This window comes from Streptopelia decaocto (genome assembly GCF_964273445.1).
Source record: "Streptopelia decaocto genome assembly, chromosome: 4".
Lineage (NCBI taxonomy): Eukaryota > Metazoa > Chordata > Aves > Columbiformes > Columbidae > Streptopelia > Streptopelia decaocto.
Genome location: NC_138658.1, coordinates 54,551,438 through 54,839,795, shown reverse-complemented (window position 1 = coordinate 54,839,795; position 288,358 = coordinate 54,551,438). Strand labels below are relative to the sequence as shown.

Sequence of the window (288,358 nt, the reverse complement as noted above, 5' to 3'; positions counted from 1 at the left end):
TGGAAGCAGAACTAGCCCCATTCTGAATATATGCTTTGGTTTCCCATTCACGTTTCTACAAACTTGACACAATCAAGATGCTTTATTGGATTACTGAGCAAAACCTGTTACTCATGCACTATGACCCCAGTGGCCTGGTGCTGATCCACCAACATGTCCTGTGCACTCACAACAGATCCAACCTGGTTCCAGACCAGCTGGATTCACTGCCAGTCACGCTACACATGGTTAGTGCTCTGTTGCAAGGGTGGTTGTATCAGATAATCAGACAAATGCACCGTGCCAAGTCACATTAAAAGGTACAGATTGGAGGCAAAATCTTCCTGTAAATGTATGAAAGCCTCTTTCTAAATAGGCTTCTATGACTGGCTATCCAAGCCCTGAACTCAGAGCTTATACATGAGTCCCTGAAAACTTAGACCATATCTCTGACAATCTACCCTGACGTGTTTTAAGTAGCTATGGTAAATAGGATATACTCTTCTAAATCACACTGTTCAGAAAAAGTGAGCAAGCTAGTAAACTACTGCCCTCTAAATAGAAAATAATTCCTCTTTTCCACAACTGGTAACAGTAGGATCTGGGAGAAATGGACAATACAGATAAATAAATAATATAATGGGGAAGGTAGTTTTTATTTCTTAAACCCTTGTTTATAATGTAAACTAGAACTTCAGCAAACGCTAATGCATGACACTTGGATTCATAATTTGTTTCCTTGCAAGTCTCTTCTTGTATTCCCCTATCTTTTTTTTTTTTTAAGTAAACAAGGAGGTCTGGCACAAATGCAAGCAAGATACAAATATACAACTTGGACTGACTAGGACTGAGATTAGGAAAAACAAACTATGTTCCCTGCAGCCATAGCAACTATTCAGTTGTCTGTTGAATATTGTAAAGTTCTACCATCCTTAAACCTCAGTGACAGTTGAATGATAGAGTACATGTCCACAGGGTGACTTGCAGGAAGACTTACATCCTTTCCATCCAGTCCTTGAGGCCATCAAATACAAGGCAGGTCTAACCCAGCAGCTACGTAACCATGCCAACACAGCACTAAGGTGAAGGCAGCATGTCCTACTTCTTCGCAAGGTACATTATTTTTACCTCTGGCTTTACCTCAATTTAGTATAGCCTTTGGCTGCCTGGCTTGTCTATTTTCATTCTGCAGGAGAGGAGGATATGTAACAGCTGCTCTCAGATTGACACACACTATTTCATGTTCTTGGGTGGTTTCATTCTTAACTAGCCTAGATCCACAGCCTGTGAACAGAATTTGTTGTTTATGATGTCTACCGATTCCATTGTCAACAGCTCCAGGAACAAGCCTAAATAACATTTTGAACATTCCCCTGGTATGAAGAAGCCAGCCTGTACCAGTTTTCTTGATAAGACTACCAGATACATGTAAAGAGAGAAAAAGAACACGTGTTCATAGTCTTACCTGTTAATTAGAAAACTTGCATAAGCAATATTTCAGTACAGCAAATCTCATTTAATTTCACAATTCCATTTTAAAATTCCTAAATTTAAGATTGTGAAAGTATAGGTGGTTGTATGTGGACAGAAGCTAGGTGATCTTTATAAAATAAACTTCAGGAAATCTCTTCCATTTCATTTTCATATGCTCAAAGGTTAAGAAAACAAAGTGCAGAAAACTAAACTATTAACTGCTTGTTTAAGAGAGGAATTTTTGTTCATTATCTACTTGAGCATTACATTAGTAAGAAAAGGTCTTTTGAAAACAGTAAAGTTCAATTTGACACATCTGGAAAAATTATTTAATATAAAAAAAATCTTTTTTTAAATTATTCTCTGCTATTTATATGTTCTTAATGCTAATATAAAATATCATTCTTTCCAGTATCTAGAAGTGTCATATATCACCTTACTAACAACAAAGATGCAAAATGAACAAAGATTTTTTAAAAAGTTAATATTTAATGTATTGATATTGAAATTACAATATCTTATTTTTTTCTGCAGATTAATTTATCTTTTTTACTTAGAACATACTCAACAAAGGAGGCAAATTAAAATTATAGCAACATGTTAGTTTTCAAAACTAATCCCTCAAATAATTGTCAGCATAAATCTCATTTGTGGCGGAATCAAATTCTCCCTACAACAAGGAATAAGGAAAAGAGGGTTTCAAGAGAACAGGAAAAATTATAACCACTGACTTCAGAGCAAAGTTTTTCCATTCAAAAACCCTACTATTTTCCAAGAAAAAACAAAAGGCATGTTCCTTTGGGTTCATCTTTAAGCTTAGTACATGCCACAGCCAGTATAAACATTAATGAACAACAGCATAAAATAAATAAATATCTCATTTTTCCCCTAAGAAGGAAGAGCACACAAGCAATTTCTAAAATGTGCCTGGATAACTACTGATAAAGGCAGTACAAAGTTTGGTTATTATAGTACGCAGCATTCGCTGTCACTGTTCACACAGCAATGCTTCAGACTCTGCACATTGCTAAGCTAGAAAGAACACTGTTCACCAAAGTTTTTGGTAAGACGAGTGCATTCAACAGTCAGATCACAGAATTATCAGCAAATGGATGAGGCTGGAAGAGACATCACCTGGTCCAAACCCCCTTCTCAAGCTGGGCCACCTAAAGCCAGTTGCCCAGGACCATGTCCAGACAACTTCTAAACATCTACAAGGAGGGAGACTCCACCAGGTCCCTGGACAACCTGCGCCAGCGGTCACTCACTCTCGCAGTGAACAACAGATCAGTAACTGCAGAGACGAATGATGCTTCCTTGTCCCACCATTTACAGCTGTGGCCAACAGCTGGGAATCTACTTGAAATATTCTATATTACCACAAGTCACCTGTTCACCCAGTGTAACCATGTTATCACCATGTAGAATAAACAGTCCTTTGGGAGGCACCAGTGGTCATGCATTTGATGCTGGCACTGACCTGCGCCACTCTGTCGCACACTTCTGTTTTGCAACTCCATTTCTCTTGATCCTGATTTACACCCTTTAGATTCTCTAAGTTGCTTTGATATATTGAGATTTTCAGGATTCCAGTACTGATCTTTGACATGAAGGTAGAATTCACCTTGCAAAATTCAGTCCCATAAAACACTGGTATCTGAACAGTTTCTTTAATGGTTCATCACTTGGTAACTGAAAAATTTTGGTCTTTTTTTTTTTTTTTTTTTTTCTGTTACCTTCTGTTTGTTAGACTTCTGTATTTGTATGTTTATCATTTCCCTGGTTACGTTTTATACTCTGTAGTACTTAACCAGGTAACTTAAGGAAGCAGACACTCTGATGTTCCAAATATCATTACAGATTTTATCAGAAACACACCCGGCTTAAGAACAGTTTCCCTAACTTTCCACCTGTGGAAACCCATGAAACATGAGAATCACAGCCAAAAAAGCTGCCCAAACCTATGTAATCAAAAAGTTATACTCTGTGGGTGTGGTTACTTTTTTTTAAACTAGCAAACAGAATGGAAAGGAGGATGAGATACCTAAAACCTGAGGTAAATTACAATGTTATTTCAGCTAGAATACTCTTAATAACACTGTGTTATTGTGGAATTCTAACTGAATTAAGTTTATTTTTATGAATCAAGGGAAAAAGCATCAACATAAATTCCGTTCAACACTAGAAAAATGTGATAAGCAATGGAAACCCAACACACTCATTTTAGCAGAAGAAATAGATAGTAGTACAGCATTTACCATGCAAGAGCTTGAAAGGAATTTGGGTTACTAGAGAATGTAGTTGCCAAAAAAATGCAAATCAGCCTCGCATTTTTTCCAAAACAGATTAAATTTGTCTAAATTTTAGCTGGTTTAGATGAGATGTCAGAAGCATTTTATTCCTTAACCATTTATGATAAAATTACATTGTTGTTTCCATATAATATACCCATTTCTAACACTGTTGTTCTTATTAACTGACTGTGAAATATTTTTCTTATCAAATTGTAAGAGGCAGAACAACTTTCTGCCATCTTCTCTTATATGATCAAAAATAACTTCTGTTAAACACACAGAGTTCTCTATCTAGAGAAAAACACTACTGCTTTTCCGTGACTACTTTGTTAATCACAAACTAATTTGGAAGAAGTTGATTTACAGCCTCTAACATGAACTGCTACCATGTTAATGTATCAGCTCACATGTTAACATACCAGCTCATATCTGTCTGAAGCTGTCAATTACTAGTTCTCTTGCATGATTGGATTTTGGCAGATTTTTTGCCATTTTTGTTTATTCTGCAACAGATTGACGACTAAAGTTTTCCACCGTCATAGGTGATTTAAGTATAAGTACCTTCTAAAGATTTAGGCAAAAGAATTTATTGGTCAGTTTGAAAGAAAAATTATAAGAACTATCACACCGATCCTAAGAAATCAAAAAACAAACAAACAACCCCCACAAACAAAAACCCCCAAAAAACCCACAAAACAAACAAACCAAAACAAAACACCACACCAAATTAGTGTGGATTTAACAAATGTGTGCAGTTTCAGGTATGTGGTCTTCCTCAGCTACTTGGAGCTTTAATAGGGTAAAAGTCTCTTCACCGTGTACCAAATCACTTTTAAAGTCATCAAGGGGAAAGAAAGCTTAAAAGGATCTGGAGGATGACCAATCTACTGTTACTCAGCCTTAGCTGAACAATGATTTTGAAAGTTAATTTACATTCCAATAATTTTACTTGGTACCAGAAACAAGGTGGGTTTCCGAGAGCATGCTCTTATTACTCCCTTCTTCTATTGATTTATAACCTTCCTTTAGTGGACAGCAATGTGTCAGATGTGATCTTTTCCAAGATCCTACAATAGCCAGCAGTCCATTACATATTAATACAAGCTGAAAAAGACAACCATGTTCACAAACCAGCTTCACCTACTAAAATCCTTCCAGATGTTTGCATAACTTGTAGAAAATAATTCCAAATGTTCCTCCAAGTTTAAGTCAATTAGTCATTTCTATACTAGGATAGGAATGATTGTGATGGCCAAGAGGCCTTATGCCAAAGAAAAGCTCAGATTCAAACAGAGAAAATCACAGCTCTTTAAAAGATAATTACCAGCCACTGTGCAGTGCTAAAGCGCTTCCCTTCTATTAATATCTAGAAAAGCTTCACTTTCCCAGAAGTCTCACACAATTGCATCTTCTATATGCTCAGTACTGTTTTCAGCTGCTCTGAAATCAAACACTCCTAAAAAAAAAGTTTCTACATGTAAGGATGAAACAGATCAAAACATAAGAACATGACAGTACTCACAAAGATGAGAAAAATACATGAGTGCTGCTTATGAATTTGCCTGTCTATTTTTCCACATAGTATTCTCTGAAAGATAAACCCTTAAATGGTCTTAGAATAGTAAATCCCCTTTCATAACCTGAGAGGAAACAAAGCAGAACATATAGGTAAAAGTGCAGTTTTCTGTGGTTATTGCTCACTGAATTTGCATCATTTGAATATCTGGGGATATTTGTTTTTTCTCTACTGTGTAACATATTTAAAATAAATTTGTATTTTGTACTTGAAAAATACAAAAGCCAAATTATATTCCTATATGTGCCTGTGGTTCTTCCTGATGTCATGTGCAAATCACTAGCCTTTTCTTTCCAGTTGTTTTTCGGGTTTTGTTGGTTGGTTGGGGTTTTTTAATTCATATTTTCCATTCCAACTAGAAGGCTTCTAAAAGTCCAGATTTTTTTTTTTTCTCTAGGCGTTTATTTCCTGACATCCCTGTCTTATTGATCTTCATTAAATTTTAAAAATAATAAATAGCAAGCCTCTAGTAGAAACGTCTGGTTTGGTTTGGTTTTGTAGCAGGTAAATAATGTTTCAGAGTGAAAGTGCAACTTTTGAAAGAGCAAGCACGGGTTTGATGAGATCCTGAGATGGACCTGCATTCATAATTTCCTTATAATAATTTCCTTCATTAACCCCAAAATACCAGAAGATCTGGTTTTGGATTGGCTGCTGCTGTCCTTGCCACCAGCTGGCCCTGGGTTTCCCTGCCCCAGCTGCACTGACAGTGCCCCCATCTGCTCACAGCAAAGGACCCATCCTCTGTTTTGAGAAGTTTCCTTTGATGCAGCACGCAATCTTCAGGGCAAGATGACAAAATAAATTACTAAAGAAGGTATGACAGCTGTCAAACTAAGGAAAAAAAAAAATCAGCTATTCCCCCCCTCCCCCCAGTAATTAGTTTATATTATTTACTTTTTTTAATACCAATACCTCTTTGTATGTCAAACAATAATCAAAACCAGTTCTCTTGCAAGCTGCTTTCTATTTTCATAGTTTTCTCCAAATTTAAATAGCAAACATGATTCCTGCAATTCTTCTTAAAAGCTAAAGCTTGAGAACTGGTATCTGGAGCTTGTGATCAATGCAAGTACATGCCTATCATCACCTAGTTTTAATTGCAAGGTTATAGTTTAGTCAGGCTCGCAGGCATCTAGACTTATCTGACCCTCTTGATTAGAAAAGAGTGTTTTCCTACTGAATTATAATACTTCTCCCCAAAGGAACTTTTAATTGCTAGGTATTTTCACTGGCCTTTTAAGGTAGTGAGATTTGCTATTTTTATTTTTCTTCATTATTGTGACTGTATGGAGATTGAGTTAGTTCTTTAGTCTAATCTTTGAGGAAACTTTGAGTTTCCATCTGGCATTCTGATTTACCTGAAAAACTAGGACACATACTATTTTTACTGAAGTGAGTTGCCTTTGTACACCACTGCTTACTCTAAGATTTTCCAGATTATGGCAACTAACATCCCTACTTTTAAAAGTAACCTGGGAAAACATAAAATTTCATGTTATCTTTGTGTAATATTTACTTATTATTTATTGGTCTGTAGCATTTAGAAGCTCTGAACAGGGATGACAGCTGTGCACAAAAGAAAAACTCTTTTCTAAACAGCTTAAAAATGCATATTTTGAATTCAATCAAATTGAGTATTTTAAACTCTTGGCACAGACCACTGAGACTGTTGCAAAAGCCAGAAATAAAACACATCCCAGCAGGAGAACAAAACCAAACAAAAGGGAAGAAGAAAGGGAGCATGAAGGAGTATTCACTTGAAAGTTAAGAGACTGGGCTGTATAAGAGTGGATAAGAGCAAAAAATCAGCTTAAATGAAACAGAAAAGGAAAAAACACACAAGGCAGTGACAACTTCTTTAACTCTGAGAAGCATTCAAACTAAATACCTCTGCTGTAATGTTATTATGTGATAACAGACAGATAGATAAAACTTGAAGAAACAGAAGGTTTTCTGCATGTCATGATTTTCAGTCATTGCCCCTGTTTACCTGGACTGAGAGACCTGTCAAATTATGTTTTGGCTCCCTTCTTAACACACCATATTTAAAAAACAAACAAATAAAAACAAAACAAAACAAAGAAAAAAACCAACAACCAACAACCAACAACCAACAACCAACGAAGAAAAACAGTGAAGGGCAGGATAAGACTGCTGAGAGTTGGGTAGACATCTACACCTTGTCCTGAGAGGGATCAGGCTCTCAGGTTCCCTAATGTACACTGCTAAATTCAAACAAGGCTTTACCCTTACAGATTTAAACGGTCTCATCTGTATGCCTGCTTTTAAGTTTTTCCAGCATTGGCAGCTTGGCTGTTGAGGATAGAGTGTGGAATTATTACGAAGACAGATTGACTACACAGATGACCTTCAGAGCTTACAGAATCTGTAGTCTTGGGGGTGCAAGAGTTGAGACACCCACCCACCCATCACCACGCTCTGAGCACTGGGCTACAGCACAAACTGAGTGAGGGATCCTGTTCACTGGCCCACAGAGCCTGGGTTTGAGACACCTCAGTGTGATGAGCTGTCATTTCAAAGTCCTCTGACTTCACCTCAAAGATCATCGTGTTTTTCTTAAAATCGATATACCCCCTAGTTACATACTATTTTAGTTTTGTATGCTATGACTTGACTTTCATCTTTAACATCACTTCCAAGAAACAAAACATAACCTCAAGTCAGGAGCAGAGATTTAACACTGTACAAGCAGCAGCAGTAGACATGGAAATATGCCTCCCACAATAGCATGAATAATTGAAATTGCCCTATGACACATCATGTGCCACTTGACTCCAGGCAACCAGTTCCTTGATTATCAAATCATGATAATCAGTACAAGGCCCATTCTTTTCTCTGGTACAGTTTTGCATCCTTTCAAACTCTTTTAGTGTTGCATAAAAAGGTCAGGGCTATAAAGATAAAATATACTTTAAGACTTAGCCACTGCTGGTTTTGGCACTGCTATATAAAAAGCACAACTCATTTGAAAAGAATATTAGAACATAATGATAAATGCAGATTATCCAAAAGAAAAACCCAGTGCAATCTTTTTCACACAGTTATACACACACAGGAACTTCCCAATACTTTAAAAAGAAAATACTATACACTGGCAATGCTTTCAAGTGAGGGGGAGGAAAAAAAAAAAAAAAAAGAAGTTTTGAAGCCTGAACTCCATCTCTGCTATTGCAAAACTACAAAATAATCACAGAAGTTGAATTTTACCACTCTCTCTTGTTTGTTTCTGGCTGCGTCTATACTTCTGGTCCTAGGACTTGCCTTTGCATCCTGCATCATCAGAAAGAAAGGTGCTATGAATCATATTCAAATAACCCTCAGGCATTCAAAGTCTTGATCAGGTCAGCACAGTATATTGCCTACTCTGCAAAAAGGCATGTTTGCCATCACCTGTCAGACATTTGAGGAACCAAACCAAACAAACAAATAAAAAATAAAAAAAATTTAAAAAAAATAAAATAAAAATAAAATAAAAATTAAAAAAAAAAACCCACAACCTTCAGGTTGAAACACAGTTTTTATCTGGGGATAAACTGGCAGGTTTCTTATTTCAGACACTGTAGAATAATTCTTACACATAGAAGGGAAAAAATCTTATAAACATATCTGTGAAAGAGAGAATCCCTTATAAAACACTGCTAGCAAAATTCATTTTGAGTTAGTAGAAACAGAATTTTTAAATTTATGATCCTAGATTTCCCATAGTTCCCTTAACATAGTCTCTAGACTGAATACTGGTTAATTCTTAATAACATAGGACACATGCTCAAAATCTATAAGTTGTGCTTAACTACTATTCACCTGTTTTCTGGCTAGACACTAGACAGTAAGATACTCTACTTGCCAAAACAGCTTCTGAAACTGTTCAACTTGATATAAGTGCAAGTCAACAAGGTCTTATTTTAAATAATAACCTCAAGCATTTTGGTAAAATTATGAAATCTGTCATTTGGTCATGAATTATTTATAGAAATAATGTATTAGATTTTTATTAGGAAACATTTTTCTTCTCCTTGTAGGCCAGATGGCTCGACCAGCTTAGGGAGAAAACACATACAGGGCAAGTTTGCAAAGATATAGTAACATGCTCCATATGAGAAAAAAAAAAAAAAAAAAAAAAAGCAGGTGTAAAAAGTTCTGCAGGTTTGCCTTGACATATACACCTTCTTCCACCCTTTTCTCTACCTCAGCTTTGGACAACGCTGGAATTCCTCCTCCCTTCACCCTCTCCTCCACACACACACACGTCAGCTTTCCTGTTGTGAACAAATAAATCCAGAAAATTCTTCTCTCTGTGAACCTTCAATATTATCTTAATACAAACTACCAGCCTAAGTTTCTGCTTTGTGGTAGAGCTACAATATAACAAATCAAAAACTGGACTACCCAGATAACTGTTCCCTCTATGATGCGTTTGCATTGATGCAATTTTCACAGGAAGACCTTGCTGCATTTATTTTGTACTTCCAAGAATAACCCAAATATTCTTGATGTCTGGTCTAATTACTGTTTACAATATTACTCAGGGTTTAAGATTTAGTATCAAGTTTTCCTATGACTTCAAGGAACCTTCATTCCTAAATTCCTTGCTTCATTCATTGTATAGCAAACAGAACCTCAGTTTTCTGAACGTTTTCTTTATGTGTGATACCTAGTAATTTGAAAGTAGTTCATTCTCTAATCTTTCATTGAACTTTTCATCTACTTAAGGACCACAAGAAAGGCCATGAGAGGAGACAAAAAGTCTTTACCACTGTATCTTCTTTGATGCTGACCAAAATAGCTTCTTAGAGAATATTAGAACAGCTCAAGAAGTCATTTTTAATTTTGGCAGATGAATTATTGCTCTATCAATAGTGTGTATTTTCCATCATTCTAATGAGTTCACATAACAGTAAAAAGCTAAAGTTTGTCCAAGCAGAGTTATCTTTTTAAGCTTAATTATTAGATTTTGACTTTTTAAAAGCATGCATATCAGCTGTAGCCTCTGATATTTATGTTAGTATAGTTAGTTAATAGTGTAAATACTCCATCCCCTGCCAAGATAAATGGAATAACAGATTAGCCATTAGATAAGAAATTTGGAATGGTCCAACATGCAAGGAATTACAACAATTTAGAGGACCATCTTAGCTTCTTCCTGGAAAAAAATTGTGAGACATACTAAGCAGTCTTATTTGGAAATGCCCTAGAAAATTGGATATGGTAATTAAAAAACAGGTTCATTTACACGTTGGTAAATTAAGATCCGGAATCTTTTCGTGTTCTGTAGGGAGGTCCTACTGGGTAGGAAACACAAAGAATGAGAACTTAAGGAACACATCCAATAACCCATGTCAAAACAAGATAATCCCTTCATTTTTACTCCATGCTTTATCATGATCAGCAAATGGGAAGCTATCAAGATGATACAACACAAAACATTTATACTCATCTTCAGTTCCCAAGATTTCAGCCTAACCCTTCTAATCATACTACTCTGTAGAGATTTTAGAAATCTCAGATAATTTTGAGATACACTGTTAGAAGCGATACTAAACCTGACCCAAGTTATTATTTACAAAGCAACATTATTTTTATCAGATGACAAGGCATTAGGGAGTTATTCAAACGACAAGTGTTCTGTGGCAACCATCTTTTTGTAACCTTTGTTCGTAACTACAATAACAGAAATACCCTTACCTCAGGGATAAATGAAGCAATGAGCAATGACATTTTCTTTCCTTTTTTTTTTTTTTTTTCCAATCATACCGAAACAGTGACTTATCAGGGCACTGCAGGCACCTGCTTTTCTGTCTTCCACAGTATAGCTATTATCTAGTTATAATTCTTCCCTGAGGTTGTTGGAAATTTCCTTTCTCTACCAGATTAAGAACTCATTCAACATTTTTGCATTTTTGTTGTTGTTGTTTGATTTTTTTGTTTTGCTTTGTTCTTGTTTTTATCTGATCATAAAAACATTGCCCCTTATCTATTTTGTACCCAAATAGACTCCCTGAGACCACTCTTAAGGCTTTACAGTAAGACAGCAGTAGTCTTCACAGAATCTAAAAATCCACAGAAATTTTAGCACACTCAGAAAACTTCAATTGGCATCCACTTTGATTAAACCCTTACAGAAAATACTGGCGACTTTTAGGTCGAACAGGCAAACTCCTTTCTCTTCCTGAAACCAAGGCAAATGCATTATCCCATAAGTTTAGATGGGATGAGAAAGACAGCAAGTACAAAGGAAACTGATCAAGTCTTTAAAGCACAGGTTCTTCAGTTCCACTTGACTCTGGTTATAAGTATCTAAGTTTGAATTCATTAGGAGTTCTGAGTAGTTCTTGTAACCCACTTTTTGTCATCAACTTCTGTAACCCCATCCTTTACATCTAATTCCTTGTTGATATAACCAGATGACTCAGAATCTGCCATTCTGAAAGCATATTTGTTTTTCATTACTTGACTCATCTGAACTATCTTCACCAGAATTTTCTAGCACTGCTTAATGAATGTTGAGGTTTTTTAACCAGCAATGGCTATGTTAAAAAAATACTTTTATTCTAAGAAGGGGAGAAGAACATAGGAGCAACACACATCTGTATGTGTGTATACATACACATAAATAACACTGTGTATGTGCACACACACATATAAACTACAAAGTAAATTATAAGCTATTTGATTACAAATGTAAGAAAGTTACAGGAAAGTCTCAATTCGTTGAAACAATAATGGGTTATTCACAGAATAAGAATGCCCAATACTTCTGTCAATCCCAGTAATCAGTATTTTTTACCAGAACACAATAGTTAATAATTTACCATGTTCAGATCTCATTTGCATTCTGATCTGCAGGTAAGCAAGTAACAGCTCCAGAATTCAGCTAAGTTTTTAAATATAAAAAGTTGCCAATTAATCATTTACTCGTTATTTAAGGAGCACAAATACAGAGTGTTTAAGCTGTAATTCTGCAGTCTGTGACACTAGATTCATGCAACGTCACAGAATCACAGAATGTTAGGGATTGGAAGGGACCTCAAAAGATCATCTAGTCCAATCCCCCTGCCAGAGCAAGAACACCTAGATGAGGCTACACAGGAAGGCATCCAGGCAGGCCTTGAATGCCACCAGAGTAGAAGACTCCACAACCCCCCTGGGCAGCCTGTTCCAGTGCTCTGTCACCCTCACTGAGAAGAAGTTTCTTCTCAAATTTAAGTGGAACCTCTTGTGTCCCAGTTTGAACCCATTACCCCTTGTCCTACCGTTGGTTGTCACCGAGAAGAGCCTAGCTCCATCCTCATGACACTCGCCCTTTATATATCTGTAAATATTAATGAGGTCACCCCTCAGTCTCCTCCAAGCTACAGAGACCCAGCTCGCTCAGCCTTACCTCATAAGGGAGATGCTCTACTCAGTCATCTTTGTTGCCCTGCACTGGACTCTCTCCAGCAGTTCCCTGTCCTTCTTGAACTGAGGGGCCCAGAACTGGACACAATATTCCAGATGTGGTCTCACCAGGGCAGAGTAGAGGGGAAGGAGAACCTCTCTTGACCTACTAACCACCCCCCTTCTAATACACCCCAGGATGCCATTGGCCTTCTTGGCCACAAGGTCACAGTGCTGGCTCATGGTCATCCTGCTGTCCACCAGCAACCCCAGGACCCTTTCCCCTACACTGCTTTCTAATAGGTTGTTCCCCAGCTTATACTGGAACCTGGGGTGGTTCCTACCCAGATGCAAGACTCTACACTTGCCCTTGTTAAATTTCATTAAATTTTTCCCTGCCCAACTCTCCAGCGTGTCCAGGTCTCGCTGGATGGCAGCACAGCCTTCTGGCGTGTCAGCCACTCCTCCCAGCTTCGTGTCATCAGCAAACTTGCTGATAGTATACTCTATTCCCTCATCCAAGTCACTGATTAATATATTGAACAATACAGGCTCCAGTAGTGACCCTTAAGGCACTCCACTAGATACAGGCCTTCAATTGGACTCCGCCCCATTGACCAGACTCTCTGGCTTCTTCCCTTCAGCCAGTTCAAAGTGCACCTCACTACTTGGTCATCCAGACCACACTCACTTGGTTTAGCTGTAAGGATGCTGTGGGAGACTGTGCCAAATGCTTTACTGAAGTCAAGGTAGACCACATCCACTGCTCTGCCATCATCCATCCATCTTGTTATGTCCTCATAAAAGTCAATGAGGTTGGTCAAGCACGACTTCCCCTTGGTGAAGCCATGTTCACTGCCCCTAATGACCCTCTTATCCCTGATATGCCTTGAGATGGCACCAAGGATAAGTTGTTCCATCACTTTCCTAGGGATGAAGGTGAGGCTGACTGGTCTATAGTTACCCGGGTCCTCCTTCTTGCCCTTTTTGAAGACTGGAGTGACACTTGCTTTCCTCCAGTCCTCAGGCACCTCTCTCATTTTCCAAGGCTTGGCAAACATGATGGAGAGTGGTCCAGCAATGACCTCAGCCAGCTCCCTCAGCACCCGTGGGTGCATCCTATCTGGACCCATGGATTTATGGACGTCCAGATTGCCTAGTTGCTCCCTAACCCAGTCCTCATCAACCGAGGCAAACTCCTCCATTGTCCTCTGGGAGAGCAGACAGAGACAAAGAAGGCATTCAGTAACTCTGCCTTCTCTGTATCTTCTGTCACCAGGGCACCCACCTTGTTCATCAGTGGGTCTACATTGGCTCTGGTGTTAGTTTTATCTGCCACGTATTTGGAAAAGCTCTTCCTGTTGTCCTTGACCCCTCTCACCAGGTTTAATTCTAAGGAGGCCTTAGCTTTCCTAGTTGCCTCCCTACACCCTCTGACAACAGCCTTACATTCTTCCCAGGTGGCCAGTTCCTCCTTCCATGATCTGTAAACTCTCCTCTTCCACTTGAGCTTACCCAGCAGTTCCCTGTTTAACCATGCAGGTCTCCTGGCTCCCTTCCTTGACTTCCTATATGTCAGGATGCTCTGATCTTGAGCCTGGTAGAAACAGTCCCTGAACACTAACCAACTATCTTGGGCCCCTTTACCTTCAAGAACCCTTGCCCATGGGATTTCCTCTAGCAATTGTTTGAAAAGGCCAAAGTTTGCCCTGCTGAAGTCCAGGGTTGCAATTCTGCTTGCTATCCTGTTCCTGCCACATGAGATCCTGAACTCCATTATCTCATGGTTGCTGCAACCAAGGCAGCCCTTAACATTTACTGCTTCAACCAGACCCTCCTTGCTAGTGAGGATGAGATCCAGCAGTGCACCTCTTCCAGTCAGCTCCTCCACCCTTTGCATCAGAAAGTTATCATCGTTAAGGCACTGGAGGAACCTCCTAGACTGTAGCTGGTTGGCTGAGTAGTCCTTCCAGCAAACATCAGGGAAGTTAAAATTCCCCCACCACAACCAGGGTCTGTGATTGTGAGGCTGCTCTCAGCTGTCTGTAGAAGGACTCATCAACTTCCTCACCCTGATCTGGTGGCCTATAATAGATACCCACAATAGTATCACACTTGCCAGCCTGCCCCTTAATTTTCACCCATAGACTCTCAACTCATCCATGCCTGGACAATACTCAATACATTGTAGTTGCTCTCTCACATAAAGAGAGACTCCACCACCATGCCTGGCTGGCCTGTCTTTCCTGAAAAGGACATAGTCATCCATAACCACATTCCAGTCATGTGTGCTGTCCCACCATGTCACCGTAATTGCCACAAGGTCATAATATCCTGCCTGAACACAGGTTTCTCATTCCTCCTGCTTATGTCATAGCATAAGTTTGATCTACGTCAAAACATACATTGTATTTCTACTCATCAAGAGTGTACTGCACTCTTAGAATAACCTCAACTTTTTACATCACCTCTGCTCATAGTAGTGTAATAAGCAAATCCTATCCAGCAAAAAGAGCTCCAGTATGAAGTTAAACTGTTGGTATTTTAGGGGATGCTTAAAACAGCAGCACATGGTTATACTAGATCAGTGTTTTATATCTTTTTTTTATGTGAGGAATCCTAAAGCTGCAGGTGCTCTATAATGAACCCACAGTCTTACAGCATTGCAATCTGCTTCACTCCGCCCAGAAGCTGAGCTAAACTCAACTTACTTAAGCTATCAAAAAGAGACATGTTGGTTAAAGAAAATTAACCTTTTTCTCTCCCATGATTTTTCAGTACTACACAAGCCACAATTAGTTCCAACAACAAGTCACAGAAAGTAGGAGATACTTGGGTAACTTCACTGCAAGCATTATGCTGTTAAACGATTTTTTAAATAATGTGATTTTTCACATCAACAACAGGACAATTTGTGTGATTTCTTTCTGAATAAAGCAGAAGCATAGACATTACAAACTAATCTAGAAGTTTAGAAGAGAGATCACACAAATAGCTCCAACCCTTGATACAGTAGAAGGCTATATGAATGGGACACTATTTAGGCTTTTCTACAAAATTGGACAAACAAAACTGGGAAAACTGAAGTATGTCGAAAACCTGGTTTTTTATGTAACAGTCTATGACAAAAGAAGTTTTAAAATTGTTTTGAAGATAATTTTCAATCTAAAGGGGATTTTGCTTTCTTTCTTTAGCAGTATTAAATAATTTCTGAGTAGCTTATCTCAGAAACAGATGCTTAGTGTAAAGTCTAATTAAAAATATTCATAAATATACCACATATTTTTATTAGTAGCTGGAATATATTTGTAATAGCATATCAAAAATTATAACCCCAAAAAAAGACAGTGGGAGTTTAATTATGGACTTGTTAGTCAGGAATTTTGTCTCAGTACTTTATTTCTCTAGAATTCATCCTTTCCATCTGTTGGATGTTACTGTGACATATCAAAATGCCTTAGGATAGGACAACAAACATCTCCCAGCTTAAAAAAAAAAAAAAAATAAAAAAAAAATAAAAAACAAAAAACATCAACTATCCTCTCTTGGAAGCTGAAGGGAAGAGTTAATCGATGTAATAGTTTGATAGTTTGGCTTCCCACTGTCAAAAGCTACATAGGTATTTCCAAGGAGTGAGTCAACCTCTCAAGATGATTTGTTAAATGCCTGAGTAGTCATTGAGACATTTTGCTGTTTTAGCCAATTGAAAGAAACACACATACCAGTAAAAAGAATTAAGTACTAAGCATGATGATATATATGCCATATTTTCAAAAACAGCATATGTATTTGGTTAACACATGGAATAATAGTAACAGGCTTGTATACGTCTCTAAATTAGGCCTCAAAGACAATTTAGAAAGACCCTTTAAAGAGATCATACTAAGCTTGAATGTATGGTTAAATGTAAACACCTCGTTAGAACGTTTCTACCTTTTCATCCAAGTACAACATTTGACTTTTCTATATCAGTCTATTTCTTTCAGCATGAACACTTGAGTTCATAGATGTAAGTGTACTGCAGATATGTCAAACTGATTCTTTCATCGTCTCATCTAACACTAAACATTTTCAGATAGTAACCTTTTGTTGAGTCAGACACATTTAAAGACAGATGTATCAGTTTAGTGCTGAGAAATTTCAGGCAAGCATAAATGCCTGCTCTGGATCTGCCTAAGAAATGACTGCGTGCTTGAGCAAGCTCATTAAAACCTTTATTCTCTTAACTTGCTTGTTCCTGCCTGTAAGTGAGGAATCTCAGACTTATTAGGAAGTGTTAAATGTTAAAAGTATTTTAAGTGGCCTGAAGAAGATAAACTATATTCTTCTCTCTCTTAAAACAGAGCCCAATGTAAGGAATACAAAAATTTATTATGCATATATATATGTATATTTTAGATGTGTCTTTTCTACTCAGGACTAGAAGATTGTTCAGCTTTGATGAAACTGACACTATTGGTTTTCCTTTACTGGATTAAAGATGAACGAGTAACATATGAAACTTAATATTATGACTTCAGTCTGATTTCCAGAGTTCGATATCAGGACTGAACTCATATCTTCAGCTGTCTAGAAAACAGTCATCAACGTTAAGCAAGTTATCTGATTCACATGTAGTTACTGGACAATCTGATTTTAATATTCATAATAAATATTTATTTTAAACCTGTATTTCTGTCTGAAACAAGAAATACCCAGAGGACAACCATTTCACCTAGGTATTCCAATGACTATGAAGAAGCTTAGATAGCTTTCATCCAACTTTTAGATAAGATTAATCTACCCTCAGAATCCCATATTAGGCACACACAGACAGGTTTTTCATCACATCAGTATCATAATTGGTCCAATATCAGCTTGTTCTAAACCCTGATACCCTAGTGTTTTCCTTTATTTTCTGTTCTAAGAGTAATTGCAAAATACTGTATTTAATGAACATAAAATATACTGTGAAACATGAAATACAGTCAGCCACCCCAGAAAACAGGTCTTGGATTTTAATTGTGGATATGACTTTCTTTATTACAAAACTGTAATAAAAGTTACTGGTGTAGAAACTATTACTGTTCAAAGTTCAGTTTCAGAACAAGATCAAGCTTATATATAAGTCTGATCTAAGCTAGGTGTAGCAAGACATATAAAGTATCTTGATAAAGACATGTTTGTAATAATTTCCTTTGACTGCTTTACTAAGCACTAAATACCTAGAACCTGGCTACAAAGAAAGGTAATATTAGCTATATGAAATAACCAGAATAAGGCACTTCCATCCCTATCAACAATAACATGGGAAAATATAACATCTAATTATACTTATCTAAATCTACAGAATTCTGCCAAATGCAGAAGACTACTGTTGTTTGGTTTGGTTTAACTGATTTGCAACTGTTGGTATCATCTACCAATTAAAAGCTTGCATTTCATGCTTTTCTTAAATGTTATAAATGTACCACAAAAGAATATAGTTGAATAGTCATCTGATTTAAAAACATTTCATATCAACATCTTGCTATGTTATGGTCTTGGATTCTGGAAGAACACAGTGAATTCTCCTATTCTTTGGCAACCTTATTTTGGGCTGGATTAATTTAAAAGAACCTCCTGTGTATCGCCTTGTACTTTGTTTCCTACAGCTAACACTAACAGACCTTAATTAGTGCAGTGAGTTGAGTGATACTCATCCAGATGTTATAATAGCTTTTGGCCCACATTAGATTTATCTTAAAGACAGTTATTACACATTTGTTATTTATTTAGATTTTAACTGTTAGCAAAAGTTCAGTGGACATAATAGACACTGAAGTGTGAACATTCAACAAAACGTGAAAGCATGCTTCGAAAAGAACAGATGTTTTAAGAACTCCATGGGGTAAAGAAAACATAATCATCATGAAAACACCTCTGCTCAACCCAAAAACTCCATGAAATTTCAGCTAATTCTTTCATGCCATTAAATCCTAGATTTAGAAATTCAAACAAACTTCTGAACCAAAGACTTATTACCAAGTGTGACGAGGTATTAGTCAATTTACCTTCATGCAAACTTGCTGCTTAAAAAACTCTAAAGTAAAAAAACCCTGCTTGAGTAACCACAACTGCTGATATAAAGGTATATATACCTTTATGTGCATATGTAAGTGACCAGAACCCTCCACTTGTTTCTAGAAGCTCTCAACTTCTACTTCATCCACGTAGAAATTGACACCTAGTCATAGAAAACTGACAACATTTTAAAGCAATGGTTACATTTATAGGGCTAAAGTTAGGAAGCTCACAAAATTCAGTGCTAACATCAATTTCTGAATGATGACAAAGCAGGATTTTATGGAGAATGTACTGTGGTGATGTAACATCAAGCAATTCAAACTTACTTGAATGTACAGAATGGAAACCTGACAGCCAGGCATACTGACCTATGGTAAATGGAACTGATTCAACTGAGGTAACCACAGACCAAGAAAGGCCACCATTTTTAAGACTTAAGTTGTCTTCACAGTCTTTTGCAGATACATCTACACGCATCCTGGCTGCAAACCATGTTGTCATTGGCAACCACTTCCAGGATAGAAGCTGTGTAACCACATGGTTGTGATATTTTGCTTGGCTGAATAAGCTCACTGTCAAAAGTGTTGGTTGGCTCAGCCAAAATATTATCGTAACATAGCTGCGATACTTCTTGCCAAAAGTAAGGAATTCCCTGAGATGACCTGCCTGAATGTGGTCAGCTGCAAATTTAAGTCTGTCTACAAAGGAAGGGTATAGATATAGCTGCAGAAACCTAGGTTAACTCTCTCTGGATATATCTTTGTGCTGTTTGGGAAATGGCTCTACCCACTTTCCAAACTGATTGAAAGTACCGTAGCCACCACTAACAAAGTGGCGATGTTGCTATTGAGAATCTTATTAAGCAAAGGAATGAAAAAGGCTTTATTATGTAGTATAGCTGGTTGGTTTGAGTTGGTATCTCCCTCTGGATTAGGCCACAGGAAGGGCTTTTGATTAGGTTTCCATATCTGCCAATAATGTTTGCTCCTTCGTAACACCTGTAAGTGTGGTCACTACCCAAGTTTAAATTGATTTTTTTTTTTTAATAGGCCTAAAGTTACAGTCTTTAATTTCTGGAAGTTTATTTAATCTAATGCAGACAGGCAGGAAATGAAATCTGAAATTTCTTTTTCTCCTTGGGCTTTGTAGTCTTGAGAAGACTTGCAGCCTCACAGAGACCTGACCACCCTGAGCTCACTGCAGGCACTCCTGGGTTTGGTCTCCCCACAGGGCTCATTACAGATGGTTCTACAGCCTTCTTGACCAGGAGCTGACACCATTGTAACTGTGCATTTACGTTGCAAGCTAGGCAAAATTGGACATAGGGGAGAGTGTTTCTGGCTATGCATTGTATCACTAGAAAAACCTAATTCACCCTGGTAACTAGTGCACATTCAGCATACAGAAAAAGCAGCAGCACATTCAGGAATTCTCAAAATTCTTTTACTTAATTGAGGGAAACCCCCCCCACACACACACACAAAAGGAAGAAATAATAGCAGTAACTGGAATAACTGTAATTGGAGAATTTTCTTCTGAATAGTAGAAGCTCATATTTCACTTTTTCCCCCTGTATACTGCACTATGATTTAATAATAACAATAAAAAAACTTTACAAATTCAGAACTTTTCCATTTTATGCCATAATCTTTTTGCTGATTGCTACCATCATACATAAAAACATAAGAAGTGATATTGAAGTACTAACATTTTTCTATTAAAATGATTAGTTGGTGAGAAGACACACAACATAATAAAATATACAGGCCACAAAGTGTCACCTTCATAGAGCAGGAATTCCCTGCAGTGACACTGGCAAAGCTCAGCCTAGTCATGAGTCATGCTAAAGATTCGTTTAGATTATTGGAGGGCATCCAACCTATTTCAAAGTCTGGCTACAGGGAGTAGCGTGTTGCATGTCTGTCTTAGTCCTGCTGTATTTAAGCATAACTAGATCATCTCTTTATTTCTTTTCTTTTTCTACCCCAGCCTCTCCACCTGAAAGTATGCTCAAATAGTATTCCACAGACCTATCAGCTCCTCTCCTTGACTCATTGTTTTGCCTCTTACATCCATTTAATACGCATCCCTCTGAAGAAGATGCTTCTGCTTGGAAGACTGATGAATCTAATCTGTTTGTATCAGGTGGGTTTTTTTTTTTGTTTTCTTAAGTGGTATCAGATTTATGAACATTCAATATTTCCTTGACATGTGCTCTAAGGAACCAAAAAAAACCCAAAACAAACAAACAATAAAACCCCACCAAAACAAAACAAAAAGCCCCCCACACCACAACATTCTCAAGGAGGGTGTTACCACAACTCAGCACTACAATAAGAATCTTTTGGAGAAGAGCATCTGTAAAGAGATTATCTGCTGATATATGATGTAAATGTGATTGCTCTGGAGGAAAACAGAAACCATGCTGTGAACTACAGTAACAAGACTACTGTGGCTCATTATCTTTATGCTATATCTTTGAAAAGATACATAAGTGTTTTGGTTCAATGTTAGCTTGTTGTAGCTATTAATTTTTGTGTGTGTCTCAGTGCTAACAGAAGCAAAGCCTTTTTTAAATAGCCATGATTTCTCTACAGCCAGAAAAGGGTGGAGTTTCTGAGTTGTGCAGAAGAACAAAATTTACTTTTCAATAGCCACAGTTCTAACAAAGTTTTTCCCCCTGCCTTAAAAATTTTAGTCCAACCATTATTTTTTCCCTTGGAAAAGGGATCTGTTGCAAAGACTGAAGAAAAGAGGCAAAAAGAGGCATATTCTGCTCCCCCAGAGAGGGGATGACAGAGACATTCAAAGTGAGAAGTGGGGGGGGGGAAGAAAAATCGGAGTCCTATCATCATCTGCTAGGATTGCCCAAAACGCACATAGGCTTTAGATTGCAAAATGTGTATTAAAAGTCTACCATATTTTACGTCTAGTAATTTTTCTGTCCAACTTTACAACAAGAAAAACTAACAGAACAGAGTGAAAAAAGACATATTTCTTAATTAACAGTATAAAATTGTCACCAGCAACTCAGTTTCTGGAAATTATTTCCCCAGAGTTACTAAAGTAAGGTTCTTAATAAAAAAAAAATAAAAAAAAATAAAAAAAAAAAAGAACACCAAATTATGGTAGACCCCTCATTAGATTTAATCATCTAAATGTTAGGTGCCTGGAGTCTAACATTAGCAATCAATAGAAAAATTATCAATTCATCCCCCTGTCTCCAGAGAAAATATTTGTCTCTAAACTGGCTACACTAGACAGTCAACTTGTAGGCAGCTTAAATTTGCTGGGATAAATTCCAAACAGACCTTTATTGACTTTTCAAAATTGAGGACAGCAGGAAAATTGACCCGATACCTAGAATCCATCTCTCCTCAAAGTGAGTTGCACCAATATTGTGTGCATAAAAACCAATATTCAGAATACTTATTAAAATAATATTAATAAGCTAGGGAATTACCTTTAACACTTTTAATGACTGATCATTGTTTATGTTCTGACTCTGTGTTCTTGGCTCTGACCCACACATTATGTTCAAATGGCAAAGAGTTTTGACACAATATAGCAACACCTTGCAGTATTCTGCCTAGGTCAACTTCATCGTGTGCCCAACTCCGAACGCTCAGAAAAATGTCACTGAAAAGTCACTTGACATCAGACTAAACAGAAATAAGAACATCCTTATGCACTTTATCAGTAGTCTCTTGTGTACTCAGTTGCACAGTCTTACCAGTTCATTTAGTAGATTTATAATACTTGTACTTCAATCATCTCTCTATCAATGAATTGAAATAATTTTGCAGCTTTAGCAAGTTGGACAAGTAAGCCTCTTGTGGTGTTCTATTTATACTCTGAAGTGTAACATATCAGCACATTTTGAGAAGAGCACTCAAAACTGTCAATGCTTTTGTTATATTCTCAGTGCCATACATTTGAAAACCCTCTGTTTACAGATCTGCAAAGGCATGCAAAAGCACTGTGTGAAGGTTGAGAAAATTTTTACTTATCTTCAGAAAAGGAATAGGTTTACTCTATAGTCAAACAATTAGTCATCCTAGATAAGTCACAGAATTCTCATTTACTTGACTGCTCAATACTTAATACTTACTCCAGCACCAACAGAAGTAGTCATAAATCCTAGTAATCCCTTGGGACCTATTCATGCAGGCTTTTCACCCACACAGTCTTTCTCTGTTGTTAATTTGATTCCCTACATGATCAGAGACATACAACAGACAATGCCATATAAACGCATATCCTAATAGAGAGAAAATTAAAAAAATCAAGCCTAACAGATAAAGCGAGAGAAGAATTAGAATGGAGAAGATGATGTATTAAGACCAGAGAACCAAAGGCAGAAGCCCATCTAAGTAGGCCACCCACACTGTTAATGTGGATAAGTGAATAGCTTTAAGGAGCAGCATAAATGTTAGCGTGTTTGTGTTACAAACTGGTAAATGTTCTAGTTACCGCTTCCCAAAATAGCAAGAAAGTGGCACATCTCTCCTCATGAGATCTCAGCATCACACTCTGAGCTACGAAGTAAACTAGGTTACACATGTTTGTTGGAAAGTCTGCTTATTGCCATTGGGAAAAGAGTGTTTAACAGCCTTGGCTAATAGAGAGGCTAATACTGAAACAGGTCATGTGAACAGACATAAAACACACCTCTCAGTGTATTTTAACCTTTGGTACGATTAGTCTAAAAGTTCTCAGATCTCCCTTCATAATACTTCCATGGGGGATAAAATAAAAATTACAAGCAACAAAACTTAAAAACAGAAGTCTTTCACAGATTTGTTCTAAATGTGCAATACTCAATGTACATTAAGAATAACTGCACCAGGCAACTTCAGGTACTGCACTCTGTCTTTCTCAAGCAGAAATATTTTGAAATTTTGATGCTGTAGGACAGTCGAGTACATCTGTATTTTGAGTGTTGAGCAGCCATTGTAAAAATTAAGTAGTTAAGAATGCAACAATCTCTTTTTTTCAAGGCTCATTTGATGATCATCAACATTTTGATGTTCTGAGGAAAATTAAGGCAAAACCAAATGACAAGTTTTTGTCTTCAATGTCCCTGGTTATACAGCTAAAATTTCACCATCCTCAGTTCTACTCACCTCAAACAAAATACAGTCCCAGCTGACTCTTTCAGCACTTGCTCCACATTCTTTATTGTGATCAGGTGGACTGATACTCTCCTTGACAAAGCGGGCTTACTCCTAAAGCCAGATGATCATGTGAAGGCTAAATGGATCTCCAGAATCCCTTAAGTCTTCCTCTAAACAGTTGTAACTATTCTCCTCCTTTCCTAAGGTGACACAGAACCCATCTTTTCTGTTTCCATTTAAATGGGCATGAAAGATGTCATTATTTACAAGTCTTATAAGCTGCTCACACAAAACAGACAGAAATGCAAGATACATCTTCAAACAGAAAACCTGAGCCCAATTACTATGCTTGTATAGTTAAGAGATAAGAGAGTGAAATCTTCGTGTCATGTTTTTTAGGTCATTTGACTTTATTGCTTTTGTCCTCTGGCCTTCAGTAATCTTTCTTGCCCGTTATTTTATGCAAAGTTAAAGAAAAACAATTGTATGAAGTCAGTATATCCTAGGATATGTTCAGGGAGACTCCGACCTTATTCAGATACAGTCAATTCCTTTACACTAGTGTTCAAAATCAAACAAATTTTGAGAATCAATTTTTTTCTACCTTCTCCTTGCTACATTAATCTGATGAGACTAACAAATTGTAAAGAATGAAAACTGGTAGTTATATCAGATTAATGTCACGGTTTGAAGCTATTGCAAGCCAATCAAAACTATTCAATATCTAAATCCATTTTATAGCTATTAGGATAATCAGTCTAGTAAGAGTTTTATCATCTTCAGTTTCTTTGAGATTGCATGTCAGAACATTTCTGCTATTAAGTCGATTAAATCAGTGTCACAATGTTCAAAATGGGTGTGTTTACAGTAGAAATGGCTAGCTCCACACAATTAAAGCATAACCCTAAAAATCCAGAATATGGATTTATAAGCACAAAGCTCAGTTCTCTCTCGTTCATTTTGCAGATCTGTTACAGTTCTGTTGACTTGAGCTGAACTTCTTTGATGTAACTGTGAGGAATCCCAAATTCTATGGAAATGCATTCTAAAAACGGTCTTGAAATACTACAAAACAACTGAAATTCAGTTATTTCAGCAGCTGTCAGATCTCTTCGGGAAGACGTTACTGAATATTATAGTATGGATGATTTGCCTGAACCCTTTGATGAAAGACACTTCTGTATTCCCAAAACAGAACCTGAGCATCCTTAGTTGTAGCTCTACAATCAAAAAATAAGTTTCCCTAGAACTGCTTCCCAATAATTTGTTAAATAATGCCAAATCCTGGAGGAGACTGTGCACCTGGAACTCATTCACATTTGGGCTTTGTACACACATACATTGCCTGTTCTAGAGTAAAATATAAACATTACCTGTTCACGCCAAAACAATTAATGGAACTGCAAATATACAGCCTAATTTTACTGACTTTTAGGTAATCATGTTGTTTAGGTTTGTCATTTTATACCTACCCAGCTCAAGACTGCACACTTTGGCAGGAGGTTTTCTGAGGGGTTTTTTTTCCCTTCTTCTCCCCTATATAATATAGTAAAACATTTGTCATGGAGCTCAAGACTGTTTATGTCCCCACAGCTGGCAGTACAACAAAAGCCAAGCTCAGATGACTGCAATCTCTAATTAAAGAAGGTAAATGGTATTTAAAAGAAGTAAAATGGTATTTAACTAAAATTGGTTTTAAACATAGTTTTGTTTTCCAGTTGAATGCAAACAAAGGTTAATGTGAAGCAAGTGCACATCCACAAATGCATCAGGATGAAGCTTTAAGAAACAAGGGTAATCTTACCTAATTATTTTAAAACTCATATTGTACTTATTTACAGAAGCCTTGAGCTACAGAAAAAAAAGAACTTTCTTGGAAAGTAAAGTCCATCTTTCACAAAAATATTTTTTAATGAATACTGTGCTACATATAAAGAGATAAGAAGAGCTGAAAATAATGAAAGCACCACAATTAAAATCTGGAGACCATAGAGAAGCAGCTCAAAACCAACAAACCTTGTACTGTCATGACAAAAATACTAGTTGCCAGACGAGAGGCGTACTTGAAAGAAAACATAACCTCTTTTTCACTGTGAAAATTTTCCTTCCCTTCTCTCATTCAAAGAAAGACAAACTGAGCCCACCTTTTCCTTTTTTTCTTTTGTTTCCAGATAGAGCAAGGGAAAAGAGTGAAACAAATACTCAATATCTTTACAATTAGGGAAACACAAATGTTAGCAAGCCAAAAAATAATTCCTCCCTTCTTCTTTCACATTCTGCATGAAGCAGAACAAAAAAGAGGGTGGTGGCAGGGAATAACCTCCTTCCATCATCGCTCACATAGCTTTATACACACACCAAAACAGGCACTATCCAGATATCCTGGAGCAAAACTTTCGGTCACTCACCTTTGCTGTTTCCCAGAAGTCTATGCCAACTCAGGCATAATAGGATGAAGAAATAAAATGTCTCACAGATGTTGTATATACATTGTGGATAGGAGAATACATGATACTGGATAAAATGCAGCTATCTTGGTCAATTTAGGAGGACAGTGGTTCCATCTTGTTCTATACATAAAAACTTCAGAACAGAATAAGGTGGGTTTTTTAAAAAAAAAAACAAAAACAAAAAAAAACCACAAAACCACAAACAAACAAACAAACAAACACCACAACAGCTAGCTAATAATTTCTGAGGCAGTAAGCCAGAAACTCACCGTGACACAACCTTGAATTAATAACAGGACTTGCAGTATTTCTGTTTTTCTACTTATTTCACATCCCCAACTGGGAGTGACAGTTCAGTAATAGAAAACCCAAGGGTGCTGTAAGTTAGAGACAAGGAGAGATTATTGTCTGCAATAGTGAGCTAGTAAGGTACCGTTTCCAACACCTGTTAAGTACAGCCCTGCAACTGCAGGGAGGGACCACAAAATTTTCACTAGTTCAGTAATTTTGCAAGTAACTCTGCTATGATAAGCAACTATATGATTACAAGTGATACATTAATGTAATATAGCACAAGAGAAAAAGCACATCACTTCATCACCATCACCTTTTCCCATAACATCTACAAGGCAACTACAGGCAGCAGCCTCTTAAGCAGGATCTGAAATACAGTATAAAATAGATTCTGACATGGATATGCATTAAGTGAAGAAAATGCATACTTTGCCAGTCATGGATGGATGCACAGATACACAGATGGGAAATTAATGAGTGTTTTTATTGTCTCTGTAATTTGTCAACCCATAACTGAGAAAATCAACATCAGAAAAGTTACAAATAATAATGTCCCTTGGTGCTGTAAAAGTCTTCAAGGACTTCTAAAGGAAAAAACAAACAAACAAAACACAAACAACTTTGTTCCTTGTCTGGTGTGTTTCTTTTCTGGCATTTTTAAGTTAAGAACTGCCCAAAAAGTTTTTCAGACAACGTTATCATTTTCTGCATTTATAAACCTGAGAAAAAAAGCCTTGTGGTTAGAAGTAGAATTTCCCTTGAAAACCTGAAGGAAGTGATTCAGCATGCAAAAAGTGCAAGCTCCAACCTGAGGAGAAACACATTTTGCATTATATAAACTTCAGAAAAGTCATCTATACCATGTGACCCAATTCCCCAAATGCAAAAAGTCATTCCTGCCAACATACTAAATAAGCTGCTGCACAGACACATGTACCACAGAGACAGATGCTGCACAAAAAGCTGCCTTTGTGACCAAAAGGGCCTCCGACAGGTATCTTCAGACTACAGTAATTGTACATATTCAGTGAAATGTAAAGCTTTCAAAGTTATATATATACATATATATATATATATATATATATATATATATATATAAATAAAGATGGCCAGCATACAGCTGGGTAAACACACAATGCAGTGGGTGAGCAACTGGCTGACAGGCCAGCAGGAGGCTCAAAGGGTTCTAGTAAATGGGGTTATGTTAGGCTGGTGAGTCAACACTAGCGAGGTTCCACAGGGATCCATTTTAGGGCCAGAGCTCTTCAATGTCTTTATAAATGACTTGGTCTCAGGACTTGAGGGATTGCTTAGTAAGTTTGCTGATGGCACAAAATTGGGAGAAGCTGTTGACCTTCTTGAGGGCAGAGAAGCCTTGCAGTGGGATCTGGACAAATTGGAAAACTGGGCAACCACCAACTACATGAAGTTCAACAAGGGCAAGTGCTGGATTTTGCACCTGGGACATGGCAACCCTGGTTGTACATACAGAATGGGGGACGAGATGATGGAAAGCAGCTCCATGGAGAAGGATCTGGGGGTTCTGGTCGACAGCAAGTTGAACATGAGACAACACTGGCCCTGGTGGATGAGAGGGCCAACCATGTCCTGGGGTGCATCAAGCACAGCATTGCCAGCTGGGTGAAGGAGGTGATTGTCCAGCTCTGCTCTGCACTGGTGCAGCCTCACCTGGAGCACCGTGTGCAGTTCTGAGCACCACAGGATAACAAAAGATAGAGCTACTGTAGAGTGTCCAGAAGAGGGCTAACAAAGTTGGTGAAGGGTTTGGAGAGGAAGCTGTGTGAGGAGAAAATAAAGTCACTTGGTTTATTCAGCCTGGAGGAGACTGAGGGGAGACCTCATCATGGTCTACAGCTTCCTCACAAGGGGAGGAAGGGTAGGTGCCAAATCCTTCTCTTTAGTAACCAATGACAGAACCCAAGGGAATGGCAGGAAGATGTGCCAGGGGAGGTTTAGGCTGGACATTAGGAAAAGGTTCTCACACCCCAGAGGGTGGTGGAGAACAGGAACAGGCTCCCCAGGGAGGTGTCACAGCCCCAAGCCTGACAGTGTTCAAGAAGAGACTGAACAATGCCCTCAGACACATGGTGTGATCTGTGGGGTTGTCATATGCAGGGACAGGACTTGGACTCTATCCTTGTGGGTCTCTTTCAACTCAGAACATTCTTTAATTCTATGATAAGAAACAAAACCAAGAAGAGTCAGAAAAAGCTAGAGGATTTATCTATTCCTATTTCCTCTCTGTTTCATTCTACTCACTGATAAAATATTCCAGATTGTGAAAAATCCTTATGATGACCAATCTAAAAATAAGTGTGAGTACCATTACAGGATCACTAGAGCAGAAGGCAGCAATTCTTGAGATGGGTAAACTTAATTTGATTTGATACTAATTTCATCTGGGTTGCTGCCAATATTGATAGCTGTGTCATTAGCTCAGCTCTTCTGGTGGTAGCAGTGACATTTTCAGAGCATGGCCAATCTATTACAATGCTTTGACAGCTGCTTGTGCCTATTGCAGTTACATAAGACACACCTAGTATTCACTCTCTCCTTTCATCAAATAGCATTTACAGAAGTCAAGTGAGAAGAGAGGTTTACACCTTCCATCATCACTAACATGTATTGTATTTGCTTTTTACTTCAGAACAAGTCCGTCTGGGGGACATTCCTCAGTGATTTACCACAAGGTTTCCCTCTTTCAACAGCCTTCCTTACAGAAAGTTATCAGAAAACAGATATAGTTGACAACATTAGAGATGCTTATTCAGACACCAGAATAAGCTCCTCCAACCTCTCAGACTCCTTCAGGTTCAGCTTTTCATACTGTTAATTTAAAACCTGAGAAAGAGTAGGTGTTTTTAAACAGCGAGGAAGCCAGGTGCATCAAAAACCTCCTCTGACTGCAGAGAATATTTTGGCTGCTATTCAGAAGCTGCTACCATAATTTCATTCTTTTGGCTCCAGCAAGGCATCAGCATTTTGAAAGAAAGCCTGGCACAGTAGGGAGGAACATGAAGTGTTAGAATCCCAAAACTCAGATCCAAATTATAGAAAAATATATCTCAAATAAAATAAAATTCACAGTTAATTTCAATAAAGCAGGGGCTTTACAACTCTAAACTCTCGACCTACTAGAAAATTTTTCCAACACCTATACCAGGGGTGTCAAAATCATTTCACTGGGTGTCAACATCAGCCTCATGGTTGCCTTCAAAGGACCAAATGTAATTTTAGGACTGTATGAATGTAGGAATAGTTACATACGTCCTAAAATTACATTTGGTGTTTTGAAGGCAACTGCGAGGTTGATGTGATCTCTGGTGAAAATGAGTTTTACACCCTGACCTAAGCCACTAGGATTCAATAGACCATAGAACAGAATTAACTTCTGGATGTACATTCCTTGAGGTTCTGAATCCTAATTTCCTTTTCATTTTCCATGTTTTTTCTGGATCCCATTTCTTATGATTTATACAAACATAAATCACATTTTGTTTCTAACTATACATAAACATTGTATCGAGACTCTGTATCTACAAAATCAAGTACAAACCCTCGCTGTCTTATTTTGAAGTACATCATTGCAAGTACCCAGAAAAAATGAAAGGGGATATTAAACATTAGAGAGAGAATATTTAGGGTTTTTTGGTTTGGGGGTTTTTTTTAAAAATACCAATAGAATTAGACACTACGTTTCTTTTTTTTTTTTTTTTCTTCCCTGTTCTTCAGCTACCATTTTTATTCACCCAAAGCCAAAAACAAACTAAGGACCTCAGGGGCTTTTTGTTTGCTGGTTTGGTTTTTTTTGTTTAGTTTATTTTTTTCTGTTATGAAGTCTATGAGAAGTGGTTGTTTGTTGATAGGGTCAGAAGTTTTATCTTGTGAGCTACTTCATACAAACAGTAGTTAATGGGAGCTCTGATTTTCAAAACAAAGCTTGATGGGGAAGTGTATAGGCAGAAGGAATTAATAAAAAGTATTTTCCTTTTTATGTCTTCCTCTAATAAACAACCAGATGCAGCTATTTAAGATTTTGCTTACAGTACAAAGACTTTTGGTCAATCCTTATTAATAACATGTAAGGATATGGTTCTCTTACAGACTTATGCAATACTCTTTTATACTTTTTTCCTGTCACACTTCCTCTGAAGTACCTCATTATGGATGAGGCAAAACTTGGCCAGCTGGACTAGCAGAGACTTTCATTTTTTGCTAAAAAACATTCTCTGTATCAAATTTGGCTTTCACCACATATTACTGCTAAATTTTGCTCTCCTACCTTTCTAGTGGCATCACACCTCTTGAGATTCTCCCTGTGAGCAGGTCAGTTTAGTTTCTACCGACCTTCCAAGAAGTTTCAAGATAAAATATTTTCAGTTTTTCTACTCAAACTGACAGAATTTCTGCTCCATAAAAATCCAAAAGTTTCAGACTCTTGGTGTGAGTTGGTATGCAAACCAAACAGTGAAAGATCAGAATTTCCCAGAAGTTTGACTTTACAGATTTCCTTCTTCTGTCATACATGGGATACATACTGCTGGCCATATGCTAGTTGATTATTGCCTGCTTGGGGAAGACCTTTTCCTCACGCTGCTGATGTATCTGTAAAAAGGTCAAGATGTTGCAGACAAGGTGACTCAAATCCATGTCTATACCACAATACATTTGACCATTTGCGTCTGTCAATACAAATACAGGGAACAAAAGCCAATGAGATCTTTTTAATAGAAAGGAAGGACTGAAAACAAGTGACCAGATCATTTCCAGCTAATCTCAATCTGAAATAGGTAGAAACAACAATTTTTAAAAACCAAACAGCAACACTGCAGTATTTACTAGAGTTAATAAAAAAGCTGGAATTTTTTTCTAATTCTTACAGTGATTTTTATTTTTTTTAAATTCAATTAATGTCTCTGTGGAAATGTTAGAAAACTCTCTCCGGTCTAAAGTCAAGTTTAAGAAAAGGAAAGACACCACAGAGTAGCCAAATAGATTCAGAAGATATTAAACTTACCTCCACACTAAACTGTGGTTTTCAATGTAAAAAAAAAAAAAAAAAAAAAAAAAAAAAAAAACACCATTGTAATCAAAGATCAGTACCTCCATGATACAGAATTTTATCCCTCTCACTAAATACAATATTTGCAGCCTTTTCCTTACACTTTTCTGTTGAGCACTATGTTCATACACACACAAAAAAAATCTGCAGCACTTTACACTAAAATGTATATCAATACTGTTTTCAAGCATTTTATTCACTGTGTGGTCTGCCCTTCAGGTTCTAGATGAAAGATGAATGAGCCTAGGAAAATAATAAGCAACAAGTGAAAAAGCAGAAGCCAATGTGTTTGTATGTGTATGTATATAGACACACAAAATGGTTCTCCACTTTAATGTGTTTAACATCTGTGGGCAACATCAGATATTTGCTATACACTTAAAACATCCATGTTCCTTGGAACAGCTGGTCCCACTGTCAAACCAAGATTTGAGGTTGTGGGTAACAGAAAGAGATTAGCATTAAGGTCTTCTCACCTACACAGAAGAGTCTATGTACATAAACAAGTTACAGACACTGGCCCCAGTCCCTTTCATTCTGAACATTTTTTTTTTGTTTTAAAGTCAAGTTCATGCAAAGCATTTTCAAGATCCAAATCACATTCCGTATACAACTGGAATAGTCCAATGATCTTTCTGCACCATCTGAAGCAGCTTGGTTGAAGATCCTAAGATACTATTCTGTTACCATTATTTTAATGCCTATTTTAGTGCAATTCAATTTGTTTGAAAGAAAAACTATTTTTAAACAGTATCAAAAATGCAAGCATATCCACTTGGATAGACATAAGCAAAGGTAAAGAAGTAATTGCAAGCCTTCATTTTCGTTCCTGCTGATAGCAAAATCTTGGCAAAAGGTTGCCAACAACACTTCTGAACATAAGTGCTATTCATGGGACTAATTCTTGAATGTGAGAGTGGAAAATTTGGAATCACATCCAGCCTAAGCAGAAGAAAATCACTGACCTTTCTGCATCTATATGGAAAATAACAAGCTTTCTTCTTGTGCTTAAAACACTGAGAGATGCTGGCATCACACACACATCTTAAAGAATTGAAATGTCATGTTCACTCTGGGAGAGAAAAGAATCCTCAGGTGCTCATTACTACTGAAAAATGTTCCCACAGAAACCAAACCCCAGGCTTTCTCTACATGATCAGCTTTTAAAGGTTAATTAACAACAGCAAGTGATAAAAATTTATAATGTCCTGCTTATAATTTTTTAATGACGTGATTTCCAAACTTTTATCATGGGCTTATGCTTGAAATCAAAGTCCCATCTGCTCACATCTCAGAAAACCCTAGGAAAAAAACAAAACAAAAAAAAAACCCACACTAAACCTTTTGCCCCATGTTGGAGATACAGAACTCATTCATTTTCCATCCCATGCCCCCAAGACACAGATTCTATGCAACTTTGAAATAAACATCTTCAAAGGCATTCCATCATAAGCATGCTACAACGCTTTGGCAAAAAAAATCTGGAAATACTAATTCAAAGAACATCTATTACTTATTTGTTTTTCTAACTCAAGGTAAATTTTCTGTAGAATTTTTGTTCTACTGTTAGACTCTTCTTATATCACATTTCTGCCCTAAAATGAAAATAAACTAAAACATTACTTTTTTCTTTTTTTTTTTTTTTTTTTTTTTTATGGTAACTGAGAACTCAGGTGCTTGCATTTGTGTTCTTTCAACAGTAACTGCATTTTCTCCATAGTTCTTCACTTGTAATTTCTTAGTGAAAGTTTCCACTATCTTAAAAACTCCACAGTGTGGTTCACCTATTATCCTAAATTCTTAAATATATATTCTCTCACCATGGACATTCTGTTCATCACATATAAAAGCAGTAGATAGACAAACTTCAGAAAAAGTTTCCAGTTGGCCAAGATCAAGGAAAATGTGTAACCTTGATGGAAAATAATTTTATGTCTGGATCTCTGCAACATTCCTACTGCTCAGCTCTGCTGAAGAGATATTTGCCAAGGAAACGAAGAAAAACATGAGAAGATAAGGAGCAACAATGAATACAGAAAGATCCACAGCCTTCCCTGTTATGTCTGTATCATGACTTAGATGAGCTTGTGATGATATAAGAAAGACTGTGAAACATTGGGCAGGATGATTGAGTGTGAATAGTCTCCAGTTTTCAGAGCTCAAAACCACTTTCAGATAAGCATGATTTTAAAAGCAGTAGTTGTCAGTAGCTGATCACTCATAGCCTTAAAAATAAAGTCAAATTTAGTTCTCTTGTACAGTTTTGAAGAATTAAATTAATAATAATTTTTAATGCAGTCGTAGGAAGTTGAATTGGAAGATACCTAAAATGAAATAGTAAGTTTAAAATTCTGTCTATTTAGAAGACTAATACTGGAACTTAAAGACAAAAATACATCGCTGACATATAAAATTGAAGATTATCTGGGGATTTGAGAATGCAAACTGTTCATTCAACCTAGGACAAGATCAAGTTCCCCACTGTCCTTGCACTTACTTTCTGCAGATCAACTGTCAGCTTACCATACCCACATTGGTCCTACAGAAACTGGGTGTTTGCTTTCCACCTTTCATAATATTACCAACAAAAAAAAAAAAAGAGAGAGAGAAAGAGAAATGCTGAGCTGCCCATCAAGCACTTATATACTGCATTAGACTTGCTTGCAGCTGAACTAGACAATAAAAGTCATACTGTTCAATAGAAATTACTAATATGCTAAAGAGATTGACAGAAACAAATCACTTCTCTAGTGATACACTAAAACAAGATACAATATCACAATCTACAAGCAATTGACATTAATTGTTACTTTCACATTTTGAAAGTCTTACCAGCTGTTTTTCTGGCTGCATATCTCACTGTCACTACTTCCAAAACAATTTCAGGGAGTGGTTTTGTGGCACACAAGTACACACATACACAATAAGACAGTTGGCCATTCACTTGAAGCAGTACAACTAGAACTATAAGCAAGGGTCTACCTTTTTGGTCCCAAGGCCAATATCACAATGCTTTAATTTAAAATATTTAGACTTTTTCAAATATTATTTTTAATATACATAGACAGGACTAAAACCTGTTCACACTGTTCAGTTCTAACTTGTAGACAGTTAATTCCTCAATACCAAATCAGGTAATACAACAATATAATTATTTTGATAGTCATCATTCTTTTGTGGCTTTCTGTGTTGTGTTTGGTTTTGTTTGGTTGAGGGGGGAGGGATGTATTTTTGTTTGTTTGGATTTTGAGTTTCATTTGGTATGGGTGGTTTTTTTTTAGCTCTCATTCACATTTGCTGAATGTGAAGTCCTTTTAACAAAAGAGATTAAAATCCTTAATATGAACATATGTTTATGTTGGGAGAAAGAGGTAGAGAAACCATTATATCATAAATCACATGCAAAACAATAGACTTATGGACCCAATTACATATTCAGTCTTGCTTCAAATTGTGTCCACCTTTTTGAAACACCCTGTACTATACCAACGTGAAAAGCTGCATTAAGCTACTGGGCTCAGCACTTGTTCCTCTAGCTTTCAAAAACCAAACCTCCAAAATAAGTTAATTAAGGTTTCCAGGACACACATCGATACACAACTTTGTCATACGACATAAATAATCGCATATCATGAGCTTTAACCTTAACCATTAGAACTGCTCTTTGTTTCTTTGAGACATCTACTTTGGAACAATTTGGAAATAAAATCTAGTTTTAGAATATATACATGTGTATTGCACAAAATGTAAGACATTGTAAGCGTACACAACAACAGCAAAAAAAATCCAGAATTCTTTAGCTGTGAGAGACTGGGTCTATTCTTCTAGTTCATTGCATCTACTCATGGGTTAAAAATGTTCATCTGCATTAACATGTGACTTGCACAATGAGCCAACAAGCATCATTTGCAAGCTAATTCTCAATCAGAAAAAAGAGGGGTTATGGCCACAGTGCAGTTCTGAAGTACTGGTAGAGTTTGAACATTCACCACAGGAGGGCAATCCTAATACAACAGGACGGTGTGTACCAGTGGGAGCTCTCACGTCCCCGCTCCCCCCACTTGCAACTGACCGAATGCATTTTGGAGCCGTGTCCATAATACAAAGGTGCTGATCATGAAAAAGAGTGCTTTTTAATGGAGGATCACTGTAATAGCAGGCTTTCCTTTGGCTTCCAGGCTTTTTTCTAGACAGTTCAGGGCATGGACAGAATAAGCACTTCTAGAAGTGTTAGCACTGGTTCAGCAAGTATCCGTTTAAATCGTTTGCATCATTACCAGCCAGTTGGGTTTTTTACTTAAAATATGTAATTTTGTAGATGCAAACAGCTTAGTATCTGAAAAAAAAAAAATGACAGTAAAGTGGTTTAACTCTGGAAAACACAAGGAGTTACATACAGTAGCTTGCCCTGACTTTCTCTCTACCATTTCTGAATTTGTATCTATATTTTATGGCTTCTGCTGTCCTTACTACTGCAGGCACAGTCACAGTAACAGTGCTAACAATAAGGTTTGGTTTCGGCTTCACTTTCACTAGGAAAAAGACTGGTTTTCCTTATAGACTCAAAAAACAGCTTCTAGGATGTATGATGGTTATTGCCTAAGGTTTTTTCCCCTTCCCTTTTTTTTCCCCCACTCTTCTGCATCTTCAGGAAGGGCACTAAATCACCCAGAGTGACTCTTCTGTATATTACAAAGTTTATGATGCAGCAAGTATCTGCAGGAGTGAATGGTTCAATTTCATATAGGCAGACACATGTATACATGACACAGAAAATTTCCACTGTGTTTTGTGCACAGGCTCAATTATAGTCTTTTGATCCCTCTTGGATTTGACCTTTTTCTAATTCATACCTGTCTTTTCAAGCTTACATGTCAGAGCTCTAAATGAACACGTACCCATTCTACACATTGTGATGGGGATGGATCCATCAGTGAGCATAAATTAATTAATCCTAGAACCTCAGCTAGAAGATCTGAGGAATATAATTTTACACAGAGAAAACATTAGCATTACAGGTTGTGCAAGAAATTCTTCAATATAGAAGAAAAGTACAGTTCTCGTATAAATCCCGATTAAAATTGTAAAATGTAAATAGGAAAGTTCCAAATATCAGACTGAGTAATTTGTAAAAGTATGTGAAAGTTCAGCACCATTAAATGTTTAATTTAATGATAGAATCATTAAGTCTCTAGAACCTTATGTTGAGTTGTTTGTTTTTTCTAGCATGTCATGGTTTTCTGTACATTCTTTTGCAGATGAAATAAAAGTCAAGAGTCACTACAAATCCAAGTAGCCTGTTCTGACCTTTGTTTACCATCGTCAACACACTTCAATACCAAAAGGGAAATCTGCAACACATATCATACATAGCAAATGAAGGAGATAATTTTCTCCCCACTTTATCACACTCAGCATCTGATCAGTAACCTCCCAAAAGTTTAATCTCAAGATGCAGAGGTGGTATGTTCATTTTATGGACAATGATTTCTCAAAAATAAATTATGCTTTTCTGTCTGACAAGTAGACCGGGTACATTGTAAATGGTGTTTTAGAGCAAATGCATTGGGTTTTGCTTCTTTTGCATGTGCATCATCACTTCTGTCTAAAGTTATGTTCAGCTACAAGATTTTTATTTTTTTTTTCCCCCCTAAATCCTTTCTCGATTCACTGGGAGAAGTAGATGATTAAAACTTCTGACCTTCTACCTGAAGATATCCTCACGTGTTTTTACTGGAGAGGAAAATATGCAAGAACCTGCATATGCTCCCTATGTGGAAGAACAGGCTTTTCGGAGTGTGAATACAATGAACACTAAAACAGACTTCCACTGTTGTAGACAGCAGCTCCTGATATCGACTGGTGCTGATGAATACATTTCTTTTCTCAGGGAACAACAATACATGCTGTAAATCACTGAAGAGTACATTTATTTCCAGTGTTTGGGAATCAGATTATGAGAACAGCAACGGAAATGGCTGTCAACCACAACTTCTTATTTGGTGACTTACATTATTTAATGCTGCTGACTAGCAAATCATTTTGGGGTTTTTTTTGGCTTTATAAATCACATCTCTACAGGTTGGGGTTTTTTTGTTTGTTTGGTTGTTTTTTTTTGTTTTTGTTTTTTTGTTTTTTTCTCTCCTCTCTGAAAACAGACATCCTTTTAATAGCATATGGAGTTTATAAATGCATTATGTTAAATCAATATCTGTCAAAGTGGTTCATTTGACTAAAAGCCCTTATAATACCTTTTTTGTCATATTCACAGCTCTTATGTCTACAGGAAGCAATAAAGCAAGAGTTAGCTCTAATATTTGTAGAAGGAAGTAATACGCATGCTTTATTAGAGAAGTTTCCTTACAGGTGATATAAACAGGACAGGTCCCTTATTTAAGAAGGTCAGAAGTTCATACACTGGATGAAATGAAAGCCCACCTGAAGCTGTCCCTGGCAAAGGATGTCAGTGGCAAAAAGAGGGGCTTCTATAAGTGCGTAAGTACACCAGAGGTCTTGGTGACATAGGACCTAGGGAGGGCTGAGGTACTGAATGCTACCTTCTCCTCAGTCTCAGACAGCATGACTGGCCTTCAGAAATCCCAAGCCCTAGAGACCACAGGTAGAGTCTGGAACAAGGAACACTTACCCTTAGTGGAAGAGGATCAGATTACTGGATACTTATGCAAATTGAGCATTCATAAGTGAAATGAATGGTCCTGATGGGACACATCCACAAGTGCTGAGGGAGCTAGCAGATGTCATTCTCAATAATCCTTGAACAATCATGGCAATTGGGAGAAGTGTCTCAGGACTAGAGGAAAGTAAACATCACAGAATCATAAAATATTTTGAGTTGGAAAAGACATTAAAGATCATCTAGTTCCAAGCCCCCTACCATGGGCAGGGACACCTTCCACTAGATCAGGTTGCTCAAAGCCCCGTCCAGCCTGACCTTAAACACTTCCAGGAATGGGGCATCTGCAACTTCTCTAGGCAACCTGCTCCAGTGGCTCACCACACTCATTCTTATCTTCAAGAAGCAGGACCCCAGGAAGTGCAGGCCAGTCACCATCACCTCAGTACCTGGAAGGGGATGGAGCAACCCATCCCAGGAACCACTTCCAGGCATGTAAAGGGGAAGAATGTGATTAGAACTAGTCAGCATGGATTCACTAAGGGCAAATCATGCTTGACCAACCTGATAACTTATTATGATGAAATGACTAGCTTGGAAGATGAGGTTTCTCTCCCCTATCCACCACCAAAGAGCACCAAACATTTTCTACCTTGACTTCAGTAAGGCACTGTGCCCCATAATGTCCCTGTAGAGAAAGTGATGAAGCATAGGCTGGATAAGCAGACAGTGAAGTGGTCTGAAAACTGACCGAACAGCTGGTACCAGGGGACAATGATCACTTGTATGAAGTCTAGTGGGAGGCCAGTAACTAGCAACATACCTTGTGGTCAATACTGGTTCCAAACCTGATCAACATCTTCATTAACAATATGGATGATGGGGTAGAGTTACCCTCAGCAAGTTTACTGATGACACAAAACAGGGGGGACTTGATAATACACCAGATGGTTGAGCTGCCGTTCAGAGGGACCTCAACAGGTTGGAAAAAAATGGGTTTACAGGAACACCATGAAGTTCCAAAAAGGGAAGTGTCAGTACTCACTAAGAACTGAACAGCAGGAAAGTAGCTCAGAAGAAAAGGACCCAGGAGTCCCAGTGGACACCAAGTTGAATACAAGCCACCATTGTCCCCCTGCTGCAAAGAAGGCTAACAGTATCATGGGATGTGTTAGGAGGAGCAATGACACCACTAGTAAGCCCAAACCTGGAGTGCTGGGTTCAGTTCTGGGTTCCCCTATGCAAGAGACACATAGACATACTGAAGAGATTCTTGCAAAGAACCATAAAAACAATGAAGACACTGAAGCATGAGGAAAGTCTGCAAGAGCTGCACTGTTTAGCCCAGAGAAGGCTCAAAGGGCATCTTATTTATGTAGAGATATACATGAAGAAAGGGTGCAAAGAGGACAGAGCCAGGTGCTTTCCAGTGTTGGTCAGTAACAGCACAAGAGGCAATGGACACCAATGGAAACACAGATTTCAGATGAACCTCAGGAAACACTTTTTCACCATGAGGGTAACAGAACACTGGCACAGGTTGCCCAAGGATGTTGTGGAGTCTCCCTCCTTGGAGATATTCAAAAGCCATCTGGAGAGGGTCCTGGGCAACTGGACCTATGTAGCCTGCTTGAGCAGGGGGCTGGATCAGATGACCTCTAGAGGTCCCTTCCAACCTCAGCTGTTCTGTGATTACAAGTAGAATCAAGATGCAGTGCCAAAAAAAAAAAAAACCAACACACTGTAACTAGATATGATTTGAAGTTTCTTATTTTCAAGTTAAGTCACACAGTAATAAATTTAGAAGTGCAGGGTTGTTTTTATCATTTTGATAGAGCACATTTATATTAACTATTGGGTTTTTACTTTATACTTATGCTTACTAGGAAATTTAGACATCAGCAAATATCTCTCTAAGCACCTGCAAAGTAGCTGGAAAGTTTAATTAAATGTAAATCAAAACAACTCTTCAAAATCCAAAAGCGTGGAATCCTCATTCCTTCCCATTCAGCTCTTCCCTAAGGACATAGATGAGTAGATTAATAATGTGATCAGTCATCTGAAAATCCAGACTTGGGCAAAACAGTGAACTGAATGAATTCTAACATCTTCAGTACAGTGTGGTAAAAGGACAGAGCAAAATCTCTAAGATTTAAATATAGCACTGGCTGTTTGTACTGCCCATTGTGATGAGTGAGAAATCCCAGATGTTCCCATTTATGGCTAGCCAGATATTTTGCCAGCATCTGCACCATTTCCTTTGTCTGGCGATTTCATTCATCCTCCCTGAGCTGGAGATACAAGTAAAGTTTAGACTGTAAATCTGTAACTGTTTAAGAACTTCTTTACGCTAGAGGAATTAAACTTGTAGCAATTTTAAAGTATGCAAGCAAAACTTCATTTTAGACATCTAGTAAAGACACAGTGGATGAGATAGTAACAGTGTCCACTTGAAGAAGATATCTTCACTACACAAAGATTTTCTCTAAGCTGGAAAACAAGGATGAATTACCCTGAAGGAAGAGGAAAAATTGTGGATTTTTAAAACACAGTAAAATAAATAAATAAATAAATAAATGATAAAAGCTATATTGATTTTCAATATTTCTACAAAGCTCCTAAAGGCAGGTTTGTAAAACTCTGACTTCATGCAGTTTATCTACCTACAGTTAACATTAATGACAATAAATAACCTCTACTCCTAATAACGACATCCTGGAAATAGCCCCGGGCTCTTTAACAGTTCTCCTTGCACAACACTACATACAGATTTGAAAATTATTTTTTCCAGTAATCTGAGTTAATTAATATAATTAGACACAAAATGAAGAAAAAGAACCCGAAAGATCTAGATTTTCCCTTAGGTTTCATTTTTTCAACTGGCAAAACATAGATGAGGCAAAAGGAAACAGTGACATACAAAAAGCTTTGCTTATATGTATGATAGCAATAGCTGTCAGGTGAGGTCCTCCAGCCTGAAGCTCCAGTGGAGAAAAAAAGAAACAAAACAAAACCACAACACACCACAGGTTTTTATGGAAGCTACAACATTAAAGACAAGTAAAAATACCAATTTGCCTTACACAAACCTTACTTGTTCACAAGGGTCTATCATTCCTGGATTCAACCAAAGGGATAGATTAGTACTCTCAAGCCTAGAAGAACTGTATTAAGAGGGATTTTACACCTCAACTGGTAGCCTCCTGAAGGGAACCAAGGACACAGCTGTCTAAGACCTGCCGGTGAGAACTGCCAGGCCAGCAAGGCTGAAATAACTGCTACCAACAGCCTACTTACCCAACCAAGAGGCAGAGAAAGCTGAGCGACACAAAACACAGCGCACATGTAAAGGAAGACTGACCACGTTGAACATGAGCCAGCCATGTGCCCTTGAGGCAGTAAAGGCTAACAGTATCCTGGGCTACATTAGGAGGAGTATTGCCAGCAAGTCATGGAAGGTGATCCTGCCCCTCCACTCAACACTGGTGAGACTACACCTGGAGTGCTGTGTCCAAATCTATGTTCCCCAGAAAAAAAAAAAAAGAGAGAGACATGGACATATTGAAGAGATTCTTGTGAAGGACCATGAAAATGATGAAGGGACTGAAGCCTCTCTCATATGAAGAAAGTGAAAGAGCTGCACTGTTTAGCCTAGAGAAGGCTCAAGGGGCATCTTATTAATGTACAGATATACCTAAAGGGAGAGGTATGTACAAGACAGTCACACACTTTGCAATGGTGCCCAGTGACAGAACCAGAAGCAAGGAGCACAAACTGAAATGCAAGAGGTTCCCTCTGAACATCAGGTAACACTTTCTCACTGTAAGGGTGACTGAGCACTGGAACAGGTTGCTCAGGGAGGTTGTGGGGTCCCCCTCCTCAGAGACACTCAAAAGCTGTCTGGACACCATTCTGGGCAACAGGTGGTCCTGCTTGAGCAGGGACATTGGACAAGATGACCTCCAGTAGTCCCTTCCAAGCTCAACCATTCCATGACTGTAATTCCATAATACTCTCATATTGTAAGAAAGACTAACACATTTTGCTTCTAAAACACTGATTCATAGCAGGAAGCAGTAGAAGGCCCAACCAGACAGACTTATCACAGCTGGGAAAGGCAGGATGGCCACACATTTCCAGCCACATTGTGTGACACCAGGCAGCATCATCCAAAGACAAACAAAGACAGTAAGGCCTGTTTCCAAAGAAATCCAGTAAAAAAGGACAAAAGCAATCAAGGGTAGAGTTTACACTCTAATATTCAGAGGAATTAATGACCCAGTACATTAAGATCAGAAGATTCAATGCTTAGTTCTCATTCAGATACCCAAATTAGGCAGCCAGACACTGGCACTAGAAAGAATGAAGCATACTGAATAGCTGCACTTTTAACTGCTGTATGTTCTAGGAAATAACAGTCTTATTTTTAGAAGAAAAATATTCAAATTTATTTGTGTTAAATCTTACCTTCAGAGTAAATATAGTACATTTTTGTCTTTGGAGCTTGGGTTTTGGTTTGGGAGGGTTGTTTGTGGGGTTTTTGGCTTTTTTGTTGTTTGTTGTTGTTGTTGTTGTTTGTTTGTTTGGGGGGGTGTTTTGGTTTGGTTTTTTTGGCAGGGCAGAGGAACTGTTAAAGTGTGTAGATTACATCCCTGAAAAATAACTGCAGAACTGACTAGAATGTTCAAAATAACTACTGTCATTTGCACAAAATAGTATTTTTCCTTAAGCATTTAAAACACACACACACACCCTAGTTACATATGTACATAAGAATCTAGTCCATCTTACAGAAGCACTTTGAATGCCTTGGTTCAATTACAAAGCTTTCCTTCTCTAAATGTCTAAGTGGTCACAATTGCAATTTAAAGCCTTACATAGAGATTTAGGTTTTTGTTTTTGTTTTTACAAGAAACAAAGTTTTAAAAACCCATTACTGAAATAGACTTTGCTATTTGTAATGGAAGTGAAATTATTCCAGTAACATGGAATTTTTAAACTTCCGTAATACAGCCTTCTACCAATTTAGCATCCTAATTTTACCTCCTGAGACTGTGAGGTCCTTTGAAACTCCTGTTGCTCTCTTCCACCTGCACCCAAGGTACCCACTACTAATGATTTCACAGCGTCATTTCCCAGAGACCTGGAGGCAGAAATAACTCCTGGAAGATATAAGACCTTTCACATTTAGATCCCTTCTTAACTAGTTTTAATTAAAATCATCATCTTCAAACAGTCCGATGGGCCAAGTGTCACAAAGGCACACCAGAAATCAATTTAGGCAGGTGATAAGCTCCAAACAGGCTTTATTCTAACCAGAACTGTTTAGCAGTCAACCAAATAGAAACAGGGTTTATCCAAAATTATTCAGCACTGCAGCAGCTTTAAAGTTTGATATGCCTGTTGGGGATATTACCATTCAAGCACACAAGAATTAGGACCCACAGTGTGCACATGCTCACAAAAACCAGAGGCCTCTTTCACCCAACAGCACACAGAAGAAATAATCACTTGCCCAGAGTGGGTGAGGGCTCACCCAAGGACATATCCAGAAGGAAATAATCACTCACCAAGGAGCAGGTGAAGGCACTCTGTCCCAGAAAGTCTCCTTAGACAGTGTCCCTGATCTCAGGGGAGGGCTCTGTTCAGAGACTCAGTGCTCTGAGAAGACTGCTCCAAGGTGGTCTTTGGCAGAGGCTGTATTACAGCCTGGTTAGAGCTGACGGTGATCATTACAACATGTCCAGATTCTTCTATAGTTCTCCTTGGATGAGGACCCTGTCTATTGACTGACAGTTCCACCCCTCCTGCTCCCCCAGCCACGGGGAGGGGAACTTGAGGAGTCACCATTCCCAGCCACGGGGAGGTGAACATGAGGAGTCACCATTGCCTGGGGTGGGGGCACATGAACCAAGGAGCTAAGTTGAGGGCAGGCACAGTGGGGCACAAAAGGTGCTAAAGAGCCATTGACTGCCCTATTGAAAGAGCTGGAGGGAGAAGTGAGAGGATGCAACTGCCATATCAAGTGCATCTCTTTAGGTGCTTATCACCAAGGGTGATAATTAACATGAGGATGTTAATTGATCCTAACTGAAGGAGAGGAGACCTGAAGGAGACCATGGAAACCTGGTCACCATTTTCCTGGACCAATTCACGTTGGAAAACCAATACTGTTACATAGGCTGTGCCTCCTCAGCATGCAGGTAATATTTAGCCTTTAGGACTGTCAATCTGGTCTATAACAGGACTGCAGGAAGCTCTGTGCTTTCTGTACAAGTGGTCAACATTTCAAATCATTTCAAAACATTTCAAATCAGTTCATTTGCAAGTGAAGGAATATTTATTTCCGTAACATCTTTCATGGGTACGGAACAAACTGTACATGCTATGAAAGCATACTTCTGAAACCATAAGTGATAGTTCTCAGGAAAAATGGAGAATGTGGCACTGTAGACTCCACACACAATATTGAGAAAGAGAAATTAAACAAGCAAGGAAATGCTATCAATTTTACTAGCTCCTAGAACCACATGCAATATCTCCTTGGGAGACAGAGCTTTTGTTTGATACACACCTGTTCAACCTGTCAGAATAAAAATACAGCAGTTGTAGCAGATGTGAGTCAAAAAGAAAAATATTGCTTACAGTGACATCTTTGTCAGGAAGGACAACCCTCCTGCTGAGAGAGTTATGCTAATTACTGGAAATTCAGAGCTGTTGATTATCAACCTCAAGTTGTTTAAAAGCAAAACCTGATATTTTAAGAAAAAAAAAATGTATGGTACTTTCTGCTGGCTAATCTAGCTTCAAAGCAAAACCTCACCAGCTCTGAACTCTCTTCAGCTCCAGATGGACTTTTAAAATCACCTGCAGTACAGCTGATGCCTCACAAGAGAAAACATTCTGCTAAAAATTAGCAATCGCACCTGACTCGCAACTGATTGCATATTTATCGGAAAAAATAAATTTTTTTCTGTTCAAGGAGGTGTGAAAATAGCTCAATCTAGAAAACAGTTTTGTGTACTTGAGAAACCAGAGTAAACTTAATACTGTCAAGACCAGCACTAAAACAAGGTTCTGTATCTAAAGTTTAGAAAGGTAATTACAATGTGAATGAGTAATGGCCCATCACAAGACTGTTCCCTTTACTGAAGCGGAGTGGATACTTGCATACTCAAACTACAGGAATCTTAGACTGTCAGCTATAGTACTAGACCTTCAGCCCTAGTCTCAAGTCAAAACTGAGCAGGCAGTTTTGAACTCACACACCATCACAAGACTCAGCTTTCCCCAGAAAAGAACTCCAGCTGCCTGTCATAATCAACATGTAGCAAACACGGGGCACGTAATGGAAGGGGGACATGTAAGGCAGGGTGAACATCCAAAACACACCTTCTAAACTCAAGTGGAAGCCTGCTGTCCTGCTGTTTGCTAGTTTGCAACCAGTATGATTTCATTGCATATTTTTATAGCACCTGAACAGAAACCACACATCCGGAATTCACCAATTCATTAAAAAAAAAAAAAAAAAATCACGGATTAGAAAACTGATCGCACATTGTGCTTCTGCATATATAGACTGTTTAGACAGGGAAAAACTAGGGCCTTGATGTTCTTTAAAGAAGAGCAGAAGCAAAAACAAATGGTTCCCAAATAAACTTTGTCTAGAAAACAAGAGGAGAGAGAGGAGAGACAAAGAAAACAATCCATGCTGGGGAAAAACCTGGAGATAAATGATGCATGGAGACAAATGCCAGGGGTGCCCATGGACCTTGGTCAGCAGTGCTAGAGACGAACTGCCCAACCGTGAGCAGCTGCACAGTAGAAACCAGAACTCTCTGCCCAGCCTCCCCAAAACAGTAGCAACCTCTTCCATGAAGAGAAGGCGAAACCCAAGGAATGCAGTACTGCGGGCAAGCAAGTGGGCTCTTGTGAGAGCTAGTCAAGCGATATAAAAGCTTCCATCTCATTTGCTCTTAGATAAACCTCAGTTTCTAGATCAACTATAAGTTTACTCTGCCTAACCCATGACAAGCTATTTTGCAGGGCAGCTCCAAATCTTGTTTTTCCCCTCTGAACACCAATCGTTGCACCTGAGCAGTAATTCCAGGTCATCACTATTCACAGCCAAAGGAGAATCCCAGCACCAGCCCTTGGTGCACTTAGGAAACTGCTTCCCAGTTCCTCTACAACTGCTGCTCTGGGTTTCCTTCCTCAAAATTAGGCCGGACAAGGAAACCCAACCCTTCTCAACATAAAAGATTCCTCAGGGATGGATTCTTTCTGCAGACAATTTACTTCAGCAGCTCCTTTGCAGTCTCAACCACACTGGTGGCTCTGGGCTTGCGCTCTCAACCCCAACCACAGACAAACTACTCCACCCTATCCAAGAACTGAGTCAGTAGCAACTCTGACTTTTTAAGCTGGTGGTTTTATCAGTACAAAGTTTGGCATGCACATACAAGAAATTTAAGAAAACATTACTGTACAAAACAAAAACAATATAGATTATTCACTATTAAGATAACACTAAGAGGACAAGACTATTTAGCTGTTATACATTGAAAAACAGAAAACTGTCCATTATATTACAAACAGCTCTAATTTTCTTCCAAGTACCTCCATTCCCACTCAAACCAAGCTGCTAGGTACCTGTCCCTTTGAGCTTCAAGACAGCCAGCAAAATCCTCCCCGCTCTAATGGCACATCTATGCATGAGAACCCTAACACAATTAATAGTAACATGTACATATGTGGAGCTTTGGTTCAGGTTTTGCCAAGTTTTCTTATGTCACCTGTTGTCTCTTTTTACAAGTTATTTCCATAACATCATGCCAACATTAAGACAGAATAAAGGAACCCTAATGAAGTTTTGAAAGCTCTGCTGGGGGTGGATTGGCTCCCTCACCAAAATAAGAACTACCTCAGTAATTTGTTTTCAGAATCATACAAAAGATGTTGTATGTATCTGGTTTTTTACATATATATATATACACACACACACACTTTTATATATAAAAGTTAGTTTTACATTATACAGGAAAGGAACTGAGTACTTTTAAAAACAGTACATTTTTATAGATGAGGAATTAGCATGCTTATGTGGCTAAAAATTCTCAAGACGACTGCAGCTGGTTATAAGAGTGGAACAAATTGCTGAGATATAATCCCTATTGATTTAATTTGCTATTTCTTCTTTTAATTTCCTCTTGTACCATTGTGTGAGAGCCACTTTTCTTTCCTGCCTAATGTAAAGTGAAATGCTTTAGTGACCTCATAATCTCACCATTTCCCAGCACAAATTAATCTTTCTGAAGAAAAAAATAAAGAAATCTTACCACTCGTTTTGTATGCTTTTGTAAACTGATCTAGGACTCTTTTTTCTTCTTGACACCTTCTTCAAAGCATTCTACAGATACTTCATTTTCAGTTGTTTCTGCAGTGATCTAGGGTTATATGCAGGTTACACTATATTTTCCAGTTCCACTCCCAATAAACTGCAGGTATTCTGCAACAAAAAAGGTAAAGAAATGTTTGCAGAAACTAAAATTCAGGTACCAGTAGCACTGTTCTTCCCTTGTATGGACCAAATTCCTGATGTAATGTCCTTGGATTAATTGAGCTTTATAAATTGGTTGGTTTTGTAAAAATAAGATACAAGAGTTTTCTATGGTCACAAGTCTGAAATGCAGTTTGCAGCAACACAGGGAAAGAATAATCAACAGATACTAAACAAGAAGCGAGTATATTATGAATTTGAATACTTTTTTCAATCAAAAAATGTAAGTAATAAGAAAGATTTGAACTGTAAATATTAACAAGTTTAAAGAAGTTCTGTTACTGAAATGTACACTGTCAGGATTCCCAACACATTTCCATGTGCAATTTTTCCTCCTTTGTTACATTGTTTTTATCCAAATCAAATATATATAATGAATGATTAATATACCAGTATTGCTAAAATTAAGGCATCTACACATCAGGCTACAGAATATTTTTAATTTTAAAAAATTCAGTTATTCAGATGAATATTAGCAGGACATCCTAGAAACCAGGATAAAATGATCCAGACATCTGTTTACTTTTTAGAATAGCATCTTCCACTTTTGTATGGCCTTTTTTTTTCCCCCCATTTGCTATCTTTTCCCTTCTTGGTAGGGAAGGTTTTAGATCATGTATCACAGGATAAGTAATATGTATTCAGAATCACAAGTATATATTTACCACCTAAGGTTATTTTAATTTTATTTTCAGTATTTCCTATTCCAGTTGTAGACAAAACATACATCATAGAGGAATTAGGAAGAAACATAACCACATTTTAAAAGCACCTGTTAGTGTCTTCAAACAAAATGTTTTTCTAAAACAGAGTTCAAAGAGACGGAATAGAGTATAATTTCAGCAAGAAATAATATTTTTAGAGAAAAAAAAAGTGTATATTTTGTAAAACTTCTCTCAATAATTCAAATGAACCTGCAACACAAGATAAGAACTTAAAAAATAAAGGTTTAAAGGTGTAATGCCAGGCAGACTTGGCTGTAAACTTCAAAATCTTGCATCAAGTACTATATTTGTTTTTATTACTCACTAAAACTTAAAATAAGTTGTCGTACACCTCACCGCCTATGAAAACTGGTTTAATCTGCTGCCAAAGGATGAAATGTATCATTTATTTCATTCAAGAGCAAAAAAACTATATTCAGTACTTTGCCCTGCTTTCTGTTTCCACAGATAAGCTATTTCACAGAAAAGGACTAGGAAAAATAACTAAGCATAAATAAAGCACTATTATTCCATTCATTCTCTTGTTTATTGTCTGTAACTTTAAATAAAGACCTTTTTCCAAAAAGGACAATAAAGCAGACATTTTACCAGGTCCTGTAGTGACAGGAGAGGGGGTAATGGTTTTAAACTAAAAGAGAGTAGATTTAGATTAGATAGGAGGAAGAAACTTCTTACTATGAGAGTGGTGAGACACTGGAACAGGTTGCTCAGAGAAGCTGTAGATTCCCCACCCTTGGAAGGTGTTCAAGATTAGGTGGATGGGCCTTTGAGCAACCTGATCTAGTGAAAGATGCCCCTGTCCACAAGAAGGCATTGGACTAGATGGCCTTTGAAGGTCCTTTCCAACCAAAACAACCTATGAGTCTGACTTCTTCCTATAACTGAATAATTGGAACACTTTATACCATTTAATTATATCTCCTTTTAATTAATCATCAAGGTCTTTGTATAATTCATAATGCTTCTTCATATAACTCTTCACATTCCCTTCTTCACTGAATATGCCTCTCCATGTGCAAGTGTATTTTTATATATAATAAAATTATATATATATAAGCATTCCACATGGTCTGCGAACAAACCTTAATTATATTCATCAGCACGGACATTTACATTTATTTTTATTTGTATGTTTCCCTTCTTACAGGTCACTGCATGGCACACCAGCCCACTCAACACCTCCACCCATGTCCCACAACAGCCGTTTTGCCACATCTGAGAGAGCTGCTGTTCCAGACAGGAAAAACTTCTGCCTTTCCAAGTTTTTCCCTCATTCCAGGATATAATTTTTAAGCATCTACCACCGTCATGTGCTTGATTTTCTGTCCAGACATTCATGATTCAATATTGGAGAAAAAATATGTAGGTCTAAGGAAATTTAAGAACTATTTGGAACTATTTTCTTCCCAAGGAAAAAGCTGTGACTCCTTACTCTAAAAATACTGGTCCCAATTTGAACTTTCAGGGATGACAAATAGAACTTTTATTTGACAGCATAAAATAACAAGTATTCAGTGGAATAAAAGTTGTATGTAAAATATAGAGGGGGGGAAGTTAAAACTAGGGCCACTTATCTTAGACATCATGCTGAAAGTGACATTCAGTCTTTAATCCAAGATTTCAACATTTGGACTGTGGCTGAAGAAGGCATATAGTGTTATGGCACAAATTGGTAGCCATCTAGCAGTGTTAAGTAGAACTGATTGACAGCTTTTTGGTTTTGACCACTTATTTTTGTACCAGGGCTATATAGGGCCAGGTCTTGAAGAGAATAAAGTACACAGAATCTGTAATAAAAAGTCACGTCTCCTGTTCCTAGCTGTCCTACAGCATCCAGATGTTGTCTCCCACAGTTGGCTTAATACTCTTCTCAGTTTTCTCATTGCCTTTTTACAACACAATGATAGTGGATTATTAAAAGAGTAGGAAACAAATACTTAACTTCTGAAACCTTTGCTTTTCACACAAGCATTTAAACACCAATGAAAAAAACATTAGGCCTTTAATGCACATTGGTGAATATATAAATAAACCATTGATTATGGTAAGCAGTAATCATGCAGAAAACAAATCCAAATCAGGCCTAAGAGGACTTCCATCAAGCAGTTAGGAGAAGAGTCTCCCTCCTGTCTGATGCTAGACATTTACAACAGGTACTTCAAATCTCCATGAAGGTTTATCTGTTCCTATTGTTTGCAAAATAATCTGTTATAGCTGTCTTCTAAGTGGGGCATCAAAACCATGGGAGCAAGCACAAAGTACAAAAATATTAAGATGCACAAGAAATATTGCAACTAATTAGTCTGTTCTCATCACAGCCTGGGCAAACTTCAGAAACTGCTTTGTGTGTTGGTCACCTCGGAGCTAATACAGGTTCTGCCCAGACATGCAAACTGTGCTATTATGAAATACTAATTCAGAAGGATAACTGACAAATATAATTTTTTAAAAACCTTCAGGTCAGTGATGTAGTCATCCTACCTTGTTAGGGGACAGAAGATGTTTTAATTTAGCATCTGTTGAGTGGCTTTTCTGAAGCACATCAGTGATGTCTGAATTCAAAGCTGATGTTTCTGCACCACAGCATTCTCTCAAATACCATTTGACAAATCATCTTATTGCACAACTCAGACAGAACAGACTCTAACTCTTACAAATAAGACAGGTCACATATGAGTGAAGTATGTATACAAAGCTGCTATGAGGATGCCAAATTTTCATTGGTTTCAGAGCAATATAAAGCATAATGTGGATTCATTCCCATTACCCAAGCAGCGTCCAAGAGCTCACCAGCCATGGGGACTGTTCTGTCCATCATTCGCACCGTGCACAGTAATGGGCCTTCCCTGGACCTTACCTGATTTCAAGTGTCCCTGTGGTACAGGACTGTAAGGGTAGCACCAAATCTTTGCACCTCATTGCAAACTTTTTCTCAACCTCTAAGTTCACTTTAAAAACCCACATACACAAAAGTCCAAATGAAATCATCTAATAAGATTTAATGGCTTCCTAACACTATTTTAAAATGTTTCTTTAATAGAATATTGCAGTACATAATCTTATAACAGGCACCTCTTAAGGTTTGCTAAAAGCCTTCACCAGGCTTGTTGTTTTCCCAGAAAATTGAGATATATATGTTTTCCAAATTTATCTGCCTACTTTCAGACCCTTTCCATTTAAACCACATTTAAAATTGCATCAGCTTTACACTGAGAAATGGAATGAGATAAACATACATCTTTTTTGTATTTAAATTAAATGGCAGAAATGCCTGACTGAAGAGAACAGTCAATGCTAGGCTGTTCTTAATGCTGAAGATCTTTAAAATAAAATCAGAAAGGAAAAAGAGTATATAAAACCTGAATTGTGAAATACAGATAATTAGGAACAGTAACAGAGTTATCTGAAGTAAGAATTGCCTTTGTTGCAGCGTGTTCAGGTTCTTCCATCTTCACCTCTGATTTTTCTACCAGGAAACCTTCAGTTATTCTTTATATTGAAGCAAGACCTTCCGTGCAAATCAGAGGCAGATTTGCTTTAAGCAAGTACTCTGTAACTACTGATATCATACAGAGCTGTATTAAATAGCACTCTCATATCATCCTCTATTCAGGGCTTTACATGTGCTTCTGAGCTGCCTGAAAGTTCAAGACTGAGTCAAATCACTCAGCTGATACTCATGATACAAAGCCCTCTCCCAGTACATAGCATCCTTCTGGTGCAGAAAGGCAAGGTCTGGATATCAATGGTACTCATTTTCTTGCACCTAGCTTGAGCTGATCCTCTTAGAAAGACAAATTCACAGATGGATACCCACAAGTCTGAAGTAGGGCCCCTGACAGCCTGTGCACATCCCCATGTGCCTGGTCACAAGTAGCATGACAAGCCAAGACAATGCAGTTCTGGTGCAGATGCCATAGGAAGAACTAGACTTTTAAACAGGACCTCTCTGCAAGCCCAGTGGGTCAAAGGTGTCTAAATCTGTGGAAGGAAAGTACTGACCTTGCTAAAACTAAGTCAGATAAGAACTTTCTGTTACCACAGAGAAACATAAGCTTATGAGGCCTCCAGACCTGATGTTACCTACAGATTTTATAGTACACCAATGTAATTATTTTCAGGTATTTGGTGTTTCAACACCTAAAGAAGCTTAGCTTTGAATTATTCTAATTAAAGTACATTTAAAACCCAGTATTTATCTTAATAGAACACAAGATAGTTCCATCTATCTTGTATGTGAGAATGAGGGATTCACAATACCACATATAACATAAGGCAAGGAAAGAACACCTTGAACTGAGATATTAAAAGAGTGAGGTAGGTGACAACTGCTGCTGGGCAGCAAAATATTTGAGACAGTTTCTGCTATCCCTCTGTCCTAAGAGCTTGAAAGTCTGCTGTTTCTCATCTATTATGTTCTCATTTGACAGTTTCCCATCTGCTTTATTCCCCAGATTTTTGATACTTTCACACCTCTAAGTTCATCTGCTCTCTCCTTTGTCAACTAACACATAACTTGAATGAGAGATAGCAAGCTAAAGCTTAGTAAGGACAGAATGGACCTCTTGTTCATCTCACATCAGCCACTTCTCCATTTATTCATTCCTTTTAACAAACCCTCTATTTCCCCCCATTATTTACTCTGGCAGCACAATAAAGCCTATGAACTTTTGTTTATATCTCATTCACTAAACTTTCACCAGCCTAATGGATATCCAACACTTTGCCCAATGGCTTTCAGCGCTCATCCATACTCCAAAAATTATCATTTTATCTCAGTACTCATAACATTGCTTTCTGGTAATTCTAATAAACATCTGTTCAATTGCTCTCCTTGTTCAAATCATGTCCTTCATACAAACCTCTATAGTACTTTCCTCCACATTATTAGATCAAGTCTAGTCTTAAAGACTTACGATCCTAAACTATTTCTCGGACCTCACCTCCTGTCACAACAACTTAGTCAGAAATGCCTATTTGTCTCCTTCTCCTGCTACTTTTTTACACTTCCTCCATGCTGCCCACTCCACAAAGAAAAAGCCTTCTCACTCCAATATGCCATCCCCCTCCCACACACACATTCTCATTCAAATTCCACCCAAGACCTATTTTTTTGGCACGTCTTAAATAAAAGTCACATTTCTTCAACCCCAATATTTAACTGAGGGTGCTGAACATCTGAAAGGAAAATTTAGCTACAAATATGCTCCTGTTCTGCCAGAGTTCCTCCCTATAATCAGCTTCTCATAAAATCACTGCATCATCCTCATGCCCTCTGCAAAGGATACAGTTCTCACCTCTTCTGTGCAGTCACTACTTTGCCAATCCATAAACCTCTCTAAAAGACATACTTCTGTCATGCTGCTTATTCTGTCTCAAAACTGATTTGTGAATTAGATAAATTGTTATAGAGTTCACTTCCACCATTGGTAGAGTGTTCTCAAAACCAGAGACAATTCCCCACTTCTACTGTGATCAGGGGGATGCTATGCACATTTCAAGACAATCATGTCTAGATTTTTCCCTCCTTTTTCACTGTATAGTTATTAAACTTTTTTTAAGAACCAAACATATTACATAACCAACAAGAAGTATAACAAAATGAGATTCCCAGTTGCAGGAGTAGATGATTTTTAAAAACCAGATCCATGAATGTTCCAAAAAGACTAACAGAAACAAGCAAATGTTCCTTCAATAAAAGGTAGGCAGATTTAGATTAAGTAACTCTATGTTTAATTTTATATAGGAATAAAACACTTCAATAAATCATGAGCTGATCAATGAGAAAAGATACACCACTGGACTACAATGTATAGACTCATTTCTTTTCAGTCTTCCAATGTGAAAGCTGCTTAATGTCTACTAAAATCAAAGTGAAAGAAGTCCTTTCTCATTTGCATTGTAAATGCACACAGCCTACTCCCACAACCAACACCAAGAGCAAATCTGATATAGCAATTCAGAACAGATTTCCTTGCTGCAGCACATTCAGTGCCTGCTGTCACTGCAGCACTTCAGAGAAGCAAATTCGATGTGCTACTCAAGTAACAACTTAGTACCCATTTTAAAATAGGAAGTCTTATTATATATTACAACTAAAGTCCAGTAGTTAAAGTCCACTGTTTCTGGAAAATATCTATCACTTTTTAATGTATTTCTTAATTAAAACTAATTAGAAACTCTTTTCTTGTTTACCCACAGCAAGACTAATTAGTGTGAATTACCTCAGTGTTTCCACAGGCTCTCCAGAGAGAGAGTGCCCAGAGCACACACTGATTCTCCTTCCTGGATGAACAGGCCACTGGAACTGAGTACAGACCACAGAGATACAGACCAAACAGTGTGTTCCAACTTAAAGATATCACAAATTTTTGAATCACATGCTGACTTCAGAAAAGTTATTTTGTCCATATTTCTGTTTGATCCTGAATAACAATTAGTTCAGTACTCCTGGCTTTTGACTCAAAAGAGCTACTGAGACCTTATTTAAAGCCTCAGCAGGAATTGTTCTCACATATCACAAAAATTTTGCAAGGAAAACAAATGTAACAACAGGACCGAAAATCAGCAGCATTGCACATCACCTCTCCTTACAGAAAAAGCTTCTTAACATTTTCCTTCAATTTTAGAACTGCCATTTGAACAGGGTCTCACAACACACCTAAAAAGTCTGTTTGTACTCAAATCAGCAGCAGCTCATAGCAGCTATTAAATGGATGCCACCTGTGCACAGAGCCAATACAAAGGAAAGCATTTCAGTTTTCTGAAGAAATCGGACCACTTTTAAGAGGTCTTCATGAAGAACACATGGATTCAATACACACATCTAATTTCACGTTCACAAAAAAACCTCTGAAGTAACAGAGCTATCCTTAATCAAAACTGATACAAAATAGGATCTGGCTTCATTTCATGACTATATAGTATGTTCAGGTATTATTATAATAAATCCAAGCATTTGAGTAAGACATACCATTTCTCATGGAGATATGCAAAGCACATAATCCAGGCTGGTACTTTATCATCAAAATGAAAGTGTCTGCCATGTGTAAGCTGCTCACCTCAAAACCCCCTCAGTAGTGGGGTGAGGCCACAAGAGGTTTGCGAAAAATAAACACCAGGAAAACTGTCAGAATTATTCATTTACCTGTTGATTCTCTTCCTAATCAGGTCTGAGACATCTCTGAAATTCATGGGAAACCACCATAGTCCTAATGAGATTTTTCTAGTAGAATAAATTATCTGCAGAGGGAAACAGTAGAGCTCCACAACTGGGATCACCATGTTGGTATAAATAAGAGAGCAGGAACTTCAACATTTTATTAAAAGAAAAACACACATTCCCACTTATATCAGTTTACAATGAACAGGCATTTATTATGCCTTTAAAAAACAAAAAAACACCACACAAGTGCAAGCAGCTTGTTGCTATTTAAAGACTCAGCATGGAGTTTTTCTGTGAGGTGACTGTCTCTTAATAGGACCTGAAAGTAGCTGGCAGTAGAGTCAAAATGGTCTGATCTTCATCCTCCTCCCAGCATGCAGTAATGAATCTACAACATTAGAACAACAAATCTGTTACTGTGACCAAAGCCAAGCAACTTACAGCCAAACAAGACAGGCTTTACAGCTCCTCAGGTACTTTAACTTCAGTGCTGTTGGGGAAAACAACAAGGTAGAGCTACAGCCACTTTTCCACCATTATTCCTTGGAGATTATGGTTTTATGCAGGGTGGCAGGTTTGGGCAGAGGAAGCAGCATTAACTAGATAGAACAGTGACTATCAGCATCTTTTGGTGGGGTCTAGAATATGTGACCCTCCACCATGAGCTAAGAAATGACTGTATGTTGGCTGAGCCCTATGAGATGATTTGCTTGCCTTTGGCCACGGTGCAGGAAGCAAAAAGCATGTGCATGAACTGTTCCTGGACACCTCTCTAGCCAAGGTCATTTGATCTTGAGGCAAGTTCACTAATAAAGATAGACCAAGTTTCCACAGAGGCCAACACTTGAAATATTCAAATTTATTAACAAAATTAATCAGACTTTGTTTAATCTTGACAACACTTTAGGCCATTAGCTATGCAGATGCCAGAGAACAGCACTCGGCAGCGACATGCCATGGTAGCATTGCGGATGTTACAGATTGCATGCTTATACAAAGGCATTGTGTAACATTGCTCTTGGCAACAGAGATGGTAAAATCTGTATCATGTGCCCAGTCACATCCTGTAACTGTTAGAATATGAGAAAAAGCAAAAAGCAAGAAGTTGTCAGACAACTACTGCCACAGCTCACATCACACAAATTAATGCTGCCTGATGTCACAGCGGATCTCTTCTATCAGAAGGATTATCCCTACAGTGTGAACTCAAATGCCTTTGATCTGTTAGAGCAATGTATTGGGCTCAAATTCAAAAGGAAAAAGTGTCCTCCCTTTAGCTTCATTATGTGTGAGTTATAACCAGATCTTCATAAACCTTTTTATTGGCCTTTTACCCATTGCAGCAAGAGCACCTGGTATCAACATTACCAATACAGCTTCTCTATTACCTTGTGCATCACTTTGAAAAGGTTTGCAAAGAACTAAAGATACAGCTTTCCCTATCGCAGAACTTCTGTTCTCAGCTCCAGTTTCAGCTATCCCCATGTTAGCAGTTCTCTCTATGTTGCAGGAGTTTGGTAAAGAGCAAGACGTGCTCTGCAGCTGATGTAAACCCATGGGAGGTTCATACCCTATGCAGGAGAGAAATTACGAGCTGCACAAGTGTACACACGGCAGAATGTGCACTGACTTCACAGGTAACATTAAGCATCTAGTATATTCTGGTAGCTAGATTGCACTGATCCTCCTGAACTAATGTGTTTGTATACATGTCTTTATGAAATTTGCAACCCTGAGGAATGTATCTCTGTCTTTCTCCGTGTGTTCCCTCATATTCTCTATTCAGTACTTGGTCTCTTAGTCTTTCCATAGCATTTTCTGCTTTCAATAATGTTAGCATATTCCAACTATTAAAAAAAAATAAAATAAAATAAAGCAGCCTTTATTTTCACAATTCAGTTACCTCACTACAGAAATTGGAAAAAGCAATACAACTACTGATACACTGATTATAGCATATGTTAGCAAGACCTTTATGTCAGATGCTTCACAGTATCCTTATTAATTGCCATTTATTCATGGTCATAGCTATGAATGTTCCAAGAATAAGTTTTTATATTTCACTGTTCCACTCCTATGAGCTATTCTTCCTTTTTCCTTATCAATCTGTGGTAGCTCCACTGGAAAATTTTAGGCTCCAAAGAAATTATTTTTCTATCTTTCATTTGCAGTACTTCCCCTCCCATTTCTCACCTTATGTTAATGCTCTGCATACAAGGTATATAGTTTGTGGTTTTTCAGACACAAACGGTTTTTGGTTTTGGAACGCAAAAGAGCCTTTGGATCCTCATATTATGCCTCAGCTCATGTTTCATATCAATGTCAGCATAAAGTCCCAAGTTCACAGCGACAAGGGTAGGAAGAACCCTGGCATGTGCTAATGCACAGTAAGGTCCAAGCGCTACTAAGCCCAAGAGGTTCATCATTTGGTATTGAAAGTGCCAGTGCTGATGCCAACAGACTTCTTTAAAAAGTTTTATCTAGAATAGGTTAATGTATTTTGGATGCTCATTTGCTTGTATTTTAAATATGTCCTTATTTAAAGACACAGTCTATTATAGCAAAAACTTTTAATGTCACTGTCCAAAATCAAGGAGAAATGCATGATAGGCAAAACTGGTGATCCAGATAACTCTTAAGGATGTCTCAGTTCTCAGCACATTTTTGTTTGCAGAGCATCATGAAAAGAGTCTTAATTCAGAGAGAAGCTAGAGGAATCTGTCAGAAAAGTCAATGCAAAATGTTTCAGACAACAGGAAAAAAAGTTATTTATATTTGTTAGAAAACACTGGACACATTTATTAAATGAGACTAAACCCAAGAAATATGAAAGAAAAACCACTTACTTGTAAATACAATAAATCTCAAAGTGGATTCTGTGATTCCGTAATTTGGCTTAAGAAAATTGTGCAAGAGAAATACTGAACATAACCCTATAAACCCCTTCAACTTATAATATAGGAGTGATCATAACATGAATCAATGATTCAACTGAAGAAAAAGAAAAGAAAGAAGATTACAGGAGCTGAAGCCACAGAGGTCCCAAGGGCTCCAAGTTATGATAAAATTTGGTTTGACATACAGTATCTGTTCTGTGAGATGAGGTTATTAAAAAGTGCAAACTGGAAGAGTTCACAGTACTGAAGTACAGTACATACTCATTACACTTTGGCTTCATAATTGTTCAGGCATGCTATACGTCCTTCTTTACATCTCTTCAAGAGTCTGAGAAGCAACCAAGCCTTGTATTGTCAAAGCAAGCTAAAAGCTTATATTTCCCCATTTTGAAAATTACAGACAATTTGCCAAATGTTGAGAGCTGATAACAGGCAAAATCCCTCCTTTGTGCTCCACTTCCAGTGCAGCACCAGTACTACAGCATATAACCAAACTTTAAGAAATATTTGTACATTCTTCCATACTTCCAAGACTTAGAGACTGTTCAGTCTTCTCTAAACATAGTATTTATTTAGTTGTGTCTAGGTTTACTTAATTTTTTTTCCCTCTACTCACATATAAACATAGCAGTGAACCAACACATACCTTTAGTTGCAAAATCAGTTGGTTGTGCTCAAGTATGGCTATTTCAAAACCTGAGATGCTGTTTGCTTTATCCCTATCTTGTGTCAAGTGTGCATGTTCTGCTTAGTATGTCTTTTTTTCTGTTATGCTCTTTATGTAAGTTGATTTATTTATATTTAATATGAAATTAGATGACTAATACCTAATGTGAGAGTAGAGAGAAGGTGGATCCAGACTCTTCTGCAAAGCACACAGCACCATGCAAGTTACAGCAAGGGAAATTCTGTTTGGGCAAAGAAACTTCACCATGGCAGCTATCACATGTTGGGACATGTGGCCCAGAGAGGTTGTGGAATCTTTATTCCTGGAAATACTCAGAATTCAGCTGGACAAACCCCAGATTGTCCAGGTGAGTTCTGAGCATCTCCAACCTCCTGTTTGAATGAGGTTCAAAGCAAACTCCAGAGCTCCTTTCCAAGCTAAATTATTGTATGATTCTGCAACTGACAGGTAAAGTCAAAGGACCATTTTGACCCACAAAGAAGTCAAATGACTGCAATCTAGGTAAAGAACAGGCTACACATTGCCATTTTTTTCTTTTTTAAGTTGAACACTCTTGAAAGAGATAACACCTTTTTCATAATCCTTCAAAGAGCAGCACATGAGACATTATACTCTGAAATCAGATCAGTTTGCTTTCATTTAATCTTACATTATAGTCTTATTGATCTCGATATATTTAAGTACTCTACAACTTTCAAATAACAGAAGTTAAAAGTGCCTTGCAGATGGTGTTGGTTATTTTAACTCATGTTTGCTCTCCACAAGATAGATGCTGATAATTCTTCAGCAGTTTGCAACTACGATCCCTTTTAAAGATATAAGATCCCAAGTACATAACACCTACATACTCATTTCCTGATACCAGCTGGTGGGGTTATTTATACAACAAAGAATTTCAGCAGCCAAGAGCGGGGGGAAGGGGAGGGAGGTGAAAGGTAGTCAGTTATACTAGAATTTTCTCCGTAGTTGAGCAAAGCTTCGTAAGTACAATCCCCAGAAAAGGTGGGATTGGAAACAGGTCCTCAAGCACACAGCTGGGTGCAGCGGGTGAGCACCTGCACTCCAGAAAGCCAACAGCTTGTATGCCATGCACGCAAACCTGCAGCTGCACATCAGACAATAGTTGATGGAAATGGAGATGCTGAAAATATCATCTCACTGGCTTGGTCTCAGACTTCTTACAACGTTTTTCCTGCAGTCGTACAATAACTTCATTCACTTGAGTTCAACAAAGAACAAAAACTGCCCAGCCCAAAACTTTCCGTAGCATAAAAAGAAGATTGAGTTGCAATTGGCAAGACAGAACTTAAGGCATTGCCAATAGATTCAAAGATGTCTAATGGTTTTAATGAGATGTTACTGTTGTAGTTTAAAATGCTAATCACTTCTCACACTGAAAAGAATAGCCCCTGTATACCCAAAAAAGCAGCATGAGCCAATCATAACAAAAAGAAATAGCAAATTTAAATTTTGAATTTAAGGGTGATTCACTGACCTGACTTTTTCAAAGGAGCTTTTGAGCAGCTGTCACAACACAATCATGTTAAAACACAAATATTTTAAGAATGCTCACTTCGCTCCCTTATACAATGAATCAAGCCATCTGTGCTATTCTGGTCCTTAACTGAGAGTCTATCCACATAGAAGATACTAAAAATCTTGCCAGTTTAGTCCTCTCAGCAGATGCATCCCTGAGGTACAGCTCCAAGATGTTCTCCATTTTAGAGGTAGGTAAAAGTGAGAGAGAAACAGCCATGTTCAGGACAACCAAGATTAATGCTTCTCATTTTGTTTTCCCTTTCCTCTTATCATTGAATCATTTCAGTTGGAAGAGACCCTCAGGATCATTGAGTCCAACCATAACCTAACTCTAGCATTAAACCATGTCCCTAAATACCTCATCTAAATGCCTTTTAAACACTTCCAGGGATGGTGACTCCACCACTTCCCTGGGCAGCCTGTGCCAATGCCTGACAACCCTTTTCATTAAGAAGTTTTTCCTGATATCCAATCTAAACCTCCCCTGGTGCAACTTGAGGCCATTTCCTCTTGTCCTATCACTTGCTACTTGGGAGAAGAGACCAACACTCTCCATCCTACAACCTTCTTTCAGGTAGTTGTAGACAGTGATAAGGTCTCCCCTCAGCCTCTTTTTCTCCAGGCTAAACCGCCTCAGTTCCCTCAACTGCTCCTCATAAGACTTGTGCTCCAGCAGATCAACACTCCCACCCAGTTCTAGGATAATACAAAAGTTAAAGGAGAAGAATTATGTGGATATCTGGAATCACACTGTTCTCTAAAGCCTGGAAAGATCCTCCTGACAGTGAGTAGAGAACTGCATCTTCAAAGAACCCCAATACTTCAGAATGTGTTCTTTCACAGCACGAATTCCAGTCCTCTTCTAGATAAATAGATTGAAGGTCTTGATCACAATGCACAAAATTTGCCTCTGTTTAATGGCAGAACAGAAAGGCAGAAATTACAGAAAGGCACAATCTTATCTTTAGCTATTTCCAGATCTGCATGACTTAATTAGCATTGGAGCATTCAAACTCAGCACCCTGTGGCTTTTCTGTGCCTTTCTCAACAACATATTTGTTGCTTCTTCCTCAAGGCTGTGATTGTATATCTTACTAGAACATAGACATAATTATAAGGCCATGAGGAGTTTCAAAGCATGAACAAATTTAATCCACATTTTCTAATCTCTGAAAGCAAAGACAGAGGAAGAACATTTTGTCATTACCTTCTGCTCATGCTGAGAACAAACATTCAATTCGCAGACAACAAAAAGTATGACTGCTGTTAGCAACAGGTAACTGAGGAGTTACCTGGGTTTGTTTCGGTTAATCTAAAACTCAGGAATATTTAACAGGTTTTGTTGGTTTGGTTAATATTTATCATCTGATAAACAAAATCGCCACATCAAAAAAAGTAAGGTTACAGAAATATTTTCTCCAAGTCCCTTGAGGAATTATTTTTGAAGTTCCATAAATTTAGGAAACTAGAAGAAACAAAACTCTGTTACTGAGTTACTCCACACAGACACTTTTACTTCCAAACACCTTCTAATCTTCTTGTCTCAACTGCAACAATACCTGTGCATAGCCAACATTTGGAGCCAATTTCTTTCATCTTGCCATAGAAATAGAGCTTGAGGGTGCACCAGTCCCTCCTCCCCAACTTGCTTTTGATGTGCAATATTGCAAAGGCAGCCAGTTGGCTCCAAGTTAAAGACAGATGGAAGGTCAAGGGGCAGACAAAAGCCTGATGTAACAGGTTGAGAGAACCCAAGCTAAGAGAAGAAGGCAATTGCAGCATTTGAATCTGTTCACATCTGCCTTCAGCTTCTTTTTCTGAGCATGATGGTCCTGCTGTCCTGCACAGCCAGCTGAGCAGCACGAGCCAAACAGACCCACTTCTCTTGCAGATTTGCATCTTTTCTGTCCCTTCTGAGAGGGCTGACAACTGCATCCAGCCACTAAAACTACCTACAGCAAAGTGACACCCAGTATCTAAACAAACTCCCTAAAGCAGTGTTTCTTAGAATGTTAAAAATCATTATAGAAATGATGGATTAATTTATTTAAGGCTATAAACAGTTATGCACACAGCTACCTCTCCTCAAGTCTTAGGCTCAAAGAGCAACTTCTCTAGATTCACTTCAGATCTTCTTTTCAGTCTTTACTAGACCATTACAGGTTCCTTTTTCTTCTAATGACTATCTGGTTTTTGGGGGGTTCTGCTTTTTTCAGAACAGTTTTACAATCTGTCAGAAGGATATGATGTCACTTTGGGCCAGAACACACACAGGCTGAATACCTGCCAAAATTCTGCTCCCCACTATGTTAGTTGATAGATTTGTACACACTCAATGCCCCATGAACAATGAGGTGAATTAACAGTCTTTTTTGACATTCCTAAAAAAACATAACACCCAGTTCTCCAAACTCTGACCTTGGATGAGCTTGATCTCACACTACAGAGTTACTGTAATTCAGTAAATTTGAATTATGATGGTAAATCGGATAGGAAGAACAAGTTGGAAACTGCCCTTCCTATAGACTCCCCAAAACACCTGAACAAGGAGAGCACATACTACTTGAAGAGTGAGAGAAGGGAAGTGTGACAGCCATGATTTCCTGTCAGTCCCAGAAAGCAGCATAAGGCAGAAGACCTCCCGGTCCTCCTGTTGCATCCTTGTTGCCACTTGCTCATGGCCCTTCAGCAGAGCTATCTGTACTCTGGGTCTTGGCATTTATACTTTGTATCTCCAAGAAAGAAAATGTTGACAACCTTCAGCCACTGTTAAGGCCACTAAAAGGCAAAAGGTCCTTAGGGAAATGCTCTTTACTCACAGATCTTGTGATGTGCATTTGGTTCCAATACACAGCAGCAAATAACTTTCATAGGTGAGAAAAATCATTACAATAATGGTGGTAAATCAGCAAAGATTACACAAATATGTTTCTTCCCTTTCTTTTTAATATCACTAGTTGCAAATCAGCACAAAGCCAAAAAACACGCTTACTATCTTCTGGAACATTAACAGAAAACATTTAGATGGATTAAATGTCCAAATATAAAATTAATTTACTGTAACTGACTCAGGCATATACTTTGGGAAGCTTCAGTAATACCTTTACTCATGTCTCATTTTGAAGTAAATGTTTTTGGCTTACAAAATAATAATTATGTAAGTATAATCCTGATGATAGAGAGCCTAATCTTAGGGAGGTTATTTTGAGCATCTCCAAATTTGATTATGTTCAAATCTTCAGACAATAAAAAGGAACCACTAATTCCAAGTCTATATTGAGGCTTAGATTTTGAAACTGTTCCCTCATTTTGTACTAATTCTGAGAGATAAAATTCTAAAGCAATCTGCATCTAACAACAGCCTTTGTCTGGTTTCAGCAACTTTTTAAAGTCATCAAATGATCTAAGCAAGAAAGCCTAAAAACATATCCCAAGGGGGAAAAGAAAAAAAGATATGTTTTTACAGAGGAAAATGTTACAAACACACAGAGATCTGTTTTTCACAAATATTTAACTTAAAGACATGGACCAGAATCAAATGCTCTAAATCAATGCAGCAACTTTGTCAGGTCATGATTTTCTATCAAGTGAGCACATGAAGCAATAAATTCATTCTATCCAGTGCTACTCCCATTGCCATTATGCTAAAGACTGCACTGCAATACAAATAAAATGGACTTTAAAGCCTTTGACTTAAAAACCCCACAAAACTTATTCAGGTGCAGTCATCTATGTCTTCAATGAACTTCTCAGGGTACAGCAATCTTACATGAAACACATAATGTTGTCTCCCCACCCAAAATATTTGCTTTCATTTTGAGAAGCAGTAGCCTCCTGGCTAATAAACATTAAGATGTCTAGACAAGACAAGTAGATTTGGATTGTTAAATCAAAAATAAATCCGTACATCCACACATAGTATATTGCACTCCTCCAGCATCATGTTGAACAAAGCTGGTCCCAGTAGTCTCAGACTGGCATGGGTTCAACCACATCTCCCAGACTCCAAACAAGAACATTCAGGATATTAAAACTGTGTCAAAGTATCAAAGTCCAAGGCTCACAGAATAAAGACAAGCCCTAAATGAACACACCCAAAAGGCTTTGAAAATAAAACAAGGCTTAACTAACTTTGCTCTTTGGTTACTGATAAAACCTAATACATAAAAATATTCATGCTCATGTGATGCATGAAAGACTTTACAGAGCCTACTTCATCGCTAAAAACAACATAATTTGTTTTTAGAGTTGACATTTTCCCACACAAGACTCAGGTTAAAGGCCCTTTTCCTTGAAAAAGTATTTGTTTTGTGATTTCTATTAAACCTGAAATCAACTTTGAATTATTCACAGTTATAAGAGCATGTTATTGTTTGCAAACTTCTAAAGCTCTGAAGAAGCATACTGTGAGAAGTAAAGGTGTATTTCACCTTAACACTAGATTATCCAAAGTTCATTTACAGTCTTAACACTGCATTAAGAAGGAGTTTTGCATGAACATAGAACATCTATATTAGTATAATTTAGCCTAGGTAAAGCCAGCAGAGCTTTAGTGATAGGAATCTATTTACATTAAAAATTAAATATTATTACACAAATTTATTTGAAGTCTGAAACTTTTTTTAGTTCTTGTATTGCTACCAACACCATTTCCAGAACACTACTAAAAATAACATAATATCTTAAAGGTAAAGACTTATTTTTAAACAAATGAATTCTGCTGAAATTGTAAAAAAAACTATTTTAAATACGTATACATCTGGGGTTGGCAGAGAGAAGTGACCTTTATAAGCCACATTTGCACCTAAAACTGACCCATTCACTGTATTTAATGCTCAATAGAAAGAACCTCCCTAGCCCATACACTCACACCACTTTCTCAAAAGAACAGAACAGCACTCTGCTCTGAAAAAGCACAAGAGGCCTTTAGTAACAGCAGGAAAAAAAAGAGATATACACATTTGCTGCATTTTCTTCTTTAAAAAAGAACTGACACCAAAAGCAGCTGTTAAAGTTGGTGATCTCCCAGGCAAAGCTGGAGTCATACGTAAGCACTCTTTTGTTGAATCAGATTTTCATTGAAACATCCATGGAAATCGCTAGAAAAATGCATAGCTTCATGGTTGATAAGGAGAAGAAATATATTTTAAATATTATTCAGAAGAAGAGTTTAGGGCATATCCAGAACAAGAAACCGAAATTAGCACAGCACTCCTCTGAGCAATACCTTCTGCTTCTCAGCAGGGCTATTTATTCCCAAAGGTATGCTGCTGCGATGCATCTGTAACTGTGTGATAATCTAAGCACCCTCATTCAAAGCTCTACAGGGGCAATGCACCATGTTATGTAGATATAGCCTAAATGTTAGCATCTGGAAAAGAGATAACACATTACAGGTATTTGTAAAAAGACAGAACAGCAGCTTCATCCACTGTGTTTCTTCTGTTAAGCCAATGCAACTGTCTTGTACTGGATTTAAGCTGGAATCTGCTTCTTTTTAGTTCCGTTCCAAGGACTAAGCATGGCTATAGTCTCTGTTCTTTGCAACGTCCACAGTAATTCATTTTATAATTATGCATGATTTAGCAAATATGAAGTTGTAAGATAACAACTAATGATTTTTTCCTAGCCATAAAACAGTAGAAAAACTGTAACGTCCTCAGAGATGAACCATTCAAAAGTAGAACAGTAGCCAAATTCCAGGAGCTTTAAGATGCCACATACAGTGTTCCATCAGTGGCAAGAGAACAAGGAATACATTAAAATATAATATTTGTTATTCTAAAACTAGAATTAAATTACAATGATAATGATACTGTCAACAGTGTATTTAAGATACGACGACTGACTCATGCTGCATTGCATTTTCTTACAGGCTCCTTTGGTCAAGCTTGTGTGACAACTTTCCTAACATCTCAATTAGCCCAAAATCATTGAACTGAGATTGATAATACAGGATCCAAAAATTAAGAAATATAGCAATGCTTACACAGCATGGGCCTCCTGTGACAGTGAGTTTTTTCACTTTATCTTTTGTTATTGTACTTTCAGAGAATAGTAAATACATACCTTCTAAAACCATAATATTTGCTAAATATAGAACATATTTTGAATTTGGGGCAAAAGACTGTTCCATAACTTTATATTCACACTTAGTTGAGCATCTGAAACAAGCAGTCAGAAGCATTTTTCAATTCTAGTGTACATCTTTACAAGCCTGGCTAAGAAAACTAAACCAAACAACATATTTTTGTGAGTAAATAGTTCACTGGATGCAACTTCCAGCCCTGAAGGCTCTCCAGATTTCGCTGGACAAAGCCACAAATGAGCTGACCTAACACTAACAAGTCCTGCACTGAGTATGAGCTTGGACTAGATGGATTTTCTTAGGGACATGGTTTAGTGCTAGAGTTAGATAGGGTTATGGTTGGACTTGATGATCCTGAGGGTCTCTTCCAACTGAAAATATTCTATGATTTACCCAGGTCCCTTCTAACAAATCCTCTGTGATTCCACAAATACACAGAAAACAAGATTTTGATGTAGAAAAGCATTCCAACAAGATATGTTCTAGCTTATCATTTTTTGCTTCAGTAAAAATGATAAGTACAAGATTCCCCTTTATCCACCCCCCCTGCCTTAGTTTCTGAGCCTCCTAAGAGCATACAAACCATTAAGATGATCTTTAATTATTGCAACCGTTTCCTTCTAGCAGTAATCATCAAGCTCTAGGACATTGTTCACTACATTATTTATGGTGTCAGTATCAGTAGCTGCAACCGCACTGAACACAATGTACATCTCTTAGGGGAAAATTAGTGAAGTGTGGGCTATTTTGTCTGGAACAAGCCTGTTGAGCACTTCTGTATGGGCAGCTAACTTCCAAATACCACTCTGAGTGGCAAAGAGCTTGAAAGCAACTTTCCAACAAGTCATCTTCAAAAAAATCTCTAGCTCTTTTGAAACATAGGTCATTAATTCCTTTCAAACCTCAGCTTTGATCACTCTAACCTCCACAATTAGTGCAGTGTGCTGTACAAAATGTTTTAAACCCAGAAACAGATTCTGAATTATATACACACTAAGTTCCTGAACATGAAGAAATCCCGAATTTCAGTGATTGCAGTGAAGTACAAGAACATCTCAAATCATTAAATGTTTTTGCATCTCTAAATTAAGCTTTACTTAGTCTACATTTAAGAATTAATTCTACTGGAAATGAGACTAATTAAACCCAGAAATCCTTAGATTGATGCCATCATTCATGAAAGGAGTCATGAATAAAACAGAAGTCAACAATTCTGGGCTAATTACATACAAGAAATCCACTACCCCCTCTTTCTCAAGTCAGCTTCTAGAGGTACAGAGTAGCTCCAACACAGGGAGCACCATACATGCCTACGTGCACATCTAAAACATCAAATCACTAGAAGAAATAAGAGAGGAAATGATGCAATTGTAACTGCCAGAAACTCAAAAACCTCACTCCAGAAGCATTTCTAAGGTTACACTACCCTCACTGCCAGTGGAAAAGTTAAAACTTCCAAGAATTCAAGGCTTACTAATACTATGAAGAATGACACGAAGGTAAAAGACTTAGGGAATGAGAATGATACTGTAGTATCACCTCTGTACCTATTTTGCCTTATAAGCAAGCCTGCTGATGTAAAGTTAAAAGTGTACAGGTCTGCAACCTGCTCAGAGAGGCCAGAGTGACATTTTTAGTTTAACTTTTTCCTTTAGGTGTTCTAGCTTCCATCAGCTTAGATATCTTAGGTGACACAATACTACAAGAGCCTTCCAGTTCCAGCTTGTAGCCTGGAATGTCAGCATTCAAAGAATACAAATTTACACCAGGCTGGAATGAATTCCAGCATTCAAAGTTAGTTAGACAAATACCCCAACCTCTCTTTGATGAAGGGTCTCTTTCTTTGTTAAGAATTGCAAGACTATCAGCGAAGCAAGTCCTGGAGTATTTAGAAATTTATAGATCCAATACAAAAAACTCCAGCCCCCAAAAAATCAGCTAACATACTGAAAGGTAATGACTATAGACTAACTCTCAAGGAAAGAATAGCTACTTACTCAGCAAGTATAGATAAGTTCTTGCCACCACTGCATTGAAAGGAATTTGAAGCTTAGCCTGTCAGTCCAGATACTCTCACAGTTAAGACCTACATGTGCTTACACCTGAACTGAACTTGCATTGCTTTTGATCAACTTGAAGGATTTCCCTCAACTTTCAGTGATTTGTTGTTTAGCAATCTAAATAGGGTCAATAAAAACAGCACTGTTACTCAGTGCCTGGTTTAAATAATTGAGACAGGCAGGAAAGAAGCAAATGTCATCAGGAACCCTGGAGTGTGTTCATGCAACAAAATGCCACCTTTTCCCTTGCAGTAAGCACTGTCTTTGCCTCATTAATAGACTATCTAGTTTGCCAAGATGTCTCGTTGCTTTGCAAAGCAAACACTACCAGCATCTTGTTCTATATTTGCTTTCAAAAAAAAAAAAAAAAAAAAAATTACTTTGAGTAAAACCACTCTTTGAGCGCAGTGGCAAATTAACAAAAGGTAATTAACAAAAGAAAAAGACTACTCATCCAACCTAAACAAGTTTTGCTGTTTTTTGTGTTTTGTTGGGGATTTTTTTCCTCAACTGACTATAAGGATAAAATTCTGCAGAGTGGTTTAAGTAAACTTGAAATTGCGGATTAAGTTCTCTCTCAGACAAATCTTGTTTCTTTAAAACAAATTGCTCACCACATTTCTTCTGAGACAGTCTTCTAATCCAATAGTAACAGGAATCTGAGCACCCATAAAAGGTGTTTCAGAACTACACAGTATCTCTTGAGGTGAAAACACTAAACCTCATCCCACAGTCATAAAGCAGCTTCTCTGATAAAACTTTGTGACCTATTTTACAGTTCCTTCCCTGGCTGGAAAAGGATTTATGGAAGGACATGCATGTCAATTTCTCAGTATCAAGACAGTAATAAACTGTCAGTTATATTTCTAAATTGACAGATGTTATTAAGTTTGCATATTTGCATTAACTCCTCAAAAAAGTTACCGGTACAGAAAAAAGTAGTTCTCAGAGCCCAATTCCAACTTCCTTGAAAAACAGTGTTAAGAATGAATACTATCTTTAAAAGCGATAATTACACTATTAGAAAAAAGGCACAACAAGAGATCAGAAATCAGCACAAAATAAAGAGGATTCAGGTTGTAATAACACAACTAGATATACTTGTATATATACTTACATATACATGAAGTTGAACAGCTGGAATATCTATGATAAGAAAATTCCAGATGTGTCAATAAGTAGTATATTGCATTTACAATACATGATGAAATTGTGTTTAAAATGTGATCTTTTGTGATAGAGACCCAGACAAAAACCAACTGAAAGAATGAGATGATTTTGTTTAATAATCTAAGGCTATCAGATTTTGAGATGTAGCATGCAGTTCAGAGTTATAATCCAGTCACACTTTAAAGGCTCAGACACCAATTAGATTCTCAGATACTGATGCCTCCCATTAACAAAAACAAATCTTCCATCTGTGCCTCATGATGACCCTGCAATATTTGTTTTGTTACCAACTTCACTAAAATTAGCTGCATCTCTGTCACATCACAGCAAGTCTATTGCAATGCAGCCAATGACAGGTTACAATTCAAGTATTTTAAGATGCTCCATTGATGTCTTCTTTGACATTTCAGTTCAGCTGATGCCACATTTCTAACATTTCAAAATAATGTCATTTTACCTTCCAGACAGAACAGTTGTAAGCATTTTAAAAGGACCTGCATGGTCTGCATGGCTTCCAACAGTTTATCAAGGAGGTTTTATTCCAGAAGTCCTAAACACGTGGACCTCTTCCAGTTTCAGTGTTTTTATCCCCTTTAAACAGAGTAAATCAAGAAATGACACTATCAAAGCATAAAGTTCCTTGCACAATTTATTCAGTAGAGATGAAAAAAGTTTGTGTAGATACAAAATAAGAAAGGCATTTCAGAAGCAACAGAAGACAGCTACACGTCCAAAGAGTGAACCTTATGTCTCCTCTCCCCACTGCAGCACAAGCAAATGGATTTGCTGTCTTTGCTCCCAATCTTATAGCAATAACCTCAGCCCCTTTGGAGGTTCTCTAATTTTACTGACCCTAAAGCAAAGACAGGCAAGTAGAAAGAGGAGACTGCAGGGACTACAGTTACCATATCCTCTGCACACCACTGAGGAGCTACAGCTGGCCAGTAGCTGCTACCTCACACTTGGCCTCATGTCCATCTTGCTTTTTTTCTGGAATGCAGGATAAAATAACCTCCAGGCAACTGGGGGTGGCAAGGAGGAGGCTGTGGGTGTTTTGGTATGTGTGTAGTTTGGGTTTTTTGGTGTTTTTTCATATGTTTGTTTGGTTTTTGTTTTTTTTTAAAAAAACACCTTTAAAACTGGCAACTCTGAAGACTGAAAAAAATTAAAGGACATAAGCTTTAAGACTTCTTTGCCATGGCACACTGCTTCCACCTCTGTCCCCAGCTCCAGCCATTCCAGGGAGGGAACTACTCACAGAAGGTAAAACCACTTTGAGTACAAAAGCTTTTGTGGATTTTTGTTTTGTTGGTTTTGCCTGATTTAAAATTTTAAAAAAAAAAAAAAAAAAAAAAAAAAGAATTAAAGGCTTAAAATTTCTACAGATACAGGACAGAGTAAGACAGAAGAAAGGGCAAATTGTATTACTCTCCCTGCCTTTTGATCATGCATTATGAAGACTTAAAGCAGTACATCTGAAAGATGACTGAAAACAGTCAAGTTTCTTCCTGCCTAAACTGTCTCTAACAATAATATCCCTTCACAAGACTAAAAGTTGAACCTATAAGCAAATTCACACACCTGACTCTAGCAGAGCAGTGACGCATTTTCTACAGCAAAAAAAGCTAATAGAAAGAGACAAGCCTACTGCTTTTGAGTAACTCAATTTTCATTGCTTCTAAAAAAATGTGTTCATCTATTTGCCTCTTACTTGATTTTCACACAGCTAAGGTTTATACCTTCATCTTCCTCCAGGTCAAACTGCATTTGCAACTACCTTTGAGACAACCCAGCCATGATATCATTAGGGTAAAACCTTGACATTGGGATTCTGCTCGTACATTTCTGAAAAGCAGGATGTTGTTCTTGTTGCTCAATACTAAAGGGGACTTTCCATCACATCACCAGGTGTTAATCACAGGTGCATGAAAAGTTGTATTAAAATGGGAACCTCGCTATTTACATTTTCTGCAAACTCATCTTGCTTATATGCACCAATTATACTTACATTAAAAAAAAAAAATTCCCATTTTGAGATCTCAGGAATACCACAAACAGGACACACAATGACAGGTATTAAATAATTACCCTCAGCATACTTTTAGTACTCTTGATCCTTCTTCCACTCTCACTTGCTCCAGGGCTTTTACAGCACACTCCTGTTGACCTACTGAATATTCCAACCATTAAAAAAAACAAACACAAAACAAAACCACAAACCTCCAAGTCTGCTGCCACTGAATTAACTGGATTATTTTCACTACTTAATTTACTCAAAGCAAATGCAGTTAGGCCATCTGGAAGCACCTTTGAGAATTCTGTTGTTTTTCCATACAGACACACAGTTGTATGCTCTTCTAACTCTCATGAAGAAAATGACCTCCCAAGAATGCAGCGTATCCAGTGGCAAGGAAGCTTCTTCAGAAACTGCCATTTACACAAATAACAATAGTAGCTGCAGTTATACTAATGACATAAAACTACAAGAGCTAACCTTATCTAAAATTAGGCTGTGAGCTCATCACAGCCAAGTCAGAAATAAGTTACTGGAAAAACATTACACAATGCCATGGGTATAATACAGGCAAAAAGAACTAACGCCTCATTCTAAAGCAGCCAGTGATTGCTACTTAATTTTATTAGTCCTCACCAGGATTCAGGACACAGCCATGTTAGGCACTGTGCACACAGTAAATTAAATTCACCACAGAAAAAAAAAAACGACAGCGAAGGGAGATTCCAGCTATTAGGAGGAACCTGGCAGTAGTTGTGGGGCTATGTTGTCATTCCGATTTGACTACAGAAACTGCAGATTTTTCATGATAAAACTTGGTTTAGATTTACTCACATGCCATGTAAATCACTTTATATGAACACATGTACCATTACCACCTGTTCAGACAGACTGCAACCTTAACAAATCAAGGCAACAGTGGCAAATACCCATTTCAACTTCTACTTAAATGACTACCATGTGCAAACAAATGAAGGACCAGGCTCACAATCTCTAGTCATACATTCCTGACCCAATACTACTACAGAATTCTATTTCTTCCTTTCTTTTCTAGGGATAAATCTTCAGCGAGTTGTCCTCCTAATTCATTTTTTAAGATGTTCACATCAGCAGATAAGATGACCTGTTAAAAAATGGCTTCTTAGGTTAAAGTTGTCAACAAATGCTGTAAGAATTAATTACTTGATCCAGTTTGAGAGATGAAATGAGCAAAAACATGTATAGTGTGAATATAGTTCTTCACTATAGGTCTGTTAGAAGAAGGATTTATTTTACAGAAAAAGAGGGAAAACAAACTCACCCTTTAAATGCATTTCCTGGGGACTGATTCAGCAGCCACTAAAGTTAGTGCAGAAACGGCTTCGTTCCCTATCATAATGGCATCACTGTTTTACACTGTTTATTCCTACATCCTTTCAACAACTGCAGAAAATACCAGGAGGAGATTAAGTCACTTAGAAGCCATTTTAAACACAGCATTCAACTGCTACCTCATTCAACCCAAAAATTTAACTCACATTTTATTCAAATACTACTATAATAAAAAGTACCAATAGAAGAAATATTGCATTTTTCCACACCTCTTGTTCCATGTCTACAAGGTTATTTTTTATTGAAAGATGAAAGACTAATATGGAAGTTTTACTGTAACTGTAGTTGTACAATGGCATGGACAAGAGACTAGCCTGCCAACTGATTCTTCATCTGCTTATAAGCATATTGCACATTTAGTTGTGATATTAAATAGCACTCATAATTTTTTTATTATAATTTGCTTTTAAGCTACATCTTTTTTCACCCATTCTATTTGGTTTTATGGTTATTAAAAAATGAAAATTTCTGACTGTGCTGGACTATAATGATATAGCAACTGCCAGTTGGACAAATGAAAGTCAAAAATATGCATTCCACTGTAAATAAGTGTATAGTACTCCTCACCAGTTTAATTATAATATACTGGAAGTGATAAGTGATTGCTTTTCATGAAGAGGAACGGAAATGCTAATTAGCACTTTTTTAACAAGTGTTTCACTTTATACAAGTGTTTACTGCCAACAAAAATGATTAATATAGCTCTCTTTTTGTGCAGTTGCATTTAAATTTGCCACAATATTGTCTTCATACAGAGCTTGTTTCTTCTTGGAAAGCCAGTGTGGTGGCATATGCACCAATAATTCTTCTAGCTTCTTAACTCTTGAACAAAAATAAGTCAGTGAAATGATGACTCATGCAACAGAGCTTAAATACTTTTATTTTTACTGACCTCCAGAGTTAAGATCTCCTGTTTGATACACTTTCTCATCCAATTTCTTGATTTTCATATCAGTTAAATAAGAACATGACCTTTTTGAAATCAAGGGCATTCTTTTTCACAGTATCTGTATTTTTTTTCCACAGCTATGAAGTTCTTCGTATGACTACATCCGTAGCTTGCTTCCTTACATCTCATTCATGAGCAGATGTACCCACAAACAATTCCACAAGAATGACATCTTGATTGACATCCTGTTCAAAATCAGATATCTCTGTCAAACGTGCACCTTCCTAAAGTATAATATGTGAAACACCATTTTCTCATTTCCTTCTTCCTCCTCAGCTGTGTAAGTCACAATACATTAACTCCACATTTGATATGCACATAAGCCATGTGCAAGACACACATCATTTTTCAGACACATGCAGACAAAAAAAATCAAGTATACCCTGAAGTAACAGTCTGTAATCAGTATGGTAGACAGCCTTGAACTGCCTGTTAGCAACACAGAGCTCAGCATGGCTTCCAAAGCCTGCTCAGGCACTTCAGGTTGACTTGCTAAAGTTGAGTTGTGACAGAACTGGGCTGTTACTGGTCTCCCACCTCTGGTGTGCTGAGTGATGCATACCCATTGCATCCCAGCCAGCACCATGAGTCCAGGTACTTAAAAACTAAACCAAGCAAGGTCAGAGAGGACTAGTACTTCAGCTCCAGCTTAGGTTAAAAAAATTGACTTAAGGCTCTCAGTCCTCTCAAATCATATTTACAGAGGTCTCTCTTAATTTATTTGGAGGCTCTGGTAGGATTGTGCACACAAAACCCATTCTGTCAATTCCGTTCTTGTTTCCAATTCATTTCTCACATTAAAAAAAAGTCAGTTCAAAACCGACAGACCATACATGCTTTGTTATTCACCAGTCTTCAGTCCTAATCCTAAAAGAGAATCAAATACAGCAACCCTTCAATTCAAAAGCTGTCTCGTTTAAGCTTACAGGTTTCCCTACAGACAGGAGGATCCTCTAATAATCTTCTCGTGGCTTCAGGACACTAAGGAAAATAACCCACCTGCATACCTGTCAGACAGCAGCATCAGCTGATGAGTTTCTGACTCCTGGCACATATTTAAGTGCTTGGCTTTAAGACTCAGGATCCCCTTGCCCTAAAGCACAGGGATCAAACTCATTTACGCTGGGGGCCACATCAACCTCACAGTTGCCCTCAAAAGGCCAAATATAATTTTAGGACTGTATAAAAGTAACAACTCCTACATTAGTGGACTATCACATATAGCATGAAGCTGGTTATTTCATTCATAATACACCTTGGTCTAAAATCAGCATACCTCCCAATAGGAAGGAAAACTAAGAGAGCATGCTTAAAGTTTTACTCTCGGTATCTGTTACAAGTGCTTAGAAGACAGAAAAGACAAGCTTTAAAACCCAGCCAATTTCAGTTTGACAAAGGAGAGTCCTCTCAGAAAACTTCAGTCCCCTTAGGTTTCAGGAAAGCCAGCAGAAAGGTAATAAACTAAGTTGCAGCTCACCCTTCTCACCCAGATACTGGGCTGGCAGACAGCCTGAGGCTAGGTAGTTCCACTTCTCAGAGGACTTCCATGGGCCACCTCCTTACAAGAACATAGCATGTTTCATTACATTGGAAGGCAATTCAGCTAGAACCATCAAGGAAGAACAAACCCCCCAAAAAAACGTATAAAGAATTCAATATTCCATTTTCCCTTACCATTGACATAAAGCACATATCTCGTAATGCAAACTCTGGATTTGTAGAACAGGACACAGCACACTAAGTCACAGTAAGGACAGAAATGTTTACATTTGAATGCATTAGTGAAATCTCAAGAAATAAAGCACAGAATTTGTGTGGAAGCACAAAAGAACACACAAGGGTGAGGACTACTCGAAATGCATTTTGCCTTTTTGCAAACTTCTTTCAACAGTTCACCATAAAAAAAAAAAAATCTAAGTAGAAAATGAATATGAACTACAGATTATTGTTGTTTGAGCCCATTGTATGCAACATGTTAATTTCACTCAAAGTGCTCACATTTGCAATAAACATCCATTTATCCACCCAGAAGTGCTGTTTTAGCAGCTAAAATTCTAAGAACACGTGCAAAATTATTTGAAATCAGTAAATTTCCACCACCGAACTTGGCACAACAGCAGGTGCACAAAGTCAAGATTTTAATTACTAAAAGTGGGAGCACACCTGCTTTACTCCAGCTAGCACTAAATCATCTTTTTGAAGACAAGGAGTAGCTTCACCCTTAGCTAATTCACTGTTTAGTAAACAAGATAGTATATTGGAGCCAGCACAATTATACCCATCAGCACTATGGTTACTCCAGATTTATTTGCACATTTATATCAAGACTAATACAGCACTTAAATTTTCACGATTAGCTACTTGTGATGAGGGCCAATTTTCTCCCTAGCTATACTTCATTTCATAGGCCACCATCTGGCCCTGTAAAAGCAGCCTTACAGAGACAGAAATAACACAAACTCTCATAGCTCAGGCCCATAGCAAGAACAAAAGTTTAAAAACTGCTTATTCCTCTCCTGAAGCTATTTTTAATACTACCTATCCCAACATGCATATTACTTACCATTTTTATGATACCCAACAGGCATTATGTGAAAATGAGATTTTACTCTGTATTAGGCAATTACATCTTGTGCAAAACGCTTGCTAGCCACCAAAAAGTGCTTGCTATTCTGTTCCGAATACCTCACTTGGTAGCTGACATGAATTTATAGATATGTGAAAATCTGTGTTCAAAACAAAACAGACTATGATGAAAGGTCAAGTTTGACAGGCTGGAAAAAAGCCTTAAGGCTCCTCTTCAAATCAAGTTTGAGATTTCTTCAAAGGTCAATGTCACTATGACCTATTTAAATTTTCTTCATTAGTCTCAGGAATGCTTTGAAATATTATTGTTCTAAGCGTTTGGGGAAAACCTTAAAACTGATAAAAATTTATCACTGCATGACCAGCACAACATAACCTCCACAGCATGTCAGTTCCTGTGGTTAAAGAGGCTTCTCTATATCATACATCTTTGCATCAAACTTTTGAAACAGTTTCAGTCTGAGTGTTCCAAAATACATCAATATGCTCACAGCCTAATTAATATTCCCCCAAACATAGAGTAATTCTTTTTCACACCATATTCCAAATAACTTTATTTTTTTTTTGTTTTGGGATAAGCCAATGCTTTTTTGTACTCCTAGTGCATATCAGCCAATAGTCATTAGAGCACTTGCATGAGAGAAATCAAGAGGATACTTATTTGTGACTTTTTTCCCCAGGAGGTTTCCTCAAGCATCCTGCAAAGATGACATATCCTATCTGTGCAAGTCTAAAATGAATACTGCATCAACTGGCATCACAGACAAGATTCATAATTATCAACTAAAGGTATGAAATAAGTCATTTCCTTAGAATGAGAGATGTAGCTATGGAAAAATGTTAGTTTCACTCAAATTTGTGTAATTTTAAGAAGAGCTACACAAAATGACTGTATGAAGCTAATTTCTCTTTCATACTGTAAATAACTGCAGAACTCAATTTAGATCTTGGGATCCTGCCTGATTAAAGTTGAGTCTTCGAACAATTTTTATTTCAGTTAATCCGCACTGCATTAAAAGCAGTGCAAAGTCACCGATTCCCTTGAAATACTTTGCAGTAAAGACAGGAAGAGGTGGAAAGATATAGCAGGCACACACAAATTGGCTAAATCCTTCCCCAGAAACAAAATAGACAAAAGTCAGGTCTAACATTTTCCCCTTGCACAAATGTTATTTAGAAAGAGATCTAGGCCAAGCGTTATTCCTATCCAGTTACATACCTTTTAAGTACAATAAGTCACAGGAGCAGCTACAGCAAGATACAAGTTAGAGACCTGTCATTTCACCTATCTTAATAAATAACTCTAAATAAGATAGCTACATACATTTACCTACCAAGACCAACAACAACAACAAAAAAAAAGCTTTTAAGGAAGATATCTTCAGATAGGCCTTATATTTTCTACTTTGTTCTGAAGTTTAAAAATCACACAACTAAGATTTTACTGACAAAAATTTTGTGGGCGGGGGAAAGGAACACATCACGATATACTATTATATTTTTGTATTCATTACCTTCCAAAAGTGCACAGTTTCCCTGAAAATTCACAGAAAGTTATTTACCATCAATACCAATACACATCATAATTAACATAAGTAAACAAAGGTCACAACCGCCATATTTCCTGATGTATTGAGTGGAGTTCACTCCTTATTTTTAAAGGATGTTCATATTATTTATACCATAAGCAGCTTTCATAACTGGCATTCGAGTGCTTTTGCAACTTCAGGGAAAGAGATGCACAAAGGTTATGATAAATATTTGTTTCACTAGTAATTCAGCAAAATGAAGTTTAATGCAAGGCGTCTTTAGCACAATCTAACCCTTATAAATAGGATGACATATAAACAACAACATCTCTCCTCTCATTGGGAAATCATTCCATCTTCTACTGAAATACATCAAGAGCATTTGTGGACAGCACCTCTTTGCACCAGCACTTGGCTAATTTTAATGCACTTCATAACATTAAACATCCTGCTACAGCAAGAGTGTGTGTCAGACACCTGAAAGCCATTACAGCAAGAAAGCCAAATACTCCTCAACTCTAACAGAAAGCCACAGAAAAGTATTCTGCAGATATAGAAGAGGCATGAAAAGGGATGGGCATTTATAGAAAAGACAAGCAAATAAGGGTTGGTTTGCTGAAGCTAGAAGTTCTGCCTGCAACCACTGAAATTTGTAATCGCTGCCGTGCATGCCACTGTTTCCATTATACTTGCATGGACAGCTTCCAAGTTTGTTAAGCCTCCTTCCATCAACGAGCAATTTAAAGAGATTTCAAGCAACTGTTTCATCCAAGCTCACAGTTACCTCACAGAGAAGCATACTCTACAAAAACAGAGGCCATTCTTCAAGAAGTTGCTGCAACTCCCTGTTGCAAAACTTAAAAGACCAGCTCTACACACTCATCCAGACCCAGGTATAAGCTTCAGTCAGATGTACGGCTGAGCAAATAGGACGAGAACAGCACTCACACTAGAAAGGCGTTTACCATACCTGCTTCAGAGGAACATTAGACTTCAATATGAAGTAAAACAAGCTGAATCAAGAGAAGAGCCAGAGAGAAGTACACAATATTCTCATTGCTACAGTCAGGTGGGGATGATTAGCTGGTTAGCACAACTCAGTGGTTATTGACTGGCTTAGAATCCAAGCCAGTCTTCCTCTCTTTCACCTTCTCTTACCGAAGGATTCATTTCTCTCCTGCCACATGCAAAGACGCTGTGAGCATAAGGCTTATACCACAGAGCCACGTTCTCTTACACACAAACCCTTCTTTCAGGAAGGAGTAGTGACATCCAAGGTCACCTCACCATGCCGGCAGAAAAACAACGTGCATGGCGAGTGCATAAAGAAGAGGAGGAGATTGTTCAATACACCACACTTTTCAGATATTCTCAATCATTAAAGAAGAGTATTATGTGCATTAGCAAAAAGCATCTCCACAGGAGAGCCTATTCAACTATAGCTACAACATTAGGGCTTCAGCTGTTGTAAGGAAAAAAGGGGAAGCAGGGCTGGGGAAATGACAAACCCAGACCACAGATATTTCTCATACTGAATTGAACACTTACTGTTCCATGGCCTTCTCTCTCTGAATCAGAGCAATACCTGTACCACTTGACAAAAACATCAGATATGCAGTTGTGTGACTCTTTTCACTGACAATAACTGCTTTACAAAAACAATACCACAGGAAAGCACATCCTCAATGTTCACATATTGCCTTTTCTGGACAGCCTTGCTATACTGCTGTAGAGAATGGGCATTATGGAGTGAGCACAACTTGAGCAGGAAATCATGAAAAATTTACCCAGGAATACCTTTATAAGCCTCCCCTCTGTCCACCTTTCATTTCCATGGAAAAATCATCACCACAAGCCAGTAAATCACATCTATTTTATCACAGATAAGCTTCTTTTCTCATGTGGCTGCACGTTTCTCCCCAATTTCTCTTAATGAAGGCATATGTTTCCTCACGATTTATACAAAGGAGTAGGGATATCATGGTATACCTCTCCTATATCCAGGACTAAAAATCAGAATATACTGAAGCGTACTACAACACAAATGCACCAATACCTTCAGGCTCCCCCTATCCTTTTAATTACTTTTTCCCACCCATATCTCAGAGAGATTTCCTCAATAAGAAACCTACAGATCCTTCCTAGGAACTCTTTTACTTCCCTAGCTCCTGAAAGTGAGTTACTACTTACTCTTTTCTCCTTCAATGTCCAGGTAATAAAGGAGACAGAAACGCATGTCCCAGTGCATGTCCCTTAAAAATAAATAAATAAATAAATAAATAAATAAATAAATAAAATAATTTAAAAAACAAAAAAGGCAGAGCAAAGAAACCAGTTCTCCTGTTACCTTTGTTCCTGCAGGAGAGGCAAAGAACAAAAGGCAATCATCAAGAAGCTTCACAAAAATTAACATGACTTTCTTCTCCTCATTTGTAGGTGCAGGTGCAACCTGGTCTGCCCACCTTGTCAAGGTCAGATGGGGATCACCTGCACCATGGGGCAGTAGAGAGGGCTGACTCTGTCTTTCTTCATATACAATGAGTCCATAGCAGCCTCATTTGGCTCTCATAACTTAGAAAGAGCTGGAATGTTAGTAACTTTGCTAACTCTAATGAAACCCTGTCAGATTTCCATAGGTATTTCACTTAGAGAAAGCGAGAAAGCTAATGGCATTGATATTTGAAAAAAAATGCTTGTATTGAGTAACTGTATTTTATGAAGTAGCAGCTTGGGGATTTTTTTAGATGTTCTTAAATGATCTATGAAAACTGTAGCTCTGTGCAATCTGGAACACATTTTCTTTAATCAAATAGTATCTCACATTCCTTTTGCAGAAAAAATATGTCCTAATTATCTTCTTCTAATAAAAACAGGACAGTTAGTCTGCAACATTCCTGTGTGCCAGGCGCTGCTGAATAGTCTTTTACTGATTTAGACCTTTCGCAGATCCTGAAAACTCAAAGATTAGCTTATAGTTTATGACTCTTGAAATACCAGAAAGGAATTGACTGAATGGGTCCTCACTACCAAAACATGATTTGCTAGCACCAGTGCAAGTTAATCCCAGCCAAGACTAATCTTCTAAAACAGATGACCCAAGTAAGATTTAACTGTAGCTGGATCTGTACATTATAGTTTCAGCTGAATTATGACTTTGTAGTAACTAAAAAGAAAAAAAAAAAAAAACAACAAACAAACCAATAAAAACAAACAAACCAACAAAACCCCTACTAAAACTGGAGAAAACTAACAGGTTTATGTATTAAAAAAAAAAAAAAAGGCATAATGCTGTTGTGTACTTTTTCTTTAATTCTTCTTGGTTTACAAATACATAATCTTTATGTAGCCTGGTCTAACTGGTAGCCCTGGCTTGCTTCCTCATACCCAAAGGAGAAGGGAACCATGTTGCCCAGTGAACTCAGCCCAAACGGTGCCTCCTCCTGTTTTCGCACCAGCCGTGGTTTGCCACAGGGACCGCTGTGGGTGCTGCTGTGGGTGACAAGCCTTCTCCTGGTGCCACAAGCCCCAGAGCTGCCCCATCCACAAGTGGGCAGCACAAACCAGCTCTTTGTGTCAGGCGACAGCCGTTCTCCTGCTCCCAGTAGCAAGAACACACGACCCACAAAGGATCCTAAAACCCAGATCTGTCCCATGCAGCTGGCAAAATTGCACTGCCCTAGAGATAAGAAAAGAACACATTCCTTGTCTCAGCGCTGGATCTCTTTTTATTAGATAACATACATTTGGGATTGTTGGGAAATGTTGCTTCTTCACTTCCTTGCGAGAAGCCTCGTTACCATATGTGCATCGAAGTTATCTTATTGCCAGCAGCTGAAAAAGTGTGGGTGCCAGTGTGTGAATACCAAATAATAAAGGAATCCCCAGGAGACGTCTGATTCAATTTCCTCTGTAGTACAAGACAAACATGAAAATTCATTGTCTTGATTAGCTTTAGTGCAGGGAAACATCTTTCACAGCTGATTGTAAATCTTCTGAATGCTCTCATTTAGCTTTTAACCTTCCTCTCTTTTTCATCCCTGCACAGATAATTCCAGCCCAGACATTCATTTATTTAAATAGCCTAAGACATGCATATGTTGTCTCCAGTCAGAATGAGAAGCCTCTGAAGCGCACAAATAAGACTAAAAACATTATAAACATTCTTCAGAGTATCTTAGTACAAACATATACTGCAGGTCTCATTTCTAGAAATAAGAAAACTACAAGGACCACCCCTATCACAAATAAAATACACCTAGTTTCCTGAGAACTGCTAGTGTCAAAACCAGGGAATGGGGAAGTAGTTTGAAAACTGGAGACTGCACCCTGTGTTTTAAACCACCTCTCCAAGGACCTCCACGATGACATGGAAGCCAGTAATGTGCTGAAGCAGTGTGCCAGTGCAGCTCACAGCAACCAGGGATGAGCGCTGTGGTCTGAGGAGATGTGGGCAGCACGGGCACACAGCTGCACTGCGCTGACAGCCGCTGCCTCTGCTCTGGCTGTGCCGACACCTCTGCCCTTCCATCGTTTCATCCGTGATGTTTCTGTTACAGTTACCAAAAGAATTCTTAAAATGTCAAGAATTGTTATGACCGAGAGAGAAATCACTCTCTAACATGTTTTTCCAGAATTTTATTACTGCAAATGATGGTGGAAATTACTGATCTGCTTTCAAAAAGCATATGGGAGATTAAATCACAAACAGAGCATCATATCTCAATCTGGTTTCTGCCAGTATTCTTCCTCACAGGTCAGAAAAATCTAAAATCAAAGCTGTTACACACTTCAGTAGGCAAAATAAAAGGAATCAAAATCTCACAAGATATAGTCCTACCTCAGACACTCTTTGGCCTTAATCATGTTTTAGAAACTTTAGTTAGCTATAAATTGTACAGAATATTCATGAAATAACTAAACAACATCTTCTTAAAGGTGCAAAATGTCAAAAAAAAAAAAAAGAAAGAGAAAAAGAAAAAGGGATGTACTTTTTCCCACTATCTCTTCCTAATATAAATCTATTAGGCAAGAAAGATCAGCAAGAATATTTTGTCTACGTGTTTTTCATTCACACACATGTCCACAAGATCTCAGAAGAATTATAAAAATTAATGCCTGCCTCCATGTAGAATTTAAAGGCATAAAGATTCAGGACATCTCACTTCAATTCTTCAAATTCAGATCTATTCTAAACTTGCTACCCAGGTTTTCTCCACAGTCTGCAGGGCGAGATGGGCATGTATAACCAGCCATTCAACTCATATATCTTAAAGCCTCTCAGGAGGCAACATAGAGCCTGTGGAGATATTTTATTTCCTCACAAACGATGACAGCCAAATGATTGGTTTAAGTTAGACACCTGACTCTTAGAAAACTAACCTACAAAAATCCTACCTAAACCCTTTATATTATATTTACTGTAGTACCTACCTGGAGAGAAGAAATAATTAACAAGCAAATCATCGTTATCACTAATATATTGTCAGTGTGTCATCAAAGTCAGGCATATTTGTACAGTTTTGATAGCTGCCTGGCATGCAGACACCATCCTGACACATCCATTACAACTGCACAGAATGGCCATCACATTTTCTCATTATATGAACTGTTTTCTGATAACTTTAATTGCATTAAAAAATAATGAATATGTAACAACACAAGAGCACATAAATCAGTTTTTAATAATATTTGTATCCATGTTCTTACAAATGCGTTGAGTACCTATCAGAACTTCCACTGAAAAGCAGATGAACACTTTTCACCGAAACCCAGGAAGAGCAGAACAAACCTTCCAGTTCTGATTTCCACAGGGACTGGGAATGACAGCAAAGGTGAAGTAGTGCACAGTCTTCTTCAAAACTAACTTAATTTTGTAAGCATTTTGTCTTTTTCCAGTTATTTTATTATCAAATCAATAATACAGAATACCAACAGTGTTGAGACAGCCTGAGGACACATCTCCAGACATCTGCCAACCACTGTACGTGCTTGTCCATGCTAGATACACATCTGGTCGGGATGCATCAGAGGACAAGCGTGGAGGGAACTGAGTGAAGGCTGCCACCTCTTGGTGAATCAAATAGCACAAAAATTGGCTTATCTGCTGGATGACACACCGTAAGTACTGAGTTCACATTCATTCATTTGAAAGTCTGCAGTCAATAACAAATCCTTTATGTCATACCAGTGCGTGTTTTAATGTATGTTGCTGTAGTAAAAAACAAAACAAAACAAACAAAACAATCACACAAAGTCTTCCACAAAGGCCAAGATCACAGAATTTCCAAAATAAATGTGCTTCATGAGTTTCCATTCAGAAATACACCTAGACTGCCGAACAGTACCACCAGCTGAGGTTTTATCTTATATTCTAAACAGATGATATACAGTGAATAAGATTAAAACACCCCTCACACACACATGAATTTTGTACATATAGTGTGTCAAATAGATCAGATAAAGGGAATATTTCAGACTTACCCAATATCTAATGTGAAGTCATTGGTAATTTCCCCTCCCTTTTACTCTACTACTAACCTTTAATAGATGACAAGTTAAAAATACTTTTATGTAGCATACTTAGCACATTCTGATACAAGTTAACACTTTTTTTTTCCCCCTAACTGAAATGTAAAATTGCTCTGTAAGAACTTGCCAATTCTATTTTCTTCTGGTTCAATGCCACAATATGAGTGCTCCAGCTTTTTCTCTTCCTTTGCAATAGTTCTGGAGCTTTCATAAAAGTTTTGTAATATCAATAAAATCCCCAAAGCAGCAATAGCAGCTCTGTAAGAGTTGCTGCTGTTGTTGTTTCTATCAAAGACCTTTATATTGAATTAAATCTAATGATGACTCTGCAAGGTCTCAATAAATATCACCACGCATTTGAAATAACATTTGTCTTGCATTTTGCATGTATTACCTTGATCCAGTTTGTCCTCACGCCTCACATAGGATAGCAATATGACAGTGATATAATCCACTTTTGTTTTTTTTCAGGTAAAATCCCATGAGATAAATAGAAAGTCAGTGCATTCAAGTACCATTTAACTTTGTTTCTGTTGCATTTCTGCTTGATGAAGAACTGATACATTTATTCCTCTGACCCATACAAAGAAGATCAAATTCAAATGAGAAGACCAAATTAAAAAGAAACTTTTATTTTAAAGCAAGTGCACAATGTATTTATTAGCATGTAAATACAATTACCACAATGATGCTACTTTTACTGACACCCAATATTTTATCTTAAGAAGCCTGAGACATAAGAATCTTCTGACTGGGCAAAACCCATCCCAAGAAAGCCCAAGGAGGCCAGTTTGCCCATCTGCACTGCCTTCACTGGTTTGGGGATACTGGAGCAGGAGGGAAGAATGAGGCTTTGTCCAATTTTGGAAGGAGAAAGAGATGAGTTACTTCAAGACTCTGAACCAACATCCACTGAAATTAATGAGAGGCTCTCCAAAGAAGGTCAGCTGGGTCCTATAGGTTCTCCTCACAAGAGCCATGTCTAAGGGGACATGAGTTCCTGGTTTGTCTTGAATTCCCCTTCAGGTAATCCTCAAGGTTCAGTTTCTGCAGAGGCTGGTGCAGCTGGGGATTTGGGTCAAGATAGAAATAGCAGGTGGACAAATGCTCAGAGAAGTGTTTGTACTACATGGCACTATATTCAGTGCTCTGCTGGGATCAGCACTGCTGAAAATTTCTCAAACAGTATTTTTAAAATTACCCATTATTCCTGTTAAAGCCAGCCGTAGTAATGAAAAACTTATACCAGGCATCTGCAATATTGACAGGTCTTTTTATATGCCTACAGAGTGTGTTGAAGAAAGTTTTACCAAAACAATTTCTTTGGAAAAGGTACACTTTGACATTGCTTATTGGGTTTGAGTTCATAGCTTGCTATGTCACATTAGGCAGTATATCACATTTCTCTTCAGCTTAGAATAAGTGCTACCAGATACTTATGGAATAAAGAAAAATGTTTCAATGTCAAAGAAGTATTTAAGCCTTCAATGGGATAGATTACCAGCTCTATCTCAGAAGAGGTGTACAGACAGATATAAATATTGTTACTAAATTGACATTGAAGAATTACTCCCACTATAGGCATGTCCCACAGAATAAGAAACAAATTAATATCTGCTCATAGTGCAAATAATTTTCCTTTTTACTACAGACCTCATTTAAGCAGCACAGTAAGTTCTGAAGCTATTTTTTTCACAGAAGGTCTGCATGGTATGATTTAGCTTAAAAATATCTAACTTGCCAATAATTTTTTTCTATCTTCTGCAGAGCTTTCTGACTTCAAAACAAAATCCTCACTCAACATTGCATTTAGAGTACAGAATCATACAAGAAACTTGAACAAAGGAATTCCTGGGAGAATGAAACATTCTGGTTGCCTCTTAAATTCTGCTTTCTGAACTTTTGAGTATGAATTACTTCTACAGACTGAATACTTCCCCAGCAGGCATTTTCATATTATTTATAGATTACTTGGTCTGGCCTACTACATGCAGAGCTTACTCGGGTGTAAGTTCAAGAAACACACTTTCATTAGTCAAGGCACTATATGCTCTTCCCCATAGCTGGCCTCTGAGCGTTATCTATATCATAACTCCATATTCATATGCACCTACCAGAACACACAGCATCACCGCATATTAGACTTGGAGTCATCCAAGCACACAATGAAAAATATGGTGCATAGTATAAAAACTAAGTTGAGATCAAGACAGATTGTTTTTCACCCAGCAGTTGACTTCCATCATATTTGTGACTTGCTCTCTGGGTACTAAATAAACCTTTTTTATCCTGTTCTGTAACCTCTTAACAGGGCTGACATACATCTTGTGAAAAGCTTGAATATTTTTCCCCCACACAGGCAGGCTACAACTACTCTCTCAGTATCTTTTCTAGATATATTGATATATTATGCACAATTTTAAAGAGTGGCAAACAGAGCATGTATGTAGTTTTAGTTCAATCACCTTCTTCAAAAATTTGCTCTGATGCATGGACTTATTTTCCATCTGGAAGCAGCTGATTTGAGTTTGGGATGAACGGATTGCTTCTGAGGGGTCAGCAGGTTCCTGGGTAGAAATGAGGGTCTTCAGGGGTTTGGCAGAAGGAACTACTTTTATCTTCGGAGCAAAATTAGTTTTCCAGGTAGAGATATGAGGAGTAAATGTATCACTCATATCTGAACAGGTGTTTAAAATCTTATCCTTCCAGCAATATAGTAAAGTAGCCATGCTATTATGTCAGGCTATGCTCCCACAGCAGAATCACATCTACAGACAGTAATTCTGAAACACCACTATCTCTATTTTAAAATAATCTAGCACAGAATCAGAGCAGGAGCTATGGATGTTGTCACCAACAATTTGTGGTGTCTAGGTGGGTGAGGCAAAGATAATATATATGGCAGTGATAACACGATATGGAACTTAAGCTTAATTCCTTAGAAAACCTACAGCTATCTACTATAAAAGTATTTTTTAAAAAACTAATTCTATGTGCCCTGAGATAACGTGTTTGAGTTATTGCCCACATCATTTATAATTAATCCAGTAGAGAACCATCCTTGTTCATAAGCTGCATTCTGAATACTTCAACATTCTGGATATTTTTTGTTGGACATTTCAAAGTTACTTTTCTCACAAAATTTGAATTTAACTCTGACTGAGCAAAGGCATCTAAATCACTGCAAAGTCACAGTACAGTAGATTTATATATATATGTAAAATATATAACTAGAATAGGTAGTAATTGTGCCTCCTCAACTATCAAGATAATTACATGACATACTGCCACTTCTCTGGCCATTTTAGCCACTGCTCAGTAATTTTTAATATCAGCTTCTTTTGTGTTTCCACTAACTATGAGCTGCCTGGACTTACAGCAGAGAGAGGAAATTAATTTAGCACTAAAGATGCATGCTGCAGTTTGAACCAAATATATCCTGTTGTTGTAGGATTGCTTGGTGAAATCTTATGGCTCCTATTACTCAGGAGTTAAACCCACTGGAAATGTTCTGACAAGTGCTTGCCAGAAAATGTCAATGTGTGGAACACAAACGGTTTTATTAAAAATATCTGAGGCTTGACAAGCTTTTGCCAAATGCTGACTGAGTGTTCTAGGACATGGAACATAGTGGAATCAAGAGCCCTCGGTGGTCCAGGTATGACCGTCTCCAGGACCTTCCCAAAGTCAGAAGCACAGGTCTTTCTAGATCCACACTTTCAGTGGGGATCATTTGATGAATAACCCAGAACTCTAGGTCTGCAGTGGAGCTGGGAGTTTAAAATTCCTACCTCTAGCCAAAAACACAAACCCCGGCATTTTAGATGGCAACTCAGTGAATTCATCATTCTTTTTATGGGCCAAAACAAATTAGACAAGGATTTCAGGTTCGCAGGATGGCTCCAATGTATGACAAACATATTTAATATTGAAAATACATGAATTAAAATAAAACTTAAAAAATTTCAAAACCAAAATGGTTCCAGTCCAGTTCTTAACCCAAAAAATATTCCCATCATTCTATGTTTATAGAGGGTAAAGTCCCAGCCTTCACCCGTGACTTTGCTTATTAACAACTAATCCACACCTGAATATCTGTTTCTGAGCACCTGATCTTCAGGAAAGCCTACAGTTATGCTTTCTTTTCTGAATCTAGAGAGGAAAACTTGAAAGAGAGATGCTCCCATTGAACAAAGACTGTCCTTCTGAGAAATTCTGAGGATATTCTTGCAAGCAGATAGAATGAGTGCCTTTATACTTTACAGCATGGACATGGAGTGGAAACATGGATGGTTCCCCTGTGATTTCATTGACCTTTCTGTCAGTAAGTGAACTCTATAGATGGAGACACTCTTCAGTGAATAAAAGCTGATCAAACTCTTTTGCAAGCCAGCTGAAAATGAAAGTAGAAGGCACCTGCAGCACCTTTCCTACCTTAGAAAAGCACAAGAGAATAGAAAAAGCAAAGGATATCAATGCACTGAAAATGTTACTTCAGTCAGTTTCATGTGAGAAAGTCAAGTTGAAATTATGATAGTGATCCAGACGAGCCCTGACCTGTTTAAAATGTGGGTTTAAAATATGAGCCTGGGATTTGAAATCTGGTAGTACCTACCTCTAACACAGACTTTCTCATCAGCTTGAACAAGCTGGTTGGTATATCAGTTTCTCACATGCCAAAATGAGAGCAGACTTCAAGAAGTCACAGGAGCTCAGGAAATCTGTTGAGAAGTGCAGAGTGCCCAGGAGACACAATAAATCAGCTTCTGAGTATTTTGTAAATACGCTGGGGTTTTAATGAAAAATATCCTGACTAAGTGCAATATGTAAGCAGTCTTACAGCCAGTCCTTGTAGCATTCATCATTTCTATGTTTAGATATAATTTATCAAATTCAAAGATATTAAAAGAGCGGAAAGAAAAATCAGGATTAGAGGAGAAACATGACAGATGTAGTAATCAAAACAGGTCACACTCATAAAATGTTGATTTTTTTTTTCCCCAGTCTCATTCAGAATCACTGTAGACTTACAATGTGTTATTTGATGAATAAAAATGAAGCCTCTATTCTGTAATTTAGCTCTATTAGGAATAGCATTAGAACTGCTGTCAACAGTTTAAATATACAAACTGGCCACATAAAAATAATTGCTCAAAAGAAATATGATATTCCATTTCCTCTAAAAGATCACAGTAAACACATCAGTTTTGCTTGTGAAAACCCCATGCAACAAAAGTCTCCAGCTCAGCTTCCATCAGGGCTAGATATACTCCTTCTTTAATACCTAGATTGTCTCAGATTAAGCCCTCAGGCTCCAGTTTTTCCCTCCTCCAAGCTGTTTTTTGGCAGGAGCTCTGCTCCTGCCTCATATCCCCGTGGAATGCCTCTCTGAGACTCTTCCCTTAGGCACCACTCTGGTACCTGACTGCAGCCAACGTTTGCTGCAAGTTTGTTAAACAGGGAAGGGAAAATCATCTCAGCATTACCAGATAGGAAATAACGGTGGGATCAGGACATGGCCTCTCTACAGTTTTCTACACTGACTGCCACTGTGGGAAGGTAGCTGCCCCATCCCAAGTCTCTGCAGGCAAAATGCTTCCAGGAAATGCTATTATAGATGTTTCACATTTAAATAAGCAGTGGAATACATAATTGACTTTCATTCATGCATAAGAGTTGTCTGTAATTTAGCTAAATGCTTCTCAGTCTGGATCACAGAGCTCTTCCTATTCTTGTGCATTCAACTGTCTTTCTCCTGCCACAGTCTCTTTCCTCCTCCATAGCCTTCTCTTGCTTGACTTCACTTGTAACCTTGCTTCTACTCTTTCTCCCTTTTGGCATCTTCTCATTGACATCCAAGGAATCATTAGTATTTTCTGCTCTCAAATAAAGTCTCTTAACTCCTGTTTCACTCTTCTGTCTTTGCTCCTAGTATTACTGTCATTTGGATTGTGTGTGATCCCTCTAGGAAATAAATCAAAAATACATTTGCAGTTCCCTTTCATTTAAAAACTCCTTGAAAAGGGCATTAACCTCCACTACCCTCCTTTCAGTACCTTTCTGGAATACTTCAAGCAGACACGCAACTGTGGTTGTGGAGAGCTACTTAATGTTAAACAAAGTCATAAACTTTCTGTTTGATGAAACTATAGTGAGTGTGTGTAAACAGTTGAATGTCAGTGCAGAAATAAGTTGTGCAACAATATCCTCTTCACTGGATATTAAGCACACGTTTATGTTTGGCAGATCTCCTTGAACTTTTACAGATTTTTTTTAAAATGCCTTCACAAGTTGTTGTATAAAAAGTGTTAAAAATGAATTCTATTTATTATTCTCCATACAGCACGTGCAGCAGCATCCTAATTAAATTCTTCAAGAATGAGAATCTCAACATGAAAAGGTGTTAGCCCATTGACACTTGAAAGTGTCAGACACAGTTTAAAACTTGAGGGGTCTCTGGTGAATTATGGTAAAGTATATGTGTGCAACAAACTTCTGAAATCTTTGTACTGTTTAACAGAGTCCTTTCCATGACCAGGTGTTATGCAGTCACCTACCTGACTACCAAAGCTGCACTGAGTCTAATTCAGATAGATTCTGCACATTCCTTCAAAAGTAGTAAGCCAAAAGAAGACAGCAAGCAATTCCATCCTCTTAAGTTATACAGCAGTGGGACAATCAATTAATGCAAGCAGCATCCTAGAACTACCACAGAGACCTTATCAAGAGGGCAGGATAGTAGCAGACACATATTCTTCAAGAAATTCTGTCACAGTCAAGGATCTCAACTTTACTTGGCTGAATGATTCTCCTTATAGATACTGCCATGGCTTTTTCCCAGAATGCCATAGCTGACAGAAGGCTCAGCTGTCACACCATGGGGAGAGATGTCAACATACCTCGCTTTAATTGCACAGGGTATGGCTCCTACTGCAGTCACCTCACAGGTTGGGACAGCTTTGTCCAGGATGCAGTGCTGCCAAGGGCTGGATGGAGCTACGATTCCACCCTCTCATTTTATAACACCAGTTAAATGAATGCATTTAACAATTGCCTTGCTGTTATTGCTTGTGCAAAAAGGACCAATTAGGCTTGAGAAAACTTTTTCTGTTGAAGACAGGACAGGCTGTGATATTGCACTTGTCAAATTATGCCTAAAAATTAAAGGAAATGACATTATGCAAAGTGCCAGATGAGACAGTAGCCCACAGTTTGTTCAAAAGATGCTGGAAAGGATCCTCTTGCTCTCCTGATAAGAATCGGAAATAATATTATCCACTTATCTCGATGACACAGAGCTCCAGAACAGACAGCTCAGCAAGCAAAGTTTGCTCTTCAAAAAACGTTTGTATATTTTGGATACTTCTGGTTTTTAATCACGTATTTGGGGAAGACTGGGGCTAGTTTTCTCCTCAACATTTGCCACTCTGATTTACTCAGTCCTAAAAATTCCTGACCTTCACCACAAGTATACAGCATCTCCTGTTACTGTCCATGGAGGAGAGTCTCTCTGTGAAGGCAACTGTCCAATGTAACACCATTCCTGCTGCTATAGGGTGCTCAGGGTTTTTTTCTGGGATGCTGGCCACTTATTTCTGACAAGCTGGTTATGCTGCAAGCCTGCTAATGTGTTGTAATGCAAGTAAAAATGAGAGGGGTTTGCATCAATTTCTACCAACTTAGAAACACTGAGCCATGTCTTGTCTTTTGCCCCCAAGGGCAAAAGTACATCATGAAGTCTACAGATAGCACTACTCAAATGGTAAATTTTCCCTTTTCTTCAGGCGAATAGCCAGGCAATGAAGACTTTCTTATCCAAAAGAACTAATGGCTGCCTCTGTCACCTTTTCCCTTCAATTATTTAGACTTCCCTCACACTTAGGCCGGTTTCCTGCTGGCAGCGCTGCAGACTGTGTCTATTAATCATTAACTGTCATTGTGCTTTTAAAAGAAGGAAAGTCAAAAAAAATTGCTCAAGAACAAAAATAGACACTTCTTTTTTTTCCTGATGAATAAATGACAGCTATGTGCTACCTGGATTTACAGTGTCTTCAAATACATTTTCCCTTTTTTCTAATAAATAATTAACATTCTAGGCAAGCAAAGAAAATTGGCTGTTCTCAGTTTCACAGCTCCCTTTTTCCTGTCATATCAAGGTTTGGTAGCCTCCGTTAAAGCTTAGGAGTCCTTCTCTGCCACCACCTCCAGATGACTATCAGGAGACCAGTACTATGTTTTCCATGTAGCACTGGAGACTTAGCCTATTAAATCAATGGCAAGCCATCTCTTTCAGCGGTAAACCTGACCTGCTTCACTATTTCCCAGGAACTCTCCCAGCCATACATTCTCTTTGGGCCTCCTCTGTTGTCCTTGCCCAAACAGCCCTCTTGCAGACCACAGCCAAGATCCTCCTCTGCAAGTTCTCCCACAGGCCCTTCTCTCTGAGGAGTCCACAAGGAGGTTCCCGGTCCGGAGCCTCTTTCCCTGAATGGTTGGGCTTCTCACAACTTGTTTTCCTAGCAGGTCTTCCCCTTCCTCAGCCATGTGCTGCCCTGGAAACTGCAGGCACAGCTGAATGCTTGGCTATACCAAGACAGACACTGCAGAACAAGAGTGTTTGCCAAGCCTTGCACTTTAAAGACACATAAAGCTCATACTAGCTCAGAAAATAGGAAAACACTCCAGCTTCCACTTCAGTATATACTCTCAATTTTGGTTCTAAGAGACTGAAAGGCAGAAAATCACATAAAACTGCTTCTATTCACTGCACACTGTTTTGTACTTAGAATAAACTATTGCCACATGCCTGACCCAGTCACTTCAATAAATAATTCATGCAATGTCTCACTCCAGTGCTTTCCTGCAGGGTCCAAGAAAATAGGATTTCAGAGAAAATACATGTCCTATGAAGAAATGGCCATTTGAGTGACCATAACAAAAATCCTCCTCGAGTTGCAGTACATCCTGCCAGAGACAGACATCAGCCCCTGTGAGTGAAGCAGACACAAGGACTCAAAAGAGCTCAATCTATATGGCCGAAACACTTTCAAGACAATTAAAAGTTGGTTGGTTTGGAAATAAGGAACCTGTTCTCCTTTGTTTCATTAGGAATAAAATATACAGACTATGCTGTACAGCTATATGCTTTGTCTGTATTTTATTCTATTAATCTTATGGATACCCTGTTACAGAATGTAAGAACTGAAAATTTTGTGAAAAACTTTCCAGTGAAAAACACTAGCCTTTCGTAACAATAAATGCTGACTTCATTCACTGCATGCATTCATATATTCATAATATTATCTTGTTACTGCATGTTATTAAATATTTGCCATAATATTTATATTGTTATTTTATAGGAAATGACCTGACAAATGTCTGGCACTCATGGTTTTAAATTCATTAGCAACACTGAAATGGATGTTGCTAATCAGTTTGGATCAGCCCTGTGTGTGTATACAGTGCATTTATGTGCTGGCGTATCACGCAGCCCTCCTCACACAGGATCTTTATCATTGCTGTAAGCAGCCAATGCACATGGGCTGGGCTGGGCTGATTTGAAACATCTGTACTTAAGTTTCATGACTAGTGATTTCATTTTTTCAGAACAGTGAAGGTGGGGAAACTAAAATTAAAGAAGTCAAAGGTGCTGACTATAAAGGAGATGACATGTTGGCCACATTTTCCATCAAAAACTGATTATCTAGCAGTAGAGAGAAGCTGAAGCGGCAGATTAAACTATTTCCTGACATCCTTCTTTCTGATCTTTCAACTGCACAGAAATTGAAATGGTGAAATTTAAATAATCAGTAATAATGCACAAGAATGCCTTTGTTTTTTATGACTACTGAAAAAAAACCACAAATCCTGAGGTCTGCTTTTCTACAAATGAGGGATATTTTCTGTCCTCTGGAAATTATCGACAGAAAAATACTCTGTGCTACATTTTAGCTAGGTCTACATTAGCAAGTAGTATGGACCACTCTATAGAGTAAAACTGTCAGTGCAGGGGTTTTGACACCAACAGTACACATATTTTAGGTTTTGATATTTTACTTCATATTATCTCTAGTCTGGCCCCTTGGGCTGAATGCTACAGTTTGTCTTTCAGTTTAGTATCACCTGACAAGAACCCAGTTCATGCACTCCAAGACTACTGTTAGGATGCCAGCCAAAACCCAGCAAGTGGGGACAAATGGGAGAGACATCTCAAAAGTGCACATCAACCCAAACTGAATACGGATGCACTTCCCTGTAGCTCAGTGGTGCCTGCCATTCCACTGCTGCCACTTCTGGGTTTCAAAATCAATCTGCACCACAGAAGAAAAGGCAATTCTGTTCTTCAGCATCCACTAGTTTGTTGGCTATAACATGGATGTTTATTTGCAGGGGAAAACATCACAGATAGGACTAAAAAATATGAATGTAGATATCCATTAAGATATTAATTAAATTATAGAATAGGTATGATAGCAAATTAATTCACACTTAAGAAAACTACAGTTAATTAAACCTAATACTGTTTACCTGTAATACACATAAAATTAAAGTTTTACAACTAAGAGAAAAAATATCTCCATTGACCATCTTAGTGCCTCCTGAAAACACAGCAAGACTCTGAAATGTAAGAGCTGTAAGGTGCCACCTATTTCTGTGTGGTTGCAAAATGGCACAAAAGCCCTTAAAAGTATGGAAGTAAACAGCTTTATGCATTTCACTGTGATAACTAATTAAGTTTGTGAGTAATAAGCTTGTGAGATTAAAGTTTGTGAGACTTTACCCTTGTCAGACATTTTCAGTGCCGCTTTCTCTGAACAGCCGTGGTGTCATTGCACCCCGAAGGCACAGCCAGCTATTTGCGCAACAGATTATTTGGCAGCGAGCTTTTATCTTCTGAACAGCTCAGCTGCCCATCTCCTCTGGAGAGCAGCAAGTAACCTCTGTGACACCCTTAATATGAAGAACGAAACTTTAATTCATTTCTAAACACAGGCCAACCCTATGTCAAGAAGCCTCTGTGGTGCTGGCTTCCTGAAATACCACCAAACTGGGACCACATCACTGGCCAAGCAGCTCTGCGAAGCGGGACAGACCCAGCAATGCAAACAGCCTCACCACCTGGTTTGGGCTTGTAACGTTTCACACACACAGTTTGTGTCTTTGAAGGAAAATGTTCAACCTGAAAAGCTCAGTCTCGGTGTTATACCCTAAAACAAAAGTAGAAAAAGGAACACTTAATACAAACACACAGTCCCAGGAAGCAGTGTACTGAAAAATTCAGGAGTCGCATAAAAGATGCTGGTCCTCAAGGGAACCGTGAAGTGGAAATCACCGAAGAGGTGCCATGGTAACTTGTAATGCCTATCTGTTCTCACTGATTCAATACCTTGGGATGAATTTAGCACAGGATGGGGATCGAAATGCTATTTTTCAGGTGAAAAGCAAAATCACGTCTTACGTACTTGCATTACAAGAGTACCAAAAGCAATTCTGTCAAGAGTAGTAGATTGAAGTTCACTGTCCTGGCCAAACTCTGACTTGGTAAATTAGATTATTTCAATTTTTTAAATTAAATGTTTCCTTTTTAAGGATCACAACCACTGAAATCTGTAAGCACATCCAGTAGTACCTGGAGGGTCTCATGCTTATGATTTCCTCATGGTCTCTAATGTTTCCAGCACACCTGTGAGGCAAGAAGATACTACAGCTTGTATCTTAGCTCCCTCACTGCTGACAAATGAAGAAATGATGTATATAAACTTACTGCTGAAGCTATTCAGTCCGCAGCTCCAGCTTTGACTCCTTGGGTCCCTAACATCCATGGGAAGAATTATTTTCTGAGGAAAGAGGCTCTTAGGAGCCATAAGGCTGAGTGACCTAATTTAACAATTAGGGAACTAAGGATTCAGCAGCAGCCAAAGAAGGATCGTGACCACCTAGAGTTATATCCTAAATTTCTCAGTAGATCTAGTCCTAATTGACTTGCTTAGTCATTGCACAGGAAACTCTTGACAGGCCTGGAAGTTAAATCCAAGTCTCCTGACACCCTGGCCATGCCTCATTCAGTAGACAATTCTCTCAGTGAGTTGAAGAGAATACATAACATATACTTGGGGCAAAGGAAAAGGAAAGGAAATCCATTCTACTTAGCTACGTATTATAACACACCATAGCACATTTTTCAACACCCAGTAACAAACTGAAGCCTGCATGCTTTGTACAACACTACAAAGCCACAAAATTACTGTAGGTATGAGAATTTGTGGGGTGAATACGCTCAATGACTGTGTGAGGCAGATCACGCCACCCACAACAGTGGGTAGCAAAAATAATCAACAGCCCTGGCCCGCCTGGCCTGTAGGGACTCATCTTCCTGACTCAGATTGAGAAATTTGCTTCACTGTGTGTGCACAACAAGGTACAATCTAGGAGGAAGCAGAGGGCTTCATCCCAGCTCCAGCTGTGCTCCATCTCCTACTGAAAGTGGCAGGTGGTCTCACATCCTCGGAGCAAGGCACTTTTGCTCAGCTTGCGTGTGGCTGATGCGGCTTCATGAACAAATTAATTCTGGGGGAAGTGATAAAATATTCTCAGCTGCTTTCATTCTTTCAGAAAAAGAGTAAGAACTGAACTTGAATTTCAGTCACTTCAGTTGAGGCTCAAGAATTTGGGGTTCAATTCTCCAAACATGCAAGAGCTGTCACTTAGCATCATCAGGCCTCACTTTTGTCAATAGAAGAGGGCCACAGAAAAAGCCAATAAAGTGAATTCATGCTCTCCTAGTGGGAGAACAGCTCTATTTCTGAACAAGAAAGAATTTATTATTTTTAGGTTTTTCGTGGGTAGCTGGACACCTTAAAGCAAAGCTTTTACTTAGAGAGTTGTTTTTATAAAAGATTTCAAGATATCCAACTGGTTTAGTTGGCATCCAGACAAACAAGAGCAAAACATGTCTCTTGGAAGACCTGCCACCAACTCTCTTACGCAGGAAAACTGAAAAAGGAGTCACTGCACCCACCAGGCAGCTCAGCCAACAGGAAATATGAAATCCCACATTCAGCACACTTACCTGCTCGCAGGATACTCAGCAAAGAGACAGCCAGAGGCTGATGCCTGGAGGAAGCAGCCGGTGAAGGCTGGGGCACTTGTTGCTCTGCGTGGTGCCTGTTGCTGCCCCCGTCCAGCCCAAAGATGCAGATTTTCCTCAGGAGAAAAACAAGGCACAAAAGGAGCCGGGACATGATCTCACCTTGACAGAGACCTTCAATACGACTGATTAGCTGGGAGCTCTGAAACATTTTTGGATCTGCTGGTTTATACATACCTGGATTGATGAAAGGGCAGGCTCTGATGCCATTATTTACAATAAGAAAAGCATAACTCGTAAAAGAGACTGAATTATTTAAATGGCTTACTAAATATTATTAACTGCCACGAATAGATCTAAACTATTCTTGCTTCTGTATTAAAAAAAAAAAAAAAAAAAAAAATAATTTTACAGAAGCAATGACCCAAATGACAGATTTTATTTGGGGATAAAGATTATTTCAAATTAAAATTCATCCTTGGATGATGATAGTTGTCTTCATGATTCTTCAACGAATGTTTTTACATTCAGGCTGCCTAAGGGCCTTCATAACACTTCAGAGCACAGCACTGCGCAACTGTGGCACAGCGATGGTTGCAAAACATATCTACAATAGCATTTGGTAATAAGGTACTCCATGCCCCATCAACTTACAGAAATCAGTATTAGCAACAGCAGATGAGAGACAGGAATCTACTGCCATCATTTCTGTGGCAGAACAACCAGATTCATGCAGAGAAACTCCCTTTTGCTCTCAGTGCTTGCCTCTAAGATTAAGTATTTTGTTCTGGAGTTGGAGTAGCTGGAGAGCTTGTGTTTCTTCCAGCATATCTGCAGTATCAATTCAAGAGCCAGATGAAAAATGATGGCATATACTAAATTAGACTAAAAAAATTGACAGCTGCTTTATCAGAACCCCTGCAGGTAAAACAAAGCTTAGCAAGTTCGGGATTTTTTTTCTTTACTAGCACTAAGAAGAAAAATTGATGTTGCTATTAATATTATAATCGCACTCCCCTCTGTCTTCACATCTAAAATAAACTTGCCACGTCAATAAATCCCATAAAATCACATTAACAATGGAGTGTAAATGGCTTCACTTTATATTAGCACAAACACATTAGAGAGTAGCAATTTTATTTTCCATGTAATGTGCACAAATTCATAAATATACATACATATGTCAGCAACCTTGCAGAAGAATGTTTTGGCTCATCTATTTAAAATTCACTTGCCACATGCAGCAGGTTTAGTTCTCTTAGAAGGAGAAAACATTGATAAAGCTCTGCACAGCAGATAGTCCTCTCTCGACTCTGGTTCAGACATGTACATATTCACTAAGCTCAGCCTCTCCCTAATGGCTCTTTCAAACAGGATTCCAAGCTTACTTGCCATAACAACCTATGCAAAAGCAGTGGCAGAGAAACTTGGACAGATTCACAGAGAAACAACTCAGCCTTCTGTCCCTCCTCCTCCTTTACTTCTGGTTTGTATTTGGATTGCATTTCTTTGCTGCCATAAGCAACTTCTAGCCTCAGAAGTCTTTAGGTCCACCTCAAATGTTCACCATATGGAACTTTACGATACTTGTCACCACTACTATCACACATTTTTAAAGACTAAAGCTCTTTTTTACTGTCGTAGGAGCGGAGTCTGACAGCATGGGCAGGGGCCATCCCACCGAACCCAGGGATGGTGAGGAGCAGGAAAGAGAGGACTGAAGTCAGATGGGGAACTGGGGAGAAGGGAAGTTCAAAACAGCTACTTAAAGTCATGATCCCTCGAAAGCACAGGGACAGAAGAGGTGAGAGTGGCTGGCAAAAGAGACAAGGAAAAGTGGGGGACAGTGGCAGGAAGAAAGGCACAACAACGAGATTGCACAAAAACAGTGTAATTGGAGACCAGTAGCTAAAAGAGGGGAAAAGCGGTGGGCAATGGAAAGACACATTGGACAACAATCTGGAAAAAGGATAAAAGGACTGGGTAATGCAAGCTGAAGGGGATAAAGAAGTGGAGAGTGAAGTACGATAAAGTCCCTAGGGAAGCTTATTCAATAAGTTAAAAAAGGTTGCCTATGGATAACCTTTACAAATGATGCAGGGCTGTAAGACAAAGCAGATCACTGATTTATTTTTAGCTGAGGTTAGGAAGTGCAGGAATAAGGCAAGGAATTACAGGAAAAGATCATTTCATGGCTAAGAAAGGGAATGTTGCTCCAGAGAGGGTGGGAATTACATTCTACCCCAGTGTCTAGCACAGATTCCCCAGGATGATAATTAAGTCATTAACATTTTTCAGGAGTGCTCATTAATTGTAGGTTCTTCATTTTCTGGGTATCTGACTTGGAAGTCTGAAGGTTAAAACACAAAAACGCTGAACATTCCCAGCTAAAATTGAAGCTGATAAAAATTGTGTCTTGTACTTAGTATCTAATACCAGTTACTTTGAAAAACACCCAGTCCTTGGTATCTCAGAGAGGGCATCCAAAATTAACAGATACTTTAGGTGTTATTTTTCCTTTGCTTCAGTGGAACAAGTATACGTCAATAATGAAACCTTTTCTGGCTTGGGTATTATTCAGATTTTGGAAGTACTGATATACTTACTGTCTTCGGAAATGATATGGAATAGCTCAGGAGAAAAAGGCTGCTGCTGTCTTCTCACAGGGCGTGAGCAGCGAGCCGCAAGGATACCACCAAATGTGCAATGAACACAGCTGCACACTGGTCACATCAACACTCCTCCCTTCTGCACTCAGTTATGTCAAGGGATGGTAAAATAGACTACTTGGACAGTTAATTAAAGACTGTTACAATGTATCTGTGCAACATGGTGAAATGTAAAGCTCTATGGGCAAATTTGAATGACTAACTTTGAGACCTTATGGTTGAGTACTCCCTGTGTGAATTTATGTCTTTTTGTGTCTTCTGAGTGTGTGTGTATATGCACGTATTCTTGGGGAGTGTACATCTACGTATGTGTGCAAGAGAACACTAATTCTGTATGAGGAAACAGGTTTATTTCAAGTTTCCAGTAGAAACTAAGAGAAAAAAAAATAATTTCTGTGCCTTAATCATGTTATTTTAGCTGCAAAGAACCTTTCAATCAAGTGTGACATAAGAGATAAAAATAAACGTGTGGTGTAGCCACTCTCAACATTTTAAGAGAAAAGGCTATGTTTGTCTTCCTAGATTTCAAAGAAAACAGAAAATTTTCTAAAGAGGAGAAATAAGAAGAGTAAAAAAGAAGAAAAAAGCTATTCAAACCTCTCCCATTTTCAGACCATTCTCATTCCAGGGGTTAAGGCAGATTCCTGGTGGCGCACTGTTTTTAGGAGAAAGTCGAGTTCCTTGTGCCAATGCCAGCTGGCAAATAAGACTGGAACTTGGAGGTAAGAATGAAGTACCACTGTGCTTAGAAAGGCACAAAACCAACCAGCTTGCAGGTATTATCTTCCTTGTTTTCCTTGAAATATAAATTAATCTGTATACTGTGCAGGTGTATAATTACATTGCTTGGCAGCTCCTAAAAAACAGGATTATTCTTTTGGCTCTGTATGTGGAAACCTTGTTCCAGGCTAGTCCCCTCCTTAGCACTTGTGAAAGTGATATGGTTTGAAGGTTTAAATATCATACTGGTAAGAACACAGATAGATCCTCTAACGGTGTAATCATGGCATCCAAGGAAACAGAAAGGAAACCTTGCTGCCAAAAAAGAAGAAGAGTGGTATTTGTCTCTTATCTGTGGGACACCCCACCTCCTCCACGCAACCTGAAATGCAGACTCATCTGAGGCCAGCAGAGTATTTTGCATTGTGGTGATCACAAAGCCTATTTCTGATTCCTGAGACAAATGTCTATAGCTGAAGTTCCCAAGAATTTCCATTCGCAACCTCCACTTCTGGTGCAAATCCCCTCTCCACAACCACATTCCTCTTGGTTTCCACTCCAAACCTTTCTTACTTTGGGAGCTGCAAGTCTCTGAACTGCTCCTAATTCATTTTTAACCCTTACTTTCATGCAGGAAACCTAAATCCATCATCTATTACAATACTTTATTTTTTTTTAAAAAAAAAAGGCTGCTTCTACTCCAGCTAACATCTGTTTTAAGAAAGATTGAAAGAAAATGTCAAGGTTTTGAAGACTGCACAGTCATTCAGTTGAGTCAATGGCAAAACTGCCACCACCCTCAACAAATTTGTGCTCAGTTTCTACTTAAGCTCAGGATAGATGCTTTTGTACCTAGATAAGTATGTATATACAGACTTTCAAGAAGAAATCAAAAGCTGGATGCCACATCCTTGTAGTACATATTCCAGACACTTCTCTGAGTAGTCACCACTGACATGAAGTTTTGTATACTTAAAACTTCAGGTAAAAGAAAAGTTATGCTAACACTCACAAAATTCAAATTTATTCACCAGAAAATAGGCCTAGAAGAAACAACCCTGGAGCTACATCACTTGTAAAATCCATATTCTTTTGAGCAGAAATTCTTTTATAACACATATTCCACACTGTATATTCAATAGCAAAATATAAAAGGGGAAAAAGAAAACTTTTTTTTTGTCATGAATTGTACAGACAACATGGAAAAGTTCCCAGGATTTCATTATGGGCTCACCCACAGGAAAAACGTATTCCTGGACTTAAAAAAAACCCAATCAAGCTTGTCCCTGTTTTATGAGATCAAAACCTATCTAGTTTAGCATCTCCTTTAGGATGTAGCAAATTGGGTGTTTCAGAGAAAGTGCAAGTACATTTCAATGGGTCAATGTGCACCCTACACATCTTCTCTTGATGTGACACAGTGATCAAATAGAGTTGCAAAGTCTAATGAAATTTAACATGCTTTACAAATTCTAATTACTTATGATGATTCTAGATTGTCTTTTTTGTAATCCATATACATTTCCTATCTTGCTATTAAGGATCTGGATCTCTGGTGAAGGCGGACCTAGCAGTGCTTTCAGTGTGCACCTTCAGATAATACAATAAACCTAACCGTGAACCTAATGTGAACCAACACGGTGTCATCTCTCGGACCTTGCAGACAGCTCACAAAACTCTGCTGTTCCAGCCAGTCCCTCTGAAGAGCCGTGTGGCAACTCGTAACCATGTTGTTGGTGAGACTGAAGGCTGGCATCAAGTCTATCTATTGGCAAACCCTGAAACAGCAACATATTCACAGCATGGAAGAAATTCATCCCAACAGCCTAGTGCAAAATCAGAAAGAGAAAGAGAGAAGAAAAAAAAAAAAAAAAAAAAAAAAAAAGGAAAGAAATAAACATTTTTAGCACTCAAAACTGGGCGGAAAATGGAAATCTACATCAAGTAGAGTTAACTGAGCCCTGAAATGGCTATTAAAAGTGCTTATAGGAACCCAGTACTCATATAAGATTTGCTAAGACGTCTTATTTCTTGCAATCAGTTTCTTGACATAAATATAAACTTGGTAAATCTGGGCAGGCTGTCATTCCTAATTTGCAAGGATAATAATAACAGGGTTTTTTTTTAGTGAAGCATGAATTCTGCGAGCTCTCTAGTCTCAGCACATCTGCCCCTTCTCTTCTGCCAATCCAACCACCTCGGCAGAAGTAATGCAGCACTGTCAAGGAAAAGGAGCAGAGAAAGGGCACAGAAGGTTTCTCCCCTCAGTGTCAGCTGCAGCAAGCTGAAGCAGAGAGAAGAAGAAATAGATGGCATGTTCAAACAACAGGACCGTGGCCACGGTTCCTGTGATAAGGAGCTTGCTCAGTCTCAGCACCTCAACAGTTTGGGGAGAATGGCTCCTGGGGGACGTCACCAAGTCCTCATTAAACAGGCAGAAATGAGTACAGAGTCACAGGGCCTCTTCCTTGCTTAAAATGTGATTTTATTGCCTCCTTTCGTCTGTTGCTCTAGGCAACTGCCTGCTTCACCTGCTCCTAAAACTGGGACAGCTTGCTAGGGAGCTGCAAGAAAACACCCAGCTTTATGTTAGTATTGAAGTTACAGAAGATGTAACTCCACTAGGAGTCTTAGCTTCTACATGAAAGGGGAGATGCTGGTCAATTTGCTGACCCTTAAACTTTGATTTTTGACCTGATGTTAAACTTTGCCTTCCCAACTCCTGCAAATAGCTACCATTCTGGAAAGAAGACAATAGGAAGGCCGAATGTGAAGCCCATGCCAGAAACAGGCTCTAAACAGCTGAGAACTGATGGGTATTTTAAGTACCTAGGTCATACTTCAGCGGCTGTATTTTAGTGCAGGGCAAAACACTTTACCTGAAAGATATATAAAAAAAAAAACAACCCTCAGCTATTATGATCCTGTTACATACTTGGTGTAGGAAAGTACTAACTACAGGTCTGCCTTTACTTCAACAAAATTACTGAGCATGTCTCCACTGGTTGCAATGAAACTGAAATTAGACCACTGTCAAGCACTTCTGCACGCTCCACACTATATATTAAAGTATTAGAGTGTGTCTGAATAAGAACAGAAATTTAGCTTGCAGACAAAATAAATTTGTTTTTCCTAGTTAAGTTTGTATCACAACACTGCCTAGAGCATATCACTCAGGTCCCTTCACCTTCAAAGGTCCCTTCCAACTCAAACTATTATAGGATTCTGTGATTCTATTCTAGCTGACCTATAATGACCTATAATGCTCAAAACTGAACTCCAAAGGACATGTCTCAGAAAGTCTTGTGTAAACTGCAAACTCTTGTTCATGCTGGGTTTAAGCCAAACAATGTGGTACATTTTCTACTGATCTCCATGGGTTTGGATCAGGACTACTGAGCTAGACTTCATACCTCCAGTGTCTTACCATTCCCTGTGGGACTGCTCAAGAAGGAAAACAGTACTTACTCTGTCTGAATTTCAGCACAATCAGGCCATCAAGAATAACTTGGGCTTACTCATATATTTTACCAAGGGACATATTCTGTAGCTTCGTTTAAATATATCTGAACTTGGAGCAAACGAGGTCAGAATAACAACCAAAAAACCCACCATCCAGATAAAAGGGAAAAAATGTATACTGAGTATACATCTGAGTAAAGATATGAGTAGGAGTAAAGATTCCCTGCCACTTTACTGATTTGTGGTTTTACAGTACCAAGCTACTAGCCATGTTTATATGAGGTCACTTACAGGATTACAGTTCTGGTTTTATTCCTGTTCAGCTCGATACTTCTTGCATTAACTTTAACGATAGAAACTAAAGATGTTCTCCAAGTGCAGTGAAGTCTGTGTGAAAGTTTGGGGATCAAGTTTTCAGGCAATGCTCTGCAATCCTTTCTACAGCATGAGAATCTCTGCTCAGGTGACTTCCACATAACTAGTGTGGGACTCAGGTACAGACCGCTGATTCTAAAATATCACTTCTAAAGTAGTACATTTTGCTAAATGAAAAATTTACTAAATCTGTTATTCAGCAGGATAATTTTTATGTGTGTTTTGCAATGAAAACAGCAGTATCTTCTTTATTATTTGTATTTGCATTTACATAACGTTCTTTCATATTCTTTTTGTTGAATTAACAAAATAATTACTTTTAATTTAAGGAAATCTAATAACTACTCTCCAAACTGAGTTAACCCAGAGTGCTTCCATACTGATAAAGTCTCAGGTAAAGCAATAAATTAGTTTATCTGTAATCATGTCTCCATCCTCTCCATTTCAGCTTCATGGTACTTCATTCTCAGTATTTTTATATTAACAGGTGCTGAATCTGAGGATGTTGAGACCCAAATGCAGGCAGCTTGAAGCTGGACAGCTGAAGAAATTACCATTCTGAAGCATCTGTCCACTTCAGCTTTTGCAGAGGTGGCAGCTACCGTGACAGGAAGCTGAGTCATGCATAAAGGCAATCCAGTTTTGAGATCAAAATAGTAATATAGATCAGCACAGGGTCTGAACTGCCTAGTGGCAGCCTGCAAGCTGCACAGACTGCCTGCTTCAGATGCAAAGCAACTATCCCTGCCGCCAGAGCAGTAACACCCAGGCAACAGACAGGGTGAGCAGTTGGAAATGATAGGCCTGGTCCCATTTCATTCAGCCTAGGTTCATGAGACAATATATTCAGGTAAAAGCTGAAGCTGTTGTCAACGCTGTCAAAGACAAAATTCCAAAAGAATTAAAATGACGCAAACTCAAGTTTTTGACTTATTAAAGATGACTGCCAAAAAGAGTCTTGAAAAACCACTGCATTATGGCTGGCATGGTAAAGGGGTAGATCAATGAGCCTCATCTTCAAAAGAAGCTGTCTGAGAAATTTGTTAATGATAATACTAAGGCAGCAAAAATATGAAGTTAGAGTCTCTGTGTCCTTATTAGGAGCTGCTTCCACAAGCAAATTCATATTTAAGAACAGCCTAATACTTCACGATAGAGAAACAAAGGAGATAGCCCAGCTGAGAGTTAGTCTCAGCAAAGTACATAAGACATAATTCAGCCTACACTATAAATCATTTCCTTTGTGCATTCATTAACTGTCTGAAGCCTCAAGGAGCTGCTTTTCAGCTCTGTATTAGAGAAATTACCTGTTCATCACATAAGCCAGAAAAAGGCACATCTAAGCACACTGGCCATACAAAGAGTAAGAGAAGTGCAGATAAGACCAACAGTTTCTAAGCGGTGACATACATGAAGCCTCATTTCCTAGAGAATTGCATTTTAGATTTTTTAACCAAATTACATTATACCAAAGCTTCAGGCTTGTCTTAAGTAGAGCATCAGAGAATCCCCAGAGAAGAGAAGTATTCATGTCTATCATGAAAGGCTTCAAGTGAGATTTGCTCCTTACTGGACACTACAGAATCCTGAAGGAATATATATTTTGATTGAAAGGGGGATTTTCCCATGACAGTGGCCTGACCTCTCTGTCCAGTGTTGACATTTCAATATTAATAGTTGAAATGTACATTGCATATATTGCATCTTTGCAGATAGGTACACTGTCCCCTCCCATGCCCTGCTATCTTCACAGCACTTACAGGAGAATTAATATATTAAAATTCGCCCCCGTTTCATTTGGTTGAAATCAGTCCAAAAATTTATGGGGTGCAGAACTAATAATGCAACTAATAAAGCAACAGTAAGCAAATGGCAACAAAATTACTCACATGCAAACGCACATGAGATGCAAATTTGCATATTTCTTTAAGAAATCAGTTTTTTTAAAAAATTCTGCTCAGCAACACTTAAGGAACCCATCTGGCTGTCACCTTCGTTGCAGAAACAGAGCTGAAGAGTTCGCTTTTGCCTACTTTAGCAGCGTTACCTCCCTGAAAGCCAGCTCAGCCTTCCCTGTTGCTGACACTGCCTGCCACAGCAGGCAACTTGTCTGGCAAGGACCGCAGCAGGGCAGGGGGGAAAGTGAGTACCCAAAGGATGAGGGCAGGATGACCTCAGCTCTTAAATACTGTGTATAAATACACAATAAGGTTGCTTTATATACATTATACATAGTGTAGTATATATTTAATGTGTGAATACACAAACCAGTTTTGTGCCAGATATAGGGCATTAAACAGCCTATATAGATACTACCCACATTAAAGACTTACATCTCCAGCCTTTCAAGCACGCAGAAACACCTGCAAACCCCTCTGTCCAAGCCTGCATCTTCCTCCCACGAAGGCACACCCACGGCCGCCAGGCCCATCAGGCTAATTGAGGCCCCGCGCCCACCCCTTCCTTGTCCCCCCAGCCCCTCCCCTCCGCCTTGCTGCCAGGTCCCTGCCCGCCCGCCCCTCCCTCGGAGGTTTCTAAACTCTGCGGCTCGCCGAGGCCCCGCCGCCCGCTGGGGCTGGGGCCGCCGCACCGCACCGCGTCTCGCCGCCACTCTCCAGCGGGGCCCGGCCCGCCGCCCCCGCCCGCCGCGGAGCCGCGACCCGACCCCGCCGCCCTCCTGAATATTTCATCGGCGCTGCCCGACGGGATGCCCCGCCACTGACTGCTGCAAAGGGACCGCATCCCGCCGGCTGCTCGTCTCGCTGCTTCCTTTCTCTTTCATTCTTCAAACCGGGGCTTTTCATTTATTCCGATAAATAAATAACTGATTACAAAAAAAAAAAAAAAAAAAAAAAAGGCAGCAAGAACATCCCTCTTTTGTATCGGAGCAAGTGGGACTCCTGTGCAGGCGATTAAAGAACAAAACACAAGAAGGGCTCTGAACTCTTCAGCATCCAAAGGATGAGCCGGCAGCAGTTTTCCTATAAAAATCCGATCCTGGGGCTGTGACACACTCGGAGGAGGGAAGGTGCCGTCAGCCTTGCCGGAGACGTCCCTGCTTTGGACATCGCAAACCCTCGTGGGCAGAGAGGGAACCCGAGAGACTCTCCGGCCCGACTGCACAGCAGCTCTCCGCGGGGCCGGGCGGCGCTGGGGCTCAGGCTGCCGCCGTGGGGCCGCCGTCCCGCCTGCGCCGCGCCCGGCACCGCTCCACCGCAAACTTTCTTCCTGCGCCCTCCCCGCCGCTGGGGAGCGGCGCGGGGGGCGGCCGACGTCTCGCCTTCTCGCTGCCCCCGCGCTCCGGTGCCGGGCGGCGGCCCCAGCCGCGCGGACGCCGAGGAGGCAGGCGGCGGCCCCGGGCAGCCGGAGGGTCCGTATGGCCGCTGCCGCCGAGCCGGTGGCGAGCGCCGCTGCCGCCGCAGTGCTCCAGCGGCTGCCCTGAGCGGGGGCCCAGCGGCCGCCTGCGAGGATCGCCCTGCAGCGCGGCGGGATGTGGCCGGCCGGGGCGGGCGGCAGGCTGCCCTGCCCGCGGGACGCGGCGCTGCGGCGGGCGGCTTTCTCCGGCAACCTTGCGGCGCTGCCGTCCCACCTGGTGCCGAGCGGCAGGAGCGTCCGCGTCTTCATCAGCGCCAACCCCGAAGGTAACCCGCGCTTCGCCGGGCCCCGCCGCTCCCCGCCGCCCGCCCGCAGCTCCCCCTGCCGCCCGCAGCGCCCGCGCCGCTCCCCGGCCCTTCCCGCTGCTCCCGGGCGGCGCCGGTCGCTCTTGCTCAGGGAGTCCACGGTGTGGCCGAGACCGGCTCCTCGTCCCTACCCCGCATCCGGCCCCGAGGGCCGCCAGGGCGGCGCGCTCCGGGAGCGGGGCCGCTCCGCCCCTCCGGGCACCGTGTGGGGCGGCGGGGCGCGGGACGGGGCGGCCGTGAGTGCGGTGGGGCGAGATGGCGGGGGGAGGCGTGTGGCAGCGCATTGGGCGGCTCGACCTGCCGGCTGTCGGTGTGGGAGATCGGAGGGGGGTTTGAAGTCGCCGCTATACCCCTCTTCCGAAGTTTTATGCCTATAAACGACAGATCTGGAAGGTACCGGGGGGCGAGGGTGTCTCTTCTTTGCGGCGTCGGAGCAACGGGGCACGGCGGTTCGGACGTGGAAATGGGCTGCCTTCTACCTAAAGGGAAGCTTTTCTGGGGGGACGTCTTGTGTAGCTCCCCTGGGGCGGCTGGTTAATAGAGTTTCCGACTGATGTCATAGGACACAGAAAGCAGGTCTCCACCGGCTGAGGCTACAGCAAATGGGATCCTTTGATCCCGGTCACACTCCGCTTCGAAGGAAGCATGGAGTGAAACCTGCAGTTTTAGCTCAATGAAGTCGGGATCGCATACTCGGTATCTGAACTAATTAGGCATCCTGCTACTTACATCCTATTTTTAAAATTACCCTTTGATACGAGGAATTTGCATACATTCACAAGGTGTCATTCTGACTTGTAAGATTTAAGCTGCTGAAGCATATTCCTGCTTGAAGTACAGAAATAATAAACTAAGCGTTCACACCCATGACATTTCTTCTCTGTAAAAATGAGCTCACTGTATTCACAATTCTCTTTCACACCACCACCCACCACCTTCCCCCCCAACATTTCTAATTCAACAATACTGCCACCTTTTATGCAAACATCAGAGGTCTGAAAATCATGCCTGAAATGACAAAACAGTTGGAATTTTGAAGTGAAAATTGTCTTGGCACCAATACTTATGTGAGTATGACAAATAGCACTCACAAGCAAAAAAAGTGGGCATAACGCTGCCTTGAAGAATTTCCACATCTCCAGGTCTTCCCAGTTGCTCTTGACACAAGGAAACTCCCAGCTCTCACATCCATGTCCCTGTTTGTTTGAAAATATGCCATTCTTTAAGGAGGGCATGAAAATGCTTGCAGTTTATTGTTGCAATCTAAGCAAAGACATATAAATATCGACAATCGGGAAAAAATGTTTATTTGGCTCTGAAAGAAAATTGGTGTGGATTTTTAGAAGATATGTTATTCATTCAAAATGGGTTTCTGCCAGCATCGCCTTAACTGTGGAGCTACTGATGCCTCCGTATTTGATGTGAATGGCATTTATCATCAGGATAGCTTGGCATTTTAGCTAGATGTTTGCTAAAAACCCCAACAACAATAACCAAAAGTTCATACCAAAAGTTGGGGTTTGAAGCCATGTGTATCAGTTTGGAGGATTTTACCTTTGCATTGTTATCTCAGAATTTCACCTTTCAAAAAACACTAGGAGGAAGAAAATAATTCAGTTAATTTATCGTTATTTATATTAGCTTCTTTGTAGGATCATATAATCACAGTGATTAATTCTTCTCATGTACCAAATTTTATCTGCAACATCAGTCCTGCCTTCAAATATGATGGTATGGGGCAGAAATTTTGGAGTGGTTACAGATTTTTATTACCAACGTAAGCCACTTATATGAACATTTAGGGACCCTAGATGATAAGAAACAACCATGACTATTTATCAATTGTATCACTGACACAGAAGTATTACTAGCTGCATATGACCTTAACTAATATATAGATAAATAAGAAAAAGGAGCCTCCAATGGGATTTAGATGTATAGTAAAGTACTTGGAAATAAAAATGCTGTTTGCAAAGACCTAGAAGAGTTCACAATGCAAGAGTTCTGGAAAAACAAAGGTTGAAATTTTCCAACTTGGTAAACTATTTAGCATATTTAAGCCCTAAACCACAATGTATATTTTCATGTCTAAGGCCTTTCTTGTTAATTTTCAGCATAGCAATATACTTTATACCCCTTCTTCTTGGTGCTGGGCATTCCTGAAAGAGGCTCAGAGCCTCCAGATTCCCAGTGGCAGAAGCGAACACCCTCTGGCTGGGCTGTGTGCATATCAGAGCTGTGATGCCAGAGGCACTTAGGGATTAATCCTGCTAGAAGTCACAAGAGAACTTTATCTGCAACTTAAAGTGTGCAACCTTAAAAGTAATTTTCTTAAATTATATCAAGTTAGCAAGTGTATACTGGAGCACTCTGGTGAATCAGTGTTTGGCCTGTTCTTTAGGAACATACTTTAGTATAGCTGAAACATATTATGGTTTTATTATGCCACTAGGAAAATGATTATTTGTAAAATTTCTTAAACAGAAATCCCTAAAAACTACAGTAAGTGGCGACAGTGAGCATGGGCAAACGGAACAAAAGTGCTTTGTTTTACAGTCTCTTGTTTTCTATGAATTTTGGTTAAAAGATTTTGCTTTAAATAATTTAGTGGTTTTCTTCAGATATTTTATTGCTTCAAAGTGATAAGGAAAGTAAGTTATAATCGCCTGATTGTAATAAGTGCTTTTACTGTTACATGTAGTAACCTGTGGACTGTAACAGCGATAAGTTAATGACAGTTTCTCTGCTACTCAGTAATGCCTGTATAGATGCTTTCCATTAACACACAGTTTGTATTAAATACAACAGGTATAAACTTCCATATGCTCCTGTTACATGCGGCTGTGACATCAGCCCTAGATAGGCTCAGAACATTCCAATTATTTGTATCACTACTTCAAGCAGAAAATTATTTGAGTTGCAAAGTTCACCATTTCAAGAAATTAGGTGGTGATACAAGGCAGTATTACAAGCCCTGGTTGAAACTGATGCCTTAACCTGAGTTAGGAATTTGTCTTGAAAATGAAATCCTGCTAAGTGGAATATACAGTCAAAACTCAGATAATTTTAAATTCTCTTGGCTTTTCTGAAAGTTGGGAAGATAGCCCTTTGCTAGTTTGACTTAAGGTCTTGTTATTGCTTCAATTAGTTAAGACATCAATAAGTTTTTACTCTGAGGTTGTGAAGGTGCCTTTCGTGTCTGTCATTTAGCAGAGACAAATGCATTCAAGAGAGATATGTGTAAAGCCAAGTCCTGCACACAGGTGGTTCCATTGAAGACACAATGCTGATACCTTTATATAGCATCTGAGTGTGTCCTGACATAGGTGGTGATAGCCAGTCTTATCTCAAGGTGTAAAGAGGTTTGCATTTAACACTTTATGTGGCAAGGATGCTCCCTTTTGCAGACATTGTATCAGCTGCGTACAGCTCGCCCTCCTCTGTGCAGCAGCTCTGCAAACCTGCTGAGTTCCAACACAGGGTTGCTTTTTACTGAATCTTGACAGTTAATACTTTTTAGCCATTTTTAACCATTCAAAACACTTTTGTTGTGCAAACAAAAATAATGGTGATGAGATCATGAACAAGCTTTGTTTTAACAGCTGTTTTTAATACAGAAATGCTATGTTACTCATGGTTTCTGTGCCTCAAGTAAAAAGAAAAAAGCATATAAAAACCTAATTAATACTAATTTTGGCATGATTAAAAATCTTAAGTATGGAATCCTGTGTATACATGTAGGAATGTAAAATGAAGATCTTATAGAAGATGCTACTGATACTGCCACCACGTTAATGCCTCCATTGTACAAGCACAGTATAAAATTAATATGTACAGTTAGTGGATTCACAGTGGATCCACCAGCTTCCCCACAGATGCCCAAGTGAGATTTCCTTGCCTTACTCTAGTGAACGAGTTTGAGTTTGCTTGGGTTACTGTACAATTGTTCAGCTTAGTTTAGTTTCCACTGACATGCTTCATCCAGAACATTGCATTAATTTGAAAAATATTCTAATAAAGTACAAATGTTTGGTGCCCAATTTACATGTTTTCTCATGATACCTAAAGCAAAATTCTCACCTACAGTTAGCTTTGTTGACCAGATAAGGATTATTCCTATCAATAATGACTGCAGAAATTGATCTTACTAATGTTTTTGTTTGGACCTATTGTTGTAGGCTGCTTTGCAGGAATTACATGTCTTTTTATGCATGTTGATGTACTTCTGAAAGAGAAAAAAATGTTATATGCATCTGTAGTTTAGTGCTACTGAACGTGAGGGTGAATAACTCATAACAGATGAAGAATTCTGATTGCTTTGATTTCCAAGTTATTGCCATATGTGATAAGAGAAAGGTATAACTTTTCATTCTTAGCATGTTCCAGGTGTATTATATTATTTTTACCTGAAATGTTGTTTCTCTTAGAAAAAATACAATTGAAGAAATTTTTGTGTGGAAAAATACTCAAAAGCCAGAATAATGCTTAGTTAATGATGGTCCGTTTTGGCCAGCCCCAAAATGCCATATGGTGTCCCTACTTGGATACATTGCATGAAGATCTTTTTTATAAAGGCAATTTTATATAATCTGTGTGGAATTTATTCCTTAGCTACAGGAAAACACAGATGTTCAAGTGCATGAAATTGCAAGGGAGGTGTTGCGGAGATGTGGAGACAAATAACTCCAGGACTTTTTTTATGCTAAGTGTTAGTTCTGGTTACCTAACTTTGTACCTATTTATGGTTTTATGTGACGCACATCACTGTACTGTGTAAGAGCTACAAACTAAGCTACAACTGGAGAAAAAAAAAAAATAAGAAGTTGAATATGTCTGAGTTTGGGAGAGCAACATGGTTCAAGTACCTGGGTCTGGTATGGGCCTTGGTTTGAAATAAATATTTCTTATTTCAGGAGACCCAGAGGTGAGAGATACATAGAGTTCATTACATTGAAGAGAAACCTGCATTTTTAGTAGTTCTGCCTCTATGTGAAGTTTCTTCTCTTTCCTCTTGTGCCACAGAACAGCTCTGTTGTTGGTGTGGTTGAGCAGAAAGCAGGATCTGACTGTTCTTGAGACTGTATGATGAAATCTCCTGTAGGCTTTAACTTACTTTGCAAGGCAGGGCCAGTAGGTCTCAAGCAGAACCACTATGAGGTAATTTTTACTGAGCAGATCCTCAAGCCTTTGTTCCCGTTAAAGGAAATGCTAGTCCAGGGCTAAGGTGGACACTGAATTGGATCAAAGTTCATTCTGCTGCACAGATAAACTTAAGAAACTGTTGATAAACTGCATGAAAATAACTGCTCTTCATGTTGCCTTTTATTTTTGTGGGGTCTTTACTTACACAGTTTGGGGACTGGGCTAAGGATTTGCTCCATATGTACCAAATATGCAAGTGGAAATATTGAGAACTTTTGTTTACTTTTGAACAAATTTTTTAATTCACATATTCAAAAGGTAGGATGTGCATTTAGGGAGCAAGACTAAGATCAAGATGTGTGGGTTGGTTGGTTTGTTTGTTTTTTAGTAAAACAGCAAGCTATTTGGTTTGTTGGCTTTTTTCTTTCTTGATATTTAGAAATAAGCAAAATTACCTGAAACCCAGTTACTTTCCTGCTAATCTGCTCCCAAAGTTTGGATCCATTATTTACTCTATCTACTTAAAAAACAGCACTTAAAATTTTTAACCACATTACTACTGTTGTTCTTTAATTAGAAAAATATGTATTTTTCTATAATTTTTGTATGTGTATCTATAGCGTTTATACACACACATGCACACAAATCATATAAAACAGTACAAACTGTATAAACAGAGGTATAAAATGGTATAAATGGATGTATAAAACTCAAGCCCCACTATCACAGACAATTTTTGAGCTTGCTGTTAGGACCCCTTGTGAGAACTGGGTATTTATGTTCAAAGGGCATCACTCAAGGTTGTAATTCTAGCATTACTGAAGAACAGCATAGGTTCTGTTAAAGACTATTGTAAAAGTAGCAGCTTTACAGAGGAGTTTAAATTTTATCCACAAGTAAACTTGTAAATATTTAGGGTTGTATGCACCTGCATCTTAGTTTTTACGACCGTTTTTCTTAGCATAGAAGAAATAAAGGAGAGCAGATCCTACAATTTCTTTTCTTCTTTAACTTTGCAAATATAGTGTTATTTCTTCAGACGTATTTGCATGCTAGACTGGTTCCATATATTGTAGTTTATGTCTATATACATACATATGTATGCATGCATATTTTTATTAAACTAGAAATACAGGGTAGTCAAGATGCCCGCAGGAAACTGGAGCATGCCTCGTTCTTGTGCAAAGTGGTCATCCTTGCAACGACAGACAAAGAGGAGCTGGTGACCCCTCTACATTTCACCCAGTGTCTAGGCACAGTGAGGGACAATGAAACACTTGAGCAAATTCCATGTGATACAAATTTCTCAAGTAGTATGCTAGAGGATGGACAGCAACAGTATTGAATTGAGTCCTTATTGTGCGTCGTGCCCTGAACAGTGCATGAGACCCAGCCCAAAGTGAGAGGCTCAGGGGCCTCCCCCATCAGTCAGATCAAGGGCATGGGGCTGAGCTCTCAGCTGAGCAACAGGCTGCTCTGCAGCAAACTAAAGAGGGTTTCAGAGGCTCTGATTCAAGGATTCTGTGTATTCTGTGATGGCATTTCTGTAATTGCCTAAAAACAGTGTCATACAGAGGGTATGTAACTTGGCATCCTACCTCTAAGCTTATGCAGCAAAATAACTCCTTTTAGGCAAGTTACTTACGTACATGACTATGCAGGTGTATGTATGTGCTCACAGATGTGTGAACACACAAGAGAAAATCCTACATTAGGTTTTGAGTTTTGTTTGGAGAATTTTTAAATATTACAGGAACAAAGCTTTAGATCAAGGAACTACTGAACCTCTCACTCAAGGTATGAGAGTAGTCCCTGAGCACCAATTTTTTTCATGTGAAATAAATCAAAAGTCTTTGAATTTTCATGTGCTGAAAGAGTATTTTTTGATAAGGTATCCTTTCAGGCTGCAGTAATAATACATTAGTAATGTTTAGCTACTAGTGATTTAAGGTTTTAATATATTGAAGGTGGTAGATATAAATATAGTGTAGTCATAGATGGTTGTGTGTATAGAATACAGAGAAATCTGGCAGTTTTTAATATAGGCAGTGCTGTTGAAGTCAACTGCCTTATCTCCTTACTGGGATTTTAATTAAAGAAGGATATTAATAGATAGCATTAGAGAGGCCAACTTAATCATGGTCGTGCCAGTGCAACTCCAAAATAACTCCACTGGCCCAGTGCTACTCTTATTAATTTGGGTTTTGTATCAGAGAGAGGCTTTTACTTGAAAAATCTTTAGTCAAAAAGGGAATAGGGCTAAATCACTGGTAGCTGGCAGCAGGGAGTGTAGCAAGGTAAAGAGGAGGGAGCCTGGGACTGGGCTTGATCCGGAGTCACACTGTTGCTAAGTGTCAGTCTTTGGGACTGATCAAATAGCTGAACAGCTCAGATATCAAATTATCAGAGCCTGAGAAGTAGTATGGTACCACCTGCTCCTAGTGTTTGCTTGGAGTGGCACAACTGCAGTCTTCAGTATAGTAACATGTGTCTTTAGTACAATTAAACATTCAAAAATGTTTATTAATAGAGTCCATATCATTCTACTAGCAATTGAGTACCTGCACAGTCTCACCAATGCTTTATGAATCTCCATCCTGTCCTTCAACTGGTATCTGAATTGAAACATAGTTATTCTAGTGTATGTGTGATACATAGCAATGTTATTTGTAAAATTATTATTTAGAGTCTCTAATTTGTAACGTTTTACAAAACATGAAGATGAAATGAGAATTAATGACTAAGAGCTCTATCTGGACAGCCTTAGTTTCAGAGAGCTCCCCAGCTGACACATTTGCTATTGGCGTGCATTTCAGCAGCCCAGACCCTTTGATCTGATCGTATTACTAAAGAGCATTTGCATTTCTTACAGCACTTCATAAGAGTACAAAATAGACATTTAGAAGCATATAGAAGTTCAAAGTTAAAATCATTGGCAAAATAAATGGCTTGCGCAAACCATCCAAACCCCCTTTTTAGCATAGCGGTTTTAATAAATGTTATCTGTTAGTTAGTATTATTTATTTGTTCTGTACGAGATTGATGCCTTCCCATGCAGTGCAGGAGGAAATGACTGGCACTTCAGAATATTTGTAGCAGAATCCCTAACACTGCCTGAGTGTACACAAGCAATCTCACTGACTGGATTTTATTAGGTTAAGATTACTTTAATTGATTGAGAACGATTGAATGACCATGTGGGTTTAATACTTCTAGATGAGAGGAGTTATCCATATTTGTAGAGTTATGCAGAGCAGCTATTATATGTAAGATAAACAAGAAGCAAATGCAGTAAGATTGGATTTAGTGAGTTAGACCGAGGAAGCCCAGTACTCCTCCTCTGACCCTGGCAGTTTCAGATGCACAAGAAGAGATCACAACAGAGACAAAATGATAAAGATTGTATCTTTGTGTTTAATAATCTTTGCTTCCATTATTTTTTCTAGTTTACTAATTAGTCAATAGTCTTGGTACTTCTAACAACTTTTGCAAGTCTTGAAATAAATTATTGCCCAGTGAAATGCCTGACCCTGCTAACTTCATTGGGAATTTTGTATGAGCAAGACTGTGTGTATTCAGCCGAAAAAGAGATCTCAAAAACCCAAAGTGGAAATATCTGTGGAGCAGGGGTAACTAAAAGCAGATCTCCCTAAAAGAGTAACTTTATCCAAAACCATCTGTGTAATGATCCATTTTTGTCTGTCTTTATATAGAAAGAGAGGTTAACAGTGAAGACCTAGTTATCTGAATGTCCTTATTTCCATCGGATTATTAAAACAGAGCCATACTAAGAAATAAATAAGGAAATGAGTGTTCGATAATCTAAAGAGCCTAAGGTATGGAGTCTAATCTAAAGAAGTTCAGTGTGTTGTGCAGGACTCTAGGGGTTATTTTATTACTAAGAATTTTTCCCACCTGCGTGTGTCAGCATGACACATCTAGAGGATCTTGCTCTGCTGTCCTAACCAAATATAACATAAATCATGTATGACTGCTTTATAAGCAATTTGCTTAAAATGAAGGACTTAATGTTTTTATTTTTTTCATACCTACTGTTGTTTAATAAAGGCCCCACAAACTCTAGAAAAAGAGATCAGAGGAAAAATATTTTCTTGCTTGATAATTGTCCTGGTGGCTAGATTTATAGTCCATACTGTTCTGGTAAGACAAAGTTATTTGTTCTGATGAAAATGCCAATTTCTCTCTTTCACTTTCCACCCTATAGTATTTCTAATAGCTCAGATGCCGAGAGCAGTGAGCAGTAAGCATCAATCCTCTTTTTAAGAGTAGTTACTGGAAAATACTAGGAAAGTGATAAAATCATATTATTGCTTGATAATGGTCTTGATTTACTCAGATATTTATTGGATTGCATTTAAATGTGATGAAGAATTATGCAATGCTCTTGAAGCGAGTTATTGAAGCATTCCAGTTTATGTGATCCCTAATTTGGTATATTAAGACAGCAGCAAAGTTTGTACAATGATTTACTTTGAAATGCAAGTCATTTATGAGATGGGATTATAAAGAATTAAGCAATCTGTGGTGAGTAAAATGAGTGCCATTGAGTTAAATGACATGCCATTTAAACCAGGAATCTGTGGCCATAATAGAGGTCCAAGGGACCTTTGGCAGTTATTTCATCAGTCAATTATTTATTGTTGTGCAAATCACAGACCGGGAGGCTGGAAGGGACCCCTTGAGGCCTTTGAATTTGTCCTCCAGACTGACACAGGATCAAACACACTCGTGCCATTCCTGACAGAAGATTGTCTAGTTCTTCATGAGCTGTCTCCAAACCAGTTCAAATACACAGGAACACAGACTGTACAGAATACTACTGCACTGTGTCTTCTATAGCACTACCAGTAGTGCTTACAGCAACATATACAGATACAAAATATGCTCATTAGTCAATAAAAATGACCAAATGTAAAAAAACTCCCTGAAAATTTCCTTTCTTAGAATTAGTTTCAATAACTTTCACTAGTGTATGTAATTACTCATAAATTTCTTAAATCCAGTTTCTGCCTCTTCATCCTTTTGCCATATCAGGAAGCCACTCTATGCATCCATGTGAAAGATAGGTAAGATAAAGCAATAGACTCCCATAAAGATTGTATTCTCATGGCTGTGTGTCCTGCAGTGGCCTGCTTGTTTCACATGAAGCTTTCCTGCAAAAGAGGCATGTATGAAGTGTCTAATAGCTCATGTTACAGCTTTTCCTTTGGTGATTTATTTATGAATGGGACAAGGAAACTCATTTACAGGATTTCTTATTTTGCTGGTGATTTCTTCTCACGTAGGATATTCATTATATTAGAGATTAATATAATTCGATCAGATTTTTTTAGTATCAGTCAATGAGTTAAAAATATTTTGCAAAAGAGAACAGAAGCCATGTAGAAGACATAGACTATAATTTATTCCTCCTTTCTTTAGAAAACAGAGCTAAAAATGCAAATGATCTGCTTACACTCCACCTGTTTTAGTTATGAATGTCCTATTTTATACTTTCTATAATCAACCATGTAGAACACTATATGCTTGTATTGAGCAATTCCATTGCTGAGGTATTGTTCCAGTGTCAATACCACAGTCAGCTCCTCAGAGTCATTATGTAAATTCAAAATTGTTTCAAATAAAAAAAATTAGATCCTCAGTTGTGGATTCAGTTGTGTTTAACTGTATGTAGATGTGTAAGGTAAAAGATGGCTTGTGCACATTTTTTTATCTATTCTGTGGCTAAAGGACAAATGCCTTCACAGGCACAGAGAATGACAGGTAGTGTCTGGCAGTGCAAGAAATGGAAATGATGTCAAGTTCACGCTTTGAGCCATCTTCTACACTGCTGTTGAGAGTATAGCATCATAGAAGATCTTTATCCTCCTTAAAAGGTAATTGTAACTCATTTGGTACCATTATTGTGAAAATAAGAGCAAAGACTTGGGGAAGATGGCTAAAGGCATTTAGAAGTACTAATTTGTCCTTTTTCAATTACTGCTTAAGATTGTTAAACTGCAAATGTACTATTACCTTAATATATATAAACAACCAAATGTGGTTAGCAAGCTGAAGAAATTAACAAAATCTGGAACAAGAAAACAGTATCTAGTAAAATCAAGGCTTCAGAAAAATATTTGACTCATACTAACAGATACAGAATTTATTAAAAATGGCCTTCTCAACTGGATTATATAATCTTCACTAAAAATAATGCTTAGATGAATCATTAAAATTGGAAAGGGTAAGGGAGAACGAAGATAAATCACTTTTCCTTTACATGTCAATCACTGTTTTCCCCTCGGACATTACATAATCCATCAAAACAAGCCTCTTTTGTGAATTATTTGCTCATGTTCAATGACTTTCGGCACAGACCCCACCTGGAATACTCACTTTTAAGAACTGTTGTACCGCAGTGCCTGGAAGTGGGTGGTTATTGCTAGGTAGCAGTTGTCTGTCGGCATGTGAAATAGTCCTGTCAGAAATGAGCTGATATTCTCTTATTTAGGCAAGGCGTGGTTGAGTTTTTGGCATCCCTCCCTCACGTAGTCCCGTTGTTCTGGGCTTAATGCCCTGTTGCAGCTGCTCTCCTTTAATGGGATTGTCATTTAGTTTCTTCATCTTTGATAACTGTGTCTACAGTAGCCAAGAACTATTCTGACTCTGCAGTGATGTTATTTAATAGTCCTCTCCATTTAGCATGAAGAAAAAAAAGTGTTGCAAAGAAAACTCCTACTTTATTGGTGCAGGTTTACTGCACTGATAGCAGGCAGCATCTCTCACTTCTTCTATGGGTGTCTGCACATACACAAGTGTCACGTTTGAGACCTTTTTATCTTCTGGCATAAAAGTCTTCACAACTTTCACTTGAAGCCCATACAGTAGGCTACATGTATCAGTCATGCTTTTCCAGCCGGCCCCATTGACTTCAGCAGGGTTGTAGTGACCCAAGCCATGGCCACATTCCACCAAACATAAGGAAGAGTCCAGTCTGGATTAGAACTTTGTGACTTGTGAACTTAGAAAGTTCAGAGAAGGGAATGGCAACTTTACCAGAGAGCCAACAGTGCTTGCAGAGCTCATCTATAGCTTTGCAGCTCTGCCAGATGGAAAGTCACATAGGATTGTTTACTGGAATTTCTTCAGAACGAGGTGTATTTAATGGGCCTGTGCTGGCCTGTACCGTGAAGTACGTGTGTGTGTTTATGAGCCTTGCTTTCTTGCGTTTTTTATGGTTCATCTCTGCTTTATGCCTTCTCAAAGCCTGTAACATACTACTTCGTTTGCTTCCAGCACTTGAATCTGCAGTTGAGTTAGGAGACAAAATGTCTGTGACATCCCGTTGCTTTATTGATTGCCACTGCCTCATTACCTCAAGTGCCTTAGTAACATACCCTGATTGTTTTCTCTTTGGTCTAGTGATGTTAGAAAAAAAACAGTAAAGCTACCGCAGTACACACAACTTAATTGTTAAAAACGTTTTCAAGTGTTGTACAGCTCTTTTTCTGCTTTCTAGGTAATTCCATGATTTTTTGAAGAGTGATTGACACCTCTAGATGAGTTAGTAGGATTTTTGCACATACCTTTGTTACTACACTGGCCCTTTTAATGTCTTCTGTTATGCATTTTTGCACTGCTCACTCAGAAGTCCTCTTTTGGATTTCACAAGAAGATTTTCTTTCACGTTAATTTTGATTATAGTTGCAAATTCTTGTCCTTGCAGGCATTGCTGTTTTCCAGTGCTTAGTTGTAATAAGCTTTGGTGTTCTGCAGAGATAATTTTTAGACTTAATTTTGGTGTCTCGAAACACGCTGTGTCTTCAGTTTCTCTTGTCACATCATTTAATTGTATGACAATAATTGTTTGTAAATTGTCGTGTTTTCAAGAGTTTTTCTTAGTTTGCTTTATTAAATTAAGGTATTAGGTTTTTTTTGATTCTTCCACTTGTATAGCTTTCAGAATGCAAAATTCTCCCCCTGTAGAGATTCTGCCTTCAACCCATGGTGCTGCTAAAGCTCCCACTGTGCATTGGCATTTGCATGCAGATGCATTTACGTTTGCGGTCTTGGCCACAAATCATGGTCAAGGGATGCAAGGGTGCCAAGGCAGCCAAGCTGCAATCTAGGGACCATTTGCAGGATTGGGAAAGGAGTCCAGGTCAACCTATCTTGTTTAAGAAAATCTACATGTAAGGGGGCTGTGTTCCCAGGGGGTAATGTCAGGTTAGTTATTAGGATACATCATGAGATAAAATTCTGCTTAGGGTCCTCACCCATACCACACCCACTAGATTTAATGAGTATGTAGTGTTTGTTTATTGATTAATTTATATATGGATTGAAGGATTTCATCCAAATTCTGTGGAAGTTGGTAAGGCAACAAAAGGTATGGGGTTTCAATACATGCCACAAATGTAAAACTTCATTTAAAATCCACTGAGATTAACAGATTTTTCCATTGACTTCACCAGCCTTTGGATCAGACTCCAGATTTGTTTCATGTAAGCATACCATACACATAATAAAACTCAGAACTCTCAGAAACTGACATGTGTTTTAAACTGGGAACACAATAATATGTGAACAATTAAAATTTGAATCTTGATATTTGGATATAGGAACCACTTCCCCCCTCTGTCCTGGCAGTTCTATATTGATGTTTCCCATAAATTCTGTATTTTAACATGGGTCTTGACCCCTTTGATTTTACTAGTTTCCTCATTTTTTTATGTTTAAATTGACAACTGGGTGTTATTATTGAGCCAATAGGTGGCACTGGTTAATCATATTAACAATCAAGATGCAGGGTATTTTAAAAGTAAGATGTCACTGTGAAATATGGCCAGCTATTAAGCATTATGATTTTTAAAAATACATATTCTATAGGAGTTGTCTTAAATTTGTCATCTTACAGAACTGGCAGTAGGGAACATTTCAGAGCAATAGGTTTTAAAACTACACTTCATTTTTCATTGGAAGTTGTTTGATTTTGGGCTAAAAAGGAAGAGCTAATTGCTGCAACTAGAAATTTTAGGCTTATAATTATGCACTACATTTTGAATCCTGCCTCAGATAGTTAGGTCTTTTGTTTTGCAAATGTGTTTGTTTAAATGTTCTGGTGTAGACCACAAATTTGTAGTCACATCCTGTCATTTCTTCACAACCGAGAGATGCATTTCAGGATTACTTACCATTTTAATGTTATTTTCCAAGCCATTCCTTTGGGCTCAAATGCTCTGCCCACTGTTGTATGTATATTTTTAAGAACTGAGAAGGTTGGGGAGATGCCACCGGTGTTATTATGCAGTATCCTGGTGGCTAGAGCATTAACCTCTGAGCTGAAGGGCTGTGATCTCAATCCTCACACTGTCTGCACATCTTTTGAGGCAGCTCCCACCATCAGGCTGGGTGAGGACAGGCAGCCGTGTACAGCATCGTGGTGATGTTGCTGTATTTTGCTTGTCAGAATTTATTTGGAGTGTTACAGCCAGTTATGGGGTTTAGTTTAATTAATGAATGGCCTTCAGTCTATCCAGTTTCTCAGTTGCCTTCTTAGAAAGCCGACAGAGACCTGAAGGTTGACAGTGCTGTTTGGGGAGGAGACAACTGGAAGAAGTAATCCAGACCAATCAGCTCCTGTTCCTAGTCTACCTAAAAAGAGTCTTGGGGAGTGTTGGATGCTTATTCTCATGCTCACAGAAACCCAAACAGAAGGAAATGACAAGATAGTCTTTGAAGTTAATTTTCTAGGAAGGGAAGGGTACTAGGTAGCTCAAATCATTTTCTCTCTTGTACCAGCTACATAATTCAACCTCATTGCTTTCAAAGTGCTCTGAGATTCTCAGATGAAAGGTACTATAGAAATGCAAATGACTTATTATCGTCATATCATTTTCAGATATCAGATTTCCATAATATTTCGGGACATTTGTTACCTACTGGTATTCAAAGCTTTTAGTAGCAGGGGTAATACACAATGCTATTGTGTGTTATTCATAAAAAAGGCAGTTTAAAAGGAATAATTCAGTTGAATAGTCATATGTGACAAAAACATACCAGTGTTAAGAGGCTTGGCAGCCACTTCCATATTTGATATTGCTGCTAAGTAATTTTTAACCTTACTTGCATCATATCCTTAGATAACTCAATTGCATGAATTCTCATTGCAGTTGATAGACAATGGTTATAAAATACCCACATTTTAAAATATTGCAATGCATTAAAATAGTCCTATGACAAGAATCTGTCCTACCCATCCATCAAATCTAATCATTTAGAATAGTTAGAGGAAGCAAATCCATCTTAGTGTATGTGCATTGAGGACTAGATTAGAAGATGCTCTCTGCTCATCTGGGGCTTCCATAGTTGCACAAGAAACTCCAGTGTTATGTGTTAATAAACATATCTGTGTGCATTTTTGCAGGAGACTAAACTAGCACACAAGTAGGCTGTGAAAGAGGTGAGGTCAAGACCCCCGGGAAGCATCTATCCTGACCCTCTGCAACGTGTGAAAACACCAAGAATGGAGGGATGACACAGAAATCGTTTCTTCTGTGTATACAAGGAGCTGCTGTTTCCTGGGTGATGGTCTGGAGATGGAACCTGCGGGCAGCTCTTTGATTCTATGTGATGTTCATTTCTGTGTTGCTTTCAACAGCTGCAAGGGCAGCTTTTTTCTTCTTCATTTTTTGCTTTGGTTCTTCTAGGTTCAACTGCCTGCCTCAACCCGTCAACAATTTTCCTGCCAGCTTGCATGAGCTGGGTAATGCAGCGTTCCTCTGTCAGCCAAACAGGGGCAGTGCAGTCACCCTCCCTGCCTAGGACTTTTCCCTGCTTGAGGGCCTTAGCTTGCATCATCCATGGATGAGGTTACTCATAAGTTACTTTTCTGTGAACGGACTGTCAACGTGAGTGTGCTGTCCCTTTGAGGGTGGTCGAGTGGGGCTCACTGTCCCCACATTGGCACCCCCTGTGCAACACACAAGAGCAGGTTGAGGCTGAACAACTTTCTTATTCAGCTGCATCAAGCCATGGTTGAATAAGAGACATTGTGTGACTGCAGCCCACCTGTGTGAAACTGCCATTCCCATCGCTGTGGCTGAACTCAGACCAGTACGACCACCAGCAAGAAGAGAAACTGTTTGTTCTTAGGGCAGAGTAACTGGTGCTTGAAAATGGGCAATTTCTGTTAAGTTTCCATGTTAACTCTTTCTGTTCACTTGCATATATGTTTTGAACTAAGCTACTTTCCATGACTTATTTTATCCCAGAGATTAGTATTTGGCAACTGTTTGTAAATACACATCATCTGTTTACTAACACAAGCATGTAAAATGTACTTTCCCTATTGAAAATAAAACAAGTGACTTTAATAGCACAACAGCTTGTGTTTGAAGGTCAGACTTTGGCATGGAAATAGTTCACGCTGAGAAACAGCACCTTGGAGCACTCTAACTGGCAGTAATTTGACGGAGCTGCAAGCCTTCGGAAATCACACCTCACACAAACATTTATGTTTAAACAGTGATTGCATATTATGTGGCAGAAAGGCCACAAATGCACATGTGGCTAATTCTGTTCAGACATCAGTGTTACACACAGACAGGGACACATAGTGGGAGTGCTGCAATGGTGCTCAGTCAGTTCAAAGGATGGGGTGGCTACGGACTGGCTCAGGAGTCAGCACTTGCAGGGAAGATGTGTATTGAGAAAATCACTGTCTCACTCAAGACAGGTTTGGGTTTTGGCTTGATTTAAATGTTGGAGATTAATTTAGGGTTGGGGCTTTTTGAAGTCTTTTAATATTTTTGCAGGTGTAGTTTCATTCCCACAGTTTATTGTGGACAATCATTTGGATTTCAGAGTATCAGAATTAGCATTAGGAGGTATATAAAGCTCATCTTGCAGCTACTGTCTCATTTTGTCTGTTAGAAAAATGTCATTTGGTTAATCTGTTCATCTGCAGCAGCAGTCTGGAAGGTGGAATTTGCCTCCGTGACATTTTTGTTGTTAGGAGCTGCCAGCTTCACAGATTTGCTGTCACTGTAAATCAGGTTAGATTTTATTTAATTATACCAGCTTATCTGCCATCCATACTAATTGTTGTAGTTAATTGCAACTATATGCTCTTCTGTTTCCTTAAAGTTTCACAACTTATTACAAATATAGAAATTCTTAAAATTCATTAAAATAAGCACGAGACTTAAATTCCAATTAAATAAGCACATTCCATTAGATTTGGAGGTCGGAATAAATACACAGGATGGATATGCCAAGTGCCTTATCCAGAACGCAGTTCTAGTTGAAGGAATGTTTTACCTCTGTTTATTTTACGAGGTATTAGAAATGTAGCACTACTCTTGTGGCGTGCTGTTTCATTTTCTGAACAAGACTCTACAAGTTATGCCACAGTGAACAGCACCATTTTCTAAACTAGAGCCAGTGGGGTTCCGCAGGGTAAGTCCTATGAGCGTAAATGGAAAGCAGCAGAGTATGGTCTTATCTGTTGTATACCTCAGACAATATATTTCTCATTTATCATTGATCATTTTTACTCTTAATTTCTACCCTTTTCCAGTAATTTTTTGTTTTTGCAACTTAGGCTGTTTTAGTTCCCTAGTAAGACTGTTCTGTCTGCTGTCACATTGATCATTTAAGTGACTGCAAACATTACCTGTGAATTGCTGCTTTCTTATAACAAAGCTGCAGTCATGACTAATTTTAGTTTAGAGAGGCAAGAATCATTTTGGTTTAACTCAGTAACTGAGTAGTAAGTTTGTTTTCAACAGAGGTTATTCTTCTAAGTTATGAAGATGTGATGCTTCTAAGTTATGAAGATGTGTTAAGGCAAAGAATATAGAATATACAGTCTAGGTAGCTTTTATCACAAGATACAGCAGCTCTGTGCAGTACAGTGACTCCAAGGTAGCACTGAGAAAGGTTGCTTTGGAGCCAAAATACTGCTGCATCGGCACAGCGCAACCCTTAGGCTAATTAGCCTGGTTAACCGTATACTACATTCTGGAAAAAAAGGTTGACTGAGGCACTAAAGCATGAGAGAAAATTAATGACTGTGGATCCCAAGGAAGGAGCAACTCATCTGTCCCTCTGTGCCTTATGCACTAACTCAGGCGGCTCTGGGCTGGGAGCACTGGTTTTTGCATTCCACTCCTAAATATCTCTAGGATGTGTCTATATTCATTCAGATCTGGAGTCCATTTCTGAGCTGAATCTCTTGATAGTCACCATGTAATATACTTTGACTTACAGCATGGAGGGGGCTTGGTGTGCTTGAACTGGGTTTCTTTTGGATTAAAACCAGGAAGATAACTCCAGGATCTATTCTGATGCACTCCAAGTATTTGTGGGGGTTAGGACCAATCCAGAGTCAAATCCCCTGAAATACATAAGGCATGGACATTGTGTCCTTGGCACCAGCCATTTTACTCTAGATGTTTGCTCCTATTGGCCCACACAGTAGCAAAAATCTCCTCAGGCACTGTACGAGGAGCCTGGATGATTAAGCCAAACTTGCAGGTTCTTCTGAGAGACAGGATCACTGCTGGTTGCAAGAGGGACTCAGGAGGTCATCTGGGCCAGTCTCCCTCTTGAAGTGCTGCCAACAGTAACTTGGTCAACCATGAACATGTCTAGTCTAGTCTTGAAGAGCTCCATGGACAGAGGAGCTTCTCCTAATGTCCAACCTGAATTTCCCAAGCTGTAGTATGTTGTCAGTGCCTTTGTTGTACTGACAATGCCACAAAGAGCTTGGCTCCTTCATCTTTTAACTGCCTAAGAAGCAGTTGGAGGCTGCAATTAGGTCCCCTTTACAGTCTTTGCCAGACTAAATAAGCCCACATCTCTCAATCTCCCCTTGTAGGCCATGTGTTCTTGGCCCCTGGCCATCTCAGTAGCCTCTCCGCGTTCCTCTCCATCCTCCTCCTGATTTGGGGTGCCCAGAGTTGGGCACAGCACTGCTGGTGTAGCCTCCTCAGTGCCGGGGAGATGAGGGCAGTAACTTCCCAGAAGGGAAGTGAGGTGGGAGAGTGAGGCCACATGCCTCCAAATGTCACCCAGACCAGGGTCTGTCTCATTTGCACTATTCTAGTGGGGTAGATAAAAGCTGTGCACTGCAGATTTAGGATCTCACCTTGAGTGGTGTGCCTGCAGTCAAACAGAAAGCTTGCAAAGGAGCAAGGACTTGACTAATGCTTCTGGACTGTTGTCTTAGAACACACTAGTAAAGTTAGTGTATTTTAAAACATGAAATCATAGATTTATAATGTTGTTGCACATAGAGAGGATGTTTTATGAAAACTACTACACCTTTGACATTTTTCCCCAAAAAAGTTTGTGAAGGACGAACTGCGGTAATTCAGATAAAATGGATTAAGGATTTGGTGTAATTAATTAAATTATGGATTTCAAACTCTCCTAGAATTGTCAAAATAAAAAATATTATAAATCTGTGACCATGGTTCTATGAAGAGACCTCTGGCTTAAATGTATCAGCTGTGGCTCTGATAAACAAAACATTGTTAGATTTGCACACCCATCTCTGGTTTACAACAATATGAGGATTATTAGATCAGTTTTAACCTATTGTTTTGTTTCAGTGCAGTTAATACAAATACTGCTTTAACTGCAGTAAATGTTCTCCATCATTCATAAGTTAACACTTTCTCTTCATGTGGGGCTCAGATCTAGTGATTTACAACAGTTGTATTTTATTTTTGAAAATAACTTAACAATGGTGGTGTCCCTCTGTGTCTTAACTCAGTCAACACTGGTCACAATCTAGATGTAGCAAAATCTATCACATATCTTGGTCTTATTTGGAGAGACAATAAAATTCATTATCTATACAAGATTTCATTACTAACCAAATATACTACAAATTTGACAGTATGTTTCTTGAGTGATATGTTTCATGTAAACATGTTCAGATTAACGTGGACAGACAGAACTTAGTAATAATTTTGATGTAATTGCCATGTTGTACTTTCGTTATCAAAATACGTGCCATTTTGCATGGTGAGAATAACATGGTGTCAGAACTGTGCATTTAGTATGATAGCAGGAGTCACCTGGACCAAAAGTACCATAATTAATGCTGTTAACTGCTTTCTTCCTTTTAAGATAGTATCAGATTAAAGATGGTGAAGAAAGTTATATTGTTTGACGCAATGTCATTAATTCATGTTATTGATTTATTTCTAAGTGTAGAGTTCTGTTTCATCTTTGGTAGATCTCTTTGTTCCATGGTGTTTCTAATTAGTAAAATTCAGCTTCCTGAAAACTAAATGGAAGTCAAACTGATAAAGAAATTCTGACTGTGGAATTACAAGATTAATTCAGCTGTGCTTTATTGAAATATGCCGCAATATTAAAATGTGCATGAAGCCTTTATGTTGCACATAAAACCACGTTTATGTGAAACATCACAAAGTGCGACATAAAGTTTGAAGATTAAATCCCAGCACTTGATTTTTATTGGGTTTGTATGTGTGCGTGTGTGTGATTTAAGGGCTCTTTTTTATGTGATAAATCTGTATCTCTGACTAAAAGAGCAGAGTTCATCTAAATATTGTTAGTAACATCTTTTTCCCCAACACAGATACAATAGCAGAAAGGAGCGCCCTACGAGAACATGTGTATCCTAAACTGCGAGAATTCTGCAGGGAAAACTATGGGCTGGAATTTCAGGTAGGTTTTGTTGTGTTGAATCTTGCACTACTTTTTCTTGAAATTAACTTTTCTGTTTAGAACAGAAAACTGTTTAAATATTGTAATTGTTGTCATATCGTGGGTAAAATACAAAATTGCAAAAAATTTATTTCACGTGTTAATTGTACAATTCAGTTCAATTTACCTCAAATCTGCCTGTAAAATAATTTAAATACATCAACTCATGTACTTAAATTATTTTACAGGCATATTTGAGGTAAATTGTGAATAGATGAAAGAGAACAGACCACAGGGTTTTACAATGCAACATTGCACTGGTGCTAATAGCATATGGCAACAAACTGACAACTGTCACGTTAGAAATTTAATCAAACCACCTCTAGTTTAGATTTTCAAAGTATTTAAAAAGAAATAATATTACATCTGAATTACCACGTTCTAGAAACTAGACTTAAGTTAATGCAAGCTATTTTTAATTTAATGTAATCATTGAAGTAGCACCATCTGTATATTCACATAATTGTTATATCTACTATAACTATGGTTTTGTCTTCCACTGTAATGTGGAAAAATAATTTAACCAGGTGAATACTGAAACTGATTAACAAAAGGGATTGAATGTGGAACATTTCTATTGAGATGATAAACAATGGAATTTGCTTCCTTTAATTTCAATTGTAAATTCCCATTGCTTCCGTTAGTTCATTTTTTCCTTTACATTATGGAAGACATAGACCCATCCACATCTTTGGTAAGACCCAATTGGTAATAAACACAGTTGCATTTGACTTAAAACACATTAATCTGGCATCACAGTTAAAGTCAATGGTACTTGTAAGTCAGGTATATCTTAATTCACAGTCTAGTAAAGTCATCCAGTAGAGTCCCATATACGTCAGGAGCCCTGGAACTGACTCTCTGCTAAGAGAAAGAAATACAGTATGTGATGCTGTAAAAATGTTCAGTTTTCCAAAATTCTGGTTCTACATTCTCCAGCCTTCCTCAGATACTAGTATTAACCTCCCATCTTAGTGACCCCAAAACTCAGCTCTCCAGAGTGTAGCTTGCTTGGAAACAGCAAATGCCTTTTATACAACATCCTATTCCTCCCAGTGTGTTATTCTTGATGCACATGCAGCTGGTTTTTAATGAAAATAACAAGTTCTTAAATTAGGATTTAATTCCCTGAATCGCAGTGGAGTTGCTGAATCTGCATGGTGGTAAATTCCAGAGTGATTTTTGATTATGGCTATAAAAGAATTTCATCTGCAGGTCCTAGCTCATCAGCTGATTGGGAAGTCCCAGCTGCAGTGGTACATGCAAGGAATAGTAAAACATATTTAAATAATAAAGATTTTTTTTCCCCTGTGATTACCACATGATATTAATGGAAAAGATAAACTCTTTATTTCTCAGTCATCTTTGAAGAGACATCTCAGTGACAGGATGGAAATGTCTCCTCCAAGTAGATCATAATCCACTGAATTCTTTGTGAGAGGAAACATGTCTGTCTTCAAGTGGATTATAATGTAGTCTCTAGGGGAGGAATGAAGTTTACTTTAGTTGTTGTTCATGGAAGCAAATTGTTTTATTCTATAGTTTGAACACCAGGAGCATCCTCATGTGATATGAGGTCTGAGAGACAGCTCCACTGACACGTTTCTGAAAATAGCTGGAAATCTATCACATTACTGTGGAAGCAAAGTAGGAAAGCATGTACAAAAAATTGCTAAGTGAAGGTAGTAGAGCCTTTTGGAGGAGGCTCTGAGGTAGACTTTATTAAAACTTTTTTTTTTTCCTACTCCATTCCTGGTACACTGAGTTTCTTAGGTTAGCAAGCAAAAACAAGACGAAACTTTTTAGTGCACCGGTGTCAAGAAAGTATTGTGTACTTTTCAGATACAGGGTTGAATTTATATTTCCCCGTGAAGAATACATAACTTTTCATCCTGATATGTCATTTTCTCCTGACCAAACATGAACTACCTTGTGTGTGACTACCACAAATGCTCTATAATAGAGGGTGTCCTGAATCCACCCTCTTCCTTGTGAACTGTGACCCAAATGAAATGTGCCTGAGGATGTTCACTGCTTCAGCTTCCGCAAAGTCACCTGGCTACATGGGGACGTGCTTCAGTTGTTACAAAGCACAAGATCTCTCAGGCATCTTCAGGTTGATAGGAGCTGTTAGGGAACATAACCACCATGTGTGAGGAACTAGAATGAATATATTCAACCACTCTATTAATTTCTTTGCTCAATGGACTTTCTTTTCCATAAAATCAGAAAATATTTCTGAAAAATGGACATTGGTGAAGACAGTAAAAGTAAGCAAGCTGAGAAGAAGACCTCCCGATTGCATGGTGTTTTGTATCTGAAATACGGCATTTTTTTTACGGGAGGCCAGAGAGGTTAAAGAAAGTAGTTGTACTAGAAAATTTTTGGAGGATAACTAATTATAGTTAATTAGCAGCATACTCTTTTCTTCTTGGGAACAATGAACTGTGTCAAATCACCTTCACCAGGTGATATATGCTAGAAGGAAGGTATAATTTTGCAAGAATGAGATTTTTTTTTTTAGTGTTTTTTTTAAGCACTTGGAAGTGATAAAGATAAAATTGTTTCATTTCCTTAGAAAAATCTGTGAAACTGTAAGATTGGTAGGACAAAAATTAAAATAAGCAAAAGGAAACACTAAATTATGAACAGAAGGTCTCCATTAGGTGACCAGTGTGGAACTGAACTCAAGCAGTGCCAGTCCGGTGTGTGTGAGTAGCTCTCGCACAGAGAACAGCCCCACTGAAAGCCAGAGTGGGTGTTTGTCACCCAGCATTTCCAAGCATAAGCAAAAATGTACTTCAGCATCAGATTCGGTTGTCTTCTCATTCCATTTCTTAAATTTTGTAAATCTTATTTATTTTAGTTAGCATAAAGAATAACCCATAAGCCCCTCATTTTGAAATTCCTGGTGTCTTCAGAGGCTTGATGGCTAAAATATATCCTCTTCCACAACAAAATTATAACATGTTAAGATACTGTGTGCTGAAATTGTGTTAGCCCATAAAAATAAAATATAATAACACACTGAAGGCAGCCGCTGAGCCCCTACATTATCCGCTATTCCAGGAGTTTCCTCTTCACAATTACAGAATTAATGTGATTTCTGAATAGTTAATTAAAATAGAAATTGCTTTTATGTTTCAGATAAACTTGAGCAGCACAATAAATTCATTCAACCAGTAATTCAAAAAAATTTTACTATATACCAAGATGCTCTAATTTTATGACTAGAATACTTAAGCTCTATCATACATCATTCAAGTAATCAGACAGCTGAATGCAATGTGAAGTTCAATAATGAAGTCATATAGATAAAAAACAGAAAGAAGAGAGGAAGAAGGGAACACTTTTTTTCCTAATGAGAATAAAAGAGAAAAAGACAGAGAAGAAATCAGTGCGAATGAGGGAAAGAGGAAGGCTGTTTGAGATGCTGTTTTGTAATGCAAAAGCTGCTTGTTCCAGGAAAATTTTGGAACAGAGTTTCCATAAAAAAGAAAGATATTAAGTGTATTTTCTTGGCAGTGCAAGGTACAATGCATACTATACATTGGGCTGTTTCACTCATTATCAGTCAGATGGTACATTACCTTTTGTGTTTGGCAACAGTGTGCTTAGTCCAGCAAATACTGACACCTGTCTCAAACTTTTCTAACAGAAAAAAACAATAACACTCTTGGTAGTGAAATTAAACATGAGCATAAATACTTGTAGGATTAGGTCTTAAATCCTGGCATTTATTGTTATGAGAAATTTCCCAAGGAGATTAACCAGCTGTAAACTGATGAATTCATTTTACTTTTACATCAACCCATTATTAGTTCTTATATTAGGTCTTCAGGCTGAATTTATGATCTCTGTACACAACAACTAGTTTTGTGATTCTGTTTCTTACAAAAACAGCAGAGTTCTTCCAGAGTACAAATAATATTACAATAAACAATACTGTAATATATTCATGGCTTAATACAATTTTGATTTTTTTTAACTATCTCTTTGGACCCCTTTTTTATTCAAGTTACATGCATGATGTTAACAATCAATAGTAGCTTAAATGAGAGAGTAGTAGCATGTACCATAAGTTTAATTCCAAAACAGAAGCATGCCTATGATCCCTATTCTTTTAAATTCAATTTCCCACAGTAAGAATTCAGCCTTTTAGTTAAAATGTGTAGTGAAATCATATTTCATTACTTAATCTCTGCAAATAAGTTTAACATCCATACTCTGGTTTCTTCTAGGAGTTTGCAACTAATTACCATCACAAAACTGAGTCTGTAGCTACAGATGAGAGGTGAAACAGCAAACTGTCTGCCACTGCATATCTATGAAATCTCTGCTTCCAAAGTAACAAAGACCAGCTAACAAAAAAGTACAATATTAGAGAGCCACACATATTCTTGCTTTTGAGCCATGTGCACAGGCTGAGTTTATATCCTGTGGATAGAAGTGACACAGGATGTCAAGTCATGGTCTTGACCATGATGCACAGCAAAACTGCCATTAATTTCCACAGAGCCAGGATTTTATCAATGCTTTTGTCATTATTCTTACCTATCCATTATATGCAATCTTGTAGCAAATAAAGACTACGTCAAATCAAGATCTTGTCATGCTAATCTCTGCCAAAAAGTATGAATAGGAAATGAGAGACTGTCCCAGGAGGGACTATCTGGGAGGGAACATAAAAGACTAGATTTGTCATTTATTAATACCTAAGGAAACCCTGCCAGTGTCTGTAAGGACTGGATATAGACCCTACTGCCTTTTACTGCACTGCAGAGCAATGATTAGCTGTACACAAAATGTTGACAAAGCTAAGTTTTAATTTGATAGGCAAAAAGGGCAAATGATAAAGTAACTATGTGGCATGCTATGTTCCAGGTCATAGACTTATACTGGGGAGTTGAAGCAGACGAATGGGACAGTCCTGAGCTGCAGAAGACTCGTATGAAGCTGTTAGAAGATTGCTTGAAAAGTTCTGCAGGTCCATGTTTTGTTGTGGGTATAAAAATAATGTTTTACTTTACAACAAAAATATAGTGTTAGATATCCTGACATGCATGATTCAGTAAAAAATGTATTCTTTCTAAAATATTTTATATTCTTCACTGTGCATTTGCTATACTACATCCAATTGTTTCCCTAAATGGTACTGTAGATTGACAGTGATCACTCAGTATCAGCCGAGAGGAAAGAAGGATCTTTCCTGATCAGTCCCCATAGCAAGATGGGTTCAGAAACCACAAGGTATGACTGTGCTACTATCAAAACAGAAGTATGAACTGCTTGTTTAAGGAGGCCGCCATTAATTCATTCTTGGCACTCCTCACGCATGCATTGTTGGCTGGCCTAGGAGGAATCACAGAAGCACAGCAGCAGTGAAGAACTGTCTGCTCCGACCTGCACTTTGCTGTGCTGTTGTAAACCCAGGACAAGTTAGGATGCCAGGTGTTAGTGTGAAAAGACTGGAGGTCACTCACAACATGAGGAGGGTCCGAGTCTTTGTGTTTTTCCTACTCTCTGCCTTCTCTTTACTGTTGCCAGAACAAGTGTTGCTTTTAGGATTCTTCAAGAGTCAGTAAAGCTGACAAAAAAAGATAGATCTTCACTGGCTTTTCCTGTTAGGCCTAAAGAAGAGACTGAACCAATTTTACAGGTTTATAAAGCTTTACATATTTATTTTAATGTCTGAGAGGTATTTTCTGTAGAAGAACCTGTTGTTTTACATCAGGCTCAACAGTCTGCAGCTCTCCCTCACAGCTTTTACAGCTGAAGCAGTATGATTTATGAAGTCATGCCAAACTTTGTGTAGGGTTATAATAGCTGAAAGGCACTGAAAGGAGGCTGTATATATAAAGTCCTGCTAGGTATACTTTTCCCACTTCCAGTGAATCATATACAATAGATTTTGCTGTCACTGATTTTATATTAAATATACAACTCAGAGCAGTGCATGTTTTTCTCCTCTGTGCTTAGAAAGATTTGTACCGTGTTTTAGGATCTACACAGTTAACTTGAAAAGTATTTAAAAACCAGTTTAGTGCATGGTATGCGGACTGTATTAGTTGTCAGTGCACAGACAAAAAGTAGATGACTTTTGGTAAATGCCTTTTCCCAACTGCCTAGAGAGTAGCATATCCTCTTTACCCATGAGGAATAAGGCTGTTCTATAACTTTCTGGGTAGATCTAGATAGAGAATCTCTCTAGTGAGATTGGCTAGTCACTGGTATGTACCATATACTTGGTAGCATCTAGTAAAGCATCAAAGCAAAAGACAAGATGATTTGGGAAGAATGTGGATTTATTTTCTATTTGAGAAGTACTGTGTGCAAAGAAGACTTCAGTGAAAGTAACAAAATGGCCACAAGGAGTAAGATTTGCTATGGTCAAGCATTCTTCTCTAAAAGATAAATATTTCTATTATTCAAATACGTGTTTAATTCTTTATCAGCTATCTTGAGGCTCCATCTTTGTGAGAAATAAATGGGGGATGTGTAACAATTATTTTTCTGTGCATTGTTCTAGTACTGCAGAGATATTAGGATAAATCTAAAGTTAAATTAACCTCTGTAAAACTCTTCATTTGTTTTTAAGATTATGACCGACATTATTTTAAGACAAAGTGTTTCCAGAGAACAAAATAGATATCCTGCTTACATTAGATAAATTCAGTTCCAATTTCATTCTAGTGCTGTGGAAGTACCAGAGCATACAGAGCAAAAGACAGACTCATTCCGTATCTAGCCGTCAGGCTGAATGTTTTCAATTAAACATGCCTAATCCTACCTAACCTGTGCTTTGATGTTAGACTCCATTGGAGAACAATTTTAAGACCATGCCTTTGCTATTCCAAATTTTCTGTTATATATTTGCTAAGAAAATCGTTTAGAAAAGGTAGATTTCTCCTCCAAACCTAAATGTAGCTAAATGCACTCTAATTCTTACACTAGTCCTAATAAGGCAGAGAAGAGTTCTGAAAAAACTGCAAGTCCTTGTTTAATTTTTTTAAGGTAAGAATTTTGAAGATTTAACAAACTGAAACCACAGAATCCCATGGGGACAGAGGGGATACAAACCAGTGCCTGCTGTGAAGGCTGGAGATCATTTCTCTCTCTGCCAAAGATGAGACAAAGAGTGAGCTGTAGCATGTGCTGCTCTGTACCTTTATCACACCCTTACAACCATCTCTCTGTCTCTGTTTCATTCACCTCCTCGCCTCACTCTGTTATTTAGTGTCAGAGCCCTGGGGAACAAAGGCCATTCTTGGTGTTTGGCTGTAAAGTCCCTGGAGCTTGGGCTACCGAGTCTGTGCTGGGTTTGATGTTCTCATGACACTTTTTCATAAGCACACACTGGCCCAGATCTCTAGAGAGTTTGGGTAGATTCCTTCTTACATGACTAAATTTAGTTTTCTGGGTTTATTTTTCTACCTTTTATCTTCCCTTTGATGAAAAAAAATTGGAACAGAAAGGCATGGTGTTTTTCCTACAGCAGTGCCCAGTGTCCTTAGACATGGATGTTCTAAAATCTCTTGACAGTGAAGGAAACCTCATCATGTACCATTGCTGCGTATTTTAGCAGCTCAGAATTTTGAAGCTGTTAAGAACTGCCTGCCTGATACTGTTCCTAAGGAAAGAAATCAAGCCAAATCAGAAATTTTAAACAGAACAAAACAGTTAACAGAGAGGTTGCAGTGAGATGACAACTTCAATATCTATTCTAGGTTTTCCAAGTACAGGCCAGAGTAATAGCTCTCCCAATGCCTAGACTGGCAAAACTACAGAAATCTCTTTATGCATGTTTGTTTTTTGCTTTGCTGTGCATTAGTGGGATGGGGTTGATTCCATTTACAACACAAATTGAAGATGATACTACTCCAATTAAACATAATTACTTTCAATTTATAGTAATATAACTAAAAACTCACTTGGGCACTGCAGGCTTTGGGAAACATCCCATTTCTTGAGAAAGTTCTATCTATCAAACGTGCCACTTCCATTCAGCTGGGTTTTCTTTTTTACTTTTCCATTGCCACTTTTTAAATTCAGACACAGATCTGGGATTAAATCAGACTATTCAGAATTAACTAGCAGATATGGGGTTATTTTAGAAAGTGTTTCTTTATGGTATTTTGTGCCTGCATTCTGCTATCGGGTGGAGAGAAAATGAAATTCAGTTCTTAAGTTAGTGCAGTGCATAAATTGGAAGTCTTAAGCTTTTCTTCAGATATGAAACAACAAAATCCAAACTAACACATATTCATAAACACATAGTAGGAGGCAGTTCTGATAAAAATTGCTAATTCATTTCCTGTGACACTTTCTTTGGGAATGCAGGGTCCCCCCTCACCTACTGCCTGAGCTCTGTCAATACTTGGTGCAATCAAGTGAGAGGAGTTGTTTTAGGTTTTTTTGTTAGGTTGTTTTGTTTGTTTTGCTGTGTAAAATCAGTTCCTATCATACGTGACCATTAGCCTTTACTGTGGGCAAATACATACATACTATTTTTGATCTACAGAATAATTTACGAAGATACTATTTCTGTGGGGAAAAATACTTTCCATATGAATTTTATGCAGAAATCGTACTGCTGGTCTCTGGAATGTACACGGGGAAACTGAGATGCAGTATATTTATTAAATTGTGAACTGCTTAAACTCTGCATTGCATATCAATACCAAAACCAAAATACATTCAGTGCATCACTGGAACCTTTACATTTTGTTGGGTTATGTTTCCTGGTGAATTCATAAGATATAGAAATATCGGCAGGATAGAGTGACAATAAAGGTTATATTATCATCCCCAAAATAGTACTGATCATGAGCAGTATTTGCCTATTCTAGATCTAGTCTCGACACCTTTAACAACTAATAGAAAGATATAGGTACCTCCACTAATATCTGAGTCATCTTCGGGGTGACTGTTTCTCCATTAACAGAAGGAGACACTAGGGAGTAAGACTGCTAATTTAGGACAGTGCTTGAGATCAATTAGGGCTTTTAGCTATTTAGGGTGTTGTTAGTCTGTAGTGATTATTTGCAGAATAAGTTTACTGCCCTTTTGTTGAGGTTCCCAAACTAATACTCCGGTACTAACCTGCTGTTGATTACGCCTTAGCACAGATGAGAGATCTGTCAGGCTTCTCTGCACTTCTCTGCAAACACAACCTGTAAGCTATGGCACTGGGTGCTCCCTTCCATCTGTGCGGCACCACGCAGTCTCTGCCTAAGCTGCCGTTCTTGCATGACTATGTCCTGAAAAACTGTAAAATGAAAGGGAGAAATTAAAATGAAATGTTAGTTTGTTGCCTGTAACAATTTGCTGAATTAACTGTGTTTGGGTTTGTACAAACCTAAGAGATTCTCTCCACCCACCATTCAAATTTCTGGTCCAAAGAATAGTAAAAAGCAATTTCTACCTACTCTGAACAAGTCATTGTAATTTAAATTATCTCTCTCAAATTATTGACAGCTTGTTGCTAATTTCAGCATTAATGAACCGTTAAAAGAGAGCTAGCATTATAAAATCAGGATTCCAGTAGGATTTTAAAATAACATTAACAATTCACAATATTTAGCATGTCCTTAAATCACCCTGAAATTGAAGATTAAATGTGGTAAATTGAGGAGTGAAATGTTTTTTACATCCCTGGATCTTTTTGTTCCTACAGTGCAATGCATGCTGTAATCACTCCATGAAGTACACTGCTACTTGGTTGTCTTTGCTTAGTACAAATGGTTGATAATTAATTCTGAGCGCATTCCAGCTCAGAGAAAATTCAAAATTATATTACTCCAGCTCTGCTGAATCTCCTCAACTCCCATTTCAGTTCTGGTGGTGCTTTAGAGTTTATCCCAAATGTGAAAACCAAATATATACAGGTTCTGGAACACCTGAGGTACATTTTGGTTTTGCTCTCCTGGGAAAACTTCCACACATTTTAATTTAGGGAGGGTAAAGCCAGTCAAATGTGTCTATATTTAAACAGGCAGTTTAGGGAGAACACTAAGCACCCAGCGCTCTTTGGGAATTCAGAAGTTACGAGTGCTTGGTACATTTCAGAATTTAATTTTCTTCAAGGAAGCAACTCTATAAATAGTTTTTAAGAGAATGAGGAAAAATAGCTGTAACCAGACGTGGCACAACAGCCTACCTCTCCCAATAAAGTGTATTCCAAGAAACAAATGTCAAACTGTGAATTTCCTTCTCACTCTGCATCTGATTCAAAACCTGTCCAAATAGGAACTCCCTCTGGGTCACACAACATATCAGGAATGGCTCCATAGGACTCATTGGCATTAATCTGAAGTGTATGCTTGCGGACACTAATCCTGTTTTAGATGGACTTGACAGACAGGAAGGATTTTTCCGTGAATGTCGAAGTAGAGCTTTGTACATTTTTTTGAAACTTTTCAAAATAGATAAAGTGATTACATTTTTAAGACCTAGCATGCAACTTTTCTCTCAGCAAGCCTTGCTCTTCTTTCACAGTCTCCAGGCTAAGAGGCAAAAGCTCTATATCCCTTTCCACGCTGTTTGCCTCTGAACAACACAGAATGGAATCAAGAACAGGGTGACATTATATGATTAAGCTATTGTGAGTTCCTTGATCTGCTTTAGGGCTGGAAATGTATTTTTCTGTGAATCATCTCTGATTCTCTGAATCTAAAAATGCTTACCCATTTTTTAAACATATCCCATTGAAAATAGCTACAAGATTCATCAGGGAGGTTTTCCATAAAACACAGAAACTGCCTGTTTTTTCATGCAGTCTCAAAATAACATGCACTTTCAGCCTATAGTCAGAAGACTCTACATATTTTCTGCTAAGTCACTGTACTTCTTTTTCTTGACATAAATAGAATTTTTGGTGCTGCCTTCCAAAAAGGTTAGGTATTATATTTAACAAAATATATATAATAATATAATAAAATAATATAAATGACCATACTAGTGAGAACAAGATTATCATAAGCTCAAATTTCTATCATTCTATGTATAATGTGTAGAGGAAGAAATAGGCTGCATGAGATTTATGAGTTTTATTTTCTCTTGACCCTCAAGCGCTTTACTAAACCATCTTCTGAGGTAGCACGATAATCAACTAGAAGTAATGATCTGCAAGTGATTCTGTAGATCAGAAAGCCAACAGCAACAGGGGATGGGGAAATCCTAAACTTTGCAATTCTACTTCTGTGTAAAGAAAGAGCATACCTTACAGTATTTAGCAGGCAGTTTTTAAGTCCAAAGAGATTAACTTCAAGGATCCTTTGGTTCTCCAGTAACAGACCCAGAAAAGAAACAATCCAGCTAGCAGTACCTGGGGTTTTTTTTGTTTTGTTCATTTTGTTTTTGTTGTTTTGTTGGGGTTTTTTTTTAGGTTTTATTGGTTGGTTGGTTAGTTTTATAAGATAATCAGTGTATTATTTCATAGGATACCTTTTTCTTCAGTGAAAGAGAAAGATACTAATTTATGAAAGTTAAATAAGAGACAGTATCAGTGTTCATAATAGTGATACTGGTATGCATCCATAAGGTATTGCCTCTTTTTTCTTAAAATATTTGCTTTCGGTGTAAGGTGTTTTTTTGGAGTTACTGCTCTGTTAGCATGCAATGTAGCAACTAATTATCATATGCTTCTTTCTTTCACAACTGCAAAACATCACATAGTGACTTTATATTCCATTCCACCTCAAAAAAATGAAGCAGAGAATACTTGTTTAGAATGCTGTGGAAACTGCAATTAGTAGTAGTAAACTGCACGTTCTTTTCTTGTTAACTGTTTTGCATAGTGTAGAAATTATATATATGTTTCATAATGTCTAAAAATCATTTAGAATAGTAGTGCTACTCATGGCTGGAAAAATGGCACATCACCTGGCCACATGTTTTTGCAGAGCAAATTCTCTGCATCTCAGTGATACCATCGCATGGCACAGGAAAGACAGTGTTTTTATTGAGAGAGGTGTCATGACCTGATGTTCTTTACTGTATTTCTTTCGTTTCCCATGGGAATTTGCTACAGAATTGTTAAACATTTGGCTAATGACCTGACCTGTTACCTTCAGGTGGTATTTAGTATCTAGTGCTTGTACATTTACCATTTATTTTAGATCTGATTACCTTTCAATTAAAAATTAGTGTTAGAAAAGGCATGAAGATCTCCCAACAGAAAGCTACTATAGGTAAGGTTTTATTTTAACCTATTTCATTCTTGAAGAAATATGATAAGTGAAATCTTAAGAGGATTTATAAAGGTGATTTTTTTCATCTATATTATAAATGGAAAACTAATATTGGGTAGTATTGAAGAACAATAGCTTTTGAAATGTGGCAGTTCTGAAGGTGGCTTTATGAAAAGATGGATTTATATTTCATATAAACCAAATTATTAGAGTTAGCATTTTAATTATAATATATGTTGATGTGAATTAACTGTAAAGATTGTTGACGCTCTGAATACTTTAAGTAATGCTATTTGTTATAAGCTGCTGTCAAATGTGTAAGTGGTGTGCTTCATGAAGCCAAGGACAGCTTTAATCTCTGTTATCACACTGCTTGTCTTTACACTTCAGTTCAGATCTCTTCCATATTTTTCTTTCTCTCCTTAACTGGTATTACAGTTTAGATTATTAGTTCCTTTCATAGGAATTAGTTCCTTTCATCCTGCAACTATGCTACTGTCCTTTCTAGCTTCCTACAAATTTACAATTATTTAATAAACCAGAAAAAAAACAGTTCTTCCTCTCCAAGCATGTGAAGAGTAGGGAACATATGCAAATAATTTAAGAACATACAGAAGGGACTGATACTTCCACATCACTCTTAAGTTTACTGGGCCATAATACTGCTAGCATTTTTGGGGAAGGAATATCACACTCTTTCTATATGTGTCTTCTTGTGCAAGGAATTATAATTTCTTTTTTATCTTGGAAGGACTAGGTTGATAAAGTATCTGTTCAGAGAACACCAGTCACTAACGGTACAAAACAACAAGCCCTGAAACCTATGCCAGCTGGCTTGGAGAAAAGAATGTTTCATTACAATTGGAACATAAGGATACGGAAATCGAGTACAAGTAATCAAAATCCAGGAGCTAGTAAAAATAAATAATATAGGCCATTCCATGTGTGGTTGCAAAGCAAATTTGATGTTATGCTATGCTACTTGTTTCGTGTACTGTGATAAAAAGTGCATTCTGGGTGCTGTAGAGAGGTGGCACTCTAATCTGCTGGAGCTAATGTCCCTTATACTAAAAATTTGTCTTTGGGCCTTCATTTATTTTATGTCCCTGCAAAACATGTTTATTGATGATGGTTTAGGTACTTCACTACACACTACACAGTCATGGGTCATATCAGCCTCATGGGGGCTGTATTATTCTCTGCAAGTTGTGAAATAATTTTCTTGACACTTAATTACAAAATTAGGTTTTCATTTGTTGAGTCAATGAATACCAATCTGTTTAGGTCTAATAATAAAGGGGAGGAAAAAAGAAAAGCAGCAAAAATAAATTTGCAGCAAAATCTCATATCATGTTACAACTAGCTTCAGTTTTCCTAAAGTCTGGAAGGGTGTGAGAAATTCTGTTTTACTATCAGTGATCTCTGCCTCTGATAATCCTCATTAATTAACACTTTTTAATAACTTGCTACTGGCTATATATGTTACTGAGAAACATGGCTTAAGTATGTTACAGAAAAGCATAAATACGTAGGTCTATTTGCAATAAAGAGTGTGTGTATGTGTTTATAGTGAGATTTAGATAACCTTTGCAGTCTTAAAAACCCCTCCTCAGCTGCTGCAGCTTTGGGGGTGACTAGAGAGTAGATGCCTCTCTAATAAAGCCTTAGTTGCCTAATTAATCTCTTTTTCCGTGTTTGACATTACCTTAATCTAAGGTCTTTGGCTCATAATTTATCACTTAAATAGCATCCCAAAACTGGAGTTTAGAAGCTAAGCATCCCTTCTGATAAACACTAGCAAGATCACATTTCCCAGAAAACAAAGATATGGCCCCTTCTCTTTAGAGGGTGCCTGAGTGCAGCGTGAGGCAGCATCCTTTCTCACATACAAAGCATACCAAAGAGGGCAGTAAGGTTTTTAACTCCTGGGGCTGGTACGCAGAAGCCAGTGACCTGTGCTCCCAGCTGGTGACACCAAGGGGCTCAGAGGATCTTCTTCCTTTCTGGCTCCATGATGCCTGTAACTCCGGACACATTAAGCAGCAACAGTAAGAGAAGCTTTTCTCCATTAGCCAGACTTCACCTATGAGACGCAAGACAGGATTTCAAACCCTTTCACAGTTCCCTCTTGCTTGGGTGAGTGTTGTGATTGTTTTACAAAGCAGGGGAGATTACACCACCATGTGCTCCTCTGAAAGACAAGATTGATCTCCGTGCTGTTTCCAGGGTTGGTACATTTCCCACTCGCTGTAGGAAGGGTAGTGATTTCCACAGACAAGGTTATTGATTCCAGTCTGGACTGGGTGTTAGTCTTTCATCAAACCTAGCCCTGGTAGCCCTTGTAGTTTGTTTTTCTACCCAGACCCACTGTTATAAAGTGTTATGGGACCTGTCAGAGAGTTGTCAAGAATCTGGACTGCAGTAGGAGTTACCTGCAAGGTCCTGAGCTTTATGTGAGAGGAAAAATGTACACACTTGTCATGAAATCTCCCACCCAATTTCAAAAAAAGAGCAAAGTGAGAATGATACATTTGTTTGGAAGAGAATCAGAGTGAGTAAGCAGCTCAGATCTATAGCCAGAGGTAGGCAAAATCTTCTGCAGTCCTTTCTCAGTCCTACCTTTATTCACAAACCTTTTTCCTATTTTCATTCTTTTTGACTGATTTTCCCACCTACACCCATGCTCAGGGAGAGTAAAGACCCAGCAATGACAAATGGTGAAGGAAAAGGCAACAAAATGAACTAAACTGGTGCTTCATGATCATGTAGAAGGTAGGAGAAGAGTGTGGAGGAAGACCATTCACACTTTCAGAGCCAGGAGAAAGGGGAGTTCTGATGAAGCAAAGTGTTATCAGGGAAGTAGGTCATGAATTTCTTCTGAGGAAGCACATTCACTCTACATGATGGACTGTTTGCTCCTACCAACTGTGTCCTGAGAAATTACTCATCAGTGTTTCATATCTCCCTCCTGCTAAGGAAAATCTTTGAGATTTAAAAATATTGCACTGTGAGTGAAGTTCAGAGTTGAGGGGGTTGGCTCATTTACAGCTGAATTTGGCTGCTCTCTAATTTTCTGAAAGACAGTTAAGCATCAAGAAAATCCACCATCATTTTCTTTTTGTAAATTAGGTCAGGGGTACAAACTGGAGCACAGGAGGTTCCACTGAAATGTGAGAAGAAACTTCTTCTCAGTGAGGGTGACAGAGCACTGGAACAGGCTGCCCAGGGGGGTTGTAGAGTCTCCTACTCTGGAGACATTCAAAACCTGCCTGGACACCTCCCTGTGTAACCTCATCTAGGTGTTCCTGCTTCAGAGGGGGATTGGACTAGATGATCTTTTGAGGTCCCTTCCAATCCCTGACATTCTGTGATTCTTTGTGAATGTTACTCACAGCAAGAGACTTCATCACTTGCACCTCATCCTTCCAGTTTCAACGCCAAGCAGTTTTCTTCCAAGAAAAAACAGCCGTTTTTTGTTTTTCATGGAGCTGAAACCAGTACCCATCTCAAGTTTCTGTAATACCTACAGCCCCCCACAGTGTACTTCTGCAGAGCTTCCAGGTAAAAAAGGAAGAGAGAAATGAGGGCATGGCTTTGTGAAACAATGCACAGCGATATTTCTTGAGACAAGGAACATATATGCATATCCCAGCAAGTGGGGAGAAAAAAACTCTCAGCAAATAAATGTGTTTATTATGCTTTCAGTTTTCTATTAACTTCAATAATTTCAATTAAAAATTATATTTCTTATTCTATGTTTTGTACAATCAGCTGATATTCTAAAACTAAATATATTTACTCATAAGCTTCAACCAAAGGATTGAGGTATGAACATGATTGATTACTATCAGAAAAGTCGAATGAAAATGTTTGCTACTTCTCTATGGTATCATTTTTCCCGTAAAAACTAAACAGGACAAACAAGGTAAAGCAACAGTCCCATCCCTGCTGTAAGATAAACCATTGCATATCAACACTAAAAAGAGAAAAGCTTATTTTGCAAGCTATCACTAGCCTCATTTTACAGACAGATAATCTGAGGCAGTGGCAAAAGCATCAGGAAGTTACCAGTTTCCATACTGAGATGAAGCAAAAGTGGAAGAATTGAAGAGATCTGCAGTAGCTCAAACGTTCTGTCTGCTAAGCCGCCCTGCCTTACAACTGTTGGCCATAGAAGAAGAATGCTGTTCTGAAGGCACTTTGACATGTACATCCTAGAAATCACAGATTACAAATTTTTTGGCCTTTTTTTCAATTTTTTTATTTCTAATGGAAGTATTCTTGGGAGGCTTAATTCCAGTGCAACATAACTTTTGTCCTTTGACCACTACCGTGAATAGGCAAGAAATGCAGTTAAATGTATTTAGTTGAAGAATGTTCTCTCCGTGGGTGTATCTGGAGGTGCTCACACTGTTCCACATTGTAGCTAGAAGGAAAAAAAGGAGCAGAGGCAGCTATTTTCAGGACATCTCTTGGGCACCATCTACTCTGGAACTCCAGCTTCCTAAAACTTGGTTTAGATAAAGTGCGTTATTACAGCTTTCTCTATCTTGGTTTCAGTTGGTCACTTCAATTCACCTTAATGGCTTGCAGTTTGCCCTAACAAGGAGTTAACATATATACTCCACTAAGATTTTCAATTAATTCATATATTTGTTTCTCTTCTTACTGAAATCATTAGTGCATTGAAAATAAATCTAAGTAAATATACTTTTCTGGTTTCAGTTCAGATGATTCACTGTTGCTTAGCCATTAGCATTTTTGCTTTGATTTTGAGAAGGACTGGCTATTGTTCCCTTAAGGAATAATAATACTAATAAAATAGAACATTCTTTTCTGTTTGTTTCTGGTAGTAAATGCTCAGTTTCAATTCAAATCATATTTATTTATCAGAAATGAGGTTCCCACTAATCCTGTTATTTTGTTGGAGTTTTTTTCCCAAAAAAAATGTCTCTGGCTGTGTCTGAACGTCTTATATTTGACAACTAATTTCTATAGGATACTGTTACAATAGTGCTACAGTATACCAGCAACAAACTAAAGGGACCCATAATTATACTAAATTTCTTTGAATGGGACATTAAATAGAAGGCCCGTAAAAACTGATGTGCTGGCCATTTTTTCCAGATTTTCAAGACATGATTTATCTGTATATTTGCTTCTGTCAGTTAACCCCACATTTCTGCAGACCAGAGGGTAAATATACCTACATGTTACAAATTTTGTGTGCCTTCCCTGACTTGAATGTGCCACCTAGGCAGGTTTGCAGATGCTAATGTGTTGTGTTACCATCTCCAAAATCAATATGAAAGACAAGACATAGAATGTAGAAAGTATACTTATAAAAAATAAGGCTTGAAAACAATGGAGCATTTCTTGTAGCTATGCTAAAGTGACTCTGTCTTTAATTCATACATATATGTATACATATATCATATATACATATATATATACACATGTATCATACATATATCAATATATCAATTGAAAGAAATTGATGAGTATGAGCATCTGATATTAACATCACAGTAAGCCATGGTGCAAAAATGAGATTTCTCTGAGCAAAATGGCTATTTGATTGAAATATGTGGCTTTAAAGAGGAGAAAAGTTTTTATTTCACAAGAAAGATTTAACTATAAGAGGCAGGAAGCCTGGAAGTGCAGGCTGGGGAAGCAGGGAGTTAAATCTCCAACCCCAAGATTCACGGAAGGCAGTGAAGAGCAAGTGACCGCAGGAGAGACAGGGATCCAGAGCCCTTCCATAGCCCTTCATTATGCAAACTGTGGAAAGATGAGGTTCGTGTTCCTGGTACAATTAATATTCAGTTACTTATACAAAGCTATGTGATTGCATATAGAGAGGAAGCTGCACCAGCAGGAGCTTTGACATGCTACTGTTGCCTCATCATTGATGCCCAGAAGCCTGATGAGTAGGTTTACATACCTAGTGACCACAGACTTATCCTTCTTCCAGTTCAGGAGAGATTTTGAAACAGGCCTCTTGCTCTATAGGTGAGCTCCCTCATTATCTACCTTGCTCTAGATTATGACCCACAAGCTACAGCCCTGGTCCTCACCAATTTTCTGCCCATGCCTCCTGGTGAGGCATGGTGTGGGTTTCTACCAGACTACAGTCCACAGGTCCCATGGAGATGGTAGACGGACATCTCCTGGACATCAGTGGGAGTAGCTTATCCTAACCCTTGATAACAGATGAACAACATAACATGCCAAGGCATTTTAACAGCACTTAAGTCCCTACAAGTCAAGCAGCTGCTGAGGAAACACTTGGTGCATCTCAGTGGCACATGAATGCTGATGTCAAGTGCCTGCAGGCAATTTTCAGCCCGGAGCATGAAGCTTTCACTGACTCTTCGGTAATGTGAGATAGCCTCTTTCTCCTAATGGAGCTGTTCTACTTTGAATAAGTGATCTCAGTTTAAGTTTAGGTTAATTTAGCAGGCTGAAATGTGAGCTGCTCGGGACCTAGTTCATGAGCGGGCAAGACTGTCCTCCTTTAGTAGTGAGCAGTTTCTGTAAGGACAGGGCTGAGAATTAGGAACAACAACTTCCACTACCCAGTTGTAGCTAAGGACTGTGTACCTGCCCCAGCTTGGAATCTCTGCCCAGGATTAATTCCCTGCAACTAATTCCCGTGTTGAATGAGGAAAACAATACTTCCTAATCACTCATGGATCTTGCAAAAACAAATTAAGAGGTGCTTAGATCTGGACACACCAAAGTATCTTAGGTTAGAAAATTGCGGTTAGATTTAATTCCTTCAAAGATGATTTCTTGAATGCTTATTCTTCAAAAAGCTAGCAATCCAGGACTGCTCTAAGAAGAGGCAGAGAGGATATATGTATGTGCTTCAGTGTCACATACAAAACTTCACAAAGACCAAGAAGTAAAAGTGGCAGGACTGACCCCATGAAGCCCATGAAGCAGCAAAAGATCATTGGACCAGATCATTCGCCAGGTACAAAACTCTGTTTTCAGTGAATCTAAAGCTTTCTGTGTTGGCAAAACAGCCAAAAAAAAAAAAAAAAAAGTTGCTCTTCCGTTGACAAGTATCTGAAAATACTTCACAAAACATTACAAGTCTGACTTTTCAAATGACTTGATTTGCAAGTGTTAACATATAATCTATTAAAAAAAAGAGTAACTAAACCAGTCACTAATGAATATAACTTGCTGTTATTTGACCACTAAATATTCTTCATTGGAATTAAATATATCTAAAATTTCACCTTATTCTGTATTAATATAAGGTATGGTATTAGGATTCATAAACATTTTAGTGATGATATCTGAACTAATTACATGAGATGCAATATTAATCCATCATATCAATATCAAATCCAAATCTGGTTAGGTTTCTCCTTTTGGTCATTATTGTGACTGTGCCTATAATTTTAACATCTTTCTATACCAAGAAGATCAGAGGGAAAAATATTTCCCATCTGTATCTAAACAGTAATTTTTTAATCTTCATTTTATAGCAACTTCAGCCTCAGGCTCAAAAAAGCTAACAAGACTATTGCTGAGGTTGCTCCGTGTTAATTCTATAAAGTTTTGTTAGATACAAATGGTTGCTGAGGGTTTTATACATGTTTGCCAGCCTGGTAGCTTTAAACAGTTCAATCACTTTCAATCTAATGAATCTTTAATTTGTTGTTTTACTATGAAAGGAAAATGACTTGTCAGGTGGGAGATTTTGATTCACAAGTCTGCATATAAAACTGTCTCTTGGTACTGAGCATAGTGTAAACATTACTGTTTCCTTTAAAACATAATTTCGTATAATAATTATCAAAATGCTGTAATGCTGTTATCACAATTTGAAGGTTTATGTTATTACTGTAGAGTACTGTGATATTTTTCATAAAGGCATGAAATAACAGCTTTTTTATTTGCAGACTTAGTATGAAACAACATTTCAATTCCATTACTTCATTTTTCTATGAAGAAATTTGCATTTACCTCAATGTGTAGGGAATATGGAGAGAGAGGCATATATTTCCAGAGGCTGCACAAGCTTCTGACATGGATGCAGTTCAGACACTGAAGCCCCTGGAGGAAAAATGCTATTTCAGAGTGTCACCTGCTTAGAGGAATACCCCTTAATTCCTTTGAGGTATTCAACCACTGTTTTCCTCTTGGCTTCTATTACCTCAGGAGCCCTTGGCTTATCTCTGTAAGACTTCGAGTGTGCTTCAGTGTGGCCAACACATCTCAGGGCCACCAGCTGAGGACCCTCACTGGCATCCTGCCCTTCTAACCTTGGCATCTCATCCCACAGCTTGTCACAGGCAAGCCTGATATTGTCCCCCTCCCCATCATGTCTAGTTCAAAGCTCTGTCAATGCGCCCCACGAGCTCATGTGCAAAGACCCTCTTTCAGGTCCCTTTCAATTCAAACCATTCTATCTTTTTATGATTCTATAAGATGGAGTTTTCACAGCCTGTGTGTACAAATGCACCTGTCCTAAGGCTGTCATTTAGCCTTACAAACAGTTTGTTAAGATTCCAGCAAACACATATAGTCTGTTTACAGTCCTTAGTCTTTTTTTTTTTTTTTTTACTAATGAGCACTGTTAATGGAGAACATACCACGCATCTCGAGAAAAGTGTGTTTAGGTGAAGAACTGTTCCCCAGAGACCTGGTGTGTTTATGTGACATAACCCAGCGTTCGAGCATTGGTCTCTCAGTAGCGAACAGCTGCACTGACTCAGCATGCCTCTTACTTCCAGCACTGGGGTGCAATAGCATAGTCCTTTAGAAAAACAGCACCAGTTACTTTTGTCCTCTCCAGAAAACTTGAAAGAAGTTGTGTTTCAATCAGTTAAGTGGCCAGTGAAACTGGGCTGCAGATTTAGGCTAGTCTGGAGTTACTGGAAAGCACAGGAATGACTCTATGAAGAGTTGTCTACCACATAAAATTTTTTACCAGAGTATTTTTTCTTTTACCAGAGTATTTTTCAAATGGCTACACAGAGTCAGGTACTAATACCAGAACCTCAGCTAACTTGTGTTGGAGCACTGAGAGGAACCACACTGCAGTACAGTGCCTGGGATTACCCTGCTCTAAATGATGGACCTGCTCAGTACAGTATTTACAATTTGCTGGTTCTACCTGTGTAATCAATTCCCTTCTTCATTCCAGTGCTGTTCTTTTTATTCCCTGTCCTGCTCCTATTTCTATTTCTCTTTGTTTACTTGTCAGTTCTACCGTATTAGAATATCAAAGACACTAACTCATATAATTGCCTTTCTAAATGCACACGTTCACAAGCAGGTACAAGTGTCCTCAGAATCTCTGTTCAGCTGCTGCTTAACTTTGCTTTAGTTGCAGAAATGCCTAAGTTTGGCTAAAACATGGAGCCCTTGCTCACTCTGTCTATGTGAAGGGGTATTGCCGAGTTAAACACAGCCGGGTTTCAGGGATGTGCTCTCAGCCTGGCCAGCTCACACAGCTTGTATGCAGGACTTCTACCGCAATCCCTACAGTAGTTTTCTGGTGTGTGGTGAGCACAGGTACAGCAGACTGATTGGCACCATTCTGCCTCTTGTTCCCCAAGCAGTTCTCACACAAAAAGTACGTAGCAGTGGGGACCTGACATGGCCTCTGCAGCCTTCTTTGGGCCATGGTCCACTTTTTAAGCTCTAAAACTAACTGTCCTAGCCCATTTAGATCCTTAAATGATGTGCATCTGATGTGTTCCTTTCTTGGTACAGCTGTTAGCTTCAAGCTCTCCTAAGCACTAGATGTCAGTGATAACAAACTAGACTGAGGTTTGCACCTTGCAGTGCAACATACAGTTGCTCAGACTTCTCTTTCCTCCACAGTTCCTTTTTTCTTTCCTCCCTAGCTCTGTGCATGCATCATCTTTTAAGATTAACCTTAAAACTTCTCCATAAACCACAACCAAGCAAGAAGAGGATAAATACCTCAAAGTAAAGTGATACACGGCTTATTTTGTTGTTTATTAAGGTTTAAGGATGCTCATTGCCATTATCCCAAATGGAGGACACTCTTTTGTATGTGTGATTCCTCTTCTTTGTATTTCTGTTCTTCCCCCAACTAATGCTAGACTTCTGTTAATAGCAAAATATTAGCAATGCTGTCTGCAGCACCAAGGTACACCATGGTAACATATATCCTCTGCTGTCAGGCTTTCAAATAGTATTTGCATAGGCCTCTGTTTTATTTATAAGCTCATCATCCACAGTGATTCTAGTATTCTGATCACATCAAAGTTCCTTTTTATTGTGTTTTGCTCTAGTAGCCAGGAGGATGATCCCTAATACAGGATTATTTACATAATGTCTGTTGCAATGACAGATAAGGTACAAGTAAAAAAACATTCTGTCTTTTCATTTTAAAGTATTGCCTTTTGTTATTTACCTATAGTAGAGAGAGAACAGCACAAACTGTACCAGAGAAGCAGAAAAGTACACAGAATAATTCCAAAACAAATTTAGTTGATTAAATGCAGTACATTAAACCCAGTTATTTTAATGTTGACATTTTAGTATTGTTAATGAAGGGCCCCGCTATTGATCTTTGCTTGGGCAACTGTCTATTGAATCCACTGGACTTAAATTCTGAAAAAATGCAGCCTAATGAATTTCAAGTAATAATTGCTATACAAGGTAATTGCAAAACTTGCATAGCAAAGCTCCTTTGAGAGAAATTTATGAGATTTCTACATCAATCTGAATGTGCAAAGGCTTGCAATTCAGCCTGATATGAATTATTAACCTCACTTATATAAAGAAGGAAAATTATATTATATTTGTTTAACCTCTGCAGCTTCAGAGTTCCAAAATTATAGGGCTCTTTGGGTAGATCATAACAATGAAAACTTTGAAATTTTCTCTGGTTATGTCATTATGTGAAGCAACGTAGCTTTCTCTATAGTCAGAATAGTCTGATAGTCAGAATGATCACATAGAAAAAATAAATTCACATAATGAAAATACTGGACCATTTAATTAAAAGTTATCTAATTCTAGTTACTGAACACATTTTTTCCTTCCTCCTGACTCCTTGATGTGCACCCTGAATGAAGCTACCATGGGATATGAATGGGCAGCCAGGCAAACCCGTCTTTCCCCTAATGCCTCTCTATTGGAGCAGCTCCTTGAAGGACTTGGGTGCTGGGACTTGTCAGAGAATGAAATCTGGACTATATGAACTATCACAATTCTACATTCTTTCATTTCTCCTAAGCTGTGGACAGACATGGACTTGTTCCTGTCCATCAGCTCTTTGTCATAGAATCACAGAATAGTTTGGGTTGGAAGGGACCTTCGAAAGTCATCTAGTCCAAGCCCCCTGCAATGGGCAGGGACATCTTCAGTTAGATCAGGTTGGTGAGAGCCCTGTCCAGCCTGGCCTTGGATGTCTCCAGGGATGGGGCATCTACCACCTCTCTGGGCAACCTGGGCCAGCATTCCTGTCACTGCTCCTCTGTTGGAGGGTGCCAGCCGCTTGCCATCAGAGCCAGCACGGTAGTTGATGTGAGCTCCTCCCAGTCTGCTCCAGGAGAAAAACAGCCAGGTTACTTGACACACGTGAGCCGTGGGCTGCGCTGACCAAGGTGGTTTTGCCTGAAAGAGGTTGGAAGGTGTTTGCATGCATTGCTCAGACGTCTCTGCTCCCAGGCTGCAGCATCCGGCATGGTGAGCTGCTTGAGCATCTTCTACCGACACAACAGGATACGGAAAAGGGGTCTGCAGCCTTTGTAAATGGTGAGGCAGGCTTCATCATCATCAGTTACTGATTTTCAGGGTTTAGTTACAACATGAAAAGTTTAAAACAGTTTCTCATTATGATAAGTGCTTTAAAAATAATGAATATTTAGATTTTTATTATTTACAAACCAGGTCATTTACATTTTTAGGGTACTACTGTATTTGCATTAGCATTACTTTACTAAGAGATCTTACTGATTCAAATCAAGATGCTGATACTGTTAGTTCCTCTCCACATTAAGTACTCCTCATTAACTCAAAATCTTTACTGAATACATTTAAATGAGGAAAGAAATTAAAAAATCCTACTTTAAACAAAGTGGGAGTTCTCCCTGACTTCTGGGGAACAAGCTTGGAATGCTGAATTAATCTGATGATCACGAAGTTGAAAAATTTTGTTGAAAGAATCCCAGAATGTCCTGCAACTCTTATCTTCTGTAAAGTTTTTCCCAATGCCTTTTTGCATAAAATATTTACGGATAGCAAACTGTGGAAATAAATTTTTTAAAAATGTATTCAGAGCATCACAACCAAAATTTTAATCCTCAGTTTTGAAGGTGAAAAATCTCCTGCACCACAGTTTAAGAACTGGCTTCCACACACCTTTGTCTCTTTGTCTCTATGCTAGAGACATGCATTTAAGTGCTAATATTTCTATTTGGTATTTGATCCAAACTCTTTTCCCTTGCCCCACTGTTCACTCAGTGTACAGCTACTGGGGCAAAGACATTGAACATTTTTGCAGCAAGGGAATATGAGACAGCAAAGCAGCTTGTGGCTCTACAACATTGATCCTTGGTATTGCTGGTATAAGCCACATTATAATAATACCCATATGAGCTGTATAAAACATCATGTGAATTTTGATCAAACAGAACATAAAATCTTCTGTTCCATTACTGTGGAAGCTAAGAGTAAAACCAAGAGGTAAAGAACCCCAAGATGCATCCTTATCCTGAGTCCAGAGAAAAGGATTTCCACATCCACTTTTGCATGTGAGATTAATGCCAGCCTGTGACTAACAAGAATCAATTAAACATGAGTCAATACTGTGTCCTGAAAGCGTGTTGGGTATTTTTTAATTTCTTCTTCTGAATGCCTGTGTATTTTTATTACCAGCTAATATTAAGAAAGACAATGAATCTACTTGAAATTTTACTTAGTCATCATAGTAGGATGCAGCTGAGTACAGTACTCTCAACAGTAATTCATCTGACATTGTATCTGTTTCCCTTCCTAGTAATTTCAAAGTCATTAAACTATTACCACATTGATTTTTATGAAATTCAGATCCTGAGTAGAGTTTTTGCATAACTAAAAAGAAAAAATTAATCCCTACTTTCCTTCAAATACACAGGGCCTATTGGGAGAGAAGTACGGGAACATCCGAATACCGGGGGAAGTTGAGTCAGCAGAATTTGAAATGATCCTGGATGCTGCTGTGGAGGCAAAGCTAGAGACAAGGATTTTAGAAGAGTGGTACTGCAGGGATGAGAATGCAGTGCCACCAGCCTATTACCTCAGACCAAAATCTGAAATGTTGAAGAACTACCAGAATACTGTAAGTTAAAGTCATCTCCTTGCAAAATTCTTCTCCATCAATTACAGCAGTGGGCAGACCCCAGGGCCAGGCACTTGCTGCTCTCTCTGAATTAGCTGCTACAGCCTTGACCACACCAGAGCAACTGGTGCTGTGATGCTCCTTTCCCACACATGGTGAAGGGAGCAGCTGCAAAACACCAAGGAACACAACAGGTCATGCTCCTGCATCAATGCACCCTCTGGTGACAGCTCGAGCAAGTGGACCGTAGACATTCATAACATGTTGGAGCTAGTTGAACAGATTTCTTTTCACTTCCCTGATGTTGGGATAGGGAATACCTGCCCTGGTCTTACGCTTTTGCTAGATTTCAGTGAGAGGAAACACACATTTTCACTTGTATCCTCATTACAGGAAAGCTCTTTAACAGTCAAACAAGTGCTTACTGCTGTCCCAAGTCAGATCTCATACTTTTAACTTATCAACTGTATTCTAACAGAAGATTTTTTAACACTGCTAATTTTCAGTTTTGAAAAAGGCATTTGTCTTTAATTGATGACAACTAAAACTGTATATTACCCAGAACTCAGTTATACCCTCCTACACATCCTTTATATCTAAGGACAGATTTCAGTGGCCAAAAAATGAAGTCCTTAACAGAGTATTCACTTCATTTTGAGCACATATTGTATTATACAAGAAAATGAAATTAAACTGTTATACTGCATTCACATGTCATATAGCAGAATGTTTTCTCTGTTGCATGAAAAAAACATTGAAAACATGAAAAAATAGACACAGAAATAGTTTTAACTAGTATAATGTGGCTATTCTGAAGTACTGATCACAAGGGAGAGAGCAAGTTTTGTAACTTTGCATTGTTTTGCTAATGCCCACAGTGTCCCTTTGAATAAAGCTTTGCTTTTTTGTTATTAAACTTTGTACCTTTCCTCAAGCTATTGATACACAGGATGTTCGTAACTTAAAGCTAACGTAGAGCTACATCTCATAAACTAACAGAAAGTAATAAAAGATACATAGCTCTGAATATGTCAAGAAAGAGTTGCTTGGGAGTCTATCCTATTGTTTTTCCTGTCATACCCTCCAGAAAACTGGAGACCCCTCCAGCGCTCACCCGCGGTCAGTAATGCAGCCATGATCACCAGCTGCCTCAGAGAAACCTCCATGGTGGCATCTGCGAGATGCCATCTGAAAGGATTAGTGAATTTATATTAGTCCCTCTCTGATGACAGCAAGATTACTGTTACTATAGCAATGAATTAACAAAGTAACATCACATATAATCCCATATTTTTCAAATATGGTAGCTAATATGAGGTGCTTAATTACACGCACCAAGAACCTCATTTTCAGTTTTGAAATCCAAGTTTAAATTATTAGTATTATCATTATTGCTTCTCATTAAAGGAGTGATAATTTTAGCAGCATTGCTGCTGCTTTTTTATCATTATTTCAGGCTTGGTTCTTAAAACACTCCTTCTCTAAAGGTGTTATTGGTCTTCTTCTTGAGAAATACTGCATTAGCATTACCCTGCAGTAGGAATTCAGAAAATACTCAACATAGCTAACTTTTATAATTCTAAAAAGAAATACATTATGATTATCTGCAGTATAAAAAGTTAAACTCTATTTATTTTTAGTGTATGTGTTTCTCTGTTACTATTTTATTTTACTTTGTTATTTTACTATGTTATTTATAACTTTGTATATTAGACTTTTACTTTCTGAAGTTGTAGATGTGTGTATTACAGCTACTATTTAACTATGGATATTTTTAAAAGATGGAATCTTCTTCAAACTCTACAAATGAGAATAAATGGCAAGATATATCAGAAGAGATTAAGAAGATTTTTAAGACTGCTGTGAAATTGCTGTATGAGAAAGGAAAAATGAAACACAGCCAAGCAAAGAGATATCTTTCCTCCGGTAATGTTCACACTAACTATTTCTGTATATTCATTTATTATCTTTTCTATCAACCTTTCCAAAAACATGAAAATATATTTCTGTTGGCATTTTGCATAAAATTGAAGAGGAAAAAATGCTCATTGTGCTTGCTTGAGACCAAAATCCCTATGAAAGCACACAGTGATTTTTATGTGCTTTTTCTGTTTTTTTACAGACAACAGATGCAGTCATTTAAGAGTCTGCATGTTGGGGGTGAGGGATGTTCGTGAACTGTTTATAAAGAAAATATAACAGAGACTCCGTGTTCTCTTTTCATCCTCAGCTATTGAAGATGAACTTGATTTTGCCTTGGGTAAACAAACACCAGCTTTCCTAAAGAAGTGTGTTTGCTACATTCGGAAAATTGCCAACATTGAACGTTTTGTTAAAATTCCAGAGATGGGAAAATACATGGATGTGGTACATGCAGCTGGGAAGTTTCTACGAGATCCTGAAGCCCATGAGAAACTAATCAAGCTCAGGGATGAATTCATTCCTACCATCGTCGCATCATCCAATCTGAGAGTGTACACGTCTGTCACTCACTGTGACATGAAACTGGGCTACTCCCAAGAAGTGGAGAACCATTACATCGAAGGACTTGGTAAACAGTTCTATGAAGACATGATTGATATAATCCAAGCAACAGTGCAGCAGAATTTTGACACCGAGACAGACTTGCTGTATGATGAAGTTCTTCAACACTCATCGCTATGTAAAACATACTCCACTTTTTATGAATATAGATGTGAGGCATTAAACATAGTTCACAAGTACGTTCTACCTAGCAAAATAGGACACATTAACCCTCTTATCATATATGGAGGACCATGCACAGGGAAGACTCTTTTATTAGCCGAAGTGGCAAAGAAGGTAAAGAACTACTTTACATAATATGGTGATGTTAGGAGCATTAGTGTGTAAAGGCCAACTTAGTTTTCATTCTTCCTTTTGTTAACAGATCTGATATCAGCCCCTAATATATAAAATAAAAATAATAAAAAGTATATTCTGCATATTATTGTACACATATTCAGAAAAAGACTTAACTTTCAATAATGTGTCTGTATCATGTACTTAGCCAAAACAAAAAGACTTTATCAGAGCTTTTAAAAACCTAATAGGAATCAATATATTTTAAAATTAACAACGTATATTTTAGAAGGATCTCTTTCCTTCTTGTTCCACTACGGTCCTGTGAATCTGGAACTTTCTAAATATCATATGCTGGTTTTGGTCTTATTCACAAATACAACATGTTTTTCCAAGTCATGCCACCTTATGTTCTCATCAGAAATTATTCCAGAATTAGTCTGATACACTTGCTACTAATCTGTCTATAATAACCGGCAAAAATACCTGTACTTAGTTATCTGACATATGCTGTTTAAAGTCATTGAGCTGAGTACTACAAGGAGATGAGTGAAACACTATGTGCAAGGCAGGACCAGAAGTAAAAAAAGACCAAGCTGGCATCTCTAAACCTAATTCTCCAGCTGGGAGTCACAACTTTGACTTCTCTGCAGGGTGCTCAGCAAATTTAACACAGTGGGCTGGGAAACAGCCATATCAGCCAGAAGGAAATGGAGAAAGGAACAATAATGTTTAAAATCTGGTATCTTTCCCAAATGTGACTTCACATTAGTTGCTTATATGAAATTGGGATTTGTCACTCAAGATCTCACTTCAGATCTGCATACATAAGTTAACCTAGAGACTCTGGTTACGCTTTTCTTTTAAAATATTCCATAATACAGTGAAGTGAGAAGACTTAGCAAGTAAGAGAACTGAGTATGTTAGCCTGCTTAGACTGAGAGGATCTAAAGCCACGTTCCTCACTTGCTTAGAGTGTGCTAATCAAAAAAACAGCAAGAGATACTTTTTACCCGTTTCGGCAGTGCACAAGAGCAGAAGTGACAGGCACACCAAGGCCGAGTGTGCTTCTGTGATGCAGGAATTAAGGTAACCAGTGAGTAAAGAGCAATCTGTACTCTGATCCCTGTCCTCCAAAACCATCAAGACATGCATTTATACTCAGCTGGGAATCGATGTTAAACAAGTTTAGGTGGCAAGCTGGTCTGGCTCACCAAGGATGACATTGTGCAGTGTCTGACGAAGTTATTAAGAGAATCTACCTACTGACTTTCAGAAGTGAGACACAGATTTTGCAAGGAGTGCCCTGGGTTTTATGGACTACATTCTACTCATTTCCCCTTAGACAAAAGCCTTTTTGTGGATCTGGGTCTTAGTGTTTTGGGATATTGTCTGTGCTAAACAAAGATGACATATGATATGATTTTAATTCAATGACATAAATCAAACCAGTCTTGAACGCTGCTGGTGAAAGCATTTCCATTCAGCCGGTAACATTTTAAAAGGTTTACATATATATGCAATCACTATTTATAAACTCTCTTACTGTGCTTAATTTAGACATTAACTAAATTATTCTCCATATTTTAGGCCTATTCCTGGTTGCAAGAAGAGATGGGACCAGATTCCGACCCTGTGGTAGTTATAAGATTTTTGGGATCCACTGAAACAAGTACAGATCTGAAGAATATACTTCAAAGCATTTGTGAACAATTAGCAGTCAACTATCGTTGCCTCGTACAAAGTTACCCAAAAAAGATTCATGATCTTCGGGACTTGTTCATCAATCTCTTGAATGAGTCCTCATTCCACAGGCCACTGGTGATAATATTTGATGCTCTAGAACAGCTAACAGATAGTGATGACGGTAGGAAGCTCTGGTGGCTTCCCATTCACCTTCCCCGTTCAGTACGGATAATTTTGTCAACACTGCCAAATAAGCATGGGATCCTGCAAAAACTGAGGTGCCTTATTCATGAAGAAGACAACTACATTGAATTGACTGCAAGGGACAGAAAGATGTGTAGCCAAGTACTGAAACATCAGCTGCTGCGAGTTAAAAGAAAAGTAACATCAGGGCAACAAATCTACGTCAATGAAGCATTCTCCAAGTGCACGCTGCCTATGTTTGTGAACCTAACCTTCAGAGAGGTCAGGAACTGGAGATCTCACAAAGATGTGGATGAGTCCTCTCTCTGTGTCACTGTCCATGAAAGCATAGAGCAGTTGTTTTGGTCACTGGAAAACAAGTGTGGATCAAGACTGTTGTCCAGGGCACTTGGCTACATCACTATGTCCAAATCTGGCCTGAGTGAAATGGAACTGGAAGATATTTTAGCCCTTGACAACAGTGTTATGTATGAACTGAGTGAGAATGTCAGAGAAAGTAACCCACTGAGAATTCCATATATATACATTGCAAGGCTTAAGGAGGGCTTACAGGGGTACCTAATAGAGCGACAGGTGAAAAATGTAACGCTGCTTCTTTGGGCAAATAGGCACTTGCAACTAATTGCCCAGAAAATGTATCTGCACAATGAAGAAGATGTGCAAGAAATGCACACAGTCATGGCAGAGTATTTCCTTGGTGTTTGGTCAGGTGGACGAAGAAAACCTTTTCACAGCAATGACCAATATTTGAATGGTTGTCCTAACCATGACAGGAGAGGCCGGAGTGAGGAGGAAAAGCACTGCATGGATCAGGCTGCTTTTGACAGGCAGGCACCTGATCAGCCGTGGGTCTTTCAGTGTAATCCATTAGAGCCTGATATCTTTTTTATTAATCACAGAAAAATGACAGAGCTTATTCATCACTTGACAAGATGTGGAAGAACAGATGATCTTCTGTATGGAGTCATTATGAACTTCAGCTGGCTATACACCATGATTAGAATAGGGCAGTTTGATAAAGCACTTTCTGACATAGAACTGGCTTACACCTGCTCACAAGAAAAGGAGCTGAAATTTCTGGCCAGTACCCTCCGAAGTATAAAGTTCAAAGTAGTAAAATACCCAGGTTCACTCTCTGCTGAATTGCAGCAGAGGCTTCTCCCAGTAGTAAGTTCATTGCCCAAACTCAGACATCTCCTCTTAGAATGTGACAAGGACGGGCCCAAATACTGCTCTATCGTCCCTTTGCATTCCTCCATGGATGTGACTTACAGCCCAGAGCGCCTGCCGCTGTCATCCAGCTACATGCACGTCACCGAAATTTTGCCAACTTTTAATCCCAGCACAATTATTGCTGCTTTAGAAAATGGCTCCATCAGCACTTGGGATGTAGAGACCCGCCAGTTACTAAGGCAGATTACAACAGCTCCATCTGTTATTTTAGGAATGAAGCTTACTAGTGATGAGAAGTATCTTGTAGTGGCTACAACAAAAAATACTCTTTTGATATACGATAACGTAAATTCTTGTCTTCTGTCTGAGGTAGAAATTAAGGGGTCAAAACATTGTGGAATTGGGGGAGGCTCCAGTTTTATAAACGGCTTTACATTGTCAGTCAACCATGCCCTTGCTTGGCTGGAGGCCAGCAAAGACGTTACTGTGATAGATCTGCTTTACGGTTGGCCTCTCTATCACTTCCACTGCTGGTATGAAGTGACCTGTGTGCAGTGTTCTCCAGACGGAGTTTACGCATTCTGCGGACAGTATTTGAACACCGCCACCATATTTCACTTGGGCAGTGGAGAGAAGCTGGCCACTGTGACCTCTGAATTTTCCAGTGGATTTGTGAAATTCCTTCTCATTCTGAACACAGCCCAAGAAATGGTGATGGTGGACAATGAGGGTAGCCTCTCTGTTTGGAATACGGAGGAAATTGCAAATCCCCAGCTTACAGATGACTTTGACTGCAGGAGGGAAGACACTGAAGTTGTCAGCATAGAGCTTTCTCAAGACCAAAGTGCAATTTTAATTTGTAAGGCTCTCAGCATTGAACTTCTTGACACTCATGTGTGGAAGGTGGCTGAGAAGTTCAGAGCTAAACACAATGAGCGCTTTATATCTGCCGTGTTGTCCAAAAATGGCAATTGTATAATTGCTTCAATGGAAAATACCTCAGCCATTTTTGTTTGGAGAAGAGATACAGGACAGTGTATGGCAAGCTTACAGGAAATCTCAGGAACTATAGTCAGGCTAATTAAATCAAATCATCATAACATGCTGCTATCCTTATCCACCAGTGGTGTCCTTTCTATTTGGGATATAGACATCATAACTGCTATGTCCAATATTGACAAATCTGGCAAGCCTATCCAAAGACTGGTGTTGCCAGCCAGAGGTGAATTAATATACACATTGGATGGATCAGATTCTGTCCATAAGTGGAACTTCAGCACTGGATTTATTGAAGCTGTGTTCAAGCATGAAGGTATTGTTGAAAACTGTGTGCTAACCTCATCTGGAGAGATAATGGTTACATCAGATGATAAATGCAGCCAGTACGTATGGCACACAGTTAGTGGCGAAAATATCTTTCGCATTAATGGACAAAAAATCTCAGAGCTAATGATTACTCATAATGATCAATTTGTAGTCTCTCTCTGTGAGCAAAATGCATCCAGAGTCTGGCGACTGGCTACAGGACACAGGGTTTGCAATATTTTAGTTGCCTTACAGAATGCATTTATTACAACTGCAAATACATTTGTAGTCGGAATGGCAAAGAATAAAGTGTTGGCAGTGAGTCTCTGGACAGGCAGTATAACCAAGAAGTTTTGCTGTGATGATGGTGCAAGCATTGTGGATATTAAACTGATACCAGACTGCCCAGATATTATAGTATTTATAACATCTACTGAGACTGTGAACATCTGGAGCCTAACAGAGGAAGTCATCTGCAGACGTGTACAATTGCCTACAAATTTCTTAAAAAATTTGGAAGACTTTGAAATATCCCCAAATGGGAAGCTAGGAATTATAACCCGTGGTGATGAGAACATCAATGTGCTTGATTTATACAGTGGAAAACTTCGTGTAGTTCACGCTCCAGGTATCATCTGGCGGCAGAGGCTGTCTCGGGATGGCCGCTATCTTGTGTACATCTGTTTTCACAGTGAAGAAGATGATGACAATGGTGCAGTCTCTAGTTTAATAGTAATGAGGCTAGCGGATGGCAAAAACATCGGTGCCTGTTCTCTTTATAAAACCCCCACTTTCCTTGCACTGTCACAGAGACATTTAAATATCATTATTGGATTTGATGACGGAAGTATAGGTACTTACACTGTAGTGGATCGAGTCGACGCTGCATTGAAAATCAAAATTGCTACTTCAAACAGTCGTCAGATTTTCAACAACACAACACAGGTGATTAGGCCAAAATGTCACAATTATAGCTTCAAAGTGACTGCAGACTGCATTTGGAGGGAATCGACGGAAGTATTTGCAAGGGACAGCCCCATTACAGTTACAGAGCCTGAGGTGAGTGAAGCAACACCAACCAAAAAACACAACTATTGCTATGAGAGAGTGTGCTCAGCCATAGATTGCAGAGGACACAGCTTTGCTGCTGACAACTGAGTAACCGTTGGGACTAGCTTATCTGGATAATAGTATACATGCCTAGATTTGCCTACTGAAGTAACATAAAAATCAGTGCATTTCTTGGAAGACAGACAAACAGCAGAGGGCAGACCAGCTGTTTTTTTCCTCGACAAATATTCTTGCATTTCTGTAAACAAAAACAGCAAACATGAAGCAAATGGGCTGCAGGGTTTTTTTAAATTTCGGAATACAAGGTTCTGTCCAGGATTTCACCATGGCCTTGATTAAAAATTTGTAGCAATACTATAAAAATTGTTATGCTATTACAGAAGTTAGGTGATCTTATCTGGGGTCAACAAACTGTTTTAACTTTGAACTAAAGCTCCACATAATCAGTGAGAAAAGGCAGACCACTATTTTATATACCAAGTCACCTAGATGGGTCTATAGCTAACAGCCAAGTTTATACTCATTTGCAAAAACGTGTTTTTCTGCTTGATGGTGCAATGACAAGATATCACCTGCCAACCTGGAGCACTTGATACATTCCATCATAATTTTAAAAATACCTACCTTTTTTTTCTTTTTTCTTTTTTTAATTGGGATTAATCTTTGGATTGAAAGGAGTAGGCACCAGTCAGCTGCTAACATGTCAACATGTGATTTGTTCACTTCAGTGAATGGACTGAAAGATTTTTTTTTTTTTTTAATTGCATGCAGGGATTTCAGGTTTCTGTATTGTGGTAACAATGATAAAAACCTAGATCATACAAGGAATATAGGGCTTGGGATTTTATTTTTGGTTTGGGGAATTTTTTTGTCTTCACAGTGTGTATTAGTACAGGTTGTAATGAAAGCTGTTTAAAAGAGAAACAGCATTACAGATGAACAGTTGAACAGATTGATTTCTTTATGTTAAAAGGTTACTATCCATTTTGTTGTAAGAAAGTCAGAAGTATCTCCTATGTCCCCAAAGTAATCTTAACAGTTTTCAGACATGCCATGAATTATTAATCTTGATAACATTTGCCTCACTATAATTTCTGTTCTTTCTCATCATAAATACAGATCAGATGACCAAACACACCAGGACTGCTTGTATATGTGCTGAAATACTCGACTAAATGTAAAGGCTGTCTGAAGGACCTTTACTGATCCAATTTGTAATGAGTTTTTCTTACTTCCACATACTTAAAAGCTTCACTTTCTGCTTTAGAACTATTCTGAGCCTTTTGTACAGTTTTACCAGTTTCAAGGCAGAAATTGTGAAATTATGACAAATGCTTTAAAAACAATTACATTTTGCCCAAGTAAAAAAAATACTAGACAACGTCTGAAAGGATAAGAAGATTTTTCCCTCCTTACGTATCTTACAGATGGCACATCTGTGGAAATATTTTCAAATTATTTAAAAAAACAAAAAGAATTTTATTTTTAAAATCAGAACTCAATGCCACTAGTTTCCAAGAAATGAATGCTAAGCTAGAACTTAATGTAGTGTGTGAATGTTCAGTGTACAAGCCAATATAGTATATTAAGTGACTTGAATGATTTTTCCTAACTTGTTTGCAACTAATAGATCATATTGAATGTTTTTATGTAAACTTTGTATTGTTGGGAAAACCTGCCCACTCAGAGATTTATATTTTCATAAATGTCAAATTTAGTTAAATTTTGTTACAGAGTTGTTAAATTAGAAATATATTGCAGTCTTCAAACAATATACAGTCTTGTGTATGCATTGTTTGTACTAATAAACTATGGAAACGGGCTTGTGCGTGTCCCTTAATTTTAAGGAAATTTCACCCTGGCAGAGGGACACAAGGCATTTGCAGCTCCCATTAACTCATACATAAATAATTTTTAAGGGCTATATTTGTAAGGAAAAATTCCAGTATTTTTCCCACTTCAGTTAACAAAATCAAGCATTCACAAAACAACAAGATTCACCAGAAAAATCCATGCTTAGGTGCTGTTTATGACTAGATGGCGTACTGCCAGTGTGCAAATCAACAGACACGAAGCCTTGTGTAACCCACGCAGTAGAAAGCACAGAAAAGAGCGGAGCACCTGAAATCCCACTCCCAGTGGGGTTATATATTATATATTTTATACAGCATCACTGAAAGCAGTGATGCTGTATATAAAAAGTCATGGGTGTTCTTTTCCTGCTTTGAACCTTAGTCTTTTACGTCCTAACCAATGACAGCAAGAACAGGGCAGCACTACTATTTTTCTTAATTGTAAAACAATGAGAAAGGTGAACATGAACATGACTCCTAATACACTTAAACCCTTCAGCCAAGTATAGGGTTCCTAATCGCATTGAAGGATGCTCTTTAAGTCCTAGCCCTCCTTATAGTTTATCTAGGTCTTAACAGATAAAACTATCTCGTTCAGCTTTCCAGCTTTTTGAATCTTTCTCAGCGGTCAGACCCCTCACCCTGAGCCTAAGCAGCAGACACAGCTTCCTGAATGACATTAGGCTGCTCAGTGTCCAAATGCTTGCTACTGCAAGAGTGAGCACTCCGCAGCCCCTCACTTCTCTGTCCCCGGGTATGTCTATGCAGTGGTACAGGGACAAAGTAGTTTTTCTGATAATGAGCCATGCAAATGCCAAGTGCTGTTCTGTCCCTACAAAGGAATAGAGTAATTTACTTTCCTTTAAGGAGCACTATTTGTGTATCTAGAACAAACCTTTCATTTATTCTTCATCTAAAGTGCATCAACAAACAGGCTCAGATGGGGTTCATATTTTCTGACACGGAAGATTCTAGGAATAGGCTGTAGCTGCAAGAAAGCTTTAGAGGGGAATTAGCCGGAAATTCTTTGGCAGGCAAAGGTAAGCCGGAGGTCAGCTAGAAAAAATATTTTTATCAGTCATTTCCTTTGCAGCACAGCTGGGGAATGCACGGCCCGTGACTTCATGTCATGCAGCCTGTGGCCATTCAACTTCTTTCACGTTATTATCAGATTCACGTTATTATCAGATAACATCAAAATGTGAGTTAACATGTAGCCTGGAAAAGGCATTCAGAAAGCATGAGGATTTCAGTGGTTCTGTAGCCCTGAGTTCTCCATGCTGCATACTCAAGCCCAGTTCATAAACATGTGGAAAGAGAAGATTCAGCCACTAGCAAAGGGAACTTAAATAAAAATCCATTGCTAAAATGGTGTTCATAGACAGGGGGGACTATTTCAGCCGCAGATCAGCTCAAAATCCTGAGATTTCGCCCTCTGTCAGAAACTTGTGTGTGTCTGGATGATACATCATAAAATGGATCCTTTGGGTCATTACCATTAGGCTAGTAGCAACAATCTGCATTGTTTTATTTTGTTGATTAAGGATTAAAATATACCTGTTCTAACATAAAAATTAACACTGCAAAATTACAGAATTCTGAAATCTATTTTTAATTGTAAAACCAAAGACATTTTTTCACACATTTTTAAATGTAACATAAAATTGATTATGTAATAATCCAAATGTGGTCTAGGGCATTTGAATAGTTTTGGTTATCAAGAATTTGTTATTAAGAGTCATTACCAGGCATTTATGCTACAAATACGACCTATTTCAAAGTTCTTGTAGCCTGTTACGGATGTTACTTGATATCTCTTCTGGAACAGCCCATTGCTGCAGGAGAGTGATGGGCAGCATTTTTTTCCTGTGGCTTACCTTTCCAGCCTGTTCACTGAACACCATTCCTTCCATTTTGGAGACAGTCCCTGACTTACATGAAGTGAAGTGATGCTCTCACTGTGGGTCTCAATTCACAGTTTCAAGAGGGAGGTCAAAGGCTCAAGGAATAGTCATCACGATCCTTCACAGGGTGGGATGAGGCCTTTTACCATGTGCTTCTCCAGAAGGGGCAGTTTGCACCACCATCCTTCTGTGTAAAAGGGACTTTCACTACTGAGGACCAGTTATGCAGTGCTAAATTCACTGGAAAACATGGGCCAATAACTAGAACGTAAGGAAACATTCTCCCAAGATGCCCAGTACAAAGGAACATGCTGTTAAAATCGCAAGTGGTTCCCACAGTGACTGTTAAAATCTGCCCCTAGCAAGCTCTTCTCCCTGCCTCCACTGCCCCATCATCCCAGGCCCACGATGCTCCCGCTCGCCAGGGTGGGTGATGCTCCCATCACGTTCCCAGCCACGGCAGAGCCTCTGCCTGCGGCACCTGCCCTCTCAGCAGCACACCATTCCATCTCCAGCTTCACAGGGATACAACAGCAAATTTAAGGCATGTTCACATGTTCCCGCTGTCACAGCTTTCACCACACAATACTGCCACACCAGCGCGGGTCTTACTTTTACATAGCATGTAACAGAGATAAATAAAGTCATCTCCCTGCCTTCATGTCACAGGTCTGATTCCAAACGCGTTTCAGTGCATGTGAGAAATCTTCTAGACTAAGACAGATCTATTCAGCGTATTTGAAGTGAAATATACACACTTGCAAGGTGAGAGACCAAACAAAAATACAGACACACTGTAGCACAGATGAAAACAACATCCTGAAAGCAACAGGATAGTTTGCTGCTGTTTGTCTCCATTATTCCATTGTCTGTTAGTTAATTGCCCAGCACTTTCTGCTGACAATAGTATCTGAAGTTGCAAGTTAACTTTTTGGGCTGTAATTTTTCAAGGCAGACTTCTATCTCAGCAGGAACATTATCCAGAAAACCTCAGCCAAAACAGCCAACTGAGGTACAAGAGTGAGATCAGAGGAAAAAGAGGATTTCTGCAGGCTGAATCACAGAATCACAGAATGTTAGGGTTTGGAAGGGACCTCAAAAGATCATCTAGTCCAATCCGCCTGCCGGTGCAGGAACACTTAGATGAGGTTACACAGGAACATGCCCATCTTGACTGCTTTTCCTTTGAAAAAAATGTTACACCCATGGTTGTGTGCTATGGATTGGTGAGACAAGTCATCACTTCATGCAGGACATGTCTGTCAAAACCTGACCAAAAGATCATCCTGAAAAGATCCCAGCAGTTTGCACATATTCATAGAAAACGTTTCAGGACAGTACTACAGGAGCACAGCACGCTTGGGACAGCAGGGGCTGGGGCAGAATTTCTCTACTACTGCAGAAATACTGGGTGTGTGTTTCAGAAAGCGTGAGAATTAATAATCTGTGGGGTGTCAAAAATACAGTAGGCCTGAAAAGGGTCTGACAAGGAGGCCAGGTATTAGGAGAATGGGGGAAGAAGCCCCCAGAGTTGCTTCCAGCAGCCTTCTGGCCTACAGCACAGCTTTTGACCTGAGTGATCTCTCAGCTCAGCCCAACCACCATGAGGGTAATGGCAAAATCTCAATGGCTGCAGAGCAGGCCCATGGGGGCTGGCTCCAGCTTGACAGGGCTGTGAGCTGGGTATAGAGCATGTGCCATGTGTGGGTCTGCACACAGCATCACACTCCCCACTGCAGAGGTGGCCCCTCTTCCTCACCTCTTCTAACAACTTGGGGATATGTGAGCTTGACAATGCTTTACTTACTGACCAGAGAGCCTTTGGGAAAGTTTAGTCAAGTTTTCGTAATAAGACATTTCCTGGCCCTTGAAGTCCATTTTCAGCTAAAGGTAAAAATTTGCAGGAATAAAAAGAAAAAAAAAAAAAAAAGTCTGGCAAAGAGCTGATGCAGAGTTTTGCAGTTATCTGGCTTACAGACTGTAAAGAATATTTGGCCTTTATGTTATGACATAGCTCTCTGCTTAAAATAAGCATACCCACAGCAGCTGTTACTAATTTGTGTCAGCCTGGGGCGCACGGCTGGGCAGAGGGAGGCTGGGGCAGGGTGGCGCAGCTGAGTCTCTGTTCTCAGCCCACTGCTGACATGAGTTTGGCAGCCTCAGCTTCAGCTCACTGCTGCACATGTGAGGGGAAGCACAACAGGAAACCCAGCCCACCGCTGAAGTGGGATTTTAGGAGGATACTTTGCATGTGAAAGGCAAGCAGGACTCCAGCCCAGATCTTCTATGAGGAAAGCAAGGATGCAATCCCCCACACACCTGCTCGTACAGTAGCCAAACTTCATGTAACTGCTGCCGTGAGGCTTAACACCACAAACAAACAAAGGATTTAGTAGAACATTTCCAAAGTACTACTGAGTAGGTTCTTCTAGCACTGCTTTGGAACCCCCAGTTGTGACACATGCAGTCAGATGACGCAATATTAGTGCCAGTTCTTTCCAGGAGGTTTTTTGTTTTGTTTTGGGTTTCTGTTTGGTTGGTTTTGTTGTTTTGTTTGTGTGGGGTTTCTTTGTTGTTGATGGGTTGGTTGTTGTTTTTTCCAGTTACATCGATACACCTTACAGATTACATCTGGGAAGCATCTGACCCAGATGTTTACAGACATTGCTTAAGTTAAATTTCTCCTCCTGCACAGGGAACACTCTCCTAACTGGATTGTAGCAGCAGAAAGTCTTTCATATCACTTTTGGAAACATCACCCCTAAACCAAAATGATTCCAGGAAAGTCAGCAGCTTTCACAGGTAAATGTGATGCGATGCCTGCAAATATACCTTAAAGCAGAGTTCCTCCATAGAGCATCACACCGAAGAGCACGGATTAATTGCCATTGCTATGCAAAACCACCTGATGTAACACTGGAACTTTCAAATCCTTCCAGCGCTGTTTGTGATGTAGGGAAATTAAATTTTAAAAATATGCAAATTATATCATTCATACACTGATGGGCTCAGACTATGCTGTGGTCATTGTAAATGACTGTCCCAGAGGAAAAGGAGTTATTTGGCACATGTTCTTCCTCTTCTCCTTTTTCTACCCCTGACCAGAAAACAGTAAGCTCTATCAGATTTTTATCCAGCTTGCAGGTAAAGGGTTACAGATTCTAGGAAGTATTAAATGCAAACTGTAAAGGATTTTATTTTCATGTACGGTCACATGATGCCTTAATACCCAATGACACTAACTACAGTGTCTCATTAAGAGGTCATGCAAACTCCCAAGCTAAACAAGGCATTCTTACATATTTAACATTCAAATGCAGAAGCCAAGCTAAGCCATGGAAGATTGTAATCGGAAAAAAGCTACACTTCCTGATCCGCACAACAGCTACAGGTAGGAAAAGTTCTCGTTCCTTTCAACTTGTCATGTTGTGCTTTCAAGAGAAACTGTTTACAGGTCATATTTTGCACTCTCTTTCTTTTTTAGCTTTCAAAATAGTCTAATATTTTTGTCCTGAAAATATTTGATCAGTTCATTGTTCCACCTGTTGTAGACTCAGTATTGTTTTTATACTCAGAAACAAAGTTGGCTCAGCAGAAATTCAAACAGAACAATCTTTCAATGCCAAATCTATTTTAAAAGTAATACTTTTAAAGATTTCTTTGTTATTGAAACATTTGTATGAGAGTGTGTGGGGGCGAAGTGGAGTTAACGTTTCTTTGATATCTGAAACGAAGGGATTTAGAACTCTTCCAACTTTACTTATACTATGAATTACACATTGTTTCAGTCACTTCAGTCAAAGTGTATTTTAACGGATGTGGCTTCCTCACTGAACTTACATGATTTCTGATTTTCCCTCCCAGAATTTGGTGCATTAAAAAAAAAAAAAAATACAAAAGCAAATGAAAGGCAGATGGGGAGGGTATTTCAGTGCTCCATAAAAGGAGAAAAATTTACAAAATAGGGAGTAGGACGAAAGTCATTTAAAAATCAGTTAACTGAGAATTTAAATAACATTAAATTATATCCATTTTCACATCGAGAGATAAAGTTTCACAGACAATTTCTGGCAATATTTCAGTTCTTTTTTTTTTTTTACTTGTTCTGAAGGATTTTTCCAGGGTACAGTGTTAGCATTTTTATAACTAAGATCTTTTTCTCATGACAATTTTTCTTTAAACTGCAATTGTTTTCAGACAGTGTTCTACATACTCAGTATTTTAATCTCTTTATAGGAATTTAGTTGGAGACTACATTCTATAAAGCTACAGAATTTATATTTACTAAAAGATCTCTAGTGCATTATAAGATTTCCACTCCCTGGGGATTCTCACTGCATAACACCAGCAAGCAGTGTTTATTATTTTACTCCTACAATGGTTAGGTAGTGATTTCAAGCAATTATTTTTTTCCTTAGTTTATTCTATAAAGCCCATCTCTTTTTTTTCTTCTCACGTAACACTAAGGGGATACTAAAAAGAAGTCGAGAATAATAATATCTACAGCACCTTGTTTCAGATAGGCTCTCAACTTTCTTTGGGGAAAAAAAAAAAAAGTATATTATCAGTACTTAAAATAAATTTAAGAACATTTGATCCCAAGTAAGTTTACCAATAGTGCTTCAAAAATTTGCTATTGGCATTCACTTTTAGAGCGACCATCTCAAAACATCATAGGTCTAATGTTGAGGATGACCAAGACCCCTCACATGGCCTAGTATGTTCAGCCTGAGACATCAAGACATTTTTTGTCAAACTAATTGCACTCCTAACCCCCCAGCAGAGTTGTTCACAACTGCACTGGTGGGAACGTAACAAAAGCCACTACACTTTAAAAGAACTGTTACAAATTTACTATAAATGACCTTTGAACTTAATTTTTTCTTTTTTTTTAAAAAAAGCTATTTAGAAACTCTTATAGATAAGGGGATTATTTGCTAAGCTAGATTTAAATCTTAAGAGAGTGAGAGGAACGCACCAGCTCCCAAATAAACAGCCAGCCTCTTACACAGGTTTTCATGGAGGAGGGACAGTGCACCTCACACACTGGGAACAGTTTGCCAGGGCCACGCTCTTTTAAGAAATGTTTATACAAATTGGGTGTGTCATTGTAAACCAGCTTTAGTAGCACAGTATTTAAGTCTGTTGAATGTTAATTACACAAAGTAACTTTGTAGGGTGGGAGGTAGAACAAGCACTAAAGTTACTCTGTGACCACAAAGACAGACTCACCATTGAATGAGAGGCAGCAGTAACTCCTTTCGTAAAGAAAGAAACACAAATAAGGCATTTGCTGTCTAGCTCTCTAGTACAATTTTGCACTCACTAGAGGAAATTGCGTTGCTTTAATTATTACTTTTTTTTTTCCTGATTAAAAGATCCAACGTATTCTCTTGCTTTATCACATCAATATGGAGTCAAATATGTTGTTTCATGGGGAAAACACACAAATCAAGTACTTCCTGCTCATAAACAAGGAAAGAAAAAGGTTATTGGAAACTGAGATTATTGTAAACCCAAGAAAGATTTTTTCACTCGAATCTTCGGGGAAATCAAGCAAACATAAAAATCAAAATACTACCAGAAGTCTGGAGTAGTTTTCTCTTTACCCTAAAATCAGAGCTAAGCCAGGCATTCCTCAAAATCCAACTCGGGTCTTCCACAAGACTTGCAAATCTCAGGAAACTTGTACTAGATTTAAGGTTAATACTGCAAATCATCTACCTGGTGATTTTTGTGCAGCTCCATGTCAGTGGGAGGACAGAGCAAAACCTGCAAGTGGAGGGAATTGTGGCTTCCTTGGAAAGCCCAGCTGAAAGGGGTTACTGTGCAAGGGATCGCTGAGGCCCTTCTCTAAGCACATGGTTGTTTCTATCTGATCTCAAGGAAATAAACTTACTTAAAGCAAGTATTTGCTCTCAGGCTTTACTGAATGAAAGCCTTTCCTCACATCTTCCAGGAAGGGATGGTCTTTCACTATGTTTGCACAGTATCTGGTTAAACACAGCCTCAGCGTTGACTACACCTTCCACTGATACCATTTCACAAAAGACTTGGGGCGGGGGGGACTCAACACACGCAACACGCTGAAACATGACGAAATGTAGTCAGGTAATAAATATTTGCTTGGAACTTATAATTCCTCCTTCAGACTCTGTTTATCTGCAAACTATATTTGGTCACCTGTCAGCAGAGCATGCTGGCCGTTTCCACACAACAAAGCTGTCGTGTGGAGGGCATGGCTAATGCAGAGCAGGAGGCCAAAGCCCTGCTTCTTAAGTGGGAGCACCTCATTTAGCACCTGATCGTGCTAGAGAATGTTAACACTTCTAAACAATGATGCATAGAAATGGCTGGTATTTGCTGAGCTACAGAAGAAGAGTGCTGGCAAACAGGATGTATTGCTAAGGAGAATAGGTATAAAACGTTATGTAGTTCTACTTACTGAAAGTTTGATATCAAAATAATAGACAAAATAAATGACTTTTGGTAGAAAGGTCAAAAGGGATTATTGGAAACGGGAAAAAAAAAAGCAGCAATTTTCCTGAGAGCTCTCCCCTGAGTCACTTTCACTTAAACATATGGAGGAACTTTAAAATTTTATTAAGAGCCAAGTACATTGTTTGGCAACTAAAGATTTAATCACTTACAGCAGGAAGGAGGCGAAAAAAAAGGGCCAAGTTTTCTTTTTTGTGTGACGGTTTTCTGTCTGCAGCTTTTATACAAGTTTATTTAACTTCCTTTTTTCCTTTTTTTTTTTTTTTTTCCCACTTTAACCACAGATGTTTGCTGCAAAGCCAAAAATGCTTTCTGGTTAGAAAAACATTTTTGGTAGAATATTCTATTATTAATTCACATGAATTACTTTTCCATTTGGGAGAGTGAGGAGTAAGCCATCTCCTTGGGGCTTTCTTTTTTTGGTGTTACCAACTGGGCCTGGCTCAACTTTGCATCACTTCCCAAGTATTTAATATAGTTGTGTATTTCTATTTAAAAGCAGTTGACTGGCTGATTTTGTGTAAACAAGGTCCAATGCCTTGCTATTGCAGGCAATCTGCTTTTCTGAAAGACGTCAGTAACAATGACAAGAGTATCCCATGTCAAGAACACACAGCCAGTGACCGAAAACCCTTTCAACTTGTAGTCCACCCTGGGAACTTTTCATATTGGCTTCAGTGGGATTAGTATCAAATCCTCACGCTGTCACCAGAGGCCAGGAAAAAAATGAATAGCCCAGCGTGAGCTGTGCCAGTGCTACCCAGCAGAGCGCTGCCAGCAGAAATGGCAGCACAGCAGCAGCGCAGGTTTGCCTGTCCACGCTGCATCACAACAGATCATTGCACTTCTGCCTAGTTGCCTGTGCTCCGGACAAAGGCATCTGGATGTTCAGGTGCTTTGCCCACGAAGGTTGGCATTAACATCCTCTTACAACACACTGATGCAGAGTATATGAAGGCAGCTTCAAGGCAGAAGAAAGAGAGAGTGTCACAAATAAGTCGTATGGAGGCACATTCCCTCAGACTTCTCAGGCTGTAGGTCTGTTCCTTCCCTGACCACCTATCCTCCTCATTGTATTTATTGCAATGACTGTATTTATTGACTGAGCTGGATTTATTACACTCACTTCCCCCTTTATCCCACGGCCACTTTGCAACGCTATTTTATCAACGGCAGGTGTGGGAGTGCCCAGCTTTATCTACCTTATTAAGCACCTGAACTTTGTGCAGGAGTCCAGGACGCACGAAGCACCATGTCTGCCCTGATACAGCTGCCCAACAATTCCACCCTCTCTCCTGGGTGCGCCCTCCCAGGCCGCAGGGCTGAGGCAGGGCCCCCCCAAGGCCCACCCTGCCAGGGCAGCTCCCAGCCTGGGCCTGCAGCCAGCCTGGGCCTGCCCTCGCCCAGCCAGCAAACCCGCACTGCTCTGTGCTACATGCAGTTTCTTCCCCCTCCAAAAAAAGTGCTGTCAGCTCTTCTCTTGCAATGTACCAGCTTGACAGCAATTTCATTTGCTTGATTTTAACACTACAAATTTCCACAGAGCTGCTGTTCTCCTCTACTTCTGATCTAGTAACAGAAGCATAAACCTCAGGCATATTCAGGCTTTTGAAGTAAGCTGGCAGTCTTTTTCATATACAGCTCAGTAGAAAGCAAGTAGTTACTGGCAGCTGTCAGGAACCTGAATAAAGCTTTGTTAAGGGCCCCTCTGTCTCTATTTTTGGTTTGGGTGGGGCATGGAAAAAACAATATTTACCATCTCAGTAGCTGTGCCCTTTGTGTATTTGTTCTCGTATTCTCTTTCCCCATGTGAATTTAGCAGATGTTGCACGGCTTGATATCAGCCCTGCATTTCTGTTGTCGGAGTATGTGTATGTCTCCACTGAACATTAGCACTGAATAGGCAACGTCTGTGAAGCAAAGATACAGATGAAACTGCCAGGCACCATTTCAGAGGCAAACATGGATAAAGACCAAAAATACCATAAGATTTCATTTGCAATGTAAATGAAATAAAAGCTACAGTCCTCAGTCCTCCAGGGGGCTGAAAAGCTACAGACATGTGCAATGTCCAATTTCTGTCCTTAACATCTCTTTTTAAATTAAAATCACTTGCGAATATTTTCCATTGCTTTGGATGAATGCACAGAGATCGCTAAAAGGCTAGTCTACATTTACCAATATGCATTAAAAACTAATGCTCAGTGCAATTATCCAAGTGCAATTATCCAATTAATTACCTTCTATAAAAACATTTCCATTCACTTTATGTTTATGTAGAGTACAAACATACAGATTCGCTAATGCACAGATGATCAAAAAACCCCAAAGACAGTCTAAGAAAACAGAGCAAAGCCAAGGACAAGGAGCTCGATGCCAAGGGAAGGCCAGCCTGCTGCTTCCATGGCCAATGCCAGCACCAAGTATTCAAACTACAGCATCAGCTTTGTTTCATTTCTGTACCATCCTTCCAAGATAAAACTTCACAGCGATACCACTGAAATCAATGCGGCTGGACTTTCCTCCTGGAAAGTGTGAGAATGCACCTATTTAGCTCAGAGCACATATCGTTACCCACAGTTTGCACATGGGGGGAAAGCCAGGTTTGAGAAGCAAGGGCTAAACCAGCCCCGAGGCTCTGGGCAGGACACAGAATTTCAATCCAAGTCTCCCAAATGCTCCAAGAGCCAAATCTGCCTCTAGAGCCTAACACCCTTTAAAAATGCAACCCACTGTCAGTAACTTTCTTGCCATGGAGCAATATGTCAGACTGACCAATAAATCAAGTTCTAAAGCACAGGCAGCATGTATTTGCTTTACAATAGATCTACCCGAGAGACACCGTGTATAGCCATGGCATAAACTCTTTGGAACAAGGAATTCTGCTGGAAATGTCAGCCTGTTGTCAGCATACAGCATCATGAGCTGCTCCACTGCTGAAACAGAGTTTCACAATTCAGACTTAATTTTGTAATTTTCATTGATAATTTTGGTGAATACAGCCCATTCTTTTGTATGGGATTAAAAGAAAAAGGAAAGGGGAAAAAAAAAGAATTACTGAAATGGCTTGATGCCAGACAACACCATCTTTTAAGGCAATAAATACTTTTCTATAGCTTTCAAGTATTGTTCTACTGAGAGACTGGAAAAGGTTGCAAATACAATCAAGATAAGCAATTCAATGATACAACAGAAATGCAGCTGTATTTCACTGCTATCTCACCATTACCGTATCTTAGCCACGTTCAGACCTTTTTAATGCAGTGGTCAATACTTCGGATCTGCCTTGTGCTGAGAAATAATGACTGTAATTATAACATAAAAACTCTTTGCTCTTATTCACAAACTTGTTGTGTTTAATCATTCCCTTAGCCACCCATCATCACACAATGTCTGTGAAGGAAATTGGTTTAAAATAACTAAATGGAAAAGTCCAAAGGCACTCTAAACAGCTCTAGATTAAATTATCTCTATGCTTTACACATTAATCTAGGTGCTGTATTTAAAAGAAAAGAAAAACCATTTGAGTCAAAAAGAACTCATGCAAGACAAAAAGTCACATCACATAAAAGGTTCTTTATTAAGGTATTGTATCCGAGCCTTTTCTTGAAGATTTTTGAGTGCGAGTTTCAGTGTTTCCTGTATTTTTATCTTTTAAATGCTTTGTTATCCATTTTTACTTTGAAGGTATGGCCCAAATAATCTTCTGCCTTTCTACTCTCTGCTGACCATTCTTTATGTGAAAGGTTCAGGAACAATGAGGTAAAAAAATGCATCATAGTATGCTTCCCACCCTTGTTACGTAGAAATAACTGTGTAGGGGGAGCATCTTGAGCAATGAGGCCCCCCAAAAAGACTCCAAAAGACACCCCCACACACCAAAAAAAAAAAAAAAAAAAAAAGGGTGAAGGAAAAAGAAATGCACCAGTTGTATTAATGTCTTTCAGGTTATGTCTGATCTGAGCTGATACAGATATCACCTGCTAAAAAAAAAAAATATTTATATCGCTTATACTGTTTTAGAAGGATTTGTATTTTTAGTGTACGTATTTGATCCTTCTCAAACACCCCCATAGCTGAGTGGGTCTAAGCAGTTCTGCTTACAGGCTACAAGATCATCTCAGAAATAACTTTCTAATCCAGGCACACCAGAGTCTTACCATTCACTGAAATACCACATTCTGAACATTTGGTGCACCTACATGCTAGGTGCAGCTTCATCGAGCTGTGAACCACCAATAGCTGTCATAACTAACAATATTACTATTTTGCTCAGAAAATAAACTAACTCTGCTCCCACAATATGTCAAATTATTCTGCTGAGGAAAGGAACTTCTTCAGGTCTCCCAACACAGGCTGTATTACTTATCTGGATTTCATGTTCTGATCCAATTAAAAAGCAACAAGGATAAGAAACCATCATCAAATTGATAAAATTTATTTTACTACTGAGTAAGGAAGGTTGAGTTTGAGGTTTGCTTGCTTGTTTTTTTTAAGATGGGAAAAGTAAAATTTTTTCTTTCAAACCCACTGACTCATCTGCACCAAGTCCATTGTTCTCCAGGCTTTACATTTACTTCTTCCATACCATTCTTCTGCATATGTCTTAGTCCAAAAACTGTGCCCTATGCACAGCATTTTGATTGTCAGACCTGCTAGCAGCCATGAATTTGGGCAGGAGGTTGAGTTGTTAATTCACGGTGTTCTCTTTCAGTCTTCCCAGGAAAATATACGTTTTAGCTGAACAATGAATTTATAGCATGTATTTTGTGGGTTATACCTACTCTTCTGTGTAGGATTCACTTTGGGCTAGCATTAAAAACAAGAATGTAACTCTTGAAAACTCAAGCTGTTTATAAACAGGTTTCAGTATTGTTTCTGTTTACATCCCAATTTGAAGACTCAGTTATAACTTGAAACCTTTCCAAGTGATTTTTCAGCCCCCTAGCCACAAAAAAAATACATTTTTTTTTAGGTATCAACCTAAATTTCCTTTGAAGCAATGGAACCAACATTGATTCTTTCCTCTGTGAGTTCTGTTTGCCGATAGTGAATAAGTTTCACATTTTCCCCACAAACCTGTTGAGTTGCCTTAACTATTAAGCTGCCAAAGATATTAAATTGCCTTTGTCACACCATTCTATAGTCCATAAACCATTGATACTTTTAACCTTATGAAATTATTTTCCATTCTCTGTATCATTCCAGCTCGATGCAAAAAGACAAATCTGCAAAAAATTGTTTCTTAAGGCTAGTATCTGAGATGAGCCCCAAAAGCATGGCTTATTGGAAATCTGTGGTTTGCACTGCTGCAACAGCTGCTTTAAATGAGTATTTGCTAGGATAAAGTAAACCAGACTGAATTTCTCTAAAGTACGTTTAGGGCAGATAATCCAGTAGTGGTATGCTCTCCATGCTACAGGGCTTTTATTGTTCAGCATCATGCCGTGAAAGAGCCTAGATTTGTATGTTCTACTCTGTACATGAAATTAAGTTAATCATAGACTGAGATTTCTTTGTTCAATAAAACAGATTTTTTCTGGCCTGTTCAATTCTACTTTAACTCACATTCCTACAGCCTGCAATATTCTTCTGCCCACAGAGCTTATGTGCAGAGCAGTGCAGCACCAACACAGTTGAACAGCTCACCTATATACTGGCACAAATTCCCTAACCCAAGGCCTGAGTCCCTGTTTTCTAGGTCTGGCCTTCTGTTTCCCAGTCTATGCAAGTCTCTATTGTTACCCTGGAGGTTTTGTACTTTATTCAGGTTGTTTTGGTTTTCCTCATCTCCATGGCATCCCTGGTAAGGAGCATAACATCCAAACATAACATTAAAAAGCCCTTTGTGCTCCAGGAGATATACAGGGTTTCTTGAATAAGACTGCTGGAAACTGTGCAAAAGAAACCAGGTGAGTAAATATGCTACCGCCCAGAAAAAGCCCTGTTCCCTCTCCCAAGCAAATTGAAAGGTTAACTCTATCAAGCCCTGCAAATTCAGGAGCCCTTCATCGTCAAAATTTCCTCATCACACAGCTCTCACAGGTCATTTGATAGAAGGAAAATTAAAGTTAAATTGGCAAAGACCCCATTAATTTATGCCAAGAAAATCCCACACAATTTGGAATTAATCAATAGCACAGAAATTCTCACCCACCTACCACATGGAGCCCGGTCTCTAAAATCTGCAGTGTCTCTCTGGGGTGGTATTTGAAACAAGCCTGTTTGCAGAACCAGTTTCATCCTCCACCCATGCTGCCTTCCCACACAGAGAGATCTTTTGCTACTTTCCTCCAATGGAAAAAAATAACACACCTTTGTGGAAAATGAAGACTAGAGCATCATAAAGTCTGGAAAAGCCTGATATGGGGAAAACCTTCTCCCCACTGAGCCAATACACTTTTCTCCCACTAAGAAACACTCTGTTTCTAGGCCAGCAAAAAGTAATACAAGCAAGACTTAGTACTTGTGTCAATGAGCCCTTCTGAAAGGCCTGGTAACAAAGGTATGCCTGAAACAGAGCCTGGGCTTCACCTTTCTTTCTCTAGACATTTCTTTTGCATTCCAGGAGGCCTGAACATCTCTGTATGAAAGCAAAGATTGCAGTTGATTGCTACGCAGCTTTCCACAAATGGCCTTTTTAAATTCAGGTGAAATGCCTGGAAGACTCTGAGGTGTTTGTTACTCACAGCGTGTAGTTACCTACCTCCCATTACACTTCAGGACTTTTGCCCCCCGCCTTCCTGCAGGATTTCCTCATATAAAGAGGTTAAAGGTGCTTTGCCTCTGAGTTACCTTCAGATTTTTGCAGTATTTCCTTGTTTGTGTTACAGCAGCATCTACAGGCACCAGAAATGATAAGGGCCCCATTGCTCTGGCTGTCATTGAGACACCTAGTAAGACGTATCTTATTTAAACACTTAGAGATTAACTAGACCATTCCAGACTAGATCCAGATTTCTGGCATCTGCTTACTTTAAGGAGAATAAGGAAGCATAACCCAATCCCCACCTTGTTTATTAGTAAGGACTGTATCATCCTTGGGAAATAAATGCTCTGGGTTTTAATCCCTTTGGATTTAGGAGGTACTTAACCACAGGCACCTGAAATCCCAAGTGATGCGTGATGCCAGGAGGTTATTACACAATACATGCTGCTGTCATGCCCAGTAACAGGACTTCAGGCAGCTACACAGTAGCTGTAATAGTCACTAATATCCCATAGAGCCAGGCAGGGCCTTTGTGAACTGTTCTGCTGTGATGTGGCACTTCACCACTGCTGGAGCTGAGTTGGAGCTGTGTCCCAATGATGACTACTGCAGTCACCCCGCTCCTGGGGCAATGGAGAGCACAGGCAGTGCCGGCAGCGAAGCCACAAACAGACTGCTGGGTGTCAGTCAGGCCTCTTCATCACAAAGCTGTCCTCCCCAGTCATTGCTCTACCCAAACCACACAGCTAATTGCCCTAATATTAATGTTTGCCACCTGTTTCCTTCTTCTTAAGCTTTGCCAATGGAGACATCCTTTCCCTAAGCCCAAGTTCCTAAGGTTCCGGACTTTTCATGTCTGTATAACTTTCTCCTACCCCAAAAAAAATAATAAATGAAAAAAAGCAAACAAAACAAAACACACAAAACCAAAACCCCAGAAAACAACACATAGGGGAGCTTTCAAAATAGCTTGAGCTAGCCAAGCTTTGTTTCTTTTGTACAACACTATGCACAATGTATTCCTCTCCAGAGGCAACAACAGTGAAGAGTTTCCTCTCTCCTGTCCCCACACAGGCTGCAGCAGGACTGGCACTTTAAGCCGCCGCCACAACAGCGCAGGCATTGCAAATCAAACAGCAGGCTTGTTTTGCAAACTCCCTTCTTGGTTTCTGACTATAAAATACCACCTGAATAAGGACACTCCATTGTTAGAGAAAGAAAGGAGGAAATAAGCAGAGAGCTGCCTCTGCACCCTCTCACCTCTGGGGAAAACCTCTCCCCCCACTGCTGGGCCCACTGAATGCCGTGCTCAGAACCAAAGCCCAAGGGGACATTTTCAAGACACTCTCAACTCCGGCTGTCTCAGGAAAATGCAATGGTTTCACAGAGCGTCAACGTCTCTGGTTCACAGGCTCTCCCTTTATGGGCTCAGACTAAGCCCTAGCCACAGCAGATTGGTTGTTTGTTTTGTGGTGGTGGTTTTTTGTTCATTTGTTTTCAGGACTTTTGTTCATTGTGAATCTTCAAATTCACTTTTTTTTCTTTTGAATATATATAGCACATCAAAAAGAATAGGTGAGAAAAGGGCCATCTCTTGGCAGCAGTTCAGCATCACAGAAATTTAGTTGTGACAGGAAACTACACTGCAAGTCACTCATATGTCACATTAGCTGGAAGAAAGTTTCAATACAGAGAAAATAAAAAATAAGCTTGATACCTTCAAAGCATTTCAAGAGATAATACACCAACATAGCACAATGTGAAAAAGCCTTCTTTTCTATAAAGGACAAAAATATCTTATTCCTTCAGAACTCTCCTCACCTCATCACATTGAGCCATGTAGGCTGAAACTTGATCAGATAGCAGAAGGGTTAGGAAAGCACTGACAACATTTTCATGCAGATTTACCAGTCCATCCTAGCTGAAATGAATTCTGGTGTCTTTTTGACAAGAACAAGGCAGGATTTGATGGAATCTAGCAGCTATCTGGGTCTCCATCAGCAACTCAACCACTTTCCTGTCGCTTCACCATCTCATCTTACCAGCACTGTGATCCAAACTGGCAAAGCAGCTCAGTTCTTTGGAAATCAAACTGGCAGCCTGACAAGGAGCACAGAAATTAGGGCCTGATGTTTTTTCCAGGGCTACAAGAACCTCAAAGCTCTCTCAAATAGGGAAACACCGCCACAGACATCATCCTATAAAGCCAAGGGGGAAATGGTCTTTACACAGAGAATTAAAAAAGAACAAAGTATGTTTTCTCAACCAGAACAAAGCTAGATTTTTGGTGACTTCTGTAAACCAGACTTACTATTCCCCACTCATCCTTATTACCACACACCATTTGAAAAAATACATACAATAAACGTTAATGTCTCTAGATATTGAAATGTTGGGAAGTTCATACAGTTGATCACCACAACAAAAGATGTAGAACACCGCAGTGCAAGGGACAGCGCAGACCCTTATGGGCTCCTGTGTCCCCAGTCCACACACACATCCCTACCACTGGGACCTGAGAAACAACTTAAACAGCTGAGGGGAAAAAAGTCCTTATTGGGGACAAGACTCATTTTTAGTTCCCATGTGTCATTGTAAAAGAAAAAAATTATGTCAGTGTTGGCTTTGGGATGTGTAATGGAGGTCCAGTATTTTCATTTTAACTAACTTTAACATTAAAAAACTGGGTTTTGTCAAAGCTGGGGAACTATCCATTTTAAGAGTCAAACCGCATGACTGAAGGACTGATACCAGTCATATCTCATAACATTGCAGAAAAATGAAGATTTAACCATCCTCAGCAACTCCAAAATGTAAGCTCATTCAAGATGTGATACTCAGCATTTGTTAGTGTAAAAACAAAAGGAACACCAATTAACAATAACCTTTGCATTGTCTGCTTAAAATCCCAGGAATATATACAAATCATGCCAGTTAGTTAAGTTAAACCTACAACAGAAAAATAAATACCTGAATTTGAGACCTTCTTTACAGATGAAGTGAGAACAGACACCTAACAGTGAGGATGTCTCTCACCATTTAAACCTACCCCTTTGTTTTCAATCCTGCACATGCAGACCACAAGTCAATACCAAGAGCTGGCACACCCCGAGCAAGGCAAACCCCCTGCAGGGGTCTTTCGGCACAGGAAATGTGAGAATTAAATGCCACAGCGGCACTGCTTCAGCTGCAAAATCATTGCTCAGAGCAGCTCATGGAAAGCCCGATGTGTACTACACACACAGCTCTAAAAGAAGTGTGGTGTTGCACTGGCATGGTTAAACTGAAGCAATTTCGTCCATTAGAATGATGGACTGAGTCAAAATTGGTTCATCTTGATTAGTTTACTCTTGCTCCACAACTGCTCTTTCTGTGGGCAAACAGTGCTTCAGTCTTAAGTAGATGCTTGGACTGATGGTTTCACAGGATTAACGATTTTAAATTAAGGAATAAGTTGCAAGAAAAAGTAATTTCATGCTTTGAAAAGAACTTTTATTTATTTCAAAGGCTTGGAACCTAGAACAATCACTCCATAATCTTAAACAAATGTTGATGTCGTCAATGCATTTTAAAGCAGCTTTTAATTAAGTTAAATAAAGAAAACAGATGCTGCTGAAAAAATACCCAATAAGAATTTCTATTTCTAGATAAAACTGCTTTAAACATGCAACCATTTCTGCTGTGAGATGTGATGCACAAAACTGAGTTTATAGGTGTTTAGTGAGAGTTTTGTGCCACGTGACTGTGATCAGTCAGCATAAAGATAATGGTATAAACATAGTAGAGTGGGCCTATAACATCTACATCTTCTAATCAAAAAAGTATATAAATCATGTAAGTCATACCCAGTAGCATTTGCTCTGGGCTACAACAGCATTTACTTTCCTTCTAAAAAGCTGAATCTGCCCAAATCAAAAAAAGTTTTCTTATCTCAGATGAACATACACTCAAGGAATATTTTCTATATTTAAACTCTGGCAGTTAATGGTGCTGTAACCCAAGTCCCATCCAGGCCATAATATGATTTTAAGAAAGTTAAATTGTATCACTGTGGAGATCCATAGCAGAGAGAAGAAATAAAAATTAGGTCAGTCTAATTGAATTGCAGTAGCTTATCTGAAAAATGTGTTTGCTACCCACTTTGAAAGGGTGTTAGACACCACATTAGGGAAAGGTTTTCATTTTCAAAATCATCTTCTTTGTTACTGCCTGCTTTGCTCAGAGAACTCACTGCTGATACATCCTCCTGAGCTTTTTTTCTGGCTGGAGGATGAAAATATTGCTAGTAGTAAAGCCAGAACTTTCAAATGGACCAGGAGAAGCTAGATTCAGCAGGATTTCATGTGCCTTTTAGGTCTTTACATGCACGTTAAGGTTTATCAAAAATGCCTAAGTTTGTCAGCCCAGTCTTGGTCTGTTTTGTGTAGCATGCTGCCTGCACATAAAGCAGGAGAACAAAAGGGTAAAGCTGTTGACTACTCTGGCAGTGGGGCTTTCTGGCCTTTGGGGACAGCTTTACCCCTCCTTCACACAAGCTGAGCAACTTCAGGAAAAGCACTAAGCCTCACATTAATTCTTCACCTCGTTGACAGCAGCTCCAGCCTTGGCTCTTCAGAGCGAGGTGCCACAGGAGCGACGCAGAGGCCAAGGAGCTGCCAGCCGAGCTCCCTCGGGCAGCCCCAGCCCCAGGGTGTTCGTGCTGTGGGTGCAAGTTCTTAACAACAAATTGCAAAACAAATATATGTGTCATTTTGAGCATATATTGGTTACATTGATTACTGATGTAAGATGAGCTACATAAATGCACACCAGCTATAAATAAAGGTCCATTTGTTGCACAAAATATCAATACTTCCTAAGCAAGGGGGAAACCTGGCTCCACCCTCTTAATAAGAACTCGTATTCAAAAGGACAATCTACCCTACCAAAAACAGAAGAAAGAAGCAGCAGCCACTGTGACTGACTTATCTAACTAGAGGAAAACACTATTAAAAACTACATTTGGTAGTGTAGGCCTTTCTACACACTAACCACAGCAAGCAGGAACATATATATATATATATATATATATATATATATATATATATGTATGTATGTAAAATGTATGTGCACATAACGGGAAAATATCCTCTCAGGCCTGTGTTTGCTAGCACTGAACATTCAAAACCTCATCTGAAGCACCTCTGTTCCACATCAGTTCATTCTATAATTGTGTCAGTATAATATTCACACAACTACAAACTATAATGAACAAGTTCCACTCTGAAGTTGGGGCCCTGAAGGCTGAATATGTTATCCAAATATAAGTGAATGCTAAGCACATTGGGATTCTTTCAACCACAAATCTACGTAATGACAATTTCAGATGTTGCAATAGAAGAGTCATGGTTAACTAATTATAGCTCAGAATATTTTTCTACTACATCTGCTCAAAAAGAAAAGAAATACCATACCTCAAAGTTCCCCAATTTTCATAGTCTTCAGAAAAATAAATTTCTTACCTCTATTAGCACAATCTTTACTATAAGCCGTTTATATAAAGTTAGTTTTTGACTGAATTGCTAGTCTTATGACTGGCAGGATTATAGACATAATGTGTTTCCTCAAGGGATTTTGCTACTTAGGGAATCAGTCTGCAATCTTCTCACTGTCTAAATTATAGCCCATGACTTAATGTCATCCATTTCCACATCCTCAAAAACATGAACAGAGGGAAATCCCGTTTCTACAGGAGGCTTCTCATGGCTCTTTGCCGATAGAAGAGCTTATGAGCTTATGACAGTGCATTACACTCTTCGGAAACCTGCATCATTTTTGTAGCTAAACTAGAAGTGTCTTTGTCAGCACTGCCTGAAAATAGTCAGAGACTGGGAGATGACTGGGTGTCAGGGAACACTGCTTACAGAGCCAGGTCCTAAGCAAGATAGCTGGGGACGATGTTTTACTCTTTTGGTCATTCCTATGTAAGACCTCAGAGCATGTAACGCGGCCTTTACAGGAAGGTGTGCTGATGAAATAGGGCTGGTGAAGATTTTTTTGTACATTATAAAATGCTGCCAGGTATAGCTTTAAAAATAATTTAAGAAATTATTGAAGTCTTTTTATTAAAGCTGTTATATATAGATGAGAAAGCTAAAATATTTATTCACCAGTTAAATGAAAAAAATGTTCTCTTATAACAAACACAAACATCCCATGCGCCAGTTGCCCAGTGTCTGGCATTCCTTACGAATATTTCCAAGAATTACTGATGTCAGCACCTGACCAGTACAGTTATGTGTGTTTAAATACTTAAACTTAGAAAAGAAGAAGAGTTTTTTTGACTGAAATTTGTTATGTATGTTCGTGTTTTGGCACAAGTGTTTAAAAATCAAGAACTGTGGATCTTGTCAGGATGTGAGCATGACAGGGAAAGGAAGAGAGGTCTGAGGATTTTGCCTGATTAAAATGTGCGGTGCCTTGCGCTCAACACTCATGCTGAACCTTAATTTCCAGATAAATATTCATAAAGGCACTCACCCCAGGTCTGGTAATCTTGTTCTCAGAGGAATCCCCAGATAGTGTGAGTTTGGGGGCAGGACCTAAGCAACAAGCAAACAACAACAACAAAAATCCACACACTAGAGTTGACACTGTCAGTACAACAACACAGGGCTCAAGCAACCATAGGAGAGTGGATGTCATTCTGCACCTAAAGTTTCCAGGATGGTCTCACACCTGTAGGCAACACTGGGAACATAAGGCAGTGTGCAACCATTTTTTTTTCAGTATTTTCAAGCTTATTTTTCAGTATTTGAGTAAAGCACCACTGTTTTCCAATTTTCTTTGCTTAAAGATAACCTCCACATCTCTGAGACATCCACGCTAATGAAAAAGACCCATTCATATAGAAGAGCTCAAATAATGCTCTGAATAACTCTTTCATCTAAAAGAAGCAGCGTTTCTCAGTATACATTCTTCAAAGTCCTCCAGCTGTCTAGACAGCAAAATCCTACACTGCACTGTAGACTTAAGGGGAAGTGCAACCACCTTGTTATATACTATAAATACTAGGGAACATTCAATCAAATCAAAAAGCGATGTGTTCAGAATGGAACAAACAAAACTCTTCCTCCAGCGTAACTATCTGGACAATTGCTATCTGTAAATTTGTTACCAAGGGAAATAGTGTAATGAGGTCTCCATAGAAAACAACAAAAACTATCCAGCATCACAACACTGAACATGACAAAATCAAATATAAGTTTTAAAAAGTTAAAAGTTTTAGGAGAATATAAGTCTTAACTTGGAGACTTAAGCCATGTTTGATGTGATATAAAAGTTGCATCACCCCAGCTCTCCAAGGGGTGTTTGTGCAAGTTCTCCTGAGGTACCTGATGCTGACTACAGCACTGAACTGGGGCTGATCCAGCCTCACAGTTTCTGTGCCTCTTTACACATATCAAGTTAGAATGAAAAATACAAGAAAAAAAAAAAAAAAAATCAAACAATGCAGAGCTATTCCTGGTGACCCATTGCAGTGACAGCTTTAAAAAGAATACACTTTTTTTTTTTTTTAAACAAAGTAGTAGGATAAATCTACTTCATTTTTTTTCCACACTATAATTAAATTCCCAATCATGGAAAACAAACAAAAAGCACTCTTTTTGTTTTCCTCTAGAGTTTTCTGTAGTAGGCATTATTAGTGCCTTTGTTGAGCAGAACTCAGGTAGAACCACAGAACCGGGAGAGGACCTACGGCTCCCTGAGGCTCTGATCTGGGTGTCCAAAGAACAAAGACTTGTTGCAGTGATTGGCCTGGCACCTGCCTGAGGCATCCAACTGTGTCTAGCACAGTGATGCTGGAAAGCATTCAGGAGTTAATAGACAATAACATTCATGTGCTTACAGCATCTGCGTAAGGTGATTTCTCTACTGTGTGTTTTCAGAGCAAGTCAAACGCATTAATTCAATTCATGCTCTTATCCTGCTTCAAAAGGGAAAACGCAACTGATATATGGACACTGACAGCTGCAGGAACCAGGAGGTGGTTTTGCTCATTCCCTGCCCTTAATTAATTATTAAGCATCTGGGCAGGTTGATTTATCAGATTCTGATCATACAAAAGGCTGCATGTCCTCATCTTACAAGGGAAGCAAAGGAAGCGGCTGCAGGCAGAGTACTCTCTGTTGGACTGTCCTGGTTTCTCAGCGCTGGCTTCAGAGTGTCTGCAGGAATCGGGTGCCTGAACATCTCTGTGTCCTAGAAACTTGCGTAAAATGACCCATTCATATGACATTTCGTATCTAGTCATTATTTTGCTTGTCCTGACAACAATAAATTTAAAAGCAGTTCCTGAGGAACAATGTAATCTACAGCAACAAAAAATACTCTTTTTAACAGACGCAAGTAAATTGCCAGAAATACCACCTTCTAGAGGGAAGATAAATGTCTCTGTATTGCCACAGCACATAGGGATATATACAAATAGCAATATGCAGCAATACATCAGTATGTTCATTTCTTCTTCCAGGTTCTTTAAACAGGAGACAGATTGCGAGCATTTTGGCCTGAAATCTGGAGGTAAGCAATCCGAACACATTTAACAACCTGAGCTCAGAACAGGAAACTGTTAAGGAAATGGAAAATTTTGGATGAACTTTCACCCTAGGCTTCTGGGAGATTTTTACTAATAAAGAACTATGTAAACATAGACAGAGTATATTGACACTGCGTCACCTGCCCAGCAGAGCCATATGCTGCTGTTGCAGACACCACCAATAAAGATCAAAGCTTCCCAAGCATTAATGAGCTAAACCTGGGTGTTAAATGCTTTTTACTATGCTGCAGACCTATATTGACCTCTACAGAGTGGAATGTTGGGCCAGATGAACTCTGGAACTCCCTTTCAATCGACTATTTTATGATTCTGTACCACACTTCATAAAACATAAGTAAAATTTATTTTGTTGTGATTCATAGTCCAGACAGCAGAAAGCCTGCTAGGAACAAGGATACCACCATCTAAAACAGCCCATGATCAGTAGTTGCCAGGAAGAAATAGTAGCCAGCATGGTCTACAAAAGTGGTGGAACAAACAGAACATAAAAATATCTCTTTCTGCCAGTGACCCAAAGGGCTCTCACTAAAATACAAGTATGGCTAAGAACCTCTAGCTAGACATAAATGAAATGGGCACATGATAATGGACTACAAGATCAACTAGGTAGACAGCACTATCCTAAGCTGCCTGAGCTAATGGGAAGGTGGTAATTCTCCAGAAATCTCTTGTGTGTATGTATATATATATATATATGTATAAAATATATAATATATATATTTGAATATACCACTTCTTGCCATCCAACACACCAGTAGTTTATGACATTCTCATTTTATGGCAAAATGAGCAAAGCTTAACTCACACAAGTGGCAACTGGAAGTTCAGCCCAAGCACCCAGCAATTGGCAAGACCTCAGAACTCTTCCAGACAATTACTGCCTGTTTTCAGCTGTGGATCAAGATCTCTTGTTTTGTCAGCTTGTTTTTATCACTCAGGAAACAACTGGTGCCTTTTCAGTTACTGATCAGGCTCCCCACAAATCACAGAGACTGGTCAGATCCCAAAGAATTGTTAAACAGTGTTCACTGAAGTGTTAACTGGTGTATGGCATCTCCATTCCTTGCTTATGTTCTTCATTGTTAGTGACAAGTTTGATATTCACAAGGAATGTCATGGCCAAATTTAAGAACTAGTGTACTGATAATTATATAAAACCTCTTGATAACCTTTTTGGATTCAAGAAAGATTGGTAGAAGAATGAACCTCAACATGATTATATTTCCAGGTGCTTTTTGTTTAAAAGACTATTAATTTCTCTTCATCCTCAATTACCCCAATAAACCAAGGCAGCTATAATTGCACAATTACCTACATTTTTACTTCTCCTCATCCCTACAGAACCTAGAGGATAAACATGCAGTTTTATAGTTGAAAGATTATTTCTTTACTCTAAACAATTTAGGATTTTCAAATTCAGCTTTGATTTCACAAAACTTCCCCCCTTTCATGGTGCTGCAACAAAATCTGAATGGCTGTGATTCCACTCCCAGCAAGGTCAATCACAGTTTTACCACCAAGATGCAATAGGCCTACATTTTAAACATTATCCTACATATAAAACACAGCTTGCCTTGCACAAAGAGCACATTAATATGACTGCATGTAAACAATTTTAGTGAAACACATGGGCAGAAACACAAAGAACGCATGGAAATCAGAGGTCTGTGCTACTGAAATTTCCACTGAGATGTGAAGAGTTGAACTGACCAAAAAGACCCAAAAAAAAAGCTCTTGGAGAACATAGTTTGCAGCAGAGAAAGTGTTTGAACAATCCTACAAAAGCACACATGGGGCAGGGCCAAGGCTGTTAGAGACAGAAAGGAAACTGTGAGGGGGATGCAAACCTAGGGGCATAAATTAAAACCACTGTTGACAGCTGAATATTTTCTGAAGCTCTGAAGGACAGCATGGAGTCCTAGTATATTTGACCAACAAAGGGAAACAAATAATATCTACAACCAACTGATCTTCTTGGAAGACCAAGTTAAAAATTCTGTAAAGAGTTAAACCCTGTATTGTTTGAGCAATACATATGTTAGTTCTCTTTGATCCTTAGGGTGAGGGAGGCTCTTTGCTTATGAGAAGTTCTGGTCTGCTTCACCCAACATTACACACCAGGGAAACTGTGTATGGTGGTTGAAAACCTCAGGCTGGAAGCTCCTCATGGAGGGGGACAATGGGTGGAACAAAGCAACGAGTGTCCAGCCTGAGCAGAGGAGGCAGCACCCCCCGCACACTTTGAGCAGAGGACAAATACGGCTTTAGGAAACAAACCTAGGAAGGGATTCAACAGCAGTACTAGAATGTAAATACTGCTCAGTGTCCAAAAGGTTAATTTTGTCCAGCACAAAACACACGCAGGGTCCAAAGCATGCCCAGGGTCTGTGTCAATGCAGGCTTAGGGTACTGCATTTAGATTTTAACTAGATGACTTGGAGATAGCATGTTTTTCACCAACTAAATGAAATGTGAAATGCAAATAGGAGCTTCTGAGAGCCTAATGATTTTGTTCAAATTCCAGGTTATTTTGGAATGTGAAAACTACTTCCTGCTTGGACCTCTGACAACCATGTAGATATTATAGACTTGCTTGAACAATCTACACCAACATGGTAAGCCATATGCCAGAGATGGGTCTCAAGTCCCTGGTAGTTGTATTGTGCAATAAGTTGGAGTGACTGGGTGTCTAAGGCTTCATGTTTCCATCTCAAAAGAAGTAATATAAAAAGTATTAAAAAACATAAGCTAGCAGGGTGTGGCAACATTTTTTATTTACAAACACTGTTTACACACCAGACAAGTATTAAGTTTCCCAGAATATCTCAAAAGGGATGTTGCTAAGCAAAGATGATGGAAAAAAGAGTATTTAATTAAGCTGTCTGAGTGTAATTTGCAGAACTAACAGCCATCTTCCAAAACATCAGCAAGCAAAAGAGGAAAAATCTCCAAACTCAATGAAAAGGGGATATTTTTAACTCAAGTTTAAGTACAAATATAGAATGGTTTATGCCCAATCCTATCTGACACAGAGAAAAGGAGCTATTGGTTCCATTGAAAGCTAGCTTCTGCACACATTCTTCTGTTAAATATCCAGCATTTGAGACTGACTTCTCAGCATTTATTTTAAGATTATAGACAAATAGTTTCACTGATTCACTGCTTTTCCTTAAAGAAAAAACTCAGCCTACTTTTGGGTCAAAAGCCAGTCACACATATCAGGCAGAAGTTCACATTGAAATCAGTTATCACTTGACATGATATAATGGGTAAGCTTACAACTTACCTATAGCTATGACTCCCATCACCTTCCCTTTTTGGCATATTCGTTTTAAATTTCCAGGGAATTATAGAAGTATATTTCCTAGAAGATTTAAAATAAACAAACAAAACCCAATTATAAAAGAAAACCCTATAGCTAACCTACTACTTCAAAAATTGTTAAGCAGACAAAAGCAATTCACAGGAGATGAGAATGCACTGTAAGGTTTAGCTAAGCAGGCTGTATCTTTCGCATTTGTTAAATAAAATCTGCATCCTTTTAACATGTGGCAGGAGGCCATAGATTTTATTTTTCATTTTACTTTCATTGTATGCATAAATATTTAGGCCACGGCTTGCACAAGACAAATAGGGATATCAAGACAGAATTACACTGTAAGTAAGATTGATTAGATATTGGAACAAAAATTAAATGGAAAAATCTACTTGGTAATTAATAATGACAGCTATATCAAATAAGAAAATAATTAAGACAAAAAGAGATGCAAGATGACCCAAATAAAAGGTTGTATAAAAACAGGAGCACACAATGATGCATTCTTCATAAGTTTTATTATTTACTCCACCTAAAGTAGTGATAGTACCTTTAACAGATGCACAGAAACATTCTCAACCCTTTGCAAGAGTATAAGATTGAATAGGGCTATAAATCTCTGAAGTGCTACATAAACATTAAGCTCTAAGAAGGATGCAGAACGGCAGCATACAAGACAAGTTAGGAATCAAGGGTTCCCAGGCTCTCCTTAGCAATGAATCACATCAGATATCTGGGCCACCTCAATTTGCATTTAGTTTCCAGTCATATTTCAGGCTTTTAATAATAATAATAATAAAAAGTCTCCTAAATATCACTTATGGGTTAGAGACTACACATTGTTGTCTTCTTGACTTCGTAGGCCAACAGCAACCATGAAACCACCTATACAGTCAATGTCACTTTCAATTCTGAAAGCTAGTTGTGAAATTTTATCAGAACTTTTCAGACTTAAATTAGTATAAAAAAGTATAATTGCAAGGAATATGTATGCAAAGACAGCATAGCAAAAACAGCAGTAACATTGCCTTGTACTTTCTCTCCCCAGCCCCATTACCTATGGATGCTGAATTCAGGAATAAACTGCTTTGGCTCAGATCCCAGGAGAATTCTGCTGAGAGGGATCTGAAGGCCAGTAAAAACCTCACTCTCTCACAAAATAAAAATAAATAAAAAATTTAAAAATAATAACAAAAAAAATAAAAAACACACAAAACTTGCAGATTTTAAGCAAGCTGCAAGCAGAACTCTGACTAGGTTTGTGGCCTGTAATATAAGATGCACTGAGATTTTTCAAGTTATTGTCGCTAAAGCAGAGAGATGCTGACAGTGAATGGAAGCACGTAGCTCATTCTAAAATGCACTGCAAGATGAATTGCCTGTTTCACAGAAATTAGCTTGACTTGGTGGTTAATATTCAATACAGGTTTGCGTGCACACACAGATCCACATGGGCATATGCCCACATTCCACTCGCTACAAGAAATACAGAAAATATTGATATTTTTAAAGGAGAAGAGGCATCTGCATTGTTTCATTTTAATTCTATTGTTATCTCATGAATTTATCCGTCTTTCTGCAAATTCTTAATTGAAAACATTTTGCTGAATTTTCCATTTAGCCTGGAGCACACATATCTGAAAGAACAATAGCTTTACTGATACCTAGAATGTTACTGCAATGCCAGAGGCATTTCTTAAGTTCCAAAGTTTGTGAAAATCTGAAAGGAAAACTTCTGACAAGCATAGAGTAAAGGTAAATTTTTAGCTGATACTTTAAGTATCCTGGCTCCCAGCAAAGAAAGGATGAAATCCCATGACACTACATATTTGAAAATTTTCTAATTTTATAGTGGTCATTTAAAATATAAACATTTCACAAGTCCTAATCCACTGTAGCAGGCGAGCTCATGCTCACTTTAAGCAGGTTAGCATTCCAGCTCAGCTCAAGGGGACATGCATACTACTCAAGTGATTTGTTTGATCAGTGTCTAAATTAAAAATTCACAACAGCATGAAGAGAAGATTGTTTTATTTCCACGTTGTTTGCAGTATACAGCCTACACCTCAGAGTATCCTTCTTACTTGTGTGGGCACATGAAGAAACCACTTGCCAAGTGTTGTTTTACTATTGCAGGATCAAGACAATTAAACCAAACCTTTCAAGCAGTCGATGGAGCACAATCTGAAAGGTAGGATTATTTTTTTTTTTTAATTGTCCTTGTAACTTCAGCATTACACAACAGAAAGCATCACTAGATTATTTTTCTCTCTGCCATATTCCACCATATTTTCTAATGATGATATTTTACTGCACTCGGGACAGAACAGGTTCTGAACTGCGTGTCTTAGAAACCCTGAATGTCTCTGTTGTAACAAATAAAAGCTTGCCAGCTTCCAATTTGAAGTTTAGAAAATGATACTGTAAAGAAGAAATACAGGAGTACAAAGTTGACTCGTTCTAAATCAGTTAACAGTGGTGGAAAATGGAAGAATAAAATATGGAAATGCAGGCAAATGGTAGAAGAAGAACAGAGCAAGGGAGGAAAGAAACACAGAGAATGGGGAGGGAGAACAAACTGGAAAATATAAGGATTGATTTGGCTGGAGGAGGAGCGCATGCTGACTTCTAACAGTTCTCTTACAGAGAGCTCCGGGTTCTTCCATTAAATCATCAAACACAATATCCCGACAATTTAAGAAAGCTCCTTGATACATTTGTTGTTCTGTTGGTTTTTTTTTTTTTTTACCAGAAGAGAATCACTGACTCATAGTAACTACTTACAGCTTTATCCAATTTTCTTTGTATTAAGAGAGGCTGCTGTTCTGACACGTACACCATGACCACCACAATACCTGCCACTAGCAACATTTCAGATGAAATAAACAAATCAGAAGCATTTGAAATATTCAGGGCAAGATGATTTTTGGAGACACAAAGCTACAATTGAATAACACAGCTGAGATCACATATCCTACCTGGCCTCAATCGTGCCTGAAGGCATATACACAAAAAACTCCAATATCTATTTGAAGCAGTCTCCATAGACATCTGAGCCTACTTTCAGAATATTGCTCACTTAAGTAACAATGCGCGGCATACTTAAAGGATGAAGGCCTGCTAAACTGCAGCTGTGTCTCTTCATGCCCACTTACAAAAAATGCAACAGGGAAAAAAACCCAAGCCTATCCATAAAACTGGTGTGCAAAAAAACAAAGCAGCTTTCAATAATCTAGAACGCCAAAATTACCTGAGTTAACTTGAACCATTTAGTGTACTTACACTTAATAATTGTTTTCATAGGTTTTATTGTTTATTATTTTAACTTACAAGAATTTTACAACATCTAAAACATACAAGGTCTCCACCTTCTCTCCTTTCCCATCTTCACCAATTCACAAAGTGTTTCCTAGATCCAAAGCATTTCAACAGCTTTTTTTAAAGGTTCTGCTATTTATAGCCCCCAAATTGCTGCAGAAGGCCAATAAATTGTTTCTGGGTTTTCACTGCTGCGCAGAACTTGCAAACAAACACAAGATGTAACAGCTTCCAGCAGACAAAGGCCCAACAAAGACCTTGGTCTCCCAGCAGTGCCCAGCATGCTGCCACGCCACACACCAGCAGCTGCTGCTGACAGTGGACAAGGTCCAGGGTACACGGCACAGTCACACAACAGAGCTGGGAACCAGGCTGGCTTGCCAGTTTTTCTCCCAGACTTCATCCTGTGGCTGTAGCCTTCATGCTCACTGTCTGATATTTTCCATTTTGCCTAGTGTCCCGAGTAGAATTTCTCATTGATGTCAGTATCCATAACACTGATACAATAAAAATGAAACTATTCCAGAAGGCTACAAAAATAGTCTTTATATGCATTTATATTATGTAAGTATGTATTCAGTTGAAAAACAATCCATATCTAGAAAACACTTCTATATTTAAGCAGGCTCACAGACTTCAGTGGATTCGGCAAACGGAAGTCTAAGGAAAAGTGACTTTTGAGCCAGAAGTTAGAAAACAAGCAGCTCCACAGCCAGTTGCGCTGACATACAAAATTCAAATCAAAGGATTTGTTTGCTTTCCTGTCAGCACTGGAGAAAAAATAATGGTTTTGAACTGTGCAGTTTCTGGCCCATTCAGCCCTAGAGTAATAAACATTCTGAAAGGCAGATTCTGTACTTATTTGTATTCTTCCTCTGGTGAAGGTGCAGGAAACTAAGGCCACATCACAGCCAGGAGAGAATTTGCTTTGTGTGTGCACTGCCATGTGGATCCTGCATTGCTACAGCATCTTAGGGACCACCACACCAGTTCAAAACAGTGGCCTGAGTGACCAGTGATATCCCAGTTTTCAGCTCAGTATCTGAGTTTAATGCTATTTAGTGTTTAAGTCACACACAGGTATTGAGACCCGCCCCCCCTGCAAGCTGTGCCTCATTAAGCACTCTAATTCATCAGTTTGCTCAGTAGCATCTCACACACAGCCAAAAAGGGAAAGAGCCAAAAGCAAATCTATCAAGGGCTGGATGCAACTGCAGACCCTGACATATTCTTGTTTTCTTCAGATGTACCTTTCTGACCTCAGCATCTGCCCTTCCTCAAATTCAGCTAAAATTTCAATCTGTTCTTTCACCAGGGACAACATCATCTCTCAACTATTGCTATCTTTAACAGGTGTCTTTGACCTCTCAGCAGCTGTTGAATTTTCTAAGTCCTCAAAATTTACCAAAGCCTTTAATATATCAGTGTATCAAGCAGCATGCTTCTATCTTCTCTCTCTACTCTTTGAGACCTAAATTTTTTGAGTCTTATAAAGTTAGGTTCTTCTTCATTATGTCATCCAAAGGTTGAAATGTCACTTCTTCAGCTAGCCCTGTAAACAGAACTAGAAGCATCTCTAAGAAAGCTACCACAAAACCTCTAGTTTTTCTCATTTCCTAATATTGTAAAGATAGGCATGAAAGATGTACCGGGAGAAACATAAAACAAACAAAACCAATCACACCATAAAACAAAACAAAACCAATCAAACAACCTACACCACAGATTTGGAATTGTATGTAGTTTTTACACCAAGAGAAATTGTTCAGCCATTAGGAAAAAAATGAAAGTGTGAAGAACGGTAATGTACATATAAAATCCTCAGTGTTTCCAGTGAAATAGACAACTAGTCAGAAATGAGTCAATGGAGGGACTCATCAAGATATTTTTTGAAGTAAACTAAAATGTCTCCACTGATTTCAGTGAATGATTGTTTCTCAGGTAGGCACACAGAATGTGAGTGCACTCAGTGTAAAAGGCTCGTGGTCTTCAGGATGCTCAGACCAGATCACTGAACAGAGACAAAATTACAAAATTTCATTGAGGTTTGATCTTCCAGCTAACGTGACAAGGGGAAATGCCTGGGACTGGCATTAGGTAACACCTCAAAGTACAGATATTTCTACAAAGAACCAGAAGATGCCTCTTGTGAAGGTACAGAATAGGAACTATATGAGAAGACAGTGAACAGAGGAGTACTTTGGAGTATTTAAATATTTCAGAAATTATTAGAAGCAAAGAACAGCTTTTAACAGCTACACTAAAATGATGCAATCATGGAATAGGATTTCCAAATCATAGCTTTTATTTTTACTGCAACATCTTTTTAAGCTATCTCATATTCTAAAATAAACATTAAAAACTGGATCTTGAACATTTATGTTCTGCAACGATCGCCACGCATTTTTCTTTCAGCAACCTTATGCAACCAAATCAAACAAGTTCTCTGTATGATGTCTTCCTACTAGTCCCTTGAGAAGTCCCTGAGGCATAAGAGCAATGACTCTTTGTATATCACAACCAGGACTTCAGTAGTTTTGTTTCCAAAGCTGGGGAACAAATAATGAGACAATTTTACCAACAGGAAGACAGAAGCGTTTGGACTACCATTGACCTATTCCCTGTTTAAGACCTTTTTATTTATCTGTACATGTATGTGTATGGCACCTAAGGAGAGGTGCATTTATAAATACCTAAGGAGAGGCACATGTATATAGAAATACAGCCTTAGAGCCTAACCTGCCATATCATTTCTTTCTCACAAAGATTATGCCACAAAAATGACAAGCCACTTCCTCTAGCTGAATCTGAGCTGTCCTGCAAGATTGGATAAATGAGGCAAATGAGTCATGTTTTTCTCCTGAAAAGATTCAGTGCATCATACATATGACACACATGAAGCCTCCACTGTCCTCAGGGAGGAAAGTCACAAATCGGCTGCCAGTTTCTACTTGTACCACTGCTACGCCAGCAGGACCCAGATGCTCTGCAGTATAACACCTAGCTAGCAGAAGTTACCCATTCATCAGACCCTATTCAAGCTTTAATTTCACTAAGACCAGGCCAATCTACTGTATATCACATGCATGTATATCACCCTGTCCGGACAGAGCCTTTTAAGTAGAGTCAGGAAATAAGGCATTTTAAAGGATTTCTTATTCCAGCTCTGTTTTTAATTCTGTTCACTCTAATACTTTCAGCATCTTGGTGACACTTGGGTGACTTTTAAGTGCTTGGGTCCAAAACTAAAATCCACACCACTCTCAGGAAGTCCACAGGCACTGCATTTCCCCACAGATGTCTAGCTGACTAAAGCTGTTCTGATGGATGTACCAGGGCTCCTACCACCTTGACAGGTCTCAGCAAAATATCTCCTGATAAGCTCATCTGGGAATTGTAAAATAAGCAGACTATTTGTATTAGGAATCAGGAAAATCTGTCCAGCCAAATACATGATAGAACAGGGAGTCCAAGTTAGGAATAAAGATTTGTAATCAAATATCCACATGTGTCTAAGCCAGGCAGCTGGATACCCAGCCAAGGCTGCTGAAAGCTTATGAACCCCTTGCCCTCGGGGGTGACTACCCCGGATTTCCTGTGGCCTGAAACTGCAGAGTGTTGCTGAGGCTCCAGAGCCTGGCAGGTGCGTTTAAGGCCACATCTCACACAGACTGAGAGCACAATGTTCAAACTAAAACACAGTAGCCATAGCAGCTCCCAGTAAAAACTACAGGGGAGGTGGTGATTATTTCACATAGTATTCAAAGATTTTGAGAATTCTTCCCTCATAAACTAGGAGCCCTGGTTCAGTTTGACCCTCAGCCTCAAAGCCATGTCTCCCATATGTTGAAGTCACATCCTTGGTGGCATTCTGTGCAGAAGGCCACTGAAGCCAGCCACTGGGAAGGGAGCTTGTCCAAGCAAAGGGTCCTGTGAACTGTAGCACTGTGACAGCACTGTCTCAGCCCCTGATTCTAGGGCTTTAAGTGTTTTTAAAATATATTGGATAGAACCAAGAGTTTTCAGGCCAAGCGCTGGAAACCAACAGTCCAGGCTACAAAGTGCAAAGTTGCACAAGGTTGCAAAAAGACACTTTAACCTCCCAGGAAATATACAGTCCCTCTTCCTTACATGAAAACTAGCTGTAGCTATTTTGAGGCTCTGGCTGTGCTTCCAAACACAGATCTCTGCACTTGGGCAGACTACTGAATCAAATATAGATGCTCTGCTGGTTGTTTTGGTCATGTGTACATGACTGTCTGTTTATCACACCCATTTTTGTCTCATCACACATTTAAGCTATACATCCCTTGTGAAGGAGCACATGTCCATGTTTGCCTCTGCACAATATGGACCTAAACATGACTCGAGTGTTTAAGCCCAACTAGAATACAAACTATTTCATAGGATTAGCAACTTTAAGAGACAGAAAATATAAACGTCAGTAACTTAAACACCAGACCATTATATAAGTTTGGGAAGACCAGATGCAGGGAATAAGCTTGGCTGAAAAGGAAATGAGTGGGTTTGTGCTACAAGCTATATTTGTTTTTCCTTTGTACAAACTGGCTAATGATTGTGATACTTTTACCCTTTGGCCCACTCTTCCTTTTAATCATCAAAAAATAAAACAAACAGTTTGTATGGTAAATAATGGGGGTAGGGAAATGTTCTGTGACCTAGTGCTGTGAGTAATGAGGAACTAGTCAGAGAGAATGCATTTCCTCTTAAATATCTTATAAATATTTAAAATCAATTGCAAAGAGCATAACAGGGAGGAAAAAAAAAAAAAAAAAGAGGACACGTTCAGATCACCTCCAAGTCGTAGTCCATGTGCCCTCTAGGGCACTGCACAGCAGTAATAAGGGTGCCACGAAAAGATCCACCTCCCCTGCGAGCTTGGCATACCTTCTCAGAGGTGTTTACAAAAAAGCCTGGAACTACCAGAAAGATTAGTCAGTGAATAAAATATTCATGGTGCACAAGAGCTTCTAAAATTAAAAAAAAAACAAAAAAAAGGCAGAGTGGAAACCGAAATCTAGGATGAGAATAAAACAGGGGACTTCATATACTGACCAGTACTGTACAGTAGGGGTAAGTGGAAGACCTGGCTGACCTTACTGGTTTGGAAAGAAGGACATTTTGAGGAGGAGCTAGCAGGACTTAACATAGCTAGGCATATTATTACATTTTTGGGAAGATCAGCTTAGGCAATAACCAACAGTTACAACTCAAAACAAAACACTTTTTGTAAAATTGATAGCATCCACTTTTCCTTACCTTCCCCTTCCACCAGCACACCTGCAAACAGCAAGTGCAAGTGTCCTCCAGCCAAACTGGCCACACTCAGGGTTCCCTGCCCTGACACCTGCTCATGTGATGCAAAACAGCTGCAAGAAAAAGCAAGAAGGTGGGAGCAGAAATACCATCAGGATCTGATAAAAACCTAGCTAGATGCCTGGGGTCATGGGCAAAGAGCAGCTGTAAAAAAAGGGGAGCAGGTTCTGATGTTGCATTTGAATCAACTCAGATGCTCCCCATTTCAGGTAAAGTGTTTACACCGGCACGTAACGACTGCCAGGTATTGCCAACTACACTGCTATGGTTTCTTGGTATCTCACATATGCGAGATAGGACATATTTTTTCTAATATCAGTAGAATCTGGATAAATATGGCCGTTTCTCATCTCTTTGAGTGAGAATATGTAAGCAGATAATTCCATTATTCTGAGCATCCTGTCTGTCAGAGTCACTTCTCATCAGACCATAGCTGGATATCATGCTGGTAGGATGCTCTTCCCCAGCACTGAGAAATGCCATGGCACACACCCACAATTAGAGGACATAATTGACTCCTGCACAGGAGACACACCTCTCAGCTAGGAGTCTGCACTCTCCCTGGGATGCTGTTATGAATAATCCAAAGATATAATATGCAGTTTGTACTATTTAATGTGCATAGTAATTAGTGTTGACTGCTAATGTTGTGATCCTGGGACAAATAACACAAGTGCAAATTTTTGTCAATTACTATTGTTGCAAATTTCATGGAAAAACACAATACATGCATAAATGTTCAGATGACACCATGCAGGATAGAGGTTAAACTCATGATAACATTACTCCCACTGATTATTTGGTGAGTAGGCCATCGTTTGCTGATTAGCTAATGCTGTATTGGTGGTTCATCTGGCAAGCACAGTGTTTGTTATTTGGGTGTTTGATATTAAATCGATTTGCTCTGTAATCTCCTAATTGGAAACAATTCTGTTTGTGCCATTAGTTTGCTTTTCCCCTTGCTATGAGCACTCGAATACCTTTGTCATTTAAAGATTCTGTTACCCTGTCATCTATTACCTTGCTGAAGGAAAAACATGTTTTGGTATCAGAGCCACTTCCTCAGTAACAAAAGAACTGCTTTATGTCAGAATACAAAGCATCAAAGTTTACAAAGCCATAACTGAGCAAGTCCTATAAATTCCCAGATAACGAGCAACACATGCTTCTGAGGCATGAGAATCTCTAGGTTTTGATACCTACCCTCGTTAAAGCCACTTTTCTCTCTTGAAAAAACTAAGTTCCTACACACAAAACCAACCCCAAACTTCATGCCTTGAATAGCATACAGAATACACCAAATTCTTCCCTCACAGAAACAAACAGCCACTGTCTGTACACAGTGCCAGTGTGTAATATCACCCAAAACTTTGACACTTCAGTCACAGAAGCATTTTAAGAATCAGGCCGTTGCCTGGAACAACATACAATATATGGGCTCAATTGACCCTGGCCAGGGAGAAAAAAAAAAGGGAAGAATCATCTTCCAAAAGAATTATAAATGTTCTTCTCAAAAGCTGAAGATAGCATGAGGATTATTTGCCTTCCTGCGATTATGACATTTATCTGTGAAAAACAGGGGATCCCATTTTAAAAGGAACAAGCAGAGAGTGGCAATGGGAGTCAAACAGCAAAAGGTGACTGCCTCAGTCATCACTGGCATTAGACTGTGGCTGAAGAAGTTTTATCCACGTCTTTGATGGGTCCCTCTGTGTCAGCTTCTCTTATCTTCACAGGTAGCTGTACTAGAGATGAATGCAAACCGTTCAGTGGGCAAAGAAGGCCTCAGTGGAGACTAAAAGTGGCTGGTAGATCTGTGCAGCTCTCCAGCTTTGTTTGTAAAGCAAATAAGAAGAGCACATTTGGGGGAGGGGAATAACGAGGGGAAGGACAGGCAATTATAACCATGACAATAACCTTGTACCAGCAGAACAGCATAAAGCTCTTTCTGGCAGACACTGACACTCCTTATTCCAAAATATAGAGCCTCCCTCCTTCAAAACAGAAGGGTAAATCAAGCTGCACCAGGAAAAACACGTGCACAGTTCCCTTTTCTCGCGGAGCACCACAGACAGCAGGGTCCACAGGGTGACTCAGAGTCCATCTGCAGGTCACACTCTGTCAGCAGGACAACGCAGCCAGGTATTCTCACCAGGGCTGGATGCACAATGGTAGATGCGTGGAAACAAGACTTCCATGCTGCACTTGAAGGAAGTGTGAACAAAGAGACTGAAGTCAATTCAGCTACAGAAAAAGCAGACAAAAAGAACCCATGAGGTAGGACCCGCTTCCTGTAAGGGAGCATATGATGGTATTTCTTCAGGTTAGTTCACTTATTTTAGATTATATATGACAAATCAGTTGTTCCCTGAAGCACTTTTAAAGCAAATTTCCAGACTAAGAATCAGTCAGAAAAAAAAAAATGTAGACAGATTTCAGTCCAGCTTTAAGCATTGGTCTTAATGCAGAGTTAAATTGTCACCTCTGTAACAACTACGCTAAGACAAGAATTGCCAAAGGCTCTAGACACTCACTGAAAAAGATGAGACATTCTACATGTTTTTATTTTTCATGATTTTTTGGCAGTCACCTATATGACAAATGTGACTGATACAGTCAAATTGGGCTTTATTTTCAGGTACAAGAGTAGAGCTGATCTGGAGCTTTGTGAGAAAGTAATTTGTTTTCAGAGGACTGTCAGCTCCAAAGGTTTCATCAGTGGTATAAGTCTCCACAGAGCATTAGCAGGAAAGGATTCTGGGCCCAGAACAGGTGGTTTGGATTTTTTTTTCCTCTCTCGTTTGAGGTCTTCTGGCTTCAGAATAGTGATTAAGGTCATGAAAAACCACAGAATTTGCAGAGTTGTCTATATTTTAAGCAAAGCAAGACAGTTCTTACAGATGATATTTACCCCAAAGTAGTGATCAGCCCACACAGTGTGTGGTTAATGAAGTTACGTCCCTGCTCTTTGTTCCTTTACAAACTTTTCCCTGTTATCTTCTCTCTCCCTCTACCACAGGCTGGTCATTTTTTCTGTTTGTTTACTAGCTTTCTAAATTTCTAAATATAGTTCTTCTCAGCTCTACCATCTGTCCCACAGTCTTTCCGTGCTTCTTTTCTATTATGTGTCATTCAGATCAATTGTTCTTCTGCCTCCATCCCTCAGTAACACATTGCACTTTCCTCCTCCAAACTAGACACACCTGACCCCTTCTCAGACCTCGCACATGCCAAGGACAACCTCTGAAATCTTCTGAGAGGTGTGAATGCCTACTCAGCACAGAAGGCAAGCCACACCTCCTGCTAGGAGAGGCTTCCCAAGTGCTGGAGCTCTCTAAGGTTATTCTCAACTCAAACTCTTTATATTCCCTCTGTACAGTATTCTTCTGCAGACACTTTCCCACACTTGCTGCTCTGAATAGTTCTCCTAGCTAGTATAGCATTTGGCACCTATATGAGACCTCCCTAGCAAAAAAAAATAAAACCACACCACTAAGTAAATTGTGTTTGTTGTTTTAGGAGTGAGACACCCAGGCTTAATTTTGATGAGTGATGTGCCCTTCACAAAGAGACCAGTACCCAGAGCATGGACAGGTTCCACTGAGGAATGTAAAACACAACAGGGAAGATGTTGAAGACACTGGCAGGGTCTAGTCAGAAAGGTGTCTTTACTGGAAAAAAGTGAGCAGAAAGAGGTGCCCCAAGCCCCTGGGAGATGCATCATTCATGTGCAGCAGCCCAGACAATACACACATAGGAAAAAAACTCCTTACTTAGTAATCTAGAGTAGAAAAGGATGGAGAAGAGAGAAAAGCTGAAGAAACAGCAGAAGCTCATAAAGCATAAGGGTGAGGGGGAAGAAAAACCCAAACAAACAAAAAACCCCAACTGGTTTATAAAAGGAATGACCCAGATCAAAAGTCACCAACCCAGAGTTGATCAGTTTGAGACCTACTAGAAGAGTATTTTAATATGCTCTTTCCTCACTTTTCTGCCTCTGCTTCTGGAGGGGTTAAAAAAAAAAGACAATTAAAAACACATCATGTGCAAAAATAAGATTGACCTTTTCCTGTTTCTATGTAAACTTCCAAAAATATCAAGAAAAGCTGTCAAGCCATTTTTATTTCTCAAAAATGTTTGCCCTTCCCTTTTCATGACACTATCTTTATTTGACTTTTGTTTATTCATAACACAGCTACAGTTTAAAGACACAACAGAAGCTATGTTATTACATCATTTAAAATCAGATATGTTGTGTTTCTCAAGTCTGATAAAGCAAAGCAGACTTCTCTTAAAGCACATTATAGTTTGTAATGCAAGGTTACATTTTTGGAGTCAGACCATATTGTTGTTATCCTCAGCAAGGTCTCACAATTTAAGAAAAGTACCATTTCATTCTCTTAGCAGGTGCCACCATAAAAATATTTAACAGTCTCCACTTTTTCAGCATTCGCTTTATTAATAGGATTGGTGTTCTGCTCTCATCAAACTAAGTCTAATTACTACCTCCTTTTAAACAATAGTAGCATTTTTTTCTTCCTGCTGGTTTTAAAATAGTTGTTTTTCTGTATGATTTTCTTTTAAAGGAAGAAAGTCACTCTCCTTCATGACAGCAGGTCTTCCTGGTGTCTCTGTGAACACTCATTGAATACATTGCAAGGACATTATATCTAGACAATCTTTTGCATGGTCAACTAAAGGCCTGCTGGGGTGGCCAAGGAAAGCGCACACAGAGTTGGGCCTCTTCCATCTCTTTCACCGAATTATCATGACTTCAACTGAAGCAAGCACTGACCCTGAATAGGCAAACCACAAGGCTATCATCCTGCTCTCTCATGCTGCAAGAATCTGATTCTTTTGTAGAAACTGCTATAAGTTCAACCTCAGTGACACACTAGAAGAGTCATAGAACCAAATCAAAGAATCATTTACATTGGAAAAGACCTTTAAGATCGAGTCCAAACACTAATCTAGCACTGCCAGGTCCACCACTAAGCCATATTCCTAAGTGCCACATCTACATGTCTTTTAAACACCTCCCAGAGATGGTGACTTCACCACTCCCCTGGGCAGCCTGTTCCAGTGCTTGACAACATTTTCAGTGAATAAATTTTTCCTAATATCCAATCTGAACCTCCCCTGGTGTAACCTGAGGCCATTTCCTCTCATCTTATCACTTGTTACTTGGGAGAAGAGACCAACACCCTCCATGCTACAACCTCCTTTCAGGTAGTTGTAGACAGCAACAAGGTCTCCCCTCAGCCTCCTTTTCTCCAGGATGAACAGCCCCAGCTCCCTTGCCTCTAGACCCCCTCACCACCTTTGTTCCCCTTCTCTGAACTCTCTCCAGCACCTCAATGTCTTTCTTGTAGTGAGGGGCCCAAAACTGAACACAGTGTTTGAGATGGGGTCTCACCAGTGCCAAGTACAGGGGGACTTCCCTAGTCCTGCTGGCCACACTACTCAGCTGCTGCTCAAAGCTATAGAGTGAAAGTTCAAAATCAAGCAGGGTAAAAAAAAAGTTATTTCTAGGCCTCCCTCATTCCTCTCACCTAAACAGCTCTATCTCTGTCCTGTAAATGCTCCAAGTATTCTGTACTTAACATTTTAGTAGAGCTTTAATGCCAGATGATGTGTTAGTGTTCAGGATTAAGTGACTGCATAATAACCAGCGACAAAAATTTACAGGCCTTCAGGAATTTCATGACTGAGAAAGAATGATGTCTAAGATTAATGGCAGTTTGAACTGAATTCTGCAGAACTAAATGTGATGGTCAAACATTTTACTGCTGCTTTGGACAGGCAGAGTTTTGTGGGAGGAAAGCAGCCCCAAAAGTGTTCCACAAGGGAGAATTCCACTTCATATCATGTTCATCTGAAACTTCCTATTCAATTTAGCAGCACAGAATATCTAGCAGAATAAATGTTTAATAAAAAGGCAAAAAAAGTTTGAACATAAAAGGATGCAATGTTTCTAAACTCAGTATCAGATAACATACTGTTATCCATTGCTTGAGCTCTCTAAGCCTTTTTTACTGCAAGTCTTTAGCATTTGCCTGATTCAAACTGCTCCAGACAAGAGCTTATTAAAACTACTTATCCGTTAATGGAACTACGAACATCACACAATACTCAGGTCTTTAGAGCAAGGCACCTAAAGATAGGTAGGATTAAAGCATGCCTTTTCATGCTACAAAAGCAATTTGTTCCTCAGACTTATTTGCCAACTTGACTTGAACCATTATTATAAATATGGAAGAAAAGGGCAAGGAAAACAAACAAACGAAACCACACACAAAAATACCCAACAAAAACAGTGTTCAGACAGTGACATTGTAAAACCATATTCCTATTTCAGGAATGCAAAATAATTTATAAGGTAATACAACATAAAGTATTTTCCATATGTAATAGTTTATTCATGCCTGAGGACAGATCCAGTTGTAACTAATCAGTGGAAAAGCATAATGCAGTAGCTGCAGAGATAATTCAAACAGTAACTGTAATAAACAAAAACAAACAAACAAACCACAAAAAACCACACGAAACAAACAAACAACAAAACCACAAACAAACAAAACCCCCACCAAACAGGAAAGTGCTTCCTATGAAAACAACAGTAATTTCCATTTATAATTACCTATGATGATCACAAGCATCTTTACAACAGAACAAAGGACAACAATTAGCACCTCTCAGCGGTTAAAACTTCTGAACAAGACATTTTAAAAATCACAAAGAGTTATAAATAAAAGCACTGAGTAGAAAAATTGTCAGAGAAGATTAAACAGAAGCAGCCTGAGCTGAAGTGCCCACACCCAGTTAGTCACAGTATCTGTTCTCAGAACTGGTCTCCACACAAACCAGGACTGGTTTCACCAAGCTGATAAACTTAAAAGCCAAGCCAAAGGCTGTGTGGGCATTTCAGTGGGCTCACATGGCAACTGGCAGCTCTTGGAGTTATCGTGATTTAGCAGAGCTGAAATAATATTTGCATGCTCTTACCCATGGCAAGCATGAGAGATGGTAAGGGTATGTACAGAAAGAGGCTTAACATAAGCCAAGCTACATTGCCTTTCCCATGAACAGAAAACACACGGTCACTTATCTAACACATGATAACCTGCCAACCACTGAACTTTGAAGGTTGAGTCTATCAACAGATGGCCAACTTAATGCAGTTTTTGTTCTTTCAGTTTAGAAGCCAGTTTAAGATAAATCTAAAGATGTCAGTCAAACCAAAACATGTCCATACAGGGCTTAGTTCAACTGAATTAGCTTGAAATCAGTCTTAACCTAAAGAAGGGCTATAGCTACTTCAGCTTTTAACACGATGAAAGCAAATTGTATTAAGAATTCCTCTTTGGTGGGAAAAGATGGCTTTGCAGGCACCACAAATAAGCCCCATATCCAGTCAAACCTGTACAAATGCCTTTGCACTGTAGAGCAACTGCACATAAGGAGTCTGTATACATGACCACCTCACCAGTTACTGCATCCTCTTCAGATGAAAAGCCCAGTATCAGAATTCCTGCTCTGACGTTGTTGAGGGATGGGGGACAATGACACGCAGCATGAGATCAGCAGAAATGTGGAAGGAAGAATGCATTTAAGGGAGAAGGAGAGAGAGAGAAGCAGCACCAAGACAGGGGAGGCAAAGCAGCTGCAGCAGTTTCTGCTCCAAAACAGTTCACGTGCAGATGAAGACAAAAAACCTAGCTAGGAGCAGCTACAGCTGAGCTAAAACCAGCTGATGAATGGCTGTAAGACCTTAGAGGCTCCAGGAATGAGGGGCTTGACATCAGGCATTTTGTTCAGCACTAACACCAGAGGAAGTCAGACTTCAGGGGAAAAAAAGTCAGACAATAAGCCCATACAGCAGAGAATTGTGATTGTAATTTCTGCTAGCATTATCACTGGTGCACAACTCAAGCCATGCCTGGTAAGAATAAATCAATACTACTTTCCTTCCTTGTTGTTTTGTGAATAAATCACTCTAGAAAACACCCAGACTTTGTATGATCAATTTGTTTTACGGGAAGCAAGCTGCTGTCCTTAGGCAATGGCAAAAGTATGTGAGGTTGTAGAACATCAAGACAAAAAGAAGCAGCCTGAATAATGATGGAAAAAACATATTAACAACCTGTCCTGACTTGATTAACTTGAAATAATATAGCCCCAATCCATAGATAATGTTTTTTTCTAGGATTTTGGGATGTTCAGATCCACGTCTTCAGTTTAGGTTCAGAACATAAAAGTTCTCAAGGGTCCAAATTAGCAAACTATTTATTCCCATAATAAAAGACTTTGGCCCATGAACCATGAAATAGCTCTTAGCATTTCACTGGGTCAGGCAATGATACATATACACTGAAATTTTGCAATACACAGAGATGTAGCAAAACACAAACACCCTGCTAGCTCTAGTCAAACTCTGAAAAATTTACCACAGTAAAAAGCAAGTGCAGCACTACATACAATAAAGTGCCAATCCCAGCAATATGTCTGTGTCTAACTAAGAGATAGTTCCACAAAAATGTCACCTCAGTGCTCAGTAGCTGTCACAGAGCCAACGGAGTGGAGACAGGAGTTATTAGGAAAGAATAAATCTGTGGTTCCCCACAGCTTGAAAACTCTGCAGTTGTGGTTCCCACATCTCATCTAAGAAGGAAGTTGAAATGTAAAAGGCCCAGACAAGCACCACAGGACAATCTATAGGCATAAAAAAATGTCAGTATAGGTAACATTTTAAAATATGAGGATTCTTCAGACTGGATATGATAACAGAAGGGGCAGTACAGGACCTGTACTATAGTGACAAGAAGACACGATGCTCATCACTTCTTATAATACAAGAACTAGAAGGCATAAAATACGCTATTAAGAATCAGGTTCAAGCCAAACAAAAGCAGGTGCTTCTTCACACAGGCAAAGCTGGGCTGTGAAACTCCTAAGTAATGGGTGCTGTGGATGCAAACAGTTTAACAGAGTTCAGAAAACAACTGGACAAATTCATGGAAGAGAAGTCCATCAATAGCTGCCAAATAAAAAATATTTTTAAAAAAAAAGTGCAACACACACACACATACAAAACCAAAACACCAGCGAACCACTACTGTCTGACTTGGGAGTCTCCAAATAATAAAATTGCTTAGGAAAATAGTCTGAGAGAACACCACTATCTACTTAAGAAATGTTAAATTCTTCCCCAGATTTCTCCCCAACTAAAGGCCACTGTCACTGCAAAACCGCAACCTAGAAAGAGCTTGAACTGTACTGCATCCATTCTTGTGTAGACGTCTTCCTTTTTAGCTAATGAAACTCTTCTAAACATCAACATCATTTTCAACGCAATTGCCCATACATTAATTTCATAATGCTTCACTCACTTTCCCTCTCCCTTGCCTCTCCTCTCTCTCTTTTCAGATTAAAGAAAATCCAGATGGGGTGCAGGTGCTGCAAAATGATACAAAGGTACAACAGAACGAAAGTTGCTTAGACTGAATAAAACAAGTGTATTAAAACATGTGTTTGTGCCCCACTACACCTGTTGCTTAAATAAAGCCTATTTACAAGGTTGGAGTTTTCCCAAAGTTTACAGTATCTTTAAAATCATGCCACAACATAGGCATACTGATTTGCTGTGAATGTCCTTTTGATTTACTGTAGTTGAGGTCCATTTCTAGAATTTCTATCCCACAAAAAAAAAAAAAAAAAAAAGTGCAGTATTGAAAATTCACCTTTTAGCAAAACTTTTTCTCATTTATGTAACATGAACTTCTTGCAGCTCAGTAGAACAAGGACCACAAACTTGGTCAGACCCTCCCTCTCTCCTAAGCAATGACAATGAACTACAGATCCTTGCCTCCATCATAACTTTAAAATGTAGTTAGTTATGGGAACGATTGCCACATGAAGTCTCCCCAGAGAGACTTTCTAGTTTTAGAAAGACAACACTTCAGCCCCACTTGATGGCAACTCCTCCCCTTGGCCACATCTTCAGAACAGGTAAGAAGTGGAAAAGAAAATTGGTGCTATGGGAGAAAGAGGGGAGATAAAGAGAGAGGTTCTGGAAGAAATAAATCAAGGAAAAGTTAAGGAGAGGAAAAGCTAAATAAGAAAGGAAAAAGGGGGGGACAAAAATTTTTGAAAGTACAAAAAGATAAAACTTGAAAGGAAGAAGACCAGTAAAAAAAGTGATATTTTAGCCACTACATGAGAATATATTAATTAACGATATATGTGATGACTACTCATTGGCTCATCTACCCCACAGAGAAAATAAAAAATAAAGCTGGAAACATGCAAGAACCAGCACAATGTTCTCTGATACCCCCCTCTTATGTTCCCGGTGAATCTCAGTACAGGGGTTAGCTACAGTCAGTCCCAGCAGACAGCACAGTTCAGCATTTCCATTCAGTTTAGCTCATCCTCGGGACCGGAGGTAAAGCTTAGTGACACCAGTTCCTCAAGATTTCCAGCTTAAAAACTAAGCTTAATCCTTTTTCTAATTATATTGATTAACAGCATAACAAACATTTCATCTACAAATTTTCCTCACTCCAGCTATATTTTTGATCCAGAAGAAGTACAATCACCTGGACACGTTCGTGAAGTGACCAGCTACAAGCACAATGAGCAAGGCAGCAATAAATCCAAATTCAAAGAGAACAGTGAAATTCAAGAACACAAAAATGAACTCCAGAAGGATGAGTTAAACAGAACAGAAAATAAACCCCAGGTAAGTAGCACGAAAGCAACTCTCTGGAACCACGGAGGCAATGATTTTCAAGAGGATGGCCTTGTGAAGTGTGTTGCAAAGCCTGATGTTGCAGTCAATGGTGGCAACTCCTGCACTGGAGTGCACCCCATGCTCAATCTCGACACAAACCCAGTGAAAGATGCCAATGAACAGGGACCCTCCAGCCAGTCAGCAGAGTCTCCTTCAACCAGCAGTACAGACTTTTACACCCAATTAAATAGGTCTGGCCAAGAACTTGACCTAGCGGCAGGCAGCCAGAGGAAGGCAGCCTGCAACGAGCCAAACAGTATTAAAGATGGGAACTTGCAGTCTGCAGACAACAGAATCTTTCTCAAAGGAAGTGCAATATTGAAGAAACAAAACAATGCCATACAACTGCCTGCTATTGATTATCCCCAGAATGGCAATCAAACCAGGAACTTTGTTGAAAAAGATAGCTTTTCAGTCAACTGTGTACAATCAGACCAAAATACTGGGCCTTCAGAAATACAGGGCCATGACCTTTGTGTCATCCCACCTTCGCCTATGAAGAAGAACAGTATTGAACCTTCTAAAACTGACTCCGCAAGTCTGAGTGAGGGCATTTCTGCTGGTATTCCTGCCATGACCATTACCAAAGCAGGAGAGGCACCCACACACCCCAAACACAAAGACATCAATGGAGAAATTGAGGAGGAAGATGCGGAAGTAGCAGCAGCTCTGGCTGCACTGGAAGCTGCAACCGCAGGGGAAAACGTCGAAGATGATGACGAGTACTAGATGAAGGCTTCTTTGTAATACACTGGGTAAGATCCAGATTTTATTTTTGGATCTATATAAGCACATGTGGACAGCTGTCATGAACAGCATATATAAAAGGAGTTGGGACTAAGCCTATGTCCCTTCAGTTGTTTTATACAGCCTTTGTAATTTCTGCTGCCCTAGGTAAGGAAGTGCTCCCTTGGCTAATGACAATACTAACACTCTTCTGTATGGGGCCAACCAGGAGGCCATAGCATCATTTCTTCCACACAGGATATTCTGCCAAATACTCACCTCACCTGGATTCATGCAAACATTTCCTTTGGTTTTGACCCTCAGGAGGGTCTGTGCGCACTGCATGTTCCAGGTTCAGAAAACATCCATTATTTAAAATGGAACTATAGAAGCCATGGAGGTAGAAACCACAGATTCCTATGTTAGCACAACAACAAAACCTGACCCAAAGTTCTATGATCCAATGAAGGCAGCTTGGCTTGCACTTCACTGCAGTTACAGTTCTGTTCCAGCTTAAGCCTAAATTCATGCATGTGCAGCTGGTGTTAGGATGGTAACCTCATCTCCTCCCTTACACCTCCCCTGCACTTTGATACCCCCAGTGACCCGCTTCAGTTCATTAAAACAGCAGAAGCCTAGCCAAATCCAAGAGAGTGGGCAACTTTCTGTTGGTTTGATGAGCTGAAGTAGCTCACTTAAGAGTCACACACACACTATCCAAGGTACTAAGAGGGATCAAGACGCAGTCCTAGCAGTTTGGATAGATTAAAACCATTGTAAACTAAAGCATGAGACCTATCAACTCTGCTAAGTTTTCCAGGCACACATCACTTGCCTTAACAATACAGTTTGCAAACAGGTTGTGTCTCAAACTTCCCCAGCAAGACGTGTTTTGTTTATATACAAACAGTGAAAGCCAGTGTGGTCCCATCCCTGGCTCTGCTGCAATCCTTAAATTTACGGCAGGAAAGTGACTGAGCTTTCAAATTGAATTATGTGTAAAATCTGAAAATATCAGAGCTGCATTCCTGCAGTGTTTACCCTTTTTCTCATCTTCAGACCAGTATGTTATAACTTTTCTTGTGGGAAGCAAAGGAGATACAGACCAACTTGGTGCTGCTATTTCATCCAATGTGGGATCTTAACAACTGAAATAGAAAGTGCTTGACATTTTACAGTGAAATGTTGTGGTTTCTGAGTCTGTTATAAACTCTTAATAAATTTTTTTTAATCATATGAAAAATCATCTGGTGACTTTTGTGCTTTATGTATTTTCTGATTACATAACAGTTGCATAAAAGAAGTACTATAAGATTTACAAAAAGCACCAACTATGTATTTGCCAACAGTATACGCTGAATGCTAGTCTATCCATTAACATGCATAAGGATCAGAATATTAAAAGTGGGCTCTACATAGTGTGCAGGTACTAAGGTTATTTCTGCATACATGCAGATTCCCTCTTTTCCTCCAAATACTGCAAGCCCAAATCAAGATTTCAGCTTCTCAAAACATTAATGATATCCCCAGGAGCAATTAAAAAAACCCTGAAGTCTCAGCTTCAAGGAAACTATATTCAGTTACAGAAGAAAGTCACCACATTGTATCTATAAAATAAAAAAGCTTTATATGTTGTTAAAGTATCATAGTACTGTCGACTTCTCTACCACTTTCCTACTTTAGCAGGCTATTCTAAACATTTTCATGAGCACATACAAGTTTTATGTACACATGTGTGTATCCAAGATTACTATAATACTGAATGACTGCAGAAGACTCCTTGCACATTGTATATTCCTGGTTATGGTTATGACAGGACATAGCATGTGTCTGCTTGTATACTGTAAGGTCTCAACTGTCCCTGCCCACCCCCATGGGCTTGCCCTGACCTGTCCAGGGCCCAGAAGCCCATTTCAGCCCCTCAGGGCCATCAGGCCCTACCCAGCCTGGCCAGGGGCCCCGCTGAGCTGGGCCTACCTGCAAGTCCACAGCCCAGGCCGGGCCTCAGCTGCAAGGCCCAGCCCTGCTGTCCCCACGTCCCAGCCCCGGGGAGCCGCCAGCCCCTGCTGCACCATGACACGAACCATGAAAAATTATTTACGTAAAAAAAAAAAAAAAAAGGAAAGAAATGCAACAAACACCGCAGGAAATTTATCCTATTTTTAAATATATACTCAATTAGATTTTTCTAACTCCAACCTGAACTTCAAGTGGAAATTACAGTAAGTTCTCATCTTGCTCCCCAAAAATTAATATACACCAGAGAAGAGCACCTGGGCAAGCCCAACCAGTGCCCTGGACACCCAAACCAGGTGTCCCTTCCACAGGCACCTGCCCAGAATCATCGGCCACCAGACATAACTTCTCTGCAAGAGATCAGCTGGGCCACAAACATGGAATTTCTGCTAGGCCCAGTTTTCATTGTCTTAAAATCTAAGAAAGACAAAAAACAGTGTAAAGTAAGTGTGTCCACTGCATTGGAAATAACTGCTCAATGCTTTTCTTAACCAAAAAGAAAAAAAAAAAAAAGCATATGCATACCTCAAATTTGCAGGATATGGAAAACTACCATAAAATAAATTCATGAGGTATCACCAACATTCAGACTCAGCTTATCTACTATGTAAATGCATCCTGTATGTTTGGGTTTGTGGTTTGGTTTTTGGTGGTAGTGGTTTTAGTTTGGGTTTTTTAAAGCACATATATATATATACACACATATACATATATACATACATATATATATATATATATATAATTTTTAAAATATATATTTATATATGTGTTTATTTCCCTCCAGCTCTGCCATGTCACAGCTGAATGTCAGACTGCCATACACTTTTCACAATAAATGTGAAAGTGTCAATTATTTCAGAGATTGTTTTTAAATACCACACAGAATTTCCTCCATAAAAAGCAGCTTTAAAATAATTATGTGAGAACCAAATCTTATTCAGTTCCCTCAGATACTGATGCAACAGAACACAAACACTGCCACCTTGAACAATCCCTTTTGCTCAGACAATTGTGAGAGAAAAATTTATTATCTTGAGAAAAACAGGAAAGTCACAGGAAAAACTGTTACTGGAATCAAGAGTATAGTGTATGTTTTAAGAATTCCCTCCAAAACTACATAGCTTTTAAGACGTCTCTTCTTTACCCCAAACACCATAGCTTCAGATAGCAATCAATTATGGTTCCTATACTCAGAGGGTTCACTTATGAAGCAGAGCTTAAATGTTTCCACTTTCCTCTGATACAAAAGGAATTAATGAGGGAGCTGGTCAGCAAATATCTATTTTTAATGTTTCTATACTTAATTTAACTCTGTTTAGGTGAGTGTGAAGACACATGTAGCAATAAACAACAAGCAACAGGATGGGAAACTACGTTAACACCTGGTATTTCTATGAAAGACTATACATTTTGGAAGCTCACGTTTTACTTGCTATTCTCTAAAGCTAGTAACACAGCTTAAAGCTTTCCATATATAAGCAAAGAGACATTGAGCAAGAGTAAGCTTAGCAGTTCTCATTTAGCAGCGGGTCACCACTAGGTTATGAAAAACCTTTCAGATCACCGCAGAGATTCCAGATATGGCAACAGGCGTGGAAGGCAGCCCAGTCCACCCAATTCAAGGAAATTAATTATTTCCTAGACAAAACCTTATGGGGGAAGTTTGTTTACAGAGCAACAAAAGAACCTGAAATTTGATACTGTAGATTTCTTCAGTTCAGCCAACAAAACCCTGACAAGAAAGCAGGAACCTGGAAATAAATAAAATTCATATATTTTTTTATTTTAAAGAACAAAGGCAATCAGCTGGGCAAGTGTTGCTATGGAGTCTTCCCATTAAAAATCTAAACCCGAAAGTCTATTATTTTCCAAAAGATACTTCAGATTTGATTAAAGTAATCTAAAAATACCATTTTTTATCATTTAAATCATGAAAAAAGAAACACTGGCTTAATAATAAAAAAAATAATCTAAACCGTATATTGTATTTGTAATTTGAATTACCCAAATGAGGTTTAATTTTCCAAAAGATTGATCCTTGCCAATGTATCACGTTTTGCTAAATAAGAATACAATATCTTGACATTTATTAAGGCCTGTGTATATGGTATTGCATACATTTATTCAAATGTCTATTGCATATTTTAATTACATTGAAATAACAAAGCTTAATAGATTATCTTGAATTACGATATCTCTCCTTGTATGTAGATGGAAATTGGAATACATCTAAACTGTGCAAGAGCATCACTTGAAAATTAAATATATTAGAACTTCTTTAACATGCTGAATACACAAGAACGTAAATTTATCAAAGTCAGTCTACATTAAAAACTAATTTATTTTTAGAGGAAGTTTTATCAACAGAATTGTTTCAGACACTGTGTCCTTCTAGGTTTTAGAACACCTAGATCACACAATGTTTAACAGTAATTGTTAGAAGCAGGTTTAAGACTTTTTCATTGGTCTTTTTAACACAAACTGCCCTTGGCAAAGACAATTTTTCTTAATAATGAAATCAAACCAGAAACACCTCAGCTCCTTCCCTGGCCAGGCTTTCCAAATTCCATGCATTCACATACACAGCTAGACATCTTGGTCTCAGGACTCCCTTCTCCGTTAACAATTTCACTTGGCATCTCATGGAGATTTGGTTTTAAACTTTCCTTCATTTTGAACCTTTGCAATCATTTTCTCAACTTCAGATCAGGCAATCCTTGAACTGAAGTAGGTGGATAAACAGAAGACAGGGAACACTGCCTGCATCTCCAAATGATGCTACCACTGACTGATCACAGCTGCAAACTCTGTCCCACCTGCCTTGGGACTTTTTCCATTTCAAACAATGAGCTGTTGAAACTTTGGAAGAAGCTAAATGTGCATCCTGGATTCTATGAGAGATTGTAACAGATTATAGCAATTTTATGCCTTAGCATAAGCAGTCACAACTTTATTATTGTTGTTTAATACCATTTTAATCTTGTTAACATGGTTTAATACAACTTCAAAACAGAAGTTTATTAAACAAACTTACTCCCCCACCCTGCACCACTTCCTCCTCTAGTCAGAGAAAAGTAATATTGCCTTGTAGAATTTGTTTCAGAGAACAGGATTCTCTCAATGAAGCAGGAAAGACAATGGCTGTCTTGGTTTTGTTTTTAATCCAACTGCTGAAGTACAGATCCCAAGCAGTCATCTCACAACCATCACAAACAAAACTATGCAAGTTATAGCATTTCCTGCTCTGAATCTTGACGGAAATGATTCTAAACAGTACTTAACAGGTTTTTGGTGTACTTCATAATTCAATTACTGTACATTACCAAGTGAAAAACATTTTTTTCTGTATCAAAGTAGAAAAAACGAGTCTTTCAGGAAATACAGTATCCCAATATTATGTCAGGTTGCAGACTACTTAAGTGCTGCACTGACCCCACAATAAAACCATGTCACATAAAGACTGCAGTTTAATTTGTCTGCTTATTGATCTCCCTTCTATTTACTCTGAGACAGAGAGTAGCTTGATTTTTATGAGGGTGCAGAAGCAAAAAGGAGCAAGACAACACCCTCAGTTACTCACCTGAACCTCAAGCACAGCCAGATTTTCAATATTCTGTGATCACACATGCTATCCCTTGCTCTCAGTACTTGGGAGATGTACAAGTGATAGCAAGTAACTTACCCAGACATCCAAAAGGAAAGGAAGTGACAAATACAAGAAAACTACTGAGCAAAATTAATGTATAAAAGGGATTAAAGTATTTTTTAAGCATTTGAGGACAAACTGTATGGATCTGGCCAAGAATGAATAATGTAGGTTGTTTCTACCTCATGCCTAAAGGTTGATATATAAATAAAGCTTTACTTTCCTTTAGTTCGCATTTGGGAACCTCTTCCAGAAGCAAGATGATATCACAAGAACTCGGGGACATTCCTCAGTTTGATTTTTCATGTAATTTTCAGAAAAAAAAAATAAGACCCACACTAATTTCTTTATTTCCAATATGTGTTACACAAAGAGATTCTGCTGTGGCCAAGAGTGGCACATGTTTCTCAACAATCCATATCCAGAACTGAGGAAATATTACAGACTTTTAATCCCACAAATTTTGGTTTGGTAGATAAAAGCAGTGCAGGGGTTAATCTAACAAGTATACTGTGTACTTTGCCAGAACAATGCCGCTGTCTGATTTTGGTTATTGTTACTTTTTAATGATTAATCTCCTGTTTATGCAGACTTGCATATGAAAGTAATCCAGTTAGCATCTGAAAAAAAGAACTGCACTGAAGATCCAACATTAATCAAAATCAAGACAAATTATCAAAAGCACTACAAAATACTACACATATTTCACCCTGACTGGGAATTACTTTCCCAGAGTCATGCATGAGCGTTAATTAGCAGTCGACGCATGCTGCTATTGTTTTGACATACGCCACGCAGATCCTGTTCTTCCCCAGTGCTTTGATTAAAAATTTGGCTCAGGGAGAAGTTTATGTTCCTTTTAATAAGTGTGGCAGGTAGTTCCAGGCCACGGGCAGGGCAGGGGCCGCAGCTGCACTGCCAGGCCCTGTGTGGAGAAACAGTGAGGCACCTCACATCGCCCATTGAATTGGAGCTTGTAATTATTCCTCCCCACACACATACACTCCCAGTTTGTTAAATTATCAATAGAAGCTTTAATAGCTCCCTCTGCTGCCAGAAAATATATATTACAGCTGGTCTGTGCAAAACCTCCTAACGGAACAGTGACATTGCTGCCTCTCTATTCATATACCTGTGTGTGCATATACGCACACAGGTAGGTAGAATCCTTGAAAAAGAAGACTTAGGAAATTCTATAGGTATTTTAATTTAACATTCTCCTAAGACTGCTGCATTTAAAGGATAATTATTTTGACTGTAAATCAAAATACCGAAGGCAAGTACTTAAACATTCGTTAATTTCATATGGTAATTTCAACATTACTATCTTATTCAATGCAAAAATCATGCTATATTGCGTGAGTATCTAGCTAGATATATAGTGATGTCCATGGAGCAGAGGCTAATTTTTTAGGACAGTAAGAAACAATAATTTGTCTTAAACTGCTGCTGCCCTGACTGTCACTACTATTTGTTAGTCTTCCTCACATCTTCCCAAGTCTTCCACACTCTGGTTGCTGCCTGCTCTCTGTACCTGCCCCTTCACCGTCACTGCCAGGTTTGTTAGTTGTTATGCAGTTGCTTTTTTGCAATAGCACAATGGCTGTTTTTGCTGCACGCCAACAGCTATGGGAGGTTTACGGAGGCAAACACTCTCTAGTCCCCGTGACCACCGTTCCCAGAAGGACACAGCCGCACAGCACGAGTGTGACAGCGCCTGCCCACCCCCACGTGCCCAGGGAAACACCACAGGGATGAGTAACTGAAAACAGGTGAGGAAACAACAGCTAACAGGAGAAATGGGGAGCTGGGAAAGAGAGTTTACACATATAAAGTGAATTACATTCATATGAGAAATATATCTGTCAGAATATCCTCTTGTGGAAGACAGCTAAATCTGATGCCATTGCATCTCTACAGCACTAGGGGTTGCACAGTTCTAATTTAAGAGTTCTTTCACTTAAGATGTAACAGGCCTACCCTGCAAAGACTTTACACAGACACGAATCAAACTCGACTGCATTTCCAGAAACAGATGGCTAAGCACTACCCACATAACAGGCTCTGGACTAAGGCCAATCCATGTCACAGGTGACTTGGTCTCTCTTCTTACCTAAACTTTCTAGCAAAATATACCACCAACCCACTCATCCCCCCATCACAGATAACTAAGGGGTCACTTACTCTAACAGCACAGCTTTCAGACCTCACTGGTACATCTCCTCACAGGCTTACACCATCTTCACACTTGCAGCACTACCGCCCTGGGGTCTCTCCTGGATTCATTCCTCTCTCAGGGAGTTAGAGGAACAGACTCCTACTTCCCTAAACAGCTTCCTTTTCCTCATCTTGCTCCAGCCTTACGTATCCTTTTCCCAGTTTTGCCTCACAGGTGACGTTAACCTGCCAGGAAGGCAGCGCGAGGCTGACCAGCAGCACAGAGACCGGCTGGCCCTGCCACAGCTGCTGGGGAGGGGAGGAGAAAAGGTGCATCCCGAGCTAGAGGGACAACCCAGTTACAGCAAGAGTAAACACACCAGCAGCACCTCATTGCACACCACCTACAACTGAAGAGGAAAAAAGTTTAAAAAAAAAACCAAAAACAACAAGGATACAGAAAACAAGACAGAAATGGAAATTGCATCCAGCATCTGCGAGTATTTTGAGCATAAGTGCAAACTTCCCTCAAACAAAATTCAAAAATACAGCACACCACGAAACACTGAGGAAAAACAGTAAATCTAAATCAGTCTTTATCTAGCCAAGTCTTACATGTTGTTCACTAATATTAGATAGCCAAGGCTTAACCACTCTGTTTTCTTGTTTATTCATTAGCAGCAGTGTCACATGCTTAGCAGGAAAAAGGAAAGAACAGGCCTAACATCCACAGAAACTCTAGTTTAATGGATACAAATTGATTTGCACTTCACACTACATCTGGGGCATGGGTGAGAGTACTCAACATCCACTACACATCCAGGAAACTTAATTCCTTAGGAGAGACAGTTTCACGTTTCAACCCAGTAGGCACTTTCTGCATTACCAAACCAGAGCAGATCATACGTCCTCCTCTCTTCTCATAAGAAGACACTTTTTAACCCACGTCAATTTGTACCAGTACGCGGTAAATAGAAGCTCAATTCATTTGGGGCTGGGAGGGACCACCACACAAACCAAAACACAATAAAACCACCCCACAACCAACCAACCAAAAAACCACACACACCACAAACCAAAAAACACCCACGCAACAAGAACACACTTATAAATTTATCCAACGCCTTTTTCCCCTGCCTTCCTCTCACACATTTTGTGCACATCTCCCCCTTCTGCATCTCCCCATGAGGCTGGAGAGCCCCACTCCGAGCTGTACAGACACACACATGCTTCAGGAATCATGTAAGGTACCAATTTTGTCCAGGTTTCTGAGGTTTCTGTGACTGTGAAAAACAGGGAGACAGTTCAGAAATAAAATGGCAAGGAGCTACCAAGAATGCTATGGCATGCTTTCCAACTGAGGTTGTATAAAGAGATTTAGAAATAAAAGAAATGCTTTAATCCTTACCATGTTTCAAAAATACATTGCACATGTGCTCTGTGCTCTTTACAAGTAAAATCAGATTTCATTGAAAGATAAAAAGCAGCTCTCTCATCTGTTTTGCTACAGCAGTATGAGATAGGATCTGAATTTTGGCATAATGCTCTACTAAAAAAAAAAAAAAATTAAGTGTCTGAATTAGGGAAAAATAACAGATTACCCATGTAAAAAAAAAAAAAAGTCTGGAAAAAACCTTTTCACATTTCTTTTGAGGACTTCTCTGTCAGTTGAGTTACAAGAGAATTTCTCAAACTTTATTAAAGCAATCCTCTTGTCTTTCAATATATGCACATATTATCTAATAAAAACTAAGTATTACACAAAATTACCATCTTCTATCCTTATATTTTCTGGCATCAAAGTTTACTGATACAGTGATATTTGCATTCAGTTTTAACTTCAATGTAACCTGAAGTTGTTACTGAAAGCATTAGAGAGTCAACTAAAAGGGGGCAGGGGGAAATAAGGAACAAGTACTATAATATATTACTCTCAGGTTATTTTGTTATGTAGAAGAAAAAAAGGAACAATCCCTGAAAATGAGAATCAGAAAATGTGTTCAATATCCAGAAGCTTCACAATCTGCAGTGTCTCAATTATCTTTGAAAATTATGGTCCACAGGGATTTTTTGTTGTTGTTCTCAATAGCCACACAGCTGTATATAAACCTCTAAAATTCAAATACGGACCACAAAACAGGCCTTGCGCGATGCAGCTAGGAACGCTGCAAGAAAGAACAAACCACCTGCAAACAGGATGCTACACTGATATCTACATCTCAGCTAGCCACAGCAACTTGCTTTGAGCATCCTTCACACTTTTGATCCAGCAAAACTCATTTCTAGCGCTCTTTACAGATCATAGTCACCTGTAAGAATGTAACGTAACAAACTAAGCACTGTAGTATCGCAGAGGTACACAGGCTGAGAGGAAGCAACTGCAAAGACCTTCCTGTCATTTCTCATTTTTTGTTCCATACCTTATGAAAACAATTGCGAACAGAGATAACGTGTCTTTTTTAAAAGCTCCACATCAAATATAATAAAAAGTTTAAAGTCTTGTTACTTTAAATGTAAAAGGTTTTTAATCTAATCAGATACCAGCTTGAGTTAAAGCATAGATATTCTTCTTTCCCACATAAAATTTGTAACCAAAATAATATTAGCAGTTGTCCTTTCTCAAGAAAATAAAACTGCTCTGAAGTGTAATACATTATGCAACAAACTAAGCTTCTCACTACCCCCATAAAAAGATGCAAAGAGATTGCATTATACATTAAGACTGTGCAAAGGTAGCATTTCATGCAATGGATGCAGGCTTAAGAAAGACACAAGCGAGCTTAAGAACCAATATTTTTTTATTTACTGCTTGGTAGTACAAAAGTTGTATATAAACTATTTTGTTAAAAATACATCTGATATGCAAATTTAAGGCAGACTAGTATGGCAATATCCATACCCCTAAAAAATAGCAGAGTGTAGTGTTAAATGCAATGAAACAGGCACAGCTTCTAAATCTTCTTTTGAAGTCGCAATGCACAAATTAAATTCTTACACATATCAAGTCTTATAATACCTTAAGTATTTTCTACAGGTAAACAATGTTCTACATATCCAACACATTTTCATTTATTCTACATATTTCCAATGGAATCAAAATAGAAGCTACTTTTAAATTAAGTAAAAAAAATACATATTTCTGTTTAAACTTTCTTCCACCCCTTTGGCAAATGTACTTGTAGTACTAACACATCATATCTCAAAACACAGTATTATCAAAATAAACCCCCTAGTCGCCATCTTTTAAAAAATCTTTTGGGACAGTCTATAACTGTGTATCTCCCTTCTGAAAATCATTTGATACTGCTTGGGTTTGCCCAGTGCTCCCTTCTTACAGTAAGGCTTCATACTCATAGCTCTCATTATCTTGGAAACTGAAAGTTAACTACTATAACTAACAGTAACTACATTTTAGAAATATTATCTCTTCATATAAATAATCAAGTGAAGCTTGAAGAGGAAAAAGAAAAAAAAAAATAATGATTAAATGTGTGCCAGTAAGGTGAGCGTGATGTTTATGTTATACTAAAATACTGAAGAGATTTCGTAAGCCAGATCTAAATTGATGGGAGCAGGGATGCTAAACAGTCAAGTTCCAATCCTGGCCAAACAGTTACTCTAGGTTCTCAAACATGGACAATTATCTCTAAAAATATCAATTTTAAAAGGAACAATAAACTACTTATTTTCCACAGGTCCAGTCAGTATCTCATGGATGTAAGCAGAAGGAAGACCATCAGCAGTGCTCACTTTAACAGCAAGAGTGAAATAAGCTTGATGCTCCCTAACAAGACAAGATAGATACATAAGCAAGAAGATTAGTTTTTATCTTTGTACACACTGATTGTTAGCACTGCATAAACTGATTAATAAATCCAAATCTCAGATCTGAAGGAAAACACAGTTTAGAGCACTTGGACTAAAAGGATTTAAAGTATTCATGTAAAATAAATCCATTTCGAAACAAACACTGATTTTCATCGAGTTCAAAAAGCAGATTGAGTTGCTTTATAGTTCTCAGAATATAGTGCAATCTCTACTAAAATGCATTAAGTTAGACCTTATATTCTTAGGCACTCAGAACAAATGTTATTTTCAGCTTCTATCACACAGCAAAGTTTGCTGAAGTATTGCAAAGACTTCCCTCCCAAAAACAAGTAACAGGAGAAAGCAGAGATCATGACAAGTAGACACAAAGAATTAACGTGACAAAAACATTACTGGCATTTTCAGCATTAAGTCACACTTAAATTACAAAGAGAGTAACACTGGCTTAAGATTTTGGTGCCAATGAAAACAGCTACCCTCAGTCCAATAAGGCACTCTGAAGCACTTCAGAATATAGTCCATAAATTTTTAACACCAAGTATTCCATATCCTTATCTAACAGTTGAAATACGTTGTCTTAGCTTAATAAGGTACTTGTGGGTAAAAACAAAAAAGAAAGGCAAAACTATGATGCATTTTTCAAATATGAGTGAATAGTTACAAGAAAACAGAAAAAAAAAGGCCTTGAGGAAAGTAACCTTCCCAAGAGCTCACCCAGCTCCATAGAAAGAGATGCTTTTCAGCCTGGTCAAAGTAGTAAGGGGGAGGCAAGAGGAGGGAAGACAACAATTTAACATCTGCACATCGCTGTGCCACTCCATACTGTGACGTACCATCCACAGAGCCCGAGGGCTTATATACTCAAGGCACACATGCAGATTTTGGCTGACATAATTATTTCCTTGTATATTTTACTTGGCTACTAGGCATTAGATTAAAATAATATTTTCAGCTTCCAAAGGTTGGCTTTTATCTTCAGCAAACACTTGTCAGTGCTGGAGGGGAAGAACAGAGGGGAAAAATCCAGATGGATGAGAGGGGTGGACAGAGTTTATCCACATGGTAATCACTTTACTCGTAATATTGAGCTCATTAAAAATGCTTGTCTAAGTACAAAAAACTTATTATTCAATAAGGCTTTTCCCTTTTCTGTCCAAAAAACTTCTACATATTTTTTCTTTCCAAGTTGAAGCCCAACATTTGGTATGAGGTCCATGCAGCTCAACAGCATTTAAGTGTCTACATCTTATTGATTTTACTGGTGAAAAACCATTAAGTGTTTAACTTTGTATGGATGCCATCACATAACTTGTAAAATGCTACAGTGCCATAAATACATTTCCTTAAATAGTGTGCATCTCTTGGGAGTTTTCAGTTCCTCCAAAGTGCTAGCAGACAAGCTTCTTCTGAAACTTTTACCTGTAAGAGAAGAAAACAATTGTAAGAATAAGCCTAACGAGCAAAATAAGTTTTAGGATTAACACATCAATTAAAAAGTTAGCAAGTGCTCTGAAATTGAAAAAAATGCCACAATTGCATGAAGTAGTTGCTGTGCATTGCGAGTTTAGCATGTGAAATCTTAAACAAGAGGAACTAAAAATTCAGCTGGTACTCATGAAAAGGATGGACAAAACAAAACAAAACACACCACAGTGTAAAGCACACACTGCTTTGAAAAGGATAGTAGGAATAGAAATGCTTTTGTGCAGCAGTACTTTAAGTTTTTGTTTACCCAGTAGCTTACAATAGATGTGCAAGAGCTCGACTCAAAAGTTTGGCTTCAACTATCAGCTGTATATCTTTCACTTTTTTATGTGCCACTAGGCATATTTTAAATAAACTTTACTGAAGAAATGGAGTCTGCTGAGAACATGTACCTTGGAGACACAGAGAAGACCTGCTACAACTTCAAATGATGCAGCCAGCAAGACACTAGGGTAAGTTGAAACACTGTAGATGTCGCTTCCAGAAAATACTAAGAACATGCCAGGTTAGGGAAGGAAAACAAAAACAAACAAAAACACCACCACAACCACAACCAGACCACAAAAAACCCTAAGAAACAAAGAGCAAACCCTGAATTTGAGAGTAGCAGTGAATATAAGTAATCAGCAATATTACAACATTCAGATACTGCCCAAGTGAGGGATTCCATCTTGTACAGAAACTCTAAGTGACAACAGTTAAAGTCAGACCACGAAGCACAAATCTACTGCCTCCAAGTGCCGGAACAAACCTTTTCTGGCAGCAATTAAACACATTTGTATCTGCCTTCTTCCTCTGCATCTGAAGATTTGAGCCAAATCCTCCAAAACTATATGCTTTTTATCATTAATCTGTTGGTCGGAGGCACAGAAGTCATAAATGCTGCTTATGTGTTCAGTTTCAGTAAATTAAGCTATAGTAATTTATTAGCAGTCTGAAACATGCAATTGAAGTAATACCTGTTTATATGCAAACAACTTTTCATGGCAGTGGACAAAAACTGATGTAGAGCCATGCAGGAGAACAGTATTATAGTGTTTCAAGCAAGATCTGTTTATTTCTGTAGTGCACATCAAACAGACCTGGCCAGTTTCCCAGATGATTTACAAAATAGTTCTGTTGGACCGGGGAGACCTTCACAAGAAATTTCATGGACCCATTTATCTGCTATAAGCACATTCGTTATCAGAAAGGGCAATGCTATAATCCTAAGGGAGGTTCTACAATGAAAAGCTGCCACAGGTAGACATGTAATTTTTTTATAGCTATACTATCATATCTCTCTAGAGAACAGGTTATTTTTAGATTAAAGCAGTAATGGTTTAAATTTAGAGAACAACTTCTACCTAATTGCAGGGACCAGCTTTCTTATTTAGTACAGGAAAGAACGAATTAGAAAAAACTGGACTACAAACATATTTTAGAGTGATTTCAAAAGATTACTACTTTTTTCTTTTTCTTTTTTTAAATTAAAGTGCACTGGAATTAGACCTTTGCACTTTTCATATGTGCCCTTTTCTATTTCTGATGTTTAAACAGAAAATAAACTAGTCCGCCCTTAAGTCAAAAATCATATTACTAACAATCTGATCATGCTACCATTAAAGACAGAAAGGAAATAAAAATAGTCACAGGAGTATTAAAACAATTAGCTGGGCATGTAAATGCCAATGCAGCCCATGAAGGAAGAGGCTCTCTCCTAATTCAGCTAATATTGATTTTTAAAAAGGGAAGAAAGGAAAGAAACCGCAACAACAGCAAAAGATAAACCCACAACGACAACCCCCACAACAACAAAACCTGAGCACCAGGACATAATTATGAATCAGAAAATAAGAGTAAAGTTTGTCTTTCAGTACCATGTGTACATCCTTCAGAGATTACAGAGCAGTAATGAGACAGCAGCCACCAGAAACTATGATTTGTCAAAATTTGCCACAGAACAAAAAACACAAACCAGACAAACAACAACTACACTTGCAGTCTAGCACTTAACTCCAAGGCAGGCCCAGCTGCATCTACACTGGCTTTGACAAGCATTTGTCCAGTCTGGTCTTATACACATCCAGCAATAAAGACACAACAGCTTATTCCAACTTCGTAATTTTTGAAACCTGAACTCCACCCTCCTTACAAACTAGCCTACTATTTACCTTCTTACTCACTGAGCAAAAAAACAATTTACTTCATTATCCTCCACAGCTTTTTAATCACTTGGAAGCATACCACATCCACAAGTCTGTCTGTCTTCTATGGCAATGGTTCCAAAAAACTGGGTATAATTTAATGACGAGGCACAGAGTGCAGACAAGCACACTCCACCTAGCTCAGCAGTCATACCTGTGCTGCCAGTCAAAGCTGGGAGGAAGCTTCCTGTTGCACCCCAGCTCCTCTTCCTTTCTAAATTGATACAATTACAGAATGCTTTCTTAATGAATAAACAACAGATTTAAAGAAAAGGCCATATCTTGCACCTTGGCCTTTCAGAATTGACCCTGAAGACACCAAGGGGCTTGGGGTCTTGTTACATTTTTAAACACACCCAATTTCCACTTGCACATTTCCTTCTTATATTTGAAGTTACTCCGTTTGAAACTACACTGAGCTGATATAACATGACTTTACCCTCTCTCCCAGCACACAGAGCTTGGCACAGTGCATTTCACTCACTTTCTTCAAATCCTTTGTCACCTCAGAAGCTCTTTTTTTCTCTTAAGGGTCAAGCTAACTATTTGGAATCACATTTGTGATTTCCCCTCAGATTATCAGTCTGTCCTCAGGTAGAAGTAAACCAGATTAACTTGCAGGGTTTTTTCCCCTAACGGGTAAACAAAAACAAAAAAAAACAAAAACAACAAAAAAAAAAAGTCTGGTACATTCCAAAACCATGCCAGACAGGTTTTTGATGTGCTTAATGGTGTATCTCAAGCAATTGACTGAAGTTTAATGACTCACAAAGAAAAACCCAACCTCTTGGCTTAGCAACCTACCACAGATGCCTGCAAAATGAGCATTTTCACATGTCTCCATTCTTATTAGCAAAGCTTCACTGGTCTATCAGAGAAGTATCCAGTGAGCAGTCACTTCATCCAAGCGTACAGCACAGGGCAGCAAGCGTAAGGAAGAAGCACTGTAGTTAATCCAGTGATGCAGCTCTCAGCAGCATTTTTTCTTTTGTTTAATAAGCACATTGCCCCTAAATCTGAACCATCATTTATTGCCAAAAATGAGTAGGCAGATGTGTTATTTCCTGGACCAGTGACACCACCTCCACAAAGTAGTTTTTATTTAAACATCTACTCTAATTACAAAGTCTTTAAAAAAAACAAACCAAAACAAAAAACGATAAGAATTTGGTGGATAATTTAGCCTTTACCAATTTATCATTAACTGAGTCATTCAATGTAATTTTTGCAGACTTATCTAGAAACTTGAAACTCAAGGATGAGTTTTCACATCAAACTGATACATTTTCAACTTCATTTCTCTATACTGATTACCTTCATTTATTTCACAACATACCACTTTTGACATCAGTTTGATACCTGCAGTTTACTCCGAGCTTTTTCTCTCTTGCATCTCCTGTTTCACAGGTGTGGCAGGTGCTTCGCTGGCAGCCGTATCGCCATTGACACTCTCCACCCCAGTAACAGACAACATGCTTTTCCGTTCTTTGGAATTCGATTTGTGCTCCACTTTTGTGACTCTAAATCTGAGGTAAGCAAAATAAAGATTCAGTTGTATTTCTCCAGAGATTAGTTAGTTCTCAGTACCAAGTGTACCAACAGGAACACATTTTCAAGTCCCAAGACCTAGACATGAGAGCAGATCCGCACAGACCAGCTTCACTCCAGAGCAATCCTCCTTCCTATTACCTACATGCACTTCTAATACTCACTACTACTGAATTACACTTCCTTAGGGAACCGTGCTTTAAAGCAGAATCCAACACACTACTTCTTAAAACAGCAATTTTTTAAGACAACACAATGTAAGTTAGGAATTAAAATTAACAAAACGGAATGAAGTTGATTTGATAGCTTACACTTAGCTGAGAAATACCAAATTAAAAAGCAAAGGAATTTATTAGTGTGCAAGTCTTATCTCTTTTTAGCCAGTATCAATAGAGCAATGGCTTTGGATTTACACCCACAGTAAATCCCCATCTATTTACATAGCTCTAAAAACCAAAACTAAATTTACTTCTTCCAGAAATAACTTCAGTCTAACAGTAAAAGGATTACAAAAAACAATCACTGATGCTATAAACAAAGTAGAATCAATGACTATCTGATCCAACATGGGCCCCTGTAGCATCTTTAAGAAAAGTACACAATAAAATTACCTAAGTCTTACCTTCCCACAGAAAGGACTGTAACTTCCCCAAGACGACTTCTTCTGTGCTCTTTAGATTTGTGAGCGGGCTTTATAAGGTGCCATCGTTTGTGGCTACAACGATTACAAACATCCTTTTCTACTACTCCTCCAACAGTGTGGAAGTGATGGCCTTTGCAGTTGTGCTTAAATGGAATAGCACCAGGTGACAAAGGGGACCCAGGACTCTCAGGAGAGGTAGGAGATAAAGGGCTGTTGGAAAAAGTATAAAGGAAATTTAATGCTTAATATAAAATCCTGTTCCTTAAAAAGGAGAAAAGGATAAAATATAACCTTCAGTTATGTCTAGTGAATAGCTATTTTTTTCAGAGGCCGCTTACTTATGAAGCTCTCTGGTTTAAGGTTCCCTCTGATATCACATTTTTACAGTTAAAAATCAATTCCATAAATTAATTCAGCTTCAGTTAAGATAATACAAAGGGCAAGGACATGGAAAAACAAAATCAGGCTAAAATAGATCAGGTTACATGGACTTACACTGATGAAGACATTTAATTAGCAGATTAAGTTCACACTTGGAGAACTAGAGAAAGAATTTCAGAATGGCTATAGGATCTCTGAGAACTCAGAGCATAGTTGGACAATATTGTGAAAAGTCAAAAATTAAAATGTCTACCATGCAGAGAAAAGCAATCAACAGATAATTCAGCTTAAGCTTAAGAAAAATGTCCAAGTACCTAGAAAGAAAGAAAAAGTAGTATAGCCAGGAAAAGACATTTATTGAGAATTTCTAATCAAATCAACCTAATGTTCTTCTAAAACAGAAGAGCAGATAGCATAGATAGAAAGCAGAAGATGTACTTTTTTGGACTTCAGTGTCAATTTTGACACTGTCTTGCGATACATTCTCCTAAAGGAAGACGGCACTCAGTGCACTAAGGTGAAATTACCATAGTGTAAGGCAACATACCTTGTCTATTAAAAAAAAAATTATGCATCAGTAGATTATTATGAAACTGGAAAGACACACTAACTGTGGTTATTCTGGTCCTGGTGACATTCAGTGTTTTAAAGAGGTCCTTGGGTACCAAAACAGAATAACAGCTAAGTACCCATACACTTTCAGTCACCCATAGTAATTGTAGAGGACCACATGAATAATTAGCATGATCAGAGGAGAACACCTGTGTGAAAGACACGTTAGCACACACATAAATCTTGCTACAAATCCTGGATATATTGCAGTACGGACAATACAAATCTCGGTGCTTTAGCAGAAGAATTTTACAAACACGGATTAAAGAACAACTAGCCAGGTGATCGTTCTTCAGAAAAAGAAGGTGAAGATCACAAGCTGAACATGAATCGTTATGATGTTGTTGCTTAAAAAGTACAAATTTCACAGTGGAAATAACAGGTGTATAACCTGCATAACTAAAGTTACATTACTCAGCGTTAATCATGTCTCAGCTGAAGGTTCCATCTGGTTTTAGAAATGTTATTTCAAGAAAAATACAAACAAACTGAAGAGACTCCAGAGGAGAACAGAAAGAACAAATTAAATAAATAAAACATGCCGTAAGAGACTTGCGTTACTTGGATGTTTACTTTCAAAACAAAAATATTGACAGGAGATACTTAATGGACTTCAAATAAGAGACTGCTATAAAGGAAATAAAATCTGCTCAACATCTGAAGCAAAGACAGGAACTAATGGCTTTAAGTGGCAGAAGTGGAGATTTTATTTAGTCATTACTATATGTATCATCAAATTCCTATATTGAGAAGAACTCCTTTTGTAAGTTTTCTTGCTTCAGTAACAAAGCCTCTCGCTGTTAAAGCAGGAGATAAATGGTGGCATACTCAACTATTTGTTTTGCTAAAACTATCCACTCCCACTACTTTTATTAGTGACACGCTACTACTTGATTTTTCATCTTCTCTGCCTTGAATATGAACACAGGCTTACATATGAAAAGTAGTTAGCATAGTACAGATACAGTTTAAAGGTCCTTATGTACAGATATAAGAACTTTTACACAAAGGATGCATCTGCAACTCAAGGGCTGAAGTACTTTCTCTACATAATTCTCTAAACAGGTGTGTAGGTACAAAATAAGAGGTAGGTTAGACAACATACATTAGCATAATTATAAAGAAAAAAAGGACACAGAAAGAGATGTCTATTTTAATTTAGCATCCATACAAATGAAATGAGTGCTGCTTCTGTTCTTCGCACTAAGTAGCAGTAGCTTTGCACTAAGCCAACTTGTAAGTAATTTCACCCTAAAGTAAGCAAGTATTTACAGCCTCTGTAAACCTTTAGCCCAAAAAGCAACAAATTCGTATCATACACCTAAACCACATAACCAGAAAAGCCAGTTACTAACCTAGGGCATACATTAAAATTTAGTGACTCAGAGACACCACAAGGAAATAAAAGTATTATCCTCCTAGCCACTACCTCAAGTAAGTGATGTAGTCTTAAAAGTGCTCAGGAAATAAAATCCTTTGAAAGAGTATGTTTTTAGTTGCCTCAGGAAACATGCATTAAAAAGATGAGTAATTACCTTTCAGGTTCAAAGACACCGCTATCTGCTACCATGGCCTCTAACACATCAGCATTTGCTGCAATGAGAATAAATAGAACTCTTCAAAAGTGTACAGTTCTAACTTCAGAAAAAAAAATAAACAGCAAAATTAAGGGTCCTCTAAGACATTTAGTTTAAAAGAAAGACACCTGCACTATATATATATCTCTCCAAAAAAGCCGTAAGAGAAAATTATGCCAAAAAAATTAATATAGTTCTATGGAATATTCTTAACTTGAGCTACTAAAATTACAGTTCGTATTGCACTCAAAGCACTGCCCCAATACAAGCCATATAAGGTAGCCACCTGCACAACACTCCCTAAAAAAATCCCTAAAAATTTCAAAACATCTATTTGACCACAGGAGTATCAGCACCTCACATGTATAAAGCAACTTCAGATTAAAAAAAAAAAAAAAGCTGTTTAATTGAGACCTAAAAAATGCAGATTAATTATCAGCCAACAACTACCGATAGCTCACATATTACAAAAAGAACACAGGGTACCTAATGCCAGCCTTGAGGAAAAATACACACGCTCAAAGCTCTAACAGTTATTAAGGAAAAAACAACCAAACCCCTCAAAAAACCCACAAACAAACCCAAAAATACAACTTTTCCAGAGGACTACTCTTCATTCAGAAGCAAGCCAAAGCCAGTTCAATGCTTAGGAGAATTTTTATACAAATGTAAGATTAAAAACCAAAAAGTTCTTGTACTATAAAACACAGAGTCTCCTAAATGTTTTTTTCTACTGGCCAAATACATTCTGAACTAACCAAGGATTTGATGGGTTGCTTAACTGTGATTTTGGTTTTTTTCAGTCATATCTTCCTCTTTATGTTTTACTTTGCTCATAGAGAGCCCATGTAGATCCCATGTCCAAACTCAATGTTAGCACTAGTCTAACCTATTGTCTCAAGTTACGCATAAGTTTTTCCATGAGAAAACAGCTGCAAGAATTTCAAGACACAGAGTTTAATCTGGTCAAAACAAAAATTTCACATGCTTTAAACACTGCCATTAAGAAAGCAACTTTTATTTCACACACACACAAAACACAACACACCACACAAAAAACACAAACAAAAAAAATCCCAAAATAAACAACAAAAAACCTCACCCAAATAGTTAAAATATCAAGAAATGCATGAAACAAACTCACCATACAAAATAATTTTCAGGTAAGCAAAAAAGTCACATTTTGTTTGAAGTTATTGCCTTCCAAAGGCAATCTCAAAGAGTTAAGCATGTACAAAATGGTTATTTAATGAAAACCCATAAACATACCATACTTCAGAATATCTGAAAAATACATTTGTTATAGAACACAATAACAACGGCTTATAACTTCAATACCACAATACTATACCTTCATTTTTCATAATGTAGTTAACAATTTGTCCCACAGTGTCACTATTCTCATGCACGGTTTCATTCATTTCTGTGCAAGGAAATAAATATTCTGTCAATTATCTTGGCCTTCCAAAACAAGAAATGAATTATTTTAAAACAAAGTAAAACCAAAACAAAAAAAATCCAAACCAAAAATCAAACACCCACCAGAAGAAGTTACATTAAGACAAGACAAGATCTATTGTCACTTCAAAGGGAAAGTTTAGATAAGACTTTTTAGTCCATTTTCAGGAAAAAATACAAACACTAGTTCATGGAATCTGCACATTGGCTCTGACATTCATCTAAGACTTAAATAAACTCAAGATTTTCACAAGCATATGTCAAAATTCATTCTCTAGCTAGTAAAGAGGAGACAAACAAGAGAGCAGCATTTCTAATCCTAAAAATAGGGAGGAAAAAAAAAAAACAAAAATCATTAAACTGTCCCAAGTCACTATTATTTTAAAATAGGTATGATCAGCTTCTAGTATAAGAGGGATTCAGTTTAAGCGTTTCATCACATCTACAAGGACATAACATTTGATTTTTTTATTTAAATAAAAAATTAACATATGACTACAGGAGCAAGGGATTTAAGAAAGAAATCTCATTACTCTATTTAAAACTTCTGGAATCAATTGCACCCATTAGCAATACTGGAAGCTTCCCCAGAATAACCTCAGAAGGCAGAGAAAAATTAGAAACAGAACAATGAAGAGGCACAAATCTGCCCTTGCCTAATAACTGATGTGCCCAGCATTATTTACAAAAAAAAAAAAAAAAACCCACCAAAAAACAAACACAGGATTGAGTTGTTTGGTAGGAGACACTCTAAATTTGTCTCTAAGTAGTAAGTTAGGGACTTCCTCATCTCTGTACTCATGCTTCATCTTTATCCTTAAGGACAGGGCTGAGAGGTGGAGTTGACAGCGCCAGGTTAACTGTTGTACTTGATCTTAAAGGTCTTTTCCAACCAAACTTATTCTATGATCCTAATAGCTGCAACTTTGCAATGCAGCTTAGACACAGCTCCTTCCCCAAACCGAGACCTAAGGTTGTCCCCCTTTCATAACCGCTCACCTCACTGTCACCACTCAGGTGACTAAATTGCCCAGATGGTCCCACTCCCTGCACACCTGCCCCACGCATTACCTGTTCCCAAAACACCCACATGGCACCGCTGCTCCCCACAGAGCCGCTGGCATCCGCACTTGCTATCAACCTACTGACCGTAATTAAGCAGGAGAAAGGAAGAGGCCCAAAGGATTTACAAGTGACTTGGCCCTTGTGTTTTACACAGCCAAATGCTACACTGGGTTAGAACAGCCCTTCACAAGTGATAACACTCCTGTTTGTGGTTTGTCTTTTTTTTTTTTTCCAAGTAAGAGTAGATGGGAATAAGGAACCATAAGCACAAGAGCATTAACAAACAAACATTAGAACAAAAAACAAAGGTATCCTTAAGAAAAAATTATAAGCAGCACACATTACGTAAAACACAACATAGATAGTCAGTGCAAAGGCTCAGTTTTATAATGAGAGGTGAGAATCACAACAGGAGCAAATTAAGACTGCTAAACACAAAGCTATGATTTTTTAGGCTTTAAACAAGAGCTTTTTGTCACTCCTCAGATAAAGTTATGTATAATACTTTGTGGCTAACAGCATGCAGAATGCGGAAAAGCAATCTGGTGACTCCAATTGCAGTGTACAGTTGCAAACAAGTATACTGGATACTTTGATCCCTCTGTAAGCTCTTAATTGATGTTAGAGGACTTTCATGGGAAATTTGAACACTCCCAGTTTTGCCTAGCAAAGATCAAAACCCAACAGACATATAATGGTAATAAAAATATTCTTAATATTGTTTTGATGTGAACTATAGACAGAAAAATGACATCAGTCTCAGAATTAATTACTCCATATTAGTTGCAATGTACAGAAATAGGAAGTTGTTTATTAGACTCATTGATTACCTATTTTTTCATCAAGATTTTCTTCTTCTACTGGTTCAGCCTCTGTTGTACAACGATATCCTTTTTTCTTAAGGACGTGACAGATGAGGATCCCCAAGAGACCCATGATGAAGAAAACAGGAACCAATGCAAAGGCAATATACTCTAGGTGTTCAGCCTTGCCATCATTGCCATCAGTTTTAGTTGTCATAGTTGTCTGTAAGCCATGGCTTGACAAAGCCTGAAGAAACTCTCCATTTCCTACATAAATGAAGAAACACAGTTATTACTATACACTGTAAATAACTTCAAAGCATTTAGTGAGTCACAAGCATGAGCAAATCCCCACCACGTCAATGGGATGCACCTTCTGTCATGACTTGAATAGGCAACACGTCCTCTATTGGCACACCCCTAACAGGAGATACTCTCTTTTCATAAAATGATTATGAAACATCTAACTAACAAAAACCTGTAGGATATTTCTTCAATATAAAAGTAAAGAACAGATCTTATTCTAGCCCACTAAGTGTGTAACCTCAACCAGAGGGCTCACGTATTTCACAGAATAAGAACAACACATTGTTCCTTGTTCCCATCAGCGAGAAAAATGCTGTACCATTCCTCTGGTACTATGTTCATGCAAAACTGCTAAAAAAGACATATATCCTTCCCTTATATGAGAGTAAAGAGAGGATTTAGTATGGACCCTTGCATAGAAAAAGTATCAGATGTGAGAGAAGGGGCCTTGATTTTTTTCTTAACAGCGGGATTTCACAGCACAAAAGGAAGAATATTTACCCTCTACTCATTCAGCATAAGGTGGGCTCCTTCTTCCCTTGTTTAAGATTTGGAAACCATTTTGTATTTAAAACTTGAAATAGAATAGAAAGGGGGCTTTTCATTTGCAAAGAATTTAAGTTGCAGTATAGGCACACACTAACTCTATACCCACAAGTGAGCTCTGAATTTAACACAGGTTCATTCCATGTTATAGATCTGGCTTTTGAACTACCAAAAGTATAGAATATTTACATTAGAAGGGACCTCTGAAGTCAGTCCAAACACAGTTAAAACCAGCTTTGATTAGATTAGGTTGCTCAGGTAAGCTCCATCTGACGGATGGACATTCCACAACATTTCTGGGCAACCTGTTCCAATGTTTGCCCACTTTTATGGACAATACACACAGAAATTAAAATCTCTGAGCCTTCTCATTCATGAAAGTATACAAGTTCAGCTGTTCAGCTAAATCAAAAAATATGTTGCACACTGAAAAGTTACCTGAGCCTTGGGAGTTTATACACGCTCCCCACCCCATATAATAAAGATTTAAATATTACTCTTCCAACATGCAAAATATTCCTTCATTTCTACCCTCTATTCTTGTTGACCACTTCAGCCAAAAACATTTCTGTTGAGTAAGAAAGAATGACAACAACATAAAAACACACAGTAAACAACAACAATAAAAAATTAACCCTATTTCAAGATATTTTCCATCTGCTAATACTAAAATGGACAAGGCAATTCACAATCGTTCAATTAATCAAACTGGCTGAAGAAATCAAGACTCATCAGAAAAGCATTTACATAACAGTTATACTTTCAAAACAGAAATGTCTAGTACAATCAAATCCCTCTTTTAAAATAATAGAAGCCTCCAGAAAATTGCCAAAAGGCTGTTATTCCACAAACACTTCTACTGCACTGGCTGTATAACTAAGTAGTATTTGAAAAATACCAGTAAGGGGGCAGATAGCTAAGAAAATATTTCTTTAAACTTCAGTTAGGTATTTACCTTAGCTTTCTTCATACCAAAACACTAAATCTTATATTTTAAAGATATTTCTGAATTTTTCAGGACAGTCTTGAATTGTCAGTTAAGTAGTAGGTAATACACAAGACTTGCTCGAAAAATCACCACAACTTCTTTGAAATAACAATTGATAAAACCCCAATTAGCAAAAAGAAAATATGTGGTAAGCCTCAAAAAGTCTTTTGTTTTTAAGCAGTGATTTTACTGAATCAGGGCAACCTGTGGTTTGGCAAACCGCTCTGTCAAGACAATGAAGAGACTGAGTAAGCTGAAGCGGGGAAACGAGCAACTGTGAGCAAGGACAGACAAATACATCTAGAACAAACTTTCCTGAGGGAATTGTAGTAACATGGAGCCACAGTCTCAGAGCATGCTCCAAAAATAAGGGTAGAACTTTTAATTACACATTAAAAAAGAAGTCTAATGTCCTACAGAATTATTTTTAAATCATCAACTTGAAACCTCATCAGCTTGATGCAGCCACTGAAATCATATACGCAATTTAAAATACAAAGCTGATTCACAAAGCTGCATACCATCAACAGAAGAAAACAACTATACAAAAAAAATGGATCCCAAACACCATTAAATGTTGACAGCAAACAAGAAAAAATTCAATATAAACCTGAACCAATCTCAGGTTCACAAGCAACTCCAGCAACAGAGTTTTAGGACAGCTCATAGCTGAGCAGTCACTAGATACCAACCCCACCCTCCAAAAAAGCAAACCATCAGAAACTACTCAGGTTGATATTCCCAGCCTACCTCAGATATATCATCTGTAAATGTTTCCATGGTAAGAACCATGGATTGAGTTCCTTTGTTTTCTGTTTCTTTTTCTACATACATAATGTGTTTTATTCTTTAGTTTTAGTACTTCTGCTCAGACTGCTACCTGGAACACCAATGAGAACAATCTCAGCAGCTACAATTTAATCTGCAGTTCAATAGGTAATGACAATCTAGAAAAGTTCTCAAAGGACAGATGCAACCCATACAAGTTAAAAGAAAAATAAAAATATCCTAGAACTGTTTCTACACAGGCATTTTTTCCCCCTCTCACAGAAAGAAGCTGAAAAACTCAATTTATCAACTCAATATTCTGTGGCATAGATTAGCCCACTAATTGGATTGAGATTTAACAAGCTTTTAAACTAGGCAGGAAAACAAAGTACCTTTTTTTTCTATTTGAGCAAGCATAGTTACTCCAACATACCAGCCCATGTAGATAAGCCTATGTGATTTTTCTTCAGTTGTCCTTACATACCTAAAAAATTAATTCTCCCATTAAAACTCAAGAAGACCCAAACAACTTTGCAAAGCATTTTGCTTATTACTAGTAAAACATTAAATCAATAATATTTCTTTATAAATACATAATTTACACAAAGTCCATAAACTGCTTGATGCCGTTCACTTTATGTTTGGAGATGCAAAAATTCACCAAAAGCAAACCAAAAATAGCCCGGAATAAATTAATTAGCTGGATCAAATACTTGGTGCTGCGTAATCTTAGAAGTAGAGCGAAGCACTCGGGTTTCATTATCAAATACCCTACACACATCAAGAAGTCTACCCTCAAAAACCTCAGCAGTTACAACATAAATCAAAACCAACACTTGCCTGGCTACTGAACAATATAGTTGATGTTCCACGTCACTGCTACATCATTCATTGTACATTCCCTGTTCCTCTTCCCCAGAGGCATATTGTGTTATTAACACACTGTTGATGGTTCACCTCATTCTCACGAGGTTGCTTCACAATGGTTTTTAATGACAAGTTCAGGCCACAGCAATGTTCTTTGACTCAAGTCAAATCATATAGAAATTAATTCGCTTCAATGTTTTGTTGCCTTGGCATTTTTATATACCTGTACTGTATACCAGCCTACATATCAAAATTAGTTGAAGATATGAGATAAATAAGATTTAGGAGCAATATTCAGCACATTTAAAGTGATGCTTAAGATGCAGATCATGGATTGATTTCATGCTATTAATTCAGATCCCATGTACTCTTGTTTGCTTAAAACTGCATATATATTAGGTATCGAACTTGAATATCATCTATCCTTACCAAAAAGTAAAATATAAGGAAAATCAACCTCAGGAAAGTAATTTACACTAGTTTTACTTGTTACTACTGACAGAGATAGTGTTCTTCCACCCCAGCAACAGCTCAAGAAAATTCTACAGCACCTTTAGGAAACAGACTACAGGAGGAAGAAAGTTAGCACACTGAGGAAAACATATTTAATGTTTCATTAAACTGCAGTTTTCACATGGCCTAGACATCTGTTAACAATCTAGTTAAATGCTGTATTCCCTCCACATTAGTAAAATACTGTCTGAACACAAAAATATTCCAAGACTACAATGTCTTGAAAGCTGTGATAAAAACAAAGCTGGAATGGACCATGTAAGCAAAGGTGTTGCTCTGTAAGAAACTTTTCCCCTTTAAAGGTTTTATAAAGTCACAGAAAAGAGAGACAGGAGCACCTTAGAGAGGTCATACCACTTCATCCCACCATCAAAAGCAGGACTAACTGTACCTACACAACTATTAATATCTGCCAAGCACAGCTAAAGCTCCTGCAAAGGTAACAGCTTGCCCTCCACACCTATTTTCTTTCCCACTGCAAATGTAGGGTCAGAACAATTCCTCCTTTATTACCTGCTACCACAATATCAGATTCTGCTTGCACTGAGTTATAGAATCACTCTTTCCTTGTTTTAGCTGCCTGTACTTGAAAAGATTTAATACTTGGCATGATCAGTAGGGCCTCCCCATTATGAGCCCCAGTTATCTCAAAGCTTTGCCTTTAGTATTGATCTAAATAGTTGATTCTCAGACTCTTAATAAAGTACATGAGAAATCTCTGGACATATTTAATAAACATTAAAGAAAAACAGAGATTATAGAAAAATAAATACTTTTCTGTAACAAACATCAAACCTGTAGGGTTGTTATATACGCAATATAAACCTCATAATTAAAATAAGGCATTTATTTATTTTTCTAAATCTCCTATACTAAACTTAAGCATCATCTACATCTAGCCAATTACTTCAAGCATATTCCAGTTTTTTTGTATTGTTTAATTTACAGAAAGTAGCCCATAACAATGACGTAATCTTCTCTCTCCTCTACTGATAAAGAATCTGATTTGGTTACTCTGGATTTTACCCATTACGCCCATGCCATTTATTTCTTACAGCATGCTTTTTACAGAACTTTGTTTACATTTTATGAATTTGATTGTTCTAGCAATCTACCTGCTAAAAATAAGTACATACATATTCACTATTTTCTTCTCCATAAAGTTCAAGGACTTACATAATCGTATATCCTGCTTTCAGGCATGCAAATGGAATGATGCTATCAGTCTCCCAGTACACAGAAGCAAAGTATTGTTTGCCTTAATGATAATTAATATTTAAAGAAACTAAATACGATCAATGTAGAAGCTATTTAAGTACAAGACAAACAAAATACTCAGATACAGCATATGATCTGCTCAAACATCTCAGATAAGCATAGCTGGAAGGTATGTCTCAGAAGCAGCATCAACTTATGCATTTTGCCCCCTCCTCACCATTATTGTGCCAGTTCACCCACGTGTGGAAAAAGAGCAATTACTGAAGATTCAAAATAATTTAGACTATAATAATAATAACTTGCTTGGGTGGTGGGTGTGTTTGGTTGGTTGTTGGTTTTTTTGTTGTGGGGTTTTTTTGGGGGGTTGGGTTTTGGTTTGGTTTTGTCATTGATGTGTTTTTGTCTGTTTGGGGGTTTTTTTGTTTGTTTGTTCTTCCATCTTTAATACCTGGACCACTTCCAGTCCAATTCACTGTTAAAGGCACAACCACAGCGCTGCTGAAGCTGGCAATGCCACAGGGAGGAATGGTCAGGCAGCTGTGACCTCAGCTCACCCTGCAAGGAAAAGGCACCTGATGATTACACCTTGTGCTCCAGCCTCTCCTGGCTCCAGGGGACACACGCTTTGGACTCAACTGAACTGTAACAACACTCCCTACCTCCAGACTGGACATTTAAGGTGGATGGATGTACACTTTGATTTAAAGCATTCATTTTAAGTATCATTTAAAGTAAAAAATTTGGGTTTTAAATGACATGCCTTTAAATTCAAGCATAAAAATAAGAAAGCTTGTTTATTACCTCAGTTTCCTAAATACACACTAAGTTTCATGTATTTAAGAAAACTAACTTTATTTTTAAAATCTTAGTAAGGTAATGGAGTGCTAGTGAAATTACTTAAATGCCAAAAATGGCCAGCTGATGTCCCTTAGCATTTCAGAGGTGGTCAATCTTTTCTTAAAAGAAAGAAGCCCTAAATCAGCTATTTGCTTTCATTCTGTACATTCAACTTATGTAGCTATAGAATGAAGCATTATATTAGAGCTGCCATAGAGGTTTCTGTTATCAAAGTCTAGTCTCATTTTTTCAATTCTTAATTCAAGTGCTTAGCAGTGAATTTGTTTAAAACTCTGATGGCAATTATGTACTGATATAATACAAGTTTTTAGTTATTTTAATGACAGTAAATTTAGCCAGAGCAGTTTGCCGTGACTTCAACTTAAATACACTTTTTAAGTGTTATCAGATTTAAATAGTATTTATCTATTCTGGACTCCGCAGTCAAAACGCCTTTGCATAACTAAGCAGATGAAGTAACAAGCAATTTCATCACAAGTCAAGATATATTACTGCCCAAAACAGATACACACAAAGCTATTTAGGAAAAGTTTGGGCCTTACTAGTAAGGTGTTAGCTACAGGAGAGACCAGGCAAACTAGGAAAGGCAGCAAAGAGCAGGTTTAAAAAAAAAAAGAGTTTATTTTCTAGAGGAAAAAACCCTTAAGAGAAGAAAACCTAATGCCTACCATTTGCTTAGTCTATTGTTTAAAGAAATTGTACTTTAGGGAATATGCTTAAACCAAATAACAAAGGAAAAATGCCTATCTTCCTATCATAGGAGAGGAACATTCAACAAGTTTGTGAATTCCGATCAACTTCTCGCTTCCTTGTAGTCATCAGAACCTACAACCAGAAGTGAAATAAGCAGGAAGTCTGATGAGAGAAGGGAAACCACATGATTAAAGAACATACTGACAACTAGTAACAGTACCACCAACTTCCCTAGAGGTTAAGCAAGGTTGTTTAAGGTTTGCTGTTAAGAACAGACCTCAAAACCTTCATTAGATTTGTCAAAAGAGATATCTCAAAACAGTGAGCAGCAGGATCAACCACGTTTATTTAGAGCTTGTTCTAACTGCACCTGCTTTGAGAATAGCAATAGTGAGACGCATGCAGCAAGTCTCAGGAATGACCTACCTGAACACAATGCCAACAGCTTCCTTACTACCCGACATTCTATTCAAAACCATAGAACTACACATCTTTCTTAGTATCTCAAGCTGGAACATGCTAAGAGTCCTTAAATCAGAGACTAAGTCTTTGGCTCACAGAAGTCACCACAAAAACTGTGACTGTGGGCAAGTTTTTCAATGGGTCTGGAAAAGCTTTCTACTCTCAACTCTGAGTGATCAGTCTCCGCCCTGATGAGTTCTGTCCTAATCCCTATTAATTTCAGAATTACAGGCCCTATCGACACTTTCGGTAAGTTGTCTGCAAGCCTGGGGGTGGGGATTCATACAGGAGATACCTCCTACGTAAGGACAGGTCCCATTAACAGCAAACTAACTGTAGCTAAAAGTAGTACCGTATAGTACCTGTAGCCCTCAACAATTTTAAACCATTGCAATTTCTACACTCCAGATAGTGCTTTTAGGAACCAAAAAGGAAGATCAAACCTAACAAATCATCTTGTCAGTCACCCAGTCAGTCCAAACAATCACACCATGAAGGCATCTGACATCATTAAGAATTCAATAAGAAAAACAATGAAGAGTCTCTAGAGAGGTTTTGTCCTGTTGAGAAAGGGAAAAATTGCAATATGAAGGGCAGAGACTCAGTACATTCCTTGCGTGTGACACAATATGCAGTTGATAATGCTGTGAAACTGTATACAGAGAAAAAAAGCTCATGTTTCACTGTTTATTGGTGTTAAAATGACAGTGCTCACAGTGTAATTGCTGTAGTCACTACTTGCGCAGCACACAGCTCCTGCTGCAAAAATACATAGACCTGATGCTTTGCATTTGCATTTCTGTTGGAAAATTTTTCCTCAAATTTCAGTTTTTAAATAAAATAAACACTGTATGCAGCTCCCAAATGTATTTAATAAAGCACACTTCAACAGTTTGGCTGTTTAAACAAAAAAATAAAATCCTTCCTGGACACACCAGATATTTAAAAGTACTCCATATCATGGGTAAATTTGTAAGTGCAAGCAGCATCTAGTAAGCAGCATTAAAATCAATGCTACCACACACATTATAACAATGCATTTATGCAAACTAGCATCCACACTAGTTTAGATGAGTCAAAAAATCAATTTTAACCCAAACCAGTATATCTCCTATGTGAAGATACAGCAGATAAACTGACAAAAAGCGTTTGGCAAACTCAGAGGAAAGAGAAAATTCTTTCATAGCTTTCGCATTTCCTGCTAGACTTGTCAACTTTTAGCTCTCATAAGTACAATACTATTCATCAAGGTATACCAGACTAAATTACTGCTATCATTTTTAAATCCTACCAATGCACTCAGCATACTAACAGTACTCCAGCACAACTGCCTTCAAGCTCAATGAAGCAATCTTGAGTATAAACATTTGTAAAGTCAGCATAAGCTTATGTATACACATCCTTTGGTTTAGTAGAACACCTGTCTACTCTCTCTTCAATATGCCAGTAGTAGATAAACTGCATAGTAATTTCAACGTCTGAAAACATGCAGTAATACGCCAAAGTAACAACCAAAGAGAAAATTAACTTTTTATCTATTAAAAATATTTTACACTAAAGCAGTTGAACAGACTGAGAAGGGAGAGGAAGATGGACACGACTAGGAAGAGAAGAAAAAATGACAATTCCTCTCCTCCTCTTACCTCTGCATACAAGACCTGAAAAAAAAATAAGAATTAGGGCCTCGGAGAGCACTAGCTACCAGTCAACACAAGTTTTAAATTCAGTATGCTTCAACTCTTTCAGTAAAATTGATTAGTTGAGAAAAAACTGTCCTCAAGTTGTGCCTAGTGGTAATTATTTCTTTCTGCTCTCCCAAAGGAAGGACTGGATGTCAGCTTTCCAATCCTTTTGCTTTCAGCAAACAAACAGCAGGTGATAGATAGCTCAATCCTTTCTGACCAAGCTGGCCTGCACCAAGTGACAATTACAGACGTACAAAAGTAAGTTTAGGAAGGCTCAAAACATTTACTGCTTAATTTTATGCTAATAAGTATGCATGTGTTAACCATTCCCACTGCGTTTAAAGGTTACTCTCAAACAAGCGGGTACAGTCTTACCAAAGTCACATCACCCAAAGATAATATAGTTGAAAAAAATCACACCAGGTAAAAATGAGCATCAAGCTTAAATGCAAAAGTTTGAAAAACATAGACAACACACCAAAAAGCACTTCTGACTACACAGGCAGCAAAACCTGTTTCACTTCGAGATTTTTAGTACTATAGCATTTGGGGTTAGTCATAAACAAAGAAAATGTCATTTAAAACTAACTTCCTCTGTGCCTGTACGCGTGCGAGCGCTCGTCAGAGACCTCAAGGGTCAATGGAATTTCCAAAACCTAAACGCTAAACCAACTTTAATCTCACAACAAACAGTGAAGCAGAAGCAATTCGTTGATGCATTTCTACCTTGTGAGCCATCCGATTCCAGCTTAAAGAGACATCAACTACGGAGTAGACTCGAGTTCGCAGAGTTCATCGGGGTTCGGTATTTTTTCCGCAACTCATGGCCATACCGTACTAAATTAACAGTGCGGGGCGGGGGCTGTCGCGACATCGAGTACAGTTTTATGGCGGAAAGCCATATGTTCGGGGAACACAGACAGCACCGTCCCCCCGCCCGCCTGAGCGGGACCCGCCGCTCCCGCCCCCTCAGCGCCGCCGTCACCCACGGCCGCGCTGCGCGGGACCTCCCGGCGGGCAGGCGGGAGAAACTCCAGCCGCTGCGACTAGAGCCCCGACCTCCTTCCTGCCCGCTCCCCCGGGCTGCCCAGGGGCAGGGCGGAGCGGGGACAAGCCTCTCTCCCGCTACTCTCCTACGGGCCGCGGCGCAGGGACTCAAACAGCAGGTACCCCGAGTTTCCCGCTGCGGCCCCGCGGCGGTGGGGAGAGCGGAGGGTGGGCTCCCGGGGAAGAAGCAGCGGAATCAGCCGAGGCACCCGAGTGCGGGCGAGGCGGGCGGCTCGCAGCCCCCGCGGGAAGGCCACAGTCGGCGGCGGGACCCCGCGGGAAGGCTCAGGTGCCGCCGGCAGGGAGCGAGGGGTCCCGGCTTGAAGCCTCCCCTCCGACGGAGCTCCCGCCCGCCGCGAGGCCGCAGCGACCCACCGAGAACGGAGCCGTTGTCCAGCCAGGCATCCGTCAGACCCAGCGGGGTCGGCGGGATCCCGCTCGTCGTTGCCGGAGCCATACCCGGCACCTCGCTGCGCCGCCTCCGCCTTGGCAGCCGAGCTGCTGCCGCCACCGGCCCGGCCCGGCCCGGCCCAGCCCACCGGCAGCGGGGCGCGCCCTGTCCGCCCGGCGCCTGCGCGGGGCCGCCGGCCCGGGGCGGGGCTGAGCCCCAGCGGCCGCCCCTCTGTGACACGGGGCTGCTGGGGGGAAACTGAGGCGGAGCGCGGGAACCAGCGGCCCAGAGCGGCTTTGGAGAAAGGGGGAGATGTTTCTAGCTCACTCCTGAGAGGATTTTCCTGAGGTTGGGCCCCACCCTCAGAAGCAGTTTAACATCGCAGGTCCTAGACACGGTTTTCTGAGCCCGACAGGCCCTGGAACCCCTATCCCAGGGAGCCCAGCGCTGAGGAGCAGCGGGGAGGCGAGGTGGAGAAGGGGCATCGTGTCCAAAAGGCCCCGGGGCAGCCTGAGCTGAGCCGAGGGGCTGCGGGGCCGTGTGGAAGTGGCCACCACTGCAGCGTTGGCACCGTGACCCACAAGTGTTGAGAAACTTAATGATGATCCCGCATTAGCTGCCCCTTAGTGCGTGGGGGTACTGCCTGCACTCAGTGTTGCCTCTTCCCATCAATAGGGCCTCAAATTCATGCTTTATTCCTTAATTTGTCACAGCTAATCTCCATCTTAGATTTAGACTCGGATGAAACGACTCCCATGCTTAGACCTTGGTGCACTTTGTATGCAGTTGGTTTCTCTTCCAGCTGGAATTGGATGGCTCACAAGGTAAAGTGCATCGGCTGCACTTTGTTGTGAAGGAGGCAGACCCAGGGAGAAGGGGGAATTCTTTTTGGTTTAGTGTAGCACTGTGGTTCCCAACTCACAGGTAAAAGCAAAATTCAGCATGATTTCTGAACCACATCTGACCCCCTGAAAAATCTCTCTGGAAGTAGGCTTTACCTCGGAGTCACTCTCTGACTTCAGAAAGACTGTAATTTTTGTTACTGTTTTTTAAGCCTGGTTAGAGAACTAAGCTTGGTTTACAACACAGCCCACACACACTGAATTGACACAACTTCTGAGGCAGTAACTTCCTGCCCTTCTTCACCCACTGGAACAAACACCGCTGGGCACAGGGCAACTCTTAAACCAGCTTTGCCACTAGAAGATCTGTGAAATCATCTGCAAGCTTTTATGGAGAATAATAAACCACACTCAAAACACTATAAACTGTAAAGTTTCCTTAACAGACTCAAAACTAAGTTGCAATAAGGTTTCATTGACCCAATCTGTTTCAGTTATTTCCTCAAGATTTCTCAAATATATCTTTGTTTTGGTCCTATTACTAGAAAATGCAATCAGGAAATGTCAGCAGTTTTTCTGATACAAACCAGTCAAGGAATTTTCTTCTTTAAGATATCTTTGGCTTTACCCACTAATTAAATTATTCTTGACACTTCATCTTGAAACCAAATTTAGTTATTTTGTATGTAGTTTGTGCATGCACTTTGAAGAGTTTAGGTTTTGTCTCTTTTCATATGTATTATATATTTTTGCATTTTCCTTGAAATCTGCACTGCTGTTACTGGAAATCTGGAAAATATACATGCCTTTTCTTGACCTTATGACTAAGAGGCAACTAGGTTTTGCTTGGTATTTCTTTGTTATTTTAATTTTAGTCACATATTAACTTACATATTATTCAGAGTATGTAATATTAATTAATTTACCTAACATTTCCTTTGTTGTTTCATTGTTAACTTTATTGGAATAATTTTTCTGGATCTCATTTTTATTGGTAGGAATGTCTGAACAGGCCAAATGACTAGCCATCCTCATTTGTAAAAGTTACAGAAAGAAAAAACATTGGCAGCAGTAACACAGAGAACCTATTGCTTTCACATCTTAAGCAACATGGCCTTAAACTTCAAAACAAAGAAAATTACACTGGAAATGTCACATCATCAAGCCCTTTTGTAAGATTTAATTATATACTTTGTACTGAAATTGAAAATCATTGAGCGGGATGCTACTTCTACAAGTGATTTTATATGTATATATTAAAAATTATGTATAAAAAAACCTCTTCTACATGTATGCACAAATACCTCAGTGTAAAGCTGACTGATGCCAGTGCTAGTAAAGCTTGAACACCTGAAATTCCCTTAGGAATTCAAATGGCACATGTTCCCACATCATTTAGTTGCCTGGTTTTATTTATGTCTGGAATCACAGTTAAAACATGGGCTTTTTGTTTTCTAAGAGTTCTTTTTAAAAGCATTCTTTGTATATATTATCTATACATTCAAGGCAAGAATACTTCTGAAATATTTTAAAGCTGCATCCAAATACTAGCAGTATTTAAAACACTTATATACATCAAAGAAGCACTCTTTGGTAGCTCAATTCCTCATTCATAAAACAGCTACTACAAATCTCTATAGGACTGAGACCACGTCTTAGTATGTGTATCTACAATCTGAAGACTAGGAAGTCTTGTGTACTTGTTTATGGCAAATTATATATTAAAAAAAAATGCACGGACCCAGGTAGTATAGCCTACCTTGGTGTACTGGGTTTGGCTGTGTGGTGCTCAGGGTCCAGACGTGGTCTCACCAGGGCAGAGTAGAGGGGAAGGAGAACCTCTCTCAGCCTACTAACCACCCCCCTTGTAATACACCCCAGGATGCCATTGGCCTTCCTGGCCACAAGGTCACAGTGCTGGCTCATGGTCATCCTGCTGTCCACCAGGACCCCCAGGTCCCTTTCCCCTACACTGCTTTCTAATAGGTCATTCCCCAACTTATACTGGAACCTGGGCTTGTTCCTACCCAGATGCAAGACTCTACACTTTCCCTTGTTATATTTCATTAAATTTTTCCTCGCCCAACGCTCCAGCCTGTCCAGGTCTCACTGGATGGCAGCACAGCCTTCTGGTGTGTGAGCCACTCCTCTCAGCTTGGTGTCATCAGCAAACTTGTAAAGTAGCAAACTAACTGAGGAAGGTCACTTTTGCATTTCAGCGCCCAGGGAAGCAGGAAGGATGCGCAGAGAGGTGGTTGGGAACCTGGAACCACTTCGTGGTTCTGGCTGTGAAAAGTGGGGCAGAAAGTTCTTCAGAGCTGAGTCCCTCCCCATCTTCTGCCTGGTGCAGGCTCGCACTGGGTGTTGCATCGCAGATGTCTTCTGATTTCCAGAGCTAGTAAGAAGATCAGTACAGATTTAAAAGCCTGGAGGGTCTAATTAACCAAATTCTATTGACTTGTTTTATCTAGCCAGTTTGAAGATAGTTGTTATCCTCATCTTCTCTATCCCTCTTCCTATTAGGAAAGCAGAATAACTGAAAGCTAGGTTTCTTTCAAGTGAAATGATTTTTAGTGTTCAGAACTTCAGATAAGATTTCAAGTAAGTCTCCCTTGCTTCTGAGATTTGATCAACAATAACAAACTGCCTGTCCTGTAATATGATAGTACTACATTTATTTGGAAAGGAGAGTAACAAAGTATTTTGTAAAGTATAAATATTAATCAAGTTTCCATGTAATAGATAATTCAGGAGTGACTTTGCCCGAAAGTGAGACAGAGATTTGCTCTTCAGTAGGAACTGACTGCTTGTCTCTCCCTATTTTCTGGCTTTTTTATAGAGCAGTCCGTCTAAAGCAGTCCTCTGTCTCCAGGGCTGTATGACAGAGAGCAGTTAAATCCCTGTAAGTGATTAGCAATGGCAAATATGCTGCCGTGGACTCTTCAAAAAGCAGCTTTGTAATGCATTTGGTCCCTTATGATTTCATGAAAGATTTTTTTCTTTTGTAAAATGTATAAAGAGCTAACATGCATTTTGATTTTTTTTCCATACTGGTCTGATACAGCAGTAAAAAAGTAGCCAAATAGCAGTAATTTGTACAGATTATGGCACATGCAGATTTATTGTGGAACACGCACACACAAAACCTGCTGAAGAGTGTATTAATAACAAAACCAGGCTTTGGGAGTACAATGCCAGTAAATTAATTAGGAGATACAGCATAAATGTATCTGTTTGGCATTCACATCTCCAGATCTATGGTCCTGGCCTCTCAGCACCATACACTTAGCTGGATGCTGCCTAAGCCACTTTTGAGGATTTCTCAGTCCTCAACACAGAGGCTGCCTTCTCAGTTCTTAGTCATTTATAAGTAATATTCTCTGGAAAATTTAAAATCTAATTCTGGGAATTATGAACTTTACTTCCTGGAAAAAGAAAAGGATGTAGACCTCGAAGAGACCTCTAGCAAAGGATTTAAGTGCTTCAATTATTAGCTCAGAGGCTCCCTTCCTCCTAAAAAGCCCTGCTTTTTTTGAGCATGCTGGCTATGTAGATGGAATAGCACATTCTTTCATATTAATACTCAGGCTGGAACGATTAAAGAAAAGTGTAAGTCACACTACTGTGGTAACAGTTCCTCATACATTTTCATGGGATGAAAATCTGGAAAGTTACCTGTTAGCCTGATACGGTTAGACTTCTCATGATGGTTAACCAAACTGTTAGTTACCACATTTCGTCTCCTTAACCATAAATATATAATGTGGGTAAAAGCCCAGAGACAAGTAAATAATTAGTAAATTACAATTTAAAGCCTTAGTGTATAGAGGACAGCCTTTATTTCCTCCAATTTCAGAAGCACATTCTGCTATATGCAAATATGACTTGGCAAGTTTGTATGCAAGGAATTCTTGTTAAAACTCGGTCAAGAACAGATCTGTTGAGATAAACTTCAAATCTTGTTAGACCTGTTTATTTCCACTGCTTTTTATATGAAACTCTCAAGATAAGAAGCTGCACACAGACAGTAAAGCTGTAGGGAGGGAGAAGAGATTTTATTTGAATTCCAGTCCATTGTATTCACAGGTATATTTATATGTGTAATCCCTGGTAGGTCATCAATCATTTAGAATCAGAGAACACTTAAAAGCAGATGTATACAAAAAGTTGGAAAAATATAAATCTGGAATACAGTAAGATACAGTGAATGTGGTTGTAAATGTAACATGCTAGGTATTATTTTGGTTCTTTTCTGACAGGAAATGTTTTGGATTTCCTAAAAAAATATGAGTATAGGGAATTTCTGCAGCTCCTTATCTTGTCTTCTCTAAGCCCAGCTGTGCAGTAATCTTCAGACTAAGGTAGCATCTTGCAGCAGCTCTTATACTGCTTGGTTGACGCTTCATCGAGAATGTCAGAAGCAAGCTCAGGTCTTTACCTGGATACTTAAATAGCTGGTAACTGGAGCTGAAACGGGAAGTCCCTGGAGGCAGATAGGGAAGGTGCAGTAGTGGAATATGGAAGAACACAGTTCTTAAGGAAAAGGAACAAGATGGTTGCTGTTTTACAAGAACGTGTGCAAGCAATGCTCAGCCTGTATCACTGAATCACAGACAAGTCTGGGTTGGAAGGGACCTCTGGAGATCATACGGCCCAACGTTCTGCTGAAACAGGGCCTGAGATGAGGCTACCTGGAGCTTCTCAAGCCGAGGTGTGACTGTTGCCAGTGACGCTCATTTCATCAACCTGTTCCAGCACTGGATGGTTTTCAAGGTGAAGAATCTCCCTCCTATATCCAGATGGATTTTCCCTGGAGCTACTTGTGCCTCTAGTCATGTCACCATACATCTTTGTGACAGTACCTCCATCTCCACTATAACTACTTTTGGAAGACTGTGATTGACTCTTCAGTGTTGGGCTGAACAAACTCAACCGATACCATCTCTCTTCATGTGCCATATTCAAGCTGGTAGGTTACTCCTCCAAGGCAAGTACACTTGCACAAGTTACGCAACTAAGATACACTTCTTCTCTGGAAGAGGCAGAATATTGTCAAGGACTGAAATGGGAAAGGCTAGTGAAATCCTTGCTGATTTCTGATGCACAAAATTTTCACTGTACTTACAAAACCTTGTTGGATCAACTACCTGGGAATGTGGATCTGAAGTACAGTTGATTCAGGAGTTGATTCGGTTTTGAAGACTGAGAGGGAATCAAGGGATGGATGGGCTAAGAGAGGCAGGTGGCTGGGAGTCTAGGGAAAACTTCTCAATGGAAGGAGCAGCTTCCTACAGCTGGTCAGAAAGTAATGTCACCTGACTGTGAGGATTTATAAGGTTTTGAGAGATCTTTCTCTTTCATATCAGGACAAAGCTGAGATCTGAACCATGACTAAATCAGAATTTTTTTGTTTAACAGCTCATGAACAGTCAGTGTTTGTGACAGCTTTTAAAAGGTAAAATATGTAATTCTGAGAAGTCTTTTTTTTTTTTTTCCAAAAAAATGTATTATCTATAGACTGATGTTCTATTTGCTTTAAATTAATTAGAATTTTCACTGGGGATAGGAAAAAACATAATCAGAAAACAACTAGTGCGAAAGGCCAGCGGGAGTGCTGAGAGTCACTCTGGGGAAAAAGAGAAGGCTCAGCCAGCAAAAGGGATTCTGGTGCTGGGTTTGTTGAAGAGGATCTTGTGGCATTTAGGAAGATCCTGGTGCCTTTCACTGATTGTCACAAACATGGGCCTGCCCTGGGTAAATTAAGACCATTATAGAGCTCACCTATCTGTAGTGTCATACTTCCTAAAACTATGGTGGTTAACTTGGATACAAATTGTGCTTAAACAATAATTTTGTTACCAGAAGACAGTGTGCTTTTTTTTTCATAAAGAAATGAGTAGGTTGTGTGCTCAAACAGCAGTAGATAAAGGAGCTGCTTGTCTTCCATGTTTTGTGCAGAGCACATGGTCTTGCTGATTGCCCTGGTTACTCTATCACCTCTTGCCACAGGATTTGAGATAAATACCTTTTACAGGATTTTAATAAGTGTGTGATAATTAAATTAATATGAAAATTATCTTGTAGTAGGTTTTTTGGTTAGGACATGCCCATACATAGCAAGTCTTAGCACATTAGTTTATTTTGGTTAGGGTGATGGGGTTGCAGGGGCAACTACTAAATTCATTAAAATTTATTATTTCAGATATCCCCAAACTGTTTCTTAAATGCAGTCAAACTTGTTGGAGTATGATGACAGAGAAAACATACTACAAAAGATGGATCAGATTCACAGGTTTGTAGAGGGAGGAGACGTCTTCAGTCAAAGGCCAGTGCGTTCACCTTCCTGCCGGATGTGGATAAGTTGTTTGATTTCCTTCTGGGTCTGAAATGACTTAAATCCGTAGGTCCTGCTTTGTTAATCAGAGCCTCAGTCAAAGGGTTGTGGAAGTCCAGATTGGCTCCTTCTTTTCTCAGCTGTGAATGCCGTTCTGCTTCACATGGCCAGACACACCTTCAGAGCAGCAGAAACCGGACAGCAGTGTCTCGTGTCCTAATCACAAGGATATGGAGCAATTGCCTTTCTTTCCTGCTACCTCAATGCTTATTTGAAGATCATTTGTACTTAAAACATTATCTAAGTCTCAAAACATTGCATGGTTTGATGATTTAACACACTGCTGGAATGTGCAGTTTCAGTATTCCAAGATAATATAGCAAATGCTGGGCTACTGGGAAAGGAAAAAAGAAACTCCTCCATAGCTTATCATTCACTTTTCCTTACTAATAGTTTCAAAGAAATATTTAACTTTCTGTCAAGATAAATGTTTCCGATAAAGGATTTTGATCTTTTTGTTCAGGAAAACTCCAGCTTTGGTATAAAGCAAATCAGTTTCTTCCTGCCCAGTTATTTTCTAATGGAAATAGGGGTGGGAAAGAAAACGTACAAACACAATTGCTCTATAACCAGCCTACACTTGCAAAGCATTATCTCAGGATAGTCAAATAATAGTAATACATTAAGATGAGGACAGACTTATAAAGGATAGTTTTTGTATGAATCACTATGCTCACCAAACACTAATCTGCAATAATCATATCCTTAATTGTCACTATTGCAGGAACAATGCTTACCTCAGCCTTCCTCAGGAAAGTCATTGCCTAGAGTTATATCAGTGCCTAGACAGATATATTATATACCTCTCCACAATATCTGTATGATATGTGATATATATGTATAATGTATAATATATTATAGAGAAATATTATTGCCTAGAATGATGTTAGGTAAAAATCCTGGATTCTTAAATCACTTCACAGGGAACACATAAGTAGTGTATAGAACTAGAGATTTTTTTTTCTAAGGATTCATTTGACCTTTATTCAGCCTCCTAAAGTAAACACCCAAATTATTCCACAGGACCCTTCAAGAGTGTTAAGTCAACAAAAGGCCTTGTATCTCCAAATATTTGCTTTGGGTGATAGCATACTACAAATAGAAGCCATAATCAGGATTTCCACCTGATGTTTATAAAATATAATCTTGTCTCTGCTACTGAGGTCCTATGGTAAAGGTAATGAGGTCCTTCTGAATATTTTCACATTCCTTCAGTTCAAAATATTTTGACTGAAAAAAAGCAAAGGCATTTTTTTCCACTGGTGTTTGTCCATACACCGTGGTCAGAACAGACTGCAAGCCGAATCAAAACAGCGCTGCTGTATAAGGTCAGATCCTTCACTTAATTCTCCACTGCAAGGAACTCTGACAAGAGGATTTTATTTCCCCCCTTAAAATATGAAAAAACCTTTTTTTGAAAGAAAAATCAAACTCTTATAGTGGGGTAAGTTCTATTTAGAGAAAATAGCATCACATATTAATACTCTGTAAACTTAGTACTTTATGCTGCTTCTCTCTCAGCTCTTCCTCCTGCCTTTTTGCCAGAACGGTTGTCATGGGTGGCAGGAGGGCTTGGATGCAGAAGGACCAGCCCCTTGCGCAGCTCAGGGTACTGGGAGCATCAGTTGGAGTCTAAGAGATGCTACTGAAGTTGGCATTTGCTCTAGATTCAGATTTGTGGTTAAAACAACAAAGCTTTTTACTCCACTTTTCAAGCAATTTATAGTTGAAAAGCAGTTGAAATCTAGCAGGAAAGTAAGCAATAATTTGAATTATATTTGGCTGTTAGGAGACAGATTATACAGATTAATTTTGCTGTCTGTTATGGGGCTACTGGTAGTGTCAAAGCTGGAAAAAAATGAGATATGATCAGAGTAACAGGAAGGAGAGCACGAGCTGATTAATCAGCACACTGACAGTGGTCATCATTGCTAAAGCTGACGTGGAAACAACATTACGGTGTTTGAGGCAACCCATGAGAATAGATGAGAACAAAACTGGGGCACAACTGAGTAAAATCAGGGGTTTTCTGAAGCAGGATATTCTGCTTCAGCAAAGGAGGGGAGATGCTGGCTGCATGTTTGTTTCTTCATAAAATCACTGACTGGTTTAGGCTGTGACTTTTGAAAGAGTCCAACAAAGCTCTGACTCTCGCAGAGGACATCTGACTGATGCACTTTCCAGCCACAAAATCCACAGCTGCTTCCTAAGGTAGGCGGCACATAAGTCAGGGTAGGTATCAAGATCCATTCAGCTGAGCATTGCAGAGCAAGGAGCTCTGCTCCTTAAAATAGCAACACAGATCTATTTTAGCAGCCGAAAAGGTTACCAGCTCCCCTATAGCCATGCCGAGAGCTTGTGCTTTAATCACTGAGGAAGTGTTGGCACGCAATCCTTGCCGGTCACACAGAGATCTCCTTACAGGCCTTCCCAAGTTGGGGATAAGAGTGTTTTTAAGTTAGCTTAAGTGGTGAATCTGGTGGGGACAGGGAATACTGTTGCTCCTTTGTGCATTCTTAGGGTTGTGTCCTCACCCGCTGTAGATGATTAATAGAAAACCCATGTGTAGTAAATAATTCTGTGGAAAACTGTCCTATTGACACCTGAGATTTTGTCTCTGTCTTCTCTCTTTCTTCCAACACTTTTTTTCTGTTTTCTGACTTCTGTAGGTTTATATTAGTCTGTCTGGTCAAATGGCTATACCTGTGAATATTCCAAATAATGGGATATTTTTTTGTTGTTTGTGTGTTTGTGCTATGGTCAGTGCATCTTCCTTTTTTTGACAGTTAACACTTCTCCATGTATTTAACAGAGATGTTGGCATTGTATTTGGTGCCTCAGCGCTGGCTGACCTGCTGGGAACAACTAAGCCACCACAGCAATCCAGAAGAATCCTAAATAGCTTGTAAGTCTTACAGTAAATGTGAAATGGAAATTATGGCTCATTGTTGCTCTGAGGAGGTTCTGTCGGCTAAAAATAAGTCATTTCTTTAGAACTTAGCTGGTAAACTTCAAGTCCTAGAAGTGTAGGCAACATAAAGCAAAATTTCATGTCTAACCAGTCAGTTCTGAGTGAGGGAGAAAGTAAGCTATTTTATGTTTGAAAGTGTCTCTTTTATCCACCACAACCCTGCAACCTTAGTTAATTTTCATTCTAAGTTCCACAGCACTGCAAATGCACATGCTTTGCTATATTCAATATGGGCATCTGGTTCACATCAGAGTAAGCTTCTAAGCCAGAAGAATAACAGGTGACACATTAAATTAGCTTGTCTAGAGCTCCAATTAAAATGTTACAGCAATGAGTAGGTAACAAAATAAGGATATTTCAGGTATCTTCAGAAGTGTGGTGGCTGTCAGCTAACATTAGGTTGAATTTTGTCTTGAATATAAAACGCTGCCTAACCTAGAAAAGGGATCAATTGTGAAAAATCTCCAACTTTATGTCAGAAAGATGTGATCCAAAAATTTTATACTGGTTCTTTTTTTTCAGTACACAAATGTATTAATGGGAGAAGCGGGACAACTGATATTCTTCACATTATTCCATTACTTTTTATATAAGATGTTTTTTACTTTTGAGAATGGAGAGAGCCATATTTTTTGGTGGCGTAGAAAGTAAATCTGAGTAACTGCATTGTTTTTAAATTGCTTTAATTGCCAGTGGTGGCTACCCTATACTGTACAGCTACAAGATTAGAAAACGCTATTTTTTCATGAAATGGGTAGTAATTTAAGGAACTCTCTTAAGTCACTCCGTAATAGTGTAGCATATCCCATAACCCATAGCACATGTAGCACATCCCATAACCAAACGCTCAGAATTAGGTGAACATGTTTTCTGAAATACTGGGTGGCAGAGGCTTTACATTTGAAAGAAAAAAAGGTTTGGTAACCTCTGCAATTTTTTCCTAAAGACTTACTCCCCCACAAAAACGCTGCTTGTCCTATTTATATTTTTTCAGTAATGTTACTGATATTGACTGGTTATGAAACACTTTTATAATAGCTACAATGATACAAGTTTTATGAAATGAGAAATATGATAACCTGCAATATTATACTAAAATTTAAAATTGCTCAGAAGTTCTGGAAGTCAAAACTCTAATTACAACCTGAAGTACTGAAAGTGAAACTGGTAAACAGTCATGACTCGTTATAACCTGTCTATCTAGGTTACTACAAAATGTTGCCTGTGCTGCAAACTTACTATGCTGCTCTATGCTCCTTGTTTGTCCTGTCCTACAGCACCTTATGGAAAAGCACTGCAGCTTTGTACTCAACAGTGGGTTACGTGAGTGTTTTTTACCTCTTCAGTACTGTGTTGTCCTGTCTACAATCTCATGAGGTGTTATGTGTATTGTTGGTAACAAGGCAGCACCTTCATATTACCACTGTACCAAAATGTTTTTCTTAGGAATGGGGAGAAGCAGGATACAGTCTGCTTTTTAAAATAATATAAAATTGGAAAGAAGTGAGGAAGTAATAACACTAGTAATTACAAGATGTTTTTCAAAAAAATGAAGAATGCACAGGTGTAAACATCTGCTTATGGCTGAGTAGAACAAAGAAGTGTCTCAGTGAAAAGCATCCCGAGACACAATAAAAAGAAATATGTACCTCAGAGCTGCCAATATTTAGACTCCTGGATGAAAATGAGCAATATGAGGGAGAGTTCGCCTAAGAATCAAGATCTGCTTTGAAGTATTTCATGCAATAACTATTACTTAAATGTTTTGACTTTAAGAGATAACAGGAAGCAAAATAAATCAGAGGATGTGGATCTCTAAGGAAGGAAGAAGTGGTTGGCAAGAACAGCAGTGGGTTGGTCATGCTGTAGTTAAAACAGCTGCCACTATCCAGCGTGTATTTATGTTACATTTTGAGGGGGTAAACTTTGCTTCTATATGAATAAACAGGGTGTGTCCTTAAACACAGCTGAGGCCCGGAGGTGTTTACCAGAACAGAGGGACCATGGGATGAGGCTGGTATGTGACCGAGCTCACATGTTGCTTCATTAAAAGAAAGATGTGAATGATGATCTGTTCCTCCATGGCACGCTTGCCTGCGCTGATGATATCAGTAGGTGTGTATTTGCTATATATGGGGCTTATTCTTCCAGTTTGCTTCATGCTTACTAGTCTTTTCTAAGACCGATTATTGCTTTAAAGCAAGTCTTTAAATAGAAAATCGTTATCTTATTGACATTTAATTTATTGGTAATTCTTTAATGGTGTTTTTCCCAGAAGACTTTGTTCCAGCAACTGTTTACATCTATAGAGGAAATTGTACAGTTTCTTCTACAATAAAAGTGTATTTTAATACACCCACAGTATGTACGATAAAGTAATAATAGAGTGCGGTAAGAAAGAACAGGTTTCAGAATGTAGTGTTAAAACTTCATTATTCAGTATAGTCCTTTGGCACCTACAGAAACTCTGTAGTCTCACTTCATCATTGGTGCAGAATATCTCTGGCTTATTCACCAGAGAGGGTTTGAATGGCAGCTGCAGCCTGTGCACATGGTCACCAGATTCAGGCTCTTCCACGTTGACAGAGCGAATATTCTGTAGAGCCCCCAAGCCACCCTGGCCTCTTTGCTGACCACAGACGTAGCAATAAATGCGTCCACAAGTAGAACTGTCTTGGGTTATCTAGGCCTTGCTTGTGGACAAATGGAAGCCTTAAATTTGTGCCCATAAGTATAAACTATGTATTACCTACCCCATTTTTATATGTTACTTAATACTGTGATTCTGTCTCTTCCTTACTTCCTTACTGCCTTCTCACTTTAATAAAACTTTCCCTTTTTTCAGAGTGATATATCTGCAAAATGGAAAGTTAATGCTGCTTCAGACCCAGATATTCTAAGGATAAATCTGATTTTAACAGAACTAGGTATGGAAAGATAGTCCTTCAGAACTGATAATAACACCTCCTTTGCAGAGCTTGTACTGCAGGGTTTCTGCAGTGCTGGTTTTATGCCACATCATAATTTCCTCAAAAGTTTCAAACAAACTTCAGGCTTCCCATGAAGTGTAACTCAGGCTTCTTCTTTCATGTTACCTGCCTCTATCTGCAAGTACATTTTTTGTGTAAGGAGTGCTTTCCATCCTCAGGAGTAAAGCTTTTGTAAACTTATTTTAGCTAGTCTTTTTTTTTTTTTTTTTTTTTTTAATGTTTGGTTACCATATGATCTGAAGCACTACACTGTGAACTATCAATTCCTAATATAGATCTAATTGTATTTCAAACTCTGAATGGTGGTCACACATCCCTGGACAAGGCAGAGATGTCTCTCACTTGTATCAGATAATGGTGCTGGAGGGGGCAAATATTATTAATTGCTAATAGTATATTTGCAAAGAATTAATTACTGTTTGTGATCTTAGGAAATTATTATTGTTACATAAGAAATAAGCTATAGTTTAAATCAAATGTGTTAAAACCTTTTCAGTGCATTCTCATTCTAGGGCATGGGGTAGAATTGCAAGACATTATAATACTGCCTTTTTTGAACATGTATCATTGCAATCTTGCCATGAAAAATAAGCCCCCTACGACTAGCCTGTCTCCTCCAAAATATGAACAAGCAGGAAGCAGCTTCAAGTCTGAGTATTTCGCAAGTAAATCAAGAATAAAAATGACCATAATTAATGCTAATCACAAAGCAAGTCTCCAAACAATTTCTAAAGCAGCGAAGGCATCAAGCCAAATACCTAGTGAGATATTTGCATTTACCGAGCAAGCACATGACCCCAGAAATACAGGAATGGTTACAGAAGGAAATTGTTCTCAGCGGTGGCAACATTAATTCCTTACAACAATACGGTCACGGAAGGTAGAAAGCAAAATAAACCTCCTAGGCCCATAGTGTAGTTTCAGAGACTTTACTAAAGTGTATCACTGTGATAATTTATTTAAGTTTTCTATATATTAACAGTAGGACTTGAGAAAGTAACATTTAGTTGAATACAACTTCGATTTAAACTTTTGTGCAAAATGAGATATGGGAAAGGTGGTTTTCCAAATACATAATGCTCCTGTTATGTTCTCAGTATTTCTTTTCATTCCTTGATAATGGATCATCACAGAAACAGGAATGTTGTCGCAGCCTGAGGAACAGTGCAGATATTTTTTATTCACTGACATTTCTATCACACAATTTTAAAGACAATAAGAGGAAATTCCTTCTGCCAAATTACAGAGACACTAACACTAAATTATCAAACAATTGCTAGCTGAGAGATATGAAGGGATTTTCGACAAGGCAGAACACTGGGAATGCTGTTCTATTTCTATTGCTATGGCAATAGATGATCTCTGCAGTTATTTCTGCTATGGCCGAGAGAGGGCATCCTTTTCCAAGCAAATCATGACATGAATACTGAAATAATAGAAGTTTCTGAAGAACCTAGTTAATTTTTTTAACTATTCTGTCACATTTTAACTAGAACTTTTTGAAGTTTAAAAATGCAACTGCTTAAAAAGCAGACTGTAGTTCAATCTACAAGTTGTTTGAGGCCATTTTAAGACCTGTGATACAAATTTCTCAGTACAGCCTTTCATTTAGTGCTTGTCTGGTTTCAGTAAGATACGCTTTATCTCCTCTACCAAGAGTAAATAATCCGTATTACTAAGAGTCTACCTCTTTTAAATCAGTTCCTTAATTGCAGACTTTTAATTGATTTAGGAGGAAGGCAGGGCATTTAGTGTTCCCTTCTTAAGAACAGCTTTCAAGCACAAATGTAAAGCTACTAGCTTTCCATATTTTAGATATTATTTCCTACATCGGGGAGACATCAGATAAATCTTTTGCATATGAGCTCAGTTTTTCTGGCTGTCAAACAAATATTTCAGCTTCGGTGGTGTAAACTGTGGAGTGTTGCTGTATGTTATAAAAGCACCCTGTGCCAGTTTTGTTAAAGCCACGCCTTTCCCCTTTGTTATTGCCATCGTGTCTCTCAGTCATGCATTTACAAGCCAGAGCATGCAATGGGAACTGCTGCAGGTTCAGCACTTTTGAGAAACAGCTTACTTAGAAGTCTGAAGTTGGATTTAGAAGCTTAACATTTTTGGGAAACTTGTCTGTAATCCTCACAACTTATTGTTGTTAAGGAAAATATCTATCCAGGATATTTATGCTACAACCACTCTAGATTTTGTTACTTTTGCTCAGGATGACTAGTAGTGGTTAAGGAAATCTTTCCATAATTTCAGACAAAAGAACTGTCAGAATCACTCTCAAGCCTGTTTCTATAACAGACAGTATTGTGTTGTCCAAAGCAAGCTATAGGCTTAGTAAGTCTGCCAAGGTATCCAGAAATTTACCTAATGAGGGAGGAAAGTTTAATTACAGATACAACAGAAGTGAAGAATATATATAAAAATAGTGTACACCACTCACTTATTTCATAAAGGAATTGGGCCAAAATAATCTGTGCATATTCCTCATTAATTCTGTGAAATCAAACATTAAATAGTTCATTTTTGTGACACCATAATTTGAATCATTTGCATAAGGAGTGAGTTCAAGATCACATATTTATTAGTCTGACTATTTTTATTTTTCACTTAAACTTGTCTTTTGGGGCTTTAAAAATTGAAGCAACATCTCAGAGAAGGGCAGCAATCCAAAATATACTTGAAAAGAACTGACATTAGCTGTAACTTTGCCCTGTCTGTTGAACAAACCTAAGTTAATTCGTCCTTGAACCTGGAAACTGGGTGCTGTCTAGAAAAAGACAGAAAAAGCACATTTTAGTAGTTCAGCTGCTATGGGATCCAAGATCTGCCTGCCAGAGGTCAGGAGTTTATGCCAAACAGTGAAAATTATAAGAGATTTTCAGTTGTGAACAAGAGGCTTACAATAAACAATGGAGAAAAAATTTCCAAGAGGAAACAGAAAAGAACCTCACACATCCTTGGGTTAGCTGGTAGACGACAGAAGTGGAGAACAAATACTAATATTCAGGCCAGGAACCCAATCTCCACTACATCCTTCCTTCTCTTCCCCTGCTTCCCCCTCCCCTCTCACTGGGTCACAAGAACAATTCTTTATTTGAGGCAACATCCTCTTGTGAGGGCGATACCTGCTCTTTGAAACATGCAATGTCTGCCACCGTTTGGCAGTCAATCTGTGCTATCAAATCAAGGCTTTCTTCTCTCCTGCCTCCCACTGGTTTTTCAAGTTGGTGATGAAAATGGAAACTAATAAAATACCTTGAAATTTTCAGACTGCACAAAATAGTAGACCTAAGACATCTATGCACTTTCAGCTCTGACACCCTACAGCTAACTTCAACATGTTAGCTGTAATATCCTATAATCCTTACTCCTTTATTTCTGTAGGTATCACAAATATCAATTGCTATATCCCAGTTGGCAGTAAATGGAGAATGCTTGCATACTGAAAATGGGGGAACTGGGTAGAAGACTTTAAATGTAATATCTGCATATATAACAGGAAAATGTCACTGATTCTGATGTCTACTTTCTGTTAGCATTTCACAAATTTTCTGTATGGCTGTATCACAGAAATGCAGAAGTCAGCAATGAAAAATTTAGGTTCCTTGCCAGAACATCTGACATCTCACCTATCACAGAATGGCTGAGGTTGGAGGAGACCTCTGAAGGTCCTCTGGTCCACGCCCTGCTCAAGCAGGGCCACCTAGAGTGGTTGCCCAGGACCATGTCCAGACAGCTTTTGAGTATCTCCAAGGACGGAGACTCCACAAGAGCTATGGACAACCTGTGCCAGTGCTCAGCCACCCTCACAGTGAGACAGTGTTTCCTGATGTTCAAAGGGAACCCCCTGGGTTACAGCTGGTGCCCATTGCCTCTTGTCCTGTCACTGGGCACCACTGGAAATAGCCTGGCCCCGTCCTCTTTGCTCTTTCCGTTCAGGTACTTATACACATTGATAAAATCCTCCTGTACAAACTACAGTTGTAGAAAACTAGATTTAAAACAAAAATCCTTGTTGCTAGCAGGTCGCTGGTAATCTCTCATGTTATTCCAGCATGTACCAAATACTATGGTAGACTGAAAGGTTCCCTAGGAAATGCCTTTTTATGACACCTATGAAATTTCTAAGATAACATAATTAAGGAATGGCCAGGTAGACCATGACTTAAACAGCTTCAGATTTTTGTTAGTTCTTCGGCAGATCTCATCAGCTTATACCAGCTTCCTTAATAAATGTGCCTTTTATTCTATCACGCAGTGAACTCATCTATTACCTGAAGAACCACAAGTAATATTTAATTACTTGTGCTAACAGTTAGTGCTAAACTTATGTGATGCATTGAAAATGCAAGACATCGCTGGCGCTAACTTGCCATTGTTATCTGTATGTCCGGTGTTAACTGAAACATTGGATCCAGCAAATTGACGTGTGGGCACTGACAAAAAGGGAGAAAATATGTCTACATCGAACCATTAACTGCTTGTCTCATTTCTTATGTTTGCAGTGCCCGTATTGCTACAGCCAGCTGGCTGCAGGTGACAGCTCCTGCAAAGTCTTCTTCACACCTCCTTAAGCACCCACTAGGAGAAGACAAAGCAAGTATCTGCCAGTGTCCCGTGCTTGTTTCTCTTTTCTTCCCTGTACTTTCTTCCTTGGATTTCCTTCCATGAAGACATGCTCTCCTGTGTAGAACACCTTACAAAGAGCAACAAATAGCCTTCCTTGCAGCTTACAGCGAGATGACAGCCAAAGAATATAACAGATATATTAGATAAACCTATTTAATCGGCCAGAAAAATAGCATCAAATATATAATTCATCAAAATTCTGTGTTTATTGACAATTACAGAAATCACATGCTATTTCGACTGGAGAACGTTCTTTTTTGTGACATTAGACTGAGCTGAAATTTAAACTTCTTTAAACTTCTTTCAGGATTTCTCCTTTGTTGTAATTATTTTGCTCTAATTATTGCTGTAGCAATAATATCTGCTGCAGCAGCAGCAGACCTGTATGCCTAAAAATTCTCCAAAGGATAGCAAACTGATTCCTAGTCTTCTGGCTGACAAATAAGGCTGTTTCTACAGTCCAGTTTGCTAAAAGAGAAAACACTGTACCCGACACAGCAGTTGCTCTGTGAAATATAACTTGGACAGTATGACACGATCCAAAGATGTCTTGTGTTGTGCCTGACTTGGAACCATGAATGATTTTGGAGCTTTACAGTCATTTTGTTGCTTTCGTTTTGTTTTTCTAAGACCAGCCATGTTCACAGACTGCTGTGCTTTGAGAAGAAATGATATGTTATTTAACCACCACACACACAGATCAGTTCTCTCAAAGTTGGACCAAGTCCTTAAAACAAACCAACAAACAAACAAACAAAACCTCCATAAAATCGAAAACTTGCCAGAATATATTGATGAGCACCTTTGTGATCATTTTACTCATTTTTCTTCTTACCTGCAAGTTAAATAAAGCAGCTAACTGCATTGGTTACTTTTATGGCTTTTATGACGAGCAAATGTCATTTAGTTCATGCATGTTGTGAAAAGCCTGTGCAGCTGCAACCGTACTGAGCCCAAGTTATACCGTTCATTAGTCATCTGAAGCTTTTTGCTTCAGGAAGAGTAGGTGACAAGGGACACTTTAAGTACCCCATGAAGTACCCCGCTCTGAAATTCCAGCATTAATTTTAATTTAGCAATGGTTCCACATGTTCTGAAGAAGATTCAAGTAAAATTAGATGGAGTATTTGAAGTTCCCAGAAAGAGTATTAAGTCAGCAACTATATTTGTTTTATTGGTTGTGGGGGTTTTTTTATTTATTGTTTTGTTAACTTCATTTTGGTAACAGCTGGAGAAAAGAAAGAAAAAAGACTCCATCCTGTATGACTCAGTTTTATCTGTTTTTTTGATCTGTGGTCAAATAAATATAACTTTTCTTCAACCCTTTAATGGGCTTGTCCTGAAATACTCTTAGTTTTCTAATCCTTTATTGGAAATTTGCTTTCTGGCAGAGTCACTAGGAAGGATCTAATTAGATTATCTGGTATTTTGAAAACATTTATGTTGTATTGTTTGCATGAAAATTATATTAACCACAGGAGCAACTGCAGGCAGCGGTTGGCTGTTCTTCCTTTTTCAGCCTCTTTTAGTCTCATTAGATCATGGAGTTTTTAGGACTGTGGCACTTGGCAAGCTGTGGTTCTAGCCACTCTGTTCAGAGCAGTCCCAGAGGAATTCGGTAAGGACTTCCAACAGGTTTTCAGTGACACAGCTGAGCCTACACTGTGATGGATCCCCATGACCATTTTTCTCCACCTTGAAGAAAATCTGCTTGATTTATAGCCAACCTGAGGCACTCGGAAGAAAGAGGAGGTGCTCCATGGACTTGCTCCTGTCTGCCGCAGCTGAGGCAATGGCGATACTTCATCAGACTGCTTTGCAAAATCAGCATCTTAGAGGCTATGTTGTTCTTCACGTATGCAGATGCTGTTTTTTTCCTGCGGTTACTTCTCTCCTGCCTTTGAGAAGCATGGCAGAAGCTCAGTGACAGTTCCACAAGGGCAACTGCTTCCTCGTTTGCCTCATCCTTTAAACATGGGACAAAAGGGATGCTCAGATTGTTCCCACTGGAACACTGTTGGAAAGTGCCTGGGTAGCTATATCCCTTGCAGGAGTTCATATTCAGGACTTGGCAACACTTGCAAGTGACTCTGCTGGCTCCAGAGTGTCTGCTGTTCCTGTGTGTCACCTTCACAGCGACCTCGCGTTGCTCAGCAGCCTCTGCACACCTGCTGTACCTACTCTGTGCAGATCATACTGGGGATTTTCCCCCTACCTCACCTGCACTGCAGAGCTGAGCAGGGACATCCCGATCACTCCTTACAGCTCTCTCTGCAGTTATGCAGCACCTTGTCTAGCTCAGCTTCAGAGGTTGACAAAACAAAGTGAAAAGCTCCTGAACAGTGAGCGCCTTGTTCCTGAAGCTCCAGAGCAATCAGACTGCTGTTTCCCTTAGCACCTTGGGAAGCTGAGGCCAGATATCTTGTTACGCAAGAAAGAGAGGTCGGTGTTCTCTGGGGTATACTTCTGCCCCAAAAGTTGGAAGAAATCTGACCAAAGGGGCTTACCATGGCATCTTCAGGGGATCCCAGCCAAAACCTGAGCTAAGTTATAGGAACTGTTTAGACAGAGCAACAGCTTGGCAACTTAGGCTTCTCTCAAAGACACTATGCTATAAGCATCAATGCAGTATTAACTGTTCTTTAATTCTGGCAGAAGGAACACAATCGATATTCCTGAGTGAAATTCAGTTAGTTGTTTTTTTTCCTTTCAGTTTTGCAGCTGAGGGCAGATCTGCGTCCAGCCAGAGAGACGCAGCGGCCAGAGGAGCTGCTGCTGAAGGATCATTACCAAAGCACTAGAACAGAGAAGACAGATAATTCCAAAAGCATCCAAATAACATATTTTTTGCCCAATTTTCTTACTTTTCGGTTCCCCTGATCTTCCATCTCAGGGTTTTTCCCACAAGGGTGGAACTGTTAATTTTACTGATCAGCAGTGCAGGATATTCATTAGTATCTTTGCAAGTGATGTATAGCATTTCTCTTGTTCACATGCATTCTAGTATTATACTAATGAACTCTAAAAGGTTTCCAAATATCTGTACAAGTCATTATTCCTCTGAAAATTTACCCAATTACAACTCATTATTCTAATCAGTCATACATGCACATACACATTAATATGTGGTATAGTCTATAAATGATAACACGTAGAAATATTTCAGATGATAACAATGAGCAGCTCCAACTTGAAAGGGTGTAATATACAGAAAATTTATTCACAAATAAACAAAAAACATTCTTCAACATGAATAACATCCACAATACTGAACAAGCTCTTTTCAGGGCTGGGATTTTTAGCCCCCAGCAGTCGGAATGGAGTTGGTCAACCTCTCCCAGCGCTGGACAGGGGTCCCGCAGGGTGGCCAGGCCCAGCTCTCTGGAGGGGCTGGGCTGTGAGCCCAGGCTGCTGCGCGCTCGCTCCATCAGCAGCAGCGGAACGCTGCGACTGGGAGTTCCACGAACTTCTGTGGCTGGCTGGCGGGCAATTAAAAGGAAAAGAGAAGTCACAATAAGTTCTGAAGCTTGAGACTGAATGCTAAAATAAACAGTTATAGGTCCATTCACTGAAATATTCCCCTTTGCATGCTGCTGGGCCTGCACAGAATTCCAGCTTGTTCTGGGGTGGACAGGACAGAGCAACAGAGGAACACTGGAAATATAATCTCTTCAGGCTGTTGCCCTCTTTGCCTCTTGGTGAATGCAATTTGTTAATATTTTTATTATGAGAAGGATTGGCTACACTATTAAGATATCAAAACTCAGACACGGATAAAAACTTTTTGGGGGCCTTTATACTTTTCATGCTGTCACATTACAGACAGTAAAAGGTAAGTAAAGATACTGCCTACACATCTAATGGTTTAAGAAGGTGACTTCATGTCTGTATGTTGCTTATGGATTAGGGTTCCTCAGAGGCCATCCGTCATTTGTACTGACTTTAAAAATAAATCTAAGTAGCATTCCTCCCGGCTCGCGCCGCTCGGCGTGTGTCCGCATTCGCCCCGGGGGACCCGCCGGGAGCCCGGCGTTACCGCCGTGCGAGCAGCCGCTCGCCGCGGCCCGGGCTCGGGCGGGAGGGCACTGAGCCACCCGCTGAAACGCAGCGCCCAGCTCATCTGATAAAACCATTAAAAACCCCACTGCTCCCCAGCCACCCGGCCACGCTTCCCCGGCCGCGGCGCGGGCGGGCGGCGCGGAGGTGGGTCGGCCCCGGCCCTGACCCGGCCTGGGCCCTCGCGGGGCAGGCGGGCGGGGCGGCGGTTGCGCGTCCCGGCGCGGCCCCGCTCCGGAAGAGGGAAGGAGCCAGGCGGCGGCAGCGGGATGGCAGCACGGAGCTCCGCCGGGGACGCGGCGCTCCGCCGTGCGGCCGAACAGTGGCTGCTCTGGGATAAGGTGAGGGACAGCGGGACCGCCGGGGCCCTTCCCGGAGCGACTGCGGACGCGGGGCGGAACGGGGCTCCGGGCCACGCAGGGACTTGGTGGGTGAGGCGATGGAGGCGCGAGATTGTGAAGTGTCAAGAGGGCGTGGGGCGAAACTTGACTTTCCAAATCGCGCGGTAAAGGCACTTGGTGGGTCCTTCCCTGTTGTCCCTCCATCCCGCCTCTTTATCCGGCCCCGCCGCCCTGAGGCGCCGCTGGGCCTGCGGCGCCCGCTGCCCCGGCACCTGCCGCCGCGGCCCCTCTGCAATGTAGAGACCCGCCTGGCTGGTCACTGTGGGCACTGCGGCTGGCTCTCAGCTCTACCGAATTGCTGTTTTAAAACGGCCTGTGTTGTTCCTACCCACTTCTGGTGTGGGGGCAGTTGGCTTAAATTATTAAAGGCAAAAATACATTGCCGTGTTAAAAACCTCCAGGTACCAGCTCAGTTTTTATTAACGATAATGCAGTGCCAAACCAGCTCTTCTTTCAGAAATGCTAGTGTATCACATCAAATGACAGTAAGCTTTTGTGTGTCTCTATTCTTTTTTTCCAGTTTAATTGATCTTGAGAAAACAGTCTGGTTTTAAAAGGCCTCTTATCTCCATAACTTCCTTGGCTGAAGTTAGTTACATGCCTGTCATCTGTGTAATCATTTCATTTTCAACTGGTTATTCTGATTATTTTGTGAAACCCTCTGGAAGTCTAGGGCAGCATCTCTTACAGTATCTTCGCTTTTGAAAGGTTGGCTCTTTGTTAACAACTGTGCCTTTGACTCAGTCAGAATTGACCGGTGTGCAGGACCCATTGCTGATTGCTCAAAAACGATGAGGTATTTTCATTTCTCAGGGAAATCTTGCATGTTTGTATTAAGTAACAGAATAATCCAATATAACCCTTGTCCATTTGTTCTGATGATATTAAAAAGAAAAGGTTCCTTTTTGACGTGTAGAGATAGGTTAATATTTACTGATGATAAGCTGCACATTTCTTACAAAATAATAGTTTACAAGAGAAAAATAAAACCTGTTTAGTCAGTAGCTGTCCCTGTACTCTGAAACCTCATGGCGACTCTTGCACTGATTAAACCTCTTTGGGGCCTTCCTGTAGCCCAGGTTAAAGTAAATAACTTAAGTGTTACCAGGTGATGTTTAAGGAAAATTGCGCTACTGGAAATTAAACTCCATGTTAAATCACCTGTCACTGTATTCACAGAAATCAGTATTCTCATACTTTCATCCAGTTTTATTTAAGAGTAGAAAAGGTATAACCTGAGACAACCAACAATGATGAAAAAAAAAGGCACTTCATTTTTCAGATAAAATTGGGTCCTTCTTTAGTAGAGATGCTGTGAGGATTTGGCCTTGACTTTTTCTTCCGCTTAAAAAGAGTTTAGTATTTTTCCCTTAGCTGCACACAGTGGCATCATAGCATTCCTAAAATTGAAAAAAAAATAGCAATAGTTGTCTGTAAAAAAAAAAAAAAAAAAAAAAGGCAGATTATTAAGAGACCCTAGCCATAAACAAATATAACAGTAATTGTGGAAAAATCCTGCTATATTAAACAGACTTCGGCCTGGCTTTTAGCATAACTTTGTAGGGGGATGGCAGAGGGGAACAGCGCAAACAACTGAATTCACGCAATCAAGTTTTCTCTAGCAAACGATGTGGACAGCAACACTGAGACTTAGGCAGGCACCTAAGTACGATCACTTAACCAGACCTGAAAAACTGGAGGATCCCTGTAGTTACACAGTAGCTACCAAAGCTGGGAAATACTTCTAACAATGATAACAAATAAAAATCTCCTTGGTTGTGAGAGCCGCAGTATGATCCTAGTGCCAGGCTGCCCTCCTGTATTGGCAGTACAGGTTCTAGTCTGTCCAACACTGACACAAACATGTGCAGCATCTGCCTGAGATGGTAAGAGACAATTCCTGTGCACAAAGCTCATGCATGGGAAAAAAAAGGTGAGGGGGCACTGTGCAAAGCCTAGTGCAAAACATGGCATTCGGGCTTTACCTGCAGGACAGAGGGCTGGTACTTCAGCAAAGAGTTCTGCTTTTGAACAGCCTGAACTCAGAATAGCTATGCTGGCCTGTATTACTCTATAATAAGATAGAGTTATATTTATTTTTAGAATTATAGAATATAATTACAATAATACAGAATTATGTTGAGCATCCTGCAAGGAAGTGTCTGTTACAACATTATTTGGCAAACTGGTAATTATTAAACTGGACATCAGTAATTCTGGAGCACTAATTACTTATTGCACTCAGGAAACCTGACTATTTTTTTTTTTCTTATTTAGGTTATTCTGCATTATATAGTTTCCTCATTAGCACCCAGGGCTCCTTAGCTTTTTGAGTATTTATGTAAACTATGGTCTTTGTGCTGCAGCAGTGAATACACAGGTCAACGATTAGGGCATCCAGACCCAGGTCTCTTGTGTATGCAAGCTCACTCATGTGCCTGCAACTGTGCATGTTCTGCAGCATTTTCTGGAAATATATATATTTTTTTGCCTAGGATGATATGCCTTCCCCTGCTGTAAGCATACCTAGGTCATCCCAGAAATAGTAAAGTCTTTGACTTTTATGAGGTCATTTGCTTGAGTAGAAATGAAAACTTGTGTCTGTTTGGAAATTATGATCTTTGTACTCTAGCGTGAAGTGTGTGTAATGATGCGGTGAGTAAGTGGCGGAGGATGCTGCCTCTCCACATAACCCTGTCGCCTGGCAGCTGGAGTGTGCAGCTGTCCTGGGGGTCAGCACTGCTCCAGAAATCAAATACTAAACTTCACAAATCCCGTGTTGTTAAGATTGAGATGTTGGGGCATACGGGACTTTACTGTTTGGAAACTTTACTGTTTTCTAAACTTTGCAGATTTGGAAACAAAGAGAGTTCATAACAATGAAAGGTTGATACAAACAATATCCCAAGAAAAGCAGTGACACTTGGAAACTCCTCGCTGTTCACAAGCAGTCTGACACAGCCTTTCCGTCGCCACGCTGCGCAGTCATGTCGTTTAATAATTCAGCTGTAGTTGCTAAGCTTTCATCCTGAGCGTTGTGCTTATTTTCACAAACATTACCTGCAAATATATTGCAAATTGTCGTCTTCTGACCAGACTGCTTAGTTTTGCTGCTGCCTCTGGTGTTAGCTAGTCTTGGGACAAGGTTATGATTTTAAATTTTTTTTAACTCTGCTTATAGTGCTATGGAAGTAACAAATATTTCTTAATCATCAGCTTAGCTTAGTCTCTTATATCTTTAGCTTAGTTCTTGTGAGGACAAAATTTCTCTAAACTGTAAGGGTGCTTTTATTGTTTGTTTTTGTTTTTAAAACCAGAAATACTAAAATAGACAACTTGGAAATCTTTCCACTTTCCAAACTGTGATATATACAGTGCTGTCAAGGAAGCATGTCCACTTACAGAGATAAATCTAAAATAAGTAATACTTGAGATTGTACTGGCTTAAAATTAGGAAGATGAAGCAGGAGTTCTGGTGTTCTTAAGTGGTGTGTGATGTTTTGATACTGAAATAAGCCAGTACAGAGAGTGGGAAAGTCAGTTCTGTTAAGAAGCTTGAAGGTATTAAAAACAAACACACAAAACCTTTTCTAGAATATCTGAACTTTGTATCTACAGAATCCCAAAACTTCTGCAATAGTGAAGCAACTGGTTGCTGAAGGAAATGCCGCAGAACTGCAGAAGTACTTTGGCTCACGGATGGAGTTTGGCACAGCGGGGCTCCGCGCGGCCATGGGTGCAGGGATTTCCCACATGAATGACTTGACCATTATCCAGACAACCCAGGTAACATGTTCAGCACTTTATCTCACTTAACTGGTTGTGTATGGGAATGGAAGAGCCTCATTTATGACAAGCAAATGGGTAGTCTATGGAAATAAAAGGTTTTTACTGTTCCTCCAGTTTTCAAAAATCATTTAAATGGTAATTATTAGCTGAGTGCTGATCTCCAAAAACAAGTGGAGAGAAGGTATTAAGCCATTAAAATAGGTTCTTTTTCATATTTGATTTACAACTGAATTTATACACAGCTACAGTTAAACTCAAGTGGATCACTTAGTCCTGATGTAACAACTACTGAAAAAAACCCAGAGGTAGCCAGCATTTGGCTAAGCTTCGTGTATGCTGGACATAAATTTACGTAAATGCAGTGAAGTATGTGCATACTGGTCTTAAAGACCTGCTTGGGGCGAGCTTAAAAAACCCCAGGACCTTAAATTACTGGAGCTTGGAGTGGTGGCATATCATATCCTAAACAGATGTCATTATTAAGGGTGAGATTCACTTAAAAAAATGAAGTATTGGCCAGTTGTTGTCTTCCTCATCTGAGACCTAACACAGCTGAATCACTTCTCAATCTGCAATTCAGACTAATCATGTTAACTGTTTCTTTCTGAAGTTGTTTATGATTTTGGGGAAAGTATTTAAATGCTGTCCAGCTTCACTATGTTGATTTGAAGGTTTCTGATATTTCTTCATGTTTATTGATCCTGGACAAACTGAATCCCAATTCCAGTTCAGTGAGATGGTATGTGTGTTCACCTTTGTAAGATGTCAACATCTTAGTAATCATCTTAATGCAGTGATAAATTAAATATTAAAATTGGATTAATGAAGTTGATTAGTTGTTGTCTTCAGGGATTTTGCAGGTACCTTGAGAAGAATTTCAGTGACCTGAAAAAGAGAGGAGTCGTGATTGGGTTCGATGCTCGTGCCCATCTTTCAAGTGGAGGTAGTAGCAAAAGGTACTTAGGTTTTAATTTATTTTGTAGCTGTCTTGTGTGATCCATTATGGCTTTATATCTGCTTCAAAAGTATTTTATCTTTCTGTAGAGTGAATTAAGGTGAGGGGTTTATAGTATTTTTATATTTTGTTAATGACAAAGTAGTCCTTGGCGTCGTGAATGCCTTTAAATTGGATCTGTATAATAATTTGGGTTTTATTTATGTTTGTGTGGCTTTGTTTGTTTTAATTGGAGTGAGGAGGGGAAAAAACCTGTGAATACTAGAATCTTAGTTGTGAGAAAAGTAATACATTTCCATGGCATCTTTTCTTGTTATTTAGGTTTGCAAGACTTGCTGCTAATACCTTCATCAGTCAGGGAATTCCAGTTTATCTGTTCTCTGATATAACACCAACTCCTTTTGTGGTAGGTTTCTCTATTATATCTTTTTATAGATACACAAATTCTGTCAGATATAAGAAATTTAATACCTGAAGGAAAATTAGACAAACCACTTTTAAGATTTTAATCTCTACCTGCAGTTAGTCTTGTGCTTATTTAGCTATATTTAGTTTAGAACATCCACAGCAAGAGAAGGAAGAAGCTGAGCAGAGTATCAGTGATGGTGGGGTGTGTTTCTGCTTTCAGGCAGATTTCTTGTGGATGGCATCTCATTGTTTCTAGATTGCCATGGGGTCTGAAGTCTGAAACATGCACACACATTCAGGTTTGTGATTGTTGGTTGGGTGTCTTATTCTTTTTTTCTTTCTTTTCGGGGTATTGAATCCAAAGTAGCCTTTTTAAATAGCAGGTTGTTGGAGTGCAGCAATGTTACACCAGGAGGGCTGTTGAACATGTCAGCATTTTCACCATCAGATCACTAGGTGTCAGTCCTCTAGAGCAAAAAAGAAAATCCCTACCTTTGCACTAAACGCAACAGTTTCTCCCAGTGCCAGTTACTCCTGTGAGTGCTGGAAACAGAACATAACGGGATGAAGATGTTGCATGTAGCACTTTTGTACTGATACACATTTTGGTAGATTTAGGGTCAAATTGTTCATAGTGCAGCCTAAAGCAGTCTTGCTGGAACAGCGGTTAATCGCATTTGCTATTAAATAAAGAGCCGGGAGTAAACTTGAACTGGACCTGTGGTCACAAATAATGCTTTATTTTTAATTCACTCCATCTGTTTTGGACTAATTTGTAAGAGCTCTCTCCAAAACAATTCTCTTCTGAAACACGATGGAGTGGTTGCTCCACGGGCTGCTCTCCAAAGCCAGTAGGGATGAGGCTGCTCCAGCGGTAATTCTCTACTCCATGCAGACTTCTGTCATTACCCCAACAAACTTTGCACCCTTCATGGCCTCGGTATCTCATGTCATTCTACAGCAGGCAACATGTGCATTCGGTTTCCTTCTATAAAAATACTATAGAGGTGCACAAAGCATCCGAAGCAATGCTAAGAATCTATAAATGGGAAAATTCACAAGAACAAGCAAGGGGGTCAAATGGAGCAAGTACTATTTAGATTCTGCTTTAGACCCAGTCTGAAGGAATCACATCCTGGCTTTTGTTCCATTCAGAAGTATGGAAGTATTGCATATGCATCAGAATAAATAATACATAGAATTATGTGCATTCCACTTCAGCTAACTTTCTCTTGTTGCAGCCATACACAGTCACACACCTGAAGCTTTGTGCTGGAATTATGGTTACAGCTTCCCATAATCCGAAACAAGATAACGGTTACAAGGTATGCCTATATGGCCTATTTTATGGCTTTTTTCAAACATTTCTGTCCATGTAGGGACACTAGTGCTACTGTGTATAGTTCCTCTCATGTTATAGACCAAGTTAATTGATAGTTTGATCTCTTTTAGATGTGTGTATTTAAAGCTAGTAGCATGTTATACTAATAGCATAATTAAAATCTTATCTCTAAAAAGTGGGAAGATAAGCAATACCATTGCATACTTTGGAACACTTTAAAATATTTACTGACCTATTTTCAAAAGTGTTAAGAATTCCTCCAATTCACAACTTTAAAAGTTCTCTTTAATTTTACAAGCCCAGAGGATTAAAAATATGTGAAACCTAATGAGTTCCTTGCACAAAACATTTTGAATAAATTCCATTAATTTATTGTAGTATATTTTTCTTCTGCTAAGTGACATGGTAACTAGTGTGAATTTTTTCTATGACAGAAATCTGCTTTCCACTGAAAAAAACATGGCTGAGCTGCCTGTCTGCCAGTCATCCCATAGCTGGACTAGTTGTATACAGAGTGTTGCCAAAATACAAAAATGGAAGTGGGGAGATCTTTTTTGTCTTCTTTATAAAAAAACAAGGCATTAGCAGGGATGATTTCTTGCTGTCTCACTGCAGTACCTCATGTCTGTTTAAAATTGCTTTTTTTAAAACATTTCACGTATTGATTTTGATAGCTTGTTTGGCTGTTTTATCAATTATTTTTTGAATGGTCTTTTCTTGTTATTTTGTTATTTGGGCTACATGTATATTAATACATGGCCAAGATGCTGTTAGGTATCTTTCCTTACACTTGTGGTCTGTAAACCATCAGTAAGAGGAAGTGTGCAAACAACTGTATATAAAGCATAACGAGTAGAGCTCTTTCTGGTTGTATAAACAGTCAACAAAAAGGACAAGACTACAAGTAATGAACATCTTGCAACTTAGTTGAATTTGTGCTTGCTGTTGTGGCAACACTGCTGCTGGAGGCAGCTACAAAGTTTTTATGCCATTCTCTTTACTTTTTTGTGGTAAATGTGTTTCACTTTTGCACACTTTTTTCCTCTTAAGAATTCTTCTATATGCAAGGATAATATATAAAAATCTGGAAGACAATATATGCATGGGCAAGTTATCAATCCCAAGGCTGGCAGACAGGCTGATACTTGAATCTTCTCAGTAAATGAGCTGGGTGTTGTTTTGTGTTTCATTCTGAATTTTTATATCTTCTGATAAAAATTAAACTACGTTTTTAGAGAATAAAAATGGGCTGTGAGAGGAAACACTGAGAACATGAACAGGGGAACACTCTGGGTATACTTAAGCCTAATTTGCTCTAATACTCTAACAAATGTAATGTACCTTAGCCAACAAAAAAATAACGAAGCTATCCTACAATATTAATGACCAAATACTCACCCTATTTATTATTTAGGTTTACTGGGAAAATGGTGCTCAGATAATTTCCCCTCATGACAAAGGAATTTCTCAGGCTATTGAGGAGAACCAAGAGCCGTGGCCTCAGGCTTGGGATGACAAGCTGATTGACAGCAGTCTGCTACTTCATGATCCTTATGCCACAGTCAATAAGGAGTATTTCAAAGACATACAGAAACAGTGCTTTCACAGGTAACTGGTGTTAACTTTGTTCAGAATATGTGATTTTTCCATATAGCACATCAGTAGGGCGGGTTATGTTGATGGAAGTCAGAGTGGCCATAATCCAGTTCTGTCTGTGCCTTCTTGATGTCCTTGGTGGCAGCACTGCCAGCTGTGTGCTGAGGTAGTAAGCCGGTTGATAAAGCTGCTCTGGCAGGAGTCTAACCCAGCAAAGTGAGCGATTAGTTTCTGATTATGTCATCTCCCTGCATTCACATGACCACGCGTCAGCCAAAAACCATATCAAGACTGGGGCCATCTTGTGCAGCTGACACCAGGCAGCCTTCAAATGAGCTTCTAGGAGAGAAGGTGAACCAGGGTGCTAAGCCAATTCTAGGAGAAGGTTGTCTTGCTCTGTCATCCCAGCCTGGCGTGGGCTCCTGGTGGGCTTGGGCAAGTTGTGTGAGCCTGTTTCCTGTTACTTGCTCAGTAAAAACTTCACTCAACAAAATCAAGTGGATATTTCTGTTTGTGATTAACGAGTAGAATTGGTTTATGAATTAGATGAACAGCAACCTGTTAGATCTGCTTATTTACATCATAATTTTAACCACCATTAACCATGTTCTTACTCTTGCTAAAAACTAAGTCAGAATTACAAGAAGGTTGGGGCTATGTGGCTAATTATGCCGTTTTTCAGAAGAGGAGTTAAATGTCTCCTTAGGAGTTTGCATACCTTTGCGTTTGTTTTACACTTTTCAGTAAATGTACTTCATAAAAACAAGTGTGCTGAAATGAGGCGTGCTGCTGTCGGTTCACTGTGTTCACAGCTTGTGGAGCTGGTTTTAACGCCAGAGTTGGGGATGAAGAGTCTTGTTAGTCAGTTGGGTTTGTTTCCACTCGCCTCCCTTGGGGTGCAATGTATACTGTCTTTCTTATTCCAGTGATTTGCACATACTGGGACATTAGATATCAAGAGCGACTCATATTGCTGAAAAATGAGGCTAAAGCCAATATTCAAGCTATTACCTTTAAAATTTGACCTACTTTAATTTATAGTTTTAACAGTGATATAGAATACTGAGTCATATCTGTTTTCGAACTTAGTTTTATGCAGAATATTCTTCCATATCCAAGTTTACTGTTAATCTGTTTTATTTCAGGAATATAAACAAGGAAACAAACCTGAAATTTGTTCATACTTCTGTGCATGGTGTAGGTCATAAGTTTGTGCAGTTGGCCTTCAAGGCATTTGACCTGAGCCCTCCTTTTGCTGTTCCGGAGCAGAAGGATCCTGATCCAGAGTTTCCCACAGTAAAGTATCCAAATCCTGAAGAAGGCAAAGGTGTTCTGGTAAATAGATTTTTATTTTATTTTATTTTATTTTATTTTATTTTATTTTATTTTATTTTATTTTATTTTATTTTATTTTATTTTATTTTATTTTATTTTATTTTATTTTTAATAGTTGCAATATCTTTCAGACAGTGTTTCTTTTCCGCCTCTAGTCGTGGAGATAAATATTGCTTGAAGGTCTATTTTGATTCTGTTTTCATAGCCTTACATTTAGTGAAGAATCAGCTGCTATCCTTTCATTGAAATTTATAATTCTTTTTGAAGCAGTTGGGTTATAATTAGTTATAACTTTAAACTGCTTTGTTCTGTGCTCTAACAGAATGGGCAGCATCTGCACATAGAACAAAGTGATACAGTTCCTTTTAAAAAATAAAATAATAATATAAATATCTTCACACCTGGTTTTGGAAAGTTTCTACAATTTAAATCTGAAATACAAGGATTAAATTGTTCTGATACAACACCAGCTGGGCACAGGGGAAGTCCTGACAGGTGTTTAGAATTTCTGCTACAAGTATTTCTTCTACACTTTGTTGTCGAAGGATCCTGTTTGAATCCAAGTAGTGTTTGACTCAGGCTGCAGAAGTGGAATAATGTAGGCGAAGCTAAATATCCTGACCGTGCTCTACTGCTGCTGGGCTTAACCTTTATTTTTTGAAGAGACACATCATGATTTTGGGTTTTTGAGATTAAATAAATTGGGAAAATTATTTAAAAACTATACAGAAAGTGAAAAAATGATTTGGGATTATTAACACTCACCTCGCTTACCACTTTTCCAGACATTGTCTTTTGCTTTGGCTGAAAAAGATGGGGCAAAAATCATTTTAGCAAATGACCCTGATGCTGATCGACTTGCGGTGGCAGAGAAACAAGAGAGGTATGGTAATAAAGAAATGCAAACCATTTACATTTTTACTAGCCTTTAGGCTAGGCTTGTTTGGGGGATTTTTGCTACCTGTGTTGCAGAGGAAGATAGGCCAGTCACAGTAGTCGGTTTTGGACTGAAAACACATAGAAATGTGAGAGGACTGCATGAAGCAGACCACAGTGGGGGCAGTAAATGAAAATAATTAACATTAGACACCGTGTAGAAGCCTGAATAAATACTTAAACTTGCTGCACTTGAGGCATGCACAGAAGCATATGAATTGCTGTGTTTGTGTTACACCTTTTGAAAGGTGGGATTTCAGTTAGAAATTTTTCACAGAACACTTATAAACATTTTTATGTTTATTAAAGAATAACTTGAATATTCAAGAGAACCTTTAGAGTTCCCTGATAATCTCAGGGAACATCCCTGGTCTTTAATATGAGTTCCTTCTTTTTAAAGTACTGTTAGACCAGACATTTTACTTATCATTAGACAATGTGAGCCTCTCTTGCTCAGTTCCCAATTTCTATGCATAATGTTACACACCTGCATTTCACCTTAAGCTTTTTTGTGGTTCTTCTCAGTATAGTACTCTCAGTATTTGTACTCTCTCCTTTAAGGACCAGCTAGCTATACATGCATTATTTATCTATGTACATCCTGTCAAGGAATGGAATTACCAAAGGTAAACTTGCTTAAACAGGGGCTCCTCATGAATTTTTCATATGTGTGGAATGTGTAACCTGTAGTTCTGGCCTGATATTGCCATCCCTTTAGTTCATGCCCCCTGGTATCCTGTACTTCTACAATTATTTGCATTTCTGTATTGTGGTCATATTTGATTTGAAAATTGAAAATAATCTCAAGTACTACTTGGTATCATACCTACAAATAGTGATGTTTCTCTTTTACGTACCCTGATAAAGCAGAAACTAATCTAAGCAGTTAGAAACCATAAATCTTTAACAACAGTAAACTGCACCTCTCTGAGCTGAAAACCTTGAAGAATGAAAATCTGCTGCTGGGCCAAGAACAGCAATAATGTAAATGAATTCCCTATGCATGAGAGCCAGAAGAGGGGCATAAAATCACAGCAACAGTCCTTGGTACCTGAGGGATGAGATGGGCACCTGCTAGATGTCCTCAGTGATTGTGGATGGTGCAAATATTTGAACCTGTATCAGTTACACAGATACCAAAAAGCCAGGAAAAGGAGCCAATGCACATATCCATTTCGTTCTCCAGAGCGAATCTCTTTTGGTCTTGCAGCAGCTTCAGAGGTGCCAGTGTTTTCTTCAGGGCTCAGGGGCTTTTTTAAACTCATTAGCCTCACGGCATGAACTAAGGAGGCTTTTCTGTCTTTAGAAGAAGAACAGGTAGATTGGCACTCTCTGCTGTATCTCTGCAGTGTTAGCTGGAATATCCCTATTTTATTGTTTATGGCCTGTGCCAGCCTCAGTTAGCAATTTGGCATCAAAGAAATAGCATAAAAAGCTTCCGTTTGTGCTAGCTGTGATGGGTTAAAGCAAGAATGCAAAATTGCTGATTTTTTTTTTTTTTTTGGTCTAAAAACTGATAGCTATCAGAGACTGGAAGAGGGGACGTTAGGTTAGTGTGTTTATCGCCCACTGAGAGCATGAAGCTCTCGTTCTACTACCTCTTCACTAATTGTTGAGCCAGTCAGTTGTCTCCTAACTTTCAGTCCTGTGTCCTCTCAGACCTCTGCCGTAGCTGTTCATACACTAATCAAATATTAATATAGGCTTCTACAGTATCTGTACTTCTTCTTTGACAGAACGTTCTCTCTCAGGGCTCTTACGCTAAGTTGTCGCTGTGCGTTGCTTTGATGCCTGTTGGCATCAATAAATGCAGGAGCTGAGTCTGCTGCTCTTTCACAACAGGTACTGTTTCTGTAGGTCTTGATTTTTGTCAGTTTGGCAGTGTCTTTGTCCCCTTTTGTGACTGTGAATTTTTGGGCAATTTTGACTTCCATCTTTCTCTTGTTCCTTCAGTTTTTCTTGTCCTTGCAATACATCAATGTTAATATTTTTTTTACCCATTTGAGATTTTTTCCAGTCTTCTCAATGACCAGTTGATGTATTTGTGATTAAATAAAAAGTATTTGTCACTAAGTCCACTAAAAATACTGATCCCTTGAGAATTGTATTTTTGTGTCTCTGTGCTTGTCTTAATCAATGATTTTTATAATGTCTGCTGAATATTTTTGTTGTACTTAAAATATGTTGGAAATACCACTTTCATCTTTGGGTAAACTCAAAAGCTGGTGAGTGTGATTGTTGAGGAAAGTAACCACTTCAGAAATTTTTGGGGGAGGAATTATTTTTTTGTTCAAAAGGAACACATTACCTTGTTACTGCTGCTTGGAATTCAGATGCAGTGGTTTATTTGTTAGTATTCATGTATGAAAGAACCAATAATTTTTTTTTCCCTCCAGTACTATCGTTTGAATTCATATCCTTCCTATGATTTTTTGTTCCCCTCCAGTGGTGAATGGAAAGTGTTTTCTGGAAATGAGCTGGGAGCTCTTTTAGGCTGGTGGATTTTCACTTGCTGGAAAAATAACAATAGGGATACTTGTGCCATTAAAGATGTCTACATGTTATCCAGTACTGTTTCTTCCAAAATCTTGAGAGCAATTGCACTAAAGGAAGGTTTTCACTTTGAGGTAAGCAACATGTGACACATTATTCCATATTCTTTCATTTGCTTTCCTAGGCAGTGTCCTATCTCTTTGAAACATTGCTTTTATTTTTAATTGTCTTTTTTTTTTTCTCCTGACTGCTGTAGGAAACGCTGACAGGTTTCAAGTGGATGGGCAACCGTGCCAAACAGCTGATGGACCAGGGAAAAGCTGTTCTTTTTGCATTTGAGGAGGCTATAGGTAAGAAACATAATATTATGTTCTGGTATCTTGTAAAATAGTGAAAGTAGGACTACAGCATAAAATGGCAACGTAAAGGTGTCCTCAACACAATAGGTGTGTTTCCAGTAAGTAATTGATAATCATCCATTTGTCTGATTGATATTACTGGTTTTAATCCTTTGTATCTCTGCTTAGCGCAGAGTAGGATGATGCGAGTAGCATGGCTGTGTAGACTTGGATGCAAATTCTGCCCAAGTTACTAAACCTCTTCCCCCCGCATTATTCTGACTTCAAGTTGAGTATGTTTACCTGTCAGTTTTAAACTAATTTTGAAGTTTTGAATGTGAACAAAATAAAGTAAAAACTTGCCCAAATTATATTTTTAAACTAGAAAGCTATGAATTTCTGAGAAGGAAGTTGAAAAGCTATAATGCTATTTCTTGAGTATCTCAGTACTTGAAAAATCAGAGAAAATGTGACTAATTTCACAGATAATTATCAGTGTTACCATATGCTCCCATGTAAGGGTAATCACATTTGAGACAAAGTGCTGTACTTGCATTGTTCCTGCAGTGTGGCATTTCTGTTTCATGAGAGCTCCCAAAGTACTCAGGAGCAGCTGGCACTGATATGGTACAAATATGTCTCTGTCTTGAAATTCCATTAAATAACTTGCTTATCAAAATTAACACTGATTAGAAGATAATTTTTTTTTTCCACATTTGGTTTAACTCTAAAATGTCTGTACTATAGTTATGGGCATTTCTCCTTTAAAAGATGTTGGTTCAATCAACTCCCCCCCCTCCCTCCCCCATTGTGTCTTATTTACTCAGAGAATTATGCATATCTGATATATTTTTATTTGTTTAGGGTATATGTGCTGTCCTGCTGTTCTGGACAAAGATGGTGTCAGCGCTGCTGTTATAACTGCAGAGATGGCAAGCTTTTTGGCAACCAGGAATTTGTCATTGTCTCAGCAGCTGAAAGCTGTCTATGATGAGTGAGTTTGGTTATAATTGTTTAATTTTCAGATTTTCTCCCTTCTACATATAGGGACTCAACAGCAACCGATAGTGTATGAAGAAATAAAACCTGTGTTATTGTACTAACGCTACGATTGTGTGTTAATAGTAACCTTCTAGAAAGTGCTCCTGCCCCATGGGCATGGATACATTTATTACTTGGTTTTGTGTTGTTTTAGGGTATTTTAAAAACAATAATGTTACCTTACTAATTCCCTATTAACTAATGAGATTTTTGAGGTATTTCTGTTTGGTTGTCTGAAAGGCTTCCCTCCTTTTGAGAAGTTCTGTTCTTGGGTCCTTTTACAGAAGATTGGCCTGATTTTTGGCCAGCCGTTTTGCTGGGTTGTAGAGATCATAGCGCCTTTTGCTGCTTGCGTGTGCCAGACACATAAAAATGTTGATGGCAAAATGGGTCTAAGTAGCTCTGGCATATTTATGCGACTCATAGAAGCCAGCTTGCTCCTGTCCTGGCTGCAGAGCTACTTGCAATTAAATTAATTCGAGTTGGCTCTAAAATTGGGCATTTTATTATATCATTTTGTCTTTTTTTTTGATGGGTAGTATGTGTTGGTTGTTGATTGTTCCTTCTGTTCCAGAATACTGAGATTGGAGCTGATTGTGCAGAAGTGCTGTGACTGGCCATAACTATTGGCTACATGCAGCTGGGTATCCCTCTGAGAGTTTTTAATATGAGGCACTACTTTCCTTTTGTTCTTGTTTAATGTGTTCAAAGACCCACAGAAATCAATAGCAAAGATGGCTACTGGATTTCAAGGAGCAGGGAGTGTTTTTTGTGGGGGTTTTGAGTTGTTTGTTTAAAGTAGGGAGCAGCACAGGCTGGCTGATACTTTCTACCTCTTCATGTCTCATAGACACTAAGAAGGAAGTGATGGAACCTGTGAAGAGTCTCATGGAAAACTCCAGTCTTGGTGCTGCTTGTTTTACCAGTCCTCAGAACTCTCATTTGTCTGCAGCGCTAGCCATGCTGGTGTCATCCACTGTTTAAGAAGGAAGCAAGTGGCAAAGACTTGCTAACACACTGTATTGATAAATCCCACGATTTATCTGCTATTGTATATGGCAGAAGTTTAGCTGCGCTCAAGAAACAGTAATATAGAAGAGGAATTCATGCCTAGAGCTGTAAATATAGTGTCAGACCTGAGAATTCTCCTAATTACTAGTAGCTGGAAGTGTATATTCAAAGAACTATCCTCCTCTGGCTCACACTTTTTAAAATACTCACTTAGTAAACTTCTGCTTTAGGTTGCCATCAGAAACAGAATAAGCAAGTGGAACTTAGCTGTGCCACAGTGCTGCTGTGTACATAGCTACTGAAAAGAACTCTAAAAGTCAGAGCTTAGTTAGTGTAAAAACAGTCTGTAGATGCACCTCAAAGTAACATGTCAATGCACATAGTCACTGTGGAAAAGCTACAGATACAGCAAAGGATACAAATCTTATTATTAAATAGATGCTTGATAACTAGAACTGCAGGCGGGAATTATTGTTATGTTTTGGGGGTTTGTTTTGTGTGTTTGCTTTTTGTTTGCTTGTGGCTAGTATAGAGTTGCAGTTTTCTAGTCCTTACTGTTTTGGTCTTTGTCAGATTTGTCTTGTGAGTTGCGGTTGAAGCAGAAGAAACTATGTATTTTGGAGGTAATATAAGGGGATCTGTTCTCAAAGAACTAAATGCAGATGAGGAAACAACACAGTTTTAGCAGGCTCATCACTTCTTTCAAATATAGGATAGGTTTTGTAAAGTCCCTTGCTCAAGACTGATTCAACAACTATTGACCTTCAAGTTGTCCATTTTGGTATAAACATGACGCTATTTAAGGAACCTTTCAGGTTTCAAGCATGAACATCCTACTACTAATGAAAGATTATGCCCTTGAGATGTTCCCTGGCATCAAGGATACTCATGAAGTGTTGATCACTAGTTGATCACTAGTAAGAGCTCACTTAAACAACCAGTCCAGGCTTGTATGCTTTTCAACAACATGCTGTTTTGAAAAGTCAGTGTTAGCAGATGAATTGTCTTTGCAGATTGTGCATCGTATTACCTGGCAGCAAACAGATATGGTAAAGAGACAATGAGACAATGTTCAGAAGAGTTTGGTTTAGTAGAAACACTTTAATGGGAGAGCAGCTTCTGAAGTGTGATTGAAAAAAAAAACAGTCTGAAATTTGTTTTACTCAGAAAAGGTCAGCTGGAATCCAGTTGAAGAAGCTGTTTTGATGTAGTCAGTTCTCTTCCTATGGCGGTTAGCTCTCTTCAGGGCAATACTGACATCTTTTTTTCTTCTGGTTTAGCAGTAAACTTTATAATTTTTAATCATTACAGGGAAAAGGTGTTTGCACAGAAGTTTCTTTAAAGTATGTAAAATAGAGACAATTGAGCTGTTGAGGCCTTTTTAAAATAGTAAGGGGGTGAACTGATACTGTGGTTGGGTGACCATGAGTATAGATTCTTGCTTTATAGAAGGTTGCTTAATGTGTATGGTGTACAACTCTAAGAAGCACATCGTTTCTTCAATTCATTAATGTTGTGTCTTCACAGATATGGCTTCCATATTACCAAAGCTTCATATTTCATCTGCCATGATCCTAAAGTTATTCAACAGCTTTTTGACAACCTTAGGAATTTTGATGGAAAAAACACATACCCAAAATCTTGCGGTAGATTTAAAGTTTCTGGAATAAGGGATCTAACTACTGGCTATGACAGCAGCCAGCCAGATCAAAAGGCTGTGAGTATCTTTTTAAAATTACATATAAATCATGTAAGTATGTATATACATGTATATAAAAACTTCTCTGGAGAAACACTGAAAGATTATGTTACATCCTGAGTCTTAAAATAAGTTAGACTGGGGATTATTGTTTTGCCATGGTGGGAGGAAATGAAGGGGAGGGGTGGGGAAGGGTTAGGGTTTTTTCCATCGATTTTTGTGGTATTTCTTCTGTCCAAGATGACAGTCTATAAAGGGAGGTAGGAGGATATTGCTGTCTTGCTACAGCAATGTTGCATTATCTTGCTCTAAGCGTAAGTTAAACTGTCTGCTGAGATGTGGCTTAGGTTTTCCACAATCCATCTTTCTTTTCCTCCTGGGAAATGACATCACAGAACAATTTGTATTTGCAGTAAAAATGTTGACTAGGCTTGAAAGGAGCTAACTAGCAGTAACATACTGCTACCAGATTCTAGGTGGAGGATAAGGCTGTAATGTGCATAGTGTCCTCTCAAGACCACAAAGATGAAGGAAACAACAAAGCTTAATTTTAACTGATCCTTCAGTTAGATTATATGACATCAAGTCATGAGTTTTGTCTTGAATTAATTATATATAGTCACTTGCCAAGCCTCTAAAATCTATTCTTACTATTTCTAGATACTACCCACTAGTAAAAGTAGCCAAATGATAACGTTCACCTTTGCTAACGGAGGAGTGGCCACAATGAGAACCAGTGGGACGGAACCAAAGATCAAATACTATTCTGAACTTTGTGCACCTCCTGGAAACAGGTATTGTCACTTAGAGCAGTAAATGCGGTGTAACAGAGACTGTGTGGCTTTTTGATGTTGTTTTGGTGTGGAAGGGGCTCTTCATGATCAAATAATATTACTGCAGTCATTATTTTAGCAAATGTATTTGCATAAAGCTTCAATTCTGCAAAATTTGTTGGTGCATTCTTGTCACTGAAATTCCTTTGAGCTTGGTTTCACATTCAGTAAAAACAATATCAAGAAAAACATTCTGCCTTAAATGATAGTAGATACATTCACTCTCTTTTTATGCACATAGTTGCTTTAAATTTAAATAACTATATATAAAGTGTTCTAAGCTATTTTAAACCCTTTTATGTTTAGTAATTATATCCTTGACTGATAGCCTTAGTTAGTCTTAAAGATAAGCACTTATTAACTTTAATAATGAAAATGCTTTCTCACAGATGAAAATTCGCCTGAAAATACTATTACAAATATAAAAGTTGCATTTCTAATCACATACATCTAGTAACAGAAGATCTTCTGAACTCAAACTGGCCGTTCTATTTTAGATTATATTGTGGGTTTATGTTTTCCCATAATCTTAAGTGCCTTCAATAAACATCACTTGGAAGTGAATATCAGTGCATTACCATGAGAAATCAAGTGTATATACTTTTAGCATTAATAGAAAATGTTTGCCTAAAACAATGCAACAGACTTAACAATTGCTTTTTAGCTTCTCCACTGTGACAGTTTTCTGTATTTGTGTGGATTTTGTTTCTCAGTGATGTTGAGCGGCTGAAGAAGGAACTAGATGAATTGGTCAACGCTCTTGAAAAACACTTCTTTCAACCAGAAAAAAACAATCTTCAACGAAAGACTGAGTAAAGTAGCAAAATTATTACCTTAATTGGCTTTTTTGCAGCATTAGAAGTGCATTATTTAAGAAGTAAAGATTTTTAGGACCAAACAGCTGAGAGCTCAGACTAAAAAGACTTCTGCCTTTATTAAGAGTTACTCTGGGTACTCTTGGATCTAGTGTCTTATTCTGGAAGGAAAATACCTCTGCCCTTAAAGGACCAAAAAAACCCAATCAGTTGAACTGAAAGCTTTATGAACTAAATGTTGACTGCAAATGTATTTCAATCAAAACTTGTTTTAATTAAATATTATAAGTGATATCCTGATTTCTGAAATGCAGCCTGTTTTGTGTGGACTTTTATTTCTTTTCTGTGTGAGTGATAGTACGATGCAACTTTATCTAGGTTTAGATTAGCAAAGCAAGTTCTTCGGTTAATAGGAAATATTGAAAGCCTGTGGTGACACTTCGGCAAACTTGGGGCAAATGTTTCAGAAACAGTCATCTTTCTTGGGGATTTTGGCCCAAATAAACAAGAAAGTCACAACGAATTTGCTGGAGAGCAAATTTAAGGTTAGAGGTACTAAGTGTACCACCAGCATTTCACTAGTGGTAGAGTTGAATGTGTGCCTTGTGACTTAACCACAGGCCACCCTTGCGAAAACACAGTTTCCTGCACTGCATCGCAGCCTGCGCTTCCAAGTGAATGGCTTTTTACAAGCTCTCAAACCAGACTGTTCACTGCCTGGTTAAATGCTGTGTGTCAGTGCTTCCAAGACTCGTTTGTGATTTCCAGCCTCTGTGTGATTGCTGTGGACTGAAGATCAGGTTGAAGACAGG

The 288,358-nt window shown here is 38.8% G+C and overlaps 4 protein-coding genes across 11 annotated transcripts; 3 read left to right on the top strand and 1 right to left on the bottom strand.

Moving 5' to 3' along the window:
* Window positions 1–109,014: 109,014 nt before the first annotated feature.
* On the top strand, window positions 109,015–165,681 carry NWD2 (NACHT and WD repeat domain containing 2; the record flags this gene model as incomplete). The annotated part of the gene is made up of 7 exons (XM_082050286.1): window positions 109,015–109,165; window positions 129,969–130,057; window positions 134,981–135,097; window positions 155,405–155,608; window positions 157,390–157,534; window positions 157,839–158,428; window positions 160,019–165,681. 7 exons carry the CDS (start codon window positions 109,015–109,017, stop codon window positions 163,952–163,954), a joined length of 5,232 nt encoding a protein of 1,743 aa, XP_081906412.1. The 3' UTR covers window positions 163,955–165,681.
* A 5,209-nt stretch (window positions 165,682–170,890) lies between these two features.
* On the top strand, window positions 170,891–214,052 carry PGCKA1 (PDCD10 and GCKIII kinases associated 1). 3 transcript variants are annotated; one of them, XM_082050288.1, is made up of 6 exons: window positions 170,891–171,015; window positions 189,344–189,393; window positions 191,955–192,045; window positions 194,883–194,937; window positions 210,828–210,875; window positions 211,968–214,052. In XM_082050288.1, the coding sequence occupies exons 5-6, from the start codon at window positions 210,844–210,846 to the stop codon at window positions 212,920–212,922; spliced, it is 987 nt and encodes a 328-aa protein (XP_081906414.1). In that variant the 5' UTR covers window positions 170,891–171,015; window positions 189,344–189,393; window positions 191,955–192,045; window positions 194,883–194,937; window positions 210,828–210,843; the 3' UTR covers window positions 212,923–214,052. The 3 variants fall into 3 exon arrangements, with proteins under 3 accessions (XP_081906414.1, XP_081906415.1, XP_081906413.1); XM_082050289.1 differs by lacking the exon at window positions 189,344–189,393 and having other exon boundaries at window positions 170,947–171,015; XM_082050287.1 differs by lacking the exons at window positions 170,891–171,015; window positions 189,344–189,393; window positions 191,955–192,045; window positions 194,883–194,937 and having other exon boundaries at window positions 210,649–210,875.
* Window positions 214,053–223,522: 9,470 nt separating this feature from the next.
* On the bottom strand, window positions 223,523–246,911 carry RELL1 (RELT like 1). 4 transcript variants are annotated; one of them, XM_082051310.1, is made up of 7 exons: window positions 246,651–246,911; window positions 236,352–236,591; window positions 234,350–234,421; window positions 232,957–233,014; window positions 230,408–230,638; window positions 229,597–229,763; window positions 223,523–224,522 (listed from the first exon to the last, which is right to left on the bottom strand). In XM_082051310.1, the coding sequence occupies exons 1-6, from the start codon at window positions 246,730–246,732 to the stop codon at window positions 229,604–229,606; spliced, it is 843 nt and encodes a 280-aa protein (XP_081907436.1). In that variant the 5' UTR covers window positions 246,733–246,911; the 3' UTR covers window positions 223,523–224,522; window positions 229,597–229,603. The 4 variants fall into 4 exon arrangements, with proteins under 4 accessions (XP_081907436.1, XP_081907439.1, XP_081907438.1 ...); XM_082051313.1 differs by having other exon boundaries at window positions 223,523–225,985; window positions 246,651–246,885; XM_082051312.1 differs by lacking the exon at window positions 246,651–246,911 and adding an exon at window positions 245,955–246,213 and having other exon boundaries at window positions 223,523–225,985.
* Window positions 246,912–253,768: 6,857 nt separating this feature from the next.
* Window positions 253,769–287,846, top strand: PGM2 (phosphoglucomutase 2). 3 transcript variants are annotated; one of them, XM_082051306.1, is made up of 16 exons: window positions 253,769–253,800; window positions 256,715–256,807; window positions 264,375–264,465; window positions 272,574–272,741; window positions 273,594–273,700; window positions 274,021–274,105; window positions 275,349–275,432; window positions 276,864–277,057; window positions 278,191–278,380; window positions 279,166–279,263; window positions 281,763–281,943; window positions 282,066–282,159; window positions 283,012–283,141; window positions 285,727–285,916; window positions 286,559–286,692; window positions 287,445–287,846. In XM_082051306.1, exons 1-16 carry the CDS (start codon window positions 253,784–253,786, stop codon window positions 287,545–287,547), a joined length of 1,959 nt encoding a protein of 652 aa, XP_081907432.1. In that variant the 5' UTR covers window positions 253,769–253,783; the 3' UTR covers window positions 287,548–287,846. The 3 variants fall into 3 exon arrangements, with proteins under 3 accessions (XP_081907432.1, XP_081907433.1, XP_081907434.1); XM_082051307.1 differs by lacking the exon at window positions 256,715–256,807; XM_082051308.1 differs by lacking the exons at window positions 253,769–253,800; window positions 256,715–256,807; window positions 264,375–264,465 and adding an exon at window positions 268,749–268,895.
* Window positions 287,847–288,358: the final 512 nt, after the last annotated feature.

Excerpts from the sequence above, each read along its gene's own strand:
- PGCKA1 (XM_082050287.1), top strand. The coding sequence starts at position 210,778 with ATGCTTCACTCACTTTCCCTCTCCCTTGCCTCTCCTCTCTCTCTTTTC. Across the intron at positions 210,876-211,967 it reads TGCTGCAAAATGATACAAAG|CTATATTTTTGATCCAGAAG; the intron begins GTACAACAGAAC and ends TCCTCACTCCAG.
- RELL1 (XM_082051310.1), bottom strand. The coding sequence starts at position 246,732 with ATGGCTCCGGCAACGACGAGCGGGATCCCGCCGACCCCGCTGGGTCTG. Across the intron at positions 233,015-234,349 it reads CTACATTATGAAAAATGAAG|CAAATGCTGATGTGTTAGAG; the intron begins GTATAGTATTGT and ends TTCTCATTGCAG. Across the intron at positions 229,764-230,407 it reads ACAGTCCTTTCTGTGGGAAG|ATTTAGAGTCACAAAAGTGG; the intron begins GTAAGACTTAGG and ends TGCTTACCTCAG.
- PGM2 (XM_082051306.1), top strand. Across the intron at positions 256,808-264,374 it reads AGAAGAATCCTAAATAGCTT|TGCCCGTATTGCTACAGCCA; the intron begins GTAAGTCTTACA and ends TTATGTTTGCAG. Across the intron at positions 283,142-285,726 it reads CTGAAAGCTGTCTATGATGA|ATATGGCTTCCATATTACCA; the intron begins GTGAGTTTGGTT and ends GTGTCTTCACAG.